The 261408-nt window shown below is 41.8% G+C and overlaps 2 protein-coding genes, 3 long non-coding RNA genes and 3 pseudogenes across 14 annotated transcripts, besides 4 other annotated features; 4 read left to right on the top strand and 4 right to left on the bottom strand.

Annotated features, from left to right (window-relative positions):
* The first annotated feature begins 14414 nt into the window (after positions 1-14414).
* On the top strand, positions 14415-15174 carry PPIAL4E (peptidylprolyl isomerase A like 4E). The gene has a single exon (NM_001144032.3). It carries the CDS (start codon positions 14465-14467, stop codon positions 14957-14959), a length of 495 nt encoding a protein of 164 aa, NP_001137504.2. The 5' UTR covers positions 14415-14464; the 3' UTR covers positions 14960-15174.
* Positions 16004-16505: an enhancer, noted in NCBI's record as "OCT4 hESC enhancer chr1:148645625-148646126 (GRCh37/hg19 assembly coordinates)". NCBI's record gives its function as "activates a minimal SCP1, AML or CMV promoter by ChIP-STARR-seq in primed H9 embryonic stem cells {active_cell/tissue: H9 hESC(primed)}" and the evidence as "EXISTENCE:reporter gene assay evidence [ECO:0000049][PMID:30033119]".
* CH17-125A10.2 (extensin) lies at positions 49665-65418 on the bottom strand. Its single transcript, XR_007067018.1, has 3 exons — positions 63550-65418; positions 52276-52394; positions 49665-50144 (listed from the first exon to the last, which is right to left on the bottom strand). It is a non-coding gene; the product is annotated as an extensin (long non-coding RNA).
* Positions 63389-63683: a silencer, noted in NCBI's record as "tiled region #1883 duplicate 2; K562 Repressive non-DNase unmatched - State 22:ReprW". NCBI's record gives its function as "represses a minimal TATA promoter and a strong SV40 promoter by Sharpr-MPRA in K562 cells {active_cell/tissue: K562}" and the evidence as "EXISTENCE:reporter gene assay evidence [ECO:0000049][PMID:27701403]".
* Positions 74101-74709: an enhancer, noted in NCBI's record as "H3K4me1 hESC enhancer chr1:148864647-148865255 (GRCh37/hg19 assembly coordinates)". NCBI's record gives its function as "activates a minimal SCP1, AML or CMV promoter by ChIP-STARR-seq in naive H9 embryonic stem cells {active_cell/tissue: H9 hESC(naive)}" and the evidence as "EXISTENCE:reporter gene assay evidence [ECO:0000049][PMID:30033119]".
* On the top strand, positions 111287-113515 carry LOC101060524 (D(1B) dopamine receptor-like; annotated as a pseudogene). The gene has a single exon (NR_111000.1). The product of NR_111000.1 is annotated as a D(1B) dopamine receptor-like (transcript).
* Positions 122723-122832, bottom strand: RNA5SP529 (RNA, 5S ribosomal pseudogene 529; annotated as a pseudogene).
* Positions 137752-180576, top strand: LINC02802 (long intergenic non-protein coding RNA 2802). Of its 7 annotated transcripts, none has more exons than NR_199615.1 (4): positions 137752-137824; positions 142229-142363; positions 142734-142811; positions 179574-180576. It is a non-coding gene; the product is annotated as a long intergenic non-protein coding RNA 2802 (long non-coding RNA). The 7 variants fall into 7 exon arrangements; NR_199616.1 differs by lacking the exon at positions 179574-180576 and adding an exon at positions 176460-178018; NR_199619.1 differs by lacking the exon at positions 179574-180576 and adding an exon at positions 160670-163136.
* Positions 139528-139822: a silencer, noted in NCBI's record as "tiled region #154 duplicate 2; K562 Repressive non-DNase unmatched - State 20:ReprD". NCBI's record gives its function as "represses a minimal TATA promoter and a strong SV40 promoter by Sharpr-MPRA in K562 cells {active_cell/tissue: K562}" and the evidence as "EXISTENCE:reporter gene assay evidence [ECO:0000049][PMID:27701403]".
* On the bottom strand, positions 175125-209146 carry LOC100996731 (proton channel OTOP1-like; annotated as a pseudogene).
* An 8197-nt stretch (positions 209147-217343) lies between these two features.
* On the bottom strand, positions 217344-235123 carry LOC105371206 (uncharacterized). Of its 3 annotated transcripts, XR_922024.3 has the most exons (4): positions 234785-234880; positions 231247-231392; positions 219190-219298; positions 217344-218442 (listed from the first exon to the last, which is right to left on the bottom strand). XR_922024.3 is itself a non-coding variant. In XM_047438039.1 (2 exons), exon 2 carries the CDS (start codon positions 228580-228582, stop codon positions 227761-227763), a length of 822 nt encoding a protein of 273 aa, XP_047293995.1. In that variant the 5' UTR covers positions 228583-231332; positions 234785-235123; the 3' UTR covers positions 224905-227760. The 3 variants fall into 3 exon arrangements, 2 of the variants coding, with proteins under 2 accessions (XP_047293995.1, XP_047293989.1); XM_047438039.1 differs by lacking the exons at positions 217344-218442; positions 219190-219298 and having other exon boundaries at positions 224905-231332; positions 234785-235123; XM_047438033.1 differs by lacking the exons at positions 217344-218442; positions 219190-219298 and having other exon boundaries at positions 224905-231392.
* Positions 235124-235659: 536 nt separating this feature from the next.
* Positions 235660-244478, top strand: LOC105371207 (uncharacterized). The gene is made up of 3 exons (XR_922026.3): positions 235660-236000; positions 237709-237879; positions 238744-244478. It is a non-coding gene; the product is annotated as an uncharacterized LOC105371207 (long non-coding RNA).
* The last annotated feature ends 16930 nt before the right edge of the window (positions 244479-261408 follow it).

The raw sequence follows: 261408 nt of genomic DNA, 5'->3' as shown, positions 1-261408 counted from the left end.
ATTTTTCAAAATGGAAAGGACTTCATTGTTATTTTTATTATAAAATTAGTATATGTTTATTATTAAAAATAAGTACAAAAATCTCTAAAAGAAAAAGGGAAAAATTACCAGCAGTTCCACATTCCAGATATCATCACTGTTAGCATTTAGGATACAAATATCCAAACACTTTTTCTATCAATACATTTAATTTTTAAATTTGACCATTACGCAATGTACACATGCACTAAAGCACCACACTGTACCCCATAAACATGTGCAATTATTATGTCAATTAAAAACAAAATAAAAGCATTTTACAAAAAATCATGTTATTTTTAATAACTTGTTTTTCTAATTTTATACACCATAAAATAAATGTCTTTACATGACATTTATTTTATGATAATAACTAATTTATTCATTTAAACAGCAAGGTACATTTCATTCTACAGATATACTATATAATATTTACTCCGATCTCTGGATGAGAATTTATGTTGCCTGTAAATATTGTATCACAAACATTATAAGAATAATCTCTGTAAAGGTTTCCTTCCTGAATTATTATTTGGGTAGAAAAATTACTAGAAATAGAATAACTGGGTCAAAGATTAAAGACAATTTAAATTTCAATATATAGAATCAAATTATTCTCCAAAATATTGTACTCTACAGTATTTGAATTTTGATTTTTTTCTCCATTTTCACTACTGCCAATAACTTTAATCTTTGTCGATAAATGAGACAAAAAAGACAAATAATGCAATATTATACAAGGGAGATTAATAGGTAGAAAAAGAAATGCAATGGCCAGGAGTAACAGAAGATGTTCAACATCAATCCAATCAAATTAATGCGTCTTTAAAATGCAATAGCAGTCAATGTTAGCAAGAGTGTAGGTATTAGACATTCTCATAGGAATATAAACTAGGGCCATGTTTTAGGATCATATTAGATCGCAGCAATTAAAAAATGTTAAATTCATATGTTGTATAGCAACTTCTCAGGTTGGAATTTATCACATGGAGAATCTTGTAAAATACATAAACCAAGATATGTTATTAATGTTATTGGTAGCCTATTGTTTTAATAAAAAATATATTTATACAATACAGTTGTTAAAAGTTAAGAATATCTTGAAGGTAAATTATTAAACAAAAATAGAATGCCTAGGCCAGGCAAGACTTCATCTCATGCTTATAATCCCAACACTTTTGGAGACTGAGGTGGGAGGATTGCTTGAGCCCAGGAGTTTGAGACCAACCTGGGCAACACAGTGAGACCTCATCTCTAGAAAAAAAAAATACAAAGCCTAGTTCTGAACATCCTTTTGTGTAATACTAAAAGATAAAATTTTATTTTCTACCTTGTTTAAGATCTATATTCTATACGGGGGATGTGTATTAAGGTCATTTTTAAAAAGATACTCAAGAAATTGTCAACAGTGATTATCTTAAGGAGAGATTCTAGATGTCTGGGGGTAAGAGACAGGAGGAAAGAGAATTTTATATTTCATTTTTACCTTTATTTAACTTTTTGATTTTCTTACTGGGTGCATGAATTATATTTTTATGTCAGCATGTTTTATCAGATAAATAAAATTATGAGCTATTTCTGTTTTCTCTCATTTGTTTTATGTTTAAATAAAGGAAAATGAGATATGTCTTTTTAAATTAGATAATCTTGAGTCCATGATTATTATGAAAGCCCTCTGTTATCTTTTTCCTTCCTTTCACAATGACTATTTATGTTGTAGAATCATTAATTTCTCAAGACAAATGTCTTAGAAGGTAGATACAAAAAAATGGTATACATTTTTTGATTCAAGCTAATTTCATGTTACGAACAAAATTACGTAATGTCATTTCTAAGACCTTTCTGTGATCTATCAATCCACTAGGTTAAAGAGCAGAAATCACTTCCAAAACAAATCCTTTTGCAGTCAGCAAAATGAAGCAATTATATGAATAAGTTTTTCCACTTGGCCTATTTTTCTACCCATGGTTATTAATCAGTCTCACTGACTACATTTTCCGTTTTACATCCCCTTTCAGGCACTACTGCAGATGGCCAAGCATATCACATTATGTAAATAAAATAAAACAAAATCTTTTCCCATTGAGCAAATGGATATACTTCACCTCTAATGCTTCCAGTCTTTCTCAGATCATTCAAAAAGCATGATATGGTTTCCATGAAAGGACATTCATCCCATTTGACTAACTGGAATTTCTTTACTCCAGCTAATCTTTACCAAAGAGCTGAATTAATTCAAGTTGACACCCTGTTATCTACCAGCTCTTCCAGCCCTTTTGCTTGATTGTTTTGTCATTTTGCCTTTTCTTTTCTTCTAAAGTGGGAGTATGGAGATTTACCCTTCTGAAACAGCTGTGTCACATCATGATCCTTGAGAATATCAGCTCTTAACTGGCTGCACATCAAAATCACTGTTTCCTTTGACCAATACTCTAGACACACTCAAGCAGAGATTCTGGATTCTGATTTAATTGACACAGAGTAGGGCCTGGGCATTTTTACAGCTCCCCACATGATTCTATTGTGCCTCATCTATCCTAGCCCTTAAGCAGGACCAAACATTTGTTCTATCTTAATTATTATTCTCTTAAACTTAGTCCAATTCCTTACAACTGATAGCTTTCTATATACTCATCTGCCTTGAGTGATGACAATTGATATGGTTTGGCTGTGTCCACACCCAATCTCATCTTGTAGCTCCCATAATTCCCACATGTTGTGGGAGGGGCCCAGTGGGAGATAACTGAATCATGAGGATGGGTCTTTCCTGTGCTGTTCTTGGGTTAGTGAGTAAGTCTCATGAGATCTGATCATTTTTAAAATGGGAGTTTCCCTGCACAAGCTGTCTCTTTGCCTGCTGCCATCCATGTAAGATGTGACTTGCTCCTCTTTGTCCTCCACCATGATTGTGAGGCCTCCCCACCCATGTGGAACTGTAAGTCCATTAAACCTCTTTCTTTTGTAAATTGCCCGGTCTCAGGTATGTCTTTATCAGCAGCATGAAAACAGATGAATACAACAATACTGTAACAAATCGACTCACATCTGTTCTCTTTATAGGAATTGCAGTGCTACAATATTAGTGGCTCTTAATTCTAAGAGTGTTAAAAAATATTAATGCTTGTCTCACCCCTAAAGTCTAGGGTGTGACCTGAGTATTAGGTTATTTAAAACTTTTCTCAGGTAATAGACATGTGCAGCCAAGGTTGAGAACCACTCTATAGGGCCAAGATATGTAAGAAAATTCAAGTCCTTTAGCTGGGCGTGGTGGCACACAGCTGTAGCCCCAGGTACTCTGGAAGCTGAGGTGGGAGGATTGCTTGAGCCCAGGACAGAGAGGCTGCATTAAGCTATGATCACATCACTGCACTCTAGCCTGGGTGACAAAGTGAGATCATGTCAAAAAAAAAAGAAAAAGAAAGGAGAAAGAAAGGAAGAAGAGGAAGGAAGGAAGGAAGGAAGGAAGGAAAAGAAGAAAGAAAGAAGAAAGAAAGGAACAAAGAAAGAAAGAAAGAAGAGAAAAAGAGAGAGAGGAAGAAAGAAAGAGAGAAAGAAAGAAAAGAAAAAGGAAGGAAAGAAAGGAAGAAAGAAAGAAAAAGAGAGAAAGAAGAAAGAAGAAAAGGAAAGAAAGAAAGAGAGAGAGAAAGAAGGAAAAGAACGAAAATTCAAGTCCTGCCTTGTAAAATGCAGTACTCCATTTTCCCAAAGAGATCCCAAGGGAAACTTAACTACAGGATAAAGACAGACAAAAGGACATAAATTACAACTACTCTAGGTTCACATATTATTTTGTTTCTGAAATGGGTTTTAAAATATCTATGTCAGAGTTCATTTCTAGAACTTTATCTCTAGAAAACATATTTTCACTTCTCAATACAGGAAAATGGAGATTGGAAAAATGAGTTTGGAAAATGATTTCCATGCTTATCTCTCAGCTTCTTTTTTCAACTTCCCTTTTTCATCTCCGTATCTTCACTGATACCTAGGAATCTCTGTTACATCACAGTCTTCAAGAGCTTTGCTCACAGCGAATTAGTTAAGACATTAGCTTTCAAAAGTATATGATATTCTCTCACAAGCATTTGTCTACTTTTAATAGGGCAAGCTACGTAAAGATGTTAAATCTCATTCCAGAAATACCACATCTATTCTACCTATTTATGAGAACAGTCGTCTCTAGACCAAGATAGAAATTCATAGTTAGGAAATAAATCCCTGTAGGGTTTTTCCACAGTCCCAATATGTCCCCTACTGTCCCGATTTTAGCAACAAAAATCCCCCATCCAGAAAATCCTTCATTCCTGAGTAAGTTGAAAGATTGGTCACCCTATTTCTATCTGTGTCTCTTTCTTTCATAATTGGCTCATAATCATAGCAGTCACAATTTTGAAAAATGTTATTTTACTGAATTACTCATTGCTGTTTTCTCATTTTTTAAATAATAAACACTTATTAAGAAACATTGGAAATATACCAAAAATAGTAAACAATAAAACAGAAACCATTGGCAGAAATAGTCACTATTAAAATCTTAATATACTCCCTTCCAATGTTGTTTCTGTTAATGCAAATTAAAAAATCAGAGATTCGCCTCTGTGAACTAGATCTCTTTTTACCTTTAGATATTATTTGACAAATACATAGCTCAATCATCTATCCAAACTTCTCTTTTACAGACTCCATGCCAATTAACCTTCTCCTATGAAACTATTATTTCTTCACATAGGATAAATATGGTTATTGACACACAAACTTTCTTAGTTACACTGCAATCCAGTTGTGCGTTCCTAAATTTATACCAATTGGATTTAGAATGATCATTACTAAAGAGGCTTGGCCTTATCTCTTGCAATTTGCTTCTTCCTTCTTAAATTCAATTCTTGTAATGTAACTATAATTTGGGGGTATCTTTTTGCCTCATATTCAAATTCTCTTTCAAACTGAGGTACATTTCTGTATTTCTGTATTTGTATATTGCATATAATAGTATAGAAAACAATAATGAGATTATAGTGTACATAAAAGTTTTGAAGTATAATTAAATATTTAATATATAAATATATTAAATATGGGCTGCTGACTCACCAAGCCTGGTTTGGCTTCCATCACTTGTGTAATCAATCACCTGTATTAAATCACCTCTGCTTGAAAGACGAAGAATAGTTTCTGATTTATAAGCAAACACTGAAAGCTCTTCTATTTCTTGTTTGCTAAACAAGATTTGTCAAAGTTAAATATTTTATTTTATTGAATTCACTTTTTGCCTCTCCTACAATGATGATTTGCTTTTCCTCCTTTAACTTGTTAATGTGATGAATTATACATAGTTTTTTTTTTCTATTGTTAGAAATCCTTGCATTCATGGAACAAACACAATTTTCATACTATATTTTTTATAGACTTCTAAACTTAATTTGCTAACTTTTAATTTAAAATGTTTGCCGTTAGGTTCATGAGGAAAGTTGGCATGTAATTTTCCTGTCTTACACATTTCTCATATAACATTGGTATCAAGGTTGTACTGGCCTCATAAAATGAACGAACAAATGGACCTTTTTTTATTCTGGAGTTGTTTTTATAAAATGGAAATAATCCATTTCTTGAAAACATTTGATAGAACTCACCAGTAAAAATGTCTGGGCCTGCTGGTTCTCTTCTTCTAAGAAGAATTTGGAACTTATAATTAAAGCTCCTTTAATGTGTTAGAAAACTTTCCAGGTTTCCTTGAACATTAATAAATTCCAATGACGAAAAGCCCTCAGATATTAAATATAACCTTAAATATAACCTTCCCCCAATTCAATTTTTCTTTTGCAGATATGATTAGATACTCTAATTTTTCAACCTCTATTTCACATATCCATTTTCCTTTCCTCCTCTGTACTGTCTTCAGCATAATTTGTTTAGTCTAACTTCCAACTCACTTATTTTCTTTTTGGTTCTATCCAATATTGTGTTTAACCTGTCCATTTAGTTTTTAATTTTCATTATATTTTTTATTTCTAAAAGATCTCTTAAATTCAGTTTCAATCTGCTTAATATAAGATACATACACTGTCTCAATTTATATTCCTGGCACACCTCATTGATTTTTTAAACATATTAAACACAGCTTTTATAGTTATATAATCGTCCTAATATCTGAAATCTTTATGGGCATAATTCTGTTTCTGCTCATGATGTTTATTTCCTCATGAGTTTTGTAAGAGTCTTACTTTTTTCTCATTTTGGATGAAATTTTACCTGTGGCCATTCTTTGAGACATGGGCTGAATGTGGGTTTCTCCAAAGACACTTTGCCTTCGTCTTGTGTTTGGTGGTAATACCAACATGGGATAACTATAAAATAAATTATCAGTTTCATGTGTGGGTTTTTTTTAACTTATACTTACAGTGAAAATTTAAACCACAAATTCATGTGAAGATGGCCTTCTCATTTTTCCTCTAAATAGCACCGAGTTTGAGGCAGGAAAATTTCCTGGTTGTCTCCCCCTGAGGAACAGGTTTTTATCTAGTTTATCCTTTCCCTGAAATTATAGTCCTTCGTATCTCTGGCTTTCAGCAGTTTTCTCCTGTAAGACTGCTATACTGGGCAGGCACTAGGTTTTGTCTCACACTCTCCCATATCCCAGGTGGTCATAAAAATTGAAGCTCAGGGTACTAGGGCCAGGACTGTCCTTATGGAAGCTTCTGGTTTGGGGGTCTGCATACCTCTCTGGATTTATGTATTCTCCTTATGCTTGGCCTATGTGGTTCACCTTAATTTCTATTCAAGTCAGTAATATACTTTTGAAAAATGACATGTACATTTTATCTGGTATTTGTAGATTTCATATAGCAGGATAGTGATTCAGCAAATTTAGTCTACCACAATGCTGGGAATAGAATTCCCCTAATTTTTGAAAACATTATATTAAATCATGTTTATTGCCATTAATAGTCTTATAAATGTGCTTTTAACTAACTGCATTTTGTCATAGCTCATTGTGATTGTATATTTAACTAGTTCACCCCTACCTCATGTTTTTTGGGAGTGAAGGTTGTACTCAACTCATTAAGTTAAGTAATACTACAGTAAACATCAATCTATACATGCATTAATAATGATTTCCAAGAAAGTAGTGACACATGGTCATAATCATCTTTGAGGCTGATGGTACATATTTTCAAATTGCATCTCAGAAATAATATACCAATCTGTGCTCTAATCAGCCGCATATGAAAGTGTCATCTTTCTGTTCTCCAACCAATACAACTACTACTGTTTTTATACCTGCAAATCTGACAAAGATGTGAGAAGGCATCTTATAGTTTCAATTTGTATTTCTTTGGTGACCAATGTACTAAATTACTCAATGTACTAAATTACTCTTTTCCTGTTTATGATCCATTTCAAACAAAATGTAAACCATTTTTTAAATTTTTTTATATTAATGCAAATCGTAAATCACTACTTTATTTATTCAACTTCCTAAGCAAAATTATATGTTGTCCCATTTATACATTTTATATTAGATCTTTCTGCCTTACATTTATAACCTAAAAAATGTCAGAATTATATAATAATGATGAACAGTTGATTATAAATAATGTCTTTATTAGGATATTTCTCCATAAATCTAAATTTCATCAATCTTTCTTTAAATATCTCTACACAATGTCCTCTTGTATTATATTAATAATTGCAGATACACTTCTTTTTGCTATTTCTATTCTTTCCTATTCCTATTGTCTGTTAGTCTCCCATTTTCTCCCATAAAATAAATAAAAATTTTTCTATCAGATTCTGTGATATATTACTTCTTATTCCCAGCCTTCAACATTTTAAGAATTCATATTGACCTTTTCTCCCATTCTTATTTCAAGTTATCAGCATGTTGATACTTGGGAAATCCCATCAAGTGTTTAACAGTGCATACCTTACTGATTCATTATTTATTTCAATTTAATCTTTCTTATTTTCATTCAACTTTTTTCTCAGTAATACAACTTTTTCAAGCTTTTTATTTTCTAATGCATTTCTCCAAATAGCAGCCATAACCCTTATATGCCCTCTTTCAATGACAACAACAAAAGTGTGCTAGGCTTCTTGGAAGAAAATAATGATACCAATTCAAGAAGGAGAAAATTGATGTACTGATAAACAAATGGGCATCTTAGGATCATGTTTCTCACAAGTAAGGCAGTTCCAGAAATTCCTAGGACCATAATGGGTTTTATTCTAAATAGGTTAAACATATCACTTAAAAAATTGTTTTCTACAGTTCTCTAATATTGCTTACAATTGTCCACGTTTCCATGTTTATAAACTTGCACTTTTTTTTTTTTTATGGAGTTTTGCTGTTGTTGCCCAGGCTGGAGTGTAGTGGCGTGATCTTGGCTCACTGCAACCTCCACCTCCCAGGTTCAAGCAATTCTTCTGCCTCAGCCTTCTTAGTAGCTGGGATTACAGGTGCGTGCCACCACACCTGGCTAATTTTTTGTAGTTTTAGTAGAGACGGGGTTTCACCATGTTGGCCAGGCTGGTCTCGAACTCCTGACCTCAGGTGATCCACCCGCCTTGGCCTCCCAAAGTGCTGGGATTACAGGCATGAGCCACTGCTCCCGGCCTTATACTTGCACACTTTTTAATTCTAAGACCTTGCTACTCAGTGAGGGATCCTGGGACTAATACCATCAGCTTGACTTGAGGCCCTCTTTGAAAGCAGACTCAGAATCTGTAATTTATCAGGATCCCCAGGTAATTTGTATGTGCAGTCTAGTTTGGTAGATCTGCTCTGGCAGACTGGAAGACTCTTCTATCTGCCTCATGTAAGGTGCAGGTGACATAATTAGGTAATCAAGCAAAAGATCACATATTTTAATAAGAAAGAGACACTGGCTATTATTTTGAGTGGCAAAACAGGTTATTCAGTCCCAGTTTAAAATGGAAATGACAGAGACCAAGATGAAGATTTTTAATTTGAGATGTGCCTGCGATGCAATTACATTTGCTGAATGAAACTGCTTCAGTAATTAGATGCAGGTTTCTTCTCTCTTCTTTTTGAGATGTAAAGAAGACACAATAGACTCATGGAACTTAAAGAACTAGACGCCAGCTAACAAAACATGCTATCCAGGCTCTTTCGTTTCACCATATTGCTTTCTTGAAAACATAGGACAGTGCCAGTTTAGCACTGAAAAAAATCAGTTCTCCTAATTCTAAAAAGAGGAGACAGCCAGGCGTGGTGGGTCACTAAAAATACAAAAAATTAGCTGGGCATGGTGGTGCATGCCTGTAATCCCAGCTACTTGGGAGGCTGAGGCAAAAGAATCACTTAAACCCGGGAGGTGAAGGTTGCAGTGTGCTGAGATAGCGCCATTGCACTCTCGCCTGGGCAACAAGAGCGAAACTCCGTCTCAAGAAAAAAAAAAAAAAAAGAGAGAGAGAGAGAGAAACTGTAATTTCATTTCAGAAGTTTTATAGGGTACTATTTCCAATTCTTTTTTTCTTACTCCATTAAAGTGTAATTAGCAGTATGTGAAAATTTCCACTTTATCCTCAATCAGAAGCCTCTCCTTCCAATTAGCATATATTTTTTCTATTAACTTTGTAAAGTGGGATTCTTGTTTTATACATACCCCTGGAAAGTATACTTAAACTGTGAGACCCTGGGATTTTATATTTCCAAATAGAAGATACCATCCTCTTGTATCACAAAATGTACCTAAGATGGTTTGGATTATATTTAAATATTCTTGAATGAAATAGACTTACTGACTGAAGCCAATTATTATATTTTTCCACACCAAAATAAATGCAATAGGAAAAGATGACAGTTCTATGTAGTATTCCTGCTTCCATATTGCACAAATTAGAAACATACATATTCCATTATGTTACAGGGTCTAGGGCTTTGGGAGGACAAGGCTGCAGGCAGCCGAGATTGTGCCGCTGCACTCCAGCCTGGGCGACAGAGTGAGATCTTTTCTCAATAATAATAATAAAAGTAAAAAGAAATATAATATTTAATCAATATATGCACACACATGGGTTTATCATGACACACACGACATGTGTGTACAGTGAAAAAAATGAGTAAATCTAGAAACCTGTATTGCCTCAATAGCTAGCTAAGTACTTCAATATGCATGTTTATTTCAACAATTTTGTGTTAAGCTTCAGTGGTAAATAAGCAGAGTACACTGACCATAATGAATACTTCTTTTGATGAGGGTTATCACTACACAATTAAAATATTACATAGTTGGCTGGGCACGTTGGCTCACACCTATAATCCCAGCACTTTGGGAGGCCGAGGCAGGCAGATCACCTGAGGATGGGAGTTCAATACCAGCCTGACTAACATGGAGAAACCCCTTCTCTATTAAAAATACAAAATTAACCAGGCGTGGTGGCACATGCCTGTAATCCCAGCTACTCAGGACGCTGAGGCAGGAGAATCACTTGAACCTGGGAGGCAGAGGTTGTGGTGAGCCGAGATAGCGCCATTGCACTCCAGCCTGGGCAACAAAAGCAAAACTCCGTCTCAAAAAAATATATAATAATAAATATATATATATTATATATAATCAATATAAATATAATATATAATAAATATATAATATGTATTATACAAATAATAAATATATATATTATATATAATAAATATATCATATAGATGATATAGTTTAGAGTTAAATACTGACTGCTCTTGGGAACTTTGAGGTATTCTGAGGGATATAAATAACACGAAGAGAATAGCACATTGGCTTGAAGCAGATTAGAGTCTGCTACCTGCGTGAATACTTGTTTTTCATGAACTATGAGGATGCCCTTAGCTTTTGAACCACTTCTACTTGTGTTGAAATTTACCCTTTAATTTTGGGGTTTGACAGGCTCTGCCCTTCTGTTATGCTTGAGTCTGGCTTTTCCTACTCTGACTCACTTTGATTCTTGACCTCTGAATCTTATTCCTATTTTACAATAAACACACATCGCACATACGCCAATTAGTAGAGTGGAAGAGGGAAAAATTGCCAAGGAACTATGTTTAATTTTGTTCCTTTCGCAAACCAGACACCATAACAGAAAAATTTTAGGAACATGTGCATGTTCAGTAGCCTTCAATGCAATTATACTGGTTATTAAAAAGTGTTGGATAATCAATATTTTTTAAAGATTCACTAGTCCCTTCTGATAATTTTAGAACTTTGGGAAGTAATAATACAAATGTATTTTTAGCTGTGTCCTTTAATCTTTTACTGTTTCCTCTATGTGTGGTGTTTGGTTTGTGTGTGTGTGATAATTATTATAAAGATCAGAGGCTAACAGAGGTGTTAATCACGAACTTTTAAATTTTTTTTATTTTTATTTTTTTAGTTTTTTTAAGAGACAGAGTCTCACAGTGTTGCCAAGGCTGGATGCAGTCGCGCCAACTCAGCTCACTGCAACCTTCGCCTTCAGGGTTCAAGCGATTCTGCTGCCTCAGCCTCCCAAGTAGCTGGGACTGCAGGAGGGCACCACGATGCCCCACTAATTTTTGTATTTTTAGTAGAGATGTGGTTTCACCATATTGGCCAGGCTGGTCTTGAACTCCTGATCTCATGATCCGCCCACCTCAGCTTCCCTAAGTGCTGGGATTACAGGCGTGAGCCACCGCGTCTGGCTGCATGACCTTTTAACTTGTCTCATACACTCAATATTCTCAAGATATACCTTCCAAAGTGCAAAATTATGGCACTTTGCAGCCCTGACCACTAACTGAGAACTTTGATGCTTTGGATTTTGGAGACCTCATTTTATCACCTGGTCCTTTTACTTCATGACTTGTCATGCTGCCACCTTTTGATGGGATTGAGATGAAGATAATAATTCCCAACTGGTCAGGAATATTGTGCCCCTTTGTTTTTATATCCAGATGCAATAGAGCCTCTGACACACCACTACTATTGTTCTTAGGATTTGGAACAAAATGCATTTCTTTGACAAAATAAATGTTTTCTTTAAAGAACTCTTGATTGATCCTGGACCATTGTAGAAACTGAAGTCCTATCAATGCAAAAAAATATGACAACATGAGCTGCTTATCATGAAATAAGTGTTTTCCAATTAACTATCCTGCTTCATCAGCAGGTAGGAATAATAGAATCTATACCTATGTCTTCATGGGAAGTTCTCTATGGCCAGTTGATTAGTGAGGGAAAAATTGAGCCTGATTTACAGAAGTCACTGTACAACATCACAGCAGCAGCCAAAAGTAGATTGCTTAGGCATTATAACCTACGTGAATGCAATTTTAAAAGAAATTCAGCCTATGTAATTGGTTGTCCACGATGTCTAGAAGGAGAGATATTATTGATGTATATGTGGCAGCTAATAATTTGTCTAGATAATTAGGGACTTGGGGCCAGGCCTGATGGCTCACACCTGTAATCCCAGAACTTTTGGAGGACAGGACAGGTGGATTGTCTGAGGTCAGGAGTTCGAAACCAGCCTGGCTGACATGGTGAAACTCCGTCTCTACTAAAAATACAAAAATTAGCCAGATGTGGTGGTGTGTGCCTGCAATCCTAGCTACTTGGGAGGCTGAGGCAGGAGAATCTCTTGAATCCAGGAGGAAGAAGTTGCAGTGAACCAAGATTGCACCACTGCACTCCAGCCTGGGCAACAAAGCGAAACTCTGTCTCAAAAAAAAAAAAAAAAAAAAGAAAAGAAAAGATAATTAGGGACTCGGAAAGACAAAGACTGAAGGATTGGTGGCAATGAGTTTTGGGGAAAAAATATGTAGATGAACCACAGAAAATGAGCCAGAGTGTAAGAATATTTGTGCTTAATACGAATGCTCACCAAACTATCATCAGGAAGGTTATCAAATAGATATGAAGGTATGAAACAATCTCTTTCACCAGGCACTACATTGCTTGCTTAGAAGGCTAATAAACAGCAACATTGGTGGTAGCAGTAGAGAATACACATAGGTTTAGCAACATGTTGGACTTTACCACTCTCGCTTACAAAAGCCTATTTAGCTGTCAAGACTATTAGGTGTCCAACACACAAGCAACAAAGTCCAAGGCTAAGCACACAATAACATATCCTGGGTGAATAAACCAGTCACCTTTTGTCAGACTTGTTGATTTTATTGGAACTCCTCTATGATAAAGGCAACAAGGAATTTTGTAAATGGAATCTACCTTTAACCTTGAATTACATTTGCTTTACCTGACATCATTTTTCTCTGATCGCCACTCTCCACGGGTACATTGAATGCCTTATATATACTGCCATAATATCCTGTTCTACATCCTTCTCTTAAAAGAACTTGTTGTATAACAAATGAGTAGATATTCATTGGACTCACCTGGTCCACCATTTATCCTATCACTAACCAAAATTATTATTATTACAGAATGGTGAATATTTTATTAAAGACTCAATCACAGTGCCAGCTGGAGACAATGGCTTATAAGGTTGTACTCATGCTAGAGGATGTGGTGGTGTATCCTCTGAACTAGTAACTAAGTATAAGCTTGTCTGGTGTCTCCTATATAAAAAATACAACAATCTTTGATATTTGTTATGAATGTTGAAGTGACTCCTTTTGTCATTACATCTAATGATCCACTCCAAATACTTGTCTCTTGTCTCTGAGATTCTAGGTTTTTGCAGAATTAGTACCCAAAGGGAGAGTCTTAGCAGTATTCCATTTTACAATCCATCCTTCGTTAGAGGATGAGAGACTTCTATCTAGCCTTTTAGGTTGCCTGAGACCTTTAAACAAACAGTCAAAAATTTAAAATTTAAAATGCGGCTACACTGTGGCATGGGGTAGTAAATCTTGACCTTAAAACTGGTATTTGTAAGAAAAACAGAAAGAATTCAGGGATCCCCTTTGATGGCTCCTAATTCTATACAGTCCTGTAAATATTCCTGAAGACTAACCAGGCATGGTGGTGCACACCTGTAATCCCAGCTACTCCAGAGGCTGAGGAAGAGAATCACTTGAACCTGGGAGGCGGAGGTTGCAATGAGCTGAGATTGTGCCACTTCACTCCAGCCTGGGTGACAGAGCAAGACTCTGTCTCAAAAAAAAAAAAAAAAAAAGAAGAAAGAAAGAAAGAAAGAAAGAAAGAAAGAAAGAAAGAAAGAAAGAAAGAAAGAAATGAAGACTGCCACAACTTGGAAGCAACCAAGATGTCCTTCAATAGGTGACTGCATAAGCAAACTGTGGTATATTCCTACAGTGGAATATTATTCAGTGCTAAAAGGAAAAAACTATCAAGCCACAAAAAGATACAGAAAAACAAAGACATTTTGCTAAGTGAAAGAAGCCAGTCTGAAAAGGGTACATACTGTGATTTCAACTATACAACACTCTGGAAAAGGCCAAACTATAAAGACAGTGAAAAGATCAGTGGTTATCTTTGCAGACGCCACCATCGCTGTGAGCCCTGTACTATCAGCCATGGTCAACTCCGTCGTCTTTTTTGAAATCACCAGGGATGGCAAGCCCTTGGGCCGCATCTCCATCAAACTGTTTGCAGACAAGATTCCAAAGACAGCAGAAAACTTTCGTGCTCTGAGCACTGGAGAGAAAGGATTTCGTTATAAGGGTTCCTGCTTTCACAGAATTATTCCAGGGTTTATGTGTCAGGGTGGTGACTTCACACGCCCTAATGGCACCGGTGACAAGTCCATCTATGGGGAGAAATTTGATGATGAGAACCTCATCCGAAAGCATACAGGTTCTGGCATCTTGTCCATGGCAAATGCTGGACCCAACACAAATGGTTCCCAGTTTTTCATCTGCGCTGCCAAGACTGAGTGGTTGGATGGCAAGCATGTGGCGTTTGGCAAGGTGAAAGAACGTGTGAATATTGTGGAAGCCATGGAGCACTTTGGGTACAGGAATAGCAAGACCAGCAAGAAGATCACCATTGCTGACTGTGGACAATTCTAATGAGTTTGACTTGTGTTTTATTTTCACCACCAGACCCATTCCTTCTGTAGCTCAGGAGAGCACCCCTCCACCACATTTGCTTGCAATATCCTAGAATCTTTGTGCTCTTGCTGCAGTTCCCTTTGGGTTCCATGTTTTCCTTGTTCCCTTCCATGCCTAGCTGGATTGCAGAGTTGAGTTAAGTTTATGATTATGAAATAAAAACTAAGTAACAACAACAACAACAAAAAAGCTCAGTGGTTGCCAGGAGTTTGGGGATGGGTAGGGAGATAAATAGTTCTGAAACAGGCGATTTTTAGGGGATTGAAAATACGTTGGTAATAATGTAATGATGGGTACATGACATTATGCGTTTTGCAAAACTCCTAGACCTGTACCACACAAAGAGTGAACTCTAATGTAAACTGGGGGTGGGATAAAGGTGACAGTATGTGAGAACTCTGTACTTTCTGCTCGATCTTTCCATAAAGCTAAAACTGCTCAAAAAATAAAGTCTATTATTTTGTTAAATGAAAGAAATTAACAATGACCATGGCACGCTCACACAAAAAGATTATCAAGGACATTTCTCTGTCAGGAATGAATATTTGGTCATCTCACAAGGCAAAACCCTGACTAGCAGAGGTGTTAGCTGAGGGCACATGGCCATAGATGCCAATAGTGACCTGCTGGCCACTTGCAGAAAGGAGAGCCTTTACATCCAAACACATTGTTTCTCTTGTATTGTCCTGTGCATACTTATGTATCTTAACAACTTTCCTTCTTTCCTCTCCATTTATCCCTCTTTTTAAAACAGGGCTTATTGAGGGTGATTAACTTAATTTTTAAATGATATATGGCAGAATGTCAAGAGAGTATAGTGAAGAACTTCGTAGAGGAATGGACATAACCCAGAATTCTTAGACTTAGAGTACATGCTGTGATTGAGAATTTTTTATTGTTTCATTGTTCAAGAGATTGTAGGTACATGTTCAATTATTAGAGAAATAGTTGCACTCTGTTAGAAGGAAGCTTGGGTCTTTCGTGTTTACTTTCAAAAGGGAAAGTTTATATTGATATTGAGCAAGTTAAAGCATGAATATTTACTATTTGATGTTTGTTCCTGTGTTTGAGGAATTCCTCAGCCTCTCAGTTTTGACGAAAACAAGAAACCACCTCCTGCTTTAGAAGCTAAAATGTCAAATGCTTGCTTTCTCAGCCTCCTTTGCAGCTATCTGTTGCAAAGCGAACAAGTGGGAGTGGTGCTGGTGGCTTTGCAGTTAGCCTAGGATTGAGCAATTGCTGCAATTGTTGCTCTCTGCATCTTCGGTGTTACTTCTTACTGGTGGTGACAGTGGTTTCCTCCCTGGATGAGTTCTACAGCATGGTTTGGGGTACATTTCCTGGCTGCCTAGCTTTGATCTGGCTCTCTAGCCTTCTCAACAGTTCTACAAGTTCCCCACTATTTCTGTGATAAACCTATTTATTGTTAATGTCAGCCATAATTGGCTTCTGTGGTTTATATTTTTTAAAATTCCAAGATATACCAATGTAACAGATAGCTCAACAAACATATGTCTTTTTAAATTAAGATATATTCTGTGTCACATGAAGTACAATGGACAAAATGCAACAAATTGAATTGAGCTAAAGACCAAATATATATTAAGCCTGGCTGGTCTTAAAAATGTAACTGGATACAGCCAGGCATGGTGGCTCACGCCTATAATCCCAGCACTTTGGGATCCTGAGGTGGGCAGATCACCTGAAGTCAGGAGTTTGAGACCAGCCTGGCCAGCATGGTGAAACCCCATCTCTACTAAAAATGCAAAAATTAGCTGGGTGTGGTGGTATGCCCCTGTAATCCCAGCTACTCGGGAGGTTGAGGCAGGAGAATCACTTGAACCTGGGAGGCAGAGGTTGCAGTGAGCCCAGATCATGCCAATGCACTCCAGCTTTGGCAACAGAGTGAGACTTTGTTTCAAAATAAAAAAATAAAAATAAAAAAATAAAAACGTAACTGGATAGACCTAAGGATCTTGAATAAGCAGAAAATAATTTAGGTAAAAGCCAAATAATAAACTAACATTCTGAAAGGTTTAGGATTTGGAGGCCCAAATGTCTTAGCTAAAAGTGTTCATTCTAACCTCACAGGAAAATTGAAATATGAAAATATACAGAAAAATCTTAGGCAGTATTTATCAATTTTAAGAAACAACTATTTACAGGTTTTTCAATAGGCATTACATTAAAAACAAAATATATAGTTAATAAATATGAAAACTGTGGATATAATCAACACATTTATTTTACTTCTTGAAGTGTTAACATGTGCTGTCTCAAATATCAACAGTGTACACGTGAGAAAAAACATTTTACATAGATTTTCTGCGACAGAAAACAGCATCTCATTAGACATCCCAAGTTTTTTTCATTTGGAACACACACTCATTCCCCAGTATACTAGGGGTAATAATAATTTAGAGTTTAATTACTTTTTACTACTAGAAAACTAATTTTATGTTTGGCACAAATTTCTGAAATGATATTCCACTGCAAAGAATAATACCTATATATGGCCAGAATTACTTTTTTTCTATAACATTAAGATAATACTTGTCAGCCTGAGCAACAAAGTGAGACCTCATCTTTACAAAAAATAAATAAATTAGACGGGTGTTGTGGTGATGAGGGTCTGTAGTCCCAGATACTCAAGAGGCTGAGGTGGGAGGATCCCTTGAGCCTAGGAGGTCGCGGTTGCAGTGAACTATGATTGCACCACTGCACTCCAGCCTGGGTAACAGAGCAAGATCCTCTCTCAAAAAAAAAAAAAAAAAAAAAAAAAAGATAATATTGGTATAATTCAGGGTTTTTGCCTCAATCCCCATGCTTCTTCATTTGACCTTCCCTGACTCCCTGATGAATTTTAGTTTGAATTTTTGCTATAGTCCAGAAGTTAATTTAAAAGATCTTAAAATTTCCACCTGCCTAGATATTACTTATTTGTTACACTTTAGTCCATGATTTCTATTGTCATTTACATTACCCCAAAAATATGACCTGCTGAATTTCTGCTGTCATGAATTGACTAACATATTTTGGGCCTAAAACCTTTACATTTAGAATCTTTTTGTTTCGTATTGGAAAATATTGTAAGTCCTCCATTTATTGGTCAAAAGCACTGCCTATTTATTTCCATGCTTAATCAGAGAGACTTTCTAATAGTTATTTAATATTATTTACGTTCATTCACTTGTTGACTATAATGACGTTAGTTGCTATGATATTTTTAGGTCATTAATATAATAAAAATATGTCAACTTTTCTCTTCTGATGTGTCTTTGGGTTATTAATTTTTAACTCAGGTATCAAGCTTGTAAAATGTTTAATGGCTTATAATAATGTCTAACACATAGTATCCACTGAGTTCTGATAACTCTGGTTTATCAAATTCTCTTTTTTTGTACCATTCTCCAAATGCAATGCTATTTGGTTTTATTTTTATTTTTTAAAAATGTGCTGCCTGTTTTGAGTCTCTAAAAGTGTGAAATGCTCAGCATTTCCCAAATGTATTTGAACATGGAGTGTTATATTTACTAAAAAGTTAACAAGCAAGTATTCCCCTAAACACTCTAGCAAATACTACTAGTACAGACAAATTATGATGTAACATTATAGTACATTTTAACTTATTAGGTTAATTTTGGTTGCAAACAATCAAAATTCAAAATGGCTTGTATAATAAAGAGATTTTGAACAATAGTATAGGCTCAAGATAGCTTAATGCAGAAGTTTAATAATGACACAAAATAAATGCTTCTTGTCCTCCCTGTTTCTTCACTCTACCTTAAGTGATATAGATTGAATGTTTGTAGTCCCCCAAAATTTGTATGTTTAAATCTAATCCCTAGTGTGATGATATTTGGCAGTGGGTCTTCGGGGGGTGATTAGGTCATGAGGACAGAGCCCTCATGAATGGGATTAGTGCCCTTATAAAAGAGACCTTAGAGAACTTCCTTGCCCCTTCCTCCATGTGAGGACACAGCAAAAAGACAGCTGTCTGTGAACCAGGAAACAAATCCTCATTAGACCCTGAATCTGTTGACACCATGATCTTGGACTTCCTGGCCTCTAGAACTGTAAGAAATAAATTTATGTTGTTCATAAACCATCCAGGCTGTGATATTCTGGTATAGCGACCTGAAAGGACTAAGACATTAGGTCTCAGTTTTATTCTATGGCTTAAAATATCATGTCATGAGTAGACAACTTCCAATCCTAGTACCTCGTGCTTCCTCTGCTGCATTTGGAAAGAAGGCATTTCCCTCTTCAATCATGGAATGAAAAAGTTGTACTTCATTCTGATTTGATTAGCAGAAGGCACACGTTCCTTCCATGCACCAATTAAAATGACCAAGAATTGGGCATGGGACTCATGTCACTTAAACATTGTGAAGCTGAGAAATTCATTATTTGGTTAGGAGTGTGTGAGAGCAGGGAACACTGAATGCTTGAGACACCACCACGATGTCCACTACATGTATTTCCATTTCAGTAAACATTTCCATTAAGATAATGCTAGAACAAAATCAGAGGAGTAGATCTTGGTGTCCCCAACTTTTGTTGACCTAACAAAGTGAAGTTGCTTCAACTGGACACTTCTGAACCACATTTATGCCTATATGTTCAGTTCAAATTTATTATAAGCAATTTTCAGGTCCATATGTTTAGGATATTTCATTTGTTTGGTTATGCATTATATGTATACATGTTTTTAACATACATACGCCTCTACATATATTTTGGAGGCCTTTACACAAAAGTGTTTTCCCTGAAGGGAGAAGAGAAAAGTTGAATGCAGAAGTAGAAAAAAAAAATTCATTTGCACTTGTAGTAGTTATATCTAAATATTTTATATTACAGATGTATTAAAATTTTTATAATTTTAAACACTACTTTAAAACAGGGAGATGGTTTACCTTCAAAAAATTTGGCTCTCAACTCAAAGTTATCAAAGTATATCCTAGATGTAGTTTGCTTGTCAGGCTTCTACATGAAAATCTAAAATGCTCCTGCATTTCAGAATGAGCCTAACATATGTAATTGCACTCATCCACTATGTCTACATTGCCAACCAAATACTGACAGAGAGAGCTAGAGTGCCACAGAGAGCTGGCAGTTCCTCTGTTTGCATTAGCTTCTACTTGCTTCTTCATCTTTCCTCTATGTCTGACACATTTCATGTTACTGTTTTTAAATGTTCCCTTAGCTACAGAGCTAATGTGCTTATATCTGTAAGGGGTCTCATGTGAACCTCTAAATAATTAAAGATTCATTAGCTCCCTGGAGGGCCACCATGATTTCCAAAACAAGTCACAATACCTAAAGATCTAATTGTACAATTTCCCTCAGAAATAGCCTTGAGAAAGAAGTCACATCACTCAGCAATGAGTATTATAATTACTCACAGCAGTTTTCATGGTACTATATAACATCCAATTTACAGAATTAAAGGTAATGTAATTCAAAAGAAAAATAGCTGGTTTTAAGGAATGAAGGGCCATGTCAACTATTGGAAGCATCTTTGAACTGGAGCCTCTATGTTCGGGTTTCACCAGGTTTATGTTTTTAATTAATATCCGATTCAGCTTCCTGTAATTTCCATTGAGGTTTTCTAGAACAAGACAAGTCAGAAATTGATCTTTAATTATAAGCTAAGAGCAAACTGCCAAAGAACTGAGAGAAATTTTGAAGAAACAGGTCTATCAGGACTAACCATTTTAAGATAATAAAGACTAATCAGACACACACACATATGCACAAAAAGAGGGAGAGAGAGAACAAAAATCCTATGAAATACATTTTAAAAACTTAATTTTTTTAAGAAGAAGCATTTGATCTGCCAAAGAGAAGAGTTAGCAGTTTGGAGATCTGACATTGCTAATCTCAGGGCAAGAAAATAACAAAATAAGACACCAAAGAATTACCTAAACTGTGGAAGATGAAGCTTTCAGAGTTCTCACAGAGAAATGGGATACTAAAGTACCAAGTTTAAGAGGTGTAATCTATTAATGTTTAATTTATGTCCCAAATACTTAAAAACTATGTTTCATTGTTATACATATTTATTTTATTATAAAGATAATGAATGCAGTAGGGTTAGATTTAAATAATTCATTGGGTTTAAAATGAGAAATGAAAGTCTGGCTTTTTACAACCTACAGTCTTATCACCAAAGTTAGCTATTGTTAATAACTTCTTGTCCATTCTTGTATGTGTTATGGTTTCTTTCTTAGAAAGAAGTATGCTATACTAGTATACATGCTATTTATTCATGAACCTTGCACTTATCATGTAATCATATGTCTTAGTGGTCTTTTCATAATAGATGTCTCTCTTTCCCACGCTGTCAGTGGTGATTGCATGAGGCATTGTACAGACGTACCAATAATTACTTACTCTGTGTCATATTGTTGGTTATTCAGATTGTTTTCACTTTGCCCTTGCAGACAACACTGCAACGAACATCCTTATGCATATCTTATTCCAAATACATCATCGTGATGGCTGTGTGAGAGAAATATACATTGTTGATTTTATTTTTTTATTTTTTATAATTTCAACTTTTGATTTTAGATACAGTGGGTACATGTGCAGGTTTGTTACATGGGTATGTTGTGTAATGCTGAGGTTTGCAGCATGATTGATCCGATCACTCAGGTACTAGGCATAGTAGTTGTTTTTCAACCTTTACCCCCTCCCTCCTTCTACCCTCGAGTAGTCCCCAGTTTCTATTGTTCCCATCTTTGTGTCCACGTGTACTCAATGTTTAGCTCCTGCTTATAAGTGAGAATATGTGGTATTTGGTTTTCTATTCCTGTGTTAATTCGCTTAGCATAATGGCATCGAGTTGCATCCACGTTGCTGTAAAGGACATGATTTTATTATTTTTTATGGCTGCAAAGTATTCCATGACATATATGTACCATATTTTCTTTATCCAATCCACAGTTGATGGGCACCTAGGTTGATTCCATGTCTTAGCGATTGTGAATTACACTGCTGATTTTAATAGAAACCACTAATTTTTATGCCAAAAAAATCATCAATGTGCACATGCTCCAAGGCTGTGTGAGCATAGCCCTTTTCCTTGGGATGTCAACAACACTGGGTTTTATCAAAATATAATTTTTGCCAATTTATTAGTTAACAAATGCTAACTCAGTGCTATTTGGATTTGAACTACCACTGGTGCTGAGCAACTTTTTACATAGTCACTGGCAATTTATTTATCTTTCTCTGTTGTTTATCTTTTTCTGTGTAATAATTTTCCCTATCTTCTACTCTTTTAAACATTAAGTTTTCACTGTTTTCTTAATAATTTTTAAGTTTAAAAAGTGACCTTTTGGCTGGGCGCAGTGGCTCACGCCTGTAATCCCAACACTTTGGGAGGCCAAGGCGGGTGGATCACAAGGTCAGGAGATCAAGACCATCCTGCCCAACATGGTGAAACCCCGTCTCTGCTAAAAATACAAAAATTGGCTGGGGTGGTGGCACGTGCCTGTAATCCCAGCTACTCGGGAGGCTGAGGCAGAAGAATCACTTGAACCAGGGAGTTGGAGGTTGTAATGAGCCAAGATCACGCCACTGTGCTCCAGCCTGGCGACAGAGCGAGACTCCGTCTCAAAAGAAAAAGTGACCATTTTATCTGCTGCATATAATTCTAATGATATTTCTCAATTCGTTTATCTTTTAACAATGGTAATATATAATGTCTTGCTATTTAGAAAGATTTTTAAAAGTATTTTACATAAAGAAATTTTTATTCTTTGCCATTAATACTTGCAGGTTTGGAATTTTCAGGACCTCCTCAAAGGCCACCTACAGGAAATGCTCTTCAAAGACATTTCACTTTTTCCCCACTTGATTGTGGAGCAAAGACTAACACTGGCAATGCTTTGAAGTACTTGAGTCAAATGGGTCTCTCATGTGGTCATTACTATACTCACTCTCAGGCTCCAATGCAAATTGTTTCCTTACGCCAACTACTCTTGCTTTCCTTTAATAGACCTATTCCTCCTGGGCTGTCTGAAACTAACATTTCATTGTAAATAAAGTCCTGCAAATCCTTGGTATCTCAAAGAACCCTCCTTCCATTTAGTTTTAGGAGAACTCTCCTTCTAAAACTCTATTCTTCTCCCTGGAGTCCAGATCCCCATTCCTTGCAACAAATGAACGCTTGATTTGAGCACTGAAGGGAGATAATTGGAAGTTTGACTTTGTGTTCTAGGTTTTCCCTGCCAATATATGCAGCGTCTTTAAAACTAATTGGGCTGAGGCAGGAGAACTGCTTGAACCCAGGAGGAGGAGGTTGCAGTGAGCCGAAATTGCACCATTGAACTCCAGCCTGGGTGATAGAGCAAGGCTCCATCTCAAAAAAAAAAAAAAAAAAACAGCAAAAAGAAACTAATTAGGTTCAAGAAGTTCGAATGAATTCAACTTAGACAAGCTCTTAAGCAGACATGTTGGAAGTTCCAGAAAAGACAGTTTGGGAAAATATTTTATTAAAAAAAAAAAAAGACTGCCCTCCACTTCCTCACTCTTTCTTCCCACTTATTTTCACTCCACTGGTGCAGTTTGGTGTCAACTCTCCTCACTCTACTGAAACTGCTGCAGCCGAGGTTACTAGTTATTTAATTAACAAAAGCAATAGATTTTGTTTTTTTTAATTGCATTATACTCTACTATTTTGTGACATTTAAACTATTGACAATGTCTTTCTTGAAAATGTGTCCTTTTTGTTTTTTTCAAAACACGACTTTCTCCTTGATGTCCTCCTTTTTCTCTCATTATTTCACCTTTACATTCTCTGCTGACACCTTTCACCTTACCAAACCTTAATTAAATGTGTATGCTTCCCAGTCTCCCATTCTTGGCTCTCTTCCCTTCCCTCTTATTGATCATTATTGTATTCTGTGATCTCACCAGTTCTCTTGGCTTTAACAATAACCAGATGACTCCAGAAAACTATTCAAAATTCCGGACCTATGGAGACTTTGCACCCAGATATGTACCAACAACTCAACCTCAGTTATCTCTAATATTATCTCATTAAGTGCCCTCTAACTACAGAATGACTCCTCCTTCTGGGTTTCCTCTGCCTGAATGGCACCACCATTCAGTGGCCCATGACAAATTTGGACCTCATTTGGAACTTCTCCCTTTCCCTCATGTTTCATTTTCTCTTGGCTAAAGAGTTATTAGATTCTTCATTTTTAGCTTTTCTCTAGCCTATCTTCAATTTTATAGTGGACAGTTATGTATATCCTATATCCCAGGAGAGAAGGGATATCTTCTTCTATGCCCATACTATGAACTAGCATATCCTTTGAGTCCTTTCTTTGTATGAAGCACTGGGGAAATTTAATCAACTTCATAATCACTTATAATCCTCACAGTAATTTTATGAGATAAGTTCTATTTATTATCCCTATCTTAAGGATGAGGAAACTGTGGTTTAAAGAGCTTAAGTAATTTGGGCAAATCATGAAAGAAGCAGTGAAGACAGAATTCAAATCTAGGCAACCTGAAATCTGAGCCTGAGCACTTTGCCTCCCTAATAACTATCTCCCTTTGAGAGTTGTATTACAAAGTTGACAACATTTAGCAACCCTTATTCCCCTCCCCACCCCTATCTCTCTCCAAGAAATCTGCTGTGAGGTAGAGAATGTGTTGATTTTCTCTGCAGTTTTTAGTGCATAGCATAGGGCTTAGAAAGGAGAAAATGATGAAAAATATTTATTAAAATAATTGTTTTTCTTTGATAGTTGTTATAACCATCGAATTGTGAGTGCTTAACAATTACTATAAAGGAGAATGGAAATCACAGATCTTTTCACAGAATTTTTTTTTTTTTTTTTGAGACAGAGTCCAGCTTGTCACCCAGGCTGGAGTGCAGTGGTGCGATCTCAGCTCACTGCAACCTCCACCTCCTGGGTTTAATCACTTGCCTTGGCCTCCTGAGTAGCTGAGATTACAGGTGTGCACCACCATGCCTGGCTAATTTTTGTATTTTTGGTAGAGATGGGGTTTCACCACATTGGCCAGGCTGGTCTCAAACTCCTGACCTCCAGTGATCCACCCATCTCAGACTCCCAAAGAGCTGGGATTATAGGCTTGAACCACCGTGCTGGGCCTTTCTTAGAGAATTTATAGTTTACCTGGAAATGTAAACTATATATATACTTAAACTGAGGGATATTTACAAAAGAGCTTTCTACTTAACCCACAAGAAGCTGTATTAATAACAAAGCAAATCAAGCTTGTTCACAGGCAACTGAATGGAATGAATGGTTTTGATTGGTGTTGCCAGTTATATTTCTAACAAGAGAAAATTCAATGTGAGCCTCATTTGGAAACAAGATATTACAGAGAGGAAAATTTGGGATTAAGGTCAGATTTGGTGCAACTATGCTAGATACAGAAAAGGCAAACTTTCAGCTCAATCCCCAGCTAAGTACAAGTTCAATGGTGAAGGCATAAGAAAATGAGCCATTATAATAAGTCTGAAATAAGTTTATGATTCCACCTCAATATGGGCATGCAATATATTCTAACATTTAATCCCTGGAAAAAATGATGACATCACACTGAAATCTTGACTCATAAGAGAACTTTTTTATGCTGTTCCCTAAGTCAGTTTATTTCTACTTCATTCTTGCGTTAAGGGTAGGCTCAATTCTTACTCATTCAAAAACGGTATCACCTGAAGCTTTTCTTTAATTCTTGTTTTCTCTGCAGTGAGAAAATTAATCAAGGGGTTAAAATGTATATTAAATTATATATGTATTATATGTAAAAGTTATATAATATAGATCAGAGAAGAATATATTGCATATGTTATAGGCTGAATTGTGTCCTTTCCCCAAATTAATATGCTGTACCCTGCCCCCTGCCATCCCAGTATATCAGAAGGTGGCTATATTTGGAGATAGAGACTTTTAAGAGGTAACTAATGTAAAATGAGGTCACATGTCTGGGTCCTAATCCAATATCACTGGTGTCCTTATTTGAAGAGGAAATTTAGGTACAGACATACATGTGCACAGAAAAAAGTCCATGAGAAGACAAGATGAGAAAATGACTATCTAAAAGCCAAGGAGAGAAATTTCAGAATAAAATTAACACATCTGATGCCTTGACCTCACACTTCTAGCCTCCAGAACCGTGAGAAAATAAATTTCTGTTGTTTAACTCACCCAGTCTGCAGTAATTGTTATAACAACCCTAGCAAAGTAATATAGGAAGTATATATATATATATATACACACATACATATATATATATACACATATTTGTGTGTGTGTGTGTGTGTATATATATATATATATATATATATATATATATATATATGTGATAGAGTAGATAGATAGAGACATATACAGTCATCCCTCAGTATTAGTGGGGTATTGCATTCAGGAGCCCTGCATATAAGGAAGTCTGCACATACTCAGGTCCCACAGTCAACCTTGCAGAGCTCGCATATGAAAAGTTGGCCCTCAACATATGTGGGTTTCACGTCCCACAAATACTATATTTTCAATCTGTATTTGGCTGAAAAAATCCACCTATAAGTGGACTCACACAGTTTAAACCAGTGTTATTCAAAGGTCAACTGTTGATATATAGATATATAAATATCTCATATGTATAGAGCAAGCGAGAGAAAAAATCTCTAATCTCTCTTCCTTCCTGCTCTTTTTGGATTGCAAACTCTTCTCTCATAAGTACAAAAAGTAATGTTAACAAAGTAAAGAGAATTGGAAATAGTAGTGTTTTTGACCACTAGTGTTTTGTAATTTTGGAAAAAAGAATTACTGAAATGTAACTTTTTATTTATATTGAGATGTTTTGACTCATACTCCAATCATACAGAAATAATAGATAAAATATGAAAAAGACTTCTTTTTACATACATAGCTGGATTAAAATATTAGAAATAATTTTCTTCCCTCAAAGGATCCCCTATTTAATAAACGGTGCTGGGAAAACTGGCTAGCCATATGTAGAAAGCTGAAACTGGATCCCTTTCTTACACCATACACAAAAATTAACTCAAGATGGATTAAAGACTTAAATGAAAGACCTAACACCATAAAAAACCCTAGAAGAAAACCTAGGCAATACCATTCAAGACATAGGCACGGGCAAAGACTTCACGACCAGAACACCAAAAGCAATGGCAACAAAAGCTAAAATAGACAAATGCGATCTAATTAAACTAAAGAGCTTCTGCACAGCAAAAGAAACTCTCATCAAAGTGAACAGGCAATCTAAAAAATAGGAGAAAAGTTTTGCAATATACCCATCTAACCAAGGGGTAATATCCAGAATCTACAAAGAACTTCAACAAATTTACAAGAAAAAAGCAACCCCATCAAAAAGTGGGCAAAGAATATGAACAGACACTTCTCAAAAGAAGACATTTATGCAGCCAACAGACACATAAAAAATGCTCATCATCTCTGGTCATCAGAGAAATGCATATCAAAACCACAATGAGATACCATCACATGCCAGTTAGAATGATGATCATTAAAAAGTCAGGAAACAACAGATACTGGAGAGGATGTGGAGAAATAGGAATGCTTTTACACTGCTGGTGGGAGCGTAAATTAGTTCAACCATTGTGGAAAGCAGTGTGGCGATTCCTCAAGGATCTAGAACTAGAAATACCATTTGACCCAGCGATCCCATTACTGGGTGTATATCCAAAGGATTATACATCATGCTACTATAAAGATGTATACATGCACACGTATGTTAATTGTGGTGTTATTCACAATAGCAAAGACTTGGAACCAACTCAAATGTCCATCAATGATAGATTGGATTAAAAAATGTGGCACATATGTGCCATGGAATACTATGAAGCCATAAAAAAGGATAAGTTCATGTCCTTTGCAAGGACATGGATGAAGCTGGAAACCATCATTCTCAGCAAACTATCACAAGGACAGAAAACCAAACACCGCATGTTCTCACTCACAGATGGGAGTTGAACAATGAGAATGCATGGACACAGGGTGGGGAACATCACACACTGGGGCCTGTCAGGGGGTGGGGGGCTGGGGGACAGATAGCATCAGGAGAAATACCTAATGTAAATGACAAGTTGATGGGTACAGCAAACCAACATGGCACATGTATACCTATGTAACAAACCTGCATGTGATGCACACGTACCCTAGAACTTAAGATTAAAAAAAAACATTTCTTCCCTCATGAGGTACAAAGCCAAGCATTACACTGGGGCCATGATAGTCCAGGTTGCTGAAAGATTTAGATCTAAAGACTGAAAATTGGGATATATATTGAGAGAGAGAGAGAGAGAGAACAAATGGTAACCTAAATTTAATAAAATAATAATAGACAAATTAGGGTAACAGGCATATGAGTACTTTTTGTTCTAACAATTCTTTTATTTTCAAACTTATCTATGATCTTACATTTATTTCCCAATAAAAAGGATTTTAAGTTAAAAAAAGAAAGTTTTTCTTTAGTAACATTTTCACAACTAGGGCCTTTAAGACTGAGGAAATACTCCAAGCTCTGAGCAAACTCAGTAAGTATAAATCCATATGTAGACATACCACAGTAAAATGCAAGATACTAAACACTAATACAATATTTTCAAATCAACCAGAGACGGAAGGCAGATTACCTGCAAAGGAAGGACAATTACTTTATCACAGACTTCTCTTCATCAACGAGAACAGACAATACAGGAATAACATCTCCCAAGTTGTGAGGGAGACTAACAGATGACATGAAATTCTACGACCAAATAAAGCATAATTCAATGGGCAGCAGTTAACAGAATTAAGCTGTTTCCAGACATCTATGGAGAGATTTAACTCAAAGATGTCACTGTAAATTTGATTGTTGAGATGTAGTAATGGATACTTGGCAAGGTTATTGAATTAGTTAAACGATCTTCAAAGCTTAGGTCATGTATCTTCATTAAACACATGGTGCTTTGCATTTACTAAAGAAGGGCCTCCGTTTTCTCTCCAAATAAATCATTGCGACCTTAGCACCCCAAGTGTAAAAACCTCTTTTATTTCTATTCTTGATCTCTAGTCCCTGCTTATGTGTATGCATAAATGCATGACACCGTGCTTCTCTTTTAGTTATTTATTTCTAGAGATCATGTCTTTGAAAATCATTATATTCCCAGCAACTATTTAGAGTGGTACTAAGCTAACTTGGTTTATGGTGTCAACCGCATAGCAGTTATTTGATTGGCCCATTCCTTTATAAAATATTTTATGCTTAGATGATGAACTCCACATAAATTCAGCCAGGAGAATGTTTTCCTTGGCAATCTCTGGGAGATTACAAATGTTCCTTTTTTTTTTTTTTTTTTTTTTTTTTTGAGATGGAGTCTCGCTCTGTCTCCCAGGCTGGAGCCTAGTGGCGCGATCTCGGCTCACTGCAAGCTCCACCTCCTGGGTTCACGCCATTCTCTTGCCTCAGCCTCCCGAGTAGCTGGGACTACAGGTGCCCGCCACCACGCCCGGCTAATTTTTTTGTACTTTAGTAGAGACAGAGTTTCACCGTGTTAGCCAGGATGGTCTCGATCTCCTGACCTCATGATCCACAAGTCTCGGCCTCCCAAAGTGTTGGGATTACAGGCGTGAGCCACCGTGCCCGGCCTACAAATGTTACCATTAACTCCTCCTTCTGCTAAGAAATAAACCAAAATAAAATTATTCACAAATATAACTGTTTTGATCATGCTTTCAGATGATATGTAAAGTAGCCCACAGAAGGTAAATAATATTCAGGGGAAATAAATTATTACTTAAGAGTGGGTGCTGAGAAAAAGAAATGTGTGAAGTGTGAGGTAGGAAGTATGTGAGAAAAGCTAGGGCACAGTTGTGTCTTATATTTTTGTTAAAATCTGCCTGTTAAGACTTCCTGATTGGGTAATGGGAATGACACAGTAAAATACTCTTCCTCAGAGTGTCTGACACCACTGTGATAATTTACTACATAAAAGTACAAGTTACATTATATAAAAAGAATGGCCTGGCTCAGTGGCTCACGCCTATAATCCCAGCACTTTGGGAGGCTGAGGCAGGTGGATCATCTGAGATCAGGAGTTCGGGACCAGCCTGGCCAAAAGGATGAAACCCTGTCTCTACTAAAAATACAAAAAATTAGCCAGGCATGGTGGCAGGCACCTGTAATCCCAGCTACTCAAGGGGCAGAGGCAGGAGAATCGCTTGAACCTGGGAGATGGAGGTTGCAGTGAACTGAGATCATGCCACTGCACTCCAGCCTGGGCAACAAGAGCGGAAACTCCGTCCCCCCAAAAAAAATGACACCAAGAAACTGAGGTTTCTAGATGAGGGTTACACAATGTGGATCTAAAAGCAACAGGGAAAGGAAAAGGATTTGGGCCTAGAATGTGGGGAATTTTAGATGCTGCAGAAAGCCTTCTGGTGTCTTTCTAGAATGGCTGGATTTTGGTTAAGGCAAAGAAGAAGTAACTTTTCATGGAGAACAGTAGCATACAGGAGTGCGGATGGTTTGATCATTTAAGGCAGGGATGTGAGGTTTGATGGAATATGTTGATAACAAAGATTCTTTGCTTGGCCAACTTTAGTCAGGCTTCTAAATCTTCAGCTAGGCTAAACTGTGCACTTCCTCGCAAAATCCAGCATTAGCAAAGAACACTGCCAAGTTTACCAAAGAACCCCTCATTCTCAATATCTGATCAGGTTCTTCATTCTTCACCATTCTGCAGGTGATGTCTGATCACCCTGGCCAGTCTTCAGCAAGAATTCTTTCAGGGCGGTTTAGCCAGAATCTCCCTTACTCCTGATGTTTCCTCTTAGTGATTTTCCATTCACTGACCCCTGCATTGCTCCTGGGCTATAAATTCCCACTTCCCCATGCTGTATTCAGAGTTAAGCCCATCTCTCTCCCCAGCTCCAAGACTGTGTTGCAGTGGTTCCTATATCTATGGTGATGGTCTTGAATAAAGTCTTCTTTACTGTGCATTTGAAGTATCACTGAATAATTTTTTATTTAACAACTATGGTGTTGAAACTCAACTAGGACAGATTCATCACTGGATCCTGGGCCTCTCACTCAGAACCCTAAATGCATGCCTTTGAAGTCTTTGTTGTCATTTCTGACTGATTAGGGATCCGTTGGTGAATCAGATTCCTGAGCCATTGTTCCAGACAAAAGCCCGTTGATGGCTAAGGACAGATTTTGAATCTGAAGGGATGAATATTCTCTCTGAAGCTGGAGTAGAGTCGCAGGCTTCTTTTGAAAGCAATCCTCTGGGCAGGAAGGTCTTCGTGTGGGCTTCTTGTTCTGAGTGGTCTATTCTCTGAGTCCCTAGGCTAGAAGTCTCTTCTTTCTGGCTCTCTTTTTCTGAGTGAGGGGTTATTCCCTGATTCCCTGGGCTACAAATTGTTCTTCCTGGCTCTCTATAAAACCACTCTGCTCTTTCTCTTCTCTCTATTGGATCCTGCTTCTCCCATGGGAGCTCTGTCACCTGAAACCCCTCTTCTCAAGTCTCTGCTGACTATTTCCATAGCTGGTAGTCACGACGAGGAGACAACTGTGTAGGGTCAATATCTGGGCCAACCATCCTGAGGAACTGTGAGGTTTAGAACTGGAAATTGTCAAGAGAATCCGAACCCAGCTACCATATAAGAGAGTTCAACTTATGTTCAATGTGAATGCCATGGCAATATTAAAAGGTAAGAATTCGATCCATACGTACTTGAGGTAAATAGGAGAAACCTAGAATTTATGTAAACAGTGAGAAGATTGGATGCGTTTTCCGTCTCATATTTTAATACTGGCAGCATATTATATATGTCAAACCATCAGGCATTCAGAAATACATGCTTATGAAAATTTTTTGCACCATCAGACAAAAGACAAGGGTAGAAGACATTTGTAACCCTATAAACACTAGTAAATTAAAAACAGAAGGACCTTAATGTCCTAACATACCTGTGTTGTGAAAGGCTGCCCTGTGAAATACCGGATTTCTTAAACATATTTTAAAAATCATAGGCGTCAATATTTTTTAGATATCCTTTTAAATTTTCTCGTTATTTTACAATGCCTATTTATTTATTTAGTGGCTCTGCTGATTTTGATGTATATCCAAAACTTTATATTTTCTTTAAAAGATGTTTTATACAACTTTATGTAAAATGTTTCTGTATCTTCACATTCTCTCCCTGTCCTTTTGTTTTGCTCTTATATGGTGGTCCTGAGTCTTTTCTCTGGCTTTTCAAACCTAGTAAGACTATGACACTAAAGTAACTTTGCCCGTGGTTTGATAATGCCTTCTAAAGCACATCCTAAGCTCTCGTGCATACAGGGGTCTCCTTTGAGCTCTGTGCTTTTGAGATCCCATACACCTAAATTCCAGTACTCCAAATCAGTACTGCTCAGTTTTAGTGACTAAGTTTAAAAATGTATTTTAATAGCAAGTTAGTTTAGTGCCCTCTTGCTTCTTTCTTGACTGCTTGTATACATGTATATTCCTTTAAATGAATCTTGGAATTTATTTAAAAATATTAAATTATACTAATGAAACTGTATAATGTTGTGAATTCATAAGTGAATTTGGAAAGAATTTGTCTTTATGATGCTAAATCCTTTTTATCCAAGAATCATATGTGTCTTTATATTTATTCCAGTCTATATTTATATCACTGAGTAAATACATAGAAATGTGGATAAATACAGCTGTAGTTACAGATACAAATATAGATATAGCCTGTTAAATCTATATCTATCCCATATAACATATATACATGTTATATGTGTGTGTTTATATATATATGTTTATGTCATTAAAGAGCTCCCTTAATATTTTTCTTTTATTTCCCATAAAATTTAGGTCGAGCTTGAATTTTGCTTGTATAAACAAGTAAAAATTTATACTAGTTTTAATACTGATGTTTAGACATTGTATCTTATTTTAGTGCTGAATATTTTCACAATTATTATAAATATCATCTAATAATAATAATGTACCTGATAAAAATATTTAAAATTTTACCTTTGAATTATTTTATTGTTGAATTAAAATTCCTTTAATATGATAGTCAATTTCTGTTTTATGCTTTCTCTATGCATATGCAAATTAATGTATCCACTTCTCTGTCTCTATGTAGTAACATATGAAAATCAGGCCTCTCTTCTTCTAATGGACATACACATGTTTGCATATAGAATATCAGACCCTTTATAGCATTTAAAACCTTTAAAGACATGAATATTGCCTTTTAACAAACATATTTTAGCATGTACTGAGAATCCCCTATTTATTTTTAATTTGGGCTAATCAATACGATTATTAATATTACTGGATTACCAAATTTGGAAACACACTTTCATCCCGAAGGTGGATATTTGTTTTTTTTTTTTTTTTTGCCAATTTCTTGTCTTACTGTTTCAAATATTGTTGGATATTATTTGTATTTTATTTGGCATTTTAGTATCAACATTTGTAATTGAGGTACTCTACATATTTTTTCATCAATATCTGGTGGGTTTCATAGTTACTGCTATATTGGATTTGTAGTAGACATTGACAAAAATTATTCCTGTATGTTTTATAGCTGTATGAAGGAAACTAATATATTTTACCCCTAAATATATTTCCTTGATATATTTCAAAATGGCTATTGAGAAGGGCTGGAAAAGCAATGTTAGCTGCAAAGCTGTCTTGGGGAGATTTGCATCGGTAGAGAATCTGCCCTGATGCAGCCAGGTTTTCTCTGAGGTCTGCCCCCTTGTCTGGATCTAGGAAAGGTTAACTGAGAGGCTAAGTCTCCAAAGGTCTGAAAGAAACATTTTCTTTCTATTCTCTCTGAGGACTACTCCCAGTGAGGTTCCACCTATATAATAAGTCCACTGTTGCTAGCCAGGGTCGTTTTCTCACATAACCTTTTTCTTTCTTTTCCCTGTGATCCAAGACCCCATTTTTCTGTAAACTTCATGTGGTAGATAAGCTTCTGCACGCATCGTGTGACTGGGTCTTCGTTCTAAGGGTTCCAGTGTACACACATTACAGAAACCTGCATGCCTTTTCTACTCTTTATCTGCCTCCTATTAGTGATTTTCAGGGAGACTTCAGAAGACAAAAGGGACATTCTCCTTTAGCCTATTCTCAGACCAATTCCCCCAACATTTAACTGATTCCTAATAGCTTAAAATCACTTTGAAAAATCCATATATTTATATCCTTTTCTTCCCTCTATGATTTCTGGTCAGCTTGGGTTTTGTTTTTCATTCCATTTACTTCATCCTCGAAAAGATCTATTTTACGTCTATTTATTCTCATTTATGGACATTGAGAAAAGAAAATAACTTTCATGTGAGAAATGCAAGTCCTTTGAAATAATCAGGCCCAGAGAGATATTCAAATGACACAGCAGTTCTGTCCTGCTCCTCTTTGAGCTGTGTGTTCATCTAGGCTGCTTGCTGTTGCCACAGTAGCTATAAATTAACCAATAAGGCCACACCAGACACTATAATCCACACCCCATAATAGTGTAACAGTGTGTAGCCAGTCACTAATAAATGTTATTTCCATAAGCCAATGAGAATTTGTGACAAACCTCTTTGCGTCATCACACTTCTGGACCCTTTTTTGCCTTTAAGTAACTTCTTGTTGCAAAGCTCCAAAGGGAGTTCACATCCAAGGATATTTGGGTCTGTTTCTTCCAGGCAGCTGTCCTCACTGTGGCTCAAGTAAACTCTTTGAATTACATTTTGTGCTTCAGCTCCTTCCACTTAGATTAACAACATGGATTTGTGTCACCATGTACAGCAATTAAAATGTTTACACTTTTCCCCTCGAGAGCACTGATGTGTTTTCCTGAGCACTTGGAATAGCTACGTAGTGTTTCCTGTCTAGATTATGGTTTCTCAACCTTGGTGCTACTTACCTTTAGGACCAGAGGATTCTTTGTTGTGGGAGGCTGCCCTAGCAATGATAGGTGTTTCGTTTGACCTCTAAATTTCACACCTCCACCAGTCTTGACATCCCCACGATAACCCTAGACATTGACAAATGTCTCCTGGGGAAAACTCTCCACCAGTTGACAGGTAAAGTTCTGGAAATATTGGATTTGTCAATTGAGATTTTATGTTATCCAAAACAAATATTTTTCTTTGTTCTTAAACATCTACTTCCATCTACTTATCTACTTATTTTTACTTTTATTTGTAACTTAATTCCATCAAGGAGAGAGAGTGCATTTTCTGTTATGCTAAATTTTTGAAGAATGTATTGATATTTTATGACCTGATATATGGATGATATGTAGATATTACATGTTTGTATTATCAAATTTCAGGGTGATAATAAAATAAATACTTATAATATTTATATTGTCACTGTATATTAGTTATTTTCTTTCTTCACTACAGGAGTTTTTCAACCTATAGGCTATGTTTCAATTCTAGGTTATCCAGTAGATTTTGAAATGTTATGATTAAATATCTACTTCTCAAGCATTCATCTTTGCAAATGAAACAATCCTAAGCTCTTATAATACACATCATATAAAGGGCAGACTAGTCAATGTATGGTTCAGAAATAATTAAGTAATATTTATAAGAAAATTAAAAATTTATATCCTTAACTCAGATAACAATAATCCAAATTAAAATTTGATTTCATTACATAATTTAAAATGACATCAGAATGCTAGTAAAAATTATACAAAAAATTTATGTAATCTTATTAAGCTGTGGGACTTTATTAGCATAAATTCAAATACAGGAACCAAAGTAAGATTGAGACCTATAGTCAAAGGTTAAAATGTACACATTATAGGGGCATGATTAAACTAATTTAAAGCATAATAACATGGAGAAATATTGCAAAACATACATTTTACTGAATTAATTGTTAGTATCTAATCATTTTGTGAGAACCAAATTAAAAAGTAGCTACACACGCACACACCCACACACAAGTGCAATACTGTCAAATAAACGATGTTCAGCTACACTAGAAATCACACCTGTGTTTTCTCCACAGAAAAGATTAAAAATCGCAATAATTTTTATTGTACATATGGAGGTAAAGATACTCAAAATATTACCCTAAAATACATTATTTTTTTGAGATGGAGTTTTGTTTTTATTGCCTAGGCTAGAGTGCAATGGCACAATCTTGGCTCACTGCAACTTCAGCCTCCCAGGGTCAGGTAATTCTCCTAGCTCGGCCTCCCAAGTAGCTGAGATTACAGGCATGCACCACCACACTCGGCTAATTTTTTGTATTTAGTAGAGACGGCGTTTCACCATGTTGGTCAGGCTGGTCTCCAACTCCTGACTTCAGGTGATCTACCCACTTCAGCCTCCCAAAGTGCTGGGATTACAGGCATGCGCCTGGCCAGCTTTTTGACATATTTCACGATGGCTACTCGGAAGACTGGAGATAGCTTCTTCTACAAGAATAGCTGAAAAGCTGTGTTTGTTGGGGAGATTTGCATTTGTAGAGAAAATCTGCATTGATATAGACAGGCTTTCCCTGAGATACTCCCTTGTCTGGGTATAGGAATGATTAACTGAGCCTGGCACGTTTACATTTCTAAAAGCCATTTCCTATCTATACTTCCCAAGAGGAGGGCTGCTCCCTGTGAGGTTTCATCCATGTAACAAGACCACCTCTGCTGCCAGGCTCCTCTTTCTTCCTTGTCGTCACCTGTCTTCCACAAAGCCTGATTTACCAACCTACAGCTCTGTGTTTTCTGCAACCTCAAGACAGCATAGGCGTGTTGACTACCTTGCCTTTCCTGGAGTTTTTATATAAAGAGTATATATTTGTATATCTCTTTATAATATACAAATATTTGTATAGATATATTTATATATATTATGTAAACTCCAAGTGCATACTTGTGCACATATCTGTAAACCTTTTTTTCCTGTTAATTTGTACATTATCAGTTTGTTTTATAGACTCAAATAATTAAAGCTTCAAGGGAAAAATTTAAATTTTCCTATAGAGAAAAGACAAATATATAGGTGACAAATAATATTTAGAGTGTAAGACGCTTTTTAAAGGTATATTTGCAATTTGTGTCAAAACATTGAAATGTACATTTGTTATTTTAACAATAAAATTTCAATTAATTTAAGCCAAATACATAGTATATGCAGAAAATTTAGCAATATATCTATGTAGCACCTTACTGTGCATTATTGTAACCAGCCGTCTAATATAAAGAATTAAGGTAGCAGCTGCTTTCCAAATAGCGCATTTTTTTCACAGACCTATTAAATAAGACAAATAACATTTAAACTTTATTTTTAAATTTGCAGAATAGCAGTTTTCAGCAGATGGTTTATTTTAGCAAATTCCATCTTCACATTGTGCTATGCTTTTATGAGTTCCAGCTGTTAACGGATACTATTTTACTGCTGAAACTATCCTGTGTGATATAATTGCTCATTATGTGCCTTAAAACACAAGCAATATAATTATTTTCAACTTGGAGCAAATTAAAATCTTATCAGCAATTTAAAATCTCTAGAGTCATCTTCTTCTGGTTAATTATTTTAAACTTGTATTTTTCTCTTTATGTTTTTAGTGAGTTCTCTTATCAAGGAGAAGATCTCAAGGTGATTATTCTTTTTTTTCTCTTCCATGCACCTCGCAGGTGTGTTAATAATTTCATTTCTCAGAAAATATTCTTTCATATCTATCTTACAAGATGAGAGACCTTTTAATATCTTCCATTCGGATGTGATACCAGTAATGGAACATATTCCAGCTTCATGAATATGGTGATACAAATAGTTATTCATCTAACCTCTTTCAGTGCCAAATGTTTACTATACTCAGTGAGTTACTCAGTTGACTGGTAATTTCTTCTGAAATCACTAATGAGAGGATCAGAGGTCTGGCTGTTGTCTGTACCTCATATGACTCCCAGTGCAGACAATTGTTTCTATGGAGCACAGACAGTTGAAAGGATTGACTTCCTGCCTAGAATAGTTTCTGCTGTGCTTCTTATCCTTCTTGTGGAGATTTCAGATTACCTGAATTGCTTTTCTATCTTAAGAAAAAACGCAACAATTCTCCCACCTGAGAGGAATGTAAACTGAAGTAAGTTAACAGAACCAATCCATAAAGTTTTTACATTGTTTGTTGCAAAATGCAGCGCTGGTGTCTCCATCACTAACCTTTTCTATCCCTCATTGCTCTTTCTTTGACTGCAATAGGATACCTCTATGCAAATCTGTATTCCCGAGACTGAGTGCCCTTTTGGTGAGCTATAAGCACACTCAATGGTAGGCTGAAATACTAGTTTTTATCTATGGCGAAATGGAATCATATCAGTGAATTTTTTAAAAAGGAAATTTAACTCTTGCTATGGTTTGAATGCTTGCCCCTTCCAATCTCATGTTAAAATTTGATCCCCAATGTTGCAGGTGGGGCTCACTGGGAGGTGTTTGGTCATGGGTTTGGACCTTCATGAATGGATAAAACTCTCCCTTAGAAATCTAAAGCTATCCTCCCTCCTCGGTGCCCTCAGGAATGAGTGTACCATTCCTTATTCACCTATGATTACCCCACCCATCCTTTTTGAGATATTGACTACATGTATGTTACACTGATGCACATTGTCTGACCTATGAGTGAGTTTCTGGTTTTCTTATTTTAGTTTACCGTTTGTCCTTTAGTTTGTAATGCTTCCAATTTGTTCTATAAATGTTCTGATGTTAGGGTAAAATCCATTACTTATTCTATCTCATGGAATTTTTATTTCAAGTATTTATTTTTCATCTATATATGTCACATTTTTCATTTTATAACTTTTATTTTTCTCCTATATTTAATTTTCATTTAAGTACCTTGACATATATATGTATTTATCTATATGTATTTATAAAATATATTTACTTTAAGGATCTTGAAATTTCCTTCTTTTCTGTCATTTATAAATGACTTATTTTTATCCTGTTAATATATATTTTAATTATATATGTCTTACAGCTTCTTTGCATTTCAGAGTTTTTTTTTGGGTATTTTGATGTTATGCTATTGAATATCTAGATTTTATTGGCTACCTTTGAATAATGTTGTGACAGGCAGTTCAGTAACTTCAGGATGAGTATTTGTCTGTTGTTTTAAATCTTCTCTTTAAACTTTGTTGAGTTAGTCTAGAGCCATCTGTAATTTGGAGCTAAATGAGCACTGTCACTAGGGCATGAACCTCCAGTGGTCTTTACTGAATATCCTGGAGGTACAGAGGGGATTCCCTTCTCTGATTAGAATTTGGAATATAAAGAGAAAAGAGAAAAATAGAAAGCTATGCATAAACACGTGCATTAAAATGAATTTTATGTGGGCTTTTTCATGAAAATGTTCCTAAGGTATTTTATTTTTTTTATTGTGGTAAAATGCACATAACATAAAATGTAATCTGTTAACCATTTTAAGTGTACAGTTCAGTGGTACTAAATATAGTCATAACATTGTGCAGCCGTCCCTACCATCCATCTCCATAATTCGTTTCATCTTGTAAAACTGAAACTCTATACCCATTAAACAATACTTCCCCATTTCCTCCTTCCCCCAGCTTCTGGCAACCATCATCGTACCATCTCTATAATGCTAATCAAGCATAGTGGCTGTGTTTCTTGCTTCCTCTAGTCCGCAGGTAGCATACAAATGTAATAAACTACTTATTCATGTCGCATCTATTTATTTTCTGCCTTATACCAAGCTTGTGGGATTCTCTTAAATACAACATTTTTATACTTACACCTATGCAATACCCATTAGCATCGCCTTCCTAAATCAGGGGAAATTGAGCTTCTGTCAGGTGGAGTAACTTCCTAAGATATAAAACTCAGCATTGAAGTCTGTATACTTCAATATCCTGCCCTCTTCTCATGTGTCTTTACTGCCTTTTATGTATGTGTTAGATGTTCAACAAATTCTCTTTTTTAAACTGAATTTAAGCCGTGGAGCAGTGTTTTGTTGAACAATAAATATGATATAGGACACTCTTCCTCCTTTTCATGTATGATCCTGTTCATGAAAAAGAGAAATTCTTTCATTGTGCTAGAAGCTTAAAATAATGAAAATGCCACTTTCTACATTAAACAGAAACTGAAGGGAATCAAGGTGAATTGCATGAGACATAGAAAACAAGTGGGAAAGAAATCTAGTATAATTTGCCCTTTGTGTACCTTTATTATTTAGCGTTTGAGTAAATGATTCCCCCAAATATCTTCCCATCTCAATTCATGTCTATAAAGTAGACGTTTATGTCTCACCTTGTCAAGAAGGGCAAAGTCTAACATAAACATTTCCCAAAAATGCTTCCTGCTAAAACGTAAGCTCAGTCTGGCTAGAAATGCAGCTCACTTCCTAAAGATTAATTGGTAGCTAATTTTGCATGCTGTTCTCTGAACTTGAGTGTAACCTGTCCGTCAGGCATACAGGGAATGACGGGAAAGGTGACAACAGAAGATGAATGCTATGTCACTAACCTTCAAAGATGACCTGCCTTTTCTTTCAAATTCTTGATATCTTAAGACTTCATTAATTCATCTCTCTTTTCCCTTGGTTCAACATTTTGCTATACCAAAACTCATGTGAGACAATGACCTAATGTAATAAAAATGGCATTTTTCTTTCATGTAGTTGCAAGCTAACTGGCATTTTTACAATCCACATATTTCCTTTGTCAATTTTTCATTCTGTATTGGAAGTAATTGATGGGTATTTCTGAAGGGATGAAGGTGTTTCTGTGTTCATTGTGATCCAAACTATTTCTAGACCTAGGGGCCTTTGTAAACAATTTGTGCCCACTGACCAAGGATCACTGTGGCAGAAAGCAGCAAACTTGCATAAGATGTCACTGCTTCATAGGTTGGCTTTGAAAACTAGGGGCTTACTCTATACTCTTATGAATAAAAGACATTGATAGATGTAGTATAAGATTACAATCATATTTTCCTTTTGACAGTCACATTATAAATCAAGATGTATTGCAATTAATCTCAATTAGCTGATCACAATTAAAATTAATAATGTTTATTATTGCTGATAAAAATCATGTCTCTCCTGTTCTCAAATGTGCAAGTAATTCTTGTAATTTTAATACAAATTTGCATATTATTATTAATTGATTTAATCTCATTGGATTTGGTTCATGGATCCAATTTATTAAAATATTGATAATGGGATAATGAGTTGTCTCCCCATTTCATGTACACTAAAAACAACATTTCTTACAATGGTCTGCAAGCCCATCATCATCTGCCTCATGTTAACCGCCAAAATTCTTTTATATCTTCACCCTTGATCTTACCAGTGGTCCTGGCCACCTCACTGTCCTCTGGACATACCAACATGCTGCTGCCTTACGATCAAGACTCTAGTTAATTTTTTGGCTTGGAAAGATAGCCCTCCATATATCCATTGATCAGCTCATTCAACTTCCTCAGGTCTTTACTGAAACTTCACATTCTCGATGAGGCCTATTCAGTATTTCAAACTGCATCCCAGCTGCAACATTCCAAAACCCCTTACTCTTCTGTGTATTTTTGAAAGGATTTATTGAGATATAATTTACATAGTGTAGAGTGCACACATTAATGTCTACAAGTCAGTGGCTTTTAGTATATGTACAGATAAGTGGAGCCACCATCACAATGAATTTTAGAGCATTTTCATCACTTCAAAAAGAAACCCCACCTTCCCTAGCTGTTAACCTCCTATGCACCCATCCCCTACTCAATCCTAAGCAACCACAAATCTGTTTTCTGTCTCTATAGATTTTCCTATTCTGTTTTCATCTAAATAGAATCGTACAATAGGTGGCCTTTTCTGCCCGGCTTCGTTCAGTTGGCATAATGCTATCAAGGTTCATGTACGTATTGGTACTTTATTTCTTTTTATAACTGTATAACATTCAATTTCATGGATATAACCTTTTGTTTATCCAATAGTATTTTTATTGACATTTGAGTTGTGTTCAGCCTTTGGCTATTTTAGGTACTGCTGCTAAAAATACTTGTGTACAATTTGTGTTTGAACACCTCTTTCCAATAATCTGGGTGTATACCTAGGAATAAATTTCTGGGTCATATGACAATTCTATGTTTCATATATTTAGAAGCCATCAAATTATTTTCCAATGTGGCCAGTTCTAGCCATAGAGTATCTAACTGTGGTTTTGATTTGTAGTTGCCTGAAGAGTGATGCTGTTGAGTATATTTTTATGGGATTATTGACCGTTCATGTATCTTCTTGGGAAACACATCTATTCCTATCATTTATCAGTTTTGAGTTGGGATATTTGTGACGGAGTTAAACCAATTTTTCTATATTCAAGATACATATATATATACAGACATATAGATACGTGTTTTTCAAATATCTTCTCACAATTTTGGAGCTGCCTTTTGACTTGCTTGGTTGTCCTCTGAAACACCGATGTCTTTAATTTTTAAGAAATTTTAAATATCTAATTTTTATTCTGTTGCTCATGTTTTTGGGGTTACAGCTATTTCTTTGCTAGATCCAAAATCCTGAAGATTTTCCCATATGCTTTATTCTACCTCTTGCATGTGTGTCTTTAATTCATTTGAGTTAATATTTTTGTATGCTTTGGGGTAAGGGTTCTAATTTATTATTTTGCAAGTGGTGATCCACGTGTACGTTGTTGACCCAGTGTGTTCAAAGACTGTCTCTTCCTCATTGAATTGCACATGGCACCACTTTAAGAATCCATTGACTGTAGACACATAGTTTTATATATGGACTCTCAATTCTCTTCCATCAATCTATATATTTTTCCTTCATCAATGTTGTGTTGTCTTGATTACTGATACTTTGCAGTAAGGTTTGGAGCATGGGGTGTGAATTATCCTAATATGTTTTCTTTCTTCAAGATTATTTTGGCTATTTTGAGTCCCTTACAATTTCATGTGTATTTTAGAATCAGCTTGTCAGTTTCTAGACACAAGTCTGTTGGGATACTTGCAGGGATTTCATCAAATCTGTAGTTCAAATTGTAAAGTACTACAATATCAAATCGTCCAATTCATGGGTGTAAGGTGTTTACTAATTATTTAAATATTCTTTAAACAATAATTTTTAATTTTCAGAGTAAAATCTTGTATCACATTTTCCAAATTAATTAATATTTCTTTTTTTATGCTATTTTAAATTGAAGTGTTTTCTTAAATTCATTTTGGGGTTTTCATTGCAGATGTGTGCAATTGATTTTTGCACATTTACCTTGTCTGCTGTAATATTGCTGAAATAATTTACGAGTTCTATCGTTCGGTGGATTCCTTAAAATTTTCTATATACAACAATGTTATTTTCAAATAAAGTTTTATTTCTTCCTGTTCAATATGGGTGACTCTTGTTATTTTAGTTGCCGATTTGCCCTGCATAAAATCTTTAGTACAGTGTTGACTAGAAGAGGTCAAAGTATATATCCTATTCTTATCTCTGACCATAGCGGGAAAGCATCCTTTACCATTAAGTTGCCTGCTTGCTGTTGGCTTTTCACAGGTGCCATGTATCTGGTGTAGAAAGTTCTCTATTCCTGGTTCATTGAGTTTTTATTTTTATTTTTAATCATTAAAGCTTTTGGATTCTGTTAAATGTGTTTTCCGAATCTATCGAGATGATCATGAATTCTCTTTTCTTATTCTATGGATAAGATGTATTACCTTAATGGATTTTGGGCTGTTAAACCAACCTGGGATTACTTGTATAAATTTCACTTTGTCATAGTGTATAATTCTTTTATATGTTGCTAGATCTGATTTGTTAGTATTTTTTAAGGAATTTTGCATTTATACTTATAGTAGTTTTATTTTTCTATGCTATTTGGACTAATTTTTGTATCAAAGTAACACTGGCCCCACAGAATAAATTGGAAAGTGAATATTTCTCTTTTTTAAAAAAGCTAGTCAAGAATTAATATCAATTATTCAACACTAACAAATATTATTATTATAAATTATTAATTTCTCTAATTTTAATTTTCTTCCTTCTGCTTGCTTTAGGTTTAGTTTGCTATTCGTTCCAGTGCCTTAATGTGGAACGTCATCTTATCTCATCCTTTCATTTGTCTTTTCATTTTGTAAATAGTGTCTTGTTAGCATCAGGTGAGCTCCCCAGGTTGGTAGTACTCCATGTTTGTTGCTGTACAACAATGACAGGTAATATGTCCTGAAGACAATGGAAACTTAACCTTCAAAATCTCCTAGATTCCACCTTATATGATATGTCTCTTCTATTGGTCCTAATTTCTACCCTTTCTCTATTATAAACCATGAGTACAATGGCATTCAATGAGTTCTGTGAGTCTTTCTAGTAAATTCTTGAAACTGAGGGTGTTCAGGGGAAACCCCTGAACTGGCAGTTGGTGTCAGAAGTGAGAATCTTCTTACATGGCCTCTTCCTTTGAACTGTGCAGCTGGACGCAAACTCTGCACAATTTGGGCCAGAACTCTCGTGTTGACTTTGTAGCCTAAAGTATCTTGTAGTTTGTCTAACCCTCAATAAATTTGCTTTCATCAAATATTGTATTTGTTACCCCAAAATTACCATCACGTTTTTTTTTCTCCAAATAACTAACATAGGAGAAATAGCCAGCTGAGTTTGTAACTCGACAGAAATAAGTGATCCATATACCATATACCATATAAGTGGCCATTTCATTTTGCCTTCTTCCACCAAATCTTAGCAACCTCAACCATTACCAAGAGCCACTGTAGGCCTACCAGCTACAAACAAACGAGTATCTTGTAAAAACACTTCATACTCCCATTTGATAATTTTCCCAGCAAAGAGATGCCTACTTTAACTCTATGCAAGTGGCTCATATTCACGAAGTCTGTAGATATTATTCATGTAGAGTGAGAAAATCATCCCAGCGGTGCCAGCACATTCTCCTTCCCATGATCTGCTTAGTTTGCAAACATATTCAGGCCATGGGTGAGAGATTTGTATTTCACAGTACAACAATTTTATGGAGGGCATTGAAACTTACATTGAGCATTTTAGTACAGTCACACATCACTGAATGATAGGGATACGTTTTAACAGATGTATTCATAGGCAATTTTACCATTTTGCAAACATCACAGAGAGTATTACAAACACCTAGATTGTACAGCCTACCACGTTTAGGTTATATGGTATAGCCTCTTTCTCCCAGGCTACAAATCTGTGTACTACATTACTGTACTGAATACTGCAGGCAATAAGAACACAGTGGTAAGAGGTTATGTATCTAAACATAATTAAACGTAGAAAAGTATGTAAAAATATCTATTATAATCTCATGGGACCACTTTTGTATATGTAATCCATCTTTGACTAAAATGTTATTATGCATGACATGACTCTATGACAAAAATAAAATAACACATTGTAAAAAAATATACACAGGTATCAAACATATTAATATTGTAAAAATAAAAATATTTATTCAGTGTAAGAATTTGTAATGATCACAAAATGTTCACAGCTTATATTTTAGTACAGTTTCAAATGCCTAGTGCAATTGCTATTTATTTCTGTGTGTATTTTAAACATGTATATAATAAATATTTTTCAGGTTCAACAATATATATCAATCCAACTGGCTCTTATAAATATTAGTTAACATCAATTGGTAAATTCATATATATATATACACACACGTGACTCAGTCTGTATGCGTGTATGTGTGTGTAAATGTAACTGTATGTGTGTGTAAATGTAACTGGATGCATCCTAATATTTACCCTTACCTACAAGATTTCCAAGACTCATTTATTCTCTTTAAATGGTGTGCCTTGAAAGATTTACCAAATAAAACCGCAATCGTGGAATATATCAAGATGTTATTAAATTCATCTTGTGCACATAATTGTTTCTTTAAATTTATGTTTCTTGCAAAACTTGCGGTAATGCTCATGCACAAAATAATTTTCTAAATAAAAAATAAAAACATTTTCTCAGTCATTAATTCTTAAAAAGTATTTCTCCCCAGTAATTAATGCGAATTCATTCTTAATTCTTAATTATAGAATAATGTTGCCCTTCAGAGTTCTGAATCTTTTGCACGTTGTATACATTTCACTGACTGGAACATCTTCTGGAATATTGGCATTAATTAATCTCACTCAGCAATTAATGATTTCAAAGAAATTAAATACCATTCATATTCTGAATCACAAGGGTACTTTGGCACCTAATTTAATCAAGCTCTTTGTATCATCATCTACAGTTTAATTACTTAACAAACATTTCTTTGTGTGAGAAAGATTGAGCAGGTTATTGTGCTTTTCGTTGTATACATTTCACTAAGTAGAACATCTTCTGGAATATTGGCATTAATTAATCTCACTCAGCAATTAATGATTTCAAAGAAATTAAATACCATTCATATTCTGAATCACAAGGGTACTTTGGCATCTAATTTAATCAAGCTCTTTGTATCATCATCTACACTTTAATTACTTAACAAACATTTCTCTGTGTGAGAAAGATTGAGCAGGTTATTGTGCTTTTTTATGATGCAACTTTTGCTTAATCTAGAGATAGGCAATGCTCCCTATAAGGGACAAAGAGAAAAATGAAAGAGCAATAGAGATGTGACAGGCATGGAAAAAGACAATACATTTATAAAACAAATAGGGCCACAGATGATGATAATGGGGATCAAATCTTGAGATACTGACTCAGTTTATAACCGCACTGTACAATAGAGCAAATCATTTGTTAATTATTTTACAAATGGAATCTAATTTAACTAAGATGAATACAGTGTTTTAAACAAGGCAGGTCATCTTAAAATAAAATAGTGGGAAAAGTGATAAAACCAATGTAAAAATCATAAACATTTTATAAAGAATTTTTGTCATGTAATTTAATATTTTTCTTTATTTAAAATCACCCAAATCAAAATAATTTTATCTTAATTAACAAATAATCATCAGAAGTTAACTAATTTTTACTTTATAATACTAGGTTTAAAAATTCTTCACTATATTTTTAATCATACATGCTTATACATAAAATAGACATAGGGTATATGTTTACATGTTCACAATATTATATTGTAATTGTTCCTATGGATGTGGTTTTTCAATAGAATTAATAAGTACTTTTAAAAAGTTTCAATTTCAATGATATATATGTTTGATTTTTCTTTGACAAAGCATACATATATTGATAGGTAATAATAAGAAAATCTTCTAAAGACATTACAGGAACATGAATAAGTAATTAAATCCTCAATAATTTGTAACGTTTTATGTAAGCGGAACACATTTAACTGAAAATTGCTTTTATATAATACTCAAACGAGACTAAAAACATATTAACTAGCGGAGTAAGTCTTCAAATTGATAATCTGAACTATAGAAGAGGAGAAACTTCAAGCACTCAAATATTTGAAATGCTACAAAATATTTATATAAACTATTATTTAACAATTTCTGTTTGTAGAGTGCTATAGAGTAATCCATATAAATGACATCTCAGTCTTTCTATAGCTTTGACCACATTTACCTCCTAATTTTAATTATTAATATGTTGGAGCAGTGCATACAACTAGATTCCGATCTTCCTTTTTAATGAGTAAAAATATGTCCTTTGAGACAGCATTAAAGAAAGAGCACCTTGTATAAATTCAATGCCAAGAGACAAGATATTCTTGATGCTGAAGTCTTGTTCTTTTATACAGCAATGTAATTAATAAGAAGAAGAAAAGCAGGACATAGAGATGGAGTCTATTTTCATCAAAAATTGTCTATAGATTTTGATGATAAAATTTAAAACTCTACTATATTTAGTTAGTCACAAAAAACTAGGTTGTGGGAACATATTTGGTCAATAAAACACCCCTACCAAATGCCGACAAGAAAAAAAGTTAGGTACCACCTTTCTTCTCTGCAGATGGCCTGAGATGGGTTAATTTGAAAGAATGCTTCCAAACCTGAGGTGACCCCTGAGAACAGCATAATCCACTGCTGTCTCCCACATTCAGTTTCTCAGTCTGTGCTCTTTTAATTTTGGGGGGAGGGAAGCCAGTCCTTTAAAGCGATCTTCAGCATGATGGCAGAGCCAAGGAGTGTGGACAGGTGGCACGGTGTCTGATTTTGTTCCAGCAGCCACTTGGGCTTTCTCTGGGTCTTCTCTGCCCTCGGGATAGCACTACTATTGAAAACATGTCTTTGTGACATTCTCTATGCCAGGAACTCCCAACATATTTTCCTTGAAACTGATGAAATGAAAAAAAATAAACCAAGAGGTGTGCTGTTTGTTTCTGTTTCCTCCTTTCTGCAGCCCTTCTTGATCATCTAATATTTTTAAATACATTGTCGATCACCAAAAGGAGCATAAGGGCTTTATTGGTTTGTAGCAGATGTATTCATAGCCCAGCCCCTATTCCTTAGCTGTAGCTGCTGGGAAGAAAACCATTCTTAACACTCTACAAGGTCTCATCTCCAGAATTTGCACCAGTTTCTAGCTGAGGACTTTCTCTAGCAGCACGGGAGCTTGTTACTGGGCATGAAGTGGGAAGAAAAGGTGAGGGTAACTAAGAAGAATCTCCCTGGATTCAGTGATGTAATTCTGAGGCATGCTCCACATAGCTTCCCATAAAATTAAGCCCAGATATCTAACACAGGAACTTACCTCTTAACACGTGTGGTATTGGCTTTTCTGTCTTTCCTGTTTTATTTTGTTCTCTTTTCCTTGTCTCACTTTCGCTGTGTCCTCACTCCTGCTTTAAGAATACCCAAACAAATACGTTCATTTATTTTTTTAGACTCTCAGAACACAGTTGATAGTTGAACTTGTAATCTATGATAATCAGCTTGGTTGCTGTATTGACAGGAAGATGGTGAACTCACAATGTCTAATTAAGATACAATTTAAAAAATATATTGTATCATGTCCAAAGACTTAAAAAGCCTAAGCGGCAGCGTCACAGTTTCTTCTTTTTAGTTTGCATGGTTTCTTAAATGCCTACAATTATTTTAAAGGAAGCCTTGAGTCTAGGAAAAATTGAGACATATGGAATAAATTACTAACCCATTTCTCCTTGAAATCCATTAGATGTTTGATGATTCTTCACATATATTTCTGAACTGAAAAGCTAGTTGGGAATTATTTTTATAAGCATATCCTTATGTAATATATTGTTTCTAAGAGTGAATGGAAGGTTTAAAGATTAAATTATTCTATCCAGAGAATAAAAAACAATTATTTCACAAGGAGAACATGTGTATGTTGACACGACATTTTAAAATCTAGATTTTAAAATAGGTCCCATATAATTTTGAGTCAATTAGAATACGTTTGTATCAGTCTGTCTACAGTTTTACACCTGTCAAATGTTACTTGAACTAAAAGAAGTACCTTGAACAATTTTGAAATTTATTATTCCTCTGAAACTGATGAAAAGAATGACGGTAGAGTGAAATTTGGATTGGCATAATTTAGGAGAGAAATTATTCCTTGGAGATCAACCTCTGCCAAGATAGTTTACAATGACATTGATACTTTTTGATTTACACAATTTGTTATATAAAAAATACTAAGACGATGACAGATAATACACAGACTTTAATTAAAATTGTACTAAAATTAAAAGTCTAAATAAATTACAAGTGTACGTGGTACATCTAAACGTATGTTTATATATTTTATTTGTGCATTTTATTCCTAGGGTTCCTTTTGCTTTAGTTTGTAAAACGTTCTTATTTTTATGGCAGTGTAGTATATACTAAATAAAGAAAAATCAGGAAATAGAAAATGAAGAAGAAAACATTAGCTATTGTCAACCAAATAAAAATTGTGCAATCTCTAAGTACATGAACGATGTATTATTTGTACAGCATGTACAATGTTTATGCTTCACAGGGTGAGGTAGAGACTGCAAAACATTGAACCTGGGACAAATAAGAAAGAAAGGAAATTTTCACAATATATTAATATTACAGAAAATGTTGAACTTAACAGTTAAGATACAAGTAGTGAAAAATGATAGTATTTAAGGAGATCTAGAAAATGTCATCCATACCAGTAATGTGTGAGAAGTATTAGAATAATGCTTGTATTTCTGGATTGGCATCGATTTCTATTGAGACTGGAAACATACTAGAAGTGAGCAAAAAAGAATTTAAATAGTGGATACTTGAGTTTTATACCTAGGAGTTCGAGAAATACATTTTGTTACTATCAAAGCAGTTGGCACAAGAGTGTACAACATTCCCTAATTGTGTCTATGTGGTGAAGACATAGACAAACAGAAAATAGCAAAACAGAAATAGCAAAAAAGCACAAATAAATTTTACCTGTATTTTTACGTAAAAGCCAATTAGAGTAGGAAAACATGAAATTTGTGTTTTATCGAAATTTTTCTCTTATAGTATAGTTGATTATATTACTGGAAAAAAATTGAAGCATTGGTATGTTCACAAAAAAAAGTAAAAGATAAGGTCAAAACCATGGGAATGCAGGGAGCAGACAAAATACACCTAAACACTGATACTGATTTTGCCCTACGGACATGTAGCAAAATGAATGAGTGCAGATTCCTATGGTCATACATCACATAGGACAGTAAAGAAATACATAGTGTTTCCCAAGATAGGGCATCACACAGGAGCTCTTCCCTAAAGCTAGCACCAAAATTTATCTCCTCAGTATAAAGAAGAATCAGAGGTAAATTAGTCTCATTTCACATTCCCTGGAAATGGCAAATAAAAATGACTTGAGATTGGACAGATTTAAAGAAACTCAATCATTAATGATTTACAGCAATTAATTTAAAAATTGTTTAAATGTGCTGTCCAAACATACGTCCAAACACCTTTAGGCCAAGAATTAATATAATGTGGTCCCAGAATGGTGGTGCCTTTAGTAGACTCACAAAAAATTCAAATTCTCTTTGGCAAATTTTCTTCTTACTAATATGCAAAAGTGCACAATAATAATTTTCAGAGAAAAATAAATCTTTGTCATTCAAAGGCATCTAAGTACGCAAGGAAATGATATTCCACCATTTGAAAGGAAAGCAGAAAAAGAGTACAAACAGATCCACAGAGGTTCATTAGTAGAAATATCACTGTTAGATTATAAAGCACATTTGCTTTCAAAAAATTTAAAAAAAGGAATATATTTTTAGGAGACTAAAAAGTTGATGTAGTAAATTTGAAAAGTAGTTTGTATGTAGTATTTTAAATTAAAAACTCAAAAATGAACTCATCAGATTAGACATGGCCATGGTGAGAGCTCATAAATATTTCAGAATGCATTACAGAAAATTTAAAAAAAGGCACAATGTGGACAGAATCATGAAGAGACATGGAAGATACAGTGAGAAAGTGTAGCATGTGTTTAGTGAGTGTTCTCATAGAGGAAGGGAACGGGGAAGGGACAATATGTGATGGTATTTTGGCTGAAAGTTCTCTAGAGTTTTGTAAGACACTAATCCACATATTCAAAACTTCTATGCATGCTAAGCAAGCTACGATGGAGATAAACCTACATCTACATATCTCCTAGAGAAATAGTAAACAATCAGGAAGGGAAAAATATTTCAATTAGCACTAGAAAAATCAAATTACCTTTAATCATATTGAAATCTGAAAGCATGAAAGGTAAAATAAACAATATTATTTGTTAAGAATAATAATGCCATTCTGAAATCCTCAACCAAGAAAAATATTCATCAACCTATGGCTAAATCACATATTTAGAGACAAAAAACAAAACACCACCAGCAGAATTCCACTAAAGAAACTCAAAGGAAACTCTGAAAACACGCTTCAGAAAGATTGAAGTTCTGAAATCAAAGAATGAACACAGAGCAAAATATATTGTAAACATAAAGATAGATCAAAATAGAAAATTAGGTGTTGAAACAAAAGAATATTTAAAATTAGATAAGCACTGCAATATGTATGTTAGGAAGCAAATTATTAGGGCTGAAGTATTCAAAGACCCCTTAATTGTCTGACAAGAGCAGAAAGGTATGACTTTGCAACTCTTTTTTTTTTTTTTTTTTTTTGAGAAGGAGTCTCATTCACCCTTTCTCCCAGGCTGGAGTATGGTGGCGTCATCTCCGCTCACTGCAACCTCTGCCTCCCAGGTTCAAGCAATTCTCCTGCCTCAGCCTCCTGAGTAGCGGGGATTACAGCCGCGTGCCACCCTGCCTGGCTAATTTTTGTATTTTAGTAGAGACGGGGTTTCACCATGTTGATCAGGCTAGTCTCCAACTCCTGACCTCGTGATCCACACGCCTCGGCCTCCCGAAGTGTTGAGATTACAGGCGTGAGCCACTGCGCGCGACCGACTTTGGAACTTTAATAAATTGACTGGACATTATGCATTTCTCTGTTGTATCTATGAAAACAATAAAAATAAAAGTCATAATTTTAAAACAAGAAGACAGAAAGTGATAGGAGAAAATGAGACATTTTATATATATATATATATATATATATATATATACACAACAAATTACTAATACAAAATTAAGTATAAATGATCAAAGATTAACTTAAACCTAAGTAGACAATGTTTTTGTTAAAATACAAAGATTGGCAAAATTTAAAACATCCGTCTCTATCATAGTTACAAGAGACACAACTAATATATAAATTTACAGAAACTTTGAAGTTCAAACAATACAGATACTGTGTATATATGATATACATACAAACATACTACATGAATATAATTTTTTAAAAAGTTGCTATGTAGACCAAATAGAATGTAAGTTAGAAACATTTATTAAAATAAGTTAGTGTAACCAGTGTGATAAAAGTTTTAAGTTATTAAGAAGATGTGATGACTTAAATGTGTATTAGCCTGATACATACATATATATATACACACAAACCACACACTCTCTCACACACACATACACACACGTATTTAGAGAGAGAGTCAAATTATATAAAGCAAAAATATCAGAAAGTAAGTAGAAATGGATAAGCCCCCAAATATTATAGACATTTCAAACACACGTCTTTCAGTAATAGATAAAAGAAAAAATTAAAAGAGTAAGTTTTAAAAGAAGCTAGTGGATTTTAAAACGGGCAAATATTATATAAGGAACTTGAATATTATAATTCATGTTATTTTCATGTTCATACAGAATACTTACAAAAATTAACATTTTCTAGACCATACCACAAATTCAAACAATTTTCACGGAAATAACGTGACACAGAATATACGTCCTAAACAAACAGCAATGAAGGCAGATATCAATACAAAAACGAAAGTTAGAAACATAAGTGTAATAATATTGGTTGGAAGCCATTTTATTGAATATTGAAATATTTTAAAGGTGAATAGTCACTACAAATAAACCAAACACTTTTGTGAGGCCACTAAGATACATGTGTAATGTGTAATGCCTCCTTTTATAAGGAGTAAATCTGTAAAATCACCTGGGCTATTTGACAACTGCAAAGTGAATGTGAGAAGGAGAGAAACAGTGAGAGAGAGAGAGATAAAAGCAGTAAAATAAACATAAAGAATGAAGGAGATAGCCAGGCGCCATTGTTCACGCCTGTAATCCCAGCACTTTGGGAGGCCGAGGCAGGTGGGTCACCTGAGGTCAGGAGTTCGAGACCAGCCTGGTCTAACATGGTGAAACCCACTCTCTACTAAATATACAAAAATTAGCCTGGCATGGTGGCATGCATCTGTAACCCCAGCTACTCGGGAGGCTGAGGTGGGAGAATTGCTTGAACGTGGGGGGTGGAAGTTGCAGTGAGTAGAGATCACGCGACTGCACTCCAGCTTGGGCGACAGAGCAAGACTCCGTGTCAGAAAAAAAAACCCAAAAAACAAGAAAGAAAAAAACGAGGAAATAGTACACGAAAAAGCAGAATTAAAGCAACTGGGTATATATTTAAAAATGCAAAAGCTCACTTTTTCAGAAAAATATTAAAATATTAAATCTAACAAATATCTAGGTAGACTGATGGAGAAAAATACAGAAAATGCACAAAAAAGCAATTACCTGGAATGCGAACGTTACAAAACGTCAGCAGTTGTAGATTTTAAATAAACAATGATTTTTGAGTTCAACCATGATGGGGCATATTGAAAAGAATCTCTCAGAAAAAAAGAAAAAGAAAACTGTTATAAAGCTATGTACAAAATGTTAAGCACTATTAAAGTCTTCCAAATCTACCAGTTACGGAGTTATTGGTCTTGGACTAACACTCCTGAAAAGAAAAAAAACAAACAAAATAAGACAATACCTAAAAACCTGGATAAAATGGCCTACCGTGGGCACCGGCAATGCATCCAAGCAGGTAGGACCTGGGTGCTACATTCTCTTTGTCAGAACACAAAGCATTCATACACTCTTCTCACCCTCACTTTCACCTTTTAATCTTTGATCTACTATTAAATGTATTCAACATTACTATCAATCCTTTGCTCAAAATTTCTTTACTCACATTTTGCTTGATGCACTTGGATAGACTGTTCAAGAAAGTGTGAGTAGTGAATTCCTCAAACTCTTGCATATTCAAAATCACATTTTTGAACCTCGATGCTTGAAGTGTAGCTTGGGTAACAGATGGGCTTTAAGCCAATTTTGGCATGCAAGGGGTTGAGTTTATTAGGCATCAGCACCGCTGAAAATCGTGGGGATGCAGGCTTAATTTCAACACTATTCTAAATACTTGAAAGATATTATATAAGTCTTTAATAAACTCCTGTGTCTACAAATGGTTCACATTAACTCAATATCCATGATGAAACATCTATAAAATCAAGGCACTGTTATTTAGTGGAGACTTGCTGGCTATTCTATGAGAGGAGGTATTGTTATTGTAATCTCATCATCTCATAAAATTGTATCATATTACTCATAACCAGCCCTTCATATTCTATTCCTATTTTGGTATTTTAAAATAAGATATCTTTGAAATTCTTGAATTCAAAGAGGGAATCTGAATAATTTTTAAAATGTCAATGAAATGCCATTTCTTCATGCTTCAACAACTAAAAATTGACTAAAGTGCTTCTCTTCAATCTTTCTGGGACATTTTTTATCTAAATTCTAAGAACAATCACAATAGGTTTTAACCACAAATGTGAGAATATTCTAAATGTTAGGGTGGAAAAAATTTTTAAATATTTTATAGTAATTTTTTTCATCATAGTGACAGTGTGCTAAATTTTTTTAAGCCAACTATTACTGTAGACATTTAAGTCAGGATTCTAAGAAGCTGTTCTAAAGTCCAAAATTCAGTTTCATATACACTGATATTATATATATATTTGCTTAAAAAATTAATACATGTGAGCCGTGTTTCAAATAGTTGAGAGATTATTATATCAAAGATTCTTGATTATATAAAATGCCAATTACTTATAGGCAGACATGCTTTAAATAATTACTAAGGCAGTTGTGGTTGATTGTACTCTTGCTACTGGCATTTATATGGACATACTATTATGGTCTGAAGAATATTTAGGCAAATTTATCCCTCATATGATCAGAAGAACAATGCAAGATAGTTTATATCTGAAAGGAAAAAAATCTTTATATGGTTCTGAAAGCGTAAATCATTAACAACTTGGATAATAATTAGCATAAAAATACACAAACATGCCCTCTTCCTAGCAGTAAGTACACAGTGACAACAGAATCAAAGCATGTGGCTATGTGCATGTTTATATTTCAAGACGCAGAGCACTCTATTCCTCCTCTCTGCCCTTTCTAGATGGCACAATCCCTCATGAATCTAAGTGCAGTCATAGGGTGGATTAGGGTGACCTGCCATTTGTATGCAACTGATCTCTAGTTTGGAAGTAATTAATGTCAAAATATATTTTTAAAAGGTAATTTCAAATTTCAGGGCAAACTAGCATGGTTTCGCCCCTTTTCTTTGGAACATTTTTTCTAAGGTTGGAAAAGTAAGGTAGGCTTTAGTACGATTTTAAATAATAAGTTTTCAAAGTGAGACGCAAAATGGTGGCGCCAACACATTTCAAATCTGCTACATTTTGAAGACACTTATTGGAGAAAAGACCTTCTCATCATTTTTCTCTTACAGGAAAGGAAATAACACGTACAGTTGACCCTTAAGCAACACGGAGGTTGGGGTGCTGGACCCCCTGCACGGTAGAAAATCCACTATAACTTTGACTCCCCCAAAACTTAACTACTAATAGCCTACTGTAAGCCTGACAAATAACACAGTCAATTAACACATATTTAATGTTATATGTCTTATATACCGTATTCTTAACAAACATGCCAGAGAAAAGAAAAAAGAAAATCATAAGGAAAATAGATTTACTAGTTATTAAATGGAAGTAGATGATCAAACAGGTCTTCATCCTCATCTTTCTCATGGGCAGGATGTGGATAAGGATGTAGAATTGTTGGTTTTGCTAAGTGGACGTGCACAGTTCAAACCCCTGTGGTGCAAAGGCCAACTGTATAGCCATTGAATAGCAATTTATATTTAGAAATTAACCTCACTAAAATACTCTTAGAAAGATGCCCAGAAAAAAAGTGAATAAGAATTTTTGGTTCATCTATTACATCATTTCATTTCATTAGTTCATTTCTTTTCATCATTTCATTTCATTTCCTCATTTCATCCTTTCATTTCATCATTTCATCTCATTTCCTCATTTCATCCTTTCATTTCATCATTTCATCATTTCATCTCATTTCCTCATTTCATCCTTTCATTTCATCATTTCATCATTTCATCTCATTTCCTCATTTCATCATTTCATTTCATCCTTCCATTTCATCATTTCATCTTATCATTTCATCTCATTTTATCATTTCATTTCATTCTTTCATTTCATTTCATCATTTCATCTCAACATTTCATTTCATCATTTCACTTCATCTCATCATTTCATCTCATTTCATTTCATCTCACCATTTCATTTCATCTCACCATTTCATTTCATCTCATCATTTCATCTTTTCATCTCATCATTTCATCATTTCATTTCATCTTTTCATCTCATTTCATTTCATCAATTCATCATTTCATCTCATCATTTCATCTCATTTCATTTCACTTCATTTCATTGTTTCATTTCATCATTTCATTTCATCACTTCATCTCAACATTTCATTTCGTCATTTCACTGTATCTCATTTCATCTTTTCATCTCATGATTTCATTTCATCTCATTTCATTTCATCTCATTTCATTTCATCTCATCATTTCATTTCATCTTTTCATCTCATCATTTCATCATTTCATCTCATTTCAGTTCATCATTTCATTTCATTTATTTCATCATTGCATCATTTGACTTCATGTCATCATTTCATATCATTTCATCATTTCATGTTTTCATTCAATCATTTCATCATTTCACTTATTCATTTCATTTCATCTTTTCATTTCCTCATTTCATCATTTCATTTCATCCTTTCATCATTTCATCTCATCATTTCATCCTTTCATTTCATTATTTCATTTCATAATTTCTTCTCATTGTTGCATTTTGTCATTCCATCATTTCATCATTTCACTTCATCTCATCATTTCATCATCTCACGATTTCATCTCATTTCATCTCGTTTCATCTTTTCATCTCGTCATTTCATTTCATCATTTCATTTCATCTCATCTTTTCATCTCATTTCATTTGATCATTTCATCAATTCATCATTTCATCATTTCATTTCATTATTTCATCATTTAATCATTTAACTTCATTTCATCACTTCATTTCATTTCATCATTTCATATCATTTCTTCATTTCACCATTTGATCTTCTCATTTCATTTCATCATTTCATCATTTCACTTCATTTCATTTCATCATTTCATTTCCTCATTTCATTTCACCATTTCATTTCATCATTTCATTTCATCATTCCATTTCATCATTTCATTACATTTCATCATTTCATCATTTCACTTCATCTCATCATTTCATCATTTCATCTCATGATTTCATTTCATCTCATTTCAACATTTCACTTCTTTCATTTCATTTCATCATTTCATCTCAACATTTCATTTCATTTCATCATTTCATTTCATCTCATCATTTCATCATTTCACTTCATCTCATCATTTCATCATCTCATGATTTCATTTCATCTCATGATTTCATCTCATTTCATCTTTTCATCTCGTCATTACATTTCATCATTTCATTTCATCTTTTCATCTCGTCATTTCATTTGATCATTTCATCAATTCATCATTTCATCATTTCATTTCATTTCATTATTTCATCATTTAATCATTTAACTTCATTTCCTCATTTCATTTCATTTCATCATTTCATATCATTTCTTCACTTCACCGTTTGATCTTTTCATTTCATTTCATCATTCCATTTCATTTCCTCATTTCATTTAACAATTTCATTTCATCATTTCATCATTCCATTTCATCACATTTCATCATTTCATCATTTCACTTCATCTCATCATTTCATCATCTCACGATTTCATTTCATCTCATTTCATCTCATTTCATCTTTTCATCTCGTCATTTCATCATTTCATTTCATCTCATCTTTTCATCTCATTTCATTTGATCATTTCATCAATTCATCATTTCATCATTTCATTTCATTATTTCATCATTTAATCATTTAACTTCATTTCATCACTTCATTTCATCATTTCATATCATTTCTTCATTTCACCATTTGATCTTCTCATTTCATTTCATCATTTCATCATTTCATCATTTCACTTCATTTCATTTCATCATTTCATTTCATTTCCTCATTTCATTTCACCATTTCATTTCATCATTTCATTTCATCATTCCATTTCATCATTTCATTACATTTCATCATTTCATCATTTCACTTCATCTCATCATTTCATCATTTCATCTCATGATTTCATTTCATCTCAGTTCATCATTTTTCATTCTTTCATTTCATTTCATCATTTCATCTCAATATTTCATTTCATCTCATCATTTCATCATTTCACTTCATCTCATCATTTCATCATCTCATGATTTCATTTCATCTCATGATTTCATCTCATTTCATCTTTTCATCTCGTCATTACATTTCATCATTTCATTTCATCTTTTCATCTCATTTCATTTGATCATTTCATCAATTCATCATTTCATCATTTCATTTCATTTCATTATTTCATCATTTAATCATTTAACTTCATTTCCTCATTTCATTTCATTTCATCATTTCATATCATTTCTTCACTTCACCGTTTGATCTTTTCATTTCATTTCATCATTCCATTTCATTTCCTCATTTCATTTAACAATTTCATTTCATCATTTCATCATTCCATTTCATCACATTTCATCATTTCATCATTTCACTTCATCTCATCATTTCATCATCTCACGATTTCATTTCATCTCATTTCATCTCATTTCATCTTTTCATCTCGTCATTTCATCATTTCATTTCATCTCATCTTTTCATCTCATTTCATTTGATCATTTCATCAATTCATCATTTCATCATTTCATTTCATTATTTCATCATTTAATCATTTAACTTCATTTCATCACTTCATTTCATTTCATCATTTCATATCATTTCTTCATTTCACCATTTGATCTTCTCATTTCATTTCATCATTTCATCATTTCATCATTTCACTTCATTTCATTTCATCATTTCATTTCATTTCCTCATTTCATTTCACCATTTCATTTCATCATTTCATTTCATCATTCCATTTCATCATTTCATTACATTTCATCATTTCATCATTTCACTTCATCTCATCATTTCATCATTTCATCTCATGATTTCATTTCATCACAGTTCATCATTTCATTTCATTCTTTCATTTCATTTCATCATTTCATCTCAATATTTCATTTCATCTCATCATTTCATCATTTCACTTCATCTCATCATTTCATCATCTCATGATTTCATTTCATCTCATGATTTCATCTCATTTCATCTTTTCATCTCGTCATTACATTTCATCATTTCATTTCATCTTTTCATCTCGTCATTTCATTTGATCATTTCATCAATTCATCATTTCATCATTTCATTTCATTTCATTATTTCATCATTTAATCATTTAACTTCATTTCCTCATTTCATTTCATTTCATCATTTCATATCATTTCTTCACTTCACCGTTTGATCTTTTCATTTCATTTCATCATTCCATTTCATTTCCTCATTTCATTTCACAATTTCATTTCATCATTTCATTTCATCATTCCATTTCATCACATTTCATCATTTCATCATTTCACTTCATCTCATCATATCTTCTTTCATTGCATTATTTCATTTCATCTCATCATTTCATTTCATCATTTCACTTCATCTCATCATTTCATCACATCATTTCATTTCATCTCATCATTTCATTTCATCTTTTCGTCTCATTTCATTTAATCATTTCGTTTCTTTTCACCTTTTCATCTCATCATTTCATTTCATCAATTCATCATTTAATTTCATTTTTTCGTCATTTCATCATTCACTTCATTTCATTTCATTTCATCATTTCATACATTTCCTCAATTCATCATTTCATCTTTTCATTTCATTTCATCATTTCATCATTTCATTTCATTTCACTTCATTATTTCATTTCATTTCATTTCACCATTTTATGTCATCATTTCATTTTTCATCATTCCATTTCATCATTTCATTTCATTTCATCATCATTTCATCTCATTATTTCATTTCTCCATTTCATCATTTCGTTTCATTTCATCATTTCATCATTTCATTTCATCATTTCATCATATCATTTCATTTCAGTGATACATGTATTTAATTGCTAATGCGATGCCCAGGAGACACCCTATTTCCCTTTCTAAAACACCTCCTTCAACAAAAGGCAACTTCTCATGGCTGGCTAAGTCTACAGGGATAGCAGCCTCTCCTCAACCACCCAATTTCATTTAAAACCTCAAACAGCACCTCAGTTTCATAAAAACCTAAAACATAAACACAACACTTGGTTGTAAGTGAGCCGACAGTTTCTTGTCTCTTTCTCTGCTCAAGGCTTAAGGCTGTGTCTCCCCAACTACATTCAGTGGAAGAGAAGATCCCATGGACAAATAAGTTTGAGAATTGTTGTTGCAGGAATTCTCAGAACTTTCAAAACAGAAATCTTCATCCGCAGGGATCTTCAGGAGGGAGATGGCTGATGCAGCACAACTTTCTTTCAGAGGAGTATCTTGCAGAATACAGTATGAGATACAGAAAGGCTGCATTGAGTCTTTTTAATGGCCCGGGCCTTGGTGAGGGTGGGGTAGGAGCTCTCCAGATAGCATCTAATGAGTAGGAACATTCAGGTGGCTTTTTATTTTTTCCTTATTCGCAAAACTGTGTGTACACCATGAATGAAGCTGGTCTCCCTTATCCACGTCAAAACTAAACCTAAATTAATTGGCTAAATTGGGACTCAACACCTCCAGGAGCCACGCGGCAGAAAGCCCCAACACACTTTAAATTAGCTTGCCTCATCATATTTGAGGAAAGCAAAACGCTTATGACCAGTATGCTGCTAATACAAGTCTACAGATAATGCTGTATGAAAAACTAGTTTTCCCAATCATAGCTGGCATAGTCCACATTTTGCATTACACTTTCCCCCCCTTTTTTTAAATTTTAAACACAGGTCTTTTTCTCTTCTTTTTTTCAATTTTAATTAAATTATACAAGACGGAGTCTCAGTATGTTGCCCAGGCTGGTCTTCAACTCCTGAGCTCAAGCGATACAACCGTCTCCGCCTCCCAAAGTGCTGAGATTGCAGGCCTGAGACACTGTGCCTGGCCTTAAACACAAATCTTAATTCATTCTTACAATTATTCTGAGGTTACAAAAATGGAAGGGGAAGAAAAATGGCAAGTAGGTAGGCTGACTTCGGCTTCATTATTTGGAAGGACAGTTTGCTCGGTTAAAACACACTACTGCCTACAAAGGCCAAGACAACAGAAAAATACAGACTTACATAAATAGATTTTATATGTGACAGCAGTTTGAATGGAGACTTTTTCAATGCAATGAGAAACAGCTGTGCTTGGGAATAAATGACAACGAATTTTTTTATCTCAACAGCTGTCCTGAGAGCATGTCTCTACATCTCTACCTGCATTCTGGAATCAGGGAGAAAGCCAAAACGGACGACAAGACACTAGATCAGCCGTGTCCAACCCTTTGCCTACAAGGACTTTTCCACCTATCTGTGGTGGTGGGTAGCATGAAAATTATGCACAAAACTTTTTTTTTTTTAACCCCATCAGCTGTTGTTAGCATTAGTGTATTTTATGTGCGGCCCAGGAGCATTCTTCTTCCAATGTGGCCCTGAGAAGCCAAAAGACTGGACACCTGTGCACCAGATCAAAAGGCTACTCCTTCTGGAAGCAATTGTAAAGAATTTCTGACATTATCTTGACATGAAAACCAATGGGTAGTGGGACAGAATGCAAAATCTTGAAGAATTTTTCTTGTCTTTTTTTTTTTTTTTTTTTTTTGAGTCACGGTCTTGCTCTGTGGCCCAGGCTGGAGTACACTGGTGAGATCAGAGCTCAGTGCAGGATCAAGTGCTCCTCCCGCCTCAGCCACAGTAGTAGCTGGGACTACAGATGCGCACAACCACCCCTGGCTAATATTTTATTTTTTGTAGAGATGGGGTCTCACTATATTGTCCAGGTTGGTCTCAAACTCCTTGACTCAAGGGATCCAGGAAAGGATAACAGGTGGGAGCCACCACACCTGGCTATGTGCATGAACTTTTAAGACAAACACAAGGCCCCACAAAAGTTAAGGTTTTTCCCACCTAATTTCCAGGGGGATCTTTTGGTGCAAGGCTGAGAAGCCCTTAAAAGTACACAGACAACTCCAAAGATTCAAGACAGTTCATTTGGGCTGAGCCAGCCCACTGGGCAGACTGACCTTCCAAAAAGACCCACCCATGACATACACCAGATGGCTCTCCAAGAATCTCTTCAGTCCTCAGGGTCCCTAACGTACTGGACAGAGCTAGGAAAGCAAACCCATTTGCTTCTTCCTGCAGGAAACCCCTTGAGGTTAAGACCCCACAATCACATGAGGATGGAGTGGCTCACCCTCAGTCAACAGGCCAGACTCAAGGTGGTATAATGTCTTAACCACGGGTGCGGGCCTCCAGGTCTGACTCCCAACTCAGTTCTTCTTTAATAACCACACTTTGTTAATTTTCCTTAACAGGGGTTCCTGGCAAGTCATTTCTCCCTCAGGCCTTCGGTTTCCTCACCTACAAGATGAGAGGGCTGGACCAGATGGAAATTCAGGGGGTAAGGGGATGTCCTCACGCAGCCCACCCCCACCCCCACGGGACCCTGGAGCCTCCATCCCAGTTCCCACCACGCACCCGCTCCACAAATCCTGCCCAAGGTGAGGGCTGGTCCTGGGTCCTCTGGCTGCCGCATCAGCGAGTGCAGGAGGGAGGGGAAGCCTCCAAGGGGGTGACGTGGGCTCAAAGATGCAACTCGGCCAGGAGTGAACTGGGGCCCCGAAGGAGGTGTCCGGGCCGCTCCTGGAGCCCAGCCCGGGTCCCCGAACCCCTTACCTCCGGGGTCTGTATCTCCTGCTGGGTGAGGTCGTTGGACACAGCGCACTTGGTGCACAGCCCGCACAGGCTGCCAATGAAGATGACGATGAGCTTCTGGAGCTGCCCGCACTGCTGCAGCGCCCGGCTGGCCGCAGCCCCTGTGCCACCCTCCGTGGCCGCCGCATCACCCCCACCACCGCCCTCCTTCTTCTCTCCCATCGCCTCCACAGGCAGCGCCACTCTATGCAGGCCACAGGGGCCTAGGCAAGGAGCCTGGGGCGCCGGCGCCTAGGCAAGGAATCCCTGAGCCAGGAGAGCTGGACCAGGAGCACCCCTCAGCGCTGCCCTTGCCAGGACGCCAGTAGAGCTGGCAGCCGAGTCTGCCGCTCCCGCCCTCAGAGCCGTGGCGGCGGGGACAAAAATCCTCGGCGGCGGGGGCAAAACGCCGCGGCGGCGAAAAAGTCGCTGTGGCAGGGGGACAAAAAGCCGTGACAGCGGGGCGCAAAAAGCCGCGGCGGGTAAAAGGCCGTGGCGAGTAAAAAGCCGCGATGGCAAAAAGCCGCGGCGGGCAAAAAGCCACGGCGGCGGTGGGGCAAAAAGCAGCGGCGGTGGCGGAGGGGCAAAAAGCCGCGGCAGCGAGGGGGCAGAAAGCCGCGGCGGCAAAAAGCCAAGGCGGCGAGTGTGCAAAAAGCTGTGTCGGCGGTGGGGCAAAAAGCCGCGGCGGCAGAGGGGCAAAAAGCCGCGGCGGCGGGTGTGTGGCAGAAAGCCGCGGCGGGCAAAAAGCCGCGGCGGCGCGGGGTATAAAGCCGCGGTGGGCAAGAAGCCGAGGCGGGGTGGGGGCAAAAAGCCGCGGCGGCGGGGGGCAAAAAGCTGCGGCGGGTAAAAGGCCGCGGGGGCAGGGGGGAAAAGCCACGGCGGCGAAAAAGCCGCGGCGGCGGGGTGCGAAAAGCGGCGGGGGGCAAAAAGCCGCGGCGGGCAAAAAGCCGAGGCAGGGTGGGGGCAAAAAGCCGCGGCGGGCAAAAAGCTGCGGCGGCGGGGGGTAAAAAGCCGTGGCGGGCAACAAGCCGAGGCGGGGTGGGGACAAAAAGCCGCGGCGGCGGGGGCTAAAAAGCCGCGGCGGGCAAAAAGCCGAGGCGGGGTGGGGGCAAAAAGTCGCGGCGGCAGGGGACAAAAAGCCGCGGCGGTGGGGGCTAAAAAGCCGCGGCGGGCAAAAAGCCGAGGCGGGGTGGGGGCAAAAAGCCGCGGCGGGTGAAAAGTCGCGGGGGCAGGGGGGAAAAATCCACGGCGGGAAAAAGCCGCGGCGGCGAGGGGGCAAAAAGCGGCGGGGTGCAAAAGGCGGCGGGGGGCAAAAAGCCGCAGCGGCGGGGGGCAGGCAAAAAGCCGCGGCGACAAAATTCGCAACGGCGAGGGGTCAAAAAGCCGGGGCGGACTAAAAGCCCTGGCGCCGGGGGGGCACAAAGCCGCGGCGGGCAAAAAGCCGCGGCGGCGGTGGGGCAAAAAGCCACCGCGGCGGGGGCGCAAAAAGCCGCAGCGACGGGTGGGGGCAGAAAGCCGCGGCGGGCAGAAAGCCGAGGCAAGGTGGGGGCAAAAAGCCGCGGCGGCAGAGGGGCAGAAAGCCGCTGCGGGCAAAAAGTCGCGGCGGCGGGGACAAAAAGGCGCGGCGGGCAAAAAGCCGCGGCGGGGGGCGGGGAAGCCACGGCGGGCAAAAAGCCTAGGCGGGATGGGGGGAATAAGCCGCGGCGGCGGGGGGGCAAAAAGCCGCGGCGGCGGCGGAGGGTGAAATAATGGAGATGGAGTGGAAGGCCGGCACAGCTTGGCATCGCTGGAGTGCGATGTGATAGGAAATGTGCAGCCAAAGACAAAAAGATGTAAGTAGGCTTGACTCATTGAAGCTAAGAACCCAGATGTTATCTTGAGGGTATTAACTAATAAGCAGTTTAAATCAGAATGGCACATTCTGATTTGTTTCTTGTACGTTCACATTTGGCAGGCATAGATACTGTTTGAAGAGAGAAAAGTCAGTAGAGAGAGGTAACAAACTTAAATATGTGCCAAGTCTAGAAACAAGAGACCAGGGGGATAGGGACCTTTCAAAATAAAATGCAAGATTTGAAAACTGATTGGCTGGGGGATGAGGAAAAGGCAGGTCTTTAAGGTCCATCCCTGTTTTGCTTTAAGTTGTTAGGGGGTGGTTTTATCACATGTTGTAGAATATGTCATTTCAGTTTTGAACATCTTGAGTTAAATTGTCCTAGCATATCTTATGAATTTGATTTTCTTCCCTGGAAAGCTAATATTTCAAACACTTAAAGAGTATATAGATTTCCAACTTGTATCCAGTTTATAAAACTATCTCTAGGCTGCTGATTTCAGGAGGAGGCTTATGAGTATTCTCCTTGCAGAGAATATATCAGGAGTTAACAGCAGCTTCAATATTTGTGGATGACCGGTTAACTAAGCCACCTCTTAGTGTCTTTAGTTGGGAAATCTTAGCTGAAGATATTCAATAATGAACCAAGAGTGACTAAGAAATTCAATATTTAAGTATATTTCATTGTAATTAATTTGAATTGAAGTAGCCATATACAGCTAGTATTTACTATATTGAACAATGCAAATAAGAGGAAAAAATTAATAACCATCTCTAATACCACAGGCCAAAATCCTCATCAATTTATTCTAGCTAAAGGAGTTGATCAGAAGCAGTAGTTGAAAGCACCAACTAAACCCAGCTGGGGTTAGTTCACTGTCATTCTCTCAGAACCGTCTCTTCTCTGAACAAAACAAGTACAAGAGTTCATTGTGAATCTGCATTCTCCTTGCCTATTTTAAGGTTTTGATGTTGACGCAAATTTGTGAAATCCCTCCTGTGGTGTGATATTTCGTTTTCCTTGCTTTGTGTTAGGACAAGAATGCTTCAGCTCTTAATTTAAAATTATGTTTCTCCCTCCTAGGTTGAGTGAACTTAGAATGCATTCTCTGACATATCCAAGATTTTGTTAATATGAATTTCGGGAAAAAAGCATACTTAATTAGCTAAGACGTCTTATTCTAAGCTTGACCCTATGTTCGACATCTTTTGAATTTCTGGTTGCGTGGGCTGCTCTCTGACACTGGTTAGTGACCTGGAAGCTCTATTAATGTTAGGGGAGGTGGTGTATGAGCATTAGAGGTATCCTTGCAAGGAAAGACTTGTCTTATCTCAATACGTCTTTTTTTTTGCACACAAGAAAGTCAATGTCTGAGTCTTCTAAAATCTTCCTATTTCCAAATTGCAGATTATGATTGATTCCTAAACAAAGACCTAATTTTTGACTCAGAGACGTGGCAAGCTAGTGAATCACCGTTATAATTTAACAATCTTCAAGATAAAATTATCTCTGATATTTAGATTTTGCCCAATTATTAAGATATTTGGGTGTTTCGTTAAGAATGGAAAACTCTAGTCTCTTGAGCAGAGACTATAAAGGCCTCAGATGATCATTTTTAATTTTATGCTCTTTTCTTTAACACCTTCAACACAGTTGGAAGCAGCCGATATTCCGCAGAGTTGTTGTGTTTTTTAAACCAAATGCATGGTTCAGTGGTAGAAAACTGGGCTGATCCAAGCTGTTTTCAGCAAACACTTCATTTCAGGTGACCCATTTCGTATTAAATAATCTCTAGATCCTGTCTTCGAAACTAACTAGATCAGATAAACTACCCTGGATTTTCTCTTTTTAGGGTCTGAGAGCTGCAGTCACTTTTGTGAAAATGATTACAATGACAAGATAGAGTTGTAGATGGGGAAAATGTTTTGACTAATTTAAGCATAGTGGTATTTCATATGAGAATTTAAGTTACACACATTTGAAAATTATAATGGAGTCTCTTGGCTGAGCTTTAAAAAGAAATAGCGTTTAGGCTAAAAAGGGAACTGCTACCTCTCCTAAAATCAGAAAGATGTTACAGTAATTCTCCATTCTCTAGAATTATCAAGAAGCACCTTTGTGATGATTTACTTTTGCTCTTGCGAGTGTGAGCCCGTGTAGTCGTGGAACCATCAATTAGAATGGTGGCTTTCTGATCCCAAAGTCACTCGTTCTGAAAACAATATTTTTCATAAATTTGAAAGTGAGAAGTTTTGATCTTGCCATTCCCAAGTAACTCTCTTAATAAGAGGCATCAGCATGCTTCAGTGACAGCTGTCACCTTCCATTGCTGAGAGTCATCTTTGAGTTCTCTATTTCACTCCCTACACTCCAATTTACCTGCAGTTCTCTTGGCCAGTCCTATGAAATACATCCATGGCCTAACGACTTCTCACCACTACTACCACTCATGCTGACAGCATTCTCACCTAGGTCACTACCTTTTTTCGCTGGATTAGAGTAGCCTCCCAATTTATTTGCTCACATAACCTATTTATTCTACACAGTGCACCAGATACACCCCTTTGAAATGCAAACACAATCATATTATTCTCTGGTGAAATTATCTCATATATTCCTATCGCATTTAAAATTAATTCAGAATCATCCCATGATTATCAAAACCCTACATGCTCTTCCACAACATGGTTTACTTCCAAGATATCTCTTCAACATTTTTTTCACTGTACTGAATTGGTGACTAATAGTCATATTTTTGTTTTTGCTCAAAAAGTCTTGACTTGTAAATTTTTCAGTTTCTCCTTTATCCACAGGTAACTCTTTCCTGATAAGGCGAATTGCTTGCTTCCTTGAATTCTGCTCTCAAAGATACCCTTCACTTTCTACCTAATATTAATAACTTTAATCATTCATTATTCCATTACTATGCTCTATGGTGTATACAATTTCTGTTCTTTGTCATGTTATTAACTAAATTATTTATTGGGTCCAGTAACGTATTCCATAAATATTGTACACATAAAAATTGTGTTATTTTTATTCCTGTATGCTGAGCTGCCCAATAACAGTCTGAGGATTAACATATTTGTTAAATGCACAAATACATTCTTTCACAAATATTAGTTTAATAATTTTATATTAAACTCCCTCTATACTTACAATATGAATTAGATAATTCAGAATAAACATTCCATTGGAAAAAGCTACACAATTTGTTATAAAACATCCTTAAAAGCATCAGAAAATTAATACAGCAATGAAGAATTACAGGACCAAATTAAGAATGGTATGAAAGCCTGTTTGTGACGCTTATGTTTGGGTTATCTCTTTATTTGAGTGACTATAAATCTCAAAAGAGAACTAAAGGGAGAAATAACCGTATCTACTAACACGCTGAGGGTACTTAAACATCTCTTAGTAATTGAGAAAATTGAAAGAAAAGAAAAAAGAGAAAGGGAGAAAGAGAAACAGCGAAAGGGATAATGAAGGAGAGAAAGAAGAAGAGAAAGGAAGAGGAAGAAAAGTAAAAAGGAGGAGGAGGGGGAAGGAAGAAGGCACAATCACAGCTCACTGCAGTCTCGATCTTCCAGGCTCAAATGATCCTCCCACCTCAGCATCCCAAGTAGCTCACACTACAGGCACCCACCACCACACCAAGCTAATTTTTATTTTTTTTGTAGAGATGGAGTCTCACTATATTGGCCAGGCTGGTCTTGAACTACTGTAGTCAAGTGGTCCTCCCACCTGAGCCTCCCAAAGTGCTGGGATTACAAGCATAAGCCACCATACTTGGTGAGATATGAATTTCTAGGAAAAAAAATCAAAATTGACTCAAAAAGTAGAAAAAAAACTTACATAGATTAAATATATTGAATCAGTAATGAAAAAACTTCCCATAAAGAAATTTCCAGGCCCAAGTGCCTTCACCAAAAAGTTTCATGAAACATACAAGAGAAACAAACCAACCAACCAAACAACAACAACAAAAAAAACTCTGCCACCAACACAGAGAATAAAAAAAGAAGACTCCCGAGTTCATTTTACAAGGTTAAAATAAAAATAACCTTGATATCAAAACCCAACAAGGCAAGTGCAAGAGAAAATATTTACAGGCCATCATTATTCAACGTGGATCAGCAATTATTTTTAAGATGTACTGGCCAGGTGTGGTGGTCATGCCTGTAATCCTAGTATTTTGGGAGGCCCGAGTGAGAGGATGGCCTGAGCTCAGGAGTTTGAGACCAGCCTGGGCAACAAGGCAAAATCACGTCTTTATAAAAAATACAAAAATTAGCTGGGCATGGCAGCACACCTATAGACCCAGCTATTCGGGAGGCTGAGGTGGGAGGATCACTTGAGCCTAGCAGGTTGAGAATGCAGTGATCCCTGATCATGCCACTGTGCTCCAGCCTGGGCAATAGAGTGAGACCCTGTCTCAAAACAACAACAGAAAGATATGCTGACCGCCTGTGATGCTGGCCAGGATGGCGTATGCATGCTACGGCCTGTCATTTCCACTGATCACAATTTGAAACTCTGGACAAAATATAAATAGCAATGACCCAAGTACTCTGAAAAGTAACCAGCAGACAGGTTGGGAAACGTCAAAACCTGAAGAATTATCTGGATGGTGGTGGTGAGAGATCATATTCTGGGTCATAAAACAAACCCTAAAGTTAAACAATTAAAATTCAGTGAATTATTTTCTCTGATGACAGAATTAAACTAGGAATCTAGAACATTTCTAGAACATCCCCAAATATGAGAAGTTAAATGGCATACTTCTAAATGGCCCATAGGTCAAAGAGAGTATCTTAAGACAAATTGGAAAACAGTTTGAACTTAATAAATATGACATCATCTTATCAAAATATGTGCTTACAGGGCAATTTATGGCACTAAATTATGAGAAATGAAGCATCAAATCAATAATGTAAGCATTTACTTTAAGTAAAAAAAGAACCAAATAAACTCAAATCAGGCATAAGAAAAACAGACTAAATCAGTAATATTTAAACAAAAACAGTAAAGGAAAAAAATTCAACGAAATCCAAAGTTGGTTCTTTGCAAGGGCGGTGGGAGGTGGAAGTCAATCAAATGAGGAAGCCTCTAGCAGACTGACAAAGGAAGAAGAGAAAACACAAATTGCCAATACCAGAAATGAAAGGAATATTATTACAAATCCTGTAGACACTAGAAGGCTAGAATGGACACTACAAAAACAAAACAAACAACTATATGCTTCTAAATTCTACAAATTAGGTGAAATAGATCAATTCCTTGAAAGACAGACTACCGAAACTCAAGAAGAAACAGACAGCTTGAATACCCCTGTATTTATTAAAGAAACAGAAGTGGCACAGCACTTTGGAAGACAATTTGGCAGGTTCTGATAAAGTCAAACGTACATGGACCATGTGACTCGGCAATCCTACCCTTAGGCATTTGCACAAGTGAAATGAAAACCTATGCTCAGACAAAAAGCACTTTGTGAATTCCAATCCACTTATAATTTATCAAAAAGTGAAAATAGTCCATATTCCTCCAACGACAAACCAATAAGCAAACCATGTAGTATTTATACAATGGATTACTATTTGGCAATTAAAAGGAATAACTGTTGATGCAGTATATGAAAGTAGCCAGACTCAAAAGGCTACATCCTGAACGATTCCATTTGTATAAAATTCTGAAAAAAAAGCAATGCCAGAGGAACACAGATCAGTTATTGCCAGAAGTTTACAATGGAAGGTTTTACTATAAAGGGCAAGGTAATTTTTGGAGTGATCATATAATTTTGTAATCTACCAAAAACAAACATAATAAATGGGCAGATAAGTAAAGTTCATGGATTGGAAAGTTCAATATTGCAAAGGTCTCCCAAAAATGACCTATCAATTTAATCCCAGTGGAAATTCCAATCAGTTTTGTGAAGGCTGCTAAGTCAACTCTAAAATGGCCAAGAATAGACAAGATCACCGGAGAGGAAGCAGGGAGGTGGACACAAATATCTTCTGATTGATGAGTGAAATCATTAGAAGGCCAGCAAAAATACAAGTAAGCCAGAATTTCTAAAGCACCACAAAAGAACACTAGTTAGTAGTGCATAAAGGTATCTCCTAAATTTGTTGTAAACATAGGCCTTTAAAAAAAATATTAGAAACTGATATTTAAAGAGATATAAACTCATATTAAGCTTTTAAAAAATTCTAAGCAAGGGCCTCACCTAATTTCATAAAAGGTTGCGTAGAACCAACCATTGCTGCAAACGATGTGCTGCCCTGAGATGTGAGGATCCCAGTGGTCCCTCTGGGTCAACAGCAGCTACCGCAGGTGAGCCCAAATTCTGATACATTATCTATCTACAATCATTATTTTTAACAATTTATATCAATGCTACCCATAAGGCACAGAGAAGCAGAAATGTTTATGTGGCCTCCTGCCAAAAACAATCACTTGCACTTATTTCTAGTACTCCAGAAAACAGTAATAGAAGTTTTTCAATTTAGAAAAACATTTACAGCAAAGAAAAAAATCTCTGTAAACTTCCTGCTTAACCAATCTAGTGAATTGTGATGAGCCATATAAATTCATTTAGCCACCTTATGAAAGACTTAATCCAAAGTCACTTCTAACTTCTAGAAGAGCTAATGTATTATAATCACAGTTGTGAAAGACTCAAAGGCCAGAAATGTCAAGGTGTGGTCTATATCCTAAGTCCAGAAAAAAAAACAAAAAGCAACATGTACAGGCCAAATGATTGCCAATTTCTTCTGCCTACGTCATCTTTCTTCACTATAGCCTGAAATTACATTTCATGTTTGACAATTCTCAGCAAGGAGACAAAACAAGCTTATGAGTAAAATAATAGAAAGCAGAGCCACAGAGAGGACGAGAGGCAGGAGTCATCTCCCAAGTCCAAGTTCAACTTCTATATTATTAGACAAGGCCTCAGTGTCTTTGAACTGCAAGGAATTAATATTGATTGTAGCATGAGTAAAATCTATCTTCTACTCAACATGAAAAGTCACAGTCGTTTTGTTTAAAGACTCCAGAATTATTATAGGCAGAAACAAGTAGGTTCCACACCTATTTGGTGAAACGAGGAATCAGGAATGAGCATTCCCAAGAGAATACAATTACAAAAGTAAAATCACCTAGAGTTTTTGGGCTGCTTAAAAAACCCAGAAAGAAGTGCCAAATGGGAAAATAATCAAATTCAGTGGAAAAACTCACTTGAAGGTATCATGGTCAGCTGGGTTTCCACCCCTTTGTTGCACTTCAAATCCTGTGTATTCCACAAAGACTTGCTCCTTTCTAAAGGCTATGGTTCACATTCAACAGAATAGCAGCAACCACCATGAGCCTGAGGGCTGGCTAGTCTTTAGTATTCTGCCTTATTCAAAGAAAGGATCATTTCCCTCATTCCTAAAGATCTCTTAGGTCCATCACAAAAAAAAAAGGAGCAGCAGCCAGGCGCAATGGCTCACACCTGTAATCCCAGCACTTTGAGAGGCCAAGGGGGGAGGATCACCTGAGGTCGAGAGTTCAAGACCAGCCTGGCCAACATGATGAAACTAAAAATACAAAAATCAGCCGGGTGTGGTGGTGTGTGCCTGTAATCCCAGCTACTTTGGAGCTGGGTAACTGGCAGAGGTTGAACAATTTGCAGGTCTCAGAAGACAGGAAAATGTGGGAAAGTTTGAAATTCCAAGAGACTTGTTGAATGGCTTTGACCAAAATGCTGATAATGATATGGACAATGAAATCCATGCTGAGGCAGTCTCTGATGGAGATGAGGAACTTGCTGGGAACTGGAGCAAAGGTGACTCTTGTCACCTTTGATAAGATGGTGGTTGAGGAGAGGTCTTGGCAAGCAGTGATGTGTGAATGTAGTGAGGGGCCTGAAAATGGAACTCAGAGAGGACACTGGGTTTTAGAGGCTGAAACTACAGAAAGTCCGCTGCGTTCAAGGCCTGCTTCCACCAAAATCTAGCAGTGTGGCCTCAAACCATTTCATTTCTCTTGGCCTCAGTTTCTACATCTGCAAAATGGGATTTATAATCCACCCCAGCCCACAGAATTCAGAGTTATATGAGAAGGCTAGAAGAGCTCACCTACCAAGGGACTCTTTTAATGACAAGGTGGGGAAACTGAGGCACCGAGAAGGCTAGGGCTCTGCTAGCTGTCACCCAGAGTCTGATGGACCTGAGATGAGAAACCAGAACTCCTGCCCCTAGTTCCCCCGGCTTTCCTCAGGCTGGGGAGTGAGTGCGGTGAGATAGAAAGGGCAAGCCCTCCTGCTGTTTCTCTCTGGACAGGGGCGGGATGCTGGGTGAAGGGTGAAAGGAAGAGGCTGGAGAAGGGAGAAAAGCTCCAGCTCACACTAAGTCTGAATTTTTTTAAAATGCGGACTCCGTGGCCCCTCCCTTACCCGCCCCAATCCTCTCTGAAGTCCTGGTTGTGAGGGGCCAAGTCCCAAAGTCTGCTGCTCCGCCTCTCTGTGTGCAGAGCCATGGGGCCTTCACAGGCTGCAGTGGGTCCCGAGCCCCCAGGGCTGTGCCTGCTGGTCCTGACCAAGATCGCGGCTGCCGAGGTCAGTCCAGCGCCAAGGGCACAGGGCCAGGGCAGGCGGGGCAGGGCTACCCGAAGCGCATAGAGGCTGCTGGTGTCAACGTGACGTCTTCTGGGGCGCCTGGCATCCCTAGGAGTGGAAGCCGCTGATGAAGTCAAAGCTGCCTCCTCCTTCAGGAAGACTTTGCTCCCATAGCTGGCGAACAGGAAGCGGAGCAGCGCCAGGAGGATCTGCGGGCGCTGCTGAGGGCTTCTTTGCAGGGACAGTGCAGCAGGCAGCCAGGGACAAGACTGCACGGCAGCGCCCCATGGCCAGGGGAAGCTCAGAACCGGAGTCGCCCGCTGCCCGGCGATTCTCCATCCCTGGATCGGTACAGGGGCATTTGGACGCTGTGGGGAAGTCGCGGTCTGGGGATATTGGGTCCAGCCTTCGGGTAGAAGCAGGTGATAAACGCACTCAGGCCAGCCCGGAGCGTCAGCCACACTGCGGTGCCCACGATGCCCAGGGTGAGCGCCACGAGGCGCAGGAAATTGGCTAGGGTGGGAGCTCACTGGTAGGCGGCCCTGGAAGTCAAAGATCTGCTGCTCCAGCGCTGCCACCAGTTGCAGGCAGCAGAAGGCGAGGAGCGTGTGGCACCCGCGTACTCGCCCATCGCTCCGCGGACCTCTTTATCCAACCTTCAATAATTATTCTTTTTATTATATTCAATGATTATTCTACTTTTCATAGAGAGCAGCTGTCAGTCCAATAACACACTTAACAAATGATATACCTAGTCCTCAAGGTTAACAAACACATGAAGACCAGCCCAACCCTGAAAATCAGTTTGCAAACCTTCGCTATATCTGATGCCATTCCTAAAAATTTTTAGGGACAAGTTTTGTTTGTGGTAAACAACATAAGGTGGGGTGTGTGCTGAGCCCAAAGCTGACCAATTGCTCACAATTACTCATAACTACCCATTGACTTGATTTTATCAAACTTCAGACAGTCTTGTCTCCTCTCCTCAGGCCCCTGGACCTTGGCTCACCACCTAAGACTGAACAAGCACTAAAGGACAGACCAGCCCGCTAACAGCTCACTCCAAAAATGAGCGGGACTCCCAGAGAAACTATTTTTATTGGAGCATCCTGGTTTTGCCACCTGCTCACCCGACTGCCTGTCCTTCTCTCCAAGGAGGCTTCTGCCAGCCCTGCTTGTCCTTCCCTAGAAAAGGAAAGCCTTTTCCTGTTTGATCCTGAGACACCTGTAGATTGAGTTTGGAATATTCTCCCTATTGCAATAGTATTTTTGAATAAGTTTTATTTTTCCCTACCTCTGGTTGATTTTTAATTAATACCAGTAAGCTTGGATGAAAGCCTGCACACCTTAGGTGTGTGTGTGTGTGTGTATGTATGTACTTTAGCATTATCATGAAAGTAATAACAGTAAAATCAAACAAACACAGATGGATAAGCAATATGTTGGACTAGTATGAAAATGGCATTGCCAGCAGTGATATGATTTTTTTTTCAAAATGGTACACTTTTTGAAGTATAATCTTATTTTAACCTAAAATCTTACTATCAGAAAATGCAGTGTACATTAAAATGTTCTGAACTGCTTTTATTCATATATTAAATGGTTGTACTCAAATATCTACAAATTTGTTTTTCACTTATGTAATTGTCTTATAGAATGTTCAAAAGTCTTGCAGAATGTGAGACAATTTTCTATTGAATACGATCGCTTTATCATTGCAAGACATCAAACATCCCTGTTTCCTGCCAAATAAATGTACAATAGCAATAAATGTAAAGGTGTGTTTTGTAAAAAAGATATATTTTTGAGTTACAAAACAAGGATTTTAAAACTTGAATTGTTACAGTGAATATGTCTTAATACAGGCCAGAGTCATTTAGGTAAAAAATTACCTCATATCTATTCTTTGCAGTATCACTTAAAGGTGTTTATTTAGCGGCAAAGATTTTTTTTTTTGTGCCTAGAGGCAGATATTTTGCCCCATGGCTATTTACGGTATGAAACTGTATTTAAATGAGTGTACATATATAAAAGCTGCCATTCTGGCTGTAAACTATTGCAGGTTATCAAGATTAAAAAATAAACAAATAAAAATATTTCAGTTTTTCTATGAAATGTCTTTACTCGAGTCCAAATGTAGAGATATAAAATGCTTGAAATTCATAAAACCAAGTGTTTCACATATTTCAGTTGTGATGGCCTTTGTCCTACTTTTGTTAGTGAAGCAGGCAGACTGCATTTTTTCCCTCTCATACATCTTCAAATGGTAGACAGAAAAATTTGATAAAACTTCTAGGGCATTATCTGATGAAACACATTAAACACTAAAGGAGAAATACAACTTCATTGTTTATAAAAGACGTATAAGAAGGAAACCTGCATACATATATCTATCAGTTTTGTATTTTCAAGAAATATTTGCCTTAAAATGAACTTCATTAGAATATGTGTTCTCCCACAGAGCCAAGGAAAGTAAGTTAGACACAGGATCTGGAAGTCTACCTGTGTGATGTAATTACATTGAAAACATTCCACAAATAATGCAGAAATGTATCATTGTGACCCAAAATATTCTCTAAATTTTCTCAAAGCAATGTGGCCACATCTATTATCTTTTACTATGACTAGTCATCATTCCATGCATTTGAACATTACCTCACCCATTTGCAGCCTCCTATCTCTGCAATTAATTATGGCTAACATTCTCAGCAGTCCAAACATCTTGCAAGTGACAGCTTGAAAAGGCCTACCAGAATGATGTTCACTCTGCCACCTGACTAGCTTGTCTTCCATCTAGACATTGCAGTATGTAGAAGAGTGCTTTTAGTATTATAAATTTGATCCAACACGTGTTCAATTAGATGAAATCTTAAATATTGCACTACATGTGAATTGGGAAAATGTTAATTTGCTTCTGTAGTTTTAAGTGTATTCTCAGAGGCAGATGAAGACATATTACATCACTGAGTTCAAGAAATAAAGTAAATAGAAGAAAAAAGGTGTTATTTTAGTTTGGTTATGTTTATATTTGAAGTTTTCTTATCATACCTTATTTTTTGTTTATTAATTCCAGGGTAGAGTAGAAAAATATGCTCTCATATAATATAAAAATGATATGGGGAAAAGAAGTAAAAAATTAACTTAGAGACACCATTAATTAATTTCTTTTATAAATGAAACACTAGATAGTTTCTATTTGTTTTGACAAATAGATAATATATTTAGAATCAATGCTTTATTTCTTGGAAAGTGGAGTGAAAAATTTAAATGTAGTATTCAGATTGTATTATAACTGTGCACTACAGATCACATACATTTGTCTTTTCTTTGTATTATACATTATTTAATGGTAAGCATCCTTTCAAGGGCTATTTTATATAAGTAGTAAGGTATCTGGAATTTCTGAAATAATAAAAGTGACCTAAATCACTGTGTTTGGTAAATTCACAATACCCAAATAGCAGGAGGGGAGTGCTAGAGGTAGGGAGGAGAATGCTCATGTTCTCATTATTCCCAAACAGATTCTTAAAGTCTTCTCACTGGACACATGGATGCACCTCTGTAATACCCAATGTCTTAGCCACAACTGTCTGCACTTTTTAATGAGATACATTTCAACATTATTCCTTGTCACCTCAATATCAGATACTTTCTCATGTAATCTTTTACTTCTGAGGAGTTGAATTCTTGATCCATAAACTGATTCCATAGTTATGCATCCGTGGATGTTTTTAAATTATGTGAAAATTTTGTATATGCATTTTTCAGGGGAAAGTATCAGATCACCCACCTGGTGATTGTAACAAAAACAATCACTCCTGTTGGTATTTAAGTCTTAATTAATTCAGAAAAATTTGCACACACCCTAAGGTCAGATAGTATTTTGTACCCTACATATAAAAACTCCTTTTTTTTTTTTTTTTTTGAGATGGAGTCTCACTCTGTTGCCCAGGTTGGAGTGCACTGGCATGATCTCTGCTCACTGCAAACTCTGCCTCCCATAACATTAATGATCACTGATCACAGATCACCGTAACGAATATAATAATAAGGAAATATTTTAAAAATTGTGAAGATTACCAAAGTGTGAAACCAAGACACAAAGTGAGCACAGGCTGTTTGTTAAATGGCACCAATAGACTTGCTTCACCAGGGTTGTCACAAACATCTCATTTGTAAATAAAGAAAAAATGTTCCTATCTGTGAAGCACAATAAAGAGAAGTGCAATAAAATATGTTTGTATTAATTTGGTTAACTTTATTCCAACTTAATGTAAATTAGTTTTAAAACAGTTTATAAAATTCTTAAATGAACCTGGCAAATTTAGAGCAATAATAAAATTATTTAAATTAGAAAAGTCTTTTTTAAAAAGGATAAATAACAAATGTCTCATTGGAATTATTAAAGTTGTTTCAAGTTCAGCTCTGAGGTTCTTAGAAACTAAAGTAAAAAAGTATGACCAGTTTCTGAAGTCAAGATAAAATCATACAATCTTTAACTTAGAAAATTATCTTCTGTGTTGTGTCCTAAGCATAAACAAATGTAAGGACTTGCCCTGACACTCTGTAAGTAGTTCCACTCCAATACGCCCTGCAGAAATATTTCCTGGCAAGAACAGCAAGTCAGAAGCCTTTTCAGCATGGCAAGGAGGGAGAGAGACTATGCTATTAAAAAAAAAAAAAAAAGATGAGGAGGAACAATAGTACCTTAGACAAGTGAGAAGTTTCAAAAGAGACATATAAGGAGAGCAGTTGCAATTATAAGGAGCAAAATATGGAATGATGAAAAAAGATACTTTAAAGAAAGTTTTCCTCAGTACTTTGCAATGCGCTTGCCACCTTCTGAAGAAAGCTGGCTCCTTCTGGAACCTTAGGGTATTTCGACTCATGCTTTGGAATGGGGTGACCAGCTACATCAAGCTAACTTAAATTCAAATTTGTGTTCATAGGATAAGAATAATTGGGTTAAATAAAATTCACTTTTAACCTAAAATGTCATTCATTAGTTTTGACCAACTTTCCTTACCACTGGCCACTTGGTCCTTGTCTTGTTTGACCAGGGTTGTCAAACAAGGTTTGTTGTTTCCTTCTTTGAAGGAAAGAGTCAGTGTTTCTTCCATTCCAATGCATCCACTTGAGGAATTTTTAATAAAATGGGCAATGAATGGGCAGCAGAAGAAGTTACAGGCCTGCTGATCAAATGCTAAGTAATAAACCCTGGAAATTCTAAACTCGTTTACATGAAGACCTTGCTTATTTTGTAACTATTATGTATTATCAAATGTATACTTAATTCTTTGAATGTGTTAGTATGTGTTCAAAGTACACCTTAATTTTATATATATATATATATATATATATATATATTTAAATTACATAAAATAAATAAGCCACTAAAAATTTTTAAACATTTTCTTATATTTCCTTTCAGTATTTTTAGGTGCATGCATCTGTACTTGGTAATATTGCTGAATGCATGTTTGCATTGACAAAGCCTCTCCCCTTGCCCAAACTCTAGTTGGGATCCTCTAAGCCACCTCTCAGCCTCAGCTTTCAGTGTTCATCCTAGTCTGGCCCACATCTCTCAGGTTTAGGAAGAAACTTGCAAAGAATCCCCCACTCTCAGTACTGATCACCTTTGATATCTGATCAAATTTGTTATCTCCCACCACCCTCCAGATGATTTCTGATCGGTCTGGCCTGCCTTCAGTAAGAATCCTGTTCGATCTGTTTAACCCAAATCCCCTTTGCCCCTGATATTTCCTCTTAGTATCCCCAGTTGAGCCAATTTTCAACCATTAAAAAAATCTTGGACAAAATTAAGTTCAGATAGGTTCCAGAGTGCTTATATTCAGTTCTTGGCTTTCTGAAGACCTGGCATATCCTCTTTAAATTGCCTCAATACAAGAAAATACAAAATGGAAAGAAGTAGACATTAGAAATTGGAAAAATGGAGAAATACAGGAATGAACATAAGTTTCTATTTCAAGTAATTAGGTAAATTGTAAGATGTTTATATTTAACTTTTTCTCATTAGCTTTAGCCCCTTGAATCTTTGAGAACATGTTATTACTATAGTTATCGAATGTTATATTTTTTATTTTAACGTAGAATGGTATTTTCACTCAAATCTCTTGAAACATATATTTATAGTCAATAGTTAAATTTTATTTAATATCAATTGTTCCTTTTTATTAGTATTTTCTTAAAAAAATAATATTGGCCCAGCGCAGTGGTTCACACCTGTAATCCCAGCACTTTGGGAGGCTAAGGTGGGCAGATCACTTGAGGTCGGGAGTTGGAGACCAGCCTGAGCAACTTGGAGACAACCTTTCTCTACTAAAAATACAAAAATTAGCCGGACGTGGTGGTGCATGCCTGTAATCCCAGCTACTCAGGAGGCTTGAGGCAAGAGAATTGCTTGAACCTGGGAGGTAGAGGTTGCAGTGAGCCGAGATCGCACCACCGCACTCTAGCCTGGGTGACAGAGCGAGACTCCATCTCAAAAAAAAAGAAAGAAAGAAAATGCCAGACATTTATTGAAGGGCTGGAATGGTATAGTGAAGTGTTCTGAGTCAGTTGGGCTCTGATTGATAAAGAGCTTGGCATGTTTGAAGGACAGCAAGGAAGCCAGAATAGCTGGAGCATAGCAGCAGGGAGACAAGTGCCACAAGATGAGCTGGAGAAAGGCACTGGGAAAGGTTTGTCTTTTAAGTGCTCTGAGAAGCAATTGAAGATTTGAAATAGAATAGTGACTTGCTTGATCACATTTGTACTTTTGAAAAGTTCCTCTGGCTGCTGTGGGGAAAGGCTTGAGTAGATGCAGGGTGGGAGAAGCATAACCAGCAGTAGACTCTTGTAGCAGGTTAGGTGAGAGATGGTGGTGGCCACGAGTGGGCTGCTAGTGGTGGAAGTGACAAGAAGCAGAAGGATCGGAGACAAAACTTGAAGATAAAAAGTCTTGAATTTGCTGATGATTTGCATTGACGAGGTGTTGGGGGAGAGGACTGAAGGAGCAGAGGAGAGTGACAAGGGACTGGATGCCATTTATAAGGATGGGGAAGACTGGGATGAAACCGGTTAAGGGAGAAATTTTAACCATGGCAAAATTAAGAGGGGTTTTATGTGAGAAAATGGAAATGCTAAGGAGGAAGTTGAAAATCCTGCTAATTTGGAGATCTTTGATTAAAACTAGAAATAAGAATGTGGGAAGCATCAACTTGCAAGATGCCCTCATTGTAGATAACACCATTTAGGATCTAGGCTCAAGCCCTGGGAAACTCCAGGGCTTTGGAAGTCAAATAGAGGAAGAACACGTACAGGAGATGAAGAAAGATTAGCGAGGAAGTCAGTGAATTATCCACAGGTGGGCTGCTGCCAAATCCAGCAGAACAGTATGCCAGATGTTAGGAGCATGAGTAAAATGAGAAAAGAGAAATGGCTTTTGACAACACTTCCCTACTAATAGTAGGGAAGAAGACATAGGTACAGATTCAAGTTGATTTGAAATTATGAAAGTGAGGTAATTGACCTGCAGTGGTTGCTGCTCAGTGAAATCAGCATAGTGATTACCTGAGCTAGGTTAGAGATTTGATGGGTAAGAAAGAACACCTGAGGGTAATCCTGGAGGGGGAAAAAAATAAAGTGTTTGCTGGAGAGAATGAGTTGGATTGCTGGACTTCAATGTGTGTGGGTTGAGTTTGTGACTTAAAAATGAAACCAGTCTATTGCTTGTGTGGCTTTTCCAAAATACCGTTATTCCGTTACCTATCTCTTACCCCAAGAGTAGTCACATTCTTATTTCTGGTTATTTTAATTCCTGGTGGTATTTTTATGTGATTAATGAGATAGTACTTGTTAATTTGATGATATTCTAGAAACCTGGTAAGTACTATGTACCTTGTCTTAAGTTTTGGTTACTTGATTGGTAAAATTATGCATGCACCATTGAATTACCTAATTCAAAATATATCCTTTTATTGTTTGACATTTGTCTTGTTTTTCTTTAAAATGTTACCTTTGTGGAGTAAACATTTTTCTTTATGCTGTTTAGCATCTTCAGATTAGTTCAGGGTATTGCTGAATGTGGTTGTTTGGAAGTAAAATGCTTTAGTTTTAGTTATATAGATTTTAATAAGATACTACTTTCTATATAATTTATCAGGTACTTTAGGCATTTTAATTTGCAAATTTAGGACAATTTGCTTTAACGTTTCTTCACTTTTGTCCATTGGATGTAATTTCCATAAAGTATTCATTTCCCTGAGTAAAAACCGAAACCAAACCGGCAACTAATGGTCACTGAAGAAAGAGTGATTAAATGCTAAGATTATAATGGTATTTGCATTTTAATGTTACCAGCTCTCTACAGTGTAAAGTTTATGCATTTATCTATTGCTTATGTTTCTCATTGCATTCTTTGGCCTACTGGTTTTGGTTGTTTATAGCTATAGAATATAGAATTCCTTATGGTTATCCATTTCTCCTTTTAAGTAGAGTGATAGTTGTTAGAAGAAAAATAACCCCCCAATACTTTCTTCTAGTGTTAATTCTTAAAGTGTGATTGACTTTTATTTACTTTTTGGTGCAGTAATTGCAGTTCATGAGTCAATGTTGATGTCATATAAACCTTAATTTTTAATGTTTCATTGTAGTGATGTCTCTGTAGCAGCAAACATTTAAGTTATTTGTTATACTTAAATGTTTAAATCACTGTTAGTGATTAGCTTATTTTGCCTTCCTTGAAGCAATTTGTCCTAAATTTCCATATGTTTGCATTTGTTTTTGCTGTTCTAAAATTCCTTAGTTGCTGGCTTTGACCTTTTATGTTGCTGAGTTTTACACATCTATTTTCTCAACTGCCATATCCTAGGAGGCTTGGAGTACCCATAATACAGTGAGCCCACCTTCCTGATCCCCAGACATTTCAGGAGGTCGGGAAATTTTTAAACCCAGGCAGCTTCCTGGCAGTGCCATTTGGAGCATCAAAGTGGTAAATAAAATTGCATTTACATTCATATATCATTTCTGTCTGATTTGTTTTGCCCTACTGGGTGTAAAGAATTAAATCTTTCTTTTCTAGATTGAGCTTCCAGAAACACTTTTTAAATCTAAAAATTTTAATGTAAAGAAATAATATGCTTGCATTTAAAAATCAATATACATTTTTAATACCTCTTTTTATGGTTAATTCCTTTTGTTGTGATTACTACCGGTTTTATGAGGGAGAAGTCCTTGACATGTAGACCAAAAGGTAATTAAGGACCTTTTCATTCATGATATCATAAAACTTTGTTGCTTAGAAAAAAGCAAAAGAAAAAACTCCATTAATTTATTATGTTCTTATGGAGAAGAAATACCAAAATTGTGGCAGATTTCATTGTCTGTTTAATACCTTAAAATGACAAGGCTTTTTTCCCCATGACATTGGTTGATGGCTGTGCCAGTCCTTGAAGTGAGTTAAGTAGTGTGATGCATTTTGAAGAGAAAAAAATTAATTTGAAAAAGTATTAACTCAAAAGTTAAAATACTTCATTGACTGGAGATGACAGTTTTTCTTCATATTCTATATTTAATATTCTGGAATATGGCTGTTTAATTCAGACTAATCAAGGATTTTAAGGAATTCTAGATTATACTTTATTTTCTTTCATGACTGGAAGAACTATTTTTTTTTAACCTCCCTACCTCCCCCTGATATCATCCAAGATATTGAGGTATAAATATACCTCATTTGACAGTTTGATAATATAGACCACCAATTTTTACTTACCTTTTTTCTGGGTCAGCATTTCATGTTTGAGAAAATAAATTGAGAGATTACTGTAGTCTTGATTTTTAATCACTGACTTAATTTTTCAAAAATCTTTTATACCAGTTTAATAACAAAACAAACTCGGCCGGGCGCAGTGGCTCACGCCTGTAATCCCAGCACTTTGGGAGGCTGAGGGGGCAGATCACCGGAGGTCAGGAGTTCGAGGCCAACCTGGCCAAAGTGGTGAAACCCCGTCTCTACTAAAAATACAAAGAGATTTAGCCGTGCGTGGTGGCATGTGCCTGTAATCCCAGCTGCTAGGGAGGCTGAGGCAGGAGAATTGCTTGAACCCAGGAGATGGAGGTTGCAGTGAGCCAAGATCACATCATTGCACTCCAGCCTGGGCAAAGAAGCGAGACTCCATCTCAAAAACAAACAAACAAACAAAAAACCCAAAAAACTAACCTGACCCCATCTATCTGTTGTGCAAAGAAGCTGATGCACTTCTCAAAAGGGATCTCAAGGAGAGCAGGGTAAGAGAAGACAGGAGTGGCAGTTTGAAACTGGGAGCTGGCTGTATTTATTACATCCAAAGGGAAAAAAGCCATTCCTCCCATTCCTTTTGTTCATGTGTTTCTATTTTATGCTTACAGTATCATCATAAATTTTTGACTTGGAAACCATTCTGCTAAATAGGGAATCAGTTTATTTCAAACTATGATAAGGGACATCAGTTGAAGATATGACATATTATTTAACTTATGGTGAGGGAAACACCTAAGTATTTTCCTGAGCATCTGGATAATTTTAAATACACATAATTCATCTACTTAGGTAGGTGCCAGGTTTTTTCAAGGAGTAATTAATTAGTACGAACAAGGGTGAGGGGGCAGGGAACACCATACTCTGGTACTTAATGTCTGAAATTATCAGGGAATTTAACACATTTTCCCATAGGTTTATTTCTTGTGTAAGAAGTCAGATAAATTATTTCCATTTCAAGTATTTATTATTCAGATTATTTAAAGCAAAGCTTTCACAAAGCCTTTTGTCAGCTTTCCTGTAATCCTCAAATAATTTTTCCTGGCTGGACGCTTTGGCTTACTCCTGTAATCCTGGCACTTTGGGAGGCAGAAGCAGGAGGATCACTTGAGCCCAAGAGTTCTAGGCTGCAGTGAGCTGTGATCACACCACTGCACTCCAACCTGAGTGACGGATCAAGTTCTTGTCTCAAAAATAAAAGTAATAACAATAATAATAAATTTTCCTCTAAATACAATGGTGAATGAGGTAGAAATGTTGAGTTCATAAGAGAACTGTTGAATAGTGAAGGAAACTGACTTAATTTTAATGACAGGAAGAATACTGTTACACACTAGCAAAAATAAACTTTCATGCTGATGTAGCAGTACAGAATATGCTTCCAACCCAGGGACGCTGGAGCCAGGCTTGCTAGCTAAGCGACCTTGGACAAGTTACTTAACCATTTTATTCCTCAGCACACTCATCTCAAACGAGGATAATAAAACCTACTATATGGGATTGTTGAGAGTAAAAAATACTTAGATTAGTACATAGTAAGTACTCAATAGATGTTAGCTATTACTGTAATCACCGCGAGACCAGTTAATGAGAGAGTTCTTCCTTATCCTTACTCTATATTGAATACAATTTGTTGCACTTCGAAATATCTGGATAAGGCTATAGTTGTTGTCGTCACCGAGAATGTAGGAGTGGCAAAGAGAAAAATCATGCAAAGGCTTGCTGATAGCGTTCACAGTGACAGCCCGAAAGTATGATTCTAAGGTTGTAAGCATTTTATATTTAGAATTTTAAGTTGTGGAATATACTTTTAAAGATAAAAATAATAAGCCAGGTCTCTTAATACTTATCTAAAGAAGTGTTTGTATAACATTTAATAAAATGTTTTATCTCAGTGGCATTTGGATTTAAAAATTATTTTGGGCTGTCACAGAATGTTGACTTTTCCTAATCTGTTACATAGGGCCATGGGTCTGGATTTCCAGGAAAGCGGAGACCTCGAGGTGCAGGACTGTCGGGGCGAGGTGGCCGAGGCAGGTCAAAGCTGAAAAGTGGAATCGGAGCTGTTGTATTGCCTGGGGTGAGGCTTGCTTCATGTATATTTTCTCTAATCTAAATGTCAGTTAATGATGAAAATCTCATAGCAAGTTATTTTGAACTTAAAAATCATATAAATAGGTCAAAATGTTTATTTTACTGTCCTACTTTGCTTTTTTTTTTTTTTTGAGCCTCTGGTTACGTTTTCTTGTATATTTACTTTCTCATCCTTTCTCTTTTCTTACCTTCCTCTTTGACTCCTTATCTTTCTATGCCAACCCTCTCTAAAAAGTCAGTATGTAATATAGTTGCTCTTTTATTTAAAAAATTTTAAGATTGATATTTGCTTACTATCATGTTACGAGGCTTTATTTATATGTGTATTACAAATATATTTGTTAACTACTAGCAAATATTTTATGTAATAACTTCGCTATTTTATTAAAATCCTGTTTTTAAAATTCTGAAATGTCATTTTAAGTATAGGAGACAGGTGAAATTGTTCAAGTTTACTACTAAACCAGGAATAAGGAAGCTTAGATTCTTGTCCTTTTTTCAAAAAGAAAAATTTTAAAACCAGGCTTATTGAGGTATAGTTGATATAAGCTATATTTGACATGTACAATTCCATAAGCTTTGATATATACATATACACCCTTGAAAACGATACCACAATCATGATAGTGAATATATTCATCTCCCAACGTTTCTTCATGTCCCTCTGTAATTTTCTGCATTCCCCCTGCCATCCGTCCTTGTCCCCAAGATTAGTTTGCATTTTCTAGAGTTGTATATAAGTGGAATCATACAGAACTGTGTGCTTTTTGGACTGATTTATTTCAGCACAATTATTTGGAGATTAATCTATGCTGTTGTACTTGTTAACAGTGTACTTCCTTTTCTTGCTGAATATTAATAAAACTGTGGATGCACCACGGTTGTAGACCTGTGCACTTTTTTTCTTCTTTTTTTTTTTTTTTTTTTTTCTGAGACAGGTTCTCGTTCTAATTCCTGGCTGGAGTGCAGTGGTGCGATCATAGCTAACTCCAGCTTTGACCTCCCACCTCTGTCTCACAAGTAGCTGGGACCATAGCTGTGTGCCAACACACCCAACTACTTTTTTAAAATTTTTAATAGAGACAGCATCTCACTATGTTGTCCAGGCTGGTCTCGAACATCTGAGCTCAAGCAATTTTCCCACCTTGGCTTCCCAAAATGCTGGGATTACAGGCGTGAGTCACCATGCCCCAGCCTGTAGTCTTAATTTCTTGTAATGTCTTCATCTGGTTTTGGTATCAGCATAACTCCAGCTTCATAGAATGAATCAGAAAGTATATTCTCATCTTCAGTTTTCTGGAAAAGTTGTGTAGTAGTGGAAATGTATCTTCTTATATTATACATGAATTTATTAGTGAAACCATCTTGGCCTGAAATTTTCTTTGTGGGGGGTTTTTGTTGTGTTTTCTTTTTTTTTTTCTTTCTTTTGAGATGGAGTTTCGCTCTTGTTGCCTAGGCTGGAGTGCAATGGCACAATCTCAGCTCATGCAACCACTGCCTCCCAGGTTCAAGTGATTCCCCTGCCTCAGCCCCCTGGATAGCTGGGATTACATGTGCCTGCCACCATGCCTGGCTAATTTTTTTTTTTTTTTTTTTTGTATTTTTAGTAGAGACAGTTTTTCACCATGTTGGCCAGGCTGGTCTCGAACTCCTGACCTCATGTGATCCACCTGCCTTGGCCTCCCAAAGTGTTGGGATTACAGGCATGAGCCACCATGCCCAGGCTGGAGTGCAGTGGCGTGATCTCTGCTCACTACAGCCTCCACCTCCCAGGTTCAAGCAATTCTCCTGCCTCAGCCTTCTGAGTAGCTGGGATTACTGGCATGCACCAACATGCCTAGCTAATTTTTGTGTTTTGGGTAGAGATGGGGTTTCGCCATGTTGGCCAGGCTGGTCTCGAACTCCTGACCTCAGGTGATCCATCTCCCAAAGTGCTAGGATTATGGGATGAGCCACTGGTGCCCAGCCTGTGGGACAGTTTTTAACAACAAATTTTATTTCTTTAATAGGTACCTATTTAGGTTATCTGTCTCTCCTTGCATAAATTTGCACCTTTCAAGAAATTTGTTCATTTTGTCTATCTTGACAAATTAAAGGAATGGAGTTGATCATAATGTTTCTTATTATTTTAATACCTGTAGAATCTGTAGTGATTTCACCTTCCTCATTCTTGATACTAATAATTTGTATCTTGTCTTATTTTTTTCCTGATCAGTCTGGCTAGAGATTTATCAATCTTATTGATCTTCTTGAGTCAGCCTTTGTTTTCATGGACTTTTCTCTATTTTCTTTCCCCTTTCTGTTTTATTGATTTATATTCTCATCTTTATTTTTTCCTATCTTCTCACTTTGAGTTTAGTTTGATCTTCTTTTTTTGTTTACTCTTACGTGTCCCTGCTTGGAAGGGACACTTGTGAAGTTTAGGTCAGAGCTTTCTATTCTCCTTGGCTTATATCTGTGGTCTAGGAAAATGAAATTTCTATCACCTTCTGGATAAATCACACTATTATCTATGCAGGCAACAATAGCACATATTTTCTCAAAGATTACCTTTGCCCTCAAGTTAGGTTTTATTTTTCTAGCAGTCTAAAGGTCATGAAATAAATTATAAAATAAAAACAGTGGGTCTTCAAGCTAGAGGATACTGTTTTCTTTCTTGCATGGACAATTATTTTAAAATATTTTGGTTTTTCTGCACTTATTATTTAAATATGACTCCCCACCCCCACTTGAATCTAGGGACATTGTAGTTTTCTACTGCAGACTTTGTTTCTGGTTTATACTGGGAATATATTGTTTATCATTTTCAGTGAAAGCATCCACTGGTTAAATTTCCTTTTAAAAATAATAATGGATCTTTACAATTTCTTTGAGCTGCTCAGTGTGTATAATGTGTTGAATTTTCTGTTAGTGGTTGGGAGGTAGAAATAGATACTTTATCTCTATTTTAGCCATTTCCATAATTATATATCTCAATAACCTTGTCAATGCATCATTAGTCCTATGACTGAATTAATGATTACTTTTAGTAGTCACTTAGTTTCTTACTGGTGATGATGATTCTACTTTTGTGAATCATCTTGGATGATTCTCTAAAATCTTAGAAAGCTAATTTTGTTAATGCTATGCATACAACACATCAATACATTTTCTCTATTAAAAAAATTAAAGCGTTATAGGTAGATCAGAATTTACCATTACTAACTCCTCAAGTCCTCCTTATTTCCCTGTTACCAGTTTGGTATATTTATATATTAGGTTGATCCATATGAAATTGCCAATATTATTTCTGAACTGATGAAAAGCAGCAATTTCTTATGATTCAACCTATTATATGTGCCCATAGACTACATATAATGACTTTGCATGTTTTTATATTATAGTGCTATACCTCAAATACTGTTCTGCAATTTATTTTTTCATCAACAACGTCTTTTGATAATTTCTTTCATGGCAGTCTATACAAGTTTCTACCTCCCTACTTTTAAAATGTTGCGTAATTTTCTAATGTTTGGATTTGTCATGGCTTTACTTACTCCCTAATGATGAATATTGGCATTATTAACACTTGTAGTCATTAGGGTTCATATGAATATAAATTGCTCTTATAAAGCATTAGTACTATCCATTAAAACTGCTTTTAGGCTGGGCACGGTGGCTCATGCCTGTAATCCCAGCACTTCGGGAGGCCGAGGTGGGTGGATCGTGAGGTCTGGAGATCGAGACCATCCTGGCTAACATGGTGAAGCCCCATCTCTACTAAAAATACAAAAAATTAGCTGGGCATGGTGGCAGGCGCCTGTAGTCCCAGCTACTCGGGAGGCTGAGGCAGGAGAATGCCGTGAAGACAGAGCTTGCAGTGAGCTGAGATTGTGCCACTGCACTCCAGCCTGGGTGACATAGCGAGACTCCATCTCAAAAACAAACAAACAAAAAAACAAACAAACAAAAAAAACTGCTTTTAAATGTATTTGTATTGAAAAATACTGAGATATAGTCCTTCTATTTAGTTAACCAACCAACCTTCCTTCCTTCCTCTTTTTTTTTTTTTTTTTTTTTGAGACAGGGTCTCCCTCTGTCACCCAGGCTGGAGTGCAGTGGCGTAATCTTGGCTCACTGTAACCTCTGCCTCCTGGGTTCAAGTGATTCTCCTGCCTCAGCCTCCTGAGTAGCTGAGACTACAGGCGTGTGCCACCACGCTCGGCTGTTTTTTGTATTTTTGGTAGAGACAGGATTTCACCATGTTGCCCAGGCTGGTCTCGAACTCCTGAGCTCAAGCGATCCACACACTTTAGCCTCTCAAAGTGCTAAGATTATAGGCATGAGCCACCACACCCAGCTGGTTAATCTTTCAGTTGTTCCTCAAGAAAAGTAATTCAGTCGTTTTATGTTTTGACCTTGAACATAACCTGTTGTGTTTCAACTCTGTCTTTCCAGGCTTCGGTTGTAAGCTTTTTAAAGAAAGAGGATTGTATTTTATGATTTTGGCAGTGCCCTCCTTGTCTTCTTCTACAACTTCTAGTTCAGAGCTTTATTTTGTTTCATATCACTCTAGAAATTATTAACAAACCAGTGGCTACTTAGTTGATTTAGTCAAATAGAACTAAGTCCAGACTGAACAATATTGGTTGATAATCATTTGGCTGATACTGAAATTTGGATGTTATTCAAAATAATATTCTAAAGCGGTGCTAATAGAAATATAATGAGAACCACATATGCAATTTAAAACTTCCTAGTAGCCACATTAAAAAGTTACAGTGAGCTGGGTGCAGTGGATCATTTGAGGTCAGGAGTTAAGAGACCAGCCTGACCAATATGGTGAAACCCCGTCTCTACTAAAAATACAGAAATTAGCTGGGCATGGTGGTGGACAACTGTAATCCCAGCTACTTGGGAGGCTGAGTCAGGGAGAACAGCTTGAACCAGGAGGCAGAGGTTGCAACGAGCCGAGATCGCGCCATTACACTCCAGCCTGGTCAACAAGAGTGAAACTCCTCTCGAAACAAAATAAAGGTTATAGTGAACAGGCGAAATTAATTTTAATGCCTTCCATTTTGACCGATATATCTAAAATATTACCATTTCAACATGTAATATGTAATTATGTGCTGTATTTTATGTTTGCAGGACATCTCAGTTCAGACTAACTACATTGCAGATCCCAAGTGTGTGTCATTAAAATAGTGATAGATTTGTGGTGTACATACCTATAATATTATCATTTATAGTTTCTTGATTAGAATTCTGCATAATCAAGTCTTACTAAGACAGGTTTATTATATTTTCTCATTACCTCTTGGTCTAAAGGAATTCTACCTCTAAAGAGAGAATGAGTTGAATAATAAAATGTCATGACTCCATTTTGCTGTAGTATCTTAGCATTAATATTTGGAATTGTTATTCTAGACCTTAGCAAAAATATATGTTTTGATTATGAATTTTCTGAAGCTTTCCAGTTAAGTGTAAAACAAGTGAAAAATATAACTTCGTATTTTGTGTATTTTGCTTTTTATAGGTGTCTACTGCAGATATTTCATCAAATAAGGATGATGAAGAAAACTCTGTGCTCGATATGGTTGTGTTGTTTTCTAGCAGTGACAAATTCACTTTGAATCAGGTTTGAACTTGACAATTTACTGTCTTCCTCATTGAATTCCTCCTTGCACATTTCTGCTTTATCTCATATACACAGAAGTGATCCAATATTTAGCTATAGAGCTATATTAGTTAAGAAGGTATTTTTAAAGTAAAATTTGTAGGTTTTTAGCTTAGTCTCCATTTAAAATATGTTCTGTTTTCTTAACTTCAGGATACATGTGTAGTTTGTGGCAGTTTTGGCCAAGGAGCAGAAGGAAGATTACTTGCCTGTTCTCAGTGTGGTCAGTGTTACCATCCATACTGTGTCAGTATTAAGGTAAACATCCTTAAACTGAGTTAACAAATATGTATTGAATTTTTATTTGGTTTTAGTAGTAACATGAGCTCCCAGTTCTCACAATTAAGTATTATGATTATTAAACATATGTGACAGTATTTAAGTACTTTAAATACTGCTTTTAAGGGTTTCCTATCTCAAGAAATTTGCTCCTCTATAAATCTTATATTGTACTAATATCCTGCTTTTGTCTTGAAAAAGTAAAACATAAAAATATATGCATTTAATTTAAAAGACAATTTATACTATTCACAAAGATTTTAGGTTTAGCTGATTCATTTTGTCTGTTGACTTATAAAGCTGAGAACTGGAGTATTTAGTAAAAAATTATTATCCCATTCTGTTCTTTCCCACATTCTGTCTCCTCTGTGCTCACTCATATACAAAATGACATTTTCTCCTTATAGCCAAAAGAAAGAAAACAAGTGTCATATTTAATGCAATCGGTAATAATCGAGAGTCAGCACTGCTCACTTTCAAGCATTTCAGGATAGAGGCTTTCTGGGGAACCTTTTAAGTGGTATCGTGTGCTTGGTTTTAAATATGGACAGGTCTCAATACTTCACTAGTTGTATCTAAGGTTCTTGGTTTTTTCTTTTTAAGAACTCAGTCTTAATAAAACTTACATATTTGAATAAAGTGTCATGGCCACTGGAAGCAAGCATGGAGGTATAGCTGTACAGCAGAGGTCTTAAACTGTATACTCCACAAGGAAATCTTTTCTAGTATTGCCATACCATGTAATATAAATACTAACCTCAGTTTCAATAATAGGTTGTGAACCATGAGTGATTTTTATGCCATTCTCCCCTGCCCTTCAGACATCACTGTGTTATATCATTGTCAGTAAAATGTCAGTATAGTAAGCAAATCAACATTATCTCCTTCAGAATTCTTTGTTGATAACTACACTAGTATTTATTTTATAGGGTAATACAGGTTTTTGTGAATTTAGGAATCAAAATGAAAGATTGTAATTAATACTATCCAAAATAGAAGACTAGTACGGTTAATTTCTGTAGTTTTTTAAAATTAGTTGCTCATGCTATGTGACTGAAAAACACAGAGTATATAAAGCCAATTAAAAATGGAGTTATATATGCATAAAACATGTTTCTTTTCTTCTTTGTACTTTATATTCTGTATAAAAGTAGCTGCTATCATTAGATTTTGTTTTTTAGAATGCTTAATGTTTTGGACCTAAGGAAATTGAATAAGATCCCTTTCAAGATAGTAATGTATTTCTTTTAACCCATCCAACAATTACCGAATTCCCATTTTACAGATGAGTACGACTTACATAAGTTAAGATTGGACAATTAGTGCACTATCAGACACCTAGTTATTCCTGTTTTTAAAAATTATGTGTGGTTCCTTTTACATGACACTGTTTTGGACAGTATAGAATACTGCAGTCTCATTGAGAAATACAGCAGTATCTAGAAATATACTAGGGATATATGAATTGGCTCAGCTTGCATTTTTATTGCAGGAGGCAATTGTTTGTGGATAAGTTTGATACCTTTGAAGCTTCTTTTTAAGCTTGCTGGGGCAAGTCTAGAAAGCCTTCACTCTAAGGTGGATATTTTCAAACTTTATGGTTTTAGAACCTTAACACTCTTTAAAATTACTGGGGACGCCATAGTTTTTGTTCATGAGGATTTTAACTATGGACTATTCAGCATTTTAGAAATTAAAACTAGGAACATTTTGTAACACAAGACTACAGAAGCACAACCTGTACAATGTCAATGTAATATTATGATACAACATGTAGCTTCTATAAACACCACTGTATAATTGTGAATAAATTAAAGTGAAAAAAGGCAAATTAAATCTTAGTATTATTTAAACTTGTTTTAACTTTACAGACCCACTGGGGTTCCCTAGTCCACATTTTGGTAGCTGCAGTCCTAGCATTAGTTTAACCCTATACTTAAGACTTGGCCTTTCTGGGATCACTACTGAATTCTACCCCCTGTTCACCAGTGTCTTTGTACTCTGACTGGTTGTGCTTCACTTGTCTTTGAGCCTTTTGCAAGCTCTGGTAATTGTGCAGCTTACACATTCCCAGTAGATGTACTTTCCCCTGGTTGTGGGTCTTTGGGCTTCTAGAAGTACGGCTTGGTGTTCCACCAAAGACTTCAGGGGATCCTTTGTAGATTTCTGGAGCTCTTAGTCCTTATTGCTTCTTCATTTTGAGTACTGTGTCCTGCAAATTCCACTGCCTCGCCTCCCCTAACCTCAGCGAGGCCATTGATTGTACTCTGCTGAGGTTCTCCCTCCCTGGGCAGCATTCTGGAAAATGTTTCTAGGCAGAATATCATAGGACTCCCTGAGTGTTTCCTTCCTCTCAGAGACCACTGTCTCCTTTACTATGTGTTGTCCAATATCTGAAAACAGTTGTTTCATACACTTTGTCCAATTTTCTACTATCTTATGGGAAAACAGGCTGGTCCCATATACTCCATTATCGTTGAAGCATGTATCCGTATTAGATTATAAAACATATCTGTAACAACTTTGGACATGGTACCATGGATGGAATCCTGGATGACATCTTATTTGAAAAAACTTTTAAAACTAAGGCTAAACTGGTTCAATGGAAGAAAAAAATGATAGTACAACCCCAGTACCTAAGTTAAAAGGAAATTTCAAAGACAGAGAAATTGTTGAAGTGTTGAAGTACTAGAAGTCAAGAAACACAAACACTAATGTTTCCATTAGATTTGAGAATAAGAAGGTCTTGACAAGCCTGGCTTAAGCAGTTATGAGTGGATGTGGGTGTAGAGACCAGACTGTAGTGTTTTGAAGAGTGAATATAAGTGGAGAAACTTGAGAGTTTGGTTGTAAAAGGGACCACAGGTATCTGTGAAGAAAACTTAGTAGGAATGAAGATAAATATTTTAAAAATTCTGCCACTAAACACCTCAGATCTGTCTGCCACTTTGTCTTCAGGTCATTGTTTAAGCCAGGGTCAGGCAGACTGGCCCATAGACTAAATCTGGCCCATTTCCTGTGTTTGCAAATAAACTTTTATTGAAATATGGCCAAGTTCTTTTGTTTACATATATTTGTAGCGGTTTTTGCATTACACTGGCAGAGTTTTTATAAAGTTGCAACAGATCATATGGCCCTCAAAACTTTCTGTTTACTCTCTGGCCCTTTATTGGAAATGTTTGCTGGCTACTGCTCTAAGCCACCCTGATCTTACCCCAGGCCATTTCCTTCATTTGGGCAAATAATATACTAACTTGGTAATCTAAGACAAATTCTTAAAAATCAATAAGCTAATCAAAATAATAAATATACATGTTTAAAAATCAAATGACATTAAAAGCCTCGTAATGGGCCAGGTGTGGTGCCTCACACCTGTCATCCCAGCACTTTGGGAGGCCGAGGTGGGTGGATCACTTGAGGGCAGGAGTTCAAGCCAGCCTGGCCAACACAGTAAAACCCCATCTCTACTAAAAATACAAAAATTAGCCGAGTGTGGTGGCTCATTCCTCTAGTCCTAGCTACTCAGGAGGCTGAGCCAGGAGAATTATTTGAACATGGGAGCCGGAGGTTGCAGTGAGCTGAGATCACACCACTGCACTCCAGCCCAGGCAACAGAGCAAGACTCCATCTCAAAAAAAAAAAAAAAAAAAAAAGGCCTTGTAATGAGCAACCAACTCTTGTCTTACTCTACGTCCACATCTGAGGGAATCACTTTTAATCTTTTCAGGTCTTTTTTCTTGTGGTTAATGCTATAGCTCTAAATAATCAACTGGTTTACTGCTTTATCAATGCTAGATTTTGTTGACTTTCTGCTGTGAATAAATAAATTCTGATTTAGGTCTTAAAATACACCTCCTTCCTTCTCCCAATATAGTTGTATTACTATGTTTAGTTCAATTAATAAGGTGTTGGTTATGACTCAGTAAATGTTCACTGCAGATCTAAACAGTATACTATGAGTTTCTTTTGTCTTTCATGGAGTTTTTAATAACAAGAAAGTAATAGTGACTCTCCATTCGTACTTTGTTTTTGCCTACTATAGAACTATCATATAAGATTATTTTTTAAAGTACTGTTTTTTTCTGGGAGAAGTCCTACCCTCTTTCTAGACATTCCCTTCTCCTGCTCTGATATGTGCCAGTGGCTTCTGGGTGTGTTGTTCTCATCCTTAAACTTCCCTGGCCTGATGTCCTTTGTCGGATCTGTTGATTTATAGATCCCAAGTCTTCCTTTTCTTTGTAATACATCCTCATTCTGTTCTGCATATCTCTAAGTAACTTTATTAGAAGGAGAATGAAGGAGCTGAATTTTGAGTCTTCCTGTGTCTACAACGTATTCTGTCTTCACACATAGTTGCTTGTGTAGCTAGGTTGAGAATTGTACTTTGAAAAGTATTTTCCTGTAGAATTGGAAGATTATACTCTTCTAGCATCTGGAGTTGGGAAGTTTTGTGCCATTCTGATGGGTGTTCCTTTGAATTTAACTCTTTTATTTTCTTCTCTGGTAGCTTTTAGGCTTTCTTGTACCTCATGATCTGAATTTTTATTCTGTACCCTCATTACTTGCTGTTTCATTATAATGTGGGCACTTGATTGGTTCTGTCTGAGGATCCTAGTCTTTTGAGATCTTTAAGAAGTTCCGCAATCTTAATATTACATGGTGTGGCTTCCTTCAGGAGTTTGTTAGGGATTTGGAAATTCCCAAATATTCTGCTAACTTATACCCTTGAGAGAGGGGAGAATAAACAGAGGAGTGAATGTGAACTTCAGAATTCCTAGCTTCATAGTCTAAATAGAAATCTTCTAAGATCATAAAATGTCCCTAAGAACTCATGCTTTACATTATTTTTTTTGGTATTTTTTCTATTGATTCTAAGCATGGAAATGTAGATGGAGATTTTGTTGATGTATTTTCAAATTATGTATCAATAATAGTGAAGCTTACTTGATTTCTTTAAAATCTGGTCACTATATCTATAAATACAGTGGACATTAAATGTACAGCATAAGGTAATTATGTGGACTTTAAAAAGGCATTAAAATATGTGCCATTTTCTATTATTCTGCTCAGTAGCCTCCTAAAAGCGTGTATGAACATGCCCAACCCAGTATTGGGCCTCCGTAGGCGCTCAATAAATGTTAGTTGATTGCCCCTTTCTGCTTCTAGGTACATAAGCACCATATTAATTTATATAGTATATTTGATTATGTTAGGTTAATGCATAAATCACATGGATTGGTTGTTTCTTTTACAGATCACTAAAGTGGTTCTTAGCAAAGGTTGGAGGTGTCTTGAGTGCACTGTGTGTGAGGCCTGTGGGAAGGCAACTGACCCAGGAAGATTCCTGCTGTGTGATGATTGTGACATAAGTTATCACACCTACTGCCTAGACCCTCCATTGCAGACAGTTCCCAAAGGAGACTGGAAGTGCAAATGGTTCTCTAGGGTTTGTTTGCCTTGTTAGTCTTTCAAGTTCAGAGCTTTCTCATACCACTTTAGTTTTTAAAAATTAGCCATACCTATTTAATTGAATAATACACATATTCTATGATAGATACCACTAATCAGAAAAATTTTCACATACACATTAAATCATTTGCCCCATTATGTTCGTATGTAGCTTCCTGAATTACAGTAACTGAATAACTAAGAAAATAAAATTGAGACTTTTCGGGGGGATTTGGATTTCAGGTGTGTTTGGTGCAGACACTGTGGAGCAACATCTGCAGGTCTAAGATGTGAATGGCAGAACAATTACACACAGTGCGCTCCTTGTGCAAGTTTATCTTCCTGTCCAGTCTGCTATTGAAACTATAGAGAAGAAGATCTTATTCTGCAATGAAGACAATGTGATAGGTATTGTGCTATTTTTTCATCTTTTTAAAGCTTTTCTCTTTGAAATGTAGCAAAAAAAAAAAAAAAGGAAAATAGCTTTTCCTTAATCACAAGTTTTAGGTACAGAGCTTTTTGCCTTGTAGATTTTTAGTCACCTAGAAACTTACAGAATTGATTTCCTGTTTTGAACTCTCAACTCCAGACTAAAGTTTTGTTTTGTTTTGTTTTGTTTTGTTTTGTTTTTAAATTTACAGACAGAGTCTTGCTCTGTCGCCAGGCTGGAGTGCATCGGCGCTATCTCGGCTCACTGCAAACTCCACCTCCGCCTCCTGGGTTCAAGCGATTCTCCTGCCTCAGCCTCCGGAGTAGCAGGGACTACAGGTGCATGCCACCACGCCCAGCTAATTTTTGTATTTTTAGTAGAGACAGGGTTTCACCATGTTGGCCAGGATGGTCTCCATCTTTTGACCTTGTGATCCACCCGCCTCAGCCTCCCAAAGTTTTATGATTATAGGTGTGAGCCACTGTGTCCACCCAAGACTGAAGATTTTTAATTTAGGCCTTTTTGAGGGTTTAGGAATCCCTTGAAATTAGATGGAGAATTATTGCCTTCATCTATGCTGTTTCTTATGAAGGGTTTCTGAATCTTTTAATAGATTATAAAAAATATCTAACACTTTCTGTTCTCCTTAAACCACTTTCTCTTAAAGCTCTAGATACTAGATATCTAGGTATTAGATAGCACCTTCTGCCCTCCCTACGTAATTATGTGGAATTTCAAAATCAAGAATGTTTCCTTGCTTTCATTGGTATATTGTTGTACTCTTTAGAAGTTAAGCAGTGAACATATATTGATAGTATTATTTTATCAGTAGTACAGTATTCTTGGGACTCTGGCTACTAATTATCTGTTCCATTGCAAGACAACTTTTTACTTTATTTCCCAATTACCATTCAACATCGCTTTCCATGATATATGTCTACTTCAAGTTAGATGCATTGCCTGGAGCCCATATATGCTAGCACTGCCATTTGCCGTTTTCTGAATACCTTTGTGTTTGCCCTAACTAGCTTCCTTGCTGTCTTTGAAATATTTAATATATGATGATAAAATAATTAGCTTCCTTATGTAATGTGCTTTGCTTCCTCTCTAATAGTTGTTCTCATTCCTTTTTATTTCCTCCTTAGCTCTATGAAAGTTTTTCTGTTAATAGGGATAGTTAGGAGAAAAGGGCAAGGTAGGAGGAGCATGTGAGGCTTAGGGCTTTTAAGTTTGATGACTCAGTGTTACAGGTTTTAAAAGGTAGCAGTTCTCAGTATATTCCATTTTTTTAAAAAAATGTACAAATATGGTCTTTTTAGATGGATGCATGCAGTTCGTCAGAACTTAAATACTGAGGAAGAAGTGGAAAATGTAGCAGACATTGGTTTTGATTGTAACATGTGCAGACCCTATATGCCTGCGTCTAATGGTAAGAGAATAATTTAAACTGTGAGTCTGCACTCTTGTACCACTCACTTGCACCTTACTGTCCATAACCAATGAATTAGCTTAGCTCTACTCTATTTTGTCTTTGTGAAACTTACTTTGACAAGTATTTTATGAAAAATATTATTGTTGGTTATACATGACTTATCACAACTTGTTATAAAACAATTTACATGAAACAATAAAAAGCATATACTTTAGATGTAAACTATAATTTTGCTTCCAAGGAACATGATCTTGTAGTTATTGACAATATGTTAAAATCCAATGTGTTGATTCTTTCTTAGCCAGGTTTTCCTCCATGACTTGAGTATTTCCTTCATCACTTCTTGTTTTGTTGTTGCTTTAAAAAGTGCTTTTAACTTTAGTGTTCAAACATTTATTTTAATAAAATGAGTATAGAAACAGAAATTTTAATCATATGTAAGTATGTAAATACACTCTACCTTTTCTGAAAAGAATTACCTGGATTTTTTTTTTTTTCATTTCAGTGCCTTCCTCAGACTGCTGTGGATCTTCACTTGTAGCACAAATTGTCACAAAAGTAAAAGAGCTAGTTAAAATTTGAAATGCTTTACTTAATTTAATTAATTTACTTTGCTTAATTTTTACATAATTGGCTTACCACTTGTAAAATCTGCTTCAATCATATGGGTGTTCTATCCAAATTCTGTAATGTTGGTAATCATTTCCACAATGATATATAAAATGTCATCCAGCTTTACTGGGGCAGTATTCCTATAAATTTCAGCAAGTTGGCAACAAAAATAACAGCTCTTAGAATAACCATTAATGCCATACTTGCTTTGGTTTCATTGATATATTACTGTGCTTAATTATCAGTTAGCAGAAAATACGGCCTAGTTAGCAAGCAGATTTCTTTTAGAATTAATTCAATCTCTTAATTTTTTAAAATAATTAATAAGCCTAGTATGGTGATTAATATGATATTCTTATTAAACAGTCATTCTTTTGAATACTTGTATTTAATAGCACCTGATACAAAAACATTTGGATAGTACAGAAATTGTTCTAAGGAACAACAGTTTTGTACATTTAAAATTAAATCTGCAGGATTTGTACTTATTTATTACTTCTCCCTATTAGTAATTATGTTGATACTCTGATTTTTCCAGATGAGCTTCTGGAGTATTCTCTCTTCTCTTGTGTAAATAGATCCCTGCCTTTTGATCTTTTCCAGGAAAAAGCTCATAGTGGATTAGCTGAGCATTGCATATATTTGCAGTGCTTCTAACTCTTTTTATTGGGACATGAACATAAAAATGCCAGGAAGACTTTTTTGAGACGGAGTCTCACCCTGTTGCCCAGGCTGGAGTGCAGTGGCACGATCTCGGCTCACTGCAACCTCCGCCTCCCGGGTTCAAGCGATTCTCCTGCCTCAGCCTCACGCACAGCTGGGATTACAGGTGCCCGCCACCACGCCGGGCTAATTTTTTGTATTTTTAGAAGAGACAGGGTTTCACTGTGTTTGCCAGGATGGTCTCGATCTCCTGACCTCGTGATCTGCCTGCCGCCTCGGCCTCCCAGAGTGCTGGGATTACAGGCATGAGCCCCCACAACGGGCCCAGGAAGACCATTTTTTAAAAACATGTAACATTTCTGCCTATAATCCAAGGAAGTTTGACCTATTGTTCCTAGTTTTTATTGGGTATCATGAAATTAATTATTCATGCATTTCATAGATACGTAATTACTTTCTAGAACTACAGTCACATTCCCTTGACATGGGTATTTTGGAACAGTAATCAGTCAAATTTAAAATGAAAGTTTAAATTTGTATTCTTGGGATTTTGTAATTTTAGACCCACCCAAGACTTATACCCAGGATGGTGTGTGTTTGACTGAATCAGGGAAGACTCAGTTACAGAGCCTCACAGTTACAGTTCCAAGAAGAAAACTGTCAAAACCAAAACTGAAATTGAAGATTATAAATCAGAATAGCGTGGCCGTCCTTCAGACCCCTCCAGACATCCAATCAGAACATTCAAGGGATGGTGATATGGATGATAGTCGAGGTAATACTAATTTATTTTCCGTGAAATATGTGTGCAAGAATTACAGCATATAAAGTAACTTTTGAAATATGTGTATGGTTTACCAAAGGGTAAATCACACTGACTTAGATAACCCCGATGTGACCCTTGCCATCTCCAAATGAGTGATCTTCTTAGACCTTGCCTTTTCGGGTTCTCTTCCTTTCACACATTTTAGAACAGACCTACCTTACAGAAATCTCAAGGAGCACCATATCTTTGAAGATCACAGGTGGGGAAATACAGAGGTCTTGACTTTAGTTTGCTAGATAACGACACAAACCTTCTCAGATACTGTGAGCTTGGATAATACCATGTTTAAGTTAAGGTAGTTGAGGCATACATTCTAGAAATGGAAAAGCTGTCATTTAATATTACTTCAGGTATAACTTCATATTCACCAGTGTGCATCATAAAGTATTGGTTTATAAACATTTTCTTAATCAAAGTAAATATAAGGTTTTTCTAGCTGAATTCTTTTTTTTTTTTTTTTTTTTTTTTTTGGTTGGGAGACAGGGTCTTGCTCTGTTGCCCAGGTTAGAGTGCAGTGGCATGATCTTGGCTTACTACAACCTCTGCCTACTGGGTTCATGCGACCCTCCTACCTCAGCCTCCTGAGTAGCTGGGACCATGGATGTGGGCCCCCACGCCTGGCTAATTTTTGTATTTTTTTGTAGAGATGGGGTTTTGCCATTTTGCCAAGAGTGGTCTTGAACTCCTGGGCTCAAGCCATCTGCTCTGCTCAGCCTGCTGAATTCTTGAGATAGCAAAATATTTTAATAGTAACCTAAAATCCAATATGAATTAAAGAGGATTACTGTAGGTTTCCTCATTTTTGGGGCAGTTATTTATTTTCAACTGATTCAGAAGTGAAGTGATAATTATTTCTGTTCCATTACATTTTATTTCATAGCTTTTTTTTTTTTTTTTTTTTTTTAAGGGGCAGTGTCTTGTTACATTGCCCAGGCTGGTTTCCAACTCCTGGGCTCAAGTGATCCTCCTGCCTCAGCCTCTCAAGTAGCAGGTACTATAGGCATGCGCCACTGCAGCCGGCTTTTAGACAATAGAATTTATTGAATACCTACTGTATGTCAGATGTTGGAAATCATACCAGTGTACAAAGCAGGTAGAATTCTCTGCATAGAGTTTATATTTTAATGTTAGGTAACTCAACTCTTAAAAAAAATCAGTTAATTATAATGTGTTTGGCAAGTTCCATGGTAAAAATAAAGTTTGATAAAGAGGAATTGCCTGGCCAGGCACAGTGGCTTATGCCTGTAATCTCAGCACTTTGGGAGGCCGAGGTAGGTAGATCACTTGAGGTCAGGAGTTCGAGACCAGACTGGCCAACATGGTGAAACCCGTTCTCTGCTAAAAATACAAAAATTAGCCGGGCTCAGTGGCATGCACCTCTAATCCCAGCTACTTAGGAGGCCAAGGCAGGAGAATTGCTTGAACCTGGGAGGCGGAGGTTACAGTGAGCCGAGATTGCACCACTGCACTCCAGCGTGGGTAACAGAGCAAGACTCCGTCTCCAAAAAAAAAAAAAAAAAAAAAAAAGGAATTGGAAGTACAGACAGGTGTTTAGGGTCCATATGAACAGAAAGCAGTATTTGAGCACAGATTTTAAAGAGGTGAGTGAGTGAGCCACTTGATTACCTGAGAGAAGAGCACCCCAGACAGTGAAGAAGCCAGTGTAAAGGCTCTGGGTGAGAGTGTGCTGAGCATGTTTGAAGAGTGTTGTGGAGACCAACAGAGTGAGCAGAGGGGACAGTCAGAAGGTGAGAAGATTAGAGATGTGAGGACAAGAAGGACGGCTCAGTATATCTCACACAACCATAAGGTGATGTGTCAGTAGTTTGTGCTTAATAGCAATGGAATGGGAGGCCATTGAATGTTCCTGAAAAGAAGAACACCATGATCTTATTTATATTTTAAGAGGAACACTCTCCTATGATATAAGTAGATGATTAGGTGCAAGAGTTATGACAGGTAGATCAGTGAGAAACAATGGTCCAGGTGAGAGGTAATTGTGGCTTTGAAAAGGTATGTCTTTTGTGGCCGGGCTCGGTGGCTCATGCCTGTAATCCCAGCACTTTGGGAGGCCAAGGCGGGTGGATCACCTGAGGTCAGGAGATCAAGACCATCCTGGCCAACATGGTGAAACCTCGTCTTTACTAAAAATACAAAAATTAGCTGGGCGTGGTGGCAGGCACCTGTAATCCCAGCTATTTGGGAGGCAGAGGCAGAGGATTGCTTGAACCCAGGAGGCAGAGGTTGCAGTGAGCCAAGATCGAGCCACTGCACTCCAGCCTGGTGACAGAGTGAGACTCCATCTCAAAAAATAAATAAATACATGAAAAGATATGTCTTTTGTATGTTCTTGATAATTTTTGTTTTGTAGTGTGTTTTGGGTCTATGTTGCTGGGAGAAACACTTTCTGATGCTTGTATGTAACTGATTTTCAGATACAGTTGAACAGGTAATTTGATTTGGGGGCTTGGAGTTTGCAAAGAAGTAGTCCATATACTTGGAGGAATTGATCAGATCAGCATTAACAAGAATTTCCATTTCTGAGGATGTTAAAAAATGTCTGAAAAAGGTTTCCATAGTCTCTTAAATTTGGGAAGTGCTCCATTTCACAAAATATGAAAGGTTTCTTGATAATAGTACACATTGTTTCCCAAATTATGTGATTATAATACCTTTTAAAAACAACACAGAAGATCTTGGAAGGTTTTCCTTGTGACTTACCACTTGTAAACACTGAGAAATGGTGATATGTTTCAATTTCATATTTTCTCATTGACTCGTATCATGGTAAAAGAAAATCAGTTGAAAAATTACCCTTGCTTTTTTAAAATTTACGTGATAAAATAGCCCATCTGAATTTACTGAATTTGTCTTTATTTTTATTGAATATGAAAAAAGATTGTTTAGTGTGTTAGATGTTAAATGCTAAGACAATTTTAGAATTTAAGGAATTGAATATACAGTATTTTCATGACTAGTCCCTCACGTTCCTTTACATGCCAGGATCTCACATCCTTTGCAGAAGGAAAGGTACATTCCTAGGGATAAAATAAATGCATGTTACTTGGACAACATTTTTGCTTTCTGTTTGCTAAATAAAAATCCTTTTTAAAAATTTAGTATTGCCAAACTTTGCCATATTAAAAATGTTCTAGATTACTATATTATCCTGAAACTACATGTACACACACACCACTAAAATAAGTTTTATGGTATTTCATATGCCTGTACGGGAGAAAAAATAGGAAAAGAATACAATCATCATAAGTTCTTATTATTACATTATGCTGAGATTTCTAATAACGCTGCCCTTTTCTGGGTATTTTGTATTAAACCTAAAATTTGTGATGTTTTAGACTGTTTCACTAACATGTTTTGATAACGTCTCAGTACCCTTGGGAAAGCATTATAAAGTAGTGGGCAATGATGAAACCTACTCTGGATGTTTTTAGGCAAATTTTTTAACTTCTCTGATTCTAGTGTTCTCTTTTATAAAATAGGTGAACCAGGATGAGCCCATAGGATAGTTGTGCTGATGAGGTGCAAGGATGCATGCCAGGCACCCAGCACTGGCTCTTCCCAGACATGGAGTGCTCAGTAATCGTGAGCTATTAGAATACAGGTGCCCAACCAGTGCTTGAGCAATTGTGTTCTGTGTCCAACAGAACTCAACAGAATCCCACGTTTGTCTTTATATGTGAATTCAGTTCCTTTTGAGTTAGTAAGAAATTTTGCCTGTGTTGGGGTAATTGAACTTTCAGGAGGAGGGAATTGTCTGCCACAATTATTCTCTGAACTTAATGTTTCCATGTCTTTTTCTTCATTTTGGAAGTTGTGGAAAAATTATAATGAAAGAGTATATAAACGTTTTCCTCTGTATTATAGCGTATCTGACAGTTTCCTTTATTAAAAAGTACGATACATTAGGGAGAGACTTAATGAATTTAAAATTAAAGTTTGAAAAGTGTTATTGACTATAAGTGATCTTCAGCTGTGCAGTTTTCAACTTGAGGTTGTCAGAATGTAATATTACACATTATATTACACACATCTACAGAATCCAAATTGTGATGTTCCTGGAGTATTGGAACAATACCTATGACTTTTTGTTTCTATTGATTTTTAACTCTTCTAATAACCACTTCTTTAAGAAAAGTCATACATCATCACTTTGGTGTATCAGAAACAAATTCCTTATGCAATAAAAGCATACTTCTTTCTCATTCACCTACTGGGATCTAGAAACCCTGTTAATGCAAGAAAAAATCCCAAACCTCAATAAAATAACACTCTGTTTGTCTGAAGAGTGGAAACACAACACATTTCCTCTCAACTGGTGGTCCCAGATCGACCATCACAGTGTATGGATGTGTTTGGAGGTGTGGGAATAGGACTGCTCTGAGGCTCTAGAAGGCCAGCAGGTTGGGCAGACTGAATGGAGGGAGGGGACTGGCATTCAGTAACTACTGGAGCGTGGGAAGAGTGAGGTAGACTGTCCATCTGGTGAAGGTGGCTGCTTCCTTGAGGTTTGTTACTTTCTGTAATGTTAATTCCCTCAACTTTTAAAATTTGATTTTTAGACAAGTTATACATTCAAATGATTTAAAATTGGAAAATAATAAAAAGGTAAACAGTGAAGTCTCTCCCTTTCCCCTGCCTTCATGCCCCCAGTTTGCATCTCCAGAAACCTCAGAGGTTTCTCGTGTAACTTTCCAGATGTGTTTTATGCATGTACAAGGAAATGTGTGTTTATATATATATATAGTGTGTGTGTGTGTGTGTATATATATTTTGTTCCTTTTGTCTTACTACTTTTTACTGTCCTTCATTTTTTTATGGCTGCAAATATTCCTTTGTATGGAAATATAAGCAATTTAATTTACCTGTTCTTTCCCCTGTTGATAGACCTTTGGGTTTCTTTCAATCTTTTTTTTTTTTTTTTTTTTTTTTTTTTTGAGACAGAGTCTCACTCTGTCACCCAGGCTGGAGTGCAGTGGCATGATCTTCGCTCACTGCAAGCTCCGCCTCCTGGGTTCACGCCATTCTCCTGCCTCAGCCTCCCGAGTAGCTGGGACTACAGGCACCCGCCACCACGCCCGGCTAATTTTTTTGTATTTTTAGTAGAGACGGGGTTTCACCATGTTAGTCAGGATGGTCTCGATCTCCTGACCTCGTGATCTGCCCGCCTCGGCCTCCCAAAGTGCTGGGATTACAGGCGTGAGCCACCACTCCCGGCGTTCTTTCAATCTTTTACTGTGAATAGTACAATGAATCACCTGGTATATTTATAATGTTGTAGGTAAGTGGGCCTGCAAAGGTGAATTCCATGCTAAATCCAAAGACATAATGCATTTGAAACTGTTTTTGGCAGGTAGGATACAGTTTTTTGTTTTTTTCTTCATTTATTTTTATTATACATATCTGAGGTATACAACATGCTTTGTATACATAGTGAAATGATTACTATGGTCAAACAAATGTCTGTATCCTTCACCTTCCATAGTTACTCTCTGTGTATGTACACCTAAAATCTCTTTCAGCAAATTTTCAGTACACAATATTATTAACTATGGTTCTCATGCTGTGTATTAATTTGATCTCTAGAATTATTCATCTTACCTAACTGCAGATTTGTACCCTCCGACCTACTTCTGCCCATCCCACCCATCCCCTACCTCCAGACTCTTGATAACCACCATTCTACTCTCTATACATTCAGCTTCTCACCCCCCGGCCTCCCATTCTGCTTCTTAAGTGAGATCATACAGTATTTTTCTGTGTCTGGCTTACTTTATTTAGCATACTTTCCTCCCGGTTCATCCATGTTGTCACAAATGGCAGTATCTCCTTTCTTAAAGCTAACTATTCCATTGTATAAAGTCCTCATTGTCATCAGTAAGTTCTTAGAAACTGTGGTTAAGAGGGGAAAAAAAGTATGACAAAACTGATTTTTTTTTTCATTTTGCATTATGCCAAAATTAGATTGAAGGAAACAGTGTTACTTGAGGACCTGCTGTATGTTCATTTAGCTTAACGTCTCAGTTCCCAAGAACCTATTGATGACATTAAGGGAGGACTTAATATATGTATAAACAAATGTCACAATTTCTTTATCCATTCATCTGTCCTTGAATGGGTAAGTAAATTGTCCATTAGGACACTTAGTTTGTTTCCATGTCTTGGCTATTGGGAGTAATGCCGCCATGAACGTGGGAATCCAGATGTCTCTCTCAGATGCTGATTTTATTACCTTTGAATATATGCCCAACAGAGGCATTGTTGGATCTTATGGTAGTTGTATTTTTTTTAAGGAAACTCTATACTGTTTTCAATAATGGCTATACTAATTTACATTCCTATCAACCATGTACAAAGGTTTCATTTTCTACACATCCTCACCAACACTTATGTCTTTGCCTTTTTGTTAATAGTCATTCTAAGAGACACGAGATGATATCTATTGTGGTTTTAATTTTCATTTTCCTCATGATTATGATATTGAGCATCTTTTCATATACCATTTGACCATTTGTGTGACTTTGGAAAAATGGCTATTCAGGTCCTTGCCTATTTTAAAATCCAGTTATTTGGGGATTTTTTTTTTTGCTACTGAGTTGTGTGAGTTCCTTATATGTTTTGGATTTTAACCCCTTATCAGATGTGTGGTTTGCCAATATTTTCCCCTAATCCCTGTGCTACCTTTTTACCCCATTTTTTTTTATTGCTATGCAGAAGCTTATTTGCTTGATGTGGTCCCACTTGCTTATTTTTGCTTTTGCTGCCTGAGCTTTTGGTGTGATATCCAAAAAATCATTGTCAAGGAGGATATTAAGGAGTTTTTCTCCTATATTTCCTTCTAGGAGTTTTATGGTTTCAGGTGTTAGGTATTTAATCTATTTGAGTTGCTTTTTATGTATGATGTGTAAGATAGGCATCAGGTCCAGTTTCATTCTTTTGCATATAGATATCTAGTTTTCTTACCACTACTTATTGAAGACACCATCTTTTCCCTATTGTATCTTATTGGACTTGTCAAAAATCAGCTCATAATATATGTTTGGGTTTATTTTTGGGCTCTGTATTCAGTTCCATTGATCCATGTGTCTGCTTTTATGCCAGTACCATACGTTTTGATAACTATCACTTTGTAATATAAGTTGAAATCAGGTAGTGTGATACCTTCTACTTTGTTTTTCTTTCTCAAGATTCTTTTGGCTATTCAGGGTCTTTTATGATTTAATACAAATTTTAGAATTGTGTTTTCTATTTTTGTAAAAAATGCCTTTGGAAATTTGATAGGGATTGCATTGAATCTGTAGATCACTTTGGATAGTATGGACATTTTAACAATATTCTTCCAATCCACAAACTTGGGGATATCGTTATATTTATTTGTGTCTGTAAGTTTTTTCTGTTTTTTGAGACAGAGTCACGCTCTGTTGCCCAGGCAGAAGTGCAGTGGTGTGATCTCAGCTCACTGCAACTTCCACCGCCTCCTGGGTTCAAGCAATTCTGCTGCCTCAGCCCCCCAAGTAGCTGGGATTACAGGTGCCTGCCACCATGCCCGACTGGCCAATTTTTGTATTTTTAGTAGAGACAGGGTTTCACCATGTTGGCCAGGCTGGTCTTGAACTCCTGACTTCAGGTGATCTACCTGCCTTGGCATCCCAAAGTGCTGGGATTACAGGCGTGAGCCACCATGCCCGGCTGTGTGTCTTCAGTTTACTTTGTCAGTATTTTATAGTGTTTAGTATATAAAGCTTTCACTTCCTTCATTAAATTTGTTTCTCGGTGTTTTATTCTTTTTGATGTTATTTTAAGTGGAAATGTTTTCTTGATTTTTTTTCAGATCATTATTTGTATAAAGAAATGCATCTGATTTTTGTATGTTGATTTTGTATCCTGCTACTTGACTGAATTCATTTATTCTAGTAACTGTGGAATTTTTAGGGGTTTCTACATACAGGATCATGTCATCTGCACACAGGGATAATTTTACCCCCTTTTTTCTGCTGATGCCTTTTATTTCCTTTTCTTATGTGATTGCTCTGGCTAGGACTATGGTGAATATAAGTGTTAAGAGTAGGCATCCTTGCCTTGTAGCAGATATTGAAGAAAAGCTTTCAGTCTTTCCCTGTTTTGTAGGTTTGTTTTTGAATAGGCAATACCTGTGCATGATACAAGAAATACAAAGGTCTTAAAAAGAGTGAACAATGTTAAGTTAGCCTACCTTTTGGCCATCCCTTCCTTGGAAAGAACCAGTGTTTTCTTATAACTTTCCAGAGATTAGTCATCTAGATACAAGTATGTATATATGGGAGAATTTCTCATATTTGGGTGATATGGTCTTTTTCTCTTTTCTTTTCTTTTCTTCCGGTCTGTCTTTCTTTCTGTCCTCGTCTCGTCTCTTCTCTTCTCTTTTCTTCATTTCTTTTGATGGAGTCTTGCTTTGTCATCCAGGCTGGAGTGTAGTGGCGCAATCTCGGCTCACTGCAAGCTCTGCCTCCCAGGTTCACGCCATTCTCTTGCCTCAGCCTCTGGAGTAGCTGGGACTACAGGCACCCACCACCACGCCCAGCTAATTTTTTGTATTTTTGTGTTTTTAGTTCCTCTCCTCTCCAGGAGAGGAACAGGGGCCACAGGGAGCTGATCATGAAACACACTGAGGGTGTTTCATCAGGGAAGTGACAGGAGCATAGTCACATTCAGGAAAGATCACTGCCTCTGGGAAGACAGAGGGTCAGGGCAGAGCCTGGAGGCCAGGAGAGTGCCACCTTCAAACAGGGTGGAGGAGGCACAATTCTGGACAGGGATGTCCATGGCCAGAGGAGTGATCCAGCTCCTAGAAGATGAGGAGAGACCGAAGGTGAGGATGGCTCTTCAGTTTCAGGTTTAGGCACCTGGACAGATGGTCTTGCCTTCTCCAGCGGCAGAAAGCACTGAAGGGGAAAGAGGTTGGGGGAAGGGACTGTGTAGGCTGAGCAGCCTAAGTCTGAGAAGCTGGGCCACTTGCAGGTGTTGGTCCAGGGTGCAAGTGCATTTGGTGAAGGGGGAGACTAGGAAGGGAGGAGAAAGTCTAGTCTGTTACTAGACCTCACCATGCTGCAGGTGTCTGGGCCAGCAGGTCGCAGCCGGAGCTGTGCAGCTGGCTGCTGTCACATCCCTTTCTCTCCCAGCTGCCTTCAGCTGAGCTTAACGCCAGCAGAGGCCGAAACACTTCACAAATGCAACTTGTCAGCTGGGAGGTGCACTCAGAGCTCAGGAACACTGTTTTCCCTCTTTATTGTTTTCCATCATTTTTTTTTTTCAGTCTGGGTTTTGGGCCCCGTCAGTTCCTTTTCTGTTCAACACTGAGCTATGTATCCACCCCTCTCAAGGTTGAAAAAGAGAAAGACTGTAAAAGTGCCCTGCAAAGAAGAGGCTTCCAACTCTCTGGGGGTGGGGGGGGGTGGGGGGCTCTCTTCCTCCTCTTGTCTTCTGGGTTCATTCCAAATTATTCCCCAAAGGAAAAATCACTGAAGGACTGGGGGCGGTGGTGGGGAAAAGGACAGTCTCCCAAGAGGTCAGGTGAAGCCCCAGCCTCATGGTGTTGAGGGAGGGGCTGGGGGAAGCGGGAGCCTGTTCCTAGGAGACACTGTCTACTGGACACCTCATCCTAGAAGGCTTCCCTGAGTTCTGACACTGTTCTAGGAGTAGGAATCATTATCCCACGCTGTGGAGAAGGAAACCAAGGCCGGGTAAAGTAATGTAGGGCCCTTAAAGTTGCAGAGCCAGGAATAAAGTCCGGATTGGGACTCAGGTCTGTGGGCAATCCAAGGCCGTCCCCTTTACACTTCAAATGCTCTTTCCCCCTCCGGAAGCCCTCGCGTCCTCATCCCTACCCCACCTCTTGTTCCCCAAGCGTGGCTAGGGCTAGGGCTCCAGGGCTACACCAAGCACCCTTCGGTCTTCCCGGGAAGAATTTTCCCCGGCCCGGGGCTAGGGTCTGGCGCTGGGGCGCTCCTGGGACCTGCGGGATCACCACTACACTCTGGCGCGCCGAGCGCGGTGAGCTAGGGCGCCAAGGCACAGGTGGGGCTGGAGTCCAGCGCGGAGGCGCGGGGGGCGGGACGCGGGGCCGGGGAGCGGCCAGGGACCGCGGCAGCGCCGCAGTGCCAGCCCGGCGCTGGCGACTGCCTGCCCCAGCCCCTCAGTGGCGGCTTGCTCTCTTCTCTCGCTCCGAACCAGACACAGCCGCTGTCGCTGCCATGTGGCGCGCCGCAGACTCCCGAGAACAGCCCTGGCTGTCAGCGGGCACCAGCCGCTTCCTGTGCCCATCGCGTAGACTGGAGGGGCGCACCACGGCCACCGAGCCAGAGGCGCTTCAGGAAGCAAGAGAAGTCCCCGCGCGCTCCGGGACCCGGCGCAGCTCATGGTGAGCGCCCTCTAGGGCTCGAGGGTCCCTTGGCTGAGGGGGCGCATCCTCGGGGTGCCCGATGGGGCTGCCTGGGGGTCGCAGGGCTGTAGTTGGGATCGCGCACAAACCGACTCTGCGGCCCAGCCCGAAATGCTGCCGCCAAGGAGCAACGGCACCGCGTACCCGGGGCAGTTAGCGCTGTACCAGCAGCTGGCGCAGGGGAATGCCGTGGGGGGCTCGGCGGGGGCACCGCCACTGGGGCCCGTGCAGGTGGTCACCGCCTGCCTGCTGACCCTACTCATCATCTGGACCTTGCTGGGCAACGTGCTGGTGTCCGCAGCCATCGTGCGGAGCCGCCACCTGCGCGCCAAGATGACCAACGTCTTCATCGTGTCTCTACCTGTGTCAGACCTCTTCGTGGCGCTGCTGGTCATGTCCTGGAAGGCAGTCGCCGAGGTGGCCGGTTACTGGCCCTTTGAAGCGTTCTGCGACGTCTGGGTGGCCTTCGACATCATGTGCTCCACCGCCTCCATCCTGAACCTGTGCGTCAGCAGGTCATCAGCGTGGCCCGCTACTGGGCCATCTCCAGGCCCTTCCGCTACGAGCGCAAGATGACCCAGCGCATGGCCTTGGTCATGGTCCGCCCGGCCTGGACCTTGTCCAGCCTCATCTCCTTCATTCCGGTCCAGCTCAACTGGCACAGGGACCAGGCGGTCTCTTGAGGTGGGCTGGACCTGCCAAACAACCTGGCCAACTGGACGCCCTGGGAGGAGGCCGTTTGGGAGCCCGACGTGAGGGCAGAGAACTGTGACTCCAGCCTGAATCGAACCTACGCCATCTCTTCCTCGCTCATCAGCTTCTACATCCCCATGGCCATCATGATCGTGACCTACACGCGCATCTACCGCATCGCCCAGGTGCAGATCCGCAGGATTTCCTCCCTGGAGAGGGCCGCAGAGCACGTGCAGAGCTGCCGGAGCAGCGCAGGCTGCGCGCCCGACACCAGCCTGCGGTTTTCCATCAAGAAGGAGACCGAGGTTCTCAAGACCCTGTCGGTGATCATGGGGGTCTTCGTGTGTTGCTGGCTGCCCTTCTTCATCCTTAACTGCATGGTCCCTTTCTGCAGTGGACACCCCAAAGGCCCTCCGGCCGGCTTCCCCTGCGTCAGTGAGACCACATTCGACGTCTTCATCTGGTTCTGCTGGGCCAACTCCTCACTCAACCCAGTCACTATGCCTTCAACGCCGACTTCCGGAAGGTGTTTGCCCAGCTGCTGGGGTGCAGCCACGTCTGCTCCCGCACGCCGGTGGAGACGGTGAACATCAGCAATGAGCTCATCTCCTACAACCAAGACACGGTCTTCCACAAGGAAATCGCAGCTGCCTACATCCACATGATGCCCAACGCCGTTCCCCCCGGGGACCGGGAGGTGGACAACGATGAGGAGGAGGAGAGTCCTTTCGATCGCATGTCCCAGATCTATCAGACATCCCCAGATGGTGACCCTGTTGCAGAGTCTGTCTGAGAGCTGGACTGCGAGGGGGAGATTTCTTTAGACAAAATAACACCTTTCACCCCAAATGGATTCCATTAAACTGCATTAAGAAACCCCCTCATGGATCTGCATAACCACACAGACATTGACAAGCATGCACACACAAGCAAATACATGGCTTTCCAGTACTGCTCCCTTTATCATGTGTTTCTGTGTAGTAGCTGGTGTGCTTAGAAACCTCACCCCATTGATTGATAGTTCAAAGAATTGGCAGAAGCAGTTGCAATAAACTCAGTCAAATGTACCCAGCCTACCAGAGATGGAACAATGATCCTGTGAGAGAAGAGAGTATGGTGCTGGCTCCTTAAAAAAAAAAAAAAAAAAAAAAAAGATACTTGGTCCTTAAAAAATATGCTCTCCCCTCCCTTTTTAAACAAATGGCTTTTTCAGTCACTTGTTTGTGTTTGAATTGATTTTTAAACAGCAGGTTTTGTGTGTGTGCAGTGATGTGGTGGGAGCACAGCTTTCCTGGGTCTGGATTCCCGTGGCTTTGTGCTTGTGTCATTTCTTCTCTCTGTGCTGGTGGGGGTCTCTTTACCATAGCTTAAGAAGTCTCCCTGATTTATTCTGGTATCTAATAAACACAGATTATTTGTATTATGTGGTGACTATCTTTGCTTTGCTACACTGGGTTTCAGGATTGCTTCTGAAGAAACGATGAGTGCATCCTTAAAATGCAAAGAAGACATTTGCTGGGTCTGGAAGTACATGCTTATTCTCTTTACAGTTTGGCCTTAAAGATACACCAGGGCAAAGGACCTTGAGGAGCTTCTGTTTTCTCAGGTTTCTTTTTATTACTTATACACATGTTGGGTCTGTGCTGAAACCTGGCTTCAATGGCATGGCATTAGATCTTCTCAAGCCCAGATTTTTTTTTTCATTTGGAATCTTTTTTGAAGTAACATGAGACAACTCTCCTTATTCCTAGACAGATGCGATCAGTTCATTGAAAAGTTCATGTAGAATAATATCTTGAATCTTTCTCCATCTGAAATCTGTAGCATGTTTTAGAATCACATGGCTTTTGAGAAATCCTGTTTTCTGAAGGGCTTTGAAATGTGTGAATCAAGATGCTTTAAAAAAGAAATCTATTTTTAAATAGGCATTTTCCTTAGTGGACAATAGCAAATAGAGAAATGCTTTTTAACTAAAATGTAGAAGCCAGAGATGAAATGTGAATGAACTTGAAATTGGAAAATCTGTAGGTCGAGGTGCTCAATAGAAAAGCCCAGCTGACTCCAATCATTTTGTTTTTCCTCTCTGCAGTGTGCACAGTCAAGGGGAGTGTTTTATTCCAGACCCACACCAGTTGAGAGCATAGTATTACCATCAGATCTAAATATGAGCACTATTAATGGAAGCAAATGAAATGTGAATATGCAATTTCTTGCAAGTCCCTGCTTTGAAGCAGTTTTATCAAGGACAGTTCAATCAATTTTGATCTCTCTAAGGCTAATTTTATTGTCAGTCTTCTGTGCAGCCAACTGCAAAATGTGCAGCTCCTGGCACATCGTACTTAATAAATATTTGTTGAATGAATGACTATTCTGGAATAGTGAGATTGAAAGCAAATCCTATTCGGTACATCAATTTTTATATATAATTTAGTCAAAATGATACTGGAATCTGAGGCCCGTGTTCAGTTTCTGACCTCCTGTGAATGGATAGCTAAGTGAACCATTAGGCAACATTAGGGGCAGTGAAAAGCACACAGCTCTACGATTCAGGAGATGGTCGCATGACCTTGAGTGAGTCAATTAACCTTTCTGGGCCTCATTTTCTGTCTGTGTCTGTAAATGGAAGGACTTCAGCTGGATCACTGTTTACCCAATTGTGCTTTGTGATGCAGATGTTAATGGATGGGGTCTCTGGTGAAATAAGTTCAGCAAACCCAGGTTCAACACCTGTTTTCTCGATAGGACTTCTTAGAGCTTCTCCTGTGCATGATGCATCCTCCAGTGCGAGAAGATTCTGTATCATTTCCCAATGCCATTCACTTTGTGAACCTTGTTTGGTGGAATTCCTGTTACTGTTTCACTGGAGTCCACAGTCACTACTTGAGAAACTCAAATCTAACTGATCTGGAAGTCTTTACAATATTCTGTTCTAAAGCATGGGTTGCTATAAGCAAAATCTTTTGTGAAAAACACTGTTCTAGGCTCCAGTTTAAATAAGTTCTGTGTTATGGAAAATGGGTTATGTGAGGACTTTGGAATTTCCTTCTGTAAAATATCACTCACCATTCATTATAATTATGTACTATGCTCTAGGCATTGTTCTAGATGCTGGGAATATAGTTGTCAATCAAATTCTCTGCTCTCTTGGAACATTTATGTGAGCTGTGGGAGAGATAAGCCAATAAAGAGATCTGTACTATACTGCACTGCATTGCACTGTGCTGTACTGACCAGGATAGATAATGCCAGGCAGGGGTAATTGCTATGTTGCAAAAAGCCCAGGGTGAGTAGGGTGGTGAAGCTGCTGTTTTATTTATGGTGGTCAGGGGAGGACTTTCCAAAGAGCCACATGAAGAGAGACCTTGATGAAGTAAGGATTGGAGGGCTGCTAATGTCTGGGAAGGAGAGCAATCCAGGCAGAGGGAGTGGCAAGTGCAAAGGCTTGGAAATGGGATTGTTCTTGGCACCCTCAGAGGAGTGTGGCTGGAGGGCTATAAAAGAGGAGTGTGATAGGATTAATGTTAATTGCTGTAGCAGCAATTGCAGCAGGCATGATGGAGACCCAGCCTGTGCTGGGTACAATACATGTATTAATTCATTTCACTCTCATTGCCCTGTGAGGTAAGCACTTTTATTACCCCATTTTACAGATAAGGAAATGAAGGCATTGGCAGGCTAAATAACCAGCCTGTGGTCACATAACTCCTGAGTGGCAGAGCTCAACTTGAACCCAGGTAGCCTGGCTGTGGAGTCTTTAATCCTAACTGCTCTTTGATGGTGAGAGAGGATGCCAGGACATCTTCAGTCAGCAAATGCACTAGTGCACAGATCAGGACATTCAGTTTTTTGTTCATTTGTTACTGAAATGGTTAATTGATTCATCCCCACAGCTATACAACAGCAGATCTTCACTGTGTACCTCCTCTGTGCACAGCTTTGTGTTTGGAGGGAAGGCACCCTAGGGTTATGGGCAAAGTAGCTCTTACATGATGGGCCAATTGCTTTCCTGGATTCTTATTTATTCCTCACATTAACCTCACATGTTATTATTTTTCCATTTTACAGGTGAGGACATGGGGGCACAGAGGACCTTGAGGACAAGGTTGTTTGTCCAAGGTCATGTGAAAAGTAAGTAGTGGAACCACGGTTCACCCTAGGTCAGTGGTTCTTAAATGAGGGAACTTTGCACCCTGCACCCCCACAGATATTTGGCAATGTCTGGAGACATTTTTGGTTGTCACAACTGGGTGTCAGGTGCTCCTGCCGTCTTCTGGGTAGAGGCCAAAGATGTTGCTAAACAACTTATGGTGCACAGAGAATTATCCGGCCCCAAATACCCATCTTGCAGCACTCGAGAGGCCTTGGCCAGGCGGGCAGACTCCAGGTCCCAGCTCCCCATCCACAAGGCCACCTGCCTGGGATTGGAGGCTCCGGTGCCCTAAGTTTGAAGTTTGGCTCCACCATTTATTAGTCTTCTGAATTTGGGCACCTTTCTGAGCTCCAGCTTCTTTATCTGAGCAATGGGCACATGAACCACACAGAGCGTGAATTACACAAAACACATGCCCCAGAACTTCCTTGTTCTGATACATGCTGAATGTTCTTTTATAATTAGGCATCCATACACCATATTCATTGGTTAGAAATGAGTCATTACGTCCAAATCATATTCAAGGGGAGGTGATTAGACTTTACCTCTTCATGGGAGGAGTGCCAAAGAATTTGCAGAAGAGATGTTTTACATTTTATGCTTTATTTTTAAACACTTGTTCTCACATAGTTTCAGACTTACAGAAACCTTGCAACACGGTACAAAGAATTTCTAAATATTGTTTACCCAGATCCCCCAAACATCAGGGTTTCACTGTATCACTTATCTCTGTTCTTCCCTTTTTCTTCTGAGTCATCTAAGGTGTGATGCCCATTTACTCTTGAATATTTTGTTGCATATTTCCTAAAAACAGGGAATTCTCTCGTCTCATCTACAGACTTTATTCAGACTTCACAATAATGTCCTTTATAACAAAACAATCCAAGACCATGTGTTGCATTTAGCTGTCCCCTGTAATTTGAAAGTTTCTGCTGCTTTGTCTTTCTTGACACAGACCTTTGTGAAGATTACCTGGCCAGTTACTTGGTATAATTGTCCTTCAACTTCGGTTTTTTGGTGCTTTTCCATGATCAGATTCTGTTATGCATGTTGGGCAGGAATATCACTGATGCCATGCTGAGCTCCTGTAGCTCAAGGCATGAGGGGCAGGTGCTATTAATTAGTCCCATTACTAGCAATGTTAACTTTGTTCATGGGGTTACGGTGCTGTCCACCGTTTTACTCTTTATAATTAATATGTATTTCCTTTGGAGAAATACTTTGAGACTATGAAGATATCCTATTATTTCTCAAACTTGCATCCATTGGTTTTAGCATTTATTAGTAGCCCTTCCCTGAATCAGTTATTACTGTGGTTGTCAAATCATGTTTTTTAAAAAAATTCTGTAATCTTTCTAAATGTATTGTTGGTTTTCTACTGTAAGGAAGAACACTTGTTTATATTATTGACATCGGCATAGAATCTTGGTTTTCTAGTTTTCTGTTTGTTTTTGAGACAGGGTCTCACTCTGTTGTCTAGGCTGGAGAGCAGTGGCATGATCACAGATCACTGCAACCTTGACTCCAGGGCTGAAGTGATCCTCCCACCTCAGCCTCCCAAGTAGCTGGGACCACAGGCATATGCCACCATGCCCAGGTAATTTTTTTTTTTTTTTTTTTTTTTGTAGAGACGGGGCCTCCCTATGTTGTCCAGGCTGGTCTCAAGCTCCTGGGCTCAAACAGACTTCCCGCCTCAGCCTCCCAAAGTGCTGAGATTTACAGGCTTGAGTCACCATGCCCAGCCCGGGTTTCTAGTTTTTATAATAGGTTATAATCTTTTACTTGACGCTGTTAATGGATACTATTTTTACATTCCAGGTATGGGACCTGGGGACACATGTGTCCCATTTCTATGATATTAACACAATGCTCATTCTAGGGGCAACACTCAGAACACTGTTTTCTATTGTCTTCTAAGACTGTCCCTGACCTCAAATCTCTCAGTGAACTGAGGGTATCCATACTTATCATGATATTTAGGTTGCCCTAGATTTGGTGAGTGGGAGCCCTTTAAGTTGGTTCTTGTGTCCTTTTGACATGCTGTCATTATTCTTTGAGTAGTTTGTTACTTTTCAACATGAGATATGTCAGACTCATCTTGTGTATTCCCTGTCCAAGCCTTGGAATCATCCATTTTTCCAAGGAGACCAGGGTTCCTTCTAGCAGAAAATGATATGGAGAAATCAAGATGTGGGCACTAGGGTGTTTATTGTTACTGGGGTGATATTGTTTCTATATCCTCTTAAAAGACAGAGTTGGGAAATGGATACATGTATATACATGCACACATATTCATATGTGCATATACACATATCCTTGAGCATCTCTATCTATTTCTATGCCTACCTATGTACATATATCAAATCCCATGCACTCATTTTGATATCTAGCAGACATATTTTAAAAACCATCACCTCTGGTTCAAATCTCGATTCTCTAATGTTCTAGTTCATGAGAACTGGAAGTCAAAGAGATTAAGTTACCTTCCTAGGTTTAAAAAATATTAAAAAGGGAATAATTAGTTGCTTACCTTGTAGTTTATTGTCAGAGTTATGTGCTATGATGCATGTGGAATGTGTAAGGGTGTTACACAATGAGAATTTAAAAATGGTCTTCTTGTGACTGTGCCCTTAAGAGCTGAGAGTACAGGGCAGAACCTTCCTGTTTCTATGTAGTGGTTCCATGCTCCATTTTACAGACAGTGTGAGAAGCTACTAGGGATCAAGAATTCAAGAGTCAATATGCAGGAGAGGGATAGAGTAGCTGAAGAGCAAACTAGACTTGCCTACACCTAGAATAGGAAGAAATAGCACAAGATGTCAAGCTTGATAGGAGGAAGTTGTTGATATGAGGGGAGAGTTAATCAGAGAATGTTGAGCCCATGTGGAACCCCCTGGACCTCTAGGCCAATTTGGGGGAAGGGCTTAAAGGGAATATGAGTACCCCTACTCACAAGAGCAGGCAGAGCCATCAGACTTTTGCTTTGACACTGTTAATGAAGTACCATTTTGATATTCCAGGTATGAGACCAGGGGATGCATGTCTCCCATTTGTAGGATATTAATAATACAATGCCAGTTCCAGGGAAAACACTCAGAACTTTGATCTGATTCTCTTCTAAGATCATTGCTGTCCTAAAAACTCTTAGTGAACTATGAGTACCAGCACTCCACCAACACTGACAGAATAAAGGTGACAACCAGCATTTGTTGACTATCTATTGGGCAAGGTGCTTTGTATACATCTTCTCATGGAATCACTGCAATATTCTTGTGACATAGGCACCATTGTCCTCATTTGGAAAAGGAGGCTGAGAGAGGCTCAATAGCAAGCCAGGTTATACTTCTAGTAAGGGATAGAAGTGGGATTTGAAGAGCATCTACTCCTGGAGAGCCCCCCTTTTGGGCTTTACACAACTCTTTGGAGGGACTCAGGAAGAGGAGAGCTCCTTCATGTATATTGCCCATGGGTCCTCTCCAGGTGAAGTATTTTGAGGTTCTGAAACCATTATCAGACTTGGCTGTAAATTCCCTCTCCATCTTGGACCTTTTCCTGTGCTCTTCCAATGGCCCTTTCCAATGGGTAATTAGACCTCAGTTGTCTACATGAGTGAGATCTGCTCAGCATGGAGAGGGCTCTATTTTTCTACACCCTTGATAATTTGTAGGTTTGGGAAAGCATGCCCAGTGTGGCTTGTCAGGGCTAACACATATGCCTTCATTCATATGTCAACTTGGCTTCATGGGTAGGGGCTGCCTGGAGTCCTGGGATGAGAAAGACTACACAATTGCATTCCAACCAATGACATTGAGGGGACTGGCTAATAAATGATTTCTGTTAGGAGCTTGGGAGGTGGGGGATGTGTGAATGTTCTAAGTACTTGCCATTCTGTGTCTCTCCACAGCCCCTAAACCTGTCTTTCCTAGAACCACTTGAAAGTTAAAATATTGATGTCTGGGGCCCACTCCAAATTAGTTAAATCTGAATTTCTAAGGAATAGGACCTAAGCTTCACTTTTTAAAAAAAATTGAATGTGTTAGAATGTATATAGCCACAATTGAAAAACACCATTGGTCTACACTATCATTAGGCATGTTTGAAAATTATCTGCCTTGACCCTGCCCTGATCTTGCCTTTGCTACAATATTAAATGGGCTCTTATTAACAATGAATATATCTAATTATTCTCTAGATCTTTTATTAGCTTGAATTATTCTTAGATATTCTGCCACATAAAAGTATTTGAATGTGTAGTCTTTGTGGTTGATGGTCTAATCAGCTAAACTCAAACCTCACTGCAGCTGTGACTAGAAAGTCCTCATTGATGGAGAATCCTAGAGGTCCTTTCAGAGAAGAAAAAATAATTCAGTGGGCCAAGCTGTAATATTTTGCCTCTGATTCTCAGATTCCTTGTTGGCAAAATGGGAATGCAAAATAAATAGAGTCTATAGTCAGTACCTAATAAGTATTTGTTGAATGAATAAATTAGTGGAATACAAAATTAAAATACTTGTCTCATCAAACATCTAGAGAAAAAGGAGACAGATATAGAGCTAACCCATGCCTGTTATACCATTTAATGCTAGGAGTATGGAAGCAGATACTGTGTCTCTCTAGTTTCACAGGCTCTCAGAGAGAGAGGAACTGTACTCTAGGAGCTGCATGTGACTAGTCATTCTCAAGAAGTCCCCACCCCAATACCTGATTTGATGAGATTCTGAACTTTAGTTGATGCTGAAGGGGGAGGAGATTTTTAGGGATCTTGGCAGGACACAAGTGTATTTTGCATGGGGTGGAGGATGTGAATCACTGGGGGCTGGAGGACAGGCTTCCCAGCAGCCCCTAAGATGGCCTCCAGTGATCCATGTCTCCTGGTATTCATGCCCTTGTATAATCCTCTCCACTCCCTTATATCTTGGCTGAACCTAATGTCTTGTTCCTAACAAACACAATATGGTGAAACTGATGAACAGCACCTCTGAGAAGTTACAAAAAGAAAATGACTTCCATCCTGCTCACCCTCTCTTGCTCTCTTGCTTTCTTGTTCTGATGGAAGCCAGCAGCCATGTTGTGGGTGTTCTATGAAGAGGCCCAGTAGCAAGAAACCAGAGGCTGGGGGAGTGTCTGACCAAGAGTCAGCCAAAACCTGAACCTGCTAATAATCACATGAGTGAGCTTGGAAAGGAAGCATCCCTCATTTGAGCCTTCAGATGAGACCATAGCCTTATATTACTCCTTGATTGCGGCCTTTGGGAGACTGTGAGCCAGAAGACCCAGCGAAGCTTTGCCTGGGCTCCTGACTCATAGACACTATCAGAAAAACACTTGCTGTTTTAAGCTGCTAAGTTCTGGGTTAATTTGTTATTTAGCAATAGATAACTAATATAGAAGAAAAGGGAGAGAACATTTATTGAATCCTTTGCTATGCCCCAGGTACTTTGTAAATCTTTTTCCATTTCATCCTTAAGTCAACCTGGATGAAAATATTCAGGTTCAGAGATGCTGGGTGAGTGCCAGGGGCAGGATATGAATCACTACTGTTTGATTTGAAAGCCTGTGCTCATTTCTCTATTCCAGGATGCAAACCAGGAGACGTTTTCTATTCTATGTTTCTTTTTCCTTTTCTTTTCTTTTCTTTTTTTGTGGCAGGGGGACAGGGTCCTGCTCTGTCATCCAGGCTAGAGTGAAGTGGAGCAATCATGGTTCACTGCAGCCTGAAACTCTTGGGCTCTGGTGATCCTCCTGCTACAGCCTACCAAGTAGCTGGGATTATAGGCATGCGCCACCACACCTGGATAGTTTTTTTTTTTTTTTTTTAATTTTTATTAGAGACTAGGTCGCACTACGTCACCCAGGTTGGTCTCAAACTCCTGAGCTCAAGGGCTTCTTCTGCCTCAGCCCCTACAAAGTGCTAGGATTACAGGTAGGAGCCATTGTGTCCGGCCACATTTTCTCTGTTCGTAAAGTCAGCAGTAGAATAGCTAACATTGTTGCTAAACAGTTTGTATAAAATGAGTAATTATTAGTGCCCCTGCATGCAGCCACCTGCTGTTGCTGACCTTCTGTGCCTCTGCAGCCAAACATACATCAGGTACTTATGTATACACACTCCACAGGCACACAGATGCCTCCACAATACACATGTGCCCAAGATGCAATTGCAAGCACACAAGTGCACAAATAAGTACACACATGTGTCTTCACAAAGAACTATCTCCACCTTCATTTTCTCCCATCCAAGTACTAATCAGGTCTGACCCTTTTTAGCTTCCAAGATCAGATGAGATTGGGCATGTTCAGGGTATATGGCTGTAGCCTACATCCTCTTTTTTTTTTTTTTTTTTTTTTTTTGAGACGGAATTTCGCTCTTGTTGCCCAGGCTGGAATGCAATGGTGCTATCTCGGCTCACAGCAACCTCTGCCTCCCGGGTTCAAGCCATTCTCCTGCCTCAGCCTCCGGAGTAGCTGGGATTACAGGCATGCGCTACCACGCCTGGCTAATTTTGTATTTTTAGTAGAGATGGGGTTTCTCCATGTTGGTCATTTTTAAATGAAAGACCCTTTGAGACAGTTCATACCTAAATATGTAAATAGTGCACAAGATTTTGCAGCCTGAACAGAAATGGCCACTATAGTTTTTTCTCTTTAGCAATTTTCTGTGTGCTGTAAACAAATTTGAAATCTGGCTAGAGACTTTGGAAATCATGTTGACCACTCCCCATATTGTGCAGATGCAGAAATTGAGGCCCTGAGGGACTTGCCCAAGTACCCCAGCAAAGTGGTGTGAACTGAAGTCCAGGTCTCCCAACTCCCAGTTGACTGTCCTTGCTGTGGCACTGTGCACCGTCGGTGGGGAGAACACTCCTGGTCCTTAGGAATCCATTTCTAAAGGACATCAGGAGCACAAACAAGTTCATGCCCTATTGTTCTTTCCACGTAAAAGAAGTTGATGACATTTATGCTTTTCTCACAATACACCATTAAGATAGAACATTGTTGAATTATTTGTGGATTAAATACAGATGTGCAGGGATTTTAGGGCCCTGATTGATTTTCTGTTGAAAGAAGCGAAAGGAATGTTAATTTACAACTGGCAAATGTTAGCTCTTAGGAGGAGGCAAAACAGCATTTCGAAGGCCTGTTTTTTGTTTGGTTTTGGTATTTCATGAAAGAGATTTTTCTGTGCAAAGTGGCAGGAAGCCATTTTCAACAAGAGCTAAAGGGAATGAAGATTTAAAAAATGGACCAAAAACAAACTCAAAGGTGCCAGGCCTTTGTTACTGCAAGCCCCTCTTGCAGGATGAGAGGCTGCTAAAACAAAATCAATAATTTAAGCAACTTTCTGTCCCTCTCTCCCCTGCTATTCTGGTAAAATGATTTGACATTTCAGACAACAAGGAATGAACATCAGACCAGGAAGAAAAGGGCTTGGTTATGAGTCCCAGTTGTGTGATTTTAAGTACATGATTAAACGTTTATTAATTTGGTTCTCTCATCTCTAATAATGAAACCATCACTCTTACATCTTGAGTGTAAAAAATGCTCATTTACTAGAACTCGCCCTGTATCAGATGCCACATTAGGATTTGTGCGGAGTGATCTCATTAATTCCTTTTTTTTTTTTTTTTGAGATGGAATTTCACTCTTGTCACCCAGGCTGGAGTGCAGTGGTGCAATCTTGGCTCACTGCAACCTCTCTCTGCCACCCGGTTTTGGTTTCAAGCGATTCTCCTGCCTCAGCCTCCCAAGTAGCTGGGATTACAGGCGCCCACCACCATGCCCGGCTAATTTTTTGTATTATTAGTAGAGACGGGGCTTCACCATGTTGGTCAGGCTGGTCTCGAACTCCTGACTTCAGGTGATCCACCCACCTCGGCCTCAAGTGCTAGGATTGCAGGTGGGAGCCACCATGCCCAGCCTCGTTAATTCTTTATAGCAGCCTTGTGAGGAGGTCTGTTCATTCTCACTGTACAGCTGAAGGTGCTGAGGCTCAGAAAACTCAAGCTTGTCGCTCAGGGTCACACAGCTAAGAAATGACAAGGTGGAGATTTAAACCTATGCTTGTCTGGCTAGGCACTGTCTTATATAGTAAGAGTGTGGGGATGACAGATTGCAAAACAAAGCAAAATAAAACTCACAAGCTCTGAAGATGTAGTGACTGCCTACTCTGCCCCTGTGCTAGCGACCCAGAGTTAAAGATGGGTTCTCATCATGGTCTCTGCTTCTATGGATCCCTCAGTGGCTTGAGAGGAAAGCAAACCTGGTGGTGGCAACGAGGGCATCTAATATTTTGGATTCCATTTTGGACTCATGTTTAAAGTGCATATGGGCTATACAGGTGGGTGTATGAGCCGAGGACAAGAGCAGAGGTCTGGGTTTGGGACCAACATCACCAAAGATGATAGCCAACACTGAGTGACTGCTGAATTTGTGCTGGGCACTGTGCCAAAGAGTTCTCAGGCATTAACCCATTCTTTTTTTTTTTTTTTTTTTTTTTTTGCGGAGACAAAGTCTCACTCTGTCACCCAGGCTGGAGTGCAGTGGTGTGATCTTGGCTCACTGCAACCTCCGTCTCCCAGGTTCAAGCAATTCTCCTGCCTCAGCCTCCCAAGTAGCTGGGCCTACAGGCATGCACCACCACACTCAGCTAGTATTTTTGTATTTTAGTATAGACGGGGTTTCACCGTGTTGGCCAGGGTGTCTTGATCTCTTGACCTCATGATCCGCCTGCTTCGGCCTCCTAAAGTGCTGGGATTACAAGCATGAGCCACTGTGCCTGGCTGCATTAACCCATTCTATCCTCAGACTGATGCTGTGAGGCTGCTGTCCTTACCCTGCTGTACAGAGCAGTGAGAAAACTTGCTTGTAGGTGAAAGTTAAAACTTCAAGGAGGATTTTTCTTGAAAGCCATCCCAAGGTTTTTCTATTTGGTGATTCATGATCAATCTTATGCCCCAAGTCCCCACATTCCCTCTATTTTGAGTCACTCTGTCTCATAAGAGCCCCTGGTGCCTTTGTTTTGCTTCATTTGAATTCTGGATTCAGCATGCATCAGAAATGTTCTCGCTGAGAGCTGGAAAGCATTTTTGTGATGGCTGGGCTGCAGGGCCATTAAGAAAATACCTTTGCACACCAACAAAAAAGACTAAAGCCTTAATTGCTGATCCAAAAGGCAACAGGAAAGGATGCACCACTGCATATATGGTGAGGGATGCATTGCCTTGGTCAGGGCACAGGTCCTCTGTCCCTGAGTCCTGTTTCCTTGTGTGGGTAGAGGGCATTTTCACACTCTCTGTCCCCAAAAGACCTCAGGGGGAACAAAAGAGCAGCATGAGCAGGGGGCCATGGTCATGGGCATTGACTGGGTGCTTGCTGCATGCAAAGGCTCTGTGTTAAGCACCTTGGGAACACTAACTCATTTACTGTCCCAACAAATCCAGGATGTAGGTACAAGTAATAATCCCACTTTACAGGTGACAAAAATGAGGAATAGAGAGGTTTGGTGATTTGCTCAAGATCACACAGTATGTGTGGCACAGCTGAGATTCTGACCCACAGGTAAGACTCTTGAGCTTATTCTTCTCACTGAACCCCCTGCCTCTCATGGTTATGTGGCTCATGCTCCCATAGCCTTAAGTCCTGAGGCTAAGGAAGGGTCCTCAGATAAAAGACGTCAATTTCTGTGTCTTTTTTGAGCAGGCTTCATGAACATCAACACTCATTTGAGGTTACTGAGAGCATTTGCCTGGCCTTAACATTGTCATCCCAAAGCTGTTTGCCAATTCATTCCCATCTTCATAGCCCTGTCTTTCTCCAGCAGGCTTGGTCTGTGGTTCTAATGAACACAGGAGGCTTGGTTCATTCGGATGCAGGAAGTGAGGAGGAATAACATGAAGGGGATTGACCAGATGCCTCAATTCTAATCAGCTGAATGGAGATACTTATGATACCTCCTTATGCAGTGCTGTAACGATTAGATGGGATTCTTTATATAAAGGACTTAGAACAATACCTGGCATGTTGTTAGTACTCAATTAACTTTATACAATATATTAGTCAGGCTTTGTTGTGATGATGCCACATAAAAAGTAATCCCCAAATCTCAATGCTAACAACAACAAACATTTACTTCTCATTTCCATAGGTCAGCTGTGGTTCTACAGGGCTCTTCTGGGCTGGCTAGATTCAGATGGGCCTGGATCTGGGTGGTGAATTGGGTTCCTATTTGCTTCACTTGGCTCTCAGAAGAGGATCCAGGGGAGTAGCAGCAGCTATCTGAAGCATGTTCATCTCATGCTGGAGGACAGGATCACCAGAGGCCATGCAGGAATATTTAACACCTCTGCTTGGATGTGGCATTCACTGAGTCACCCACATTCCATTAGCTGAAGCAAGTCACATGGCTAAGCCCAATGTCAGTGGGGTGGGGAGGTACACCACTTCCATTGAAAGGAGGGAAAACAGATGTTTGCTGAACAATAATACAATACTATGATCTATCACAATACTATGATCTACCATTATACTATGATCTACCATTAACATTTCTTGAATGCCTAATAGCTCTCAGGAAGTGTTCCAAGAATCATGGATTCTAGAGATGAATCACATAGCAGCTCTGCTGTCTGCTCTCAAGGGTGCCCTCACTACAGAGTGTGGTCACTGCAATGACAAAGGTGGCCCCAGGACAACTTAACCTCTCCTGAACTATTTTAATTCTCACAATTTCCTTGTAACCCCAGTATCACTATCCTTATTTTATAGACAAATAAACTGGGACTCAGAGAGGTTCAGTAATTTTCTTTTGTCCCCATGGCTAGAAAATGGCTAAGCCTAGTACCAAATCCTTGTGTGATTGTTCCAGGGTTCTGTTCTTTGCATGACAACTCTGGACTCAGGTATGTAGGCAGAGACATTAGAATTGAGACAGAGACTGACCAAAACTCTCATATCTTGGCAGGAGCCCAAGTCTGCATATGTATGAACCTCATCCATATATATGCAAGCTGTGGCTGAGACATCTGTAACCTAGACTTTCATAGCTGGGCTACTAACTTCAATCATCTGAAGGAAGACTCAAGTTATAAACTGCCACCAATTCAGTGAATTATCCATAAACTTGTTTCTATATTGCCCTATGATGCTCAGTTCAAGCCCAAGTCAAATGCTCCCTCCTGAAAACTTCTCTGATTCCCTAGCCACCAGTTTCTGCCTGTGTTGCCTGTCCACAGCACCAAACACTTAAGACACTTTCTCCATGATCCTACAATTTTTTTTTTATTTTTCTGAGACAGGGTCTCACTCTGTCACCCCGGCTAGAGTGCAGTGGTGCACATGATCCTACAACCTTGATGTATATATTTTAGGCAATCACTGCTCACAGAAAGCCCATATTCTCCTATTCCACCTCCACAGTCCCCAGAGTTCCAGCCCAGTGCTTGGCATTCAGCAGGGGCTAGATGAAAGTGTGTGGAATGAGTGAATGAACGACGGATGGATAGAGGCTGCTGGGTCCTTAGGAAAGAGAGCAGATGAGATTTATTTTTTATTTTTGTCCGTATCTCCTCTTTGGTCCTTTGGAGGGATTTTAGTCAGGATGGGTCTGGTGCAACCAGGTGATCCAAGGGTTATAGGCACAGAGGGAAGTAACTGGAGCTCCCTTTGGGTACCACAGTAAACACTGGTGGTGGAATGCCATTGTCTTATCTTCTGAGAAGTAGCAGGAGGCTTCCATATTCTTGTGTTTCGTCAACTGGCTCTAATCATTAAGCTAAATACTCAGCTTATGCAATGCACTTAGCCCAGCTGATTTAGAAGTGGCACCTTCCCAATCAGTCTAGAGCATTTGGGTGGTCACTGTATTCCAACATTCACTACAATTAGGGACTGCCAGAAAAGCCTGATTGTCTTCACTGGTTATTTATAACCAAATCATAGTAGCAATCATTATGTAAAAAGAGCTGTTTCTCCACGCCCCCAACTTCTCTGCCTCGCCCACTCCCAATGTCAGTCCTTCCATTTTATTTAATGCTTCTGGCTGCAGTGATTAGATGTAATGAGAGTGATAGGGCTTTGAGTTGGAAAGTGCTAGAGGCAAAGGAGTTTTGTTATTCTCATCCTTAGAGACACAGAATTCAAGAGGTAAAGGGGACTTAGAGATTTCTAGTCCAGCAGTCCCATGCTATAGATGGGAAAACTTGAGGATCAAAGTTAGGTAGCTTCATGAAAAGGGTATAAATGTGGAAATCCAAGACTCCAGTTCTAACTGAGGCTTAATCACAGATAACGTGTGTGATCTTGAGCTACTTGCTTAGTGTCTCTGGGTCTGAGTTTTCCTTTCTAGAAGATGGGGAAACTAATACGTATTCTGGAGTGATTAGAGATAAGGTGTAGAAGTAGCCAGGTGTATGGCAGCTGGTACAATGGATGCCATAGTAAAGGAGTTGGTGCCAGAATCACTGCATCACTGCTCTCTTCCCATCACTCCACATTGCCTTCAACTAGCTGAGTGCTCCTGCTGAAGAACCGACTCCTATGTTCCCTGGCTCTCAACATGACTCAGTTTGACTTTTCATAAGTGCAGGTAAGCAAGGTAAAATGGGAGTTCTTTTTCCTCTCTACAGATGGAAAATACCAGCAGGAGACCAGCCAAGTAGAGTTGGGGGAAGTCTTGAGACTCACCCTATGGTCTCCATGACCTTTGTCTTAGTTCCTTTGAGCCGCTAAAACAAAATACCTTAGATTGGGTAATTTATAAACAATAGAAGTTTATTTATTTATTTATTTTTTGCAGTTTCAGAGGCTGGGAAGTCTAAGATCAAGGCATCTGCATATTCAGTGTCTTGGTGAGGGCTTGCTCTCTGCTTTAAGATGGTACCTTCTTGCTATGTCCTCATGTGGTGGAAGGGGTCATTTGTTCATCTTCATTTCTTTTATAAGGTCATTAATCCCATTCAGAAGGGCTCTGTCCAAATGCCTTAATCAGCTCCTAAATGCCCCACCTCTTAAAACTATCACCTTGATTAAGTTTCCACATATGAAATTTGGAGAGACCCAGACATTCAGACCATGGTAGTCCCCATCCTCTGATGTGGACCGGCAGCACACTCACAGTCTTACATAAATGACTCTGCAAGTGCAGCTTTCTGAGCTCCATTCCAATTGTCCCTCTCCCCACCTCCATAGCAGTTTTGGTGAAGCCCTATGTAATTTCATGATCTACAGGTAGATTTGATAGATGGTGTTATGGTACCAGGAGTGGGGAGCAGCCAAAACACAAACCCTAAAATATGTGGCTCTAGGGCCAGATGGCAGTCAGCAAGAGAACCGTTACTGAGGGTTGGAAAGATGGTAATCTATGTTATGCAGTGGTGAAATATTTGGTAAAGCTGTTGTAGGAATAACTTGAAGGGCGGATGATGTGCTGAAGGAACTTGAAGCTTAAGGTGAAAAGATGGGGAAACTGAACGTTAGTAACATCCCTTGGTCACTACTGTAAGAAAGAGATGAGCTCAGAAAAGAATTGGCTAAATTGTAAGCAGGTATAAAAAGAAGTAGAGAGGGTCCAGGACTTCTGGAGTCCCATTTCTCCCAGGAAGGGGCCTGCCTCAGTATCCATGCCAAGCTCAGTTACTGGCTGGGAGCTGCTTGTGGGAATCACTTCCCTCTGAGTGTGACTCAGTCATACTCTAAAGTACGACATGACTCTTCCTTGCAGAGATCTGGACATATACAGTGTCCAGTCACACGGACAGATGCAGCTTCTGTGGTCACTCTAGATGATGCTAACTTCCTTATGCTGGCATGCTATCCTCATAATGCAGGCTGCAGTTAACTATTTTAAAAGTTAACATGGTAAGCAGAAGTGATTCCTCTTTGGCTTGAACATGGACTGTTTGGAGGGCACTGGAGAGAACCAAAAGAGTGACAAGTTTTGAGTGCTTGTCATGTAAGAAACAGGAAAGAAAATGCGGCATAATTACCTGTCTCTGGGGAGAGGAGCAGGATTGCTTTTGTTCCTCCAAGTAGGCAGAAACAGAAACACTGGGCAGCTGGTACAGAGAGACGGGTTTTGAGAGGCAGTACTCTCCCAGCAGCACTGTCTAGCCAGCTGTCTGCCCGAGTCTGGGGGTGCTAGTGCCTTCTGCAGGATTACCCTATAGGAGGCATTTCCAGGGTGCTGATGTGGACTCATGCCAGAGGTGACAGTGTCAGCCATCCATGGTGGAAACACAAAAATAAGGACACTTAGTGAGCTTGGCCCAAGCTATTACATTTTCATCTCTGAGGTTATATTTCCCACACCTTTACCGTTGAATGTCCTTTTATCAAAATAGTAGTCATTGTTTAAGTGATATCTCTATGTTAAACCTTACATTTTTTTCTTTTTAATTTTATTGATTTGTGAAATCCTAAAGTCTTGAAACTCCTAAGCTAGCTGACTTTTCAGATCTGGGATCTGTTTTATCTCTAAATGATTATGATTCCTGACTTTTTTTTGATATAAACACTCAACTGCCATTAAGAGTGCTCATGATAGGGAATAGATGCTGCATTTGTTCATGTTTAAATACTGAGGCTCAAGTACCTGTCAGAAGGAGTTTATTATATTTTCTAGGCTCTCTGAAATTACATCAGAAAAATGTGAATTAGAATATAACCCATAAATAATATCTGGCCACATGCAAAGTAATTGAAGATCAATTGAAATAGCTATTGGATTAAGAAATAGAGACTGAGGTAAATTTACAGGGTCAGGGAGGATCTAAGGAGGAAGCATTGACACTGGAGCCCAGGGACCTGGGATTACAGAACAGATTCTACCAGTGCTAACTTACTGCTCCAAAGAAAATATCAATTCTGCTCATCCGCAGGTACTATTCATCAAGAAAGGGATTACAAGTTCACAAATGTGTTCAAAATGTACCCATACTTCGACATATTAATGAAGTAATCACATTCTACACATGACTACTCCATATGGAATACTGGGGTGGGGTGTTCCAAATAAAGAGACTGAGGATTTCTCATGAGAACTCAGTGTCTGCTAGAAAATATCTAAGTAAAATATTTTACTTATGTGGAAGGTGTGGATGTTTGTGCATCACAAGTTTCAAGAATCCCTAAAATGTACAATGGAGATGAGGAGAAAATATCAGAATTTCCCAGCACCAGAAATGAGGCAAGAAAAAATTCAGAGGAGTTGTAAATGTGAAAAGCCAATGGCTGGTCACACAGCAACATTGATAACCTTGTGCCAGGACAACTAGAATAAATACATAAACATACAGATTGAAAGTATTTCCAATATTAGATCTCCCTCATGTGAGAACTAAATTATAAAGATTGAAGCATATAAGAAAATAAGCTACCAGAATTTAGGCTACCAGAATAAATTCGATTACACATAAATTTCTGATATTGAAATTCTCACAAATGTTTAAGTTGGTAGTGGAAGACAAAGGACATATAATCTTGGGAGTCCTAGGGCCCTGCCCGCTGCCAGTTCCTCCATGCTACTACAGCTGATGCTTTCTGGAAAGCAACACCTCCTGGCAGGAGGCCAACCAGCACAAATATAGAGCATTAAACCACTAAAGCTAAGGACCCTCACAGAGTCTATTGCACCCTTCACCACCTCCACTGGAACAGGCGCCGGTATCCATGGCTGAGAGACCCATAGATGGTTCACATCACAGGGCTCTATGCAGACAACCCCTAGTACCAGCCCAAAGCCAGGTAGACCTGCTGGGTGGCTAGACCCAGAGGAGAGACAACAATCAATGCACTTTGGCTCACAGGAAGCCATGCCCATAGGAAAAGTGGGAGAGTACTACATCAAGGGAACACTCTGTGTGACAAAAGAGTCTGAACAACAGTCTTCAGCCCTAGACCTTTCCTCTGACAGAGTCTACCTAAATGAGAAGGAACCAGGAAACCAACCCTGGTAATCTGACAAAACAAGACTCTTCAACAACCCCCAAATAATCACACCAGTTCATCACCAATGGATCCAAACAAAGAAGAAATCACTGATTTATCTGAAAAAGAATTCAGGTTAGTTATTAAGCTAATCAGGGAGGGGCCAGAGAAAGGTGAAGCCCAATGCAAGAAAATCCAAAAAATGATACAATAAGTAAAGGGAGAAACAGTCAAGGAAATAGCTTAAATAAAAAATAATAATAATAATAAAAAATCAGGAAACTTTGGACGCATTTTTAGAAATGTGAAATTCTCTGGAAAGTCTCAGCAATAGAATTGAACAAGTAGAAGAAAGAAATTCAGAATTCGAAGACAAGGTCTTTGATTTAACCCAATCCAATAAAGACAAAGAAGAAAGAACAAGAAAATATGAGCAAAGCCTCCAAGGAGTCTGGCATTCTGTTAAACGATGAAACCTAAGATTAATTGGTGTACCTGAGGAAGAAGTGAATTCTAAAAGCCAGGAAAATGTATTTGGGGGAATAATCAAGGAAAACTTCTGTGGCCTTGTGAGAGACCTAGACATCCAAATACAAGGAGCACTAATAACACCTGGGAAATTCATCACAAAAAGATCTTAGCCTAGGCACATTGTCATTAGGTTATCCAAAGTTAAGACAAAGGAAATAATCTTAAGGGCTGTGAGACAGAAGCACTAGGTAACCTATAAAGGAAAACCTATCAAACTAACAGCAGATTTTGCAGCAGAAACTTTACAAGCTAGATGGGATTGGGGCACTTTCTTCAGCCTCCTCAAACAAAACAATTATCAGCCAAGAATTTTGTATCCAGCAAAACTAAACATCATATATGAAGGAAAGATACAGTCATATTCAGACAAACAAATGCCGACAGAATTTGCCGTTACCAAACCAGCACTGTAAGAACTGCTAAAAGGAGCTCTAAATCATGAAACAAATTCTGGAAACACATCAAAACAGAACTTCATTAAAGCATAAATCACACAAGAGCTATAAAACAAAAATACAAGTTAAAAAGCAAAAACAACAAAAAAAAACAAGTATAGAGGCAACAAAGAGCATGATGAAAGCAATGGTACCTCACTTTTTAATACTAATGTTGGTTGTAAATGGCTTAAATGCTCCACTTACAAGATACAGAACCACAGAATGGATAAGAACTCACCAACTAACTATCTGCTGCCTTCAGGAGACTCACCTAACACATAATGACTTACATAAACTTAAGGAAAGTGGTAGAAACAGGCATTTCATGCAAATGGACACCAAAAGCGAGCAGCAGTAGCTATTCTCATATGAGACAAAACAAACTTTAAAGCAACAGTAGCTAAAAGAGACAAACACAGACAGTATATAATGGTAAAGGTCTCATCCAACAGAAAAATATGACAATCCTAAACATACATGAACCTAACACCGGAGCTCCCAAATTTATAAAACAATTACTAGTAGACATAAGAAATGAGATAGACAGCAACACAATAATAGTGGGGGACTTCAATACTCCACTGACAGCACTAGACAGGTCATCAAGACAGAAAGTCAACAAAGAAACACTGGATTTAAACTATACTTTGGAACTAATGGACTTAGATATATACAGAACATTTCATCAACAATCACAGAATACACATTCTATTCCACAGCACATGGAATTTTCTCCAAGATAGACCATATGATAGGCCATAAAACGAGTCTCAATAAATTTAAGAAAATTGAAATTGTATCACGCACTCTCTCAGATCACAGTGGAATAAAACTGAAAATCAACTCCAAAAGGAATCTTCAAAACCATGCAAATACATGGAAATTAAATAACCTGCTCCTGAATGAGCATTGGGTGAAAAATGAAATCAAGATGGAAATGTAAAAAATTTCTTCGAACTGGATGACACAACCTATCAAGACCTCTGGGATACAGCAAAGGCAGTGCGAAGAGGAAAGTTTGTAGCCCTAAACACCTACGTCAAAAAGTCTGAAAGAGCACAAACAGACAATCTAAGTTCACATCTCAGGGAACTAGAGAAGCAGGAACAAGCCAAACCCAATCCCAGCAAACAAAGGAAATAACCAAGATCAGAGCAGAACTAAATGAAATCGACACAACAACAACAACAACAACAACAAATACAAAACATAAATAAAACAAAAAGTTGGTTATTTGAAAAGATAAATAAAACTGATAGACCATTAGCAAGATTAACCAAGAAAAGAAGAGAGAAAATCCAAATAACCTCACTAAGAAATGAAACAGGGGATATTACAACTGACACTACTGAAATATTAAAGATTATTCAAGGGTACTATGAACACCTTTTGGCACATAAACTAGAAAACCTAGGAGAGTTGGATAAATTCCTGGAAAAATACAACCCTCCTAGCTTAATCAGGAAGAAGTAGATACCTCAAGCAGACCAATAAAGCAAGCAGCAAGATCGAAATTGTAATTTTAAAATTACCAACCAAAAAAACCGAGGACCAGACAGATTCACAGCAGAATTCTACCAGACATTCAAAGAATGTCTTCTTTCATTCAAAGAAGAAATGATACCAATCCTTTCACACTATTCCACAAGACAGAGAAAGAAGAAAGCCTCCCTGATTCATTCTATGAAGCCAGCATCACCCTAATACCAAAACCATGAAAGGACATAACCAAAAAAGAAAACTACAGACCAATATCCTTGATGATCACAGATGCCAAAATCCTTAACAAAATACTATCTAACTGAATCCAACAACATATCAAAAAGATAATCCACCATGATCAAGTGGGTTTCATACCAGTGATACAGGAATGGTTTAACATATGCAAGTCAATAAATGTGATATACCAAATAAACAGAATTAAAAAAAAACTCAAATGATTATATCAACAGATGCAGAAAAAGCATTCAACAAAATCTAGCATTGCTTTATGATTAAAGCTCTCAGCAAAATAGGCATACAAGGGACATACCTTAATGTAATAAAAGCCGTCTATGACAAACCCACAGCCAACATAATACTGAATGGGGAAAAGGTGAAAGCATTCTCTCTGAGAACTAGAACAAGATGAGGAGCCTACTCTCACCAGTCCTCTTCAACATAGTACTGGAAGTGCTTGCCAGAACAATCAGACAAAAGAAGGAAATAGAGGAAATCCAAATCGGTAAAAAGGAAGTCAAACTATCACTGGTTGCTGACGATATGATCTTTCGCCTTGAAAACCCTATGGACTCCTCTAGAAAGCTTCTAGAACTGATAAAAGAATTCAGCCAAGTTTCCAGATACAAGATTAATGTACACAAATCAGTAGCTCTTCTATACATCAACAGCTACCAAGCAGAGAATCACATCAAGAACTCAACCCCTTTTACAATAGCTGCAAAAACAAACAAACAAACAAACAAACAAAAAACTTAGGAATATACCTAGCAAAGGAATCAAAAGACCTCTACGATGAAAATTACAAAACACTGCTGAAAGAAATCATAGTTGGAGCCAAGCATGTTGGCACATGCGTATAATCCCAGCTACTCGGGAAGCTGAGGCAGGAGAATCGCTTGAACCTGGGAGGCAGAAGTTGTAGTGAGCCGAGATCACACCATTGCACTCCCACCTCAGCGACAAGAGCAAAACTCCCTCTGAAGAAAAAAAAAAAAAAAGAAAGAAAGAAAAGAAATCATAGATGACACAAACAGATGGAAACGCATCCCCATGCTCGTGGATGGGTAGAACCAATATTGTGAAAATTACCATTCTGTTAAAGGCAATCTACAAATTCAATGCAATCCCCATCTGAATACCACCATCATTCTTCACAGAATTACAAAAACAATTCTAAAATTAATATGGAACCAAAAGAGAGCCATGTAGCCCAACCAAGGCTAAGCAAAAAGAACAAACCTGGAGGCATCACAGTACTTGATTTCAAACTGTACAATAAGGCCATAGCTACCAAAACAGCATGGTACTGGTTTAAAAATACGCACATAGACTAATGTAACAGAAGAGAGAACCCATAAATTAACCCAAATACTTACAGCCGACTGATCTTCGACAAAGTAAGCAAAAAATAAAGTGGGGAAAGGACACCCTTTTCAACATATGATGTTGGGATAATTGGCGAGCCATATGTAGGGGAATAAAACTGGATTCTCATCTCTCACCTTATACAAAAATCTACTCAAGATGGATTAAAAACTTAAACCTAATTCCTGAACTATAAAAATTCTAGAAGATAACACTGGATAAACCCTTCTAGACATTGGCATAGGCAAGGATTTCATGACCAAGAACCCAAATGCAAATGCAATAAAAACAAAGATAAATAGCTGGGACTTAATTAAACTAAATAGCTTTTGCATGGCAAAGGGAACAGTCAGTAGAGTAAATAGACAGCCAACAGAGTGGGACCCCTGACCCTGACCCCTAACCTTAACCCTAATCCCTAACCCTAACCCCTAACCACAACTCTCCCCCTCCCCCTAACCCAACCCTAACCCCTAATCCCTAACCCCCAACCTCTCTTAACCCCTAACTCTAAATGTTGACTCCTAACCCCTAACTCTGACCCCAACCCCTATCTCCAACCCCTAACCCTAAACTTAACCCCTAACACCAACCTTAAGCCTAGGTTCGTTACTACGTTTGTATTGACTATGTCAATGTTGATTATTATGATCGCTGTCTTAGGACTGCACGGCAGCGAGGGGATTGTGGATCTTATATTAATGTTTTTGTGTCGAGGCAGTGCATTAGCACTACAGGTGCTTGTTACATGAGCAAGGGGGGTGTCATCTTTTGAGTGCCATGTCTGCATTAGGAATGCTGCATTTGTCTTCCGAGGCTGCGGTGTGGATCTCGCACTGCGGCCGCCTCACCTTGGCTGGGGAGAACCTCGGTGGGCAGGATTCAGAGGGGCTTTTGGTTTCCCGTTTTCCACACTGAACCCTTCTATCTGGTTTCTGACCCTGATTATTCAGGGCTGCAAACAGGAAGGATTTTATTCACCGTCGATGCGGCCCCGAGTTGTCCCAAAGCGAGGCAGTGCCCCCAAGGTCCGTGCTGAGGAGAACGCTGCTCTGCCTTCGCGGTGTCCCCCGGGTCTGTGCTGAGCAGAACGCAGCTCCGCCCTCCCGGTGCCCCCGGCCCGCCCGGGTCTGTGCCAAGGAGAACACTGCTCCGCCTTCGCTGTATCTCCGAAGTCTGTGCACAGGAGAACTCAGCTCCGCCCTCGCGATGCTCTCCGAGTCTGTGCTGAGCACAACGCAGCTCCGCCCTCGCAAAGGCACAGCGCGGGCGCAGGCGCCCAGAGGCGCACAGGAGACCTCAGGCCCAGACTCCACTCCCCAGCTGTGAAAGGGTAAGAATTGAGGGTGGCTGAGGCTCGGGGTTGTTCAGGGCGGGGTGGGCTCTGGACCCAGCAGGCCCGGCACCCAGGTCAGGGATCCAGGGGAGGCCAGGTGGGGCGAAGGCCAAGAAGGGGCCGGGGCTGGTCAGGAAGGGCTCCTGGTGACCAGAACACTTTGCGTGAGCCAGCGTGGGAGGAAGGTGGGCTGGATGAGCCAGGGAGGCGCCGGGAGGGGCCTTGGCAGAGGCGACCCCCTCCGTCAGCCCCCAGGCCACTGAACCCTGGGTAGCAAGAACCGGCAGGGGAGGCTGCAGACGGAGGAGTGGAGGCTCCTTGGCTTTGGGGGCTCTGAGCAGAAGCATCTAGGGGGTCCCTCAAGAGACCCCCAAATGCTGCCCCATGGTGAGAAAACAGGGAGAGGCCCTGCAGGGACCCCCCGGGGTTACAAAGGGCTGCCACTGTGAGAAGGCAACGCTGCTGGCTGGGGCTGGGCTTTCTACCTCACCAAGCCTCTTCCCACCCAAAGGGCCCAGAGAGGGGCAGCTGCCCCCCCAGCGGGCACAGCACCTCCTCCCTGTGTGATGGGGTGGGGCCCACAGTCTCCTTTCTCGCGGCCTGCCTGGGCTGACCCTGGGTCCCAGCTCGGCCATGGGGCTTCGGCATGTAAAGCCCTTGGGGGGCAGAGCCTCCCGCCCCCGCCAGCTTCTGGCTCTCTGTGTCGCCCCCAGCACTGGACTGGTGCCTTGGAGGGAGGCTCCGCCCTCCTCCACATCAACCCGCTGAGGAGTTCTGTCTTCCCAGGGTTGTGAGGGAAACCAGCTCTGCAGGCCTATGTCCAAGTCTAGGCACCGCCTCCTCCAGGGAGCCTTCCAGACCTGATCTGTGTGGCAGAGGCCCAGAAGGACCTGGGTGTGGGGATCCTAGAGGGAGGCGGGGGACCCAGCGTGAGGAGAGAGGGTCCCAGTGCTTCCTCCTGAGTGAGGGTCACCCATCTGACTCCGGCTGCACAGAGCCACTCCCTCTAAGCGCTCCTGCTCTCTGCCTTCCTGCATTAGCTCTTGCCTGTACCCGGCCCAGCAAACCCCTGCTCATCTTTCAGACCCAAGTTCAAGGCCCCCTCCCACTCCGGGTGGCTCATCACCTGGCCTCCCCAGGCAGAGAGGCTAGGCTCCTGCTCACTGGGGCGTCTCCCTTGCCCACTGGCACGGGACTACAAGGAAAGGGGTTGACCCCCACCCTCCCCCGCCATGCCCAGGAGGGTGCAGACACAACTGGGAAGGTGCTAGAGACCCCGGGGGGAGGCTGGGCCAGCACCAGGCATTGGGGGGCAGGTTCCCGTCTCTACACCCCAGCCCCAGGCGGACAGCGCGTGCCCCTCCCGCTGCCCCACCTGTCACCCACCTGCTGGCCCCGGGCTGTCTCTGCTCCTGGCTCCCCTCCCAGCTGCGTCCCCAGCTGCCTCTCCAGGGAGGAGTGACAGCTGGCCTGTGCCACACCCTCGAGCCCCCCCGGACTACCCCCTCCCTGGGGCAGGACCCCTGCCTGTGGCACAACCAAGGGGCCTGCTGATGGGGGCTCATGTGAGCAGTGCCCCAGCTGTGGGTGTGGGTGCTGCCAGCTGCCACCGCCTTTGCCCTGGTTTCCCAGATAGACCCCGACCCACACTCCGAAGCTGTATCATGAACGCTGTGGTGGGCGGCTGGTGGGGAGCGGGGTTGCCGTCCCACTACCCTCTGGAAGCCTCAGCCATGAAGGGCCCCTGTGGGCACCTTTTCCCGGCACACGGTGCTGTGTTTCTCCACTCTTGGGCTCTGCAGTGACTTGAGGGGTCAAGTCTATGATCCCACGGGAGGCTGGGCTAATGAGGGGACCAGAGACCTCAGTGCTGTGCAGGGAGTCCTGAACCACCCTGGTGGAAGGCCCAGCCCAACTCCCCAGTCCTCCCGCCAGCTCCCTGTGGTGTCCAGGAGACCTGTGGTCAGGCCTGGAGGAGAAGCTCCTCCTCCCCTCGACATCCTCCCTGCAGCCCTTGCTCTTCACCAGAGCCTCCTGACTCCCCAGGACCCCAGAGAGGACTGACCCTCTCCAGCCGACCTCTGGGCTCAGGACAGCTGGGCGGGGCAGCCACAGGAGCTGCCTGTAGGGAGCAGAGTCAGGACGGGGACCGAGCCGGACACCCATTCTGGAAGTGTCTGCACTTCCAGGCAGGGGAAGGACGGCAGTGGGTAGCTGGGAGTGCTGGGCCGAAGATGGGCATTGTCAGGCCCTCAGTGGGGACTGGGAGGTAGAGGTGGGGAGGTCTGTGGAGGAAGGAGAAGAAGGGCCAGTGTCCCGAGTTGGGGGTGGTTGGCAGTGGACGAGGCCGACAGGAACAGACCTGAGCTTGGGGAGCTCCACTCAGAACGAGGCATCCTTCAGGGTTCTGTGCATACTGGTGTCCCTGGCTGGGGGCCGGGCCCCGAAGTGGAGCCTGGGACTGTGAGGGTGGGGGGGGTGTGCTGGGGTGGGAGGTGGATGGAGCCCCCCCCCCACCGCCTGGCCGCTTGGGCTGAACCTTGGACTTCGGAGCCGGAACAGACATAGGAAATGGCCTAACTGCATTTGCGCAGGAACACCAAATCCCTCGCAGCTGCACGGGGCTGAGCCAGGGCCACGGGCGGGGTCGGCCATCCCAGAGTCCTGACAGCTCCGTGGTGTATGCCAAGGGGCCTGGGCCGCTGACCGAGGGGCGCCTTTCCCAGGCCAGAGGCCCCCACCCCACCCCAGGAGAGCTGCCCCCCTTTCAGTTCCCAGAACGGAGCCCGGCTGTGGAATAGTGATGCGGTGAGGTCATGGGGAGGGGGCCCGCATGACTCATATCCTGGGGTAGGGGAAAGGGAGGAGACGGAGAAGGGGCCCAGAGGCCTCCACGTCCTCAGCTCTGCTGGGTCAGAGGCCAGGGGCTGGCGGGGCTTCTCCCCAGCACTGGGTTTTAGGGGAGACACCAGGAGATGCTTACTCTGCATCCCCACTCTGTCCCCCAGGCCCCTAGCCAGGGAGAGCTCAGTCAGAGTGATCCTCCAGGGGCCCAGCTCTGCATGGATGATGTTCCCAGAGTACACACCTGGGCCTCGTGCCAGGGCCGGCACCGCCGTTGTCAGGGCTATGGCAAGGCAAACAGTCAATGTTTGCCTCACTAAAGTGAGGCTGCAGCACCCTGAAGGGATCCCTGGAGGGGGACGTGGTCCCCTTGTTCCCAAGCTTGTCTGCACATGCACGTGGATGTCAAGGGTTCCCGTGTGTGAGCACGTGCATATTTGTATGTGCATGGGGTGCGGGCATGTGTGCCTGTGTGGCCGGAGCGTGGGCTCGTGGAGAATGTGTGTGAGTTGGGTGTGCACCTGCATGTGCCCCAGGCCTAGGGAGTCCCGCGCCCGGCCGCACTCCATGTGTTGGGCATGAGCTGTGAGCAGAGTGAGGGCCTTTATGGGGCTGTTGGGGCCCGGACTCGTTGCCCTTAGGGGTGGACCTAAGGAAACGTGTGCACACGGGCTTCTGGGGTCTCTGTGCCAATGTGTGCTTCCAAGCCACGCCTCCCCTATGGCTTGGTGGAGGGGGTCTGTGGAGCTGGAGTGAGGGCCCTGGACCCATTGGAAGCCCAGGTCCAAGGAGGAGCTTGGGCTCCATCTCATGCCCCAGGCCCAAGGACACACACCCCAGCTGAGACCTTGCTCACATGGAGGGGCTGGGACATGGGAACATGGGGAGCAACATGGCCAGGCTTCTCCTCCATGGAAACCCTCCACCTCCTCAATACTCTGCCCCAGCTCTGCGCCGCCCTCCATTTGGAGGGGCTGGGTCGTGAGTGGGGGCGTGAGTGAGCATGAGGGCCCCTGCACCCCAGGCTCTGCCTCCCCACGTGGAACGAGGCCCAGCAGCCCCCAGCCAGGTGGCTACTACTGCATTCAATCAGTGCCCCTCCATCTAACAAATACTCCCTCATATAATCAGTACTCCTCCATCCAATCAATATTCCTTCATCAACACCTTTCTATACAACCAATAGTCCTCCATCTAATCAATGCTCCTCCATCCAACCAATACTCTGCAATTTAACCACTGTCCCTCCATCCATTCAATGTCCCTCCATCCATCCCATGGTCCCCCAGCCCTACCCCATGAGCAGCATGGAGGCAGACCCACATCTGTCTTGTGCGCCATCATCTCCCTGATGCTCTTCAGGAAAGGGAGGTGTCTCACAATTGCATTGAATGGAGGAAGGCACATCTTTCCAGTGATCCCCACTCTAGGGCTGCATTGGGAAATCGCTCCCAGGGAAAACACAAACACAAAGCAGAGGGTTGCCCAGTGTGACCCTCTGATGTGACCACGGTGGCTGTCCACTAAGGTAATCCTGATGCTTTTCCTCCTCTGCAGACTGCTGGCCAGACCCCCAAGCTAGCCCGCCAGGCCTCCATAGAGCTGCCCAGCATGGCTGCATCCAGTACCAAGAGTTGGTGGGAGACGGGTGAGGTATAGGCTCAGTCTGCGGCCAAGACTCCGTCCTGCAAGGTAAGGTCCCCTCCAGGGGCAAGGCTGGGCTGCAGAGCCAGCACTGGGGAGTTTAGTAGCAGGCCAGGTTTCCTTGTTAAGACAAGCGTGGGACTGTCCAGGATGAATGTGGGCAGACAGAACCCTGAGGTATTGCAGTAGGGTTGGGTTCACCCTTGCTGGTGTAGAAGGCTGTGTTGTCCGAGTGGAGGTGGATGGCACCTTTATTCCTTTCCCTGCTTCTTCCACTGGGATCGCACAGAAAAAGTTTTGGTAGGCAGATCCCAGGCCCCCTGGCCAGGTAAGGCAAGGCAGGAGAGAAGGGCCCAGGGCTTCTACTCCCCAAGATCCAGGGGTCTGCCCTTGTGACATACCCTTCTGCTGCCCCCAGGATATTGTGGCTGGAGACATGAGCAAGAAAAGCCTCTGGGAGCAGAAGGGAGGCTCCAAGACCTCATCAACAATTAAGGTAGAGCCTAAATGTGGTTGGTGCAGGCAGGAAATATTAACTTATTTCATTGTCACACGAAACCAGAAGACATAAAACAGTTAAAATAGGCCAGGCACAGTGGCTCACACCTGTAATCCCAGCACTTTGGGAGGCCGAGGTGGGTGGATCACGAGGTCAGGAGGAGACCATCCTGGCCAACGTGGTGAAACTTGGTCTATACTAAAAATACAAAAAAAAAAAAAAAAAAAAATTAGCCGAGCGCAGGGGCACATGCCTGTAATTCCAGCTACTTGGGAGGCTGAGGCAGGAGAATCACTTGAACCAGCAAGTTGGAGGTTGCAGTGAGCCGAGCTCGCACCCTGCACTCCAGCCTGGCGACAGAGGGAGACTCAGTCTCAAAAAACAAACACACAAGCAAATAAAAAAAACAAAACAACTTGACACACTTAGAAAATGAAGGTTTGTGCTATTGGTTTTCTTTTATTTTAGAAAAACAAAGCATTGTTTAAATATTTCTTACAAGTACAAATATAATTTAAATTTAATAAATGTTCAAAAATATCTGTAATTAAGTTTCATTCAGCAGACATATGTCTAATAGAGAACTTGCTAAGTAAGATATAAAGGATGATTACATGAAAAAATCACAAAATTGTCAGTAAGAGTCTTAAAAGTCAGTGATAGGACAGTAGTTAAAAGATATCAAATAGTTATTTATTCTTAAACATTAAACAGGATATTAATAGTTTTAATAATCTTGAAGTTTGACAACACTGTGAAAACATTACAGACCACTTTTATTTATGAAAATACGTGCAAATAGCAAACACCAGTTGGGCTTAAGGCTGCTACTTACTTACCCAGTAAGTGACAAAGCTGGAATTCAAACCAGGTTTGAGCTATACCACTACTACCCTTGAAAAGGTTTCATTACACTCAGCTTTCCTTAATTTCTTAAACTCTTTTTTTTTTTTTTGATTGAGACAGAATCTTGCTCTATTGCCCAGGCGGGAGTGCAGTGACATGATATTGGCTCACTGCAACCTCTGCCTCCCAGATTCAAGCAATTCTCATGCCTCAGCCTCCCAAGAAGCTGTGATTACCCGTGTGCATCACCACACCTGGCTAATTTTTGTGCTTTTAGCAGAGGTGGTGTTTTGCCATGTCAGCGAGGCTGATCTTGAACTCCTGACCTCAGGTGATCCGATCCGCCCGCCTCGGCCTCCCAAAATGCTGATATTACTGGTGTGAGCCACCACTCCTGGCCAATTTCTTAAACTTTTGATTATACTAAATATGGTCCTTCTGCGTGATAACACTGTTTTTCCTTTTATAAAATTAATCTCTTAAAATACTTTAAAATTCAAAGTACACTTTTTAGATTCTTTAAAATACTCTTTGCCATGTTCATGGCCTTTAGATGTGTGATCATAGCCTATTTGCTTTTCATTGACTTAGTTTCATATTTCTTTGCCTTTTTCCCCCTACTTTTCCTTATAGAACTATTTACTAGTAATGAAATCATTTTAAAGAATACACTTTTTATTCCACCTGCTAACTGTTAAGAGAATGTTTTATAATCACTCTGGTCATGGCCTGTAAGTTTCTTTTCTAAACTATCTTTTCAGGATACATATTTACTAACTTGCTTTCAAATGAATATGGTCATGTCTATGCAGCAAGTTTCTTTTCTTTCTTCTTTTCTTCTTCTCTTTTTTCTTTTTCTTTTCTTTCTTTTTTAAGGCAAGATTTCGCTCTGTAGCCCAGGTTGAAGTGCAGTTGTAGAAACATGACTCACTGTAGCCTCAACCTCTCTGGCTCAAGTGATCTGCCCACTTCAGCCTCCCAGCCAAGTAGCTGGGACTGCAGGTGTGCACCACCCTGCTCCACTAAGTTATTTAGTTTTTTGTAGACATGGATTCTCAGTGTGTTGCCCAGGCTAGTCTTGAACTCCTGGGCTCAAGCCATCTTCCTGCCTTGACCTCCCAAAGTGATAAGATTACAGGCTTGAGACATTATGCCCAACCTCTTTTTCTTTTTCTTTCTTTCTTTCTTTTTTTTTTTTTTTTTGAGACAGTCTTGCTCTTGTTGCCCAGGCTGGAGTGCAGTGGCATGATCTTGGCTCACCGCAACCTCCACTTCCCGGGTTCATGCGATTCTCCTGCCTCAGCCTCCCGAGTAGCTGGGATTACAGGCATGCACCACCACACCCAGCTGATTTTGTATTTTTTAGTAGAGACAGGGTTTCTCCATGTTGGTCAGCCTGGTCTTGAACTCCCGACCTCAGGTGATCTGCCCGCCTTGGCCTCCCAAAGTGCTGGGATTACAGGTGTGAGCCACCATTCCTGGCCCTCTTTTTCTTTTTAACTGAGCTTATTTATCTCTTCCCCAGCTTGAGTCTGGGTCCTACTGTCTTGGTCAGAGTATTTTACTATATTGACCTGGACAATTCTGCCATCATGAACCATATTCCAAACCTAAATATGTAAGAACATAGAAAGATTATTTTAGCAGGAGAATTTTAACACACACACACACTTTATTCTGAAAATTTAGCAACAAAATGAAAGGTGAGTTGTGGTAGTTGATGTATCAACAAATAGAAAGAAGAAAGCCTGTAATCTGTTTCAGAATGCTATTTCTGGGGCTGGTAACATCAAAAATAATCAAATTAAGTGTTAACTTGCTGACTCGTAAGATTTTCTCTAATTTAGAAGTTGGAGAACATATATACTCCTATTACCACTTTCCATCTTTCTCAAATATAGTTTTTATAGTTTTCTGTTGGCTTCATCATCGTATTGAAAGATTATTAATCACTTACATATATGTAGTTTTCTGTTAAGTCCTGTTCAATATATTACAAAATTTTGATCTGTGTATGTAATATCAATTAATAAGATGGTGTTAGTTAAATCAGATTACGTGTTCATTCATTAAGTCATTGTTAATACTTCACAGAATATAAATCGTGTTCCATGAGCATGAATTTCTCTCTGAATTCCACATAATTGTCTTAAAATTATGCACCATTTATTGTTAAGAGTGAAAGATTATGTGTCATTTATTGTAGTGGTAGAAGAAAATAAAACCAAAACAGAATCCAATCCAAAAGCTTAGGTTTTTGTTGCTACTACAGTAATTACATCTTCATATACGAAGGACAGCACATTATTACTGTCCAAGAATGGTGCCTCGGACAACTGGTTGCTTACACTGTTTTCAGAGATGAAATAGGAACATAAGCAGGAAGATTTTTGTCTAAATATGAAGCAAGAAAGGCTTAAATGTCTTTATTCAGGGGATTAGGCATCATAAGTTTTTTTTTTTTTGGAGAAATTGTTTTCATGATATTTCCTATCTCCTTTTGTCACTTTGCTTTTGTCGGTAAATTTTACAACTAAATAAGGATTACCAGGCATAAAAAGCAGCAGACAATCATGATGCAAACTGAAAATAATCAATCAAAACTGACCCAGAACTTAAATAGATGTTAAAATTAGCAGAGGAGGACATTAAAACTGTTTTTATACATGTATCTCATATAATCAAAACATTAAATAGAGACATGGGAGATAAACAAGAAAAGCCAAAATCAAACTTTCAAAGACAAAAACATTTGAGATGAAAATTACATTGGATGAACTAAGGCAGATTAGAAACTGCAGAAGAAAAGATTAGCAAACTTGAAGATACAAGAACAGACACTAGCTAAAGTACAAAAAGAAAAAAAAATGTTAAAAAGTGATTTTTAAAAAGCATCAGTGAGCAGTCAGGCAACTTCAAATGGCCTAATAATATGCAGGTAACTGGAGTCCCCAAAGGAGAAAAAAAAGAAAGAGAAAAAAAATACTTGAAGAAACAACTGCTGAAAATGTTCTAGCCATAACAAGACCTATTAACTCACGGATCCAAGAAACTCAGCAAACCCCAAGCACAAGAAACATGAAGAAAATTACACTAAGGGATAACATAATCAAATTGTTCAAAATCAAGGAAACATTATTAATAGCAGGTGTATAAAAAGACATGTTACCTATAGAAGAACAAAGATAAGAACAACATCAGATTTCTTTTGAGAAACAATGCAAGTGAGAAGACAGCGGTACATCTCTAAAGTTCTAGAAGAAAAAAGGCCAACTAGAATTCTATGCCTAGCAAAAATATCTTTCAAAAATGAAGGTGAAATAAAGACACACCAGAAACATAAATAATGAAATAATTCATCACCAGGAGACCTTCACTGCAAGAAATGTTAAAGGATATTCTTCAGAAACAAAATGATGTCAGATGAAAATCTGGATCAATACGAAGGAATAAAGAGCACCAAAGTGGTAACTATATGAGCAAACATCTTTTAAATTTTTTATTATTTAAATCTCTAAGAGATACATGTTTAATAAAAAAACAGCAAAATGTTACAGAGTTTATAACATATGTAAAAGTCAAATGCATGGCAGCAATAGCACAAAGTGCAGGAGGGAGGAAAAGAAAGTAAATGAAGGAATGCTTTTATTATAGATGAAGTGTACAATATTACTTGACCTCTCTAAATGTGCACTATAATCTTAAAGGAACCACAAAAATAATTTTTAAAAATAGGTAAAAGTAATAAAAAGAGGCAAACTGGAATCATAATAAATAATGTAAGCTGGGCACGGTGGCTCACGCCTGTAATCCCAGCACTTTGGGAGGCCAAGGTAAGCGGATCACAAAGTCAGGAGATCGAGACCATCTTGGCCAACATGGTGAAACCCCGTCTCTACTAAAAATACAAAAATTAGCTGGGTGTGGTGGTGCACACCTGTAATCCCAGCTACTCAGGAGACTGAGGCAGGAGAATCGCTTGAACCCAGGAGGCGGAGACTCTAGTGAACCAAGATAGCGCCACTGCACTCCAGCCTGGCAACAGAGCGAGACTCTCTCTCTCAAAAAAAATAAATAAATAAATAAAGTAAAAGCATGCAAGAAGACCAGGTGCAATGGCTCACACCTGTAATCCCAGCACTCTGGGTGGCCAAGGCAGGAGACTCACTTGAGCTCAGGAGTATGAGACCAGCCTGGACAACATAGTGAGACCCCATATATAAAAAAATAAAGTAGCCGGGTATGATGGTGCACAACTGTGGTCTCCACTATTGGGAGGCTGAGGTAGATCACTTGAGCCTAGCAGGTCAAGGCTGCAGTAAGGTATGATCACACCACTGCACTCTAGCTTGGGTGACAGAGCAAGACCCCATCTTGGCAGGTGGGGGATGCAAGAAAAATGCAAGGAACAGATAGAGATAAATAGAAAACATAAGAAGACAATCATATTAAATGTACATGGTCTAAATACCCCCAATTAAAAAGCAGAGGTTTTAGACCATATACATTTAATGTGATTGTCTTCTTATATGTTTTTATCAGAGAAATAAAACTATCACCTTCAAGAAACACAAGTTAAATACAAAGATGCAAACAGGTTAAAATAAAAGAATGGAATAATATATACCATGCTTACGCTAGTCAAGAGAAAGCTAGAATAGAAATACTAATATCAGGCAAAGCATATTTCAGAGTTAAACACAACATTTTTCCACTATTTGCAGTCAAAAGTATCGTTAACACTCTCTTTACTCTGCTCAAAGTTACAGAGTTCTTTTGTATAAACATTAGAACACTTATCACAGCCTGCCTATAATGGAGAATAATTCCATGTTGTATACTATACAACACTCTTACTAAAGTCCATTAGACAGAAATATGTAGCATTTGAGACATCTTCCAATTATAAAACTCTATGCAAACAAAAATTAACAAAGCAGATCTGAGACTATTATATTATCCTGTGAAGGAGGGTCTGTCTGTCTGCACAGTTGGTCCTAGGCTGGCTTCTGAGGACTTGAATTTCAAGAGGGTTCCATAACTGGTAATCATGGTTTACTGTATCTAGACTATGGAAATAATGTGGCTTATCCTGCTATTCTTTTTGTGAGTCTGGAAATTTCACACATGCTAGGCAGAGTACACATATGTGACCCAGCCGAGATAAAACCTGTGTTTCTTGGGAAGTCACATAGGTTGTTGTATTTTCATTAAGGGGGAAAGAAGGTAGTCTGTGTGATCCTCATGGAAGGCACAGCACATAAGGAAGCCGGTACATGGATTTTTCCAGACTCTGTCAGTGTCTTTTGCCATTGAGATCTTTCTACTATATATCCATACTATGTTACAGTAATAAATCTTAGCCATTACAACCCTAAGCTGATCCCATGAGTCCTTCTAGCAAATCTCCAAACATGGAGGCAGTCTTGTGGATCCCTGACACAAATATAGTGTTGTGATCTCTTAAGGTTTATCCTTCCTCTTAAACTATAAAGAGCTGGCTGGGCACAGTGGCTCACGCTTGTAATGCCAGCACTTTGGGAGGCCGAGGCGGGTGGATCACGAGGTCAAAAGATTGAGACCAGCCTAGCCAACATGGCGAAACCCCGTCTCTACTAAAACTACAAAAATTAGCAGGGCGTGGTGGCACACATCTGTAGTCCCAGCTACTCGGGAGGCTGAGGCAGGAGAGTCGCTTGAACCAGGGAGGCAGAGGTTGCAGTAAGCCGAGATCGCACCACTGCACTCCAGCCTGGTGACAGAGGGAAACTTCATCTCAAAAAAAAGAAAGAAACTATAAAGGGCTGGGTGCAGTGGCTCACGCCTATAATACTAGCACCTTGGCAGGCCCAGGTGGGAGAATTGCTTGGGCCCAGGAATTGAGACCAACCTGGACAACAGAGCAAGACCCTGTCTCTTAAAAAAAAAAAAAAAGAAAAGTTGGCCGGGTGTGATGGATCACACCTGTAGTCCCAACACTTTGGGAGGCCGAGGTGGGCAAATCACAAGGTCAAGAGTTCGAGACCAGCCAGGCCAACATGGTGAAACCCCATCTCTATCAAAAAAAATACAAAAAATTCACTGGGCATGGTGGTGGGCACCTGTAATCCCAGCTACTTGGAAGGTTGAGGCAGGAGAATCACTTGAACCTGGGAGGCAGAGGTTGCAGTGAGCTGAGATCACGCCACTGCATTCCAGCCCGGTGATAGTGTGAGACTCCATCTCAAAAAAATAAAAAAGAAAAGAAAAGAAAAGTTAGCCAGGTATGGTGGCATGCATTTGTGATCCCAGCTACTCTAGAGGCTGAGACAGGAGGACTGCTTGAGCCTAAGAAGTCAAGGTTGCAGTAAGCCATGATCATGCTACTGCATTCCAGCTTAAACAACTGAGATGCTATCTCTTAAAAACAGAAGTAGAAGCAAACAACTATAGGGGAAAATGAGGGATACATACTTTAAGAATTTTTAAAAATTTACATGGAAAAACACCAGGATTCTATAGAAAATAAAACAGTATTAAATAACATTATTTATAAAATAGATACTAGCAAATTACCTTACGTAAAGATTCAAGTCAGTAACTTAAAGGATCTTACATAAAAGTACTTTCCGTTGGTTGGAGGAGAGATTTTTACTATACACTGTTTTTCAATTTTTTTAGACAAATTACATTTAAAAGTTTAAATTTGCTTATCTACATTCTTAATGTGAATTGCCACCTTACTATAGGAAGGCTATTTTTGTTCCTGCAGTCTACAAAAAGAACAAAAATATTAAAAACGTACAACTCTTCTCACAGAACTAAGTTGGTTTTATACAAAGACATCTGGCACAAAATACAATGATATTTCAATATAGAATTACAGCAGGGGATGAGGGTGGAGAAGGAAGAGATTACCAGTTCTAAGAGGGGAGACAACAGAAGTATTTTTTTAATGTCTTATTTTAAGAGTAAAACACCTGCTTTTTTTTGAGATGGAGTTTTAGGCGGGAGTGCAGTGGAACGATCTCGGCTCACTGCAATCTCTGCCTCCAGGATTCAAGTGATTCTCCTGCCTCAGCCTCTTGAGTAGCTGGGATTACAGGCACACGTCACCACGCCAAGCTAATTTTTGTATTTTTAGTAGAGAGGGGGTTTCACCACATTGGCCAGGCTGGTTTCAAACTCCTGACCTCAGCCTCAGCCTCCCAAAGTGCTAGGATTACAGGCATGAGCCACCATGCCCAGCCAACACTGAACATTTTGTTCAGAACTAGTTAAGAAAACAGAAATATACATTGGGGGTTTATGGATTACTTATTTTTGGGGTGCAATACTGGGAATAGAAGAGAAAGGAGCTTCCTTTCCCTCTCCTTTCATTCATTCATTCATTTTGAGAAGAAGTCCTGCTCTGTTGCCCAGGATGGAGTGCAGTGGCGAAAACTCAGCTCACTGCAACCTCCACCTCCTGGGTTCAAGCAATTCTCCTGCCTCAGCCTCCCAAGTAGCTGAGATTACAGGCACGCACCACCACACACAGTTAATTTTTATACTTTTTTAGTAGAGACAGGGTTTTGCCATTTTGGCTAGGCTGGTCTCCAACTCCTGACCTCAGGTGATCCACCTGCCTCAGCCTCCCAAAGTGCTGGGATTACAGGCATGAGCCACCGCACCTGGCCAAGAAAGGAGCTTTAGATAAATAAAATGATTAAACATTTGTAGCATGTAGAATGAAACTATTCCCTTAGTAATACTCAAATTATCCAGATTTCCAAGATGTTGGTAGCACCCCGAGAGCTTCAAAAGGGAAATTAAAAGAAAAACGACGTTACCCTTCCTGAAACACAGATTCACTGTTTGCCATATTCTTTTCTCTAGTAAAAGATGAATAGTTTCCCCTGGAAAAACTAAAAACAATCTGAGGTATATTTCAGAGAAAACAAAATTGCTTGATAAAAATGCCATGTTAACAACTGAGGAAATTGTTTTACATATATTAATTTTAACACAGGAATAATATGTCAAACCAGGATTTCTCAACCTCAGCACTATCGACATTTTAAGCTGTATAGTTTTTGGTGTGGGAGGCTGTCCTGTATATTGTAGAATGTTTAGTGGCAGCCCTGGCCTCTACCCAAGAGGCCAGTAGGACCTACCTCCTCATTCAAGCTAATGCACTAAATTTTTCCCTTCATTGACAAATCCCATTAATGCGTGTATTTATCCCATTAGTTACTCTCTTGTGTTCCAGGTACTTTGTTAGGCACCAGAGAAAATATGATAAAGCAAAACAGCTATTTTCCTCACTCTCATGGTGCTTACAGCCATGGTGGGAAAAATCCATAGGAAAAGACTCACATACACAAATGCAGGCAGAATAAAAAAACTCACACAAACAAACGTTGCAGATGTTGTTAAGTTACATAAAGGAGATATGCATGGCTGTGCATGGTGGCTCGTGCCTGTAATCTTAGCACTTGGGGAGGCCAAGGCAGGTGGATCACTTGAGGCCAGGAGCTCAAGACCAGCCTGGCCAACATGGCGAAACCCTGTCTCTACTAAAAATACAAAAATTAGCCAGGCATGGTGGTCCATGCCTATGATCTCAGCTACTTGGGAGACTGAGGTGGGAGGATCACTTGGGCCCAGGAGGCAGAGGGTACAGTGAACTGAGATTGCACCACTGCAATCTCAGCCTAGGAGACAGAGAGAGACGTCTCCTGTTCTCCTGGAGAACAACAAGTCATGATGTCAGACAAGAACTTGGATTTTGGAGACACGGGTTTGAATTTCAGTCATTCATTCTTTTATTCAGTAAATATTTAGCAAGTACTGACATGTCCCAGATGTTGTTTTACTCACTGGTTATACAATGGGAGGGAGACAGAGAAAGAGAGAGAGAGAGAGAGAGAGAGAGAGAGAGAGAGAGACGCTATTCTAAAAGCTTGAAGTCTAGGCTGTGCAGAGTGGCTCATGCCTATAATCGCAGCACTCTGGGAGGCTGAGGCGGGTGGATCATGAGGTCAGGAGATTGAGATCATCCCGGCTAACACAGTGAAACTCCCTCTCTACAAAAATACAAAAAATTAGCTGAGCATGGTGGCAGGCGCCTATAGTCCCAGCTACTTTGGAGGCTGAGGCAGGAGAATGGCGTGAACCCAGGAAGCGGAGCTTGCAGTGAGCCAAGATCACACCACCGCACTCCAGGCTGGGCGACAGAGCCAGACTCCATCTCAAAAAAAAAAAAAAAATGCGTAAAGTCTAGATAGACTTTAACCCAGGAATAATCCAAGGAAATGAACAATTACGAATGTGACAAGGGCTGTGAAGGGAAAGTTCACAGCCTTATCGAAGTGTACAGTAGTTGGGGAGGTTGGCCAAGGCAAGATGTTTAGGAAAGGCTTTCCTGGGGAAATTTCTCTTTGGGTTGAATCACAGTTAAGTAGGCAAAGGGGAAGACAGAGGGAAGGGAAGTATGGCAGGCAGGAAGAATAGGCACTTAATAGCTTTGGGATATTGGGCAGGTCGCTTGATCTTTCTGAGCTTCAGTTTTCTCATCTGGGAAATGAGTTAATAATAGTCGTTTAGAAAGTGTGATGAGACCAGCCAGGTGTGATGGCTCAGGCCTGTAATCCCAGCACTTTGGGAGGCCGAGGCAGGTAGATCATGAAGTCAGGAGATTGAGACCATCCTCGCCAACATGGTGAAACTCTGTCTCTACTAAAAATACAAAAATTACCCAGGCATGGTGGCGTGTGGGAGGCAGAGGTTGCAGTGAGCCAAGATGGCACCACTGCACTCCAGCCTGGGTGACAGAGCGAGACTCCACCTCAGAAAAAAAAAAAAAGGAAGAAACTGTGATGAGATCAAAACAGTTAATGCATGAGTGTTCTGAACCTCGTTTCTCCCTCTGCTGTATCTATGCAGTTTCTTGACCTGGGCTGTGCTCCAAAGAGGATTCTAGCTTGGCTTTTGTGATAGAGGATGGATACATTATTAGACCTGAAAAGCCAGAGCAGGGAGGAATGGTCCCAAAAGGAAGAAACTGTGCTTGTCTTCACAATAAAGAGCAGAGAAGTGGGAGAGGTATTGAAAGCTGTGGGTGGAGTTTTGCAGGTAAGATTGTGTGAAAGAGGTGAGGGAACTACAATCTAGGGGAATGTGGATAGGAGAGTAAAAGGGAATTCTAGAGAACAATCCCTACTGACTTCACACAACTTAAGAAATGCAAGTAAAGGGCCGGGCGCGGTGGCCCACACCTGTAATCCCAGTACTTTGGGAGGCAGAGGCAGGTGGATCACTTGAAGTCAGGAGTTCAAGAAGAGCCTGGCCAACATGGTGAAACCGCATCTGGGTTAGCCAGGCATGGTGGCATGTGTCTGTAATCCCAGCTACAGAAAGATAGAGAGGTGGCTGAGGCAGGAGAATTACTCAAACCCAGGAGTTGGAGGTTGCAGTGAGCCGAGATCACACCACTGCACTCCAGTCTGCTGGACAACAGAACAAGACTCAGGGGGTGGGGTGGGGGAAGGAAAGAAGGAAGGAAGGAAGGAAGAAAGGAAGGAAGGAAAATAGAAATAGAAATGCAAGTAAAGAATTTCAGTTTGAAAATTGCCTTTTGTCTACTGAACATGAGACTGCTTGGAAACTGGGCAACGTGGATTTTTATAAGTTGTACAAAGCACTTAGCAATTTTCAAACCTCTCCATCCTGCAGAGCCAGCTCAATCACTTCTCCAGAAAGACTTACTGAGTCCTCTGCACTGAACAGGTGTCCTGTGCTCCAGGAGAGCCCTGGGCTGGCTCCTAGTGTAGCCATTATGACCCTGGAATGCACCATCTTTCACATCACTGCCTGGCCTTCTAGAATCTCAGCTTCTTAAATCAAGAAATTGTGTCTTGTTCATGTCTGAATTCCCCAAGTGAACACAGTGAGTGGGTGCTTGACAAATCTTTGTTGGTAATGAGCAAAAAAGGGGATTCTGTGCCCAATACCATGAAATCAATGCACAGAAGATTCAATCAATCAAGAAAGGTGCACAGACGCTGGCCACACACACTGACATTTGTTTTCAGATGTTCCAGTCCCCCTGACTTCCACCAACCCATTCATTCATTCCACAAGCATTTTTGCTGGGGTGGAAGCAGGGCCATACAGGGTGTGTAAGTAACAGATAGGGTGGGTTTGTATAATGAGTATAAAAAACTTCTAGCAGAAGATGACAAAGTATATCAAGAAAGGGCTCTCTTCGAAATCACACCACTGCACTCCAGCCTGGGTAACAGAGGGAGATTCCATCTAAAAAAAAAAAAAAAAAAAAAAAAAAAAAAAACAGGGATGGGGGCAAGGGAGCTCTTTTTTTCCAGTTAGCACAAGATTGCCATTTCAGCTAGGGATTCTGCTGCAACTATCTCCCAGACCCTATTCTAGGGCCCGGGGATAGAAACAGAATCAAAAACATATTCCTTGTCTTTTTTGGGCTTATATTATTGAGGAGAGAGAAATAAACAATTTCAAAATAAACAATGTCATACAGTGCTAAGTGCTATAAATAAAATCAAACAGAATAACGAAAGAGAAAGTAGCTAGACTGGAGGGAAAAGCTGCTTCAGAATGAGTTGTCAAGGAAGCCTCTTTGCAATCAGAAAGGTGAGAAGGATTTAGTCAGGCAAATATCAGGAGTAAATTATTCTTGGAGGAAAGTAAGCCCATGCAAAGGCCCTGGGGCAGAGTGGGCTTATTTGATAAAGAGGTAAAAGGGTCAGGATATCTGTAGCAATAGTGGCCAAGGGAGGGAGAGGTATGAGACAGAGGAGGTGAGCCCTGTTGCCATGGTGAGGGCATGAGGATTTATTCTAAGTTCCAGATACCTGGAGTTAAAGTCCCCTGAACTGGACAACAACTACAAGCCTTCATATCTCAATGCTACCATCTTTAAGCCCCTGTTATAAGAGCTCAGAGGCTTCAGAGATGACAGGAAACACCAGAACGCTATGGTGGAGCATATCTAGGTGCCTTCTCCCAACTCAGATCCTTTGACTATAGAAAGACACAGATTTCAAGGCTGAGATCCACAAAACTCTAGCAAATACTGCACAGACACTGACCAATGACAGCAGGTGCTGCCTGTCACCCTGGAGCACCAGGCAGGGTTCCAAAGCACCCTTGCTGTGCCAGCCTCTGATTGCTGGTTATAGGGAGGTCTGGGGTAGTCCCAAAAGCTGGGATGTCTAAGGCAGCTGGGGTCAGTCAGGAGGCTCAGGGCAGTGGCAGGAAAATATTTTCCTCCCTGGTAGAGCCACAGCGGGGTATCCAGGCTGAATATTATTGGCGAGAAGGACCATGGCACCGCACCAAGACCTGCAGGACAAACTTTGTTGGAGCTGAATCCAGAAAAACAATCTTCTTCTAAACCACTCTCCTGCCCCTCATTTAATTATTGTGCTTTTGGGTGCACTTGGACTACTCTGAAACATTCAGAACTCTGTCAAAAAAAAAAAAAAGACCTCTCTCCTCAGCACCTCTCCCACTTGGGCATCAGTCTTGGCTTCCTCTCTACTTGCTTTCACTTGCTCCTTGTGGCAGAGATTGCCCTCAGCAGATCCCTTCCCTTAGGTTCCTTGCTGTCAAGTGGAGGCTAGGGAGCGAGATTATGGCCAATAGAATGTGGGCGGAACCACAGATCTGAGCCTGAGGAACATCCCACAGGACCCTGAGCTCTTCCTCCAGCTGCTGCAGTGGCCTTGGAAGCCATGTCTGTTCTAGAAGTGTAGCTACAGATGGAGAAGGCCCATGTGCTAGCTAGTCTCCAAAGATGGCGTATCAGGCCATTCTTGCGTTGCTATAAAGAAATATCTGAGATAAGTTAATTTATAAAGAAAAGAGTTTGTATTGGCTCATTGTTCTGCGGGCTTCACAAGAAGCATGGTGCTGGCATCTGCTTGGCTTCTAAGGAGGCCTAGGAAGTTTACAATCATGAGCAGGCACATCATGTGGCCAAAGCAGGAACAAGGAAGAGAGAGTCGGTGGGTGTGGGGAGGGACATGCCACACACTTTTAAATAACCAGATCTCACAAGAACTCACTATCTCAAAGACAGCAGCAAGCCATGAGGGATCTACCCCCATGGTCAAAACAACTCCCACCATGCCCCAACTCCAGCACTGGAGACTGCAATTTAACTTGAAATCTGGGTGGAGATAAATATCCAAATTATATCAGAGGGCCTTCCCTCGAACCAAACCTCCTGGTTTCCAGGTCCCCTTTCTTGCTGCTTCTGGGCTGGCCTCCTGGGAAGCCAAGACTGCAGTGGCTCTGATGCTGCATGGGGGCTGAGGCTCAGCCATGAGGAGGCTCGCAGCTGCCACTTTGGTCTTTTGGAAACTTTGCTCATGAGAGTCTCCCCGTTGGGCCGCAGCCACCATGCTGAGAAATGAGGGTCATGTGGAGAGGCCACATGGAGGTTTTCTGGTCTAGAGCACAACTGAGCTCCCAGAAAGCAGCCAGCATCAATGGCTGGGCATGTAAGCCAGCTGGCATGGACATTCCAGACCAGTCTGTCCTTTTGTCACCTTAGCTACAGGGAAGGCCCATGACCCCAGAAGTGCCCATCATTATGCTGAATTCCCGAGCCTCAGTGGTCCACTGAGGTGTGGAAGCATGTCTCACAAGGGTCAGATGGAGTTCTGGCCTGGATTGATGTGTAGAAGCTGGAGAGAGAAGCTGGGTTTCTTTCAGCTGGGGTGGCTCTGCTGGGATGTGGTGGGCCTTTTGGGTTTCCAGGTGGTCATTTTCCTTATTTGCAGTAGAAGGAACGAGACCCATATAGAGAATAGAGCAAATTAAAAGGAGAGAAAGAGAAAAAAGTAAGGAGAGAGGGAGAAAGAGAAAAAGAAGGAAAAGAAGAACGGAGGGAAGGAGGAGAGGAAAGAAAAAGAGAAGGAAAATGAGAAGGAGGAGAGGAAGAGGAGAGAGAGAGAGAAAATAACTTACTTGAACCTTCAAATTCAGGCATACCATGGTCTTTGCAGTTATAAAAATCAATAAGTCACCCTTCAGCTGAAACATGTCTAAGTGGAGTTTCAGTTGTTACAACTGACAGAGCCCTGCCTAGCACAAGGAATAAACAATGTTCAGCAGTGGCATGAGAACAAGGGACAGCCTGTTTGGTGGGCAGCATGGCAAATGACTGTCTGGAAAATATGATGCTTGGGCTGGAGGGCAAAGTGGAATTCACCAGCATGCAGGGTGGAAGTACGACCCTAGCAGACGGAACAGCACTGGCAAAGGCTCAGAGGCAAGAAGCTTTACATGTGAAAGGATACATTTTTAGAACACTAAACATTCTCCCTGTTATCCAAAACACTGAGTTTCTCTTCATTTTTTGGCCAGGTGTGGTGGCTCACGCCTTTAATCCCAGCACTTTCAGGGCTGAGGTGGGTAGATCACCTGAGGTCAGGAGCTCAAACCAGCCTGACCAACATGGCAAAACCCCATCTCTACTAAAAATACAAAAATTAGCTGGGTGAGGTGGCAGACACCTGTAATCCCAGCTACTCGGGAGGCTGAGGGAGAAGAATAACTTGAACCAGGAGTCAGAGGTTACAGTGAGCTGAGATCGTGCCACTGCACTCCAGCCTGGGAGATGAGACAGAGCAAGACTATCTAAAAAAAAAAAAAGACTGAGTTTCTCATCATTTTTTGAAATTGAGAGTTTTCTCTGTATCGATAAGACCTTATAATGCAAAATATAATATAATATGCAGCTAGGTCTCCACAGCCTTCAGTCTTTCCCAGGGAGGGTTCCATGAGCTGCTTGTCTGGTGGGGATGGTGGTTTTGAGCAAGTAGTTGGTGTCCTGTCTTACCCAGGCTCTTTCCCACAAAGAGTTGGGAAGAATTAAAAACTACTGGAAACCAAGATCTCTCCCTGATGTTGACTTTCAGAGCTCAGCCTCATCAGCACAGGCTCTAATCAGCTAAGCAGCTGCCTCGTTTCATCCAGCCAGAGCCCTGATCTCAGGGGTTGATAGTGAGGAAATGATCCTTTCACATGCCTGGCTCCTGCAAAATTGTGCTAAGAGGATTTTCCTCAAACAGTTTAGCACAGAGCGAGGTTTCCTGATCCAGTTAGCAAATATTCTTCTGTTTGAACTCACTGACCCTCCTTTTTCTGAAGATGTATTTTAAATTGGATTTGCTTCACTGACACAAATGGAAAACTTGATAAGAAAATCGGTGGGATTTTGCTGCACCCACTGCTGATATCAAGACTGAACTCTGTATTATAGCAAGAAAAGCTCTGTTCTGTGGCTACAGGATACATGCTGAGCTCCCAGCCACCAGCCCTGCCAATGTGCTCAGCTTGGCACAGGGCAGGGAGCAGGGTACAGGGGAGGGGATGGGGAGGGGCAGGTGGAAAGGCTCAGGTGATGAGCCAGCCACATCACCTCAAGCACAGGACCCCTGATGGTGGCCCTAGATCCTCCTCTTGAAATCCAAAGCTCAGTCCCTCTCCCCAGTTCAGGAGCAAGGAGGTTTCTGGCAGGTTAAAATGGCTAACTCAAGAGCTTGCCACCTTTGAAAGGCAGCACTGTGTAGACAGAGGCAGAAGGATGGGCTTACGAGACAGTCCTGGCTTCAAATCCTTCTCTGACTTACCAGCTCTGGAACCTTAAGCAAGTGACGTAACCTCTCTAAGCCTCAGTTGCCTCATCTTTAAAATGGCATCCCTAATCCTTACTATGAAGAGATATCATGGGTAAATGAGATGCTGTACTTACGAAAGGGCAAGTCCCTGTATTGGTCAAGTGTTTTTACAGCATTGCTGCATAACACACAGCCCCAGGGGCTCAGCAGCTCAAAACAAGTGTTTATTTCTTGCTAATAATTTGCAGTGAGCTGGGAAGCCTTGCCTCGGACTGGGGGCCAGGCTCTGTTTGCTTCTGTGTGTCTCATTCACAGGCCAGTGGTTCCCCGGAGCTTGCTCTTCTCATTGTGCAGGGGTAGGGTCAGTGCTGCCACCCAACACCACATTCAGTTAGAGCCTCCAGTCAGACCAGGCATGCACTAACTCTGCTCATGCATCTCTAGCCAAAGCTGGTCATGTGCACAGCAAGAAATCTGCTCTGTCCTGTCCACAGGGAAGTCGCAGGAATGTGGAAAGGCCAGGAAGGATTGTGAGCCAATAATACATCTTGACAATCCACAATAGATGGAAGCTATTATTGATTCATTATCTCAAAATGGCTCCACCAGCCAACCCCTTCTATCCATCCCCAGTGCTACCTCCTAATTGAGGTCCTCGACGCTTTTTGCTTGCATGGCTGCCAGAGCCTTTGGGCAGGTCTCTGTGTTGATGTGTTCACCCCCACTCCTATCTCCTCCATCCAACGCTCTACCACCAAGGCAATCCTCCTAAAACACAACCACAGTGTTCTTCACACTCCCTATGATTCCCTGCCACCCACATTATTAATCATTAATCCAATTAATAAAAATTAATGTACTAATCCCCAGCTCCTCAGTGTGGCCCTTCACAATCTGCTTGTCCAGCCTCGTCTCTTGCCTCCCCAGCTTTCCCCAGCAGACCCCTCTCCCACCCATTCCAATGCCATCCTCTTCTCCCAGCCTAGTTCTTTCAGGCCCTGTGCGTTTGCACTTGCCCCTGTCTGAAATGTCCTTCCCACTTCTTCTTGAAGGGGGTGAGTGCCAACTCACCTTTCCAACCCCACACCAATGCACACCAGGATCTCCCCAAGACTCCAGGGTAGTAGTCACCATCTGTATTTCTGCAGCACACTGCACCTGCCTCTAGCACAGCTCGACAGCCCACTGAAGTGAATGATCTGTTCGATCGGTGCCGACTTGCCTTTCTTTCCCAGCTGCAAACCACCCAAGGTGAAGTCATCTTAGCCTCTTGGAGTCAGCCTGACTGGGGTGAACCCATTGATATGTATTGCATAAATGAACATATCATGACAGTAGTGATGAGGGATCTCCAGCTATCCGTGTACTCTCTATGCTTCCCAGACTCTTTGGCAGTTGCACTGGGTACTGGCTGAGTTCTGGAAAACAGGAATGTGAGCAGAGTGCTGCAGATCTCCTTGTCAGGAGCACCTAAGAACTGGCATGACTCTACACCCTCTCTCCTTCTGCAATGACCTCGTGTCAAGATGGCAGACCCGCAGAGATGAATGTGCCTGGATACCTGAGTCACCAGGTGGAGGAAACTCCCATTGACATGCATCACACTCCACATATGAAACCCTTCTTTTTCTGCACTGTCACTGGGGTTAGGGATTATTACTCACTGCAACTTAGCCTAGCATTAAGTTGCTTGACTAATACAAGTTTCAATAAATGTCGCTTCATTTCCCATGGCTTCTGACTGAATGCTGTGCAATATCCACAAACCATCCAGATTGTGGTTTATAAATACCACCCTTCACTAAAAGGACTCAGAGCTCCTTGTAGAAATGGCTGATGCTAAGGCTGGGGTAGGGAAGTACAAGGTGAGCCCAGAGTGCTGTGTGGTGCCAGAAAGCAAGGAAGCATTTAAAAAATGACAGGGACATGTCAAAGGACACATCAATCAACTTCAAGGGGCTTCCACTGGCCAAATCTAGGATGATGTGAGCATCCAAATTAATAATGATAATGGTAGATTATAGTCTATTGAATAAAATGGGAACCTATAGCTATAGAAAGAAAGAAAAGGGAAGGAAGAAAAGAAAGAAGAAGAGAGGGAGGGAGGGAGAGAGGGAGGGAGGGACGGAGGGAGGGAAGAAGGAAGAAGACTTTCTTACAGTAGAATGCCAATGAATAAATACAGAGGGAATAATAGAAAACTCCATTTGCAAACATGATCATAATAGTTTATTCAAGGAAGAATCATCACTGAGTGAAAATTTAGGAAGGTAAAGTATGTTTTCATTGTCTCATAGCACTTCCACTCATATGGTTTATTAATTGCAAAGAGAAAAAGTGGTAACTTAACAGTAGAGAAACCCAGCAGGTCCTCCCTTAATGAGCTGAACAAAGTTAACAACACCAGGAATAGGACAAATGGGTGCCAAGTGTTTCTTGATGTGATACACTGAGAACACAGCATTGCTTCTGTAGCATTCCGGTCCCTGGAGGAAACATCAGACAAACACAGATGGAGGGACCTTCAAGGACTGACCTGAACTGTTCTTCGGCGTCAACCCCATGATAGACAAAAAGAGGCAGAGGAACTGTTCCAGATTAAGGGAGACTAAAAAGGTATGACAGCTGGATCAGGGGAAACGTGCCTTAAAGGGCATTATTGGGACTGTTGGCGAAATTTTAAGTGAACTGTATATTAGACAATTATCAAGGACTACACGATTGTATGGCATCAACCTCAAATTCCCCGAACTTGAGCACTAGAGTCTTCTTGTTCTGATGGAATATGTTCTGGAATGTTTAAGGGAGAGGAGAAGGATGCCTGCAACTGAATTTCAAATGGTTCAGGGAAAGATAATAGAGTAGAATAGACTATATAGATGGAGAAAGTAAATGTGGCAAATAACAATTGGTGAAGGTGGGTGAAGGTCATGAAAGTTCTTTGCCTTACAATTAATTCTTCTATAAGTCTGAAATTATTTGAAAATAAGAGAAATGCTTTCAGCTGTGAATAACAGAAAGCCTGACTACTTGTGGCTTTTGCAATAAAGACATTTAGTTATGTAACATAACAGGATTTAAGAGGAAGAAGGCAAGGACTTGAAAAGGCTCAGTGATGTAGCTGAGGCCCCAGATTCCTTTTATCATTTTGTCCAAAGGCTCCACCTTCCTGAATATTACTGCTTTATACCCTTGGAGCTTCATGATCACAGGATGGCTGTTATAGCTCCAGCCATCATGACCAAGTTCAGACTCCAGGAACAAGATGGAGGAAGCTATGTCAAGGGGGGCTTTTCTTGATGTGTCTCTCGCCTTTAACCAGTGAAGAAAATCTTCTTAGAAGGACACAGCAGACTTCTCCTTATGTCTCATTATGCAGAAGTGGACCACAGGACAGTCCCTACTGTAAACTCTTTCAAGTATCAGGCAAAAAGGAACAAAAGGCCCCAGCCTGGCTTAAACCAACCTTGAGTCATCACCTGACACTGGACACTTTGTTTATCCAAGCAAAATCAGGATTTTCTGTTAGCAAGCAAAGGAACTGCTCATGGGTAAGAAATTAACAGTGTGTGCCATAATTCATATTTGTCGCCAAGCATCTTCTCAGGCTGACACTGTGCCAAACAAGGGATTATAGAGATGAAGATGCAGCTTCCATCCCTGAAAGCTCACAGTCCATTCTCTCAGGGCAATCCCGGTAACCTCCTCATCACAATCATCCATCCAGATCATGGAAGTCCCTTTACTCCCCAAATAAGAAGGAGTAGCAGGAAAAAGTGACCTCATCAAGCTGACTCGAGTTTTTCCAAAAGCAAATAAATAAATAAATAACTTTTTAACCTGCACAGCCAAATATCAAATAAATACATGTGTGTTTTTTGGGGGGGTTGGGGGGTGTTTTTTTTTCTGAGCTTCCTGTGGTATTGAAACTATCTCCCACTTCCTCCTTTTTGTCTCAAAAGATCTTAAGCATTGGGCCAGACACAGTGGCTCCTGCCTGTAATCCCAGTACTTTGGGAGGCTGAGGTGGGCAGATTGCTTTAGCCCAGGTGTTCGAGACGAGTCTGGGCAACGTAAAAATAGCCCATCTCTAAAAAAATAAAATAAAATAAAATACAAAAATTAGCCAGGCATAGAGGTGGATGCATGTAGTTCCAGCTACCTGGGAGGCTGAGGTGGGAGGATCACTTGAGCCCCAGGGGTTGAGGCTGCAGTGAACCATGATCATCACATCTGGGCAACAGAGCAAGACCCTGTCTCAAAAAAAAAAAAAAAAAAAATCTAAGCATCCATTCATTTTAGTTCATTTGAGGATAATTATTGATCTCCTCTTCTACCACCACTAGGGATACAGAGGAGGAGCAAACAGACATTATTCCTTTCTCTTGAGGCTCACAGTTAATTGGTAAAGAGGGACCACTATTCAGAAAGTCCCACACATCATTGTATGATCAAAAGCTATGACAGATGCAAGGAAGGAAAGCTGGATGGTGTTGTGAGGCTTCATGGCAGGGACACCAGACCTGGTCTAGAGGTGAGGGAAGACTTCCCTGAGGCACTGGCTTGAATGGAGAGCTGAAGGAGGAATAGGAATTCACTAGAAGAAAGAAGAGGAAGCAGCAAGTGCAAGGCCCTCCTGCAGCAGGAGAGAGCATAGCACATTCAAGGAAAAGAAGCCAGCAGTGTGGATTACAGAGGAAGAGTGCAGCACGAGGGCAGTGGCTTGAGATGAGGCCAGAGAGGAGGGCACGCAGGACCAAGGGGACCAAGGCAAGGATTTTGGTGTCCATCAAATTGGAGAGTGCTGAGCAGGGGAGGGGTAACCGTGTAATTGCCTTTCTCAAATGCCCGTTTTACCGTAGCAAGGATAGACTGGTAGAAGCAAGGGATGAACTGGAGAGATGAGTGAGGAAGCTGCTCCAGAAGACCCATCAGGAGATGATGGTGACAGGGAATTGAGTGGTAGGAATGACAATGGGAAGAGATGAGCGGAATCCAGGTATTTGTGGGTAGAAGTGGCAGGTGTGGCTACTTATTGGAGATGGGGCTGTAGAGCTGTGAAGGTGTGAGTCCTTTACTTATCCATCTTAAGGGTCACGGCCAACACTCCTATAACAAAAGACACATTAACAAGAGAAAAACAGAGCAAATTTATTTAATCCAAGTTTTATGTGACATGGGAGGCTTCAGAAATGACAACCCAAAGGCCCAGGGAAAACTGTTAATTTTTATGCTTAGATTAGATGAAGAATGGACAGCCAGATAGAAATGTGATTGGACAAACGGGTATGACCTACTGGGAACAGACTGAAAGGGGACCCAGCAAAACTGTCTGCTCAGATTCTTCTCAGCCTCTCTGTGTAGCCTCCATTCCTCCTGGGTATGGGGCGGGACCCTTTCTGAAATGAGAGTTTTCAAAGGAGAAGGAGAAGATAGAGAGTGACCTTTCTAGGTTTTATGGTTTGCTTTAGCAGGAGGGTTTCTAGGTTCTATGACCCATCTTGAGGAAGATAAATTCTGGTTTCTGTGACTCACTTTGGAGGATGAAGGCAAGCAGAAGAGAGGGTCTGAGGAGGTTGGAAAGACCTTGCTTCTGAGTTCCTTCCAATGTCCTTCAGTTCAAAATACTCAGGCTGAGGCACCACGCTTTGGGGTGTCATGTTCTAAGCCCCGACAGCATAAGGGCAGCGTTGAGACAGCCTTTGCAGCCTGGCCTGCATAATGGACAGACGCTAGTGCAATCCATAGGGTTGGAAATGTGGAGGGATAACTGAATGGCGATGCCGGGAGCCTTGAGTTCAGTGTTGGACACATTGAGTGTAAAGTGCCTTTGAGACACCCAAGTAGGCTGTTGGAAATAACCAGCCTGGAGCTGAGAGGTCAGGTTGAAAAGCAGTGTCTGGACGGCAGGTGGGCCCTTGGCCATGAATTAGACCACCAAGGAGAGCAAAGTGAGAAGTCAAGAGGACCTAGTAGGGCCCCTGAAAACTCCAAATGGCCAAGAAGAGGCAAAGAGCTACAAACAATCCTGAGAGGGGGCCGAGGGCAGAGCCACCTGGAGGGAATGTTCATCAAAGTCACACCCTGCCCCTGCATCCGCCCCTCACTCTGCACATGGGAGCTCAAGAAGCCAAGGGGCTTGCTCTGTACCCGGGTCACCCAGCTTCATCCTGGGCAAAATGAGATCACAGTCCCCGACTCTCATTTGCCCTCTTTTCTGCTTTTGTTTTTTTTTTTTTTTTTCTTTTATGCTCTTTTTCATTTTTTTCTGGGTACACATTAGGTGCATATATATGTGAGGTACATGAGATGTTTTGATACAGACATGCACTGTGAAATAAGCACATCATGGAGAATGAGGTGTCCATCCCTGAAGCATTTATCCTTTCTTTCTTTCTTTTTTTTTTTTTTTGAGATGGAGTCCAGCTCTGTTACCCAGGCTGGAGTGCAATGGCGTGATCTCTGCTCACTGCAAGCTCCGCCCCCCAGGTTCATGCCATTCTCCTGCCTCAGCCTCTTGAGCAGCTGGGACTACAGGTGCCCGCCACCATGCCAGGCTAATTTTTTTTGTATTTTTAGTAGAGATGGGGTTTCACAGTGTTCACGGGGATGCTCTCGATCTCCTGACCTCATGATCCGCCCACTTCGGCCTCCCAAAGTGCTGGGATTACAGGCCTGAGCCACTGCACCCGGCACATTTATCCTTTCTAATACCAACAATCTAATTACAGTCTTTTAGTTATTTGTAAATGTACAATTATTAATGACTACAGTCATCCTGCTGTGTGATCAAACAGTATATCTTATTCATTCTTTCTAACATCATCCCCACCTGCCCTCAGCCCCCCACTCCTCTTCCCAGCCTCTGGTAACCACCTTTCTGCTCTCTAGCTCCATGAGTTGAACTGTTTTGATTTTTAGATCCCACAAATCAGTGAGAACACGCAATGTGTGTCTTTCTGTGCCTGGCTTGTTTCACTTAACATAATGACCTCCCATTCCATCCATACCATTTTCTGCTTTTGTACAAGGCATCAAGGCATAAAAAGCAGGGCAATGGGACTCAATGGATTTTCCACGCTGCTCTAACACACTACTGCAAACCTGGCAGCTTCAAACAACACAGATGTATTCTCTCATAGTTCTGGAGGTCACAAATCCAAAACGAGTCTTCCTGGACTAAAACTGAGGTGTTGCCAGGACCCTTGGTAAAAGCCCTAGAGGAGAATCCATTCCTTGCCTCTTTGGTGGCTGCTGGCATTGTGAATTGTGGGCACATCACTCCAATCTCTGCCTCCACGGTAGCATCACCTTCTCTTCTGTAGTCGAATCTCCTCTGCCTCCCTCTTCATCTATAAGGACACTTTGTGATTACATTGCGTATCCACACAGATAACCCACGATAGTCTCCCCGTCGCAAATCTTTGAAGTAATCTCATCCACAGAGTCTCTTCTGCCAACATCCCATTCACTAGTTCTGGAGGTTAGGACGTGGACATCTTTGGGGGTTATCATTCCCCCTTTCACAGGCTATCTGGGCTGTATACAGAACCAGAGATCTGAGAATCATCTTGGCGGCCTCACTCTGTGAGCAGAGAAACGTGTCTGTGCTCAGCAGCAATCCCTGGAGGCAGAGACTGGAAATTACACCTGCAACCGTAGTAAGAGCTTGCCAGGGGCCGGAATGGGTGCCATAACTAGAGCTGTACAGGCATCCACCTCAATTCTCTCAGCGGCCCTTTGAGGTCGCTCTCTTACTGCCACCAAGGTGCAGGGTGGTGAAGTTAACTCAGAGCAGAGACCTGGCCTCGAAGCCTCGTCTCCCTGGGGAACAACCAATCAGCAGGAATCTGAACACAAGCACGAGAGGCAATCCGAGCCCTTCCCCAAAGCCTCACTCTTCATTCACTCTGGCTGGAATCCTGCCCTCCCTTCAGGGCCAAGCTTAGGGAACAAGGAGCAACCAGATCCTACCTCCAAGGACAGAGCCCTTACATATTTCTGCAATCTGTCTGCAGCTGATGGTCTGAATGAGCATCGTGTCATCACAGCACTTGTAAATTTTGGAGGGGCTCCTCCACACTGAGGGAATATGCTTGTTCAGGGAAGGGCACACTCCCCCATTTCTCCCGGAACCACACTTCTGCCGTGGGACCCTGAGAACACAAGGGCCCTCCCCTTGCCCTGTTGCTTCATGTGGCTTAGTCTTGCTTAACAAACATGCTAGGTGTGGAGGCTGAGGCCTACATGTAGTGTTGAGGGCAAGCAGGGACTGCCTGGAAATGCTGAAAGCATTCTCTTAAAGTGAGGCCTTCCCATCATGATTGCTAGGCCCATGATGAGAAGATATTGCAGGAAAGCACGACCTGGACCATAGAAAGGGCAGATCAATGTGTGGGCCTTTATGTGCTTATCCCTCCCACCACCCTGCTGCAGACCCCACCCACACTCAAGCTTAGCCCCTGTGGCTTGGAACCCAAGGACGCTTCTGAGCTGAGGCAGACTTCAGGGAGTACTAGTTAGGATAGGTCAGCTGCAAGTAACAAACAAACAAACAAAATACGCAGCAAACTCTGGCCCTCAGGGCCAAATTCAGCCCACCATCTATTTTTATAAATAAAGTTTTATTGGAACATAGGTGTACCCATTCATTTACACATTGTCTATGGTTGTTTTTAGGGTTGTAGTGCCAACAGAGATCTCATGGCCCACACAGAGCCTAAAATGTTTTCCATGTGGCCCTTTATGGAAAAAGTTTGCCCACCCCTGGCTTGAACAATGACAACATTGAATTATCTGCCATCACAAGAACTCCAGAGGAAGGTGGCTCCAGGGTCACACGAAGGCTCAGCAAAGTCCTCGAGGCCCCAGGCTCCTGTTCCCTCCTTGGCAGGTTGGCCTTTCTTCTTGGGCTGGTTTCTTCATGGTCACAAGCCGGCTGCCACAGTTCCAGGCTTGACTGCCTCTCAGAAGCACATTCAGGCCAGGAGGAAGGGCAGGCTTCCTCCTCACCTCTTCTTATTTAGGGATCAAAAATCCCTCCAGGGCGGTGCAGCAGAGGTCCCTTACCTCTCAGTGTTTAGACCAGAGGTCAGTAAGCATTTCCTATAAAGGACCAGATAGTGAGTATTTTAGGCTTGTCAGGTCACATATGATCTCTGCAGCATATTCTGTGTGTGTGTGTGTGTGTGTGTGTGTGTGTGTGTGTGTGTGTGTGTGTGAGAGAGAGAGAGAGATGACCCTTTAAAAATGTACACTCCATTCTTCTCATGAGCCATAGTTTGTCAACGCCTGGTCTGGCACTCTTCACATGCCCTCTCCGTGCCCATCTCCAGCAAAGGATAGCGAGCTTACCCTTGCTATCAAAGGTGCTTGGCTTAGACCAATCACCCAAAACTGATGTTTCAGAGATGCCTGCTGGAGGAGTGTAGGCAGATATTACTGATGTCAGAAAAACAGTTTGAGCGCCACTTCCTTCTCTGGCAGGAAGGAGTGATTGGCTGCTGGTCCTGCCCTGTCCGAGGAGGAGGACGGAACCCACCCACCAAGCTGTGGAGAGGTGGACCCCACAAATCCCCTCGCAAGCCACGTCTGAGAGCGAGCAGAGGGAAGAAACTCAAGCGTTTGTAGTCCTCTTTCTTAACAACCAGGCTTAAAGCGCCATCTTGTGTCTTGAAGGCAGAAGGAGATCAGGATGTGTGTGCTAGAAGCAGGCAGAGGATCTTCACCAATGTCTCAAAAACTAGAGAAGGAAACATGGCGATCCTCAAGGCCCGCGGCGGCCCCAGCCCTTCCCGCACCCTGCGATAGTCTGGTGTTGGGAGGGTGGCCCACGTGTCCAAGCAACCACATCAGGGAGGTTCTGGGAGAGGAGAAGGCAAAGCTCATGCCCTCATGAGGCAGGCAGTCCCATCCAGGACTGGACTGGATGAGCACCAATAAATAAGAAAACACAGCTGGCAGCTGACTGTGAAGGGTCTGGACAGGGTGCCGAAGTGAAGCGTAATGAGCTGGATAGTGAGGACCTCACTACAGAGGGACATCTATCTACACACAGCCTGAAGGGTGAGAAAGATGGATCCTTGCCCTGAGCCAGAAGTGCACACCCCAGAGAGAGCAGCTCCTGCGGAGGTCCTGTGGGGCAGGCATGGTAGGAATATTAAAGAGAAGAAGCCAGGTGTGGCTGCAGCCATGCAGGAGGAAGGGCGATGGGGTTGGGGAGGCAGAGGATGGGACTGGCATGAGAAGATGGAGATGCAGAGCCCAGATCGTGATAGCCCCAATAGTCCACGGGTAGGAGTTTGTATTTTCTACTAAAAGCAATGGGAGGGCGGGGCGCGGTAGCTCAAGCCTATAATTCCAGCACTTTGGGAGGCCGAGGCGGGTGGATCACCTGAGGTCAGGAGTTCGAGAACAGCCTGACCAACATGGTGAAACCCCATCTTTACTAAAAATACAAAAATTAGACAAGTGTTATGGCGCGCGCCTGTAATCCCAGCTACTCAGGAGGCTGAGGCAGGAGAATCGCTTGAACCCAGGAGGCGGAGGTTGCAGTGAGCTGAGATCATGCCATTGCACTCCAGCCTGGGTGACAAGAGCGAAACTCCGCCTCAAAAAAAGGGAGGGGGGGCAATGGGAAACCATTGAATCGTTTTTAGCAGGTGGCCTGATTTGATTTACATTTTTTAGACATGTAGCTTCACTATCATGGTTATGGTGGTCCGTGCATTACTAACATTGCTAAAACCACCATCATGCCAGAATTACCCTCCCATTTGTGGGTTAAAACACTGCACCCATCTGTCCCTCCCCAGAGTCCTCTTAGTGGCTGCTCTTAGGAGGAACTAACATGGACTACATTCCCCCATCACACCCAGCACAAGTGCCCTCCCAGCCTCCCCCACCCAACTCAGTCCCATTCACACGCGGCATGCCAGGGACTCTCCCATCAGGGGAACACCCTGTAACTCCCAAGTTCCTCCAAAGCCTCTTGAGAGGGACCATGGTGCCCTGCAGGGAGTGGGTCCTGGTGGGTCCAGTGGAGGGAACGTCCTTGCTGAAACTGGCTGGGTCTTAGCCGGGAAGTGGTGACAGGTATCTCTCACATACGCTACGGGAACCCAGCGCAGCCAATGGAGTCCAATCAGCACACCTTGCGCCCACCCCTTCGTTTGGTAACTTGAGGCCACTGCCCACCCGCCAGGTACCCTCTCTCAAGCGTGCCCTGAAGTTCAGGGAAAGACGCCAGCACCCCCTGCTGGTTGCGCTCTCCCATAGCAGGGCTCACATTTTGGGAGAAAGAAATCAGCTGTTAGCAGCTTTCGTTCTTCACCATGTTAAGCAAAGCACAACATTTTATAACTGGGTGAAAAGCCAGATATTCTGTCAGCTGATTTGATTGTTCTGTACGCATATCCCTAAGCCATTGTTTGACGGATATTTTTACTGAGTTGACTTTCTTCATAAGATGGTAGGACTAATGAAGAGAAAAGGCAATGGAGTTTTTAAAACCAGCGTGATGAACCAAATGCTGCCACTGACTAGCTATGTACATGTAATCCAAAGGTTCCCTCCGTTGAAACAAAATAACAGTGCTTACCTAACCAGGTCAGCTGTGAGCTGGGACTTCACAGACAGGCATAGAGAGACATGGATGCAGGAAGGGCTTCCTTAGCTGAGAGGGTCGTGAAACTGGAAGGTAGTAGCAAGCATTTTCCAGTTGGATCTTTTGGCCGACATCTGTAGTGGGGAGACAAACATGTCTAATTTTCCCCCCACCCCGGCACATGGGCAGGTAGGAAGATGCTGGTGGGTTTGGTTCGACAGTTTGGAGAATGTCTTGTGGAAGGGGTGCTTTTTTTAATGCACACTCAGGCACCATGGGAGCCTGTTGTCACCCTGGATATCTAGCTCCATGCCCTTGCCCTTTCACTCTGCCTCGACAAGAGTCATGGCACCCAAAATACATGAGTTCAAATCTGAGTTTCACAGGCTCAGGGAGGAACCCAAGCTACCAAATGCACAGGCCCCTCCTGTATACGGTTACAGCAGGTAAGGGAGTAACTTACTCAGTGCAAGCTGCTGTAACAAAATAGCACAAGCTGGGTGGCTAATCAACAACAGGCATTTATTTCTCACAGGTCTGGAGGCTGGAAGCCCAAGATCAGGGTGCCAGTGCTGGCATGGTTGGGTTCTGGTGAGGGCCCTCTTCCAGGTCACAGACAGCTGTCTTCTCATTGCATCCTCACATGACAGAAAAGAAGTGCACAAGCTCTCTGGCCCCCTCTTACAGGCGCTAATCCCATTCACAACGGTCCTACCATCATGACCTCATTACCTCCCAAAGACCCCACCTCCAAATACCACCACATTGGCATTAAGCTTCAACATATGAATTTAAGGGGGAAACAAACATCCAGTCCATTGCAGATTGTTCTGATAATATGTGTGCCCAGGGCATTGCCCCCACAGCAAAGAGCGACATTGGAAGGCAAACCAATGTCAGGTTTCCTAATGTGCACGGAGTCATCCCTGGAAGAGTGAGTCCGGTGATCTTACCAGCTAATTGCATTGAGCTACCCCACCTTGGGGATCTACCTGCCAAGGAGAACAGAACACCACTGGCTTTGACACCCATCTCTCAACAATGATGGAAGAATGCTGGAAATTTACCTGCTCTGGTAGCTCTCTCTAAGTTCATCTTCCTTGTATGGACTTTCTTTTTTTATTGCTCTCAAATACTTGTATTATTAAATATCTCATTTAAAATTTCTTTAAAATACATTAAAAGTACATTTAAAGAGTACATTTTAAGAGTGCAGATGAAAACATAATGAATACATCTTTGCTTAGGAAAAAATATTTCGGACACAGCATGAACTCAGTTGCTGGTTCCAAGCCCCTCCCCTTCTCACTACACTGAACTTGGCATGCATTCTTTCTTCAGGTGTGTTTGTAATCTTACTACATATGGACATATCCCCCAGCAATATCAGGGATTGTTTTGCTTGTTCCTAGACATCATATAAATGGTATCATACCAATTATACCCCTACACTACTTAATGTTTCATTCAACATTGTTTTGGGGGACTATCCATGTTGATACATGAATTCTGTTGTGTTCATTTTTTCCTCTTGTGAAATAGTCCATTATGGAAATTGTCCCTAGTGTGTCTATCTGCACTCCTAATTGACAGGCATTTAGGCTGTTTTCCATTTTCCTAATTACAATTATGCTGAGTGAACATTCCTGAACACAGGTGTGAGGCTGTCTCTGGAGCACATGCCAGGGAACAGAATTCTTAGGTCGTAAGGAATGTGTACCTCCAGCCTTAGTCAATATTGCCAATTGCTGTCCTATCTGATTTTATTCATTTACGCTCCCACTAGCAGTATATATGAGTCTTTCTTTCACTTCTTGCCAACTCTTGCCAATCTAATGAATGGGAAGTGGTAACTCATTATTATTTCAATTTGTATTCCCTGAGACCTTAACACTTGTGTATTGCACATTCTGGTTCCTCTTTGGCAAATTGCCTTGGCATTAAGATAGTAAATTTTCCTTGCCACCTACGCTGGTTGAGTCAGGATGCTTAATTACTTGGAGGTAAAAAGCACCTGGCTGAAATAGCCATCCCTGAGGCTGCCTGTTGAGGATAGGAGATGCTTCATCCATCTTTAGATCCTTTCTTGGAAACGCTGAGCCTGGCCAGCCATGCAGGCTTTTCCAAGCTCTGATGCTGCCCTGTGTCCACAATAGCATCCCCACAGCCTGGATCCATCATTCCCAGCATTATGATAGCTCCTTTGTCTCCTTGGAAGAGCCCAAAACCCACAGCTGAGGCCTCAGGGCTTTTCTAATGTGCTTAGAACAGGGGTAAAGGTAATGCCAACCAAAATGGGGAAACCTGTATTCCTGCTCAGTCACTGCTTAGTCAGCATAAATCACTCCAGAGGATAGTTTCTGACCTCAAAGACTGAGTTACAAAGATGATCACCATAGCATTGTTTACAGTAGCACCAAAAAAAGGAACCACCTAAATATCTCTAAATGTCCAACATCACCGTTTGAAAAAATAAAGAATGGTACATCCTTCCATGGAATGTACCTTAAATCCACCCAAAATCATACTGCATATGGATATGCAATGTCAAGGAAACTTACTCAGGAGTCCTAGCTTGGGGTCCATGGACGTCCAAGGAGATGCTTATCAAAGGGAGTTGGCACCCCCTGAGATGCTCATGAAAGTGCAGACTTCCGGGCCCCCCTCCAGACTGAATCTGCACTTCCAGCTTGGAGGGCAGGAATCCTAACAAGTTCCCCAGATGAGTCTCAGGCACACTAAAGCCAGAGCATCGATGCCTGGGACCCAAAATAGGGAAGAAGCACTCTGGTGTATCAAGAGGAAAAAAGCAAGTTACATACAAACGCAGTATACATAAAAACACCGCCTTCATGTGGGTGTGGGTGTCGATGTATGCGTACTTTTGAAAAAAAAAATTATCGGCTGGGTGCGGTGGCCCACGTCTGTAATCCCAGCACTTTGGGAGGCCAAGGTGGGTGGATCACCTGAGGTCAGGGGTTCAAGGCCAGCCTGGCCAATATGATGAAACCCTGTCTGTACTAAAAATACAAAAATTAGCTGGGCGTGGTGGCAGGCATCTGTAATCCCAGTTACTCCAGAGGCTGAGGCAGGAGAATCGCTTGACCCCAGGAGGCGGCAGTTGCAGTGAGCCAAGATCATGCCATTGCACTCCAGCCTGGGTGACAAGAGTGAAAGTCTGTCTCAAAAAAATAAAAAAAAAAAAAAAAAAAATATATATATATATATATATATATATATATATATATAATTTTTTTAATTTTTATTTTTTAGAGACAGGGTCTTGCTGTGCCACCCAAGCTAGAATGCAGTGGCACAATCTTGTCTCACTACCCAATCTCAAACTCCTGGGCTCAAGTGATCCTCTCCACTCAGCCTCATGAGTAGCTGGGACTACAGGCATACTCCACCGCACCTGGGTTTTTTGTTTTGTGTTTTGTACAGACAGGGTCTCACTATGTTTGTGTTCCCTGGCTGGTCTTAAACTCTTGGCCTCAAGCGATCCTTCTGTGGCCTCCCAAAGTGTTGGGATTACAGGCGTGAGCCACCATGTCCAGCCTGTGTGTGTGTACTAATAGCTACCTAGATAACAATACTTAACAGCAATTACCTCTAGATTACCTCAGCACCATTGACAATCAGCCCAAAGACTTTGTGGTGGGGCTGTCCTGTGTGTTGTAGGGTGTTAGCAGTATCCCTGGGTGCAGTAGTGTAACAATCAAAAATGTGTTTGGTAGCACAAAAGTACAACTATAGTTAACAACAATTTATTGTATATTTTAGAGTAACTAACATAGTGAAATTAGAATGTTCCTAACACACAAAAAAGATACATACCTGAGGGTATGAATATCTGTCACCCTGATTTGATTATTATTTATTATATGTTTATATCAAAATATCACATGTACCCTGTAAGTATGTATAAATATTATGTATAATTTAGATTTATTTTAATTTTAATAAAAAATAAATATTAAAAAATGTCTTCAGATATTGCTAAATGTCCCCTCAAGGAACAAGGTCCCCAGTTGGAGAACCGATTCTCTAGATGGGACATGTATAGATGATGCTTTCCTTTGTTTTTTAGTATATATGCCTATTTTTTAGTTTTTTCTAAAATAAGTGTACTTTAGTCATGTTAAAAAAAAACTTTGTATTTATTACTGTCCCATTGCCTGCACTGTCTGAAAAAAAATACACTCAAATGAAAAGATACATTAATACTTACATTAAGAAAATTAATTTTATTATTATTTTAAAATAGCTGTGGAAAAACTATACAAAGGCCTCCCAAATGTCAATATTCCTTAGGCACCTTTGAAATATTTCTAAACTTAATCTTTGGACTAGGCATCCTAATTGTAATTCCATATCTTAAAGAAACAATTCTAAATATAGGAAATGCTTCACAAATATGGTTGATTTTTGCAGAGTTACCTATAAAAGCAAAAAGTTATAAACACTGTAAAACCAACCATAGGAAACTATGTTAATTAAGGTACATTCACTTGATAGACTATCATACAGCATTAAAATGATATTTATAAAGAACTTATAACAATATGGGGGCAAGGTTTATGCCATATTGTTAAGTAGGAAAATAACTGAATACAAAATCAAATATGTTACATCACCATTCAAAGGTATAATAATGACAATAAAAAGAATCTCATCAACATGGTCGGAAGAAATACACCAAGATATTAAAAGTAATTGTTAATTGAACAATGGCATCGTAGGTGACTTTTTCTCTCTACTTTTCTGAAATATCCAAATTTTTTACAATAAACATGTGTGTATTTACAGTGAAAGAGAGAACAGTGAAATTTCTTTTTAAAAATACTTGAAAATGATCACAAAAATGTGCCAACATTTCAGGTAAGAAATGTGTTTTTATATGGGTCTGTATACAAATTTCTATCCAGCTGATAAAAATAACTTCAAGAAATTAAACCTATTCAGAAACAATAGTGATTGTGTCTAAATTCATAGGCTTTGAGAAGGATAAATTTTTAAAGTATAAATTACTATGCAGGTGGTCAGGAAAAGGTTGTATGGAGTCACATGATAAATGACACAAAGAAAATGCTTTTTATGAAAAACAAACTGGATAGATTGTTTCCCAAGCCAGAATCACATTCTTCTAAATCATTTAGAAGGCAATAAAATAATTTGGGCTTGATTAGCATTTAACTAACCAAGGACAGATTCCAGCCACCTTATGGATTTTGATCTAACTTGTTTACATTCATCAGGGGTGATGGGCAGTTCCAGCCCACAGGAAGCACAATCTTTGCAGACAAAAGGTGGCCCTTCTCATGTTTGTCAGGCAATATTTGTCCAACCTGGCCATTCCCAGTTGGCTCCAATGAACTCTTGTTAGCTCACTCTTGTTAGTCACTTGTTAGTCTCTTGTGGACCCAGACTATATCTTACAATAGACCTCAAAGAGGGAGGCAGCTGCGTGCATTGCATAGAAAATAGAAAAAGCCATGGCCAGGTTGACCACAATTATCCAGGGTTCAAAGCCAAAGACAATCTCCTCCAATCCATTGTCATACTCAGGTCGACAGCCAAAAGCGGGAGGTATCCAAAGCTGCAAGAGAAGAGAAAATGGCCTGTGGTGGGGAGCAGCTTCCAAGCCACCACGGAGGCCCCACTCAAGTCCCAGGCCTCATGGGAGCTGACCCTGATGCACGGGGACTGAGTCACCCCTGACAGAACAATAAGGAGACCTCGTGGCATTTCCCATCTCCACAGAAACCACCAAATCCATGTCTGCCATGATCCTGCTCACTTCCTCACCCACCCTTCCCTGCAATCCATCCCTAATGAGTGCTCTTTGAACCCATCCAACTCTCTCCATCTCTACAGCCCTCGCCCAGCCTCAGTTTCCTCATTTGAAAGATGGGAATTCTAACACGTGTCTGAGAGGGCTTAGATGAGAATTAAGTTTGCAAAACTGAAAGCAGTGACTTTTGTTTGTGTTGCTCACAGAACCTACACACTGTTCCCTGCTTCTCAGGCTCTTCTCTGTCCCAGTTCTCTCCCTTTCTGCCACCCCTTGAGTTGTCAGGCTCCTCACTCCCGCTTCAGGCTGCACCCTTCTTCAGCTTCCTCCACTCCCTGGCTGTGGCAGGCAGCCTCTAGGATGACCCTCAATGATCCCCAGCTCCTGCAGTCACCCTCTTGTGGAGTCCCCACCCCTTTAGTGTGGGATGCACCTAATGACTCACTTCCAACTCACAAAATATGGCAAAAGACACAGGAAGTCACCTCTGAAATTAGGTTGCAAAAGGACCTGCTATCCCTCTTGCTCATCTTCTCCTGAAAGACAGGTGGCAGAGCTGCCATGCTGCGAAGCACCCTATGCGGCAAGGGGCCCAGGGAGTACCCCTGTCAACAGCCAGCAAGGAACTCAGACCCTCAGCCCAACAAGCCACAGCTGAATCCTGCCAACAGTCACATGAGTAGATTTGGAAACAAATCCTCTGCCACCTCTCGGAAAGTCAAGCCTTGAAATGAATGCAGCCCCAGCCAACAGTTTCAGCCTGGGAATGGCCCTGTGCAGAGATACTCAGCTAAAACTGTAGTTGGAGTCATAAGTCAGAGAAACTATGAAATCATAAATGTACATTGTTTTAAGTTGCTGAGTATTGGGGTGGTCTCTTCCATAGCAATAGGTAACTGAGACACATAGCCTTCATTTGTATCTCCATACAGAACACTCCCTGGTATATACAGCCGACCTCTGTATCCAGGGACCTGTGTCTGTGGATTGAACCAACCACAGATCAAAAATATTCAAAAAGTAGGCTGGGCACAGTGGTTCACACCTATAATCCCAGAACTTTGGGAGGCCGAGGCAGGTGGATCACCTGAGGTCAGGAGTTCAAGGCCAGCCTGGCCAACATGGTGAAACCCCATCTCTACTAAAAATACAAAAAATTAGCAAAGTGTAGTGGCATGTGCCTGTAATCCCAGCTACTCAGGGGGCTGAGGCAGGAGAATCCCTTGAACCCAGGAGGCGAAGCTTGCAGTAAGCCAAGATCATGCCACTGCACTCCAGCCTGGGCAACAGTGAAGCTCGGTCTCAAAAAATAAAAATAAATTAATTAAAAAAATAAAATGGTTTGTTGTGTCTGTACTGAATAGGTACAAACTTTCTTCTTGTCATTATTCTCTAAACAATACAATGTAACAACTATTTACATAGCATTTAAATTGTATTAGGTATTCTAAGTAATTTAGAGATGTCTTAAAGTGTACGGGAGGATGGGTAGGTTACATGCAAGTATAGGACTTGAGCATCTGTGCATTTGGTATACACCACGGGGGCCCTGGAACCAAGACCCCTCTCTTCTGCTTTGCTTACTGGCTGCTGTGACTCTTAGGAGCTCTCCTACTTGTTCGGCGGGTCCCTCCCAGTCTCCTTTGCTGTTTCATCCTTTGCTCTGCCTCTTAATGTTAGCCAGCGTCCAGGGCTCATTCCTGGGTCCCTTTCTATTCTCTCTACACATGAACCCTGGGGCTCTCTCCCAGTCCCTGGTTGTAAATACCAGCTATAGGCCTATGACTTCCCAGTCTCAATCTCCAGCCTGGACCACTTCCAAGAACCCCAGACTCATAGTTTCCGGTGGCAACTTGGGTGTCTAAAACACATCTCAAACTCAACCCACCTTCCCCATTTCTCCATCTGCTCAGCTACATCGTCCTCCCAGGTGGTCCATCGAGGCTCCAGGTGTCAACCTTATCTCCCTCCTACTCTCATAACCATGCCCCCTCCCATCCAGTCCCTCAGCGCATCTCCACTGTGCACCTCCAAAGCAGTATCTTCAGCCCACCTGTGGCTCTCTCTCTCCACCTGTCCAGCTGGCCTCTCTCACCTGGACCATGGCGGTGGCCCCGTGCCTGGTCTCCCAGCTCGAACTAGGGTTCCACTCGGCCACCAGATTTACATTATATGGAAATCAGATCCTGTCCCTACCTTGATTAAACCCCTAAAGTCTTCCCAAAATATTTAAAATAAATTCTACACTCCCGCACGGAGTGATAAAGTGCTCTGTTAGCTGATTTCTAACCACCCACGCTTCTCTCCACTCACCCCACCCACATTGCAGGCAACCCTTCTTCCTGTTTCTCAAACCAGACCCGCTCACTCCCACTGGGGGTTTTATACCAGCCATTGTTCCCTCTGCCCTGAACATGCGTGGCCAACCCCTTCCTGTCTCGTGTCACCCTTCAGCGAGGCCTTCCCGCTAAGCTGGTCCATCTGATCTACAATGGCAGCCCAAGAGCTATTTCCCACACCCTCCTTTTCCACTTCTCTGCTTAACACGGGTACACTATAAGGTGTCTTTCTTGCTCAGTTGATGGTTTCACCTGCTGTTGCCTGGTTTGTAAGCCCCATAAGAGGAAGACCAGAGATCTTGGTCATTGCTGTACCCTCACCATTCATAGCAGTCCCTGTACCTCTGTAGGTACTTAAGGGACACCTTTTAAAGGAAGGGTGAGAGGAAGGGCAAGGGAGACAGGGAGGAAAAGGGAGAAGAAAGGAAGGCAGGAAAATGGGACCTCTTTTCTGAAATCCACATCTTTATATGTGCTGTTTAGTTGGCTGGAAATTCTTGTTACTTATCCTATTGAGAAGTGGCCTATGACCTCTTTCTTTGAATCTAGATGGACTCTGTGACTACATGACTAATAAAATATGGCAGAAATGACACCATGCAGTTTCCAAGCCCAGGCCTTAGGAGACAGGCAGCTTCCAGTTCAGTCTTTTGGAGGGTCAGCTCTGGGGCCCTCAGCCATCACGCATGGAGTCCAACCACCCTGAGACGTCATGCTGGAGACCCACCTGTGGATGCCCCAGTCAAGAGTCCTGGCTGAGCCCAGCCTCCCAGCCACCCCCACCCAGGGCACCAGACCACGGAGCTTCTGGCCAAGGCTTCACCAACTTCACTTGATGCTGTGAGGAACAGAACTGCCCATCCAAGCCCTGCCAGAATTTCTAACCCACAAAGCCACGAGTCACAATAAATGCTATGGGACAAAAACAGTCATGCATGTTGCTTTTGTCATACATTAGTGGTAGTTCATTGCACGGCAATAGAAAACCAAAATATCTGTCTACTGGGTTCGTCCATTTGGATGCCACAGAGGCACCTGAAACAGAACACGTTCATTACTTAACTCTGGTTCTTCCTTCCACACTGACCTCCACCCACTGCTCCCAAGGTTGCCCCTCCTCCAGAGTCCTCCTCCATCTCCAACATAGTATCACCATCTCCCCAGGAACTCAAGTGTGAAGGCAGGGGTCATGTTTGGCGTCTGTCACCCTTTGCGAGTTGCAACCTGGAGACCCTGGAGGATGTTATGATGAGTGAAATAACCTAATCACAAAAGGACTAATACTCCACAAATTCACTTATATGAGGAGTCTAGGAGTCAAATTCCTAGAGACTGAAAGAACGGTGGTTGTCAGGGGCTGGGGAGAATGGGGAGTTCATATTTAATGGGGGCAGAGTTTCAGTTTTGCCAGACGAGAATAACCTGGAAATGGATGGTGTGATGTTTGCACAATGTGAACGTACTTTACTCCACTATACACTTGAAAGTGGGTGCAATGGGAAAGTTTATTTGATGAGTTTTTTACCACAATTAAAAATATAACAAAATAAGCATGAGTCAGATCCCGTCACTCTCAGTGTAGACCTTTCCATGGTTTTCTGTTGCATTTAGGATTGAGTCTTGGCTCGCAGGCCCTGTGTGGTCTCCCCTCTGCCCTCTGCTCTGTGCTCCCAGGTCATGTCCAGTGAGCCCTGCCTTGCCTTGCATCCGTCCCTTCCCCACACCTGCAGCTCTGCCCTGATAGTCTCTCATCCCAGCCCCATCCACACCCTTCCTTAGAAGAGGCCTTCCCTGACCCATCTCCCACAGCACCCTGCCCTTCCCGGTCACCACAACCACCCTCTGTTGTCTCCAGTGCCACGGCTCCTGGAAATTCAACTAACATTTCCATGTCCGTCTCTGGAGTGGAGCCCACTCCACCTGGACATGCACATCAGCACCTGCAGCTGGGGCCTCTGGACTGGCTCCCGATGCTGGAGAAGACAGCTCTTGCTCTCTGCCAGATGCCTTTGGCACCACCTGGGGTCAACCACAAGGTTTCAAAGTGCCACCCATGAGCCAGCACGGGTATCCTAAGACTCCACCCTGCGATGATTTCCATCCTCTGGTTCAACCCCCCAGAACCCAACCAGTGCCTGGGGGCATCATGGGCCAAGCACAGGGAGGAAGAGACGGAGCCCACCCTTCTCCTTGGACTGGGCCCTGGGTCTGGCTTTCGGGTCCTGACAGACCATGAATTGCCACTTGATTCTGGTATTTCGGACAGTGCTATCTTTCTTCAAGTGGGTCCAAAAATGCAAGCCAAGTATTTCACCCAGTGGTCAACCAAAAAGGCAACCAGGGAAAGACAACTTTTCAGAACTTAGTTTTAAAAAGAAATATTAGGTCAGAAGCAGTGGCTCGCGCCTGTAATCCCAGCATTTTAGGAGGCCTAGGCAGGCAGATCACCTGAGGTCAGGAGTTCGAGACCACCCTGACCAACCTAGTGAAACCCTGTCTCTACTAAAAGTAGAAAAATTAGCTGGGCATGGTTGTTGCATGCCTGTAGTCCCACCTCCTCGGGAGGCTGAGGCAGGAGAATCACTTAAACCCAAGAGGCGGAGGTTGCAGTGAGCCGAGATCGCACCATTGCACTACAGCCTGGGCAACACAGCAGGACTCCATCTCAAAATATATGTATATTAATATTAATCACAGGATATGTACAAAAAGCATATACTTGAGGAAGATTCTAGAACTAGCTCTGACTTTATAAGAATTTGCATTTTGGAATAAGCACCTCAAAAAAATGCAGCTTACAGTATCTATCTCTCTTGTTAACTCTTTCAATTTTTGACTCACTGCTGTGCCCCTGACATAGTCCCTGGCATACAGCAGGTGCCTGGCAAATGTCTGTTAGATGGAGAAGATGGTCTCCCTGCAGCCAAACTCTTCTGGGCCTTCCACCTTCAGAGCCCCTCCTCACTGCCTAGCAAACTGAAGGAACCTGGGTGATCCAAGGCTAGGGTGGATCAGGTTTGCTTGGCAGACACACAGCCATTCTGACTTTAGAAGGGACTTACTTTCCCAACTTTGTGTTCTTAGGGTGATATCAAAAGCTGCAGACCCCGTATGCACCATCTGAAATTCAGGGGAGGAAGCTCAAAAGCCTCTGAGCTGCTGGGGCAACAGGGAGCAGGCTTGATAACAGAGGCTAGTAGCACAGAGCTGACTTCACCCAGAGTGATGGGCAGGCACCTCTGTGGACTGGGGCACTCCCCTCCAGCCACCAGTCACCATCACTGCAGAGACTCATGCGGTGGCAAAGGCTGCTTCCCCCTCCTTCTTACTGACCCCCACCATCCTTCCTTTATGTGTCTTTAAAAAAATCCCAACAGCACACAATGCTTCTTATTCCTTTTTCTTCTCTCCATCCCTCCATCACTGCCCTAGTTCAAGCTCCTCCCCTTCCTGCCTGGGCTGTTGCAGGGCTTTCTCTCCCAGTCTTTCTGCTTCTGGCCCTATCTGTCTCCATCCTTGCTACACACAGCTACTGGGAGGATCATTCCAAAACACAAATCTGAGAGAGTCTTCCCTTGCCCTCAGCATAAAGACTAGACTCCAGCCAGGCCTAGGAAGCCCTGCTCAAGCCAGAGTCCACCTACCTGGGCCCTCTCTCCTAATTCCCATTCTGCTACTCTGCTTAACACACATGGAATTTATGCCAAACTACTTGGTGCTCTCAAAACATGCCATGGTGTCTTTTGCCTCTGTGTCTTCACATATTGTGTGTCTCTGCCTGAAATGCTTTTCCCCGCCTTGATAACCTGGTGAACTTCCAGTCATTCCTTGCTGATGCAGACAGATGGGTGAGTGACTGTACACCTTCCTCTCCCTTGCTACCTTCCATCAGAGAGGCTGGGAAGCAAACCCTCTACTTCCCCAGCCTCCCTTGCAGTGAGGGGTGCCCACATGAGAGACATTGTCTGGCACCAGCCCTTCCCCACTGCTTTCTGTCTTGAACCCAGATGTGATGCCTGGTGCAGCTGCAGCCATCTCATGACCATGTCACAACAAACACCACACCACCCAAGTGACAAGATGAACAGTGCCTGGATGCCTGATGACATGGTTCAGCTGCCAGGCCAACCCCAAGCAGCCAACCTCCGGAATTCTCATGAGATAATTAAACATTGTTAAGACTGAAGACACTGTGAATCAAATTGCCTGTCACTTGCAACTAAAAGCACTCCTGATTGACACTGGGCCTCACCTCAAGCACCCACTACTCACTGAAGTCCTTCTGGATCCCTGCTCCTAGTACACCTTGCACAAGCCCATCTCAGCACTTGTCCTGTTCACTATATTAGATTTGCTCATTGTCTCCCTCCCCCATTATACTGAGACCTTTTAGAGGAAAGAGACTGAGTCTTTCCACTTTAATCTTTAGTACCTAGCCCAGCCCCTAGCACACAGCAAGTCTTTAGTAGGTAGATTTGTAGAATATAGGTCTATTTTCCAGCCTTATATTGTAATTTTATACTTACAGTATTTTTATTACAAGCTGCCTCCATTCCTTATTTTAAAAAGGCAAGAGAAACCTAGATGTCCATCAATAATGGACTGGATAAAGAAAATGTATTATGGCCGGGTACAGTGGTTCACATCTGTAATACTAGCACTTTAGGAAGCTGAGGCAGGAGGATTGTTTGAGCGCAGGAGTTCAAGACAAGCCTGGGCAGCACAGTGAGAACCTATCTCTACAAAAAAAAAAAAAAAAAAAAAAGTTTTGGCCAGGCATGGTGGCTCACACCTGTAATCCTAGCATTTTGGGAGGTCAAGGTAGGTGGATCACTTGAGGTCAGGAGTCCGAAACCAGCCTGGCCAACATGGTGAAACCCCCATCTCTACTAAAAATATTTTCAAAAATTAGCCAACTGTGGTGGCAGGTGCCTGTAATCCCAGCTATTCTGGAGGCTGAGGCAAGAGAATCACTTCAACTCGGGAGGCAGAGGTTGCAGTGAGCACCATCGCACTGTAGCCTAGGCAACAAGAGTGAAACTCTCTCTCAAAAACAAAAAAAGTTTTTAAAATTAACCAGGTGTGGTGGCACATGCCTGTGGTCCCAGGTACTCAGGAGGCTGAGATGGGAGGATTGCTTGAGCACAGGAGGTCGAAGCTGCAGTGAGCTGTGATCATGCCACTGCACTCCAGCCTGGGCAATGGGGCGTGACCCTCTCTCAAAAAAAAAATAAATAGAAAATGTGGTAGCTCTACACCATGGAATATTATGCAGCCTTAAAAAAAGAATGAAATCACATTATTTGCAGCAACCTGGATAGAAATGGAGTCCTTATCCTAAGTGAATTAACACAGGAACAGAAAACCAAATACCTCATGTCCTCTCTTATAAGTGGGAGCTAAACATTGGGTAGTCATGAACACAAATATATGAACAATAGACACTACTAGGGACTACTGGGGGAGAGGTCGGAAGTGGGGTGCAGGGTGAAAAACTACCTATCGGGTACTATGCTCATTACCTGGGTGACGGGATCATTTGTGCACCAAACCTCAGCGACACGCAATTTACCCATGTAACAAATCTGCATGCGTACCCCTTGAACCTAAAATGAAAGTTTACAGCAAAATTAAAAGAATAAGAATAACTTGGTGCAGATTACCAAAGTATTGCAGAGGAACAAGAAGGCTGCAATATTCCTCAGGACTTTTCTCTTGGCGTTGCCCTGTAAGAAACGAGGAAGGTGGACTGGGCTTGGGTTCCCTCCCCAGCTGCTCTCCTCGTGCTTCTCCTCCTTGTCACAGCTTTCTCTCAGGCACACATTTCCATTGGCTGCTGGTGGCATGTCCCTGCCCCAGGGAGCCACGTCTCCGGCCACACCTCCACTCTTGAGGCAGGAGGAAGCAAGGGGCATGGTGTTGCCATTGCAGACTGTGACCATCCGAAGGGTTTGGATGTCCTCAGAGAGTTTTTTAGGCTCTCGGTGAATGGATTCAAAGATGAAGAGGTTCTGGATGTACTTCTCCACGATCACCACGATGGAGTAGGGCAGGTTGTACCAGGTGTAGTGGGGGTGGTCCTCGGCACAAAGGATGGCCAAGATTGAGCCCCAGGAGATAAGCCAGGAGCCTGAGGCAGTGCCCACCAAGAGGTCCGAGTCCAGTTTGCGGGGCGGATTTTTGGACTCATCCAGTGACTTCTCATCTGTCCTGTAAATCCGGATTCCAGCCAGCCCCGCAGCCCCCATAAGCTTCATCAGGGTGATGACATACAGGTAGAACGTGATGAGTGCTGACTTGCTCTTGGTCTTGGAGCACCCAATATGAATCAGGTACACCACCCACCACCACGGCAATGGTGGCGGCCAGCGCGGTCAGGCCCAGGACTGTGCCCACTGTGACCCCATCAGGCTTGAACTGCATCTTCTGGTGCTGATGGCTGTCAACTTTGCGCCCGATGTTCTTCCATAGGACGTAGAGCACTGTGGAGGCCAGGATCTGATACTCTATGTTGAAGGGGTAGAGGTAGTAGATATAGTAGATCCCGTGGGAGATGGTGGTGCAGAGAGTTGGGGGCGTGCAGTTACATTGCGGTGTGTGGTCATCTAAAACTAGGGGAGACAGGTTGATCACACAGGGGGGCTATTAGCAGGTGCAAGGGGAAGCAGAAAAGCACAGAAAACTGTTTCCACTGTGGATTCAGGCTTGGGTCTTCCCACTGGATTACAAGCTTTTTCATGTCATGGCTTATTATCACGTTTAATATCATGGCTAATTTGATAGCCCTGAGTATCCCCAAAGCATATTCATTACCTAAATCACATTTATTTGGTGAGTTGCCAAAGAGGATAGAGAAGATGACTCTATTGTTGTAAAAAATAGATATGTAGATGATAGATAGATAGATGGATACACACACACACAGACAGATGGAAAAAACCTGGAAGGACACAAACTAAAATGTCAACAATTGTTATCTCTGGGTGGAAAAATGACAGATGATTTTTAATCTCTTCTAGATTTTGCTTCCCTGTATTTTCTAAATTTTCTCTGTGAAGATGATTTACATGTGTGATTTTTTAAGATTATTTTTAAAAAATACTTTCTGGAGAAAATACCCCTTTTAATTAGCAAAAGATATGCCTCTTAAGACTCCAGTGCTAGCAAGCATGCAGGAGACAGGTGCTCTCCGATATCAGTGCGGGGAAAGTAAACGGGCACCACCTTCTGGAAGAGAAGCTGGCTGTCATATGGAGGGCCCTCTCATCACAGGAAGGCAGATGCTGCAAGTAAATGACGAAACAGGTCACCAAAGCCCTGAAGGCGATGCAGTCTCTGACCCATAATTCCATTCTTTCCATTCTACCCTTCTACTCAAAGGGACAAATAAAAAAATGTAATCAAAGAGTCAGGTAAGGCCAGGAGTGGTGACTCAGCCCTGTAATCCCAGCACTTTGGGAGGCCAAGGCAGGTGGATCACTTGAGGTCGGGAGTTCGAGACCAGCCTGGCCAACATGGCGAAACCTCATCTCTATTAAAACTACAAAAATTAGCCAGGTGTGGTGGCAAGCCTGTAATACCAGCTACTGGGGAGGCTGAGGCAGAAGAATCGCTTGAACCTGGGAGGCAGAAGTTGCAGTCAGCTGAGATCGCACCACTGCACTCCGGCCTAGGTGACAGAGCGAGACTCAGTCTCAAAAAATAATTTAAAAAAAAGTCAGGTAAAATTGTGTGTGTGTGTGTGTGTGTGTGTGTGTGTGTGTGTGTGTGAGAGAGAGAGAGAGAGAGAGAGGAACAGCTCAAGGTCCAACAACTTAGAAATTGTTAAGTAAATTTTAGTATATCCCAACAATGAGATAGTAGACAGCCACTGCACGTTATAATTAAGATGTGCTTTATGGTTTTGGGTATGGGGGGGGTTGTTTTGTTTTTTGTTTGTTTTGAGACAGAGCCTCCTTCTGTTGCCCAGGCTGGAGTGCTGTGGCACAATCTTGGCTCACTGCAACATCAGCCTTCTGTGCTCAAGCATCCTCCTACTTCAGCCTGCTGAGTAGCTGGGACCACAGGCCCATGCCACCACTCCCGGCTAATTTTTATATTTTTTGTAGAGACAACGTTCCGCCATGTTGGCTAGGCTGGTCTTGAACTCCTGAGCTCATGCGATCTGCCCGCCTCAGCCTCCCGAAGTTCTGGGATTAAAGGCATGAGCCACTGCACCCAGCCAGGATGTGTTTTAATATTAAGAAAGTAATCTCGTTTCAAGGAAAATGGAAAAAAGTAAGAACAAACTGTATATTTCTTTAATGCAAGTCACAACCCAGTACAAGGCTGTAAAATCAGGTAGCAACCAACTTTTTTGTAGCAGAAATAATTTTCAGTGGACTAGAATAGGATAGAATGGAGTGGAATCAACTCCGATAAAATTTGGAAGCATCTCTGATACAGTAAAATTAAGTATTATTTCATCAAGCATACACACATAAGTATGTGCGTGTTTGGATTACAGTGTAAAATCTGTCTCTTATTGAAGTTTGCAATAAAAAAAGATCAAATATATAGTATAAAATCAACTATAAATAAATGGCACACTACAAAAAAATAACCAAACATTCACAGCATTTACTGCATTTCTGGGTAAGTGTTGTGGATTTTTTTGCTTCACACTTTGTCATTGTTTTAGTTTATGATATGTATATATTACTTATAAAATCTGAGAAAAGCAGCTGGGCGTGGTGGCTCATGCCTGTAATCCCAGCACTTTGGAGGGCCGAGGCAGGTAGATCACAAGGTCAGGAGATTGAGACCATCCTGGCTAACACGGTGAAACCCTGTCTCTACTAAAAATACAAAAAATTAGCCAGGCGTGGTGGTGGGCGCCTGTAGTCCCAGCTACTCAGGAGGCTGAGGCAGGAGAATAGTGTGACCCCCGGGAGGCAGAGCTTGCAATGATCCGAGACCATGCCACTGCACTCCAGCCTGGGCGACAAGCAAGACTCCGTCTAAAAAAAAAAAATCTGAGAAAAACTATATCGTAGCATTAATTTTACTTTCACAGAACACTATGAAATTTTCTTTTTCTTTTTTTATTCTTTTTTATATAGGGTCTCCCTCTGTTGCCCAGGCTGGAGTGCAGTGGCACAAACACAGCTCACTGCAGCCTTGACTTCCTGGGCTCAAGTGATCCTCCTGCGTCAGTCTCCCATGTAGCTATAGCTGGGACCACGAGCCCATGCCACCATGCCTGGCTTTTTTTTTTTTTTTTTTCCAGAGCTGGGGTCTCCCTTTGTTGCCCAGGCTGGTCTCAAATTCCTAGGCTAAAGCAATGCTCCTGCCTTAGGATTACAAAGTGCTCAGATTACAGGTGTGAGTCACTGCCCCAGTAATAATCTTCAATTCACACAGGGCTTCCCTAGCACTTACAATTCAATACGGTGTTATGCAGAAGACAAGGGAAGAAATCAGGAGGAAAAGTTCAGAGTAACAGAATGTTACAGCTGACAGAGTCCTTTTTTAGAAAATTAATCCAACCTCATCTTTCACAGAGGGCCTTGAAGCCAGATTGTTAGGATTCAAATCATGGCTGTATCACATGTTCACTGTGTTACCCTGGGCTAACTTCTCCGTGGCTTGATGCCTTCATCCATATAATGAGGTTAATATTGTCTACCTGAGGCCAGGCGCAGTGGCTCACGCCTGTAATCCCAACAGTTTGGGAGGCCAAGGCTGGCGGATCACAAGGCCAGGAGTTCGAGACCAGCCTGGCCAACATAGTGAAACCCCGTCTCTATTAAAAATACAAAAATTAGCCAGGTATGGTGGCATGCACCTGTAGTCCCAGCTACTCAGGAAGCTGAGGCAGGAGAATCACTTGAACATGGGAGGCAGAGGTTGCAGTGAGCCGAGATCACGCTACTGTACTCCAGCTTAGGCGACAGAGTGAGACTCTGTCTCAAAACAAACAACTATATATATATATATATATATATATATATATATATATATATATATATACATACACACACACATACACACATATATAGCCTACCAGAGAGTGTGGGGGTACAAATTAAATGACATGTGTAAATTTCCAACAACAGTGGCTGGCACTCAGCAAATGCTTAATAAAAATTTACTTTTGTTATTGTGGTCATTGCTGCTACTAATATTGATACCAAGGAGGACATGAGGCCCAAACACCGAGTGCCTGCTGGTTGGGGGTGGTGACTTCGTTGTCTCCACCCCACTGATGACAAAACAGGTTCAAAGTGGCTCTCCAGGACAGCTTGGGTTCACACAGCTGTCACAGACTTGCTGCATGTTAAAGCTGGAAGGGATCTTTGCAAGTGCATGATTTGGATACCCTCACTTTACAAATGAGAAAAGGGAGGCTCAGAGAGATTAAATGTCTTCTAAAGATCACACAGCTTGTACATGATGGGAACAAACCTGAGACACCCAGTTCCCTGCCCCACATTCCCCTCAGCCTGAATGTTCTCATATAGAAGTGACATATTGTAAATGCTAAAGGATTTTAGATGAAAATATAAAGATTAACCCAACAGGCTCTCAAATAGGAACAAGGTAGAACAGACATGAGCTAGAATTATAAGCCAACTACAGTTAAATTAAAACTTTAAATGAACCACAGCCTATTAACCACAACCTACCATTAGACTTTTATGAATTTTTAAAAGCCATACTTTTACTAGAAAGAACTGGTAGTAGAGGTTTAATTAAAAACACAAGCAGAGGCAACCATCAATCTTCTGTAGTTGAAAACAAAGACATTTATTTCTGCGGCAAACTGGACCATGAGAAATGGCCATCAGAATGATCACCGTGGGTCTTACAAGTCCCTGAGTCATGGAAGAAACCTTTAATTATGCTCAGTACACATCACTTATGAGAGATTCAGGTTTTGGAAGATTTTCAACAACAGGGGGCTGTCTGGCTGATGCTGACTTTGGTGGGCCTGAAGTTCTTTGGAACCTGCACTCCATCTCTGAACACTGTGGACTCTGCAGGTTTCCAAGACATTCCAACATGGCAGAGGGGCCACTCACCTCTCTCAGCACTCACCTGTTGTTATGTTCCCAAAGCCCAGAGTGATGAGCCATTCCTTGTGCTCATTGGTGCTTTGACTCATTGAGGACGCCGTTGGCCCACAGAAGCAGGTTGGTGAACACCAAGTGGATCACCCCAAACCTGAAAAACACAAGGACTCAGTTCTCAAGCAGCCCTGGGAGAGCCTCAGGCACCATAGGGTGAGACAGACATGTGCACACAAATACACGGCTCCTTCTCAGCCATGATTCTGGCTACATCATGGATGACCCTTGAGAACGTTATGCTGTGAGAAATAAGCCAGACACAAGAAGACCAATACTGTATGGTTCAATTCATACGAGGCATCTAGAATATTCAAACTCATAAAGACAGAAAGTAGAACAGAGTTTGCCAAAAGCCAGAGGAGGAGGAAATAGAGAGTTGTGTAGTGGGCTCAGAGTTTCAGTTTTGCAAGATGAAAAACGTTTGCAGATTGGTTGTACAACAAGTGAATGTACTTAACATTAATGAACCATACGCTTAAAATGACTAAGATGGTAAATGTTATGTGATTGTCAACCTGAAAAAAAAAGACACTAGAGAAAATTATCACTAAATATGTTGGATTTACTTGGAAATAGGAATTACAGTCCAGAATGCATGGAATGGCAAGCCACCAGCGCATTCGGTGAGGGAAGGGTAAGGAGGAGCTGTTATTAGCAAAGAGAGATTTACATAATCCACAGAGAAAAAGAGTTCATCGGTTCTAGAGGCTCAAAGCCAGAGTTGTCATCAGTTCATTGGTGGAGATGCCAGTGCTGGACAAGTGTTCTTCCAAGAGCATCTTATCTGCTTTACTGCAGTCCTAAAGAATGTCTAGTAATGTCCAACCTCTTCAAAGCAGGAGATGCATGAAGGGTTTTTAGAAAGTCTTTGGAAACACTTTGTATCTCAGACACGTAGACAGAAGTGCCCTCTCCTTAGCGCCTTCCCAGGCCTATTTTGCCTGGGTCTGACAAAAGCGATTTCATCCTGATATCTACAGGTTTTTCAGTATTTGCCACAATTTTAAAATAAATGCTCTGTTTTTTAGAACAGCGCCTAATTGTTATATATACTTTTTTCCATTCGCCAGTCATCTAATGTAGCAAAAGCACATGGTAAGTGTCCAACAGGTATAGAATGATTAATTCATTGACTTGCCTGGCCAATAAAATGCCTTAAATTAGAAAGCTAGGATCTCCAACCCACCAACTAAGAGGGATATTTTGAAAATTCATATCTGTCCCAGTCATTCTTCTGCCTAAAGCCTTCAGTGGCTCCCCACTGCCCTCGAGGTGAAGCCCAAGCCCCTAGGTGGCGGTCAGCCTTGACCAAGAATTTGCTGCACACCTAGCCCTGTGCCAAGTGCTTTTCATACACATGTGCCTTTAATCTCTACAACGAGCCCATGAAGTAGGTACTGTGATTGTCCTCAGCTTGCAAGTAAGACCCATGAGGCCCAGAGAAGTTAAGTAATTTGCCTGAAGTCACACAGCTGTGGTCAGAGCCAGAGTCATGCAATCTGACCAGAGTGCAAGCTTACAAGCCCTACACCAAACAGGGATCCAGCCTGTGCCCACACATCCTCCCGCTACCCCACTGTGAGGAAAGACTGCATGTCCCAAAGACACCCTCTTCCAGTGGCCTCTGACCCACTAACCCTGTGCTCCTCCCTCTCTCACAAACGGTTCTGGGACCTTCCCTGGCAGAAATTGACTGTCACTCCAAGCTGCCAAAATGCCCTCCTTTGTGCTCCCTCATTGCTCTGGGACACTCTGGTCAAAGCACTGAGCCCAGCGTTGTCACTGTTTTGGGGACTGCCTCTCACCTAACTGACACCCCCATGGTGTGTGACACAGACTTTACAGCCTTGTATTCCCCATGCTGAGAACAATGTTCGTCCAGTATTTAAAGATGAACTACAAGAAAAATGAATGAACGAATGCAGTTCGTTCTGGCCTCACGAAAGCTTTCCACATTGTCACTGTATCACTATAAGGCTCTGTCTTCACGGGATTTGGCTCCCCTGGAATGAGCAGCCAGTTATCTTTGATCAGCTTGGGCTGCCATAACAAAGGACCACAGATCATCAACTTCAATAACAGGAATTTCTCTTCTCAGGGTCCTGGGGTTAGAAATCCAAGATCAAGGTATGGGCAGGGTTGGTTCCTTTTGAGGCCTCTCTCTTTGGCTTGTAGATGGTCAATTTCCTCCAGTGTCTTTACATGGCTGTCTCTCTGTGTGTGTCTGTGTCCTTCTCTCCTCTTGTTATAAAGACACCAGGGCCAGGCGCGGTGCCTCACGCCTGTAATCCCAATACTTTGGGAGGCCGAGGCAGGTGGATTGCCTGAGGTCAGGAGTTCGAGACCAGCCTGGCCAACATGGTGAAACCTCATCTCTACTAAAAATACAAAAGTTAGCTGGGCATGGTGGCAGGTGCCTGTAACCCGAGCTACTTGGGAGACTGAGGCAGGAGAATTGCTTGAACCCAGGAGACGGAAGTTGCAGTGAGCCGAGATTATGCCATTGCACTGCAGCCTGGGCAACAAGCAAAATTCCGTCTCAAAAACATAAAAAATAAAGACACTAGGCATATTGAATTTGGGCCAGCCTAATGATCTTATTTAACCTCAATCTCCTCTAAACGACCCTATCTCCAAATACAGTCACATGCTCAGGTACTGAGAATGAGGGTTTCGGCATATGAATTTCACAGGGGATATGACTCAGTTCATAACAGCTTTCAAGTGCAAGGCAGCCCCTCCAAATGAGCCCCTCAGCAAGCTCCCCAGTGATCCCACCATGCCACCATGGAGCTAAACTGTTTCCAGGCTCACTGGGCACGTTCTGTCTGTTAGCTTCACTGTTTGAGAATGTGTTTGATCTAGAGAAACACTCTAAGGTCATCCAGTGCTGTCTGGTAAGTCAGCTGGGGGTACAAGCTGACGGTCACTTTGGATAAAAGATGAAGTTTTAAACATGTCATCCCTGGTTTTCTAGAGGTAGAAAACTTTCCAAAGAACCTTCTCAAACTGGAAATCCAAAAATATTTCCAGCAATGGCAGTATCACCAGAACAAGTTCATGGTCTTCCAGGGTGACTTGTCAGGAAGAAAATAATCATTGTGTCTCCACAGTGACTTTGAGCAAGTCACTTGTCTTCTCTGAGCTCCAACTTCTTCGTTAGAAAAAAATGAGAGCAGAGCCTGCCATTTGCAACAACATGGGCAAATCTGGAGGACATTGTGCTCAGTGAAATGAGGCAGACACAGAAAGAAAAATACTGCATAATCTCACTTATATGTAGTATCTAGAAAAACGTTTTTAATCCAATGCATAAAAACAGATGGTAGAAGCTGGGCATGGTGATGTGGGCCTGTAGTCCTAGCTACTAGGGAGACTGAGGCGGGAGGATCACTTGAGCTGAATTCAAGGCTGCAGTAATCCGTGATGGCACCACTGCACTCTACCCTGGGCAACAGAGCAAGACCCTGTCTCTAAAATTGAATTAAATTAATAAATAAAAACAAAATAACATAAAGAGTAGAATGGTAGTTGGAGGGGAAAAATTAGAAGATTTTGGTCAAAGGGTACAAAGTTGCAAATACGTAAGATGAATAATTCTAGAGATGTAATGGACAACGTGAAGACTGTAGTTAATACTATTGTATTGTATACTGGAAATTTGCTAAGAGAATAGATTTTAGGTGCTCTTACCACATCCAAAAAAAGAAAGGCAACTATGTGAGATGACAGACATAAATATGCTTGACTGTAGTAATCACTTCACTATGGATAGGAATATCAAATAATCATGTTGTATACCTTAAACATATACAACAAAAAACAAAAAAAAATGAGACTGATAATTCAACAATTCAGATCCTGACTCTGATAACATTACCACGGATTTCTGCCAAGGGCGAACACTACCCTGAAAGCCCATCTAACATTCTTTTCAACCATGAGATTTTTCTGACCCTAAGCTATGTATTTAAATTATATTTATCAAATCCTTCCTTCTGAGCCATACCAAGTTTACCAATGCTGTGGGAAAAAATCCTTATACATTTCTAAGACTTTAATCCCCAAACGAGAAAACAAAAGCGCTTCCATGACCCAGAGGAGGCATTGCAATGGCACAAGGTTTCTATGTAGGAAGAATATTAAATTTTTTTAAAAAATAAAATTGATTTTGGCAATGGTTGCATAACTCTATGAACAGACTAAACCGTTGAATTCCACATGTTAAATGGGTGAATTATATGCCATGTGAATTCTCTCAATAAACCTGTTACATACCCAGAAAATAAAACTCCCTCAAGCTTTTACTGTAGACCCTGGCTTGGCAGAATTTCCTGACTCTTCATCATTAGAAGTTCTGCCTCATAGGATCCCTGCAAAAATGGCCATGGGGACACAGAGTTTTATTTTGCAATGGAGGCAGCTGAAGAATTAAGCCTCAAAGATAGACTTCAGTTCACCTCAGTTCATTGCAGTTCACAGCTGTGCACACTGTCTCCACTTGCCACATGTCTTGATGTTACAAGTTTCTACACAACCTGGGATACACTTCACAGGAATGAGACAACATGAATAAACATCAGTGGTTTACCTGCAACAAAGTATGCACTGAATGGGTGACAGGGAAAACTCCTTCAGTGGCTGATAAACATTCTGAAAATCCAATGAAGTATCTAATTTTAAGGCATCCCAGGATGATGGTAATGACTGCAAACAATGTGATACTACCTAAATGTGGGATAAAGGGGGAAGTGGAAACACACACATTCCATTAATATACATTGATGTCATTTCAAAATAAATTATATTACATATTAAACCCTTATGTATATGGTCAAATGATTTTTTCACAAGGGTGCTGAGACCATTCAATGGGAAAAGGGCAGTCTTTTCAACAAATGTGGGAAAACTGGATGTCCACATGCAAACGAATGAATTTGAACCCTCACCTTACAGCATATACAAAAATTAACTCAAAACAGATAAAAGATCTAAACATAAAAGTATAAACCTTGTAAAAGAAGACATGGGAGAAAGCTTCATGACATTGGCTTTGGCAATAATTTCTTGGCTAGGACACCAAAAATGCAAGCAACAAAAATTAAAATAAATAAGATGAACTACATGAAAATGAAAAATTTTTGCACATCACAGGATGCTACCAACGAAGTGGAAAGACAGCCCACAGAACCGGAGAAAACATTAGCAAATTATATACCTAATAAGTCATTAATATCCACAATATACAGATTTGTTTACATTAAATACCTCATATAATGAAATCGTACAGTACTGTCCTTTGGTGGTTGAGTTTATTTTACTTAGCATAATGTCCTTATGGCTCATCCATACTGTATCGTGTGTCAGAATTTCCTTCCTTTTTAAGCCGAATAATATTTTGTTGTATGTCTATACCTCACTGTGTTTATCCATCTATCTGTTGATGGATGCTGGGTCGCTTCCACCTTTTGGATACTGAAAATAATGCTGCTATGAGAGAATTTATAGAGAATTCTTATACATTGACAGCAATGGGCTGGGCACAGTGGCTCGCACCTGTAATCCCAGCACTTTGGGAGGCCGAGGAGGGTGAATAACTTGAGGTCAGAAGTTGGAGACCAGTCCGGCCAACGTGGTGAAACCTGTCTCTACTAATAATACAAAAATTAGCCTGGTATGGTGGTGCATGCCTATATTCCCAGCTACTTGGGATGCTGAGGCAGGAGAATCCCTTGAACCAGGGAGGCAGAGGTTGCAGTGAGCCGAGATCATGCCATGGCACTCCTGGGCAACAAGAGCGAAACTCTGTCTCCAAAAATCGATCAATCAACAATGACAAAAGCCAATTTAAAAATTGGCAAAGGACTTGAATAAACATATCTCCAAAGAAGACATAAAGATGGCCAGCAAGTACATGAAAAGATGTTCACCATCACTAATTATTAGAGAGATGCAAATCAAAACTACAAAATACTTTCACACTATCAGGATGGCTACTATCAAAAAAAAAAAAAAAGAAAATAATAGAAAATAACCAGCATTGGTGAGGATATAGAGAAATAGTGCTCTGTTGGTAGGAATGTAAATTGGTACAGCTACTACTGAAAACAGTAGGGAGGGCCTTCAAAAAATTGAAAATACCATTATGGCATGATCTGGCATTTTCACTTCTGAGTATATACCCAAAAGAATTGAAAGCAGGGACCCGAGGGGATATCTGTATTCTCCTGTTCATAGCAGCATTATTTTCAGTATCCAAAAGGTGGAAGCAACCCAGCATCCATCAACAGATGGATGGATAAACACAATGAGGTATAGACATACAACAGAATATTATTCAGCTTAAAAAGGAAGGAAATTCTGACACACGATACAGTATGGATGAGCCATGAGGACATTATGCTAAGTAAAATAAACTCAACCACCAAAGGACAATACTGTAGGATTTCATTATATGAGGTATCAAACGTAAGCAAATTCATAGACAGAAATAGAATGGTGGTTGCCAGGTGCTAGAGGGAGGGAAGAATGAAGAGTTAGTGTTTAATGAGGACAGAGTTTCAGTTTTGCGAGATGAAAAAGTTCTGGAGGTTGGTTGCACAACAGTGCATATGTGCTTAACACCACTGAGCTGTGCACTTGAAAACTGCTAAGTTGGTAAATTTTATGTATATAAATGCATGTTTTACCATAATTAAAAATATATTAATAAAATAAATTCTAGCCCAGGCATGGTGGCTCATGCCTGTAATTCCAGCACTTTGGGAGGCCAAGGCGGGAGGATCACTTGAGGCCAAGAGCCTAAGCAACCCCATCTCTACCCAAAGATAACATAATAATTATTTCTAAATAAATAAACAAATTCTACTGTTGAGCTGCGAAGGTAAAACTAGAAGGCAGGTGTTGTGTCCCGTTCATCATTGTACCCACCCCATAGCCCAGAGTCTGACAAATGATACACAATCAACGAAGCCTGGTCCAGTCAACAGAATGCTCCCAGAAGCTTTTTCAAAAAGGAGAAATCTAAGAATGTCACTGCTCTACTCAAAAATCTCAGTTCTCTAATCCTAAAATCCTGTTCTCTAAAGAATAAGAGTGCAGCTGGCTGGGTGCAGTGGCTCACATCTGTAATCCCAGCACTTTGGAAGGCCGAGGTGGGTGGATCACCTGAGGTTGGGAGTTCGAGACCAGCCTGACCAACATGGAGAAACCCCATCTCTACTAAAAAATACAAAAGTAGCGGGTGTGGTGGTGCATGCCTGTAATCCTGCTACACCGGAGGCTGAGGCAGGAGAATCACTTGAACCCGGGAGGTGGAGGTTGCAGTGAGCCGAGATTGCATGATTGCATTCCAGCCAGGGCAACAAGAGTGAAACTCTGTCTCAAAATATATATATATTAATAAGAAATAATAAGAAATAAGAGTGCAGAGTGTGCAGGTCATACAGGTATACAGGAATTCTCTGAACTGTCTTTGCAACTTTTCCATAAATCTAAAGCTTTTCTAAAATGGAAAGTTTATTTATTTATTTATTTGAGACAGGGTCTTGTTCTGTCACCCAGGCTGGAGTGCAGTGGCACGATCTTGGCTCACTGCAACCTCCACCTCCCAGGTTCAAGTGATCTTGTGCCTCAACCTCAATCCCAAGTACCTGGGATTACAGGTGTGCTGGCCAGGCTGGTCTTAAACTCCTGGCCTCAAGTGCTCCGCCTGTCTCAGCCTCCCAAAGTGCTGGGATTACAGGCATGAGTCACTGAGCCCGGCTGAAAGTATATTAGAAAAAAAAAATAGATGGGTAAGGGCTCTATAGTAGTAGCTGAGGAAGGGCCTGTGCTAGGTGTACTGAGGAAAGGAAGCAATCTTTGATAGTATAATGAGCATGGCTTTGCCCAAAACATAAAGACAAACTAATAAAAAATTTGCATATAAAAAAGACTGGAAAGGAATGTACAAAATACATTAAAAAGACACTTGGTGACAAATGAAGAAATTAGTGAGAAAAAGGCAATGATCATGAGTGCTTGATCAAGTCAGAGTTCCTCATCTCCCTCCTGGGCTAGCAATGACTGCCATTTACACATTTGCTCCTGCCAACAGGAGGAAACTGGATCATGTATGACATGCATTAAGGCACTGAGCAGAGAGGAGGGCATGAGCCATAACATTGGGCTATAACGTTACAGCCCCAGCCTGAGAAGCCTCCTCTGAAAAGTAATGCAATCGCCTGGCACTTTTCCACTGCTCAAAGCCTTATAGAAACAACTCTAACTCACATTTTTAATCCTGGAAACACCCCAATGAAATCGGAAACGTTGTAAGAGTGGAGATTCAATCCCAGTGCTTTGAAATGTTTTGACAAATACGTGGTTGGTTTTAATTACAAAAAACATAGCAAGATCAGGTGAGGCAGCGTGGTTGAGTGGCAAGAGTACAGGCCTGAAAGTACGGAGACCTGGACACTCACAGAATACATGAGTCACTTCCTGCTCCCAACCTCAGGATTCCCATACAGAAAATGCGGATGGTCTACAGCAGTGGTTCTCAAACTGGAAACTGCATCAGAATCACCTGCAGGGCTTGTTAAAACACAAATTCCTGGGCTCCACCTCCAGAGTTTCTGATTTAGTAGGTCTGGGTGGTGCCCCAAAATTTTCATCTCTAACAAGTTTTCAAGTGGGGCTGCCACTGTTGATCTAGGCCCCGCTTTGAAAACTACTGGTCTAGACCATCTCTGTGGTTGACATGCCAAGTGTTCAATAATATACTCTTTCAGTCCTCCCTTTCTTCCTGTGTTCATCCATTCATCCATGGATTCATTCAGCCAGTTGTTTATACAACAAACACCTTGGGGACTCCTACTATGCATGAGACATTGTGCCAAGGGCTCAAAGACAGACATAGGAGATTGCTGTAGAAACAAAAATATACGAGTATAATATTGCATAAATTAGGGTGTGCACAAAATATCAGAGAGATGAGCTGGCAACAGACTTCCTCTGTGCAGCCTGGGAAACCAGAAGACAGTGGACATATGTGCCACAAGGAAAGGACTGCACCTCAAAAACCTTATTCTCAGCTAAGATGTCGCCCATGTGTCAGGGCAAAAGGCAGAATGATGTTTGAAGTATACAAAATGTAATTTTTTCAACAGCTATTTATTGAGCAGCAACCATGGGCCAGGCATTGTCCCAGGCACTGAAGATATAAAGGTCAATAAAATAGAGTATCTGCCCTTGAGGAGTTTCACATCTAGTGGGGAAGGCAAAAAATAAACCGGTAAATAGTAAACACATAAAGAATGTCAGGAAGTGCTAAGTGCATGAAGAAAAGTAAAGCAGAAAAGGGGACTGAGGTTGAAGGTACATGGGCAGGAAAGGAGGTGATTGTTGAACAGAGAACAGAGAAAACTGTCATCCACATAACTTGTCTGACAAAGGACTTTAACCAAGGAGCTTGTGAACTGGAAGAGAGTCCCCAAAAGAGGGGAAGATGAGGAGGAGAGCAAATTATAGTGACCAATCAACTCTGTGGAAGGCTAGAGGAGGGTGGAGGTATAATGGATGGAGAGACAGATGGAGATAGATAATTAGATTAATAGGAGAGAAAAGAAGAACTTAAATTCAAATGGATAAACTGCCTGAGATGTGTAATTTACATACCCTATAAAGACTTGTCATACAGAATAGACATTTTGAGGCGAAATTCTATTAACTATCTCTACAAAACCCATAAGTTCGGCCAAGCACAGTGGCTCACACCTGTAATCCCAGCGCTTTGGGAGGCCGAGGCAGATGGATCACCTTTGGTCAGGAGTTCGAGATGAGCCTGGCCAACATGCTGAAACCCCGTCTTTACTAAAAATACAAAAATTAGTCTGGCGTGGTGGCAAGCATCTGTAGTCCCAGCTACTTGGGAGGCTGGGGCAGGAGAATGGTGTGAACCCAAGAGGCAGAGGTTGCAGTCAACTGAGATTGCACCATTGCACTCCAGCATGGGTGACAGAGCGAGACTCCATCTGAAACAAAACAACACAAAACAAAACAAAACAACAACAACAACAACAAAAAACCTAAGTTGGAAAAGGACTGGATAGGGAACAAAGAAAAACCTTTGAAAGCCCTCAAGGTAAATAAATGGAAAAGAAGGAGAGGGAAGAAGGGAAAGGAATAGGGAGGCAAACGTATCCTAAAGATCTCATCCCATTAGGTAGAGAGGAAGTGGGAGCAGTGAACATCTTGGAGTGGGACACAGTGTGGCTTGCTGAGGGAAATGTTCAATATTTTGTTTTCAAATAAGAATGAAGTAATAGGCAGCTGGGCGCGGTGTCTCACACCTATAATCCCAGCACTTTGGGAGGCCAAGATGGGCGGAACACTTAAGGTCAGGAGTTCAAGACCAGCCAGGCCATGATGGTGAAACCCTGTCTCTACCAAAAACACAAGAAATTAGCCCAGTGTGGTGATGGGCACCTGTAGTCCCAGCTACTTAGGAGGCTGAGGCAGGAGAATCGCTTGAACCTGGGAGGCGGAGGTTGCAGTGAGCCGAGATCATGCCACTGCGCTCCAGCCTGGGCAACAAAGTGAGACTCCGGCTCAAAAAAAAAGAATGAAGTAATATGCATCAGATTATGAGAGTGAGGGAAGAAAAAAATGGCCATGAATGGAATAAAAAATCAGAATAAATTTTCAAATGCTCAAAAAAGACAAATGTGGAAGAGGAAAAGGAAGAAATAGGAATGTAAAATATATCATCATAAACATCGAAAAGAAAAATGGAAACAAAAAAGTCAACTACATAAATTATTTCTATAAATTAGAATGATCTAAATCCTCCCACTAAGTAGTCAGCAAGAATAGGAAAATTGAATTAAAAACAAAACCTAGTTACATGATCTTTACACAAATTGCACCTTTAACAAAGTAATAAAGGTTTAAAATAAAGTAGTGGACAAAGAGGAATCAGGCAATGCAAACAAAAAGAAAGTTGGAATGGCAATATTAATATCAGACCATACGGGATTTAATGTATTAAGTAGGATAAAGAATCCTTCCTCTTTTATCACTACATATAATAAAAGACAGACTGTCCAGTGTGGTGGCTCACGCCTGTAATCCCAGCACTTTGGGAGGCCGAGGTGGGCGAATCACAAGGTCAGGAGATCGAGACCATCCTGGCTAACATGATGAAACCCCGTCTCTACCAAAAATACAAAAAATTAGCCGGGCGTGGTGGGGGGTGCCTGTAGTCCCAGCTACTTGGTAGGCTGAAGCAGGAGAATGGCATGAATCCAGGAGGCAGAGCTCGCAGTGAGCCAAGATCGCGCCACTGCACTCCAGCCTGGGCGACAGAGCGAGACTCTGTCCCAAAAAAAAACAAAAAACAAAAAACACAACGACTGTATGAGGAAGCTATAACAGCCACACATGTGCCCAAATGAAACAGATTTTGATTTATATAAACACATATATATGTATAAATATATATATACAAGTATATATATACACATATACATAGATAAGTATATATACACATATACATATATATTTATGCATGTATAAATATATATACATATATAATTTTGCAATTACTTAACTTACCTTTGCCTCAGTTTCCCCATCTCTAAGATGTAATGACAGTAATAACACTTATCTCATAGGGGTGCTGAGGAGATTAAGTGAGTCTTTACATGGAAGTCACCTAGAACAGTGTTCCTTACCTAGAAAGTTCTATAAGCGGGATGTTATTATCATCACTCAATCGCCAAGAAAATGTTGATGCATTAGAACCAATTAGAAAGTTTACCAGCTACAATACTTGAGAATAATCCAAAGACTACATAGGGTACCCATCTAGTGATGGCAGAGGGAACCCCCTCCTCTTTGTTAGGCACCCAAATCCCTCCTAGGAGTCTAGAATCTTGAACCCCCCTCTTAGAGGCGGAAAGTCCCACAGAGTTAGTCTGCATTCTATCCCATGCAAGAATGCTTTCCAATGCATCATGACCGGAAGCCATCTGATCTCTACTTGGACAAGCCCAGGGCTGGGAGGCTCAACATCTCTCAAAGCGCACCCTTCCATCACCAGCTGGTACTTACTTTGTGTTTTATTTTTATTTTATTTTAATTTATTTTATTTTATTTTATTGAGATGGAGTCTCACTCTGTTGTTCAGGCTGGAGTGCAGTGGCATGATCTTGGCTCACTGCAAACTCTGCCTCCTGGTTTCAAGCAATTCTCCTGCCTCAGCCTCCCGAGTAGCTGGGATTACAGGCACTCCACATAGCGAGACCCCTGTCTCTACAAAAATCAATTTTTAAAAAATGAGCCAGGCGTGGTAGCACACACCTGTAGTCCCAGCTATTTGGGAGGCTGAGGCGGGAGGAGCACTTGAGCCCCAGAGTTCGAGGCTGTAGTGAGCTATTATCACACCACTTCATTCCAGCCTGGGAGACATAGGGAGACCCTGTCCTTATTAAAAGATAAAAATAAAATAAAGAAAGAAAGAAGATTGTGCAGGTGTTGCCTCCTCCCTGAACCTCGCAGCCTTCCTGCAGACTTGGGCTCCTCCCAGGCCCCTGGTGGTAGCCCTGCTCAAGGGTGCTGTGCTGCTTACTCTGTCCCCACCCCCAAGCTCCTAGAAGTTGAGGGCTAAGTCTCACAGGTCACGCTCCCCAACTTCCCAGTGAGGGCTCATTAGCTGTTTGTTTATTGCTGTTTCTCTACCTGAACATCAGCTCCACCTGAGCAGAGCCTTTCATAGCTGAAACCCCAGCACCTAGAACAGAGATCAGCAAATGATTCATAATTTGCTGTGTCCCACCATGCCCAGCTTTTTGTATTTTTAGTGGAGACGGGGTTTCACCATGTTGGCCAGGCTGGTCTCAAACTCCTGACCTCAGGTGATCTGCCCACCTCAGCCTCCCAAAGTGCTGGGATTACAGGCGTGAGCCACCACGCATGGCCTGGTGCTTACTTCAGAATGTTTTTCTTTATATTGAAGTGCAGTTGACTTCCCAGAACTATCATCTTCTTCCCTGGAGCTTCTATCATCATTCACTTATTCATCCACCCATCTAGTCATCCATCCATCCACCCAATCATTCAATCATCCAATTATTCAGTAGCTAGGAATTGGCATTTACTACATGTTAGGCACTGTGCCAGGAGCTCGGGATACAATGGTAAGCACATTCAGACAGGGTCTCTGCCTTTAGGGGCTCAGTCTGGCTACCCCAACAGTCACTGAATAATACAATATCCTGCTTGATTAGTGCTAGAAAGAAAATGAAGAGTGCTATGAGACCATACAACATGGGGGCTTCCCCTGGTCTGAAACTATCGGGAGGGGCTTCCCAGAGGAAATGACTCTTACTTGCTGAAAGACAGAGGATGGCCTGGAGCTGACAGGTGCAAGGCAGCAGCACTTTCTACCCTGTGACCTCCGCATCCTTCTCTCTTCTGGACTGAACCTCCTTTTGCTCCTCCTGCCGCCACTCTTTCCAAGGGCCTGTGAAATGCTCAAGGAGGATGAGACCCTCCACACACAGTCTGATTTCCTTTCCAATGAAAGCCAAGCCTGCATCTGATTTTTTGGCAGCCACATTCGCTCGTTTGTGTTGAAATCGTGACACTATGTCTATATTTTCCATTGGACCAGAAATATCATCTAAGAAAAGAAATAAGTAAGAAAATGCATGCAGTTAAGCAAGACCCTCATAGTGGCCCCAGAATGGATCTTGAGGATCACTGGTCTTTTTCCTGAGGGACTTGCCCTCTGCCTATTGATCTAAGATTGTCACCAACACCAGGGCAGAGCTGAGTTCCCGGGTCAAACCTGTCTTTCCAGCTAGAATTCCAGAGGAAACCCCAGTCCCTGTTGGGGCTGAAGGTGCTTCCTTTTGGCGTCGGGGCCTCTCGACACTAATAATTAGCGTCTTGCTTCTTTGAGGAACCCACAGGAATGGCCAGGGCTTTGCAAACTGCTTCTCTCAACATCCCCCAGCTCCTCCCAGAGAGTCGACTGGGATTCTTATCTTACTGATGAGGAAAGCAGAACTCAGAAAGGTGAAGGTGACAGAGCTGAGACCTCAAGCCAAGCCCTCCAGAGCCAACACCATTTCCATGATACACACACCTCACTTGAATTACATTATTATGGGGCAACTCACTGAATGTCTAAAGAGCTACCACCTACTGAACACCTATCACGTGCTCTCTCTACCTTGCCCATTTATTCCCTCTCTACTTAGTGTCCCAAAGACACCTCAAATGTAGCATGTCCATAAGAGAACTGTAACATGTCATTGGTTTTGTGTCCCCACCCTGCTCTTCCCTTTGGCTTCCCAATCTTGGGAAATGGTGCAACCATTCACCCATAGACTCAGGCGCCAATGCTCGGAGTCAACCTGAAAGGAGGCAGAGAGAGAGGAAGAACAAAAAAACACAGATGGATGGATGGACAGATGGATGGATGGATGGAAGGATAGATGGATGGATGGATGATGAATAAGTGTGGATGGGTGGATGGATGCATGGTGGATAAATAAGTGAATGATGATAGAAGCTCCAGGGAAGAGGATGATGGTTCTGGGAAGTTAACTGCACTTCAATATAAAGAAGAGCATTCCTTGGATAAGGATAGACTGAGTAGAAAAAAGAAGAAAGAGGAAGAAGAAGAAGAAGAAGAAGAAGAAGAAGAAGAAGAAGAAGAAGAAGAAGGAGGAGGAGGAGGAGGGGGAAGGGGAGGGTGGGAAGGGGGAAGGGAGGGGGAGGGAGAGGGGGAGAAGGAGAGGAGAAGGAGAAGGAGACACATTCTAAATGCACCAGGCTGGGCGTGGTGTCTCATGCCTGTAATCCCAGCACTTTGGGAGGCAAAGGCAGGCAGATAACCTGAGCTCAGGAGTTTGAGACCAACTGGGCCAACATGGTGAAACACTGTCTCTACTAAAAAATACAAAAATTAGCCAGGTGTGGTGGCATGTGCACCTGTAGTCCCAGCTAATCAGGAGGCTGAGGCAGGAGAATCACTTGAACCCAGGAAATGGAGGTTGCAGTGACCCATGATCTAGCCACTGCACTCCAGCCTTGGCAACAGAGTGAGATTCCATCTCAAAAACAAAAACAAAAACAGCAGAGGAGAGAGGAAGAGAGGAAGGAAGAGAAAGAGAGGAGAGAGGGAAGAGGGATAGTGGAGGGAAGGCTAGAGGAAGGAAGAGAGGAAGGAAGAATGAAGGAGGAGAAGAGAGAAAGAAAATGAGGAAAAAAATAAGGAAAGGGAGGCTGGGCATGGTGACTCACACTGGTAATCCCATCACTTTGGGAGGCTGAGGCAGGCAGATCACGAGGTCAGGAGTTCGAGACCAGCCTGGCCAACATGATGAAACCCCGTCTCTACTAAAAATACAAAAAATAGCTGGGCATGGTTGCAAGCGCCTATAATCCCAGCTACTTGGGAGGCTGAGTCAGGAGAATCGTTTGAACCCGGGAGGCGGAGGTTGCAGTGAGCCGAGATCGCACCATTGCACTCCAGCCTGGGTGACAGGGCAAGACTCCATCTCAAAAAAAAGATAAAAAGGAAGAAAAGGGAGAGAAAAGGGAAGGGGAGGGAATAGGGAGGGAGGGAAGAGGAAGAAAGGAAAGGAGAAAGAGGGAAGGAAGAAGGGAGAAAAAAGGATGGAGGAGAAAAAGAAGTGAGGAACAAACAAGGGGGCTTTGACTGTAGGAAAACACAGGTAAAGGCTCATGTGTATAATACTTTTTAGCCTGTGTAAGTCAATATCCTAAAATAACACTTTGTGCCTTGTTTTAAATAGCACCAGATTCACTGTCATTCACAGAGTCACAAAACCATTAACTTCCCTAAAACAACCAATTTCAGAACAGGAATTTGGGCCACCCTGCAATGGTGTCAAATTTCCCCAAAAGCAAGATGAACTAGATCCAGTCCCTGAGCCTAAGAAGTCTAAAATCTCTTCTGGATGATAAGGCTAATATTCAACAGTCATAATACAAGGCAGAAACAGACAAGGACCAAAAGAGCTTTACAGAAGGAGGGCCATGGTGGCCCATGGAAGTGAGGAGTAATTCCTGCCAGGCATTTGTGAAGAAGGTGGCATCTGGCCAGGACCTTTGAAAGAAGTGCAGAAAGGAGGCCTAGTGTGTGCTGGGCAGCCACCTCATCAATCACTGGATCCTATCCAGTGTGAGATCCCCATTCTACAGATGCCGACACCAGGGTTCAGGGTAAGGAAGGCAATCAAGCAACTTGCCCGAGGTCATGCATGCAAGGAACACGGAAGCCCCACTCTAATGGAGATTTAAATTCAGGTCTAATATGAGAATCCAAGTGGCAATGTGTGATGTGTCTGGACCACGTGGTGTGAAATGCAGTCGGCTTCTCCTGGGAAGGTTACTCAGACAGAAGCTTTCTTCACAAGCATGCTCCCCACGGCCTCCTCCCTTTCACCTGCACCATGTCTGTCTCCCATTCAAGACTGGCAACCCCAGCCAGGCACAGTGGCTCATGCCTGTGATCCTATCATTTTGGGAGGCCAAGGCAGGAGGATCCCTTGAGGCCAGGAGTTTGAGAACAGGAGACAACACAACGAGGCTCTATCTGTACAAAATATAACAAAACTTAGCCAGGCAAGGCCATGTGTACCTATAGTTCCAGCTATTCAGGAGGCTGAAGTGGGAGGATTGCTTGAGACCAGGAGGAAGAGGCTGTAGTGAGCTGTGACTGTGCCACTGCACTCCAGCCTGGGAGATAGAGCAACATTGTCTCAAAAAAAAAAAAAAAAAAAAAAAAAAAAAAAAAAAAAAAGATGTGGCAGCCCCTTGAGAAAGGAAGAGCTCCTATCTTGACGATTTCAGCCAATGCCCGTGAGTACCAGCAGGAGCCTCTATCCCTCTCTGCCCCACCCTGCATCCACGCATTCATTACATCATTCATCCCCCCTCATTTTCTCAACACCCACTTGTGCCAGGCCCTGAGGTGGCTCTAGGACCGAGAGACAGGGATCACAGAGCTCCCCAGTGGAGTGGAGGGTACAGACATGTCGACAAGAACACTGGAACCCAGTGCGGGCTGGGAGCGTGCGGTCAGACCTGCAAAGCGGGGAAGAGAAGGGGGTCGGAGAAGCTTCGCGGGGAGAATGGGGTGAGGCCTGAGGCCTGTCTCGGAAAGCAGAGGGGCAGGTGGGAGAGTGGAAAAGACATTCCTGGAGGAGGGAACCAAAGGTGCTGAATGTGCAGAGGCAGAGATCCTGCGACAGGAGAGAAAGTCCTCGAGAATGACCCCAGCATAGGATGAGAACAAAGAAGGGGATCAAAGGAAACGGGCCCTCGGTGGCCGGGTGCTAGAAGGCTCTGAGTGTCAGGAGAGGGAGCGTGACCTCCCTCATGGGGTCAGTAGGGCCACTGTATGGCTTTAAGCCAGGGAAGGACAGGAGAGGTTTCTGTAACTGTGGCTGTAATGATGGAAGCGTCTGGAGGCGGAGAGGAGGCTCCTGCGACGACCCAGGCTTCAGAGAGAGAGAGAGAGAGGAAAGAAGGAAGGGCAGATAGGAAAGCTAGGAAAGATGCACAGAGAGACCAAGGCAGAAAAGGCTGAAGGGAAGACGGCAGTGGTAGGAAGGGGGCAGAGCCGTCTCAGGATGCAGCCAGCGGGCGAGGAGGCAGAGACCCGCTTGCCCGGTGCCTGGACTCACCAGCCGGTGCAGCCAGCCGGCGCCGGCGTGCGTGTCCTTGAGGCGGAAGAGGCGGCGGTTCGCGGAGCTGCGGCCCACGTACCACAGCATCTGCAGCAGCATGAGCGCCGTCAGGAAGCACAGCAGGTCGCTCTTGCTCACGCCCGCGGCGTGCACGGCCCAGGCCAGCAGCAGCAGCAGCCCCGCCACGAACACGATCAGCCCATACTGGCTGCTCAGCATCTCGGCCAGCCTCTGTGGGACGCTGGCGCGCACACCGCCCCTCCGGGGGGCCGGGGACTCCGGGCACCTCGGGGCCGACGGCGAGGGAGGCGGGCAGGCCGCGGGCCCCGATGACCTCGCGACTGAGGCGCTCGCAGCTGCCCGGGGCCAGGCGGGCGACCCCAGGCCCTCAAGCATCTTCAAGACACCCGCGCCAAGTCTGGCCCCGGGGGTGGCTGCCGTCGGGCCCCGCCTGCGCTCCTGGCTCCTGTCCTTGCCCCGACGCCTCTGCCAACCAGCACCCCCCTTTTCAACTCCCCTCCGATTCCTACCCCACGCCCCCAACAACCTGCCCCGTCTCCTGTCACTTCCCGACGCCCGCCCTCCCCTCTTCTGCCCCTTCGTCCTCAGTCAAGGTACCACCCTGTCCACTTACCCAGCGCCCCACCCCGCTGACCCGGGATTCTACGAGCTCCCTTGCCCACTGCCCCTCACTGGGCAACGCCCGGGGCAGCCATCTGTCCCCTCCGGGACCCACGCGGACCGCTCCCGGCTCCTGATCCCTGGGACACTGGCCAGCCCTGCCCCGACACTAGCGCGTCCTCCCGCACCTCCGCCCGCGCGCCCGGCCCCCGCCCACCGTCTGCAGCCCTCACTCCTGCGCCGACGCCCACCCACCCAGCCCCTGTCCCGGCGCCTCAGAAACGCTGGGTGACGAGAGATGCCTCCCAGAGTCCCGGGGTTGCGGGGCTGGGGAGAGGGGGTCTTCCAGAGCCAGCCCGAAGTGGGGTGTGCGCGGGGGGCGTGGCTGCTGCCAAGTGGGGCGCACGGGGCTCCACAGGGGCGTGCTATGCTCCGGGCCTTCCCCGAGGGTCTCCGTTGGGGAACCCAGAGGTCCAGGTGATCCTGCCTGGGTCCGTGTCCGAGCGTCCGATGGTCTGTCCTTGTCCCTGCGTATTTCTGTATTGTCTTCTCTGTGCCGGTCACTCTGTGTCTGGCCGTCTGTTTTCGGGTGTGTCTGGTTAGGGGTGGAGGAGCGCCAGTCACTGGCTCTCTGAATTGGGGGAGGGGCCGCCTTCTGTGGGTTTTTCTGTTTGTCCATCTGGTGTGCCTGTGTGTCGGCTGCGAGACGCCCAGGCGCAGAATAAGACCTGAGCCACTTTCTAAGAAAAGAGACCATCCCGCACCCTCCCCCAAAGGAGCGGCAGCCATTCTGGACGCAGAGGAGCTGGAATGAGGGAGGCCCCAGGGTCTGCCCTGGGGCAACCGGCGCCCAAGCATCTCCACCAGCCCCTTCCAAAGCCCCGGTGCCTGCCTTGCACCTGCCTGCTCCCGGAAGGAGACTGCGTCTGCCAGGGCGCCCTGCTCGGGTGCCATTAAGTGGAGGTCTGGGAAGTTTCTGCAGAAGAGCGTTCTACCGGTCGGGCGTGGCTGACAGGAGGCGGTGGACCCCAGCCCCCCAGCTGCAGGTTGGAGAGGGGAGTTGGGAGCGAGCCTGGGGCGAGCCCCCATCCCACCATGCAGCAGCCCGGGGCTGGGCCCCGGAAGACACCCTCTCCCTCTTGGTTTAAGGCTCTTGCAGTCTTGAAATTCTTAATTTTTGAACAAGAGGGCCCAGGTTTTTGTTTTGCGCTAAGCGCAGCAAATTGCAATAGCAGGTCCTGACTAGTAAAGGAGGGGTGGGGAGTCCTGGGCCGGCAAGAAGTCAACCTGGGGGACCTTGCCTTGCCGCCATCATTCTTCCAATTCATGCATTCATTCATTTGATCAACACACATGTATGTGTTGACCTATGAATCATTTGCTGGTCTCTGTTGTAGGCGCTGGGGTTTCAGCTATGAAAGGCTCTGTTCAGGTGGAGCTGATGTTCAGGTAGAGAAACAGCAATAAACAAACAGCTAATGAGCCTTGACTGGGAAGCTGGGGAGCGTGACCTGTGAGACTTAGCCCTCAACTTCTAAGAGCTTGGGGGTGGGGACAGAGTAAGCAGCACAGCACCCTTGAGCAGGGCTACCACCAGGGGCCTGGGAGGAGCCCAGGTCTGCAGGAAGGCTGCGAGGTTCAGGGAGGAGGCAACACCTGCACAGTCTTCTTTCTTTCTTTATTTTATTTTTATCTTTTAATAAGGACAGGGCCTCCCTATGTCTCCCAGGCTGGAATGAAGTGGTGTGATAATAGCTCACTACAGCCTCGAACTCTGGGGCTCAAGTGCTCCTCCCACCTCAGCCTCCCAAATAGCTGGGACTACAGGTGTGTGCTACCACGCCTGGCTCAGTTTTTTAAAATTGTTTTTTGTAGAGACAGGGGTCTCGCTGTGTTTCTCAGGTTGATCTCAAACTCCTGGGCTCAAGCCATCCTCCTACCTCAGCCTCCCAAAGCACTGGGATTACAGGCTCCAGCTACCACGTCCAGCCTCCTGCACATTCTTTAGGCTTAGGAGTGGATGGCCAGGTGGAAGGGAGCAGGGGTCTGGAAAGGCAGTCCAGAGAGAGGATCCAGCAAACCTACTGGGAATCCTCCACCTTCTCCCCTCCTCTTCCTACCAACAGCCAGAGCAACCTGGGAGGCTGAGCTGAAGATGGAAGAGCCTGTCTGCGTGTCTCCCCAGTGACTAGTGAGGTGGCTTTTCCTCCCGAAGCTGGACCTTACATCAGTGAGAAATAAACTTCCATTGTGCTAAGCCACCAAAGTCTGAAATGTTACAGCAGCTAGCAGTACCTTAACCCATTGAGTACAAAGATAAATAACACTCAGTCACTATCTGAAAATCAAGTGGAATGCCTGTCTCTGGGCTACCTGCACTTTTGTTTGTTTGTTTGTTTGTTTGTTTGTTTGTTTGTTTGTTTGTTTGTTTTTGAGATGCAGTCTCACTCTGTTACCCAGGCTGGAGTGCAGTGGCACAATCATCTCAGCTCACTGTAACCTCTGCCTCCTGAGTTCAAGCGATTCTCCTGCCTCAGCCTCCCGAGTAGCTGGGATTACAGGCGCCTGCCACCATGCCCGGCTAATTTCTGTATTTTTAGTAGAGATGTGGTTTCACCATGTTGGTTAGGCTGGTCTCAACTCCTGACCTGGTGATCCACCCCTTGGCCTCCCAAAGTGCTGGGATTACAGGCATGAGCCACCACACCTGGCCTGCATTTTTTTAAGAAGCAATGAAATGAAAGTTTCTGGAGGCTAAAGTCAGCCCCCTTTATTGTAATCTCAAGACAATGTTAAAACTCACTGAGAGCCTGTAATCCCAGCACTTTGGGAGGTCGAGGCAGATCACTTGAGGTCAGGAGTTCGAGACTAGCCTGGCCAACATGGTGAAACCCCGTCTCTACTAAAAATACAAAAAATAGCTGGTGTGGTGGTGCACACCTGTAATCCCAGCTACTTGGGAGGCTGAGGCAGGAGAATCTCTTGAACCCAGGAGGCAGAGGTTGCAGTGAGCCAAGATTGTGCCACCGGACTCCAACCTGGATGACAGAGACTCCATCTCAATAAATACATAAATAAAACTGAGAGATTTACCCACACTGTGTTCTGCCTTCCACCAGTGAGATTTTTTTCAAAAGTCTGAGCCACACGGGGCCCCCAATTTCTTACGACTGACCCCTGCTCCATGATGGGAAGATACAAGGGGTCAGAAATGGTGCTCTGGTGGTGCCCAGGCCTGCTGTTTTCACCACATTTGGTGCATGTTACCCCTGCCCACACTGTGTCCTGAGAACTGTGTGGCATGGCTCAATCAGTGTAAAAGCTGGAAACGTCCTGACCAGGCAGCTGCTTCCCAGTGATGATTCAGTACCACGCAGATGGACAGGGAGGCATGGTGCCCTCGGGCATGGGCTCCCTTCCTTTTTTTCTTTTTTTTTTTTTAATATTTTAAGTTCTAGGGTACATGTGCACAACATGCAGGTTTGTTACATATGTATATATGTGCCATGGTGGTGTGCTGCACCCATTAATTCGTCATCTACATTAGGTATTTCTTTTAATGCTATCCCTCCCCCTTCCCCCCACCCCATGACAGGCCCCGGTGTGTGATGTTCCCCATCCTGTGTCCAAGTGTTCTCATTGTTCAATTCCCACCTATGAGTGAGAACATGCAGTGTTTGGTTTTCTGTCCTTGCGACAGTTTGCTCAGAATTATGGTTTCCAGTTTCATCCATGTCCCTACAAACGACATGAACTCATCCTTTTTATGGCTGCATAGTATTCCATGGTGTACATGTGCCATATTTTCTTAATCCAGTCTATCATTGATGGACATTTGGGTTGGTTCCAAGTCTTTGCTATTGTGAATAGTGCCGCCATAATCATACATGTGTATGTGTCTTTATAGTAGAATTATTTATAGTCCTTTGGGCATATACCCAGTAATGGGATCGCTGGGTCAAATGGTATTTCTAGTTCTAGATCCTTGAGGAATCACCACACGGTTTTCGACAATGGTTGAACTAGTTTACACTCCCACCAACAGTGTAAAAGCATTCCTATTTCTCCACATCTTCTCCAGCACCTGTTGTTTCCTTTTTAATGATCACATGAGCTCCCTTCTTCCAGTGAAGTTGACAGGATTTCACAAGGCCAGAGGCCCACTGGCACTCTCAACTACCAGAGATAATAGAAGGTCCCAAGGGGCAATTAGCACATTTTGCCCCCAGTCACCTTTGGTGGTAGCTATGTAATCCCAGTATTTTTAAGAACAAAAGAGTTAGACAGTGTATTCACTTCTTTTTTTTTTTTTTTTTTTTTTTTTTTTTTGAGACAGAATCTTACTCTTATCACCCAGGCGGGAGTGCAGTGGTGTGATCTTGGCTCACTGCAACCTCTGTCTCCTGGGTTCCAGTGATTCTCCTGATTCAGTCTCCCGAGTAGCTGGGATTACAGGCACACACCACCATGCCTGGATAATTTTTTGTATTGTTAGTAGAGATGGGATTTCACCATGTTGGCCAGGTTGGTCTTGAGCTCCTGACCTCATGATCCACCCACCTCGGCCTCCCAAAGTGCTGGGATTACAGGCATGAGTCACTGTGCACAGCCAAGTGGGTGGGTCTAACAAAGTGCCACTGACGGGGTGGCTTCAAAACAATGAAAATTTATTCTCTCACAGTTTGGGAGGCCAGAAGTCCAAAATCTAGACGTCAGAAGAGCCAAGTTCCCTCTGAAGGCTCCAATGGGGGGTCATCGCCAGCCTCTTCCAGTTTCTGCTGGTTGCTGGCAACCCCTAGCATTCCTTGGCTTGTGGCTGTATCACTCCAATCTTTGCCTCTGTTGTGACTTGACCATCTTTCCTTTGTATCTGTGTCTCTTTTCCTCTTCTTATAAAGACACCAGTCATAATGGGTTAAGGGCCCAACCTACTCCAGTATGACTTCATTGTAATTTACATCTTAATTAAATCTACAAAGACTCCATTTCCAAATAGGGCCACAATCAGAGGAACCAGGGGTTAAGATTTCAACAGATCTTCTGGTGAGCAAAAATTTAATCTATAACACACAAATGATAGTCAAGATATGGAATTAACCTGTGCATCCATCAATGGATGAATGAATGGACAAAGAAAATGTGTGTATGTATACACATTGTATACATACACAACAGAATATTATTCAACCTTAAAAAGAAGGAAATGGCCGGGCACAATGGCTCACGCTTGTAAACCCAACACTTTGGGAGGCCATGGTGGGTGGACTGCTTGTGCCCAGGAGTTCAAGACCAACTGGGCAACATGGCAAAACCTCAACTCTACAAAAAAATAAAAATAAAAAGGCTGAGTGTGGTGGCTCATGCCTGTAATCCCAGCACTTTGGGAGGCTGAGGCAGTTGGATCACCTGAGGTCAGGAATTTGAGACCAGCCTGACCAACATGGAGAAACCCCTTCTCTACTAAAAATGCCTGTAATCTCAACTACTCAGGAGGCTGAGGCAGGATAATCACTTGAACCCAGGAGGCAGAGGTTGTGGGTGAGACAAGATCACACCATTGCACTCCAGCCTGGGCAACAAGAGTGAAACTCTCTCTCAAAAAAAAAAAAAAATCAGCTAAACCCAGTGGTGTGCACCTGTAGTCCCAGCTACTTGGGAGGCTGAGGTAGGAGGATCATTTGAGCCTGGGAGGTCCAGGTTTCAGTGAGCTGAGATTGTGCCACTGCACTCCAGCCTTGGTGACAGAGCCAGACCCTGTCTCAAAAAAGAAAAAAAAGGAAATCCTGACATTTGTAACAGTATGGATATGAACCTGGAAGATACTATGTTAAGTGACATAAGCCAAGCACAGAAAGACAAATGTCACATGATCTCATTTATATGTAGATCTAAAAAAGCTGAGGTCATATAGGTAGAGAGTAGAAGAGTGGCTACCAGGGGCTGGGCAGCAGGTGGAATTTGTGGGTTGGGAGATGTTGGTCAAAGGGTACAAAATTTCATTTAAGTAAGAAGAGTAAGTTCAAGAGATCTATTGTACAGCTTAGTAATTATAGTTAATAACAATTTATAGCATTTTAAAAATTGTGAAGAGTAGATTTTAAGAAATCTCACCACAAAAAATAAGTATGCAAAGTAATGCATATATTAATGAACTCCATCTAGCCATTCCACATGTACCCTTGGACTTCAAAACTTGGAAAAAATGAATTGAAAATATAAACTTTATGTCTCAACATAAGCTCCATCAAGTTCAAGACACTTGTATAAGTCATGCTACAGCCATTTAGCCCATCCTTAAGGAACTGAAGGTCCTGAGAATTTAACCATATCAATGCAGTCTTTTACACATTAACTGAAAAGGGTATCCTTTACAGATTAAGATTACGAAACAAAAAGAAGTTAGGAGGAGCCAAATCAGGACTGTAATGATTTCCCATCAAAATTCTCCCAAAATTGCCCTTGATGACAGGAATAACCAGAAGCATTGTCATGGTGGAGGAGGACTCTGCTGAAATTTTCCCAAGAATTTTCTGCTAAAGCTTTGGGTAACTTTCTCAAAACCCTCTCATAATAAGCAGATGTTACCATTCTTTGGTCCTCCTGAAAGTCAACAAGGGAAGTGCCTTGAGCCCCAAAATACTGTTGCTATGAGTTGTGCTCTTGACTGGTCTGCTTTTGCTTTGACTGACCCACTTCCACTTCTTGGTAGCCATTGCTTTGATTGTGCTTTGTCTTCAGGATAGTACTACGAAATCCATGTTTCATAACTTGTTGCAACTTTTCGAACAAATGCTTCAGGATCTTGATCCCACTGTTTAAATTTCCATTGAAAGCTCTGCTGTTGTTTGCAACTGATCTGGGCACAACAGTTTTGGCACCCATCAAGTGCAAAGTTGGCTTTCAGTCAGAATTGTGTAACCTGAACCAATTTGACGTCTATGACACTGTCTATTGTTTCTGCTATTGTTAACTGCTATTAATCATCAGTCCTCTTTGATTAGGGCATAAACAAGATGAATTTTTTCCTCAAAGATTCGTGTGTAGGGTCTCTTACTGAGGGCTTCCTCTTCAACATCATCTCATACCTTCTTAAAACAAGTTATTCATTTGTAAGCTGTTGATTTCTTTGGGGCATTGTTCCCATAAACTTTTCATGAAGCATTAGTGATTTTACCATTTTTCACCCAAGCTTCATAATAAATTGATGTTTGTTCTTGCTTCGATTTTAGCAGAATTAATGTTGCACTGATGTGGTCTCTTTTCAAACTGATGTCTTATCCTTCTTAGTGTCTCAAACTAGATCCTGTTCAGACATGTTATGACAAGTTAAAGACTCTGTCTCAAAAAGTCTTTTTTTAAGTAATAGGACAATCTTCATACCATCCTAATTGGCCAGTTATTAGCTCTTGGGAAACTGGGTTTTAACTAATTGTTTTAAACACATGCCAGCCTTAGATTTCTATCCATGTTGTAAACATACTCTTCAAGAAAAAAAAAAAAGATATAAAATGTGTGAAGGCTGACACTGGGGCACTCTCCACCCAAGCTCCCTCCAGGGAGTGTGATCCAAATGCCCTCCCTTCCCGGGCTGCTGCCTCGGTTGTGCCGGACCCTCACATCACTGCCTGATTCATCACTGCCTGATTCGGCTGCCTGATTGTGGCCTTTGCCTGGCCTTGCTCCCTATTTTAAATGACACTCTCGCCACACCTTCACATACCCATGACAACAAACTGGGTTTACTTCTGTCTACTCATCATGCCTGACTTTCCCCTTTGCAAACATCATGACGGGATGTGATATTCCTGATCCTAGATTCTGCTTTCCCTTTCTTTCCCTCTCCATTACCATTTATTGAGTGGACACCTACTGTGTCAGGCACTGTAATTGGTGTTTTACAAACATTATTACTATTACCCACAACCCTACAAGACAGATATTGTTCCCACTTCACAGCTGAAAAAAGATTACAGGCTGACTACCCCTTCTCTGAAATGCTTGGGACCAGAAGTGTTTTGGATTTTGGAATACTTGCATTGTATTCCAAAACCCGAAATGCTCCAATGAGCATTTCCTTTGAGTGCCATATCAGCAATCAAAAAGTTTCAGATTTTGAAATTAGGGATACTAAACCTGTACTACTGAAGGTCTTGCAGCTAGTAAATGGCAGGGTATGATCTGAACCAGACACAAGTGGTGATTAAGTCAAATCATTACTAGAAGTCACCTTACAGAGAAAACAATCAACATGAGGTACATTCTGTCACAATGCTTATGCTGTTTAGATTTAATGTAGATATATTTGCATTTGAAAGTGCAAATACTGTCTTTATAAAGTCTTTGAAGAACAGAGTTAGCCCTTGTTATTTCTATGGTTAATTCAAAGTGCTAATAGCTAAAAACCAGAAGTCATTCCAAAGTTTGCATGAACAAAACTCACAAGAAAGTTATAAAAATATTTTATTTAAATGGTACAGAAAAAAATATGTATACTTAAAAATGATTAAAACTTCACATTAGGAAATGCTAAAAACCCAGTAATTTACACAATGATAAAATCTAAAGTGACGGGAAAACATAAAATATTTTCATTTGGTCCTGTCACCTAACAAAACGATCATAAATATGAGATTATAGTAATTACTAAAGCTGGTTAAAGGCACATGACAACGTAATTCCTTTATACATATCCAGTCATTTTATACAAGGAACTGCTATCCCTTAAATGGAAGAGTGAACTATTTGTTTAAAATATTAAGAGTGCATCATGTACCTATAATGAAACCACTTTCTCCAAAGACTCAAACAGATTAACATTGCAAAATAGTATTTCTGTATCACTGACTTCTGAAAATTTTAATAATTTAAGAATATGCAAGTGAAATATAATTTATTCTGGTTTCAAAAATAGTTATACAAAGTCACAATTTTCCCCAGGAAACCATTCACTTCATAGCTGCAAAAACACACTGTAGCTTTTCTGTTAGGGTCTGTCATGCTTTCAGCTAGCTGGATGTTTAACCATTCACTTCAAATTTACGTGTCCAGCCATGCACGGTGGCGTGGGCCTGTAGTCCCAACTACTTTGAAGGCTGAGGCAGGAGGATCACTTGATCCCAGGAGTTCAAAGCCAGCCTGGGCAACATAGAAGACCCTATCTCTTAAAAAAAAAAAAAGTATATATCCTTAAATCTGAAAGAAAACCAGCATTTATGTAACAAGTAAAACATTCTATCTTAAGCTATTGCATTTAACACTAAAAAGCATAGTTCACTCTGTGATCTACAACGTTGTCTGAGTCTCCATTACAATTGTAAATTCATGTCAGGGTAAGAGCTCCCAAACATCTGTAAAAACTCAAAATTCAAGAGTCAAAGAAGGGGCTGAGCACATGAGAAGGGGAGAGATGGGTGACAGGGTCAGGTGAGGAAGTGTTCTGAGATGTGTAGGATTCCTCCGGGCCCAAAGCAGCTTGTGGCACCACATGCATACAGGAACGAAGGGCCTCCTGTGAGGGCTCCCAGTGGTTCCAAGACACAGCAAGGTGCCTGAAAGAGGCTGGAGACATTGGCGTGGGCATGGAGGTGCTAGCAACTATTTTCAGACTGCTAACAATGAGACTGTGTCCATTTCTTCTTTGTACAGTTACCATTGACCTTCCTTTAAAATCCCACAGGGAGAACATGCTGTTTTTAGCAGAAATGTCAGTTTTCATTAACTCCTTGAAAATTTAGCGTATTAACTTTCATTTCCATGAGCTTCAATTTCCACACCTGTCAACTGCTGTATAAAGCAGGTTTCCTGCAAGTTCTGATGTAAGTGACCTGACAGGAGGCACTATCTTTGTCCTTCTCAACTTGCCTCTAAGCATCTGGAGTGAGTATTCTCAATATGCACTTATTTAATAACAGAGTTATCCGACACTCAGAAAACAGCCTCCACTGTGTAAGGCAGCAGATCTCAGGATGGGGTGATCTGTAGGGAGGCAGAAATTCTATAAATAACACCAAACAAAAGCTGATTGTGTCATCCAACACATTTTTATGAGGAAGTCAGAATAATTAGAAGATGGTAGAATTTTTTTTCCCAGTTGGGTAAAATTGTCCATTCTTCCTGTATTCCCATTTCTTAAGAATGATCTAGCCAACAGTCATTGAATATAAGCTGACACAAATTAATATAATTTCAACATAAAATGGTCTAATGTGTGAATTTAACTATATTGGAAGGTACAAATCCTGTCTTTATGAGGTCTTTGAAAGGCAGGGTACCTTCTCTAAAAAGTAGTCACTTAGAACCAACTTTTACAAAAGAAAGAGTCTCAGCCCCCAACCCCTGCCAGCCTGGGCAAAATAAGGAGACTCTGTTTCTACAAAAAAAATTTTAAAAATTAGCCAAGCGTGGTAGCACATGTTTGTAATACCAGCTCCTTGGGAAGCTAAGGTGGGAGGATCGCTTGAGCCCCCAGGTGGTCAAGGCTGCAGTGAGCGGTGATCATGCCACTGTACTCCAGCCTGGACAACAGAGTGAGACACTGTCTCAAAAAAAAGGAGTCTATCTCAGAGTTCAACGAATGGATAATTCTAGTGTGGACAACTCTGGTGTAAACATGACTGAAAATAATTCACAAATAGTCTGTTACAGCTCCATCCACTGAAAATTGTCATAAAAGACATTTTTCAAATGAGTTCATTTTTAGAAAAACCATTCCAGATATCTTACCTTCGGAAATCATCCAAGGAGTGTGATAAACATTACAACCCCCATAAACTGGGTAAACAACAACAATGGAGTGAAAAACGACCACACATGCCATAAAGCAATGTTGAAGCTGAAAAGAACAAGACATAAACAGTTGACAACTCAAATATGCATCAATATATTTTATTCTAGAATCCAGATTTAAAGTATTCAATGTAGAAAAGTTCATCCAGTCAGCAACCTTCTCCATGTATCATATTTCTCAGCTATGTGACTTAGCCAATGCTGGAAAGAAAACTCTAGATATACTTACACAAGTATCACAATTTCTTCAAGAAGGCCCTGGAACTGGAACCACTAAAGGTCTCCTAATAGGAGTTGACATGGCTTAATAGAAACTGCAGTCTCTTAGTTTCTGCACTTGAACAAGAATTTAAATGGCTACAGCCCATTTTTATGACATCACACACTAAACTATCATGGTAAAAAAGACCAAAGTATTTTCTCTTAAAAACAGAATGAAAACAGTTATCACTTATAAGCTGCTATTCTATATTTCATTGAGAAGAACACTATTCCTGTCATCAAAGTAAAATTAAAACACTTTCTAAGTGTAAAGATTGTTAGTGACTGAAATTTCTAAGAACAGAATAGGAAAAACTATATTCAAATAAGTTCAGATGGTTATTGGTTTTAACATATAATATTTTGATAAGTATGAGTATTAAATAACTATAATCACACTGTCTAAAAAATTAATATTTCTGGAGATGATCTTAGCCTTATGGGAAAAAGTAAAAAAACATATCTGTATGCCCCCACATACAGGTTAACAATAACCACATCACACTGTCAAACACCCTTGAACTTCAACTACAGAAAATAAGTCATAGAAAGAATATGTATAAAGGTATATGGTTCTTCCAAAATAAAAATTCAATTAGGCCGGGGGTGGTGGTGCATGCCTGTAATCCAGCACTTTGGGAGGCCAACACAAGCAGATGGCTTGAGGCCAGGAGTTTGAGACCTGCCTGAGCAGCATGGCGAAACCCCATCTATACAAAAAATATTAAAAATAGCCAGATGTGGTGGCACATGCCTGTGGTCCCAACTACTCGGGAGGCTGAGTGAGGTAGGAGGATCACTTAAGCCTGGGAAGTCGAGGCTTCAGTGAGCTGTGATCATGCCACTGCACTCCGGCCTGGGTGACACAGTGAGACCCTGTCTCCAAAAAAAAAAAAAAAAAAAAAAAAAATCCAATTGATATAAAGAAAGAAAAAACTAGAGAGCTACGCACAACATAGGAAAAGTAGTTTTCTTTCTGGTTGGATCAGAGGATATATTTCCTTTGTGTTTTTCTGTAATTTACAGATTTTTTTTTCCTCAGTGAGCAAGTATTACTTTTATAAACTGAAAAAAAACCTGTATTTTTCATCGAGTATTTAATTAACTTATGAAGAAGGTTATTCATTGTGGCATTGTTTGAGTATAAATATAACGAAGTCCAACAACAGAAGACAGGTTAAATAAATCATGTTATGTCCATGCTGTGAAAACTATGCAACTGTTTAAAAAAATGAGACACATCTATATGTACCATTATGGAAGAATCCCAAACTATAAGGATCCACTGAAAAACAAAAGGAAAAAAAGATGAACAACCACTTTGGAAAGCAGTTTGGCATGATTTACTGAAGTCAAAGGTATGTACATCCAACAATTTTACCCCTTGGGGTGTATATATATATACACACACACACACACACACACACACACATATACGTACATCTCTACACCCAACAGAAATGTGTTCACTGTGCTACAAGAGCCATGTACAAGAATGCTCTTTATAGCATCCTTCATAGTAACCCCAAACTGAAAAAAATCTAAACACAACCAACAGTGGAAAAGAAAACTGGGATTCAATTAAACAATGGAATGCTAAAGAGCAATGAAGATGAGTCACTGTTCCCGGCTACAATATGAAACAACTGCACACAATGCTGCACACAGCCAGCTCAATGTGAAGGAATACACCCTGTATGAATCCATTTCTATAAAGTTCAAAAGCACAGCTGAAACAAAAATAGAATATCTAATGGAAGCAAAGCAAGTAGTTACCATGAAGGTCAGGGCAGTATTTACCGGTGGCAGGAGGGATGGTGCAGTAACTGGGAGGGAGAATGAAGGGGGTTCCCAATGTACTGGCTCAGTTTACACCAATGCTCACTTCATGAAAATTCATTCATTTCAGTTTTTTCCACTTTTCTATATGTATTGTACGTCATAATAAAATAGACTTAAAAAGCAAAATGCAGAATATGTACAGAATGTCACCATCTGTGCTTTAAATAACTAGATCCATAAATAGAAGGAGAAAGAGATACTAATGAAAAGGGAACCAGAGAGCATGAATGACCAGGAGACTATTTTTCTGTTTTAACTTTTTTACTTTCGAAGTTTGGACCAAGTATATCACTATCTGATCAGGAGGTGGGGGGCGTTGTCAGCCCAAGCAGCTGCCACCGTGAGCAGTGGACACAGGACCAGCTTCTGGGGATGATCCTGTCCTCTCCTAGCACAGCCCCGTGCATGGACAGGGCATCCATGCCATCCGTGTCACCCAGGGCAGGTCACTAAGCCTCCCGCAGCCCATTTCCCCGAGTCGCCCAGGCGCGGTGGAGCACATGCAGCACAGTTGTTTTAGGAATTGGATGACTCACTGAGCTCCTGACAAGTAGTAGGCTCGGCACGTGGCTGTGGCACTTTTTTCTAACTGCCTGGGTTCCATCTCAACTCCCAGAGAGTGAACATCCCGCCTCTCATCTCAGGACTGGTGCTCTCTGAAGCATTAAGTAGGAAATTGAGAGTAGTAGCAAGTGAGACTTAGGGGGCAGGTAGGCAGAAATCAGTGATGGCATAGCCGCGCCACCATGACCATCCTGGCCATTGTCTCCTGTGTCTCCTGCTCCTCGAGGTCTTCAAAGTCTCATGCTGCCTTCTCCAGCAGCTGCTCTCTGTGATGGGAGGGTGGGCACAGGGTGGGTTTGTGGGTGATTCTGCTGAAGCCAGGGAGATGACGTCTGTCCAAGGACCCTCAGCCTGGAGCCCAGGCTCCAGGAAGCTCTGTGGGGGACAGCTGACGTCACTGGGCATCTCCTTTCTGTCTGCTCTGCTCACAGAAACCTGCAGGACACTGCCCATAAGGTGAAGTGAGCAAAGAGGCCAGGCCAGTCCTTCCCAGCCCCATGGAAGCCAGTTCAGCAGGACCCTACATGGATGGGCTTCTGCAACTGTGAGCAAAGGGGGCCCATCAGGCTGTGCCCAGCCCCTAGGACACACAAGGGAAGGGCTTCTTCCCAATACCTGCCACCTGCTGCCTCTGCACAGCCGTGGTGTGCACACTGCTGCAGGGAGCAGGCACCCTCATCCCTGTGGCCCATCTCCCCCTTCTTGTCCTCATTCTGAGGCCATACAAAACTGGCCTGCAGCATCCTCACCCTCAACCTTGCCCTGCTGGGAAAACTTAGGCCCTCAACTAAACTCGGGCCCCTGGACGCACTCGCTCGGCCGCAGTTCTCAATCTTCCCTCTGCCTGGAAGGCCCTGTCGTGTGTTTCACACTTGCTAAGCAGAGTCCCCTCTGAACTCAGCCCCCTGGATCCAGCCCAGCCCTCCTGGATCCACTTGCCAGAGCAGCCCCGGACCCCGCCAGCCCCTCCCACTGACTCCAGTGCAGGTCAGTGAAGGTGACTATGACAGCTCTGGTAATCCTGGAAGAACCCCCAGGATTGAACACAGCTCTTGGGCTCTGATTACAGCCAATTACCATAATGGAGAGAATATCTGGATTCTCCCCTAATTTCCTCTCCTCTTAAAATTTTCAATTAAGAGCCTAATCTTGATGGAAAATGGCTGCTTTCTGGAGTACTCTCCGCAGTGCTGATTCCTCATTGCTAAGTGCTTTTTCTAGACAGATAGAGGCTCTCGATGATTCCAGATAAAATCAGAGCAAAGGAGCTTACCCAAAGAAAGGAGGAGAGCAGAGCAGCAATAGGCTATGCCCCGGAGCCCTCCCCACTGCTGGAGACACCAGGTGGGTGAGGGGTCTCTTGGGCCCTTCCAGCCTGCAGAGCTGCTGAGAGTCAGGCCTGGCTGCCAACAAAGCAGCTGAAGTCTTGAGAAAACTTCCTGATTGCATTAGCGAGGTTGCAACACCAGGACATAATCAAATCTCCCTGGAGGACGTGGCTTCAGGAAGGGCTGCTACAAGCCAGTGGCAGAACAAGGGCAACCAGGGTCAGACACGGTGGAAGGAGGGAAGTCCCAGAGCCGAGCATGGGTGGACATCAGAGGGGTGTGGGCTGCACCATCTGGGTGCAGGGGCCAGCAGGCAGTGCGGGTCCACCCAGCCCAGGGCCAGCCTTTCCCAGCAGTCGCGTGCAGAAACCTGGCACACGTCATGGGGCAGCGGTCCCATATCATAGGCCCTCCTGGTGTTAGCAGTCAGGAGGGTGCCTAGAAAAGCCTCCCACAGCCACAGGGACAGCAGGATCTGAGCCCACCCTCCACACCAGAAGCCTGCCCAGCACCGTAGGCAGGGCCCGGGTGCCCTGCTCAGGAATGAGCTCTGCTTCCAGCTTGGCCATCCTAGTTCCACCCTGTCTGTAACTTAGCCGACCAGGAAGATGGCTGTGATGACCACAGAAAATCCTGACACAGAGCTGGCATGAAGGAGCTGTGCCTGTGGGAGCTTCAGAGTCCTCAGGCCAGGCTGGCCCTGGCTCTGCCACCTCTTGGCTGGAATGCCTTCAGGCACCTACTGAGCCTCTCAGGGGCTCAGCATCCTCATCTGTGGGACACGGATAATAATAGGGTTGTTTTGAGAGTAAAAGCACAAAACACAGAGCCTGGCTGGAGAAAGCACAGGTAGCTGAAGTCAGCCAAGGCTGAGTTAAGTGTTCTTCTTAGAAAAGCGGACAGGCCATTCCCTGAAGGCATCAGTGCGGGCAGGAGGGAACCTGCACTTTGCAGTTCCAACACCTCAGGACACAATTCCTGCTAACCTGACCCACAAAAGACCAAAGGACACACCCAAGATCCTGGACCAACGTCCCACAAGGATGCCTTCCTGGTTTCTTCTCTAAGAATACGTCTTAAAATGTTCCCCAGGAAGCTAACTCTATATTCCTAATGTATGGACCATGGAAAGAAAACAAGTGTCTCAGTAGGTTTGTTCAACAAATGTGCAAATGCAGAGACGAACAAAGATGCCCAAAGTCAAGGAGCAGCTCAGTCGCCTCCGACATGCTCGGGGGCCACAACCACCTCCAACCTCTGCCCTGTTCACACTTTCCTCCACCCAGATTCCCCTCTTGCCCTGGCACTCCAGGAATTGTTTGATGTCCTGGAAGCTCCCTTTCTCTGTTCCACAGCCCCTGAGGCTGGTACCTCCCTGCATGCGTGTCCACCTCACCCACTGAGTTCCAGGAGCAGGCGTCTATCCTGCTCGCCCTGACTCAGCAGGGAGGGCTGAGCTCTGGAGCCTGAGTGCACCCAGACCTGCCCCATGGCCTCCTGTGCCTCTGTGTCCTCCTCACCCTCGACTCACCAAGGAGCCCTGAGGACGTGAGAACTGGAACATGCCCAAGACCCACATCGGGGCCTGGCACACACCAAGCGTCTAGTGAACGCTTGATGACTGAGGACAGCATCGCTTCTTCTAAGAGGGAAAAAAAGGAAAGTCAACCAGAGACAATTTGTAAAAGATGGCTTTTGACTGAGGCCTTGAAGGATGGGCAAGGATGGGCAAGGGGAGGGGGGACTCAAAGTGCAGGATGAGAAGGCTCTAGGTGCCTGAGTGCCTCTGCATGTGAACATGCATGTGCATGTGTGTGCATGTGTGTGTGCATGAGACTTGCAGCCTTGCATGTGTGCGTGCATATGCATATGTGTGTTCATATGCGCATGCATGTGTGTGTGCCCTAGTCCAGACAGGGTTCTGAGTGCACTGTGGGGGACAGATGATTTCACACTCCGCCCTGAGTCTGAAATCAGTGGGACAGATGACCTTGAAGAAGGCCTTATGGCTCACTTAGTGTGAGCCAGACTCCATAGAGACAGTGACGGCAGGACACATGCATGGGGGTCCACCTTCCCAGAGCTGGAGCCCACATAGCTCCAGGACCTCAAGGGAAGCCCAGGGTCTGAGGGGCCCAGGAGGCCCATCCATGTGATGGACCCAAGGAGACTTTGGTGGCTTCTCTGTTAAGATTTGAAGGGGGCCAGGTGTGGTGGCTCACGCCTGTAATCCTAGCACTTTGGGAGGCTGCAGCAGGGGGATCACGAGGTCAGGAGTTCAAGACCAGCCTGGCCAACATAGTGAAACCTCATCTCTACTAAAAATACAAAAATAAAAATAAAAAATTAGCCGGGTGTGGTGGTGGGTGCCTGTAGTCCCAGCAGTTTGGGAGGCTGAGGCAGGAGAATCGCTTGAACCCAGGAGGCAGAGATTGCAGTGAGCTGAGATTGTACCACTGCACTGCAGCCTGGGAGACAGAGCAGGACTCTGTCTCAAAAAAAAAAAAAAAAAAAGATTTGAAGGGAGCCCAGGGGGCAGGACTGGGTGGGCACAGGATGGAGACAGTGACACCCTTGGTCTTGGGTGGCCCCTGCCAGCCCCAGCATATCCTCAGCAGATAGGGTGACAACAGCGCCTCTACCTCTAGTGGGAGGCGCAAGAGAAATTCACGCGATGCACTTGCCTGGGCTTGGTGAGTGGAAAGCTCCCCACTGACTCGAGGGCTGGTGGTGAGGATGGAGAGGGAGGTGGAGATGGAGGCGACAGCATGGGCAGAGCAAGAGCACAGCCGTGGAAGGGAGGTCCTCCCAGCTAGCCTTTGGGAGGCCCATGGCCAGTCTCGGGGCAGGAGGAAAGAATGTGAACCAAAAGCGGAACGTCCAGCCAGGGGAGGCCCCAGCAATGACTGTATCAGGGCTGAGTGTGATCACAGGAAAAGTCACCTAAGGACTGAAATCCAGTGGAGTCAAGACTACGTGGAAGCCTATCTCTCCATGATGGCAACTTTGGAAGAACGTGTGACCTTGTGGAAGTGCACAGAAGGCACTGCTGGCCTGAATGGGTCCTCGGGCTGCGGTCTCGGGGCCGGCTTCTCTCCCTTCCCCAGACCTGCTGTGGCTCCATCCCCTCTCTCCTGCATCCTGGGATTGCCTCCAATTAACTACCTGCTTACAAGCCTTTTCTTTATTTTCTTTTTGCCTTCTTTTCTTTACATGTAAAACATGAGTCCATCTGGAGCTTATTTTAAAGCACAGTATGAGGACTGACATTGACCTGTTTTTTTAAATGAAATAACTAGTTGTCCCAACCCTGCTTGTTGGATAACACTGCTCTGTTTCAGGAGTACCCCCACTGTCATACACCCGTGGGTCCATACCCCTGGGCTCTCCATCTGGGCACTCCCCTGCCTGTGGCACCTCCTTCCTGAGGGCCGGCCTCACCCAGGGCCCAGCTGCCCTCTCCATGGCCTGTGTCTTCCTTTCCTGATGCCTCAGATTTCCCCCATTCTCTGGCACTCTTTCCATCCTCCTGGCCTCACTCTGCACCTCCCCTGAGGTGCAGGACTGCCCTGCCCCAGCCCCCAGCTTCCTCACTCCCAAAGCATTGTGCCACTGAAGCACGAGCTCCAGAGTGCACCTGGATGGCAGCTTCTCTCCTGGCCAACAAACGCCTGGTGCTGGCTGCCCTCCCAGCATCTCCCCTCAACTCCTCAGCTCCACCCCAGGGCCTTAACACACACATGCATAGCACACACACATACAAACATATGCACACACAGACATGCACACAAATGTACATACGGACTTACACAGACACACACAAATGTGCACACATTCGTGCATACACAGATGTGTTCATGCAAACACACACGTGCACGCTCACGGGCACGTACACATGTGTAGGTTATGCTAAGAAATCCATTTTGTGTAGAAGACACTCAGGCTCAAATATGTGTCCAAAGTCACACAGCTATGGAGCGGCAGAACTCAGGTCTCTAGCGCACACAGCCCCGACTTACCGCAGTTCCACTTAACAGTTTTCAACTTTATAGTGATGCAAAAGCCATCCACAGTCAGCAGAAACCCTCGTGTGAGTCCCACACGGCCAGTTTTTCACTTTCAGTACAGCAGTCAATGATTACATGAGGTATCCGACACTTGACTACAAAACAGGCTTCGTGTTGATGCTTCTGCCCACCGCAGGCTCAGGGCAGTGTTCTCAGCAGGCCAAGGTGGGCCCCCCCACGCTGTGCTATTCGGTAGTCAGGTGGACTCAGTCATTTTCCACTCGCAGCGGCCTTATTGGGCCGCAGCCAGGGGTAAGTTGAGCAGTGTCTGTACTTTTAGCTCCACCCTGGGTATTTTTAAGTGGCAGATTTACAACAAAAAATAAAAATAAAAATGAAAAAATACAGCGTTCCAAATAGTAGGGGCATAAAAGGAGAGAATGCACGTTGTGGACAGCCCATGCCTGGGAGCATAAGCACTTCAGGGCATCACCAGGCGTGACTGGCTATTGTTCCTGCTCTTCCTGGCAGCAGCGGCCTGGGCCTGAGAGGGATCGCCCTGGCCACAGCTGTAGGCAAGGCTGCTGGGAGCCGCCACGCTCCGCGATAGCGAGTCTGCGGCGCCACCTCGTGGGTGCTGCGTGGAACTCCCCGTGGTGAGGGCGGGGAAGGCCGGGTCCCCACAAAGCCGGAGCCCGAGCACAGCGGTGGGAGCTCGCCCCAGGGCATCCCATAGCACCCGGAGACGGGGGCTGGTCCCCCAAAACCCTCAGGGGTGAGAGGAAGGAGGTCCCCAGCCTGCTGAGAGCTGTCCTCTGAGCACGCACTCGCGCACACTCACACGTGCATGTGTGCATCCTCGGGCACCCTGATGCGTTCACATGCACGTACACGCGTGTGCACACGCACAGTCTTTCACAAGCGTATGACGCGTTCACACAAGAGTGTGACGCGTTCACACGCACGCACACTCCCTCTCCCTCGAGCCTGGAAGGCGCACTGGGCTCATAGGGGTGGAAACCTCTACCGCGGCAGAGGCATGGCGCCAGGGCCAGGATGCTCGCTTTTATTTCAGACGTGAAAACTGAGGCCCGAAAGAGACAGCCAGTGTCCAACCCTGTCCAACGTCTCTGCTGATTGTGCCTCCTGTGTGCGGCCGGGGCCGGTGTGAGGGCTGCGGGCCCACCGCACGCCTGGCCCGCCCCAGGGCCTCGAGCCACTTCCTCAGGAGCTGCTGGCAGCTGCAGCGACAGCGCGCCCAGAGCCCGAGGGTCCCATGGAGCCAGGCTTCCCAGCACACAGGCGCGGTGGAGCCTCGGGGTGGGCATACACCCCGCGAGCTCGCGGGGGCTGGGCACTGCGGGTCCTCGGGTGGGGACTCTGGAGTTCAGTCTTGAAGGACACAGTCACTGAGGGTCAGGGAACCAGGAGGGTAGGGAGAGTAGGGAGGGGTGCCTAGGCCTAGTGGGAGAAGCATGTGAAAGTTCCCTAAGAGGGCTGGGGGTGAACAAGCGCTCGGCCCGGCCTCTCCCGGTAGACTGCTCTGGTGCCCTGAAGCCTCCCTTCTCCAAGGCCCCATGGACGCCCCCAGAGGGGTGACGCCCTCGCCCACGCTGAGCTCTGAGTGCTGCACGAGAACTCCCAGAGCCGTGTGCACACGCGCTCCCCGTGTTATAACTGGCATTAAGTGCACTCACATTGTCGCATATCCCCTACCACCGTCCATCTCCAGAACGTCTTCATCTTCCCAAAAGGAAACCAGACCCATTGAACACCAACTCCCTCCTTTTGTTAACCATTGCTCTTTCTGTATTTGAATTTGCCCATTCTGGGCCCCTCATGTAAGTGAAATCGCAATGTATTTGTCCTTTTGTGGCTGGCTTATTCCATCTAGCACAATGTCCTCAAGGTTCATGTGTGTTGGCACACCTCTCAGAATTTCCCTCCTGGCTGGGTGATATTATAGGCTCACGCCTATTATCCTAGCTGTTAGGGAGGCAGAGGTAGGAAGATAGCTTGAACCCAGGAGTTCGAGACCTGCCTGGGCAATATAGCGAGACTGCATTTTCCACAAAAAGAAAGAAAAAAAAGAATCTCCTTCCTGGTAAAGGTTCAGTAACAGTCTACTGTATGCATAACCACATTTCGCTTGCCCATCCACTCACCCATAGACCCTCAGAATGCTTCTACCTTTTGACTCTTGTGAATCACGCTGCTTTGAACATGGGTGTGCAAATATCTGTGAGAGTGCCTGCTCTCAAAAAAATCCACATTCTTGGCACCATGAAGAATCACCTCTCACAGACACCAGCGAAAACCAAGTCTGTCTGAGAGCAGAGGGTGAGGAGGGGAAAGCCGGGCTGCGGATCACAGTGGGCGGAGGAAAGCCCACCCTTGTGTTCCCATGTGTGGGAGGAGAGAGGAGAGATGCCCTCTAGTGAAGGAACTCTTGTAGCAGCCAGCTCCATTCCTGCTTGGCCTGCGGAGGGCCAGCTCAGGAGCCCAGACCAGGAAGAAGTCAAATGACCGACAAGATCCATCAGGAAGCAGAAGTGTGCTGTGTCTCATCGGCAACAACAAACAGAGCTAGGACCAGCCACCCACCCCCCAACCCAGGGGAAATGCATCCACCACACAACTACCACCGCTGCGCTCATGACACTCTCAGAGACAGGCACGGGAGCTCCTGGCAAGGCACAACCAGGGCAAGTGACAGTTTGCCAGTCCTGGGCAAGCAGACACTTATCCTCTCTCCAGTCCCCAATCCCACCAGCCTGCACAAGCAGAGAAACATCCTGCATAAATTAAAAGATCATCTGGATCATCAAAAGATCTGAGCAAACAAAACGACTGAGACAAAAAACAAACAAAACAAAACAAACAAAAAACAGAACAACAACAACAGAAGAACACTCATTTTTACAGAGAGATTTGAGCCCATCCCAACAGAGTACAATGCTCTTTCCAAGCTCATGGATGGCGTTTGGGAAAATTTAGCTGTGCTAAAGGAGCAGGAAGCCTCAGCCCCTTTCCCAAGAATTGCTGTTACACAAATCACATTCTCTCACCAGGGTGCAACAAAATTAGAAACATGCAATAACAAAGACCATGTTAAAAGTGCATTTTGGGGCCGGGCATGGTGGCTCATGCCTGTAATCGCAGCACTTTGAGAGGCTGAAGCGGGTGGATCACCCCAGGTCAGGAGATCGAGACCAGCCTGGGCAACATGACGAAACCCTGTCTCTACTAAAAATACAAAAAATTAGCCAGGCATAGTGGCAAAAGCCTGTAAACCCGGCTACTAGGGAGGCTGAGGCAACAAAATCACCTAAACTTAGGAGGCAGAGGTTGCAGTGAGATGAGATTGTGCTACTGCACTCCAGCCTGAGCGACAGAGTGAAACTCTGTCTCAAAAAAGAAGAAAAAGTGTGTTTTGGAAACAAAGTTAGTTTTCACAATGAAAATTATAAAATGCCTGGAACTCAATAGCAATAGGGTATTACATATTAAAATTATGAAACTCAACAAAATTGACATTTAGGGAGAAATTTATATCCTCAGATTAATTTGTCAGAAACAGGATAAAAGGAGAAAGCTGATGATAATTTGAGTAAAAGAGAAAATAAAAACTAAAATGAAAAACTTTTCAGAAACAAACTACAATAAGTGTGTGACCTATCAAAATCTCTGGATGTGTCCAAAGCAGTTCTCAGGGGAAACGTTATAGCTGGAAGTGTTTGTTAATATGCTTCAACAGAAGACATATAAAATTATATAAACTAAGTAAACATACAAGAAGCTTTTTTAAGGGAAACAAGAAATAAATGTATTTAATTTTAAAACAGCCATAATAAAAGTAGACTTGATAAATAAAACCCAAAACCACTTCTTTGAAAAGACCATTAAAAAAACCTCTGAGAAGTCAAGCAAAAGAGAAAGAAAAGGCACAAATTTTAAAATGTTAGATTTAGAAAAATGACATAATAACCAACGTGGAGAAGCTGCTTCAAATCAAGGAGACGGGAGGCCAGCTTCATTCCATGGGAGGCCAGCTTCATTCCAGTAGGTTCTGTTTCACCTGGATGAAATGGAAGATTTTCTTGGAATGTATAAATTGGCTTAGCAGGAGGCAGAAAACCTGAATAAACAGAACAAACAGAAATGGTAAGCAGGTGCTCGAGGGGCTCCATCAGCCTCCAGGGATGGGCTGCTGTGTTAGGGAGGGCCAGAGCACAGGGGAAGTGGAGTGTAATTCTTTCTACAAGATTAGCAAGCTGAACTTGAATCTCACACACGCACACACACCACAGTGACATGGAAAGAATCCACAGGACACTTATGAGAGGTAAAAATAGAAAGTTTCTGCACAAAACAATCGTGTGTGTTTAAAAGATACCATGTGGCAGAAAATAGTGATCTATGTTTGCCAGTGTCTAGGAAGAAACCTTGAAGGCGCACGCCAGACTGGCGGCTGGGTTGGCTAGGGAGGAGACGATGGGGTGGGAGCAGCTAAGGACGACACACACTCTTTTAACTCTGTTCCTGTGTTGTCGGGACGTTTACAAACTGAAGATATATATTTTTAATTAATTATTTTTTTTTTAATTTTACTTTAAGTTCTGGGATACATGTTCAGAACATGTAGGTTTATTACATAGGTATACATGTGCCATGGTGGTTTGCTGCACCTATCAATTTGTCATCTAGGTTTTAAGCCCTGCATGCATTAGGTATTTGTCATAATGCTCTCCTTTCCCTTGCCTCCAACCCCTGGATAGAACCTGGTGTGTGATGTTCCCCTCCCTGTGTCTACGTGTTCTCATTGTTCAGCTCCCATTTATGAGTGAGAACATGAGGTACAAACTGCAGATAGTTATACATTACTTTAAAGTAATTAAGTTAAACTAAACTAAATGTAAGCCAACTACATGTAAATAAATAAAACCAATAATAGCAAGATAAAAGTAATTAATACTTAAATAATTACTAATTTATTTCTCAGCTAAAAATTAAAAATTTAGAAAATGTGGAAATGTGTTTCATAATAGGAGGATATTTAAAATGAAAGGGCATTTCTGTAGTCAAATGGGTAGGAGACTCACCCAAACAAGACACAACCTCAAAACCAAAAGGAAAACTATCAGGTTTGATTATACGAATACTGAAAACCTCTGAATACATGAAAGGCAAATTCTATATCCCATGAAACTACCCTTCAGAAATGAAGAGAGAAATAAAGACATTCTCAGAGGAAGAGAATATAGGAATTTGTCACTGGTCAATTTAGAAATGCTAAAAAGTGGCTACAGAAATATGTTCTGTCATTTCCACAATATAAAAAATTAAAACAAAAAAATCAAAATAAAAAAATGGCTATAGAAAGTTCTTATGCAGAAGGGATGAATATGGGACTATGGGAGGAGGGACAAAGGAAAGACGAGAAATGTGGATACATATGCGAGACAATCCACAGTTCTTAAAATCACATTTGACGACTGAAACAAAAACTATACCACCACCTAATACTCAAGCCAGTGATTTATACAAGTGGAAAAGGTAAAGAGACATAAATGCAAGGCAGGTTTCCACACTTTGAAGTGGTAAATACTGGTACCAGTAGACTACTATATTACAATACACATATTGTAACATCCAGAGCAAACACTTTAAGACTATACAAAGAGATACACGCAACAACATTATACAGAAATAGATCAAGATGGAGGGAAAGAAAAAGGAAACAAAAAAGCAAATAATAAAAACATCAGACATAAGCAATTATGTAACAATAAGCACCTTAAATGTAAATGGTCTAAATAAACCAAAAGACAGATTGATGGAGAGCCTATAATAAACACATGGCCCAACTAAATACTGTTCATAAGAAACTTCAAACTCACTTAAGGACCTAAGTAGGTTGAAAGTAAAAGAATGGAGAAAGATATCCTGTGAAATCATTAATTTTTTAAGGAAGCAGGAGTGAATATATTAATATCTCATGAAGTAGACTTCAAGCAAAATAATTTACCAGAGCTGGAGAGGGTCTTCGCTGAATTTTAAGATCTAAAATTTCCTATGCTGCCTTGACATGTTTGAGCCTCACAGGGCCCCAAAGACCTAGCCGTGGGTTTTCCTGTTTCTACCAGACACCCCCTACCCCGCCACCCAACAGGAAAGGCTCCCCACCTGGCTAGTTCTTTTATCAGCCAGAACAGTTGCACCTCAGCCTAAGAAGTTTCACTTCACCTGTCTGCCAGCCCATGAATTTATTCAAACAAGCCAATTGCATTCCCCCTCGGGAACCATTGGTCATCGTGTGCTCTTGTTACTACCAAGCCCGCCTGCTTCCTCAGCCCGCAGCCCTCACTCCACTACAGAGTGCGGTGCCCATCTGACCCTGTGTGGCATGCAGTGTCCTCCTCTGAGCTGTGGGTATATGTGACTAAAACACTGCTGTCAATCGCATCCATCCACGCCAGGTGTCGTGTTCAGCCATCTCCTACACTTTAGGGCAGGGACCCCTCCTTCACCAATGGGGTGAAAAGAGGAAGTGACCATAACAACTGCTTAATGACAAAAGGATTAACCCACCAAGAAGACATCTACTTCAACATCCTCCTCTTAGCAACTGTTAAAACTAGGCAGAGGCCGGGCACAGTGGCTCATGCCTGTAATCCCAGAACTCTGGGAGGCAAAAACAAAGGATAGCTTGAGGCCAGGAGTTCGAGCCTGGGCAACATAGCAAGGCCTCATCTCTCCAAAAAATTTTAAATTTAGCCAGGTGTGGCGGCACACACCTATAGTACCAGCTACTCAGGAGGTTAAGCCAGGGGAAGTACTTGACCCTAGGAAGTCAAGGCTGCAGTGAGTCATGTTCGTGCCACCGCACTCTAGTGTAAGTGACAGAGTGAAACTAGGCACAAAAGGAGCAAGGATTTACAAAAGATCTGAACAGTCAACCAGCAAAATCTGACATCCGTATAATACCCCACTCCCCAACAGCAAAACACACACATTTTTAAAGCCAATAGAAATCTACCAAGATGAGGTACACTTGGGGCAATAAAAGAACTCACAGCAAATCTCGCTGTGTGCCCCTCTGCACCAGCGCCGTGCCCCTCTCTGCACCTTCTTTTCTCACCATGGGGAAGCGTTTGGGGGCCTCTTGAGGGACACCCTAGATGCTTCTACTCAGAGCCCCCAAAGCCGGGGAGCCTCCACTCCTCTGTCTGCAGCCTCCCCTGTCGGTTCTCCGCTACCCAGGGTTCAGTGGCCTGGGGGTGACGGAGGGGGTCGCCTCTGCCAAGGCCCCTCCCGGCGCCTCCCTGGCTCATCCAGCCCACCTTCCTCCCACGCTGGCTCACGCAAAGTGCTCCGGTCACCAGGAGCCCTTCCTGACCAGCCCCAGCCCCTTCTTGGCCTTCGCCCACCCGGCCTCCCCTGGAGCCCTGACCTGGGTGCCGGGCCTGCTGGGTCCAGAGCCCACCCCGCCCTGAACAACCCCGAGTCTCAGCCACCCTCGGTTCTTACCCTTTCACAGCTGGGGAGTGGAGCCTGGGCCTGCGCCTCTCCGCGCCAGAGCCGGCGCCAGCGCCTCTCCGCGCCTGCGCCGCCGCTGCGCGCCTCGCCGCCGCTGTCCGCCTCTCCGCCGCTGTCCGTCTCTCCGCCGCGCCGCCGCTGTCCGCCTCTCCGCCGCTGTCCGCCTCTCCGCCGCTGTCCGTCTCTCCGCCGCGCCGCCGCTGTCCGCCTCTCCGCCGCTGTCCGCCTCTCCGCCGCGCCGCCGCTGTCCGCCTCTCCGCCTCTGTCCGCCTCTCCGCCGCTGTCCGTCTCTCCGCCGCGCCGCCGCTGTCCGCCTCTCCGCCGCTGTCCGCCTCTCCGCCGCGCCGCCGCTATCCGCCTCTCCGCCGCTGTCCGCCTCTCCGCCGCTGTCCGTCTCTCCGCCGCGCCGCCGCTGTCCGCCTCTCCGCCGCTGTCCGCCTCTCCGCCGCTGTCCGTCTCTCCGCCGCGCCGCCGCTGTCCGCCTCCCGGCCACTGTCCGCCTCTCCGCCGCTGTCCGTCTCTCCGCCGCGCCGCCGCTGTCCGCCTCTCCGCCGCTGTCCGCCTCTCCGCCGCGCCGCCGCTGTCCGCCTCTCCGCCGCCGTCCGCCTCTCCGCCGCGCCGCCGCCGTCCGCCCAGGCGCCACCATCCGCCTCTCCGCCGCGCCGCCGCTGGCCGCCTCTCCGCCGCCGTCCGCCTCTCCGCCGCGCCGCCGCTGGCCGCCTCTCCGCCGCTGTCCGCCTCTCCGCCGCGCCGCCGCTGTCCGTCTCTCCGCCGCGCCGCCGCTGGCCGCCTCTCCGCCGCTGTCCGTCTCTCCGCCGCGCCGCCGCTGGCCGCCTCTCCGCCACTGGCCCCCTCTCCGCCACGCCGGCGCCAGCGCTGTGTGCCTTTGCGAGGGCGGAGCTGCGGTCTCCTCAGCACAGACCCGGAGAGCATTGCGAGGGCGGAGCTGAGTTCTCCTCTGCAGACTTCGGAGATACAGCGAAGGCAGAGCAATGTTCTCCTCAGCAGAGACCCGGGCGGGCGGGCCGGTGGCACCGCGAGGGCGGAGCTGCGTTCTGCTCTGCACAGACCTTGGGGGCACTGCCTCGCTTTGGGACAACTCAGGGCCGCATGGACAGTGAATAAAATCCTTCCTGTTTGCAGCCCTGTTTGTGGTTGGTGGCAGCGATGGACACTGCAGCCAGCCAGAGCGTAGAAAGGCGTCGGGGTAAGTGCACTATCCAGGCTGCACTGTGGGTGGCCTGGGACGGGTTGGGAGCCCTATCTCAGGCGTCACTGCCCGTCTTGGGTGGCCGGTTGGGTGTGCTATCTGGGGCTGTGCTGCCTGCACCGGGCGGGGGGGGGGTGGTTTGGGGGCCAAACCGGGGCTGCACTGCCTTTGGTGGGGAGCCGGTTGGGGGCACTATCCCAGACTGTATTGCTGGCAACAGTGAGGTGGGCTAAGTGTGCTATCCGGGGCTGCACTGTGCGGCTGTCGGGGGGGTGGCGGTTTCGGGTTGAGGGCGCTATGGGGTGCTGTAATGCCCATGGTGTGGGGAGGCGGGGCAGTTTGGGTATGTTGGGTGTGCTATTGGGGGGGTGACACTGCTGGTGGTAGGGGGCAGGGTGGGTTGGGGGCCATATCAGGGGCTGCACTGATGGCTTTAGCTAGGATTTCTGGTACTATGTTAAACAACAGTGGTGACAGGGGGCATCCTTATGTTCCAGATCTTAGAGGAAAAGCTTTCCATTTTTCCCCATTCCATATGATTCTAGCTGTGGGTGTCTTTCCTGTAGTTTTTATTACGTTGCGGTATGTTTCTTCTGTGCCCGTTTCTTTGAGGATTTATAGCATGAAGGGATGTTGAATTTCATCAAATGCTTTTTCAGTTTCAGTTGACGTGATGATACTGTTTTTGTCGTTTATTTGGTTGATATGATGTATCACATTGTATGTTGAGTGACCCTTGGGTCCCAGGGATACATCCCACTTGATCATGATGAATTATCTTTTTAATGTATTACTGAATTTGATTCACTGGTATTTTGTTGAGGATTTTTGCATCAATATTAGAGATCCTGGCCTGTAGTTTCCTTCTTTGATGCTTTTGTCTGATTTTGGTATCACAGTAATAATGGTCTCATAGAATAAGTTTGGAAGTATTCCCTCCTGTTTTTCAAAATAGTTTGAGCAGGATTCGTACTAGGTCTTTAAATTGTTTGGTGTGAAGCCATCAGCAGTGAAGACATCAGTTCCTGGGCTTTTCTTTACTGGGAGACTTTTTCTGATGGCTTCAATCTCATTACTTGTTACCAATCTGTTCTGGTCTTGGATGTTTTCATTGTTTAACCTAAGTAGGTTGTATGCATCTAGGAATTTGCCAATTTCTACTAGGCTTTCCAATTTATTGGCATATAGTAGCCAGTTATGATCCTTTGAATTTCTGAAGTATTAGTTGTAATGTCTCCTTTTTTTAATCTGTTGATTTTATTTATTTGAATCTTGTCTCTTTTCTTAGCCTGGTTAAAAGTTTGTCAATTTTGTTTAGCTTTCCAGAAAACCAACTTTTCGTTTAATCTTGTCTGTTTTTTATTTCAATTTTGTTTGTGCTATGATCTTATTTATTTTCTTATTTTCAGTTTAGTTTGTTCTTTACTAGTTCTTTAAGATGTATTGTTTATTTGAAGGTTTTCTTTTGTTTGGATGGTAGGCACTTATAGCTGTAAATCTCTGCCTTTGTACTGCTTTCTGCATAACAAGTTTTGGTATACTGTGTTTTCATTACCCTTTGTTTCATGAAATTTTTGAATTTCTGTCTTAGTATCTTCATTGACCCACTAGTCATTTATTCAGGAGGGTAGTGTTTAACTTCCATGTGATTGTATTGTTTCCAAAATTGCTTTTCTTATTGATACCTAGTTTTATTCCTTTGTAGTGAAAGAAGATGGCCACGGAGACAGACAGCAGCGTGGTCAGAGTGGTAGGAGCCGGCCATCAGCGAGAGCTGCTCCATGCCTGGCTGCTGGGTCCTAGAGCCTGTGGCCCACTGGCTTGCCTCACTGTGGTTGGTGGTGGTGGTGACAGAGACTGCAGGACGACCAGAGTGGTAGGACAGGGGCTATCCAGGGCTGCACCTTTCGCAGTGTGGGGTGGGTTGAGGGCGCTATCCAGGGTGTCATTGCCTGCATTAGGGGTACTGGTTGGTAGCACTGTACAGGGCTGCACTGCCCACGGCAGGGAGGGTGGGTTATGGGTGCTCTCTGGGGCTGCAATGCCCATGGAGGAGGACAGGTTAGGGCACTATCAGTTATACGCTACTGGCGGCATTGGGGGACGGAGGTGGGGGGCGCTATTGAGGGCAGGGCTAGCCATGGAGCGGGGGCGAGTTCGGTGCTATCAGGGGCTGCACTGCTGGTGTCGGTCAACAGAGTTGGCATCCAAGGAAGGAGTGGTTCTCCTCTCCCTGACTCCACACTCCAGAGGGCGACCCACTCTTGGTCATACTGGAGTGCAGCAGGGCACACAGCGTTTGCGTGGGAATCCTGAGCATGGCAGAGCCCCCACACCCACCGTGGTTCCTGGGCCTGTGTACTGTGGGTCTGTGCCTCAGAGGCTGCCAGGCACCCCTGGGGACACCACGGGGGACAGGGCCCTGTGCGTGGAGGTGTCCGGAACAGGAATTGGCACCTGGGTGTGGAGGGCTGGCTGGGTCTGAATTTTTCTGCTTCTCCTGCTCCCCGAGGAGTGCAGCCCCAGTGGGCCCAATGGTTCCTGTGGAGTGGGGAGCTGGATGCTGTGGTGTCTCCAGCACCCACCCCAGACCCCAGTTCCTGCCCAGCTTGGGCCAAAAGGAGAGGCTGGACTTTGTAGGGTGGGTGTGAGTGCCTTTGCTGAAACTGGCCCCTGCCACCCAGTGGCCGGCATGACAAGTTGAGGCTCTAACCCTTCCACCCCTCACATCTTTCCCTAGGCTTTTCTGGCTTTGCCCGCCCAGCTGCTCTGTGCCAGGAGGAGGAGGAGACACCTAGAGCCTGCGACACCATGGCTCGCCTCGCTGCGGGTGGGCGGCAGTGACAGAGACTGCGGTGCGCCAGAGTGGTAGGAGAGCGGCTGCGCTAGGAGGGCAGGCGGCTGCAGCCAGGGTTGGGGGTCAGGCTTAGAGCGATGGACGGGCTGCAGCAGTGGCCAGGTGGTAGGAGCCTTGTAGGGAGGGCTGGTGCCTTGGCAATGGGCCTGGCTTTGCCCTGCGCCTGCCGTGGATCTGGCCCTGTACTGCCCTGCCTTGCCCTGTACCTGCCCTACTGTTACTTGGACTCTCGGCCCTGTCCTGCTCTGGTCCCATCCTGACCCTGTCTTGGCCCTGTGCTACCCTGTCCCTGCCCTGGTCTTGCCCTGGCACTGGCCCTGCCCTGAACCTGCACTGGCCTGACCTTGGCTCTGGCCCTGGCTCTGGCCCTGCCTCTTGTCCTGACCCTGGTCGTGTCATGGCACTGGCCCTGCCAATGGTCATGGTCCTGCTCCTGTTCTGGCCCTGACCTGGCCTTGGACATGTCCTGGCCCTGCTTTGGCCCATCCCTGCCCTGGCTCCACCATGGGCCTGCCTGTTCTGCCCTCTCCTGGCACTGACCTTGCCCTGTCATGGCCCAGTGGTGCCATTGCCCTGCCTTACCCTGCGCTGGTTGTGACTTGGCCCCGCTTGGTGCTGGCCACTCCCTGGACCTGCCCTGGACCTGCCCTGACCCTGCCCTTGGCTTTTGCCCTGCCCTCACTATGGCCTGGCCCTGGCCCTAGCCCTGGTCCTGCCATATCCCTGGCCCTGCCCTTATCCAGGCCCTGCCCCTGCTGCTGCCCTGGCCCTGGCCTGGAACCTGGTCCTGTCAAGAACCTGCCCTGACTCTGCCATGGCCCTGGCCCTGCTCTGCCTTGTTCCTGGCCCTGACCCAGACCCAGACCCTTTCCTGGCTCTGCACTGGACTTTCCCTGGCCCTGAGCTGGCAATGGTCTGCCCCTGGTCTTGCCATCACCCTGCCCTGCTGCGCTCTGGATGTGTCATCACCCTGCCCTGGCCCTACTCTGCCTTTGACCCTGCCCTGGCCTTACCTTGGCCCTCACCCTAGCCTGCGCTAGACCCTGCTCTGGAGCTGACCCTAGCACAGACCTGGCCCTGATCCTGGCCGTGGTCTTTGTCCTGCCATAGCCCTGGCCCTGAAGTGGACTTGGAGGTGTCCTGGCCCCGGCATAACATGGCTCTGCATTGGCCTGTCCCTGCCCTGCCGCTACCATCTCCTTGCCCTGCTCTGTCCTGTCCCAGTACTGACCCGGCCATGCTATTTCCCTTCCCTACCCTGCCTTGGCTGTGCCCTGGCTCGGTTCTGGCCCTGGCCCTGGCCCTGCCCTGGACATGCTCTGACACTGCCTCAGCCTCGGCACTAGCCTGGCTCTTTCTTGGCATCAGCTCTGCTCTCTCTGTGGACCGGCTCTTGTCCTGTCCTGCACTGGCCATACCATGCCCTGCCCTGCCCTGCCCTGACTCAGTCCCGGGTCAGCCCTGGCCCAACCTTGGCCTTGGCATTGCCCCTGGTCATGCCATATTTCTTGCCCTGTCCCTACCCTGGCCTTGGCCCTGACCCTTACCTTGCTGTGGCCCTGCCCTTGCCCTAACGCAGCCCCTGGCCCTGTCATGGCCCTGCCCTGGACCTGTCCTGGCCCTGGCCCTTCCCTGCTTGAGACCTTGCCCTGGTTCTCCCCTGGCCCTGACCCTGAAATGCCTGGCCCTACCCTGGCCTTGCACTGCTCTGGCCCTTGCCCTGACTCTGGTCCTGTCACTGGCCTAGCCCCAGCCCTGTTGCTGGTCTTACCATGGCCCAGACCCTGCCTTGGCCCTGCCCTGACACTGTCCTGGACCCTGGCTGTGCCAAGAACCTGCACTGTCCTTGCCATTGTTTTGCTCCTGCCCTGAACCTGGTCTTCCCCAGGCCGTGGCCATGGCCCTGGCCCTGGCCCTGCCCAGGTCTTGGCACTGTCCTGGCCCCGCCCTGCCCTGGCCCTGCCCTGCCCTGGCCCTATGCTTTCCTGGCCCTGCCTTGCCGGCCCTGGCCCTGCCTTGGCCCTAGCCTGGCTTTGACCCTGCCCTGGCCCTACCTTGGCCTTCACCCTAGCCTTACCTGGGCACTGTGTTGGACCTGGCCATAGCACAGACCTGGTTGTGGCCCTGGTCCTGCTGTGGCCCTGTCTCAGACCCTAGCCCTGCCAGGTACCTGTCCTGGCCCAGCTCTGGGCCTGGCTTTGTCCCTGGTTCTTAGATGAACCTGGCCCTGCTCCTGCCCTTGCTGTTGCCCTGGCACTGGCCTTGGACATGTCCATGGTCCTAACCCTGGCCCTGCCCAGGAGCTGCCACTGTCTTGGCTGTGCCCTGGCTCTGGCCCTGCCCCGGCCCCAACCATAGACCTGCCCTGGTTGGTCGTGCCCTACCTTAACCCTGTGCTACCCTGGGCCTGCTCCACCCTGCCCTGGCCCTGCCCTCCCTTTGGCCCTGCCCTGACCCTGCCTTGGCCCTCACACTGGCCCTAGCACAGACCTGGTCCTATGTGTGGCCTAGGCCTGGCATTGACCCCTGCTCCTGACCCCGGTCCTGCCATGGCCCTGGCCCTGCCAATGACCCTGGCAGCCCTGACCCTGGCCCTGTCTTGGCCCTGGCCCTGAACTGGCCCTGCCCTGACCCTGGCCCTGAAGTGGATTTGCAGGTGTCTTGTCCCTGATGTAACCTGGTCTTACCATGGCCCTGTCCCTCCCCTGGCTCTGTCCTGGCCTTCTGCTGACCCTGACCCAGACCTTGGTCCTGCCCCAGCCTTGTCCTAGATCTGGCCATGGCCCTGCATCTTCCCTGGACCAGCACTGGCACTGGCATGGACCCTGGCCCTGACCCTTCGCTACTTAAGGCCATACCCTGGCCCAGCCCTGGTCCTGACCCTGTCCTGGCCCTAATTTGGCCTGGCTCTACCCTGGCATGCTATTCTGGCCCTAGCCCTGACCCTGTCCCTGTCCCTGTCCTGGCCCCAGCCCCATTGCTGGTCCTGCCACGGCCCTTGTCCTGACATTGCCCTTTCCTGGTTCTGGCCCTGGCCCTGTCCCAGCCCTGCTCTGGCCCTGGTCTGAACCCTGGCCCTGCAATAGACCTGCCTTGGTCCTGCCCAGACCCTGGCTCTGGCCCTACCTCTGCCCTGGCCATACCCTTGCCCTGGCCTGGACCCCAGTCCTGGTCCTTGTCCTGCCCCAGCCGTGGCCCTGGCCCTGCCCTGCCTGTGCCCTGTTCTATCCTGGGCTGGCCCTGCCATGGCCTGGTCTTGCCATTGCCCTGCCCTAGCCTGCCCTGCTTGTGCCCTAGATCTGCCCCGGCCTTTGCCCCTGTCTTGGTTCTAGCCTTGACTGAGCCCTGGACCTTCCCTGATCTTGCCTCAGCCCTGGCACTACCCTGGCCTTGCCTTGGCATTTGCCCTACTCTCTCTATGGCCTGGCTCTGGTCCTGCCCTGCTCTGCTCTTGTTCTGTCCTGGCACAGCCCTGGCCCTGGCCCTGGCCCTGCCGTATCACTGGCTCTGGTCCTGCCCTTATGCAGACCTGACCCTGCCACTGCCTTGGCTTTGGCCTGGACCTTGGCCATACAGTGACCCTGCCATGACCCTTTCCTGGCCCTGGCCTGGAACCTGGCCCTGCCAAGGACTCGCCCTGGCTCTGTCATGGCCCTGGCCCTTTCCTGGATTTGGATGTGTCCTGTCCCTTATTTGCCCTGGCCCTTCCCTGGCTCTGCCATACCCCTTCTCTGGGGTAGGGCCAGGGTCAGGACCAGACCAGGGCAGGGTCAGGACCAGGGTAGGGCCATGGTAAGGCCTGAAGATGGGAAGGGCCAGGGCAGCGGCTGGACCAGGGAAGGGTCAGGGCCAGGGATGTAGTAGGACTAGGGGCAGAGCCGGCACTAGGGCTGAGCCAGGACAGAGCAGGAGAGATTACATTGGGCTATTACATAAAATTTTTATTTTAGATTTTTAAGATAACTATAGTAGTAGTAATGTCTATACTATATTGTTTGTAATAGTAATAATATTTGCAGTAATCACTAAATTTTAACTAATACTATCTTTGCTTCCAGTAGTGTTCTATGAGTATAATTTTATCAATATGTTAATATGTGAGGCATTGATTCTCACAATAATTCTATGTGCTAGGTACTTAAAGCATCCCCATTTTCCAAATATAGGAAACAGGTATAAAGAAGTTAAATACTTGGCCAGATTACTCCTGTAATCCCAGCACTTTGGGAGGCCAAGGCAGGCAGATGGCTTGAGCTCAGGAGTTTGGAACCAGCCTGGGCAACATTGTGAAACCCCATCTCTACTAAAAATGCACAAAAAGAACTAATTTAAGTTTCTTGTAGGATTCTGGTTATAAAACACTGGTCAAACACACAGGGCATGGATAGGGCAGGGCCAGGGACAAGGTCAGGCCAGGAAGGGGCCAGGGCCAAGGCAGGGCCAGAGATGGACTTGGAGATGTCCTGGTCTGATTTGCCCTGCCCCAACGTTGGTCCAGCCCTGCTCTGGCACTTCCTGTCATGCCCTGTCCCTGGCCTGAGCATTGGCCCTGGCCCTGTCCTGCTTCTGGCCCTGCCCGGGAGTTGACCAGGCACTGCCATGGCCCAGTCCTGCATTGCCCTGCCCTCCTCTGCCCTGGTGCTACCATGGCCCTGCTTGGGCCCTAGCTCTGCCTCGACTCTGGACCTGCCCTGACTCTGCTCAGCCCTGGATCTACCCTGACTCTGCCTTGGTGTTGCCCTCCCATCTCTATGGCCTGGCTCTGGCCGTGCCTTGCACAGATCATGCTCTGCCCTGCGTGTCCCAGCCTGGGCCCAGCCCTCGTCCTACCATATTCCTGACCCCAGCCATACCCTTGTTCTGGCCGTGACCCTGCCGTGGCCCTCTCCTGGCCCTTCCTTGGTCCTGCCCTGCCTTTCCATGCCCTGGCCTTGCTCTCACCCTGCATTGGCCCTGCACTGGTCCTGCCCTGCCCTGGCACTGCCTTGGCCCCGGCCCTGCCTTCTCCCTGGTCTTGCCTTTGCCCTGCCCTGGCCTGACCCCAGGCCTACCGAGTCCATGAAATGGCCCTGGACCTGCCTTGCCATCGTCTGTCCTGGCCCTGTATTGTCCCCACCATGCTCTGGTCCAGCGCTTGCCCTGGCCCTGTTGCTAGTCCTGCCACTGTTATGGCCCTGCCCTGTTTTTGGCCATGCCCTGTGCTACCCTAGCCCTGCCCTGCCTTGGCCTTGGCCCTACCATGGCCTTCTCCTACCCTGGCCTGGCCCTACACTGGCCTTTTCTACTCTGGCCTTGCCCTTCCCTGGTCTTGCCTTGCCCTGGCCTTGCCCTGCCCTGGCCTTGGCTTTGCCTTATCCTGGTCCTGGTTCTGCCCTGACCCTGGCCTTGCTCTGGATCCTCTCTGGTTCTGCTTTCTCCCTGGCCCTGCCCTTGCTCTGGCCCTGTCCCTGGCCCAGCCTTGACCCTGACCCTGGCCCTGACAATCCCCAGGTCTGACACTGGCCATGCTTGGCCCTGGCCCCTCCTTTTGGCCCTGCCCTGGCCCTGCCTTGGCCCTGTGCTATCTTAGTCCTGCCCTGGCCCTGAACTCACCCTGGCCCTACCCTCACCCTACACTGGCCCCGCCCTACCCTGGCCTTGCCCTGCCCTGGCCCTGCCTTTGGCCTGCTCTGGCTCTGGTTCTGCCCTGGCCTTGCCCTTGCCCTGGACCCTCCCTGGCCGTGTTTTTTCCATGGTCCTTCTCTGGCCTTGCCCTTGCCCTGTCCCCTTTCTGGTCCTGCCATATTTCTGGCCCTGTCCTGTCCATGTCCTGGACCTGACTCTGGCCCTGGACCTCCCTGTCCCTGCCCTGCCATACCCTGGCCCGTTCCTTGCTCTACACTGACCCTGCCCTGCCTTGGCCCTGCACTACCCTAGCCCTGCCCTGGCCTTCTGCTGACCCTGATCCTGCCATGGCCCTGGCCCTGCCATGTCCCTGCCCTGGCCCTGGTTCTGCCCTGCTTCTGGCCCTGGCCTTGGTCCTCTCATGTCCCTGGCCGTGACCCTGCCCCTGGTTTTTCTCTGGCCATGACCCTGCCCCTGTTCTGTCCTATCCCTGGCCCTGTCTCAGTTCTGTCCTAGCCCTGGCCTTTCACAGTACTTTATGCTTAGTAAGGGCTCCATGGTGTCTGTGAGTTGAATGTAGTGTTCATAGTATCTGCCAAAACAGAAAGAAAAAAAACAAAATATTTTGATAAGAAGTTAAAGCTTTGTATATAATATGCCTTGAATTGTAAATGCCTGTTATTAGTTGTATTACATATAGGTCATGGTTTTGTACACATAACTCCAAACCATTGATACTGTTAAAAGAATATATGAATATATGAAAGAATGTATAAACGTAAGAATGTATCAGTATCTAATGACCTTTCCAAATTAATATTTATTTTTAGCTCTATTAGATTTTTCTCAGTGTAACAAACGTTTATTCCTATGTAATTAAGGGCGTATTTCCTGTACAGAATATTCATATTACCTAATTGAAAATTATATGATACAAAAATATAATACTATTTTTAGGCCAGGCATGGTGGCTCATACCTGTAATCCCAACATTTTGAGAGGCCAAGTTTGGAGAATCATTTGAGTCCAGGAGTTGACCAGCCTGGGCAACATAGTGAGACCTTGTCCTTATTAAATAAATAAATAAATAGGTTGGGCACTGTGGCTCATATCTGTCATCCCAGCATTTTGGGTTGCCAGTGCAGGAGGATTGCTTGAGCCCAGGAGTTTGAGACCAGCCTGGGCAGAATAGCAAGACTCCATCTCTACAAATAATAAAATATTAACCAGGTGTGGTGGTGCACACCTGGGGTCCCAGCTACCTGGGAGGCTAATGTGGGAGGTTTTCTCGAGGCTGCAGCGAACTGTGAATGCACCACTGCATTCCAGCCTAGGCCACAGAACAGGACCTTGTCTATGAATAAAGAAATAAGTAAAAATATAAATAAAAATAAGTAAAAAGAAATATTAGTAAATATAAATATAAATACATATAAATATAAAAATGCATGCATGAAAAGAAACAATTTTTAAATTTAACATCACTGAGGGCATCCTATCCATTTCATTTCATGATTCCATTATGTCATTTCACTTAGATGAAATGATAAGATGACTTGAGATGAGATGAAATGATGAGATGAAATAACAAAATGATGAGATGAGATGAGATGATGAGATGAAATTTTGAGATGAAATGGAGAGTGGAAATGATGAGATTAAATGATGAGATGAAATGACAAAGTTGAAAAGAAATTGAAAGGAGATGAGATGAGATGAAATGAGATGAAATGATGAGATGATGAAATGATGAGATGAAACGAGATGAAATGATGAGATGAAATGAAATGAAATAATGAAATGATATGAAATAATGAAATTGAAATGAGATGAGATGAGATGAAATAATGAGATAAAATGAGATGAAATGAGATGAACGATGAGATGACATGATGAGATGAAATGAGATGAAAAATGATGAGATGAAAAATGAGATGAAATGAAATAATGAAATGAAATAATGAAATGAGATGAAATGAAATGAAATAATGAAAGGAAATTATGAAATGTAATGAAATTGAAATGAAATTGAAATGAGATGAGTTGAAATGATGAGATGTAATGATGAAATGAAATGATGAAATGAGATGAGATGAAATGAGATGAAATAATGAGATGAAATGAGATGATGAGATGAGATGAAATCATGAGATGAAATGATGAAATGAAATGAAATGATGGATGAAATGATGAGATGAAATGAGATGAAATGTAATGAGATGAAATGAAATGACATAATGAAATGAAATAATGAAATGAGATGAAATAATGAAATGATGAAATAATGAAATGAAAATGAAATGGAAATGATGAGATGAGAAGAAATGATGAGATGAGATGAGATAAAATGAGATGAAATGATGAGATGAAATGAAATGATGAGATGAGATGAAATGAGATGAAATATGATGAGGTGAAATGACATAATGAAATGAAATGATGAAATGGAATAATGAAATGGAAAAGAGATGAGATGCAATGAGTTGAAATGAGATGAAATGATGAAATGATGAGATGAAATGATGAGATGAGATGTGATGAAATGATGACATGAAATGATGACATAAAATGAGATGAAATGTAATGATGAAATGAGATGAAATGAGATGAGATAAAATGATATGAAATGAGATGAATGATGAGATGAAATGATGAGATGAGATGAGATGATGAGATGAAATGATGAGATGAACTGATGAGATGAAATGAAATTGAAATAAATAAATAAAATTGAAATGACATGAGATGAAATGAGATGATGAAATAAAATGATAAAATGATGAGATGTGATGAGATGAAATGATGAGATGACATGAAATAATGAAATGAAATAATGAAATGAAATTGAAATGAGATGAGAAGATACGAGATGAAATGAAGTGATAAGATGAAATGATGAAATGATAAGATGAAAAGAGTTGATGAGATGATAAGATGAAATGATGAGATGAAAAGATGAGATGAAATGAAATGATGAAATGAAATGAGATGAAATGAAATGACATAATGAAATGAAAAAATGAAATAATGAAATGAGGTGAAATTAAATGAGATGATGAAATTAAATGATGAAATGAAATAATGAAATGGAAATGATGAGATGAGATGAAATGACGAGATGAATGATGAGACGAAATGAGATGAAATGATGAGATGCAATGATGAGATGCAATGATGAAATGATGAGATGAGATGAGATGTAATGATGAGAGGAAATGATGAGATGTAATGAAATGAGATGAAATGAATGAGATGAAATAATGAAAGGAAATTGAATTGATATATGAGATGAAATGAGATAAAATGAGATGAAATAAGAAATGATGAGGTGAAATGATGAAATGCTGAGGTGAGATGAGATGAAATGAGGAGATGAAACGATGAGATGAAATGAAAGGATGAGATGAAATGATGATATGAGGTGAGATGAGATGAAATGAGATGAAACGAGATGAAATGGTGAAATGATGAGATGAGACGAGAAGAAATGATGAGATGAAATGAGATGAGATAAAATGAGATGAAATGAAATGAAGTGAAATGTAATGAGATGAAATGAAATGACATAATGAAATGAAATAATGAAATGAGATGAAATAATGAAATGATGAAATAATGAAATGAAAATGAAATGGAAATGATGAGATGAGATGAGATAAAATGAGATGAAATGATGAGATGAAATGAAATGATGAGATGAGATGAAATGAGATGAAATATGATGAGGTGAAATGACATAATGAAATGAAATGATGAAATGGAATAATGAAATGGAAAAGAGATGAGATGCAATGAGTTGAAATGAGATGAAATGATGAAATGATGAGATGAAATGATGAGATGAGATGTGATGAAATGATGACATGAAATGATGACATAAAATGAAATGTAATGATGAGATGAGATGAGATAAAATGATATGAAATGAGATGAATGATGAGATGAAATGATGAGATGAGATGAGATGATGAGATGAAATGATGAGATGAACTGATGAGATGAAATGAAATTGAAATAAATAAATAAAATTGAAATGACATGAGATGAAATGAGATGATGAAATAAAATGATAAAATGATGAGATGTGATGAGATGAAATGATGAGATGACATGAAATAATGAAATGAAATAATGAAATGAAATTGAAATGAGATGAGAAGATACGAGATGAAATGAAGTGATAAGATGAAATGATGAAATGATAAGATGAAAAGAGTTGATGAGATGATAAGATGAAATGATGAGATGAAAAGATGAGATGAAATGAAATGATGAAATGAAATGAGATGAAATGAAATGACATAATGAAATGAAAAAATGAAATAATGAAATGAGGTGAAATTAAATGAGATGATGAAATTAAATGATGAAATGAAATAATGAAATGGAAATGATGAGATGAGATGAAATGACGAGATGAATGATGAGACGAAATGAGATGAAATGATGAGATGCAATGATGAGATGAAATGATGAAATGATGAGATGAGATGTAATGATGAGAGGAAATGATGAGATGTAATGAAATGAGATGAATGAGATGAAATAATGAAAGGAAATTGAATTGATATATGAGATGAAATGAGATAAAATGAGATGAAATAAGAAATGATGAGGTGAAATGATTGAGATGAGATTTGATGAAATGATGAGATGAAATGATGAGATGATATGAAATGATGAGATGAGATGGGATGAGATGAAATGAGATAAAATGATGAGATGTAATGATGAAATGAAATGATGAAATGAGATGAGATGAAATGAGATGAAATAATGAGATGAAATGAGATGATGAGATGAGATGAAATCATGAGATGAAATGATGAAATGAAATGAAATGATGGATGAAATGATGAGATGAAATGAGATGAAATGTAATGAGATGAAATGAAATGACATAATGAAATGAAATAATGAAATGAGATGAAATAATGAAATGATGAAATAATGAAATGAAAATGAAATGGAAATGATGAGATGAGAAGAAATGATGAGATGAGATGAGATAAAATGAGATGAAATGATGAGATGAAATGAAATGATGAGATGAGATGAAATGAGATGAAATATGATGAGGTGAAATGACATAATGAAATGAAATGATGAAATGGAATAATGAAATGGAAATGAGATGAGATGCAATGAGTTGAAATGAGATGAAATGATGAAATGATGAGATGAAATGATGAGATGAGATGTGATGAAATGATGACATGAAATGATGACATAAAATGAGATGAAATGTAATGATGAAATGAGATGAAATGAGATGAGATAAAATGATATGAAATGAGATGAATGATGAGATGAAATGATGAGATGAGATGAGATGATGAGATGAAATGATGAGATGAACTGATGAGATGAAATGAAATTGAAATAAATAAATAAAATTGAAATGAGATGAGATGAAATGATGAGATGATGAAATAAAATGATAAAATGATGAGATGTGATGAGATGAAATGATGAGATGAGATGACATGAAATAATGAAATGAAATAATGAAATGAAATTGAAATGAGATGAGAAGATACAAGATGAAATGAAGTGATGAAATGATGAAATGATAAGATGAAAAGAGTTGATGAGATGATAAGATGAAATGATGAGATGAAAAGATGAGATGAAATGAAATGAGATGAAATGAGATGAAATGAAATGACATAATGAAATGAAAAAATGAAATAATGAAATGAGGTGAAATTAAATGAGATGATGAAATTAAATGATGAAATGAAAGGATGAGATGAAATGATGATATGAGGTGAGATGAGATGAAATGAGATGAAACGAGATGAAATGGTGAAATGATGAGATGAGACGAGAAGAAATGAGATGAAATGAGATGAGATGAAATGAGATGAAATGAGATGAGATAAAATGAGATGAAATGAAATGAAGTGAAATGAAATGAAATAATGAAATTGAAATGAGATGAGAAGAAATGAGATGAAATGATGAGATGAGATGATGAGATGAAAAATGATGAGATGAAAAATGATGAGATGAAAAATGATGAGATGAAATGATGAGATGAAATGAAATGAAATAATGAAATAATGAAATGAGATGAAATGAAATGATGAAATGATATTGAAATGAAAGTGAAAGATGAGATGAAATGATGCGATGAAATGATGAAATGTTGAAATGAAATGATGAAATGAATAGATGTGACTTGAAATGAGCTGAAATGATGAGATCAAATGAAATGAAATGAGATTAAATGATGAGATGAAAAATGATGAGATGAAAAATGATGAGATGAAATGCTGAGATGAAATGAGATCAGATGAACTGAGATGAGATGAGATGAAATAATGAAATTAGGTGAAATAATGAAATGAGATGAAATAATGAAATTGAAATGAGATGAGAAGAAATGAGATGAAATGTTGTAATGAAAGGAGGAAATGATGAGATGAGGAGATGAAATGATGAGATGAATTGAGATGAAATGAGATGAAAAATGATATCAAAAATATGAGATGAAATGAAATGAGATTATATGAAATGACATAATGAATTAAATGAAATTAGATGAAATGAAATGAAATAGTGAAATGAAATGATGAAATGAAATAATGAAAATGAAATGGAAATGAGATGAGATTTGATGAAATGATGAGATGATATGAAATGATGAGATGAGATGGGATGAGATGAAATGAGATAAAATGATGAGATGAAATGATGAAATGATGAGATGAAATGATGGGGTGAAGTGATGCACTGTCACGTGTGTGTCTATTCTTTTTCCCAAGCAACAAAAATTATAATTCATTAATTTTAATTTTATTATTTAAGAATATTCTTAAGAGTTGAAGGAAAAATAATATCTGTACATTATGGGTTACAATCTAAGTATAAATAATACATAAATATATTAAAACTTACAAAGAATATGTTTTGGAATCGAATATACCATGCTTCTGTGATGACAGTTATTTCATGCTGGTTGTCACAATTTTACATGAAAAACTAATGAAAAAATGTTTTTAACTGTTTCTAAAAATAACAGTTTCCAAAACAGTTTTACATTCGAAATATGAAAAAGATGTCTTTGTGTTCCTTAATCTGATGAGATTTTCACACTCTGCACATGATAATTGTTAGATTTTTATTGTGTTGATAAATTGTATATCAAATAAAAAATGTTATTACCTCTTAAATTAGGATTTTTAGGTGATATAGGCAGAAAGGACAGCAAGTTTTTATAACTTTGTCTAAATGAACTTTCTAAATGCCTGAGTATTAAAAGATAGCATGTCTATAAATCACAATGTATATATTACTGTATGACCTAGGACCAATCAAAACCGTTACCTCTGATAACATTATATTGTGCCCAGTATAAAATAGATATAATAATACCTCAAACTTAAATCCAGGCATTGTCATTGAATATCTTAAGAATATGCAACAAAGGTGCTTTTAAAAATACAAGCTAGTGATTGTACCAAATTTGTAAATCACATAGGATAGTGGGTCATTTTAAGAATATTAGTTATTTCAATCTATAAACGTGGATGTCTTTCCTTTTTTGTGTTTTCTTTAATTTCTTTCATTAATATTTGTCATTTTTGTTGTCGAAATCTTTTACTTCCTTGGTTAAATTTATTTCTAAGTACATTTTTGTAGCTATTGTAAAAGGAATTGCTTTCTTAATTTCTTGTTTCAGCTAGTTTACTATCAATATATAGAAATGCTACTGATTTTTGTATGTTGATTTATATCCTGCAACTTTATTAATTTCATGTATCACCCTAAGAAGCTTTTGGTAGAGTCTTATTTTTTTCCGTGTATAAGATCACATTGTCTTTAAACAGGGACAATTTGACTGTCTCCTTTCCAATTCAGATGTCCTTTATTTCTTTTTCTCACCTAATTGTCCTGGCTAAGACTTTCACTATGTGAAATATGATTGGTGAGAATAGGCATCCTTTTCTTGTTCCAGTAAAATCTTTTTCTTGTTCACAGTAAAATCTTTCACCTTTTCCACACTCAGTATGATCTTAGTTGTAGGTTTGTCCTTTATGTCCTTCTGTTTTAAGGCATATATTTTCTATACTAAATTGTTGAGAGGTTTTTTGTCATGTAAGAATATTTAATTTTGCCAAACGCTTTTATTGTGTTTATTAATTTAATCATATGGTTTTCAGTATATATCCAAAGGAAAGAAAATCAGTATATCAAAGACTTACCTGCACCCCCATGTTTATTACAGCACTATTCACAATAGCCAAGATGTGGAATCAACAAAAGTGTCCATCAACAGATGAATGGATAAAGAAATGTGACATACATATATAATGGAATACTATTTAGTCATAATAAAGAACAAAATCCTGTTATTTGTGGCAACAAGAATGCAAGTGGAGGGCATTATGTTAGGTGAAATAAGCCTGGCATAGAAACATAAACACCACATAACTACGTGTTCTCACTTATGTATGGAAGCTAAAATGTTTAATCTCGTAGAAGTAGATAGTAGAGTTTTGGTTACCATATCCTGGAAAGAGTAGGAGAAAGAAGAGTATAAGAAAAATGTGGTTAATACATACAAAATTACAGCTGGAGAGAAGGAAGAAGTTCTAGTTCTCTACAGCACTGTTGGGTGACTGTAGTTAACGGGAATTTATTGTGTGTTTTCAAATAACTAAAATAAAAGATTTTGAATATTCTCACTGCAAAGAAATAATACATGATTTAAGGTAATGGATATGATAATGACTCTGACTTGATCTTTACGCATTGCATAAATATATCAAAATATCACTCTGTACCCCATAACATGTACATTTATTATATGTCAATTAAAGTAAATTTAAAAGAGAAAAAATGAGACAAAGGTAAATATACATAATTTAATTACTTTTTCTTCTATAAAACCCGAGTCAGTACCAAGAAGAGTCAATTTATTAGTTTTCTAAAATAAAAAAAATCAAAATCACCAAAAAAGAGCAATATCCAAGAAAACATTGAAAATGAAACACAACATTTAGTAAGAATAGAAAACTTGGGCACCGTATCACCCTGTTCCTAGATACCGATTTACTGATGGCCATTTAAATAGAATTTTATTCTATCTAATTCATTTATACTCCCAGAGTTCAAAATTACATTTTACCTACAATAAATGAGATAACACTTGTAAATTATATGGTACTCTGCCTAACACACGTTAATAACTCAATACATGTTAGCAATAAACTTTTAGTATAGTAGTCAAAGTATTAATTTCTCACATTGCAATTTCCTTCAAAGACATGAATACAACCTTTCTAATGACTCCTTGTTCATCAAGATACCTCTTCAAATTATTCTATTTGTTTCATTCAGTATATTATCTGTGTATACCGATATTAGACTCTTTTCTTTTTTTGAGATGGCATCTCATTCTGTTACTGATGCTGGAGTGAGGTGGCATGATCTCGGTTCACTGCAACCTCCACCTCCCAGGTTCAAGTGATTCTCCTGTCTCAGCCTCCCAAGTAGCTAGGACTACAGGTGCATACCACGATGCCTGGCTAATTTTTGTATTTTTAGTACAGTCAAGAGTTTCACCTTGTTGTCCAGGCTGGTCTCGAACTCCTGACCTCAGGTGATCCACCCACCATGGCCTCCCAAAGTGCTGGGATTACGGGCATAAGCCACCGCACCCAGCCTGATATTGCACTCTTGGATTTTGAACACTGAATATCTTTTTGAAAGATTACACCTCTTTACTTCTTTGTGCTTCAGAAATTATTTTCCTTCAGGTGTTCTAAGAGTCTAATGAAGAATGAAGTCATGTTTTATCACTTTTGTCCTTAAAGATTTCAGACATGCTGAAACTGATTGAAGTATCATTTGCTACTAGATAGATTAATTATCTCTAGTTGTAGGAGTGGATACATCTTTAATGGTATATTTTGGGTTATTATCTTATTTTTGATGCAGTATTCTATAAATAATTTATTAAACCTGGCATCCTTGGGTGAGCATAGATTTTTCAACTTTAGTGTTATACTGTGTTTGCTTTTAAAAACTGCTTCTGAGGCCAGGTATGGTGGCTCTTGCCCATACCCAGCACTTTGGGAGGCCAAGATGGGTGGATTACCTCAGGTCAGGAGTTCAAGACCAGCCTGGTCAACATGGCAAAACCATGTCTCTACTAAAAACACAAAATTAGCCAGGCATGGTGGTGCATGCTTGTAGTCCTAACCACTCGAGAGGCTGAGGCAAGAGAATCACCTGAACCTGGGAGGCAAAAGTTGCTAGGTTGCTGTGAGCCAAATTCGCAGCATTGCCCTCCAGCCTGGGTGAAAAGAGCAAAACTCTGTCTCAAAAAAAAAAAACCCACCAAAAACTGCTTTTGAATGGAGTTGTACATATAATTTTTATGAAAAAAATTAACAAGTGCATAAGTTCATAATAGAAAAACCAATAATACTCCAGGCACAAGTTAGTACTAAAAAAATTATGTTGAATATTCTCTAATACAACATGCTTTTTCCCTTCATGAACAATTTGTGTTTTACTGAGAAGAGTCATTGTTTATGGTAGACATTAGACTACAGATGAATATGTACTTTAAACACTCTTAGTTGCTTTCTTAATTTTATATCTGCTGCTTTATGCTTCTGTTTATTTTCATTCTTTCCAATGTCCACATTCTAGTAAATTTGAATATTTTAATCCAAGTTTATATACTATTTAATATTGCTTGTATAGTTTAGTATTTTTAAGACTCAAAAAGGTTTACAGAAAGAAGAAAAAGATCAACATGTTATTAATCATTTAAAGATCATTTTGAAATCTTTGACCTTTATATTTTAATGAATAAAATATTAGTAGTTATTAGTATAAAATAATTTATGTCTTTTGGACTTAGCATCCAGTATTTCTTTTTTAATAAAGAAAATAATTATTCTCTTGCAATGTACTATGTTTATCTGAGTTTTGAAAAGTGATGTTTCCTAATATGAGAAAGCCATTTACATTTTTAAATCTACAAGGGCAAATGGAATGGTACTAAATTATTTACATAATAATGTTTAGATGGTGGCCCTTATAACATTCTTTCTATACTTCCTACAGAGTTGGGGATATGCAATCCTAGAATATTTCTGGGAGCTAATCCTTTAGCTTGATGAATGAAACAAGACTTTTAAATAAAATTAAACTTTCAAATTATCCAGGTAATGGGCCTGTCTTTTAATTCAATGGATATGGAGCATAATGAATTAACCCCTGTTCATTGGGTAATAAGTTCTCATTCTTATAATACTCAGAATGTCCTTTAATTTTTAATTTTTGATAGTCATATCATTATCCCTAGGTATTTTAGCTTCTATCTTAAATTCTAAAATAATTTTGAAATAGGAGAAAGTATTCTTTATTACTATATGTATTAAACATCATGGTTTTCAAATTGAACTGCAAATGTATCTTTTCATTGCTTCTTGATGACACCCTTCACCCTATCCATATTGTCACTACCAAGTGGTGATTACTTCTCAGGTTCACATACTTATTCTTCAGAAAAATCTTCTCTGTGCCTTGTAAAGAATATGATTGTTGGCATTCAAAAGCCAGCTAAGTATACATTATTAGCCTGTTGCCTAACTCATTTCTTTAAGAAACTACACTAATTACCCACATACTTATGTTTTTATTTCCTCATTATTTCTGGAGAAAACAAGTACTGCTAACATGATATTTGTAAGAGAGAAAAAAGTCTTTTCTTGAAAAGTGCTGTCATTGTAGTACTAACTTATAGTATCAACTTCCTTATAAACTCCTTTTACACTTTTTATTCTGAGAGAAATAAAAAAGCTAAAAGTCAAATGACTTTTTTTACTCTCCTTATTATAAGCACCCATCTTGGTAATTTAGGGTCTTTATAGTTAGGGTAAGTTGTGTCATACCGAGGTTACAAAATAAAAATTATTTTGTCTCTTTGGGCCTTTCCTTATTCAGTAATACTGTCAGTTTGGCTTTTTTTGTAGGTCAACTTATTGAACTCAGTATTCTGAAGTAATATGTTTACTATCTTTTGAGAAGCACTTAAAATATTAGATTTATTGTTACTCTTCTGCCTTTATTGGGCTGGAAGAATAATTGTTTCACTCCACAAAAGGCAAGTTGCGGAGAAAACCACATAGACATTCAACTGCAAAGCAGAGAAACTTGACTATTTTCTGCAATTTTAAAGTGTATATTGAATAAAACCATCTTTTTATTTTCTTTTTTGCTCACTGGCAAATATTAACAACATCAAGTGTATTATTATAATGTTATCTAGTTAAAAATCTCAAAAAGTTTTCATAATTACCATTTTAAAATATATAAATAGGTGACCTAATGTTAATTTTTATTGTCTGAGACCATGTCTGTTATTTCACTCTTTAAATTCAGTTAGTAATGCAGAACCTAGCACTTAGTAGATACTCAAAAATTATTTGCTGAATAAAAAAGGTTAAACATGTAATATATACAAAATGTACTGGAAAAAAATGCACCAAACAATTTTGTTATACCAGTTTAATGTAAATATTGCCTTTAAAAGATAATATAGTTTTCAGGTGTCTACAGTGATTTTGTAATATTTGTGCACATATAAAATAATATTTCCAAAAATGTAATCCAGTGGGGAAATATACTTTCTAAATTCTAGATTTATAATTTAGGGTTTAAATTATAAAATCATTAAATAAGACACAAGTGAAATGTAGTCAAATATCCCCTTGGAAAAAAATTAAGTGGCCTCTAAAGTGAGGTATTCATATATGTAATTTTACAATCCTCTAGTGATAGAATTAATTAAATACACCACAAAATTGATTAATTCCTACTGTGTTAAAAGAGAAGCACTAACAATGCCAGTTACCATGTAACATGGATTTAAGCTACAAGTCATAGAAATGTGATGAGAAGCCTCAGCGCTGTAAAACAGAGGGTGGAGGAAAGCTCTTCCTCTCTCAAATGAGCTTTGCGAGGTATACTTCTTGAAGGATAGGAAGTTGAAGTGTTGAGGACTTTTTATGTCTATTCTACTTTGGCTTAGTTTACATGATTCGTAGTTTATTAGCCTAGAAATGGCCAAGAAAACTTAAGGTTCAATAATTAGTTATAAATATGAAATATCCCCAATTTTTAAGATAAAAACAACTTATAAATGTATTTGTAAAAATTGTGTATATTTTTACAGAACATCTATTTCTTTTTTTATTTTTTTATATTTATTTATTATACTTTAAATTCTAGGGTACACATGCACAGTGTGCAGGTTTGTTGCATATGTATACATGTGCCATGTTGGTGTGCTGCACCCATTAACTCATCATTTATATTAGGCATATCTCCTAATGCTATCCCTCCCCCCTCCCCCCACCCCACAACAGGCCCTGGTGTGTGATGTTCCCCTTCCTGTGTCCAAGTGTTCTCATTGTTCAATTCCCACCTATGAGTGAGAACATGTGGTGTTTGGCTTTTTGTCCTTGCGATAGTTTGCTGAGAATGATGGTTTCCAGCTTCATCCGTGTCCCTACAAAGGACATGAACTCATCATTTTTTATGGATGCCTAGTATTCCATGGTGTATATGTGCCACATGTTCTTCATCCAGTCTATCATTGTTGGACATTTGGGTTGGTTCCAAGTCTTTGCTATTGTGAATAGTGCTGCAATAAACATACGTGTGCATGTGTCTTTATAGCAGCACGATTTATAATCCTTTGGGTATATACTCAGTAGTGGGATGGCTGGGTCAAATGGTATCTCTAGTTCTAGATCCCTGAGGAATGGCCACACTGTCTTCCACAATGGTTGAACTAGTTTACAGTCCCACCAACAGTGCGAAAGTGTTCCTATTTCTCCACATCCTCTCCAGCACCTGTTGTTTCCTGACTTTTTAATGATCGCCATTCTAACTGGTGTGAGATGGTATCTCATTGTGGTTTTGATTTGCATTTCTCTGATGGGTCTATTTCTTTAAAACAAAGGGAGGGGAGTCTCTCATTTGCATTAGTTTTTTTCATAGCCTTTTGAACTTCGCAATTTCTATGTTTCAGAACCTATTTCTTACAGTTTTTCTATGCTAAACTCTGTCCTAGTCAGTTCTAGAGTGTATGAAGAACCAAATGATGTAATTGTATGCCACCTGGCTGTAGTGGAACAAATTTGACTCTTAAGTATGCAGGCTCTAATTCTCCTGTCTGGTTTTGGCAAGTATTCCTTACATAGGTCTTTTCTTTGAAAATCTGGGATTGAGAGGTTGATGAATGAAAATTAATCCTTTCACTTTGTTGTATATAGGTTTGCAATAATTAGGTCAGAGTGGAGTTTTAAGGTCACGGAGGGGTCTGATGACTTACAAATAATGGGCTCTGATTGGGCAACTACTCATCTGAGTTCCTTCCATTTGACCTAATTAAGCTTGTGAAATTTACACTAAGCCATGAGCTCATCTTTAAAAAGTTTTATTAAAAGATTTTCAGCTGTTCCAAATGGGACTTATTAGTGGAATGTGTTTTAAAGGATCATATCAGATGAATGAAAGGTATTTGATCCTTCGTTTCCTTAATAATAAAATGATGGTTTGGAAAAATAGGCTGCAGTCTAACCACAGTGCTATTATTAGGCTTTCTTGTTAAACATAGTTCTAAGCCTAAGTATGTCAATACAACAAATACTTACTGTTTCATTTCTAGTAATGAAAAAAAAAAAACCAAGTCTTTCTGGCATAAGGATGATTTTCATCTGGTTATTTTGAAACATTTTTGTAAAATAAATTTCCATCTATAAAGAACATTTTTATTTGTAAGGAGGGGTATGTCTCTGTGCACTGGAAGAGAGGGAGGACTAAATCACTGGGAAGTCTTATGATAAAGAAGCCATTGGCTTAAATCAGCAAAGCAAGCCGTCCCTTGGTTTAAGGTGTTTTTCCTGGCCATCCTGTCTTGACTAGAACTTTACCTACACCTTCCTTTTTGGTTTAGGCAAATTATAGTATCTAAAACTAAAGTCTCAGCTCTGTGTCTTTGACATATAAATGTTCTACCATGTCTTCTCTGGAATCTGATAACTATCTATCTCTTTAAAATGCAAGTCTAGGGAGATGACTCATCAGAAAAAGAAGAAAAAAGAGGTATTTGGAAATTGTGCAAATTAAAGCAGCCCCTGATGTCAAAGTCTACACATTCCTGAGTGAGTCAGTTCTGGCCAGTTCTAGCTGGATCAAGAGAGCTCTTCTGGGCAGGCCTGAAGAGCACCTGGATGGCAGACACCTGAGGAGCCAGGTGCCTGAAACTTCCTCCACCTTCTTGAGGAGGGCCAAAGCCCAGGTGCTGGCTGGACAACCCCTTCTGGCTGCCTAAGCAGATGGCAGAAGAAGGAAACAAGGTCAGAGGCAGAGTATTGAACCCTGCCTCCCAGGTGGGTGGAAGATGCCTGTCACCAAACTAGGGCCCAGCTTGCCGGGTGAGATGGGTGAACTGGTGATCCCCCGAGAGAGTGGACATCAGAACTACATGTTTCTGGACTTCACCTCGGCCAGCAAAGGAGAGAGAGGGTTAATGTTAACTGCACGAGGCCCACTCTAGCCTTAAATTCTGTAATTCAAACCCTTCCCTTGGAGACAAAACATGACAAGGAATTCTGAGGTCAGGGGACAAGAATCACAAAGTGGGAGACTGAGGAGGCAGTGTCCTTCCTGCCCTTGGTCTACTGGCTAAGAACCTTCCTCAGCCTGACCTTTGCACATTGCACTTTCAGCTCTGTTTGCAATTTTCCTCCTTTAGTGCTGAGGGAATCCCAGTGTTCGATCCTGAAATCTGTACGTTCCTAATGGGTGGTTAAAAAAAACCTCAGCGAGAGAAGCAGAAAATGTTTCCTCTTCCTGAAAAACTGTAGAAAGGCAGGCACCATTCTGGGTGAGGACATGGTCCTTGCAAATGTCTTTGTGTTCTTTTTTTTTTTTTTTTTGAGATGAAGTTTTGCTCTTGTTGCCCAGACTGGAGTGCAGTGGTGTGATCTCTGCTCATTGCAACCTCCGCCTCCTGGGTTCAAGCAGTTCTCCTACCTCAGCCTCCCGAGTAGCTGGAATTACAGGCACCTGCCACCACACCTGGCTAATTTTTTGTATTTTTAGTAGAGATGGGGTTTTGCCATGTTGGCCATGTTGGTCTCGAACTCCTGACCTCAAGTGAGCCACCCGCTTCTGCCTCCCAAAGTGCTGGGATTACAGGAGTGAGCCACCGCGTCCAGCCTGCAAACGTCTTTAAAGACAGCGTGTTTCAGAGGCTGTGACAGTGCCCTGTGAACATGCCAATTCTCACAGTCCCGGGAGCTCTGAGGAGCAGGCCCGGCTCCTTGCCAGGCTGATGGTACTGAAACTCTGCTCTCCAAGACATAACCTGATGGCCGTGCAAGATTTCTTAATCGACTGTGGACCGTGAGAGTCTGCATCTCATTTTAATTAAGATGGGAAAAGAAAGAACAAAAGAGCAACTCCCAGGTTATAGAGAAAGTGGATTTTAGTATAATATTCAAGTGTAGCATTGCTAATAATAACAAACCTTTCCCCTCCCAAACGGTAAACACTTGCACTGCCTATTATACAAAAATTCAACCACCCTCTCTGTTACCCCGATATCTCCTCCCCAGTGACCCCCCCTCTCATGCGGCCTCATGAGCCTGACCAGTGGTGAATGGCACTTTCATGGGCATGAGACTCCACGTGAGTGGGACTCAGCTGGGACCCCTCTCCACGTGGGAGCTGGGGAAGCCACCCTAGTAGCAGCTCAAAGTGTCCGTGATGTCCCTGCTGCTGAGGTAGGGGCTGCCTCTGAGCTGGTGTCGGGGTGTGAGCTGCTGCTGGTAGTAGGCTCTGCCCTGAGGGCCTGGTGGCTGGTCAGAAGGGCAGGCACACATGGGTGACTCCCCAGGAACTCAG

This window comes from Homo sapiens, chromosome 1 (assembly GCF_000001405.40).
Source record: "Homo sapiens chromosome 1, GRCh38.p14 Primary Assembly".
In the NCBI taxonomy this organism is placed as follows: domain Eukaryota; kingdom Metazoa; phylum Chordata; class Mammalia; order Primates; family Hominidae; genus Homo; species Homo sapiens.
Note: the sequence above shows the minus strand (reverse complement) of the source record. Positions and strands in the feature narration are given on the sequence as shown.

Excerpts from the sequence above, each read along its gene's own strand:
- PPIAL4E (NM_001144032.3), top strand. The coding sequence starts at position 14,465 with ATGGTCAACTCCGTCGTCTTTTTTGAAATCACCAGGGATGGCAAGCCC.
- LOC105371206 (XM_047438039.1), bottom strand. The coding sequence starts at position 228,582 with ATGCCCACCCCGAGGCTCCACCGCGCCTGTGTGCTGGGAAGCCTGGCT.